Here is a 288,358-nt window from a genome sequence, read left to right on the forward strand (position 1 = left end):
AGACGTACCTGCAGCCGTCAGTCATCGCCTCATCAGCGGCAGCCGTTACCAATCATCCAATCACGGCCCAGCACTTTGGGCAGTGACAACTGTATCTTAAATGTGCTTTATAAATAAACTTGACCTTGAACCAGCGCAAGCCGCACCTTCACGTCAGCCACTCATCGTCCAGGATCTAAGCTCCTCTGTGAACCGCTTAACAAATGTATAAGATGATGTAGTGGCCGTTAGAAAAAACTTAATATGTTTAATACCGTAAATTCTCTAATACTGGCCTGTATTCCATTAGCGTGGGGCCGGGTCTCTGACAGGGGCCGGGTCTCTGACAGGGGCCGGGTCTCTGACAGGGGCCGGGTTCGCGGCTGGCGGAGGCAAATTAAAGCCGGTCTCTAAAACAGGCCGGGGCTTTTATTAGAAACTATAGTGGTAGAAATATTCCCCATGTTAGGAATTTGTCTCATACTGGTGTAAATGAAAACCACGTGCAGGAAGTAAACAAACGGGAACCCGGGCCGATGGGGACGCTGCGGAGGAGCTGATCCGAGCATAACTTCGACACAGATTTAGCCACTTTTCAAACCTCCTGTGACTATATTTGGAAACAGGGCAAATGTTGTGTGACCCTCCAGGGTTTTAATAAAGTCACCATCGCGTCTTCAAAGCACGTCCAGCTGCTCCGTGTGCAGGTCAGTCCCACGCCTCAAAATAACTCCTCCCATCAGCGCGAGCGTCTCGTCTTCTCTCGGGTCAGTCTCATGATCGATCACAAACACAAACGCTCCGTCTAAACTCAACTTTTACACAAGATAACAACAAATAATCCGGCCCGCGGTAAAAACGAAACAGAAACCTGCAGTGACATTGATGTCAAAGCTCCGCTAACAGCAACGAAACACTTCCTGTTGTCCCGACAAAATAAAAGGCGTCAATGTTCCAGCCGCTGGGAGAGGGTTTGAAATGTTAATTAATAAATGAACCTAATATTTCAGGTGCAAATGGACACAAATCTCATTTTTCTTCATTTTCCTGGTCGTCCGTTTTACTCAAATAGAAATAAAGGCCTGTCTCTAATTGTGGCCTGGTTCCAATAAAGGCCTGGTCCTAGATGTGCTTGAGTAAATAAAGGCCCCGGCCTATATTAGAGCATTTACGGTATTTGGTTCAGAAGCCACTTTTATATGTTCATTTTTACTATGAACTATTTCATGAATGACTTTGATCAGGCTGTGACATCATCTAAATCAGGTCGATGGGTTGACAACAGCTGAAAACATCTGGATCGTTTATTTGTCGCTTTGAGCAGGAGATTTCCAGGAACTTGCTCCAACATGGAGGCGCTCCTCATTCACCAACACTGACCTGTTTGGTATCCACGTGTAGCACGAAAGGCTGTGACCGAGATGACGCTGTGATCCAAATATGGTCATTTCCTTTGTGGGAGAGGCGGTGGCTAAGAGACAAATAAGGCTCAACATCAGGCTGAAAAGAAATGTCTTTTTCAGGAAACATGAAAATCCAACTTTACAAACTGTTAAAACCACTAAATAAACGGTGGTAAAAGTATCTGCGTTCTGAAAGTTGAAGCCACTGACCTTGGTTTCGTTCTGTGGTTCTTGTTCTGACTTTGCAAATTTGTCTCCATCAATATTACATTATTCCGTAATCACCCTCCTCTGTGCAGGTTCTCACAGTGATTTGTCTCGACATGAGCAGCGGGAGCAGAGCGGAGCGGGTGGGCGGCCATTTTGGCTCGATCCGGCGGCGAAGGGGAAGCATCCGTCTTCAGGGCCCATTAGAAAACACTGATGGAGGAGAGACTGAGCAGGTGTCGACACCGAGGGGGGTCCGAGCAACACAACATCGGGCGTTTTAAGGAGACGTGTTCCAGACTAAATCCTGGTTTTGGATGAGATGCTGCAACGACACATCCACGCACAGGTACTTTCTGTTTTTATAGTGCTCAGTGGGGATGCTCCCATCTGATACTGGGATCGGTCAATCAATACGGCATCGGATATCGACTACAAATATCTGATACTGAACCGATACTAGTTTTTCACCGCTTTAAAAAGACAACTTTCACCGAAGCTCTGAAGCTCAGGCGTGGAGAACTCAATCTGAGTTAGTTTCAACCTCCACCTGCAGTCAGTGGCCAAGGGTTTGTATTTTAGTTTATTAAAGAGGGAGTATTATGTTTTTTTCAGTCCCATAGCACCAGGCTATATCACACTACAATGCTGACCAAACCTTCTGTTGGTCTGTAAATGCAGTAAATTAGAATAACTGCCTTGTATAAAATGGCTCTCTCAAAATGGCTGTAGTGAATGTCTTGAAATAGGCCTCTGTCTCTTTAAGAACCTCTGACCCTTTCAGACACGCCCCCTCCACACGCTGTCTGTGGCATCAGTGGGGAGGGGGTTCTGCTGAGGAGCGGTGGTTGGTTACTCGGCTGGTGACGAAAGCTCGGAGGCGTCTCCAGGAGGTGGGGGCGTTCCTAGGAGGACTCAGGCAAACCTATCCCTAAAATGGCCGCCATCAGAGTTTTTACAGATTACTCAAAAATACGTGAATGTGCCAAGGCAACACTTCAGGCATGTTTTTGATGAGGGAATGACATAATAACATGATGTAAAGCTTGAAAAAGTCGATTTTGCATAATACCCCCCCTTTAAGCTCGTGCATGACGGCACTTCGGACCTGAAGTAACACCTTTCTGAGTGACAGGATTTTAGAGGCAGTTGTGGTGAACAGGTCTGAGCTCATTCTACACATTAGGCCATGGCTGGAACATGTAGGGGGAGGGAAATACTTAGTTTTAACATTTTAAAACTCTGTATAGTTCTTTTAAGTCGGAGCCTGTAAAGTGTGGAGTCTGTAGGAGCGACTAAAGTGTTGATGTGGTTAAAGAGAGGAATGAAAACCTCATTTTAGTTTTCACGCCTGTGTATATTTGTCCCGTCTTTAGCCGCTGCTGTCCCCCACAAAGGACATGACCAGTGGGGTCACTATAAGCTGATTAAAGTTCACATCTTCCCTTAATCAAATTTGGGAATAAAATCACAAAATCCTCTCACTTTCCCTGTGCTGTGGTCTGCTGTAGTTACTGTGCCCATTACCACCCTCTAGTGGTCACTCGCTGTACTGTACACAGTGCAGCAAATCCTTTGAACCAGAGCGGCTTCATCCTGTTTGACCGTGACGCACATGGAAGAAACTGGAGAATGAGCTGTGTCGACTTTCACAGCCTCTGTACCTGCACCACTGCACATGTGGACCAAAGACCTGCCACGACAGAAGAACTGTCAGGATGGAGACACAAAGGCTCAGCTTCTACTGATACATCGTTTGTAGCTCGTGCCTGTTCACGTGTATGATTAGTACAGGTTTGTGTGGAAAAAAGTCATTGATCACAGTTGGCATGTATTTATGTGAAATACTGGAGAGATGGAGCAGCAGCTGGAGCAAAGTGTCGTCAGTGACTTGTCCTGGGCCAGTGGGAACTTCTGGACGTATGTGGCTTATTATTCTGGACCAACACTACTTCAGGGAAACTTTTCATGAAACTAATTTCACTAAAATATGCAGTTTTCAGTCAAAAACACACCAAATTCAATGTCAGAAATGGAAAAATGATCTTGCGACCCTCACTTTGGGAACCCCTGCCCTAAACAACGGGTGTCAAATATAATTGAGTATCTGGTCGTGGCACACTGGACCAGCTCTATACCCTTCACCGGGTGCTCAGGCGTTCGACCGTGTCCCTCGTGGTGCCCTGTGGGGGGTGCTCCGGGAGTATGAGGTCCGGTGCCCTCTGCTAAGGGCTGTCCGCTCCCTGTATGACGCAGCAGGACATCCTGAGGTTGTTCTGTTGGCTTCATCAAATCAGGATCTTCACCTTGCTCTCGGTTTGCAGCCGAGTGTGTAGCGGCCGGGATGAGGATCAGCACCTCCAAATCTGAGGCCATGGTTCTCCACCGGAAAAAGGTGGCTTCCCCTCTACAGGTTGGTGGGGAGTCCTTGCCTCAAGTGGAGGAGTTCAAGTATCTGTTCACGAGTGAGTGACGGATGGAGCGTGAGATCGACAGACGGATCGGTGCAGCGTCAGCAGTGATGCGGTCGCTGTATCGGTCTGTCGTGGTGAAGAGGGAGCTGAGTCGGGGCAAAGCTCTCGATTTACCGATCGATCTACGTTCCCACCCTCACCTATGGTCATGAGATTTGGGTAATGACCGAAAGGACGAGATCGCGGACACAAGCGGCTGAAATGAGTTTCCTTCGCAGGGTGGCTGGGCGCACCCTTCGAGCTCGGGTGAGGAGCTCAGTTACCCGAGAGGAGCTCGGAGTAGAGTCGCTGCTCCTTCACGTCGAAAGGAGCCAGCTGAGGTGGCTCGGGCATCTGTTCCGGATGCCTCCTGGTCGCCTCCCGCGGGAGGTGTTCCAGGCATGTCCTAGTGGTGTTAAAGAAATAACAATGGTGTTCGAGAGGACAGATGAAGAACAGGCAGCAGTCTGGATGTCTTATGCAGGAGAAGTTTATTTACCATCAGTGCGGGACCCGGAGACATGAACTCGTGACATTGCACTAGTCCTACCATTCAAGTCTGTCTATGCTTCCACAGAAGAGGGATAAATACCCTCTCAGAGCGTCAGACTGATACTCAAGCAGTCAGTGGCAGAGAGTGAGCGCCTGAGCACCACAGTCAAGGCTATGACAGAGATAGTACGACTGTACAGCCTGACCCAGTATGATAAATAGCCATTTAATGTTATCCTCTCACAATAAGGAGGACGCCTCATGGAAGACCCAGGACACGCTGGATGGACTATGTCTCCGAGCTGGCCTGGTGTGGCCTCGGGGTCAGAACAGCTGGAGGAGGTGTGTGTGGATCCGGAAGTCTGGGCGTCTCTGCTGAGACTGCTGCCCCCGCGACCCGGCCCCGGATAAAGCGGAAGATAATGGATGGATGGACGGATAATTGAGTAAACTGTGTGTTTAATTGTGTCCCTGTTGGTCAGTAAAACATTAATGGTAGGCTTTATTTCAATCATTGTAAACATTCACCGCACATGACTGGAAATGACCATATTTGGATTACAGAGTCATCTCGGTCACAGCCTTTCGTGCTACACGTGGATACCAAACTAGTGAGTATCTGTGAATGAGTAATCATATGAAAGAGTGTGATCTGTTTCATTGTCTCACATTAAAGCTGAGATGTTCAGGAGTAAACTAGCACGTGATTAAATTGATGTTTGCACCTGCAGCGTCTTTAAATACATTGATTGACTTATATTAATTATAAAATGACATTAGTCACTATCTACTGTATCTGCACAGCTTTCACACTGGTCTGATCCTGATGCAGATTCTGTGGTGTAACTCCTTCAGGCTCCAGCAGTGATCCTCCTCCTCCTGTTCCTCTTCCTCTGCCTCAGCTGCTCGTCTTCCTCGCTCCGGGCCGTGGTTTCTCTGAGCCTTAAGTCTGACAAACATCTGCAGTGGACCGTCCTCCTCCTCCTCCTCCTCCTCCTCTTGCTCTGCCCTCAGGCCCGAACGGAAAAGGCCACACGTGAAACGACGGAGAACTAATCATGAACAAATATGGTAATTACAAAAGCCTCGGCGCCGCTCCATTTCCCCGTGACTCCGGGCGGGCGGAGGATGTTTGAGCGTACGGCGGCCTGGAGGGACAAAAACACTGTAATGCACCAAGGAAAACGGCATTTAAGTCCGGCGTTTCTGAAATCAGAGCGGTTTGCTTTTCGCAGCTGTTCCATGGTGATTTCGCAGCTTGGAAACAATGAGGTTCTGCTAAATCAAATGAATAGCACTTTAAACACCAACATTGGTCCAGAATGAGCTGCCAGATGATGATTGTACAAGCTTTAGAAACTTCCTTTGGACATCTGTGCACTGGCATTTGACATTTTAAAACTTTAAGGGGAGACAAAGCCGGGAAAAGCTTTGTTTTCCATCCCAACACTGCAAAAAGTGAATATCAAGCATTGGCTTAAATGACTTGAAATGAGGAAATGTATCTTGTTTTGAGCGGTTTTCACTCATTTAGACACTTTTCCTGATGGGATCAAGTTTACTTTGCTTGTTTGAGGACATTTCAGACCAGTTCTAAGGTAAATCTCGCTTGAAATAAGAAAGTAAAATTGCCAATGAGATAAGAGCAATTTTCTTACCCCATCGGCAAAGAAAATGACCTGAAATAAGGACGAAATGTATCGAAACGAGTCAGAAACATCTCAGAACAAGTGAAATAATCGAGGACAAATGCCCAACAACTTCTTACGCTGCAAAAAGTGGATTCTAAGCAAGTAAAAAATGTCTTACTTTAAGAAATAAGTTCTTATTTTTTCCCTAAAAAGTAATAATGTCTTGCCGAGCAAAGTTTTCTTGAGAAAAAAAAAAAAATCTTATTTTAGGAAATAAAATTTAGCCATTTCTTGTTCAGATACATTTGAATCTTCTTCAGTTTTAGACAAAGAATATTTTTTCTTATTTTAAGACAAACTAAGATCAAAACAACTCTTAATGTAAGAACTGATTCTCACAGAGAGAAAATACATTCCATTCTTTAAAGTGGGCGGCTCGGTGGCACAGTGGTTAGATCCTCAGCTTCACAGCTCGAAGGTCCTGGGTTCGATTCCCACCAGGACGGGGCCTTTCTGTGTGGAGCATGTTCTCCCAATGTCTGTGTACGTTTCCCCTACCACTAAAAACATGTACAATAGGTGAATCCTCCAGCAGGTGATTCTGACCATCAGCCTGGCTTAATATCATGGACACATCATATTTTCCTTAAATATTAGTATTTTTAAAAGGGGGGGTATTATGCAAAATCGACTTTTTCAAGCTTTACATCATGTTATTAAGTCATTCCCTCATTAAAACCATGCCTGAAGTGTTGCCTTGGCACATTCACGTATTTTCGAGTAATCTGTAAAAACTCTGATGGCGGCCATTTTAGGGATAAAACGCCTGATTCCTTCAGGAAACGCCCTCGACCTCCAGGAGACGCCTCCGACCTTTCGTCACCAGCCGAGTAACCAACCACTGCTCCTCAGCAGAACCCCCTCCCCGCAGTGTCTAGCCCTAAGATGTAAACAGAGTCATCATGGAGGATTAGCTTCATGTGTTGTGAACCGGAGCCACAGCAGACTTTTACAAAGACACACATCAGTGTTTCTGTTACCGAAACACCCAGGATTAAAACCGGTGACAAGAACACTTATTTCAGTGTCTGGTTCTGCGCTGGGCCTTGATGATGCACAGAGCCTCCGGAGAAAGCTAATGCTAAGCTAAACCTCGAGTCATCACGTGAAAACGAGAAATATGCACAAATAAAGTCAAAACCACCACACACATAAAGAACCGTTTAACAATGATCACACACGGAGCCTGGCTTGTTGATTTGGAAGTTTATTGCTCACATTTCATCTACAATGGGTCATAGCCGAGTGGCTTTCTCCCGGAGCTAACAAGCTAGCCGCGACAAGCTAACGGGAAAATTCACTGAATACAAGCAGCATATTATGCATTGAAAACGCCACTAAAACAGGCAACTGCTTGAAGCAGCCTTTATGATGATCACACACGGAGCCTGGCTTGTTGATTTCGTAGTTTATTGCTCACATTTCATCTACAGTGAGTCGCAGCCGAGTGGTTTTCTCCCGGAGCTAAGGCACTATTAGCCGCGACAAGCTAACAACCTTCACCTTCACAACATTCATTGAAAACAGGCAGCATATTATGCACAAATAACGTCAACAAAGCAGGCAACTACTCGAAGCAGCCTTTACGATGATCACACAATGAGCCTGGCTTTACACATTTGTGGTTTATTGCAGACTTTTCATCAACAATGAGCTGTATTCAATTATAACAAGCTAACGGGTAACCTCGAAAAACCATTGTCCACCTGCACAGATAATGTCCGTCTTTTGAATCGTATGGGCTCCTGCAGATCCTGGTGTCGTCCATGGGGGTATAGTTAGAGATCCATAGGGCATGGCAGATGCAAAGAGAAGCCTCCAAACAGCAGTTATTTTTCAGGCAAGAGCCTCTTCCAAGCGTCCGGTGTGGAAGGTTCGTCTCCAAATAATATCCTGTGTAGCCATTGTTCACAAAGTGATAAACAGTAGCTCCTTTCCAACAATAAAAAATAAAATGCACCGATCGTAGTTTCAATACTTGAGACAACGAGCGCAGTGTTGTTGTGATGCCACAGACAGCGTGTGGAGGGGGCGTGTCGGAAAGGGTCAGAGGTTCTTAAAGAGACAGGGGCCTATTTCAAGTCATTTGCTACCGCCATTTTGAAAGAGCAATTTTATACAAGGCAGTTATTCTAATTTACTGCATTTACAGACCAACAGAAGGTTTCGTCATCATTGTAGTGTGCTATAGACTGGTGCTATGTGGCTGAAAAAAGCATAATACCCCCTCTTTAAGAACATTTTGCTCAAAAATGTGTGTAATTTAGAACATTTTACTTAAATCAAGCAACATTTAAGTAAAATACCCACAAATTTTTTCACTAAATTAGAATGTTTTCCTTCAATTATTCCATTTTCTGAGGACATTTTGCTTAATTCTAGCTATTTATTTGCTTAAATTTAGTGTTTCTTTCTTGTTTTATGATAAGAAAAATATTCTAGAAATAAGAATTCTTAGCAAGAAAAAAATGCTGCACCCATTGGCAGAATTGTTTCCTTAAAACAAGACAAAATGTCTTATTTTAAGATTTTTTTCCTTGTTTTTAGAAGGGTACTTTTTGCAGTGTAACTAGTCAAAACAGCTAAAATTTGGATTATTTTGCTCAAATTGAGATTGTATACTGTTTATACTGAGAGTTTATACTGATCTAGTTAAATACTTTTTGCAGTGAAATTGAGAGCTTGTTTCCAACATAGCAGGACTCTCTCGTACTTCCCCTTTCCCCAGTCAAGTCCCAATTACCACCAGTGCAGCATATAGTCGCTAACATAACTTCAACTCTACGACATCATAAAGTCACAGATGACATGGAAACAGAAGAGGACAAGCTTTAGGAGGAACGCACTGGATTACAAACATGTTTTAACCTCTTCACCCCCACCTAAACCCAGCACTATTTCTCCAGTTTGGCTTTACCCCCCAAAATTGCGAGAAAAACAAGGATGAAAACGCCACAAAAAAGTGATGACAAAGTGACAAAAACGACACAAGTCAGTTTTCCACAAATCAAGAAAGATTTTTTGGGAAAAATTCTCCCTTTTTTGCAGAATTGTTCAGTTGAGATCATGAAGAAGCCTCACCATGTTTTAGATCAGTGGTTCTCAACCTGGGGGTCGAGGGACAAACTTGGGGGGTCGCCAGATCATGTAGATAAAATATACATACTTTTTTTGGGTGTGTATTATAATATTTTATTGTGGCATGTACTTTACCAGAGTGCCATTATATGTTTCGTAATTTGATTAATTTTGTTTTAGCCATTTGTTTTTCTCTTTGTTTTTTTAAGAATTATAGGTAGGCTAATGTTCCAATTTCTCAAGGTGTGACCCGTGCAGGGGGTCATGAACCCCTTTAACTGTTGAAATGGGGTCGCGGCTCCTAAAGGTTGAGAACCACTGTTTTAGATCACAGTATTGCAGGGGTGTCCAAACTTGTTTCCCCGGGGGCCATATACTGACATGTATGAGGCATGGAGGGCCACAGATCAGTGGTCAATGCATTCAAACGTTCAACTGCGTATATTTAAGAGAGGTTTAAACCATCCCACACACTTAGAACCACAATGCCAGCTCAGTCCCACAATGAATGTTCATTTTTGAGGTTTCAATTGCGTGGAATTATTCAAATTGGAGGAAAATGACCATCTCTGGCAATGTGTGGCAATAAAACAAGAAGGCTGTGGGCCACCCAAAATTGGCATGACGGCCGCATTTGGCCCTCGGGCCGCACTTCGGACACCCCTGCAGTATTGGTATATTTAAAATCGTGAAATCTCAGGGTGAAAAAGTCGGCGAAAGCCAGGGCGTCATCAGTCGCACTGGAAAAGTTAGATGGTTTCACGCAGAAAAACAAACCTCTGTAGTAGTATTCCATGTAGTAGTATTATGTAGTAGTATTCCATGTAGTAGTATTATGTAGTAGTATTCCATGTAGTAGTATTATGTAGTAGTATTCCATGTAGTAGTATTCCAGCGTTAGCATTTGGTTATTCAGAGCGTTAGCAACAGCAGCCGGCCTCCGTGAGACACACGGGGAAGCGCTGCATAATCATGTAGATTTCACGCTTTTAAATAATCCAACACTGTTTTCTAAAACATGGCGAGGCTTCTTCAGGATCTCAACTAAAATAATCTGCAAAAAAGCCGACTTGTGTCCCTGGTTCTCACGACGGGGCACATTTAGCATGTGCATAAAGCCCATGGCATTTAAGGCCTGGATTTAGGCTCAGTTTTGCAAATAAGATTCATTTTTTTTACAGAAAATGCATAGTTTCTCGTTCCCAGTAGATGTTTTCGATGGTAGTAGAAGCTTTGCCAAATCGTACACGGTGCAGAGTCCCATTAGAGCGGGACATGCTGAAGGTCTGACGGGCCATTTCTAAATCTGTGACTCAACAACTTAATACGAATCCTCAAAGTCGTCCAGTTTTTTTTTTTCTGGTCAGAGCAGCTCTGATGGTTTATTGACAGAATGTTCCTTTATAATCTTTAAACTAAAGTCCCGCAATGTTCTCCTCCTGAAGCCCAGTCCCAGACCTGAAGATGAGATATCGAGTTTCTCCCACATCCCCCTCGCTCCCCCCTGGGACCAGCGTGGCGCCTGGGGAGGCGGGACTTATGCATAAAGATGGCAGAGCTGTCAGTCACAGCAGGGAGCGAGCGGCTCGTGTCTTGAACTTTCTCAGTGAAGTGTGAATGGATCTGAGAGCGGAGAACAGAGGAGACATCCAGGCGTCGAGCTGCGGAACATGGAAACCAAAGATATCAGAGACGCACAAGACCACGTCCAGGCTTCAGAGACTGACTGTGGATAAAGGGGGTTTTCACACCGTAGATCCAGCAGGAGACGGTTTTCTATATTCATTCTGGCACTTTACATAACAGACTTTCACAGCGGGCCACTGTTCCATTGTATTTGGGAATGTAGAGAAATGAAAACGTTTTGGGGTAAAATAAAGTAAACGGTGAAGGATTTTATTTCTAAAGACCTTCCTTTGGAACCTTCCTTTATAATTTTAGGTTTGTATCCTCCCCTCCTAGAACCGCCACCTTAACGGGGTGGAGGGGTTTGAGCACCCGAATGATCCTAGGAGCTATGTTGTCGGTCTGGTAGGGTCTCCCATGGCAAACAGGTCCTAGGTGACGAGTCAGACAAAGAGCGGTTCAGAAGCCCCTTATGGGAGAACAACAGGCCCGGTTAGAATCATGAGGCCGTCCTTCTGTGGACCCACCACCTGCAGGAGGAGCCATAAGGGGCTGGTGCAATGTGATTTGGGCAGCTCCAACAGCTGCCCCCACGACCCGGCAACGGACAAGTGGAAGAAAATGGATGGATGGATGGATGGTTTGTATCCTAAGCACACAGGATATGCAAAAACTGAGATGTGTTTATTGATATGTGTTTATTACGAGCTATAATGTTGATGTAACGACCGTTCGTCACTGCACACTTGCACTTTACACGCGCAGCACTTTAAATATTCACTAGCACTTTTATGCACACAGCACTTGAAACACGCTAATTTGCACATATAATACATTGCACACGATTGTCGTTTTTAAAAATGATTTATTAAAACATTTGTTGTTGCCCCGTAGGTCCGGCAACACGACAATTAAGATTGGACTTGTGCGATTGTATGTGTTGTTTTTAGAATTGGTTGATGTTTTCGGTGTTGCGTGCATGCGGTGAATGTTGGGGGTGTTGGGGTGTGTGAATGTGTCGGTGTGTGTACAACTACTCACCACTTCTCTTGTGTCCGGGTTGGCGGCGTCTGGCCAAAAGATTCCCCGGGGGACCAGACGCCGCTGAAATGCGTTCCGGGCTGGACCAAGAGAGGAACGAGCTTGGGGGGGGTAGTTGTACAGGTTTTAATGGGTTTAGGAATAGTTGGGTTCATTTAGGTGGTTTTGTTTGGGAGTTTTATATAGTGAGGGGTTTCTTTTCTTTATGTTATGGTTATGGGTTTTATCGGAGGATTTTAATGTGTTTTTAGATACTATAGTTATGGCAGCTTTTATGGTTTTATCCAGTTTTAGTGGGAGGGTGTTTAAGACGCTGGATCCCCTCACTCTGGAGAAGGCTGCTGCTGACAACACATGTTAAACCTCTGATGCACTTTATGTTTGCACTGTGCACTTTATTGATTTTTTTTTGCACAAGAAAATAAAAGAAAAAACGGCTACCGGACCACCAAGACTGCCTCCCTGGAATTCTTCATCCACCCACCGCCACCCGCTCGTGCCTCCTTGTCACAGTTGATTACACTGGAAGAGCATAAGAAGACCCAGTGGGATAAACAGATGTGTCATGGTTGAGGTGGAACGAGGAAAATAAAACCCATAATGCAGGACTGCAACAAAACTGGTGATGTTTAATGAACGATGAAAACCAAACATAACAAAATCCAGAGATAACCAAAAACTCAAACAAACCGGGGCTGACGTAGACAATGACAAGACAAAGAACAAGGGAAACACTGGGGTATAAATACAAGAGGAAACGGGGCACGGGTGAAAAACATGAGGGCGGGGCAGGCAGGTAATGAGGGAAGTAAAGGAAAATCACACAGACAGAACATGCATGTCAAAATAAAACACAGGACTAAACCAAACACAAGAAAACAAACAAAACAGGTGAACAAAAGATGAATCATGACAAGATGTTGGCTACTCTCCCATTGGAATGCATTACATGCTTGCTAAAAAGGAAAAAAAGGACTTGTTTGAAAGTATTTGGAGACTTTTCATGCTTTTTGCAGAAAGCACAGACAGAAGATGAAGAGGAGAATGATGCTTTTGAGTGATTATACAGTCAGTGATCTGCTCGATGTGAGATGGTTGGTCTGTTATCTCGTGTCAAAGGGCATTACCAAGAAGAAGAAGATCTTTATTTATACAACGCCTTTCACAGACATGGTCACAAAGTGTTTTACATGAGACAACTGTACATCCACTTAGGGATGTCATGGTTACCGGTGTAGCGGTAAACCCCGGTAAAAATGTTGACAATAATAATTACCGTCTTGTTTTTGAAAAATATGTTACCGCGGTGGATTACAACGCTCGCGGTTTAGGCAAAATGAGCCTCATGAGGCGCCGTCTCATCTGCTGAAGCTGCCGCGCAGGCGCCTCTGTAGCTACAACCAAAACAAAACTTTCTCGTAGCTGGAATCATGTCCGGCACGACAGCGCAGGATCAGCCTCAGAGACCGAGCCTGAAGTCTGGACATGTTTTGGGTATTTTAAGAAGCTGAAGGACAGTTGATAGAAGATAGTTTTCCTGTTTGCGGAACGTGCAGGAAAAAGTGTCTCTAAAGGCAGCAATACTTGGAACCTCTGACTCCCGCGTGACCGTCTCCACAGCTCTATAGCAGTAAGCTAACGTTAGCGTGACCGTCTCCCACAGATCTATAGCAGGAAGCTAACGTTAGCGTGACCGTCTCCACAGCTCTATAGCAGGAAGCTAACGTTAGCGTGACCGTCTCCCACAGATCTATAGCAGGAAGCTAACGTTAGCGTGACCGTCTCCACAGCTCACTACCATACACACACATCCTGTAAGTTAACGTTAGCGTGACCGTCTCCACAGCTCTATAGCAGTAAGCTAACGTTAGCGTGACCGTCTCCACAGCTCTATAGCAGTAAGCTAACGTTAGCGTGACCGTCTCGACAGCTCTATAGCAGTAAGCTAACGTTAGCGTGACCGTCTCCACAGCTCTATAGCAGTAAGCTAACGTTAGCGTGACCGTCTCCACAGCTCTATAGCAGTAAGCTAACGTTAGCGTGACCGTCTCCACAGCTCTATAGCAGTAAGCTAACGTTAGCGTGACCGTCTCCACAGCTCTATAGCAGGAAGCTAACGTTAGCGTGACCGTCTCCCACAGCTCTATAGCAGTAAGTTAACGTTAGCGTGACCGTCTCCCACAGCTCTATAGCAGTAAGTTAACGTTAGCGTGACCGTCTCCCACAGCTCTATAGCAGTAAGTTAACGTTAGCGTGACCGTCTCCCACAGCTCTATAGCAGTAAGTTAACGTTAGCGTGACCGTCTCCCACAGCTCTATAGCAGTAAGTTAACGTTAGCGTGACCGTCTCCCACAGCTCTATAGCAGTAAGTTAACGTTAGCGTGACCGTCTCCCACAGCTCTATAGCAGTAAGTTAACGTTAGCGTGACCGTCTCCCACAGCTCTATAGCAGTAAGCTAACGTTAGCGTGACCGTCTCCACAGCTCTATAGCAGTAAGTTAACGTTAGCGTGACCGTCTCCCACAGCTCTATAGCAGTAAGCTAACGTTATCGTGACCGTCTCCCACAGCTCTATAGCAGTAAGCTAATGTTAGCGTTTTAGCTGAAATGCTGATGTGGGACGTTGGGTTGAGGGAGAATGTGACGAGTCGTCCCATAGTGCGGCTGCAGCGCCACCGCCAGCATAAGCCGTGTCATGACGGTTTATCTTGTTCAAAAATATTCTTCTTCGTTTCTGAAAAGTTGCACTTTTGATAAGGCTTTGTCTGTATTTTTTTTTTTTTTAATGTAACAAGCACTGTTAAACTTTTTTTAAACTATTTCAGTTTGTGCAGGACTATCAATGCTTTCTGAACATATTAACACACATTAAAAAAAATACCGCGGTAATACTAATAGAGGAAACCTACACAGACATGGGGAGAAGATGCAAACTCAAACGTTATGTTGTCATGTAAAGCTGAGAAACAGACACGACTTTTCAGACTTAGAAGATGTTGTGAAGAATGGGGGGGGTCCACCTTCCTGGTCTGACCTTGGTTTATCGAGAGACCTTTTACTTACCTCTATAGTAATAAACTATTAATGATGATTCCCCTCGATATTTTTTGTATAATGAGGGGGATCAGTCTGGACTCACTCGCTGGTACAGTGGTGAGTCTGGTTTTCATGTAGTGAAATGCCTGATTTGAAAGCTAAGACCTACAAAACTCATCTAAGCTTCTTGCTCGTTATGATTGTCACGTTTTTGTCCTTTTTAGCAGTGTGTTCATCGGTTGTTATTGCACGGTAATGCAGCAGTTAGCGCTCGTGCTTCACAGCTGGAAGGTCCCAGGTTCGACTCCTCCCTGGACGGGGCCTTTCTGTGGAGTTTGCATGTTCTCCCCGTGTCTGTTTCCTCCGGTTTCCCCAACCCCTTTTTTACTTGTTTTGGTCACATTTAGCAGCTCTAATTCAAACCTGACTCATGTTAACAGTGTTTTTTACTTTTGGCCAGTAATAGTATTAGATTTATCTCATAAATAAAACACTTTTCGAAACTTCCTCCTGAGGTCATGTGAAATCACGCTGCAGCAACATTTAAAAGTGAAATGGACCGTGTTTTAAATTTGTTATTAAGATGTCACTGATTACTACAGAGAGCTGTTGATTAGCTCTTCTGAACAAATGAGCAAGTGCACGGATAAACACATGCACTCTTTTAATCACATGTGACCTGTTTGTCCAGTGTCGAGCAGCCGTGATCGGTCTGTGTTTGATGATAATCGTTCTTTGGATCATTGTTTTATGTTGTGCATGTTGTACATCCTTTCATTGTGTGCTCGAAATTAAACTAAAATATATCATCTGTGAATGACATAGTGACATATGATCTCCGTGAGGTTGATGCGTTGAAATGACACGTGACTTTTCCTCTCCCAGTTTATTCCAATGAAGGACTGGGACACTCTGTGTATCTAAAGTTTTACTTTGTGTTAGCCATAGCTTCATGACAAAAAACACTGACCTTTAAAGAGGGGGTATTTTTTCAGTCACATAGCACCAGTCTATATCACACTACAATGATGACCAAAGCTTCTGTTGGTCTGTAAATGCAGTAAATTAGAATAACTGCCTTGTATAAAATGTCTCTCTCAAAATGGCTGTAGTGAATGTCTTGAAATAGGCCTCTGTCTCTTTAAGAACCTCTGAGCCTTTCCGACACGCCCCCTCCACACGCTGTCTGTGGCATCAGTGGGGAGGGGGTTCTGCTGAGGAGCAGTGGTTGGTCCCAAAGTCACCAGCCTTGGCGTCACGATAAACAGATCAATGGCGTTTTAAAATCGTGTTTTAATCATGTTTGTCTTTTATCCAAAGTTAAGCCGTTTTTATCTTTTAATCTTTTTGAGCAAGTCGTGCACGCTTTTTTTTCAAGTCGTCTGGACGACTGCAACACACTTTACTCGGGCATCAGCCATAAAGCACTTTCCCGCTTGCAGTTAGTCCAGAACTCCGCGGCACGACTTTTAACAGGGACCAAAAAACGTGAACATATCACCCCAATCCTTGCGTCTTTGCACTGGCTCTCTGGTCATTTTAGAATTGATTTTAAAATGTTGTTGTTTGTTTTTAAAGCCATCAGAGTTTTTACAGATTACTCAAAATACGTGAATGTACACATCAAATCGTCTAAGCTCAGGTAAGAACATATCTCAGTATGGAAAAACGGTGGCCTGTTCCTTTAAAGGGGGGAATTATGCAAAATGGACTTTTTCAAGCTTTTCATCATGTTATTATGTCACTCCCTCATTAAAAACAGGCCTGAAGTGTTGCCTTGGCAAATTCACGTATTTTTGAGTAATCTGTAAAAACTCTGATGGCAGCCATTTTAGGGATAGGTTTGCCTGAGTCCTCCTAGGAACGCCCCCACCTCCTGGAGACGCCTCCGAGCTTTCGTCACCAGCCGAGTAACCAACCACTGCTCCTCAGCAGAACCCCCTCCCCACTGATGCCACAGACAGCGTGTGGAGGGGGCGTGTCTGAAAGGGTCAGAGGTTCTTAAAGAGACAGAGGCCTATTTCAAGACATTCGCTACAGCCATTTTGAGAGAGACATTTTATACAAGGCAGTTATTCTAATTTACTGCATTTACAGACCAACAGAAGGTTTCGTCATCATTGTAGTGTGATATAGACTGGTGCTATGGGATTGAAAAAAGCATAATACTCCCTCTTTAAGAACACCAAAGAACCCTCTAGAGGACGGTTTCTTTACACTGGTTTACTATGTAAGCTACACTTGTTTGGAGAGGTTGTCATTTGGCCCGGGCTCATTCTGAGTCTGACTCAGTTACTATGGGAACGTGGTCAGAGAAGTTCTCCGACTTGGCCTGAACTCTTTTATCACACACTGAGGATAAAAGACATTTATTACTTTCACATCTTTTATTATTAGATCATTGCACCTTCCCTCAGAAAGAAATATGTATTAAGTAAAATGGGAGTAAAAACTATGATTCATTGATAGACTCATTAATCATTCCTTTTTCAATTTGTGTTTCCTGTTGCTCCAGGAAAAAAAAAAACAGTCGGACGTGGACACTCTCAGACTGCAGTTTATAGTCATGAATTTGAATGAAGATGTGAAGTCAAAGTGAAGTGAAGTGCTCTAAAAATGCAACTATATGAAAGGAACATTCAAGCAAACTTTCTCCTAATTGTCATCGAGAGCCTCCGGGATTCTCGCCGTGGATCATCGTTGTAAACTCTCTGATGAATCCCCGTAACGTTGTTGTTCTGCGGTGAGTCCTTTGCCTCCTCCCTCTGCAGCAGAAACAACACTTACACGCCGTAAATCTCCGTTACAACCAGCGGAGCAGCAGAAGCCATCCATCTGCAGAGCTCACCCGCACTGTCATCATCCAATTACCTCCACTACGGGGTCATGAATCACCCAATCAGCTGGGCCCCGGGCGTCCGGCCCCCGTCCACACCGCGGACACTAACTGTGGGTGGACCTTTGGTGGACCGTGCTGTTCTTCTATTTACTGCAGAGGGTTAGTCCTGATTTGTGTCAAAGGATGACTGAGATCCTGAAGATAGACCTCGTCTCTCTCACTATGACAAGATGTTTTTCCTCCTGCGTGAGGGACGGAGGGGGAGGAGCAGAGCAGCGGTCGACAACAGTGGCCCACGGAGAGAGAATGTTGCTCATTAATTCAAATAGATTATATATTTCTAAGGGGAACATGGAGAATCTGGAAGGTATGTCTCCTCCCAGCCTGTTCGTACAGCTCCTGTGGGGCCGAACACCCCCCACAGTCATAGGCACCGAGCCCAAAAGAGGAAAATAAAACTCAAAATGCTGGACTGTAACAAAACTGGCGAAGTTTAATACACGACGAAAACCAAAATAACCAAAATCCAGTGAAGCCGAAGCTCAAACAAACCAGGGCTGACGTAGACAATGACAAGGGAAACACAGGGGCATGAATACAGGAGAAAACAGGGCACAGGTGAAACACATCAGGGCGGGGCGGGCAGGTGATGAGGGATGTAAAGCAGAAAATCACAAAGACCAAAAAAAGACATGTCAAAATAAAACACCAAGAACAGATAAACACAAAACAAACCAAAACAGGGCAACAAAAGGCTGAATCGTGACGGCCAGGCTCGAGCACCCACTGGAATCTTTAGGCACCCAGGGGAATTTGGCCTAATTACAAATCGATTCATTATATATATATGTACGGTTTGTAGGAACCAACCGCTGGAGACCTGAAAAGAGCGCAGAGGTTTTCAATCGTCATCGTTGCTCGTTGAATAAAGTTTATTTCATTGTCATTTCAGTTTTTGGTCCTTTCCACGTGTGAAGTCATCTTGAGTGTTGAACCCTTGTTCTTGTATTTAAAGGGGGGGGGGGGGGGGGGGGGGTATTATGCAAAATCGACTTTTTCAAGCTTTACATCATGTTATGATGTCATTCCCTCATTAAAAACATGCCTGAAGTGTTGCCTTGGCACATTCACGTATTTTTGAGTAATCTGTAAAAACTCTGATGGCGGCCATTTTAGGGATAGGTTTGCCTGAGTCCTCCTAGGAACGCCCCCACCTCCTGGAGACGCCTCCGAGCTTTCGTCACCAGCCGAGTAACCAACCACTGCTCCTCAGCAGAACCCCCTCCCCACTGATGCCACAGACAGCGTGTGGAGGGGGCGTGTCTAAAGGCTCAGAGGTTCTTAAAGAGACAGAGGCCTATTTCAAGACATTCACTACAGCCATTTTGAGAGAGACATTTTATACATGGCAGTTTTTCTAATTCACTGCATTTACAGACCAACAGAAGGTTTGGTCATCATTGTAGTGTGATATAGACTGGTGCTATGTGACTGAAAAAAGCACAATACCCCCTCTTTAAATCTGGCTGTGGATGTCCTCATCAGCCATTGGTGGACTGTCTCTGAGCCTGGCTCCTGGTTGGCTAATGGTCATTCTGCTTTCCTGTGACGTGACTGTTGTGGCGCCCCAGAGTCTGGCCAACCCTGGTGTTCCACCTGAGCTGCCACGCCCTTAAAGGACTGCCCTCCCTGCCCTTCGGGGCTGCTGGGATTTGAATTGAGCCGCATTGAGTTGCCTTGTGTAGGAAATGCACGGTGTAAATAAAGTTGCCTTGCCAATTGAACAGCCACTTTGCTCTGTGTCCAGAGCTGTTTTTTCCAATACGCAGGTGTGTAGGGCCCCCGCAGGTTTAAGGGCCCCCGCAGGTTTAAGGGCCACCGCAGGTTTAAGGGCCCCGGCAGGTTTAAGGGTCCCGCATCACAGTCAAACTACGGCGTTGTTTCACTGATTAATCACTGCGTTGTTACGGGACAGGCTCTGACGGTGCTCGCTCACTCCCTGAAGTGGATGAGCAGGAGAGACCGACCGCCCCCCCCCCCCCCCCCCCCGGTCACTCCCAAAGCATGAGTGCTTCTCCGCTCGTGTCTCCCGGTGCTCACTTCGCCTCCTGTACGCCTGCTTACAGGAGGCTTATTGTCTCTATCGGAGAATCAGGACAGTAGTTTGGTGAATAGACGAGAGTAAAGCCGTTCTCCGTGGCCTTTTTGTCTCAAAGAGGAGTTAAATCTATGCGGTTCTCGTGGGTACCGTTACTTATAGTAACTCGGGTTCTCTGAATGTGCACAGTCTAAAACGAGTTGGGCGACTCACAGGCTATTTCTCAGTGGTGAGACAGAAATAACCGTCAGGTGCAGGTTTCAGTTTCAGTTCAACTGTGGGTCAGGAACCAGATATGAGAGAATGGGACCATTTACCATTTTAAAAAGTTGTGAAATTGACTAGTGTCGTCCTACATCCCAGTCTCACAGTGGCTTAGTGGTTAGTGGTTCTCGCACAGGGGGGCACGGCCTGAATTGAGGTCATTATGTTCCACTTCTGTTACCGTAAATGGATTTGTTCTTCATGGAATTGCCATGGGACGTGTCCTGTTGGGCCCCGTGTGGATTTTTGCCTCGGCGTTTGCTTAAGTGTATTTTATCCCTTTGTCTCATAGTGACTTTTGTAAAGACACTCATAATCCTCTGTGACTTCATATAGAGACTGGTTATGTTTGTGATCCTAGTTTGTGTTAGAGCCTTATCTTAACCTTTTGGCAAAACTTTGTTCAATGTACCTTTGCATTCCTTTAGTTTTAGCATTTTACATCTTGGTTTTGTTGCTTCCCCTTTACCCTATAGCAGAGCTGGGTCGTAAACAAGAACATTAAATAAAAGACACAGGTTGTGCCATGGAGCATTGACCCAGAATATCCTGAGCAATTAAAACTCACATGAATTAAGTCCAATGATTGTGTCTCCCAATGATGCTGCAGTGAGCGATGACACACAGCCCATTCACTCGTTCACAAGTCAAACTGAGACAGGTTTTGATTCAATCGAATGAAGAAAATGTGAAAACAGCAGATGAATCATTAAGTCAACGTTAAATCAAGTGAATCTGCCAGTCTTTGACTTAATAATTCAGCGATGAGAAGTCTAAATGTCGCCATAGCTTCTGTTTTATATAATTGACACAAAGGTAATGATTAGAACTGGGCTAAAATAATAGCAGAGGAAAGTGCTGAGACTCCTTCCGACCCTTTGCCCAGGTTCATGTTTTATAAAGACCTCGATTAACTCCACAAAAACAATCCCCTCGGCCCTGAAGTAATGGAATTATAAATAAAAGATGTTTGTGCAGCGCGGCCTGTGATTAGTGGCTGTGGAGTTCTCCCCGCGGTGTTTGGCTTATGTAGCGATAATGCACCTGCTGTAACCGCGGACGTTTGAAGATTTAAACTTTCCGACGCACGAGGAATGACCCGAACGTGTGCGGAGTGACCGAAGTTTGGGATCAAGAAATCATCTGGTTTTAATACGACGCTCAGCTGCACATTATGACCTGAGAGCACAATGTGACGGCTTTCTTTTGATCAAATTAGGAATCACTGCAGAGGTGCGCAAAGTATTGGATTTCCTCATTTTAGTGATTAGTAAAGTATAAGTTTTATGAGAGACGTTTGTGCCCGGGCATCAGCAGATGAGGAGGACTCTGGTTCCTCAGGTCCTGGGACAGAGCCGTCTGGAGGATGGCCTGGACATGACCTGAAGCCAAGCCGGCCCGCAACTTGTAGAGCATCAATTCTCTAGACCAGGTATCTCCAACCAGCAGCTCACCAAGCCTCCCCAGGTAGCTCGCCAAAGACTTTGTACATCTCTACACGCTTGATAACTCAAATTTTAGATGCATTTTCTTTTTTTTCTTTACTTGCTGAACCCAGTCTGTGGACAGTTGGTTCAATATAGTAAAGTATAAGGACTAAACTCAAGTCACTTTCTTTGAAATACCGTCTTGGCAAGTCATTCTTCTGGGTGAACTCCCCTAAGCTGCAGTGTTTTTGAACTTAAAGTGCAACTAAACGGGCGTGGCAGAGCCTTTCCCCACCCACAAACAAAAGTCAAAAAGTGCTGAGAAAGGGGTGGTCTCGGAGGCTTTGGGGGAGACGAGGGGGGTGAGTGTGTGGGCGGGGTCTGCTCTGTTGACAGTCTCAGACCAAGCCCCTCGATCTGACAGGACTGACAGATGCTGTTACCGGTGTCACCACTGTGCGCAAGGTTTATTTTTTCGTAGGAGAGTTGGTACATTCTCATGACTTGTGATTGCTTGATGTAGCAACTAGTGATGCGGGTCAGGGTTTTTTTCAACCCGCGGGTCCCGCATTTGGAGCAGGTTCTAACCCGACCCGGCCCGCCCCGCAACGTTGTTCTATTTTTACAACCCGCCCCGCCCCGCACCCGCAACCATTAAATATTACGCGTTACAAATATGACCCGTATGAACAGCACCGGCGTGTCATCACGCGCTCTCGCTTTCTCTCTCCCTCCCTCCGAAGAGCGCTGGGCAAGAGGGAGAGAGGAAGAGAGCAGAGGTCGGCCTAACGCAAAGTCACACACAGTCACACATACGGTGGAAAACAGGAGACATGAGCTCCACAAAAGTGTTCTCTGGATCACAAGCTGCAAAACGCTGCTTGTTTTATGAAAATCCGACGTATATTTACGCCAAAAACCTGCTGTAAAGACGACGGTGGAACCCGCAACCCGCGCATCACTAGTAGCAACTATCCTACGGAAAAAAAAAAAAAGATCACCGCTGGTAGACGACTCGCTCGCTGTCAGTGACTGCGAACAGAGAGAGAGCATCGCACAGTAGCTTTTCTAAGGGATTTATTCCTCTGCACCACCTCAGCCGAAGTGTGAGCATCGCAGGGGCGCCATCTACTGGTTTGACTGCGCGACGCGTGTCCTGGTTGCTGCGTGACGGAGGCGGAGGCGTGAGTGGGCGGGGCCACAGAGGCACAGAGGCAGAACTGATGACGTTTTGTGGACGCCGTGGACACACTCTCCTCCAACCACAAAATATCAAATGTAGTTGCTGCGTGAAACCAGTAGAGGCGCTAACCCTGCGGTTTTAGACACAAAAGTGAGATTTTGAACAAGTTTGCACCAAATGTCAACATATTGACTGGGACATGTAGCTAACTCTATTCAACAACCATTTAGACCGTTTATCAGCAAAAAAAAGTGGATTTGGTGTTTAGTTACTCTTTAAGTATCTCTCATATGTTCATATTGTGTAAAAGTAGCTCCTCTGGTTAAAAAGGTTGGAGATCCCTGCTCTAGACCGTTCCTGTTCTTGTGATTTTTTTTTAAAGAAACAGCCAGAATGCTCACTCCAGCCACTAGGGGGCAGCTTAAAGTTAAAACATTGATGTCTTCGCTGTACTGAAGACATCTGCCACAGACACATGAGTAGAAGAAACTCTTTTGTTTCACTTCTAAATGTATCCTCTCCTTGTATTCTACGTATAAAACTCTGTTTCGATCACTGCAGTCAGTCATTATGAGAGGCAGCCACTATGTCTCTCTGAGGGACGGCCTCCCCAGGCTGCCTGAATGTGTCTGGTGCCTTTTCCGTTTGCTTTTATTTATTTATTTGTTTATTTGGTCGGGACAGTGCATGTTAAAGAGGGGGTATTAAGCTTTTTTCAATCACACAGCACCAGTCTGTATCACACTACAATGATGACCAAACCTTCTGTTGGTCTGTAAATGCAGTAAATTAGAATATTGTATAAAATTGCTCTCTCAAAATGGCTGTAGTGAATGTCTTGAAATAGGCCTCTGTCTCTTTAAGAACCTCTGAGCCTTTCCGACACGCCCCCTCCACACGCTGTCTGTGGCATCAGTGGGGAGGGGGTTCTGCTGAGGAGCAGTGGTTGGTTACTCGGCTGGTGACGAAAGCTCGGAGGCGTCTCCAGGAGGTGGGGGCGTTCCTAGGAGGACTCAGGCAAACCTATCCCTAAAATGGCCGCCATCAGAGTTTTTACAGATTACTCAAAAATACGTGAATGTGCCAAGGCAACACTTCAGGCATGTTTTTAATGAGGGAATGACATCATAACATGATGTAAAGCTTGAAAAAGTCCATTTTGCACAATACCCCCCTTTAATGACTATACATGGGTCTCGTGCATGTAAACAGGCCACACTGGATTGTAGCCTTGGGATAATTTCCATCTGTCGTCCCCCATGTGCACTCTCACTGATATAAAACCACTGACCCTATTAATGTATTTATCAATACATATAAAGACAGTTTCTGACTATAATATAATATAATATATTTTTAATATTCCTGTCTTTGATAATGACTGGAATTGTGGTAATAGGACGTAATTTCCAAATGGAGACTGGAGGCGGGGCTAACGATCGTAGTTTTAACGAGAGTGAACCAATCAAACACAAAGCGACTCACGCTTTGAGTTCACGTCCGCCATGATGGTTTGTCCACACGTGCCGTCAGGTAAATGTTCCAGTGAAAGTCTTCAGAGCAGCTTCTTCTTTAAGGACAAGTCCAGCTCATTCACAACAGAAGAAAGGGCAAGATCAATGTGTCGCGGCCGCCATCTTCACTGTTTTCTTTACGGCCTGGAGGAGCACTGGCTGATGGGAAATCCTAGTGTGGAAGATGATGCACCATTAAATCCCGCCTCCCGTGCTCTGATTGGCTCGTCTTGGTTTTGCCAAAGTCAGCAAGATTCAAGTCGCACAATTCCAGACTGTATCAACATGTATCTCTGAACATGGGTGATCAGTCTGGCTCGTGCCAGCCTAACTCATTATAACCAATAATGACGACAATGTAGGACTTTGAGAAACTTGTGACACAGGCTTGTAAAGCACAATACAAGTGTAAACCATTATCATTATTTATATAATAATGTATTCTGTCTTTTATTAGGCTACATTCCTGTCCAGCCTGATTTAAATGAGCTTTAACAAACAAAAAATCTAAACAATAAAACGCCGGTGAAAATATAGGCAATTTTAAATGTTCATATAAAAGTATTAAATGAAAGAACACACTATATTTTCCCCTAATGTTCATATCAATAATGTACAGCCTGGTTTTCTTCTTCAGCTGCAGCGTCTCGCCTTAATTGTTGTGACCTCATGTCTTATATTATCTTGTCTTTGTTTTCGTATCGTGTGGCCCTACTTTATTCTAAATAAATACTTTATTCTCAGTTCTGCCTCTAAAGTTGCAGAACAAAGCCGTTAATTGGGACCTTTCGCACACTGGAACTTTCCAAACCCCGGCCTCACCGAGCAAACGCACCGGCTCATAAATTGCTTTGACTTAAATTGCCGTGTTGTTGCGCCTAAATCCCCCGAAGAGAAAACACCGGCCGGCCCGAACGAAATGCCGCCGTTATTTTTCAGGTTCAGGCGGGATCAGCGCCCGGAGGCTCCACACGCTAATGTACCCGGACTCTCCACCGCTCAGGGTCCGCCCGGCAGATCCACACGCCAAAGACACGCTTCACTCTGAGGCGCGGAATCCAGCGGGTTTACGGCCAGAACCGAGGGGGGGGCAATTAGGACGGAGGCCCAGGAGGGACGAGGGGGGGGGGTATCAAAGGGTTTGAGATAAGTAAATGGACTGAGGCTGGAGATAAAGGATAAAGGAAGGGAAACATCTGTGGAAATATAACGTTAGGGTAAGATTGTAAAACTACTGCAGAGTCTAACGGATTTAAGTGTGGAGATACTTGTGTTTTCCTTCAATGACGCAACAAAATAAAGAAAATAGGCAAGTTTATTTGTAGAGCACAATTAATACTTAATAAAACTAAATAATAATGCATCGGTTTTATACAGTGGAAGTGGGTAAGATGGCAATGAGAAACATGAAAATTTAGAAATGATATTTTTCAGAATGCTATTATTATCGTTGTTACTAAGGTTATGATGATAATATGTATAATAAATATGTGTGCTAGTGATGTATGTGTGTGTATATGTATGTATACATATATCTGTATGTGTGTATGTGTGTATATATTTATATATGTATATCAAAAACACTAAGACAAATGTAATACTTAATCAATAAGTAAATCAATAGAATGATGACTGTTTTTTATATAGGTAATGATGCAAATAATAATAATAATTTCCACACTTATAAGTTGTCTTGTAAGTCCCACCAAAATTTCAACCTGTGACATCTAAATGCTTCTAATTATCAGTACTGCTAATCAACAATTTTACTATTGAAGTATAGTTTAGTGTGAGTATGCCCATATATGAGAGAAAAAAGAAAGAAAATGATGCATATAAACTTATTTGCAATGTGAAATTTTGCCTGCTGCTGGACTCACGCGCTTCAAAAATATTTATCTAATATTTCTACAGTTTGTATTCTCTTACAAAAAATCCTGAAGCGCATAATAGTATCTTGAATATGGGGCAGGCACATATAAGCGTTCTTGCTTCGGCCGACTCCCTTTGAGTTATTATTTTTTTCTTTGGCTTCATGTGACATGAATGTAAATATATTCATGTAAATAATGTAAATAATTTTTCTAATAAATCAAATCGGTTTAATACAGCGCTTTTCTGGACACTCAAAGACGCTTCACATTGCACTATTGGTGGTAAGCTACTATTATAGCCACGGCTGCCCTGGGGTAGACTGACGGAAGCGAGGCAACCAGTCTGCGCCATCGGCCCCTCCGACCACCACTCACTCACTACATTCGCCCCGGGCTTCCTGGTGTTTCCCAAACGGTCTCCCATCTAAGTACCGACCAGGCCCTTCCCTGCTGAGCTTCCAAAGTCTGACGGGATTGGGCAGAGCAAAGGCGGGACGGCCAAAAAAATTACAGAAAATGACAAGAAAACAGATCAAATCAATAAAACATCAACATAAAATTAATCAATTACAGTGAAAGGCAAGAGTGCAGATCAAATACTTTCAGTCGTATTCACGGGCAAAAAGAACTGTTTTCAGCCTGGATTTGAACATTGTCAGAGTTGAGGCCTGTCTCACTTCCTCATGAAGACTGTTCCAGATTTTAGCTTTAGCCTCAGCGTGTTTAGTCCTGACTCCGGGAGGGGCCTCCTGGTGGTTCCCTGAGATGGTTCATATGGCTGTAACATGTCAGAGACTTCGGTGCTAAACCATGAAAAGTCTTGTAACAAGCAGAGCTGTTTTAAAGTCTATTCTCTGAGCGACTGAAGCCAGTGCAGAGACCGGAGCACTGGACTAATATGGTCGTATTTCCTGGTTATGGATGTTCTGCAGCCATTACAGTCGTCTAACCCAGTGTTTTTCAACCTTTGTTGAGCCAAGGCACATTTTTTTCATTGAGAAAATCACGAGGCACACCACGAGCAGAACATTTTCTCATCAGTGTCTTCACTAGGAACACTGCATAGTCTCACTAACTACCTGATATGGAAGAGTATAATATGGTTATACTCTCTATACCAATCACTAGACAGCATAGATACTCAAAAACAGTACATTGTTTGTGGATAATGATGCATTTGTTTAAAAAAAAAACAACTGGGTGAGATTGGATAATTTCCCAAGGCACACCAGACAGTATCTCACGGCACACTAGTGTGCCACGGCACGGTGGTTGAAAAACACTGGTCTAACCAGCTGGAGACAAACACATGGATAAGTCTCTCTCAGTCTGGTTTTGACACTATTCCTCTGATCTTAATGTTTTTCAGATGGTAAAAAGCTGCTGATGTTATTGCTTTGATGTGGCTGTTTAAGTTCAGGTCTGAGTCCATGATCACTGAGATTTCTAACCAGATTTTTTTGGTTATAGAGAGAGAGACTAATGAGGTTCCACGTTTCAGCAGGAGTGGAAGAATCGACCAGAGTGAACAGGATGAATTCAATAATTAAATGAAATTCCACTCCCAGTCTTTAAAAAGGGAGCAGTGACTACAGTGCCTCTCGTGAGTATTCTTACACCTTGAACTTTTGCACATTTTGTCATGTTTACAACCCTAAACATAGAGATTTTATTCTGATTTTTTTTACTGAACGTTCACACACAAGTAACAGACAACTGTGAAGTGAAAGCAAAATGATATATGATTCTGTTAATTTTCAAAAAACTGAAAAGTGAAAAGTGGGGCTTGCATAAGTATTCATACAGCATTTTCTGAGTGCATTAAATTGCCTTTAAAACATTTCTAATGACTCCAGAATGTTCACACCTTGGCCTAACGGTTAAACAGAGGCCACCTGTGTGTAATCTACTCTCAGTATAATTTCAGCTGTTCTTTTAGGCCCTCAGAGCTGTGGTCAGAGTGTGTTGGTCACTAAACAACATCATTGAGGTCAAGGAGCACCAGAGAGGTCAGGGATAAAGTTGTGGAGAAGTTTAAAGCAGCCTTAAGTTATACAAAGATTTCCCAAGATTTGAACATCTCCCGGAGCAACTGTTCAATCCATCATTCAGAAATGGAAAGAGTAAAGCACCACTGCAAACTTACCAAGGCGTGGTCCTCCACCTAAAATATCAGAGCAAACAAGGAGAACACTGGTCAGAAAGGCAACCAAGTGCCCCAAGATAACTCTGGAGGAGCTGTGAAGTCCTGCCGCTGAGCTGGGGGAATCTGTACATGGGACAACTATAAGTCGTATCTACACAAATCTGGCCTTCATGGACGAGTGGAAGAAGAAAGTCATTATTGAAAGGAGGCCATAAGAAATCCCGTTTGAAGTTTGCTAGAAGTCATATGGAGGACACAGCTCCATGTGGAAGAAGGAGCTTTGGTCAGATGAGACAAAAATTGAACTTTTTGGCCCAAATGCAAAACGTTATGTATGGAGCAAACCTAACACTGCTCATCGTCCTGAGTGCACCATCCCCAGTGTCAAATATACGGGGGCAGCATCATGCTGTGGGGCTGCTTTTCCTCAGCGGGGACTGGGGAGATTGTAAGAATAGTTGTGAAGATGGATGGAGCCAAATACAGAGACATTTTGGAGGAAAACCTGCTGGAGTCAGAAAGAAAACTGAGGCTGGGGCGGAGATTCACCTTCAGCAGGACAATGACCCTAAATACAAAGCTAAATCTACAATGGAATGGTTCAATAAAAACATATTAATGTGTTAGAATGGCCCAGTCAAAGTCCTGACCTAAATCCTATTGAAAATCTGTGGAATAATCTGAAAACTGCTGTTCACAAACGCTCTCCTTCTAATGTGACAGAGCTTGAGTTGTTTTGTAAAGATGAATGGGCTAAAATGTCAGTCTCTACATGTGCAAATCTTGTAGAGTCAAACCCCAAAAGACTTTCTGCTGTTATTACAGCAAAGGGGGTTCCACAAAGTATTCATGCATGCTGTATGAATACTTATGCACGCTCCACTTTTCACTTTTCTATTTTTTGAAAAATAACAGAATCATGTATTTTGCTTTCACTTCACAGTTGTCGGTTACTTGTGTGTGAACATTAAGTAAAAAAATCTAAATAAAATCTTCATGTTTAGGGTTGTAAACATCACAAAATGTGCAAAAGTTCAAGGTGTATGAATACTCACGATGTTCACATGCCGTAAAAACACTTTCATAACTCTGATGTTCGCAGTAGCGATGGGTTAATGATACTTCAGTGTGTGTCATACACTTTCAAAATAGTGTCACACTGTATCATACTGTGTTGGTAAACGTATAGGCGCCATCTAGTGGTGAAAAAGCATTGCAGCAGAGAGCTTGAACTCGACACTGCTCCGAAAACTGCTCCGGATCATTAGAATAGAAACGAATGAAGGAGAATTAATGCGAGAAGTATCAGCAATAACCATCTAAAAATGAAGTCACTGACCAAGATTTAATAAAGGATAGCGCTTATGACAAAAGGCACCAAACATACTTTTGCTTTTGATCACCAGAGGATGTCAGGTTAAAAAACTGAATCATCATAACCCAGGCAAATCACTTATAACACCAGACTAACCATATCAATGTCTGTGTCCACAGAATCATTTAAAATAACTTATATTTGAGCAGCATCAGCTTCGTGGTTAGCGAAGGCTAGCTGATACCATAGAAATGCACTAGCCTAGCACTAGCCTAGCGCTGTGTGAATTCTAAAAAACAACCAAAGTGAGCAGGATTTCTCTACATGAAACTCTTTCAACTCTTCCATGCCGCTGCTGCTTCTCCAATATTAGGTATTTTTTCTATACCCAACCTGACAGACCATTTCAGGAGATTATGTTTCCTGGTACAATTGGAAAGGAGCGTTTAAATAAATAAATGCTGGTTTTCTCTTTCATTTGTGGGGTCATGGTTTTGGACGGTGGGATCCCAAACTTTCTCCAGAGCAGGCGAGAGGAAAAGGAAGATCCGACACAGAGGAGAGGACGGAGAGAGGGGGAGATGGAGTGACACGATACGCAGGAGAGAAGCTCGAATGCTCAGCTCAGGGGTCCTCTGCGTCTCCATGGAAACGGCAGCGAGGCGAGGCCGTGCAGACAGCTCTCTCTCCGATCAGCAGCCGGGCCCAGTGAGGGAGGGGTTTCTCTCAGTCTGTGCTCTCTGTGGAGTCGAAACAAGGGTCGACTCCAGGGTCAGAGGGAACTTAACCTCTTACCACCCGCCTAAATGCATTCTGTCCTCTTTGGCTATTATATAGGCCTGTGGAACACATCATTTGAAAGCTAAGACCCACAAAACAGATATTTTTCCTTGCGTTTTTGATGTGTTGTGTCACCTTTTTCATGTTTTTTTTTTAGTTTTTGTCACTTTTTGTTGAATATTTGTCACATTTTTGTTGAATTTTTGTCACATTTTTGTTGAATATTTGTCACATTTTTGTTGAATTTTTGTCACATTTTTGTTGAATTTTTGTCACATTTTTTGTTGAATTTTTGTCACATTTTTGTTGAATTTTTGTCACATTTTTGTTGAATTTTTGTCACATTTTTGTAGATTTTTTGTCATTTTTTTGTTGAATTTTTGTCACATTTTTGTAGAATTTTTGTCACATTTTTGTTGAATTTTTGTCACATTTTTGTTGAATTTTTTTCATTTTTTTGTCACATTTTTGTCACATTTTGGTTGAGTTTTTGTCACATTTTTGTTGAATTTTTGTCACATTTTTGTTGAGTTTTTGTCACATTTTTGTTGAATTTTTGTCACATTTTTATTGCATTTTTGCCATTTTTTGTTGAATTTCTGTCACATTTTTGTTGAATTTTTGTCACATTTTTGTTGAATTTTTTCACATTTTTGTTGATTTTTTGTCACATTTTTGTTGATTTTTTGTCATTTTTTTGTTGAGTTTTTGTTGAAATTTGTCACATTTCTGTTGAATTTTTGTCACATTTTTGTTGAATTTTTGTCACATTTTTGTTGATTTTTTGTCATTTTTTTGTTGAGTTTTTGTTGAATTTTTGTCACATTTTTGTTGAATTTTTGTCACATTTTTGTTGAATTTTTGTCACATTTTTGTTGAATTTTTGTCACATTTTTGTTGAATTTTTGTCACATTTTTGTTGAATTTTTGTCACATTTTGTTGAATTTTTGTCACTCTGAAATGCTAGCTTTTTTCTTTTTCTCCCGCTCCAACACACCCCTCTCCCTCAACAATCTATCAATATGTATAAAGTGCTTTTGATGCGTTTCATGTAACAAAAAAGTGCTTTACAGATTTAAAAACATTCCCTCACACCCGCCTCCTCCCACAAAAACAAACACCTTGTCACATTCACACTCTCCCCACCCACCTCCCCAGGGACACACCACACAAGCACATCACACACAATCACTGCTCCCGAGGCAGAGGCTCCTCCAGAAGAAACTGGGAGAGCCAGCAAAAAGCAAAAATTAAAATCAAATACTAGGTTAAATAAAATAAGACTACGAGGTAAAATACATACAAAATAAATATTAATAATGATTAAATAGCAATTAATAATAATTATAAGGTGCTGAGATAAATAAATAGGCCTAATAAGAATAAATATCAGTTAAAAGCTAAGCTAAAAAGGTGGGTCTTGAGCCTGCTCTTAAAAACCTGAACGTTCTCTGTGGCCCGGAGGAGCGAAGGGGCCAGTGAAGGCCCATTTAGGCCATTTAAAAACCATTAAAAGAATTTTAAAATCGATCCTGAAACACACGGGAACCGGTGTAATGTGGTCCCGCCTCCTGATCTTCGTCAGGACACAAGCTTTTTTTTGTTTTTTACTTTTTTGTCACGTTTTCATCCTAGTTTTTGCCTTATTCCGCCCCGCCCACTTTTGCCTCTTTTTGTCTCGGCACTTCCGTTGTCCAAACACTTCCGGTCGAGCGCGAAGCCCGTTCATTTTAACGGAGAACGAGGGAAAATATTCTCCGCTCAAATCTGATGTTTAGTCGATTGATTTGTGTAAAATGTCCAATGTTCATTTGCACCAACATGTCGACACTGCAGCGTTTCTCTGTGTGGCCTGAAAACGGCTTTGTTTTCATGTAGTGACGGACTTTATGTGGACTTCTCCAGTCCCATGTTAACACATAGGAGAAAAGGGGCGGGCACAATTCATGGCGGCGCCCACGCAAACGTCCGGAATAAGGTGAATAAACTGCATAAAATGGTAAAATGCATGAATGGGTTAATTTGCATAAATTATGTAAATTGCATAAGCTCTTTAAAATTCATAAATCCTAAATGGCATAAAGTCTTCAGTTGCATAAACGGTTTAAAATGCATAAACTGGTTAAATCCCATAAAGGGGTTAATTTGCATAAATTATTAATATTGGTAAATGGTCTCAACTTATTTAGCGCTTTTCCACCTACATTAGGCACTCAAAGCGCTTTACAAGGATCCACTCACCATTCATACTCTCATTCATACACCAATGTACGCAGACACTGGGGGCAATGTGGGTGAAGTGTCTTGCCCAAGGACACAACGACAATGTGCACTTTCAGGAGGTGGGATTCGAATCCCCGGCCTTCCAATCATGAGACGACCCGCTCGACCATCTGTGCCACTGTCGCCCCTTTACAGTTTACTGCATAAACTGTTCAAATTGCATAAACGGTTTAAATTGCATAAATTGGTTAATTTGCATAATCTGTTTTGCATAAAGTGGTCAAATCCAGGCTCCGGGGAGGACATTCCTAACTACAAGCTGTTCATACATCGATGTTACCGCCGGGTCTCATCACCAAAACTAATAAACATGTCTAATAATAAATGATCTAATAAATCTCCCTAATCGCTGCGTTTGTCTGTTTGAGTCTGTCCGTTATCTATCTGTTGAATTAAGTTGTTTTGTTGCTGACTGTTTGGTTGTGAAGCAATTGCGTTGCAAAAATACTAATAATTTTGGCGGGTTAAAATAATAAACAATTACATGAGTCACTAAACTGCGTGATACAATCCGGTTTTACAGGTGCAGAAACAAAGCGAGTCTGATCATGTGACTGAGAAACATTCCTTTAGAGTTTGAGGAAGTGGATTCTCTGCAGCGGCTCGTTCTGTCGACAGGTACGTTTTTACCGCGGGGTCTTTTACTCTATAGGTTTGTTAATGCACAGGTAACGGTTTGAGAATGAGGTGATAGAAATCTGTAATAAAGACGGAGCGGTCTGACGGAGAGAGACAATTTGAGTGAGTTGTAATGTGTGTTTGCTACTAAAACCAGGAAATGACAAATGTTTTTAAATGTTAAGTAAAGTGTAAAAAATGGGAAAAGACAAAACATTTTGCCATTTTTTACCTCTTGAATCGGTGCTCTGGATACTAGTTTGTGCTAAAACTTTGTGTACAGAAAAGGTGTTTGTTGTTATCATTCTTTCCAATACTTTATTCCATATTACTATAATGTAAGATTAAAGGCCACTTGGGCCTAAAACATTTTCAAGATTAGTCAGTCAATAATAGTATTTCATATTAGTTTAGCTTTATTTGTCACACACACATATATACATTCAGTATAGTATTAGGTAAGTCAAGACTGTCACTGACGATTTCATTTGTAAGGAACAAGGAAGTATAAAGACGTGCAAAGTGTGGGAATATTTTCATTTTCAAACAGCGGAAAACATAAAAAACATTCATTCTTTTGTAAGTGTCTCAAATTCTAATAATAAATCACTATTTAAAAATGGTCCTTTCTGTACAATGGGCAGTGGTTCAGTTGTTTGGGCGAACAAAAGTGGACTTAATGGTCATCCTTGACGTGTTCCTCTGCTGAGGGTGAAGTCCCGTGTGAACAGACGGAGATGAATTTGAGACTTTTGAGGCCAAAGTTTAAAAGTCCAACTTAAACCTTCACTCAGTCAAGACCAAACATTACAACATGCAGAAGTCGTTTGTTACCGTACGCAATGAACCTCGTAAAAACTGTATGATCCTTTGTGTATTTAATGTCATGTATTTAAGGTAAATGTACAAGAGCATTTCATTTAAAAAAAGAAAGTGGTGAAAAAAACGACTTGAATGTAAATGTTTTTCTCCAGACCATTATTCCTGGAGCAGATGAACAGACGCTGGAGCTCAGACGACACTGACCACTGACAGTCACAAAGCTCAGAAGTAAGATCCAAAACTCTTCTATGGAATCTACATTCCACATTCTTCTTTTAGTGTAGTCACAATAATAAAATTACAAACTCAATTTTGATACTGAAAATAAAACTAAATTCTTTATACTATATTTCAATACCACGGCAAAAAAGCAACCTTCTAAATAGATATACTACGTCTGCTGTAGGAAACCTTTGTCTCTCCATTTGCCCTGCATTACAAAACAAGCAACGATGTATGAGTTTATTTGGTTTTATCATTTTCTTTTAATAAAACGTTTAATTTGTTCTATTTTATTTAAGTGAAATGCTAAAATGATGCTAGATAATATAAACAACAGTATAATGTATTTGCTTCACTGGGCCGTCATTACGGTCACATTCAGGAGCAGAACAGTGCAGTTAAAACTGTATTATATAATATATTCATGAGTCATGCACAGATAGAGGAAACATGTGACTGTACGATCGACATTAGGATAATTTAATTTAGAATTTTTAGGGAAAAAAACATCTCATTATGCAATGCTAACATGTCCACAAATGGACGATGCTAGGCTAGGCTAAGCCATAGAAATGAATGGGTGCCAAGCTAACATTAGCAACACTCGCTAATTCTAAAGTTTCTGTAAAAAAACGCCTGCTCCTTTCGACCCGGTTCAGCACCAGTGATCAGATCCCACACTTCAATTTTATTCAGGGTTTCAGAATCAGAATTGAAATCATTGTCATTGCCATTGTTAGTGAACAGGTTCACAAACTAGCATTTTTTTTCCTATTCAATCATGAAATATAAAAAAAAAAAAAATCAAATGTCATCTTTCTTGTTTGGGTTAATTTTAATAAATCCTAATTAAAGCCATGCACTTGTTTTAATCCAAGTATGTGACTGTAATGCATCAAAGTCAGCTGCACTTCACTTCACTAAACTGCACAACACAATCAGGTTTGACAGGTTTAAAACAATGCAGGTCTGAACATTAGGCTTAGTTTAACACATGCTACAGCAAGGATCATCAATAGATCAGCCAATAACTAAAGTTTGTAAAGTCGTTCTGTACGTGACTGTTTGGATAATACTGATTTAAAGCAGTAAATCAACAATTCCATTTATTTCCATTCAATATAAAATCTTGCGATCTATTCTGTGCCTTTGAGGCCCACCAGGGGGCCCCGGACCCCACTTTGGGAACATTACAATAGACTATGAAGATTGATTTGAAGCTGGAAATTAGCACAATTTAGCCTGGTATAATGCATCTCTCCTTTTTGAGGTCAATGTATGTTGTACATTGTTAAAATAAACCAAACTAGACCCTTTATTTGATAGTTGCACATGTATATGGAGAGTACAGGACATTGATCTGATTCATTGTTTGTGCAGCCCTGTCATGTAAAGTTCTGACACTGAGCAATACAAAACAACTTAACAGACATTAACCGTTAATCACACAATAAAGGGCAATATTCATCTGTAATATAACAATGGATTTGAAAAAGCTAGTTTTTAAAAGTATGAATGTAATGGAACAACACGCAAATTAGTTAAAATAGCTGAGGACAGGGCGTGGTGCACTTTGCTCCATGCACCAGACACACCACAACAGAAGCATGTGAAAATACGGCCCGCACTGGCACTCCCTCTGAAAGTGAAGTTCATAACAGATCAAGTGAAGTTGAATTGTATTTGGCACGCTGGTTACAAAAACCTAAGGTAGTTACAAACATATGAAACAAAACATTTTGTTTTTGTTTGAGCAAATGGATCAGAGGAAACATAGAAATGTTGGAGTAGTCTGAAGTCTGTTTGATTGAATTATTTATTTACAGGCTTTACATAACATATCAAGATGGCTTCAGCTGTCCCATTTAACTTTAAATATAAAGAAAACATTCTCAGTGTGTTTCTCTATCAGCCAGAGGTTCCCTGACAGAACCTTTGAGGTTCATTTAGAACATGAACCCATTCAGGAGGTTCATGAAACAAAATACTTGTGCATGATCTTAGATAAACACCTGAAGTTTCAAAGTCAGGTAAGCAACGTCTGCAGGAAAGTCACTGTCAATGGTCAATGGTTTATTCACATCTGTCTTACTGCATCACAAACATCAGCATCCTCTGAAACCAGTCACTTTTCTGTATAAACAGGCAATTAAGAGATTTGACCAGGAACCTCTGAGAGCCTCAGTTAGCGGGGATTGTAGCTCCCAAAGTTTAAAAAATCTTTTGGACAGTCGAGCTGCTCCATCAGAAGGTGTACACTGTGGAACTCTCTCTCCACTGTTCTTAAACTGCAGACTTATATTAACATCTTTACCAGAGGCTCAAACAGTGGCTCAAATCGGGCCCAAGTTGTTCCCATGTGTAAAATGTGCCTTATTTAGTTTAATAATGTGTTTTATCTTTTTAACCTAAAAGCCCCATATGGACGGGTGTTGAAAATTAGTGCATGTGCGATAACACTGTAACCAATGCATCTGGTTTGTCCAATGTAATTGCTACTGTATGTCCATATTAAATAAATAAATACATGAAAAATTATTTTTTACCAGGAAACAGCTCTTGGACAAATGAGCACATGATGGATGAAGGAGAGCATAAAGAGGTCAGAGCTTCTGCGTCTCAAAGGTGAGATCCAGCACTGTTCTCCAGGTCAGAGTCAGCTCTAAAGCCTCTGTGGCCTCTGTGTCCACAGACCTGGGATCAGCGCCGTGTATGCAAACAGTGATGACTCGATTGAACGATGGATAGATTTTAAAGGAGAACATGGCCCACAGTAAGTTATTAGATTATGGTGTGAAACTAAATGAGTCATGAATCACAATTATAAATATTGTTAAATGCTAACAGTGAAGAAAACATTGACGTCAGATGGGTTTGCTGTAAGGATTTTGTTTTGTTTTACACAGGTCCAACGTTCACCTTAAAACATATGATTCTGAAAGAGGCCCTGACTGTGAGTCCCTCAGGAGTGACAGGTCTATAGCCCAACCGATTGACTTTGCTTCAGACCCGTAAGATCACATGATTGTAAATGATTTTGGATTGTGAATTGTGTTCTCACTATGTTTTACTAACGACAGCAAAAATCACGGGCCCTCATTCATAATAAAAATCATAATCAGAACAAATCAAGCTTGCCCTTCATAAAGTTGAGTTTACAAGTTCCACACTGCCCTGAGGCAGACTGGCAGGAGAGAGGCTGTCTGCCCCACGATGCGCACCACACCCCTCACCTGCCCACATTTAGCCCCCACCGGACAAAACTGTCCATGAACATCTGTGGAATTATTGTGATGTTTCAGTCGATTTGTTTGAACCTTGTTGGATGTTAAGGTTAATCTGATTCAGACCCCTGTAAACTTTATATATGTGTGAAGGACATACTGTATCTATTTAAGAGGGGGTGAAGCATTGTTTTTGTATGGTCTACACAACTATGACAACTATTTAAACGCTCTGTGAGCTCCGTTTAAGGCTTGAGAGATATGAGAAAGATATTTCGTGCTGGACTGGAACTGGAAATCACTGTGTGGGCTGTGGCTCTACCTTGATTCTATCGTATAAACAGAGTCAATTCTATCGAGCACTTTGTTAGGACCCGGCTCTTTTGTATCACGCGAGAACAGATATTTGGAAATAGCCAAAGCAAACACTGGAGATAGAAGTTGTCTCAAAGATAAGGCTTGTATTGCCGTTGTTCTTGGTTACAAAGCAGTAGAACCAGCTGGTGAATTCAGAGAAACAGAAGATGTGATGTCCAGACCTCCGTTGACAATCCCCATTTATCCTAGTCCTGCTCCTCTGCACAGAGAGAATGACTGCCTGTCAGTGAGTCAGTTGTTTGTGTCTATGTGTTTGCATTAGAGGTGGGCATAGATTAATTTTTTTAATCTCGATTAATCTAGATTAATTTTGAAATTAATCTAGATTAATCTAGATTAAAATGGCTCGTTTGAATTCTGCCGAAGCCATTCAGAATATGTGTGCTACCCGTCTTTGAGAACAAGTTTCTCAAGTCAGGCGGTGCGTTAGACCAGGGGCTCATCTCCTGTTTCCAAAATGCATCACAAACTGCTTGAGAACGTTCTACTATGATAAGTGGTGATGAAAGTAATGAATGTTCAATAAGATGCACTTGTGCTTACTAACTGTTTATTGACTTAAACATGAATTTTTAACAGTAGGCCTAAATAAGAGAACTGTTTACAGTCAGTAGTTTTGTGTCAAATCAGTCCAAGCTCTGTTTCTCCTTCTTCCACCAGTCACTCAGGCAGACCAACTTGTTCACATTTTCTGGTGACAAGCTAGATCTCCTCTTCTGCACAATATGGCCCGCTAAAGAAAAAAGTCTCTCGCATGGGACAGTTGTGCCAGGAGTCCCCAAGTATTTACGGGCAATGTGGGCTATCTTACCATAAACAGCAGTGTGCTCTGACCACCACTTCAGTGGACACTGATCTAAACTGGCACTGGGCTCTACCCTGTACCTCTCCACAGAATTGTCTGCTGGTGTCTCCTCATCTGATTCAGAGTCTGAACCCATCAGTAGCAGGGCTGTTTTCTTCTTGGGTGGCTCAGGGTTCTCCTCCCCAAGTGGCTGCAGAGCAGGTTCTTCTTCCTTTACCAATTCCCTTAGATTTGCCCACACTGGCTCCCTCTCTGCTCTGGGCAAACACTTGAGGTCCTTAAATCGTGGGTCTAGAGCAGTCGCCACCTTTGATGAATAAAAGATAATTATTGATTGGTGAAAAATTTACTTTCTAAATCCAACCTCTATATTTCTTCATGACATTCATCTATTCATTGACCGATCTACTGGCTTAACAGTCTATAATGGTCAAATAATACAGTTATCTTCTGGTCAGTCTGACATACCTTAAGCCATTCCAGGTTTATTTTCTCCCTCCGCTGGTTGAGGTCCTTGGTGAAGGCAGCCTTGAATCGCACAGTATAGGCAGGATCATCATCTGAGATCTTCATCGCATGCTGGAGGTGGCACAGGGCAGGTAGAACCACAGAGCAGGATACATACTTATCCCCACCAAGGCAGCACGGTAGCGCAGCGGTTAGCGCCTCCGCTTCACAGCTAGAAGGTCCCGGGTTCAATTCCCACCAGGACGGGGCCTTTCTGTGTGGAGTTTGCATGTTCTCCCCGTGTCTGCGTAGGTTTCCTCCGGGTACTCCGGTTTCCCCTACCACTAAAAACATGTGCAATAGGTGAATCCTCCAGCCAGGTGATTCTGACCATCAGCCTGGCTCCACATCATGGAGATGGGTCCCCGGGCGCGGCACTGCCGTCGACCACTGCTCCTTACGGGTTGCCCCAGTGGCATCGAAGGATGGGTTAAATGCAGAGGACGAATTTCCCTACGGGGACAATAAAGTATACAAACAAACAAACAAACAAACAAACAAACAAAAGGAGCTCAGTGATGTACCTACACAGATAGACAGAAACAGAATAATAAATAATTAATGACTGACTCATTTAACTCATTTAACATTTTTGTGCTAAATCACATTACATTTAAGGGCATGTGTTTTTTAATTACAAAATGACATTTAAAAGAACTTGTATGCCAATTCATGAACATGCTATCCTTGTAGACCAGGGGTGTCAAAGTCAAATGGATGGGGGGCCAAATGAAAAATTTAGGAACAAGCCGAGGGCCGGACTGATCGAATGTTCATTGAAAAAAATGTAATGACCGCATATAGTCTAGTGATCCCCATTAAACAGACTGAAAACCTAAAAATATACTACTATTCAGATGAGTCGTGATGTCACACAGAAAAGTCCAGTTCTCAGTGTCCACCTTCCGTTTTTCCATTTTTAAGGGTAGACTATCTGAAAGTTGACTTTTGAAGTGATGCTAATGCCCGCTGATGAATAATGAAAGGAAGAGGCCTCCCGCTCGGAGCGCCACCGTTGCATTGTGGGAAATGTAGTGCGTTGGTGCATGTAAAGTACCTGGATGCTGCTGGCGTGCAGTGACCTGCGGGCCAGTTCTAATAATAAAATTATATAATCCCAGGGGCCAGAAAAAACCCTCTCGCGGGCCGGATTTGGCCCGCGGGCCTTGACTTTGACATATGTGTTGTAGACCATACCTGCATGGCTCCAGCAGCTTCTCTAGCTTTGCCAACTTGTCATATTCGGCATTTGTTGGGAGTGTGCTTCTGCTGAGACAACGTTGCGTGCAGTGCGTCTCTGTTGCGCCTCATGCGCTTGATCATCTCAAGCTTGGAATTCCACCGTGTTGGAACATCTTGCACGAGTGGCTCCTGAACTTGTCCAAGGGAGGCTTGCTGGACATTCAGCTCGTCTGAGTTGGCCGGACTATGTTTGAAATGTCCGACCACTTTACGGCACTTGGCCAGTGCACCATCAAAACCACCTTCTCTAAGTGCCATTACAATAGCTCTCTGTACAACATGCGCAACACAGGGCAAATGCTGGAATGGCAGTATCCTCCCTGCTGCCACTATATTAGGAGCGCTGTCTGTTCCAACAGTGCTGATTTTGTCAGCTATTCCCCACTGATTAGCCACATCGAGAAACTGCCTGGCACACGCTTCTGCAAAGTGACGCTCCTCTGTTTTCATCACACCTAATGGACAGACAAAGTAGATCAGAATAACTTCAAGTTTAAGGTTTGTGAATCCAATTACTATCAAATAATAATCAGGGGAAACATTTGGACATTTTCATTTTGGAAAATTCATTCAGTTTTACTCCACTAGAGTTGTATTGGCACCTGACCGCCATCTGCACTCCAACTGAAATGGGTTGTTTTCACATTCTAGAAATCTATTTCAGTTGAAGGGCAAGTGGGTGTCAGGTATTATCAATACAACTCTATGGGAGAAAAACCCTATAGGCTAAGCATTAGTAATTCAATTAATTGATGTAATTTAATTAAAAATTGCATAACATAACCTACCTAAAGCGAAGGAGTGAAGTTCCCAGCTGGCATCAATGAGATGTACAGTAACACCGAGGTAGTTATCGTTATTGATCGATGTCCAATGGTCCCCAGTCAGTGCAACACACCTCGCCTCTACCAACGTCTCATCTTTTGCGACTTTCTCTGCGGCGTACTGGTCATGTATTCTCCTCAAGATAGTTCGCCTCGCAGGTAGTTTGTAAGTTGAGTCACCTGTGGCTGCCTGGAGAAGAAGCGTGAGCCCATCATCTTCAACCACGCTGATGGGCCGGCAGCTGGTGGCAATCCACTGAGCGAGGAGATTGGTTAGCTTGGCTGATTGAGCTGGGCTGACGGATTTGCCTCGGTTGTACTCAAACATAGTAGTTTGACGAGCACTCTTCCCCTGCGCTACATCAGTGCTAGGCCCAGCATCTTCCACATTAGCTAAGGGGTGCCTGGCATTTAGGTGGTACTTGAGACTGGAAGAACTCCTACAGTAAACTAATTCCGCTTTGCACAAGGTGCAAACAACCTTAGTCTTGTCGATGTTTCCATTGGGAAGCTTCTTAAAAATAAATTTGCCCTGAAGCAAACACGGTGGCTTCATAGCTGCATCCATGTTAGCACGTCACGATCAGAAAAATATAGGCTTGTTTGTGAACGTGGGAAACATGTGCGCGGCTTCCAATTGGTCAACAGTGTCATGTGATCACTGACACAACAATGCACTTCAATGCTGCTTCTGCAGCTCCTGCTATACGAGCTTCAACTTGGCTATAGTTCTGTCAAAATGGAGATAAACTTCGGCAAAACGGGACGTATTTCTTTGGATTAAATAAGAAAAGGAGACGGACCATTAGCCCCAAGGCGGAGGAGACGATGAAGAGTGGAGAAAGAGAAGCTAGCGGAGAAAAGGCGCTGGAAAGTCCGTCTCCAAACTCCGTAAGTGCTGCGGTAAACTCTGCTCGCGGTTGAAATGTAGCTGGAAAAGGCTCTCGTGAACTTTTGGTGATAAAGCTACGCTGTATCTTGTGGGGCTGTGGCCATGAAATGAGTTGTTTGTGCAGCTGTTTTGAAAGAGAAGTGAGAAGGGAGGCGCTGCGGTGTTTTTCTGTCTTTTTCTCTCTGTCATTGGCCGCTGCTTCTATGTATCGCTTTGGAGACGCTATATTCACTCACGTTTCTCCTGTGCGTTTTGGGCATAAAAGTGGCAAAATATCTATGTGAACGCCATCATAGCGTACATAGTATAGACCCAGCTCCCCTCCCAACCCAACTTTGAGAATAGATTAACGGCGATATTTTTTTTATCGCGCGATAAGAGTCTTGCGTTAACGCAGTACGTTAACGCCGGTAACGGCCCACCTCTAGTTTGCATATTATGATTATGGTGTTGACCATCGCCCGAAAGTAAGGGATGCCGTCAAGCTGAAGAAGGAGTCCTACCTGGCCTTGTTGGCTTGTGGCTAAGCGTGCTGCAGCTCGTGCGGTCACAGAGGCAAAAACTCGGGTCTGGGAGGAGTTCGGAGAAGCCATGGAGGAAGACTACCGGTCGGCCTCGAGAAGATTCTGGCAAACCATCCGGCGGGGGAAGCAGTACTTCACCAACACTGTTTACAGTGCGGGTCGGGGGCTGCTGACCTCGACTGGGGATGTTGTCGGGCGTTGGAAGGAGTACTTCGAGGACCTCCTCAATCCCGACGTCACGTCTTCCAATGAGGAAGCAGAGGCTGGGGACTCGGAGGTGGGTTGCCCATCACCGGGGCTGAAGTCACCGAGGTGATGAGAAAGCTCCTCGGTGGCTCCGGGGGGGATGAGATTCGCCCTGAGTACCTTAAGTCTCTGGATGTTGTAGGACTGTCTTGGCTGACACGTCTCTGCAACATCGCGTGGCGGTCGGGGACAGTACCCCTGGATTGGCAGACCGGGGTGGTGGTCCCTCTCTTTAAGAAGGGGGACCGGAGGGTGTGCTCCAATTACAGAGGGATCACACCAGAGTGCTGGAGAGGAGGATCCGGCCGATAGTTGAACCTTGGATCCAGGAGGAACAATGCGGTTTTCGTCCTGGTCGTGGCACACTGGACCAGCTCTATACCCTTCATCCGGTTCTCGAGGGTTCGTGGGAGTTCGACCAACCAGTCCGCATGTGTTTTGTGGATCTGGAGAAAGCGTTCGACCGTGTCCCTCGTGGTGCCCTGTGGGGGGTGCTGCGGGAGTATGGGGTCCGGGGCCCTCTGTTAAGGGCTGTCCGTTCCCTGTATGAGCAGCAGGAGCTTGGTTCGCATTGCCGGCAGTAAGTCAGACCTGTTCCAGGTCCGTGTTGGTCTCCGCCAGGGCTGTCCTTTGTCACCGGTTCTGTTCATTACTTTTATGGACAGAATTTCTAGGCACAGCCAGGGGCCGGAGGGTGTTTGGTTTGGGAGCCTCAGGATCTCATCTCTGCTGTTTGCGGATGATGTTGTTCTGTTGGCTTCAACGAACCAGGACCTTCAGCTGCTCTGGGGCGGTTTGCAGCCGAGTGTGTAGCGGCCGGGATGAGGATCAGCACCTCCAAATCTGAGGCCATGGTTCTCCACCGGAAAAAGGTGGCTTCCCCTCTACAGGTCGGTGGGGAGTCCTTACCTCAGTGGAGGAGTTCAAGTATCTCGGGGTCTTGTTCACGAGTGAGGGACGGATGGAGCGTGAGATCGATAGACAGATCGGTGCGGCGTCAGCAGTGATGCGGTCGCTGTATCGTTCTGTCGTGGTGAAGAGGGAGCTGAGTCGGGGGCAAAGCTCTCGATTTACCGATCGATCTACGCTCCCACTCTCACCTATGGTCATGAGATTTGGGTAATGACCGAAAGGACAAGATCTGACATGGTCTTCATGTTCTGTAGCGTGTGAGCAAAGTATGAGTCAGAAGCTTGTTCAGATTTCGTTACAATCCTTATAACTTTAATGAATGCTACAGCTGCACCAGTTGGTTTGCCTGGACTCACCGCTGTACCAGCCATTGAGTCATTAATTACATTTCTGAGGTGAACAAAAGCGATTAAAACATTGTGCTCTTGCGGTTGTATTAGCAGTTCTGTCTTTTGTAAAAGATTATAAATCATCTACTCTTGCTGTGTTTGGTCAATTGAAAAATCATTGCGATTAACTTCAAGTAGTAAATTATAAGTTAATGTGAGGTTCAGGAATGTCAATGTCAGAGTCTCTCGTCCACAGAAAGAAAAAGAGTTCAAAGAAACATCATCATCATCATCATCAGACACAGCTGGACTCCATATTTAAGGTGTGTCATTAAGTTTTGTAGATGTTCTGAAGATCATCAATTTGTTTTCCACAGATCTACATTCGTGTTGTTTCTAATGTGTCTGTGCAGCTTCTGGAGGAGGACATCTTCACTTTTGTGCAGAAGGAGCTGAAGAAGTTCCACAAGGTTCTGAGCACAGATTACCCAGAATGCTTAGAGCCTGATGAGGATGGAGAGGCTTTTCTGAAGATCACTGTGAACTTCCTGAGGAGGAGGCAGCAGAAGGAGCTGGCTGGGCGTCTGTGGAGCAGTAGGTCCATTTCACTCAGTCATTTGATCTTCTCTGAGACTCAGGCTCTGTCTGTGTCTTCATTCAGGGAGATGTTCTGGAGTTCTTCAGCGTAAACTGAAGCGTGACCTGCAGCAGAAGTGTCAGTGTGTGTTTGAGGGCGTGGCTAAACAAGGAAGCCCCGCCCTCCTGCAGCAGATCTACACAGAGCTCTATATCACAGAGGGAGGGGCCTCAGAGGTCAACCAGGAACATGAGGTCAGACACATGGAAACAGCCTCCAGGAAAGCAGGCGGAGCAGAGACGGCCATCACATGTGAAGACATGTTTAAAGGCCCCACGGACACAGAGGCGCCCGTCAGAACAGTGCTGACAAAGGGAGTGGCTGGCATCGGGAAAACACTGCTCACTCAGAAGTTCAGTCTGGACTGGGCTGAAGGTAAAGCCCACCAGGACGTCCAGCTGCTGTTCCCCTTCACTTTCAGAGCACTCAATGTGCTGAAGGACAGGAGCTTCAGCCTGGTGCAGCTGCTCCATCACTTCTTTAGAGGAACAGAAGAAGTGAGCAGCTTTGAAGATCTGCAGCTGCTCTTCATCTTTGACGGTCTGGACGAGTGCAGACTTCCTCTGGACTTCACCCAAACCAAGGCCCTGACGGAGCCCACAGAGAGCGCCTCAGTGGAGGAGCTGCTGGTGAACCTCATCAGGGGGAGCCTGCTTCCCTCCGCTCGCCTCTGGATAACCACACGCCCCGCGGCGGCCAATCAGATCCCTGCTGAGTGCGTCTCCATGGTGACAGAGGTGCGAGGGTTCAGCGACCCACAGAAGGAGCTGTACTTCAGAAACAGGTTCAGAGACGAGGCCCACACAATCATCTCCCACATCAAGACGTCCCGAAGCCTCCACATCATGTGCTTCATGCCAGTCTTCTGCTGGATCCTCTCCACAGTCCTGGAGCATGTGCTGAAGACCAGAGAGAGAGCAGAGCTGCCCAAGACCCTGACTCAGATGTACATCCACTTCCTGGTGGTTCAGGCCAAAGTCAAGAACATCAAGTATGAAGGAGGATCTGAGACAGACCCACACTGGAGTCCAGAGACCAGGAAGATGGTGCAGTCTCTGGGAAAACTGGCCTTTGAGCAGCTGCAGAAAGGAAACCTGATCTTCTACGAGAGTGACCTGAGCGAGTGTGGGCTGGACGCTGCAGCCGCCTCAGTGTACTCCGGAGTCTTCACTCAGGTCTTTAGAGAGGAGCCAGGCCTGTACCAGGACAAGGTCTACTGCTTCATCCATCTGAGTGTGCAGGAGTTTCTGGCAGCTCTTCACGTCCATCAGACCTTCGTCAACACTGGAGTCAACCTGCTCTTAGTGCACAAGTCCAGCAGGCCCAGTCTGCCCAGTGTCAAACCTAAGATGTCCCGAAAGCCTAGTCCAAAACGAAAACTGAACCATCTCCACCGCTCTGCTGTGGACCAGGCCTTGCAGAGTCCAAATGGACACCTGGACTTGTTCCTGCGCTTCCTCCTGGGTCTTTCACTGCCGACCAATCAGAGCCTTCTTCAAGGTCTGCTGACACAGACAGGAAGTAGCTCCCAGACCAATCAGGAAACAGCTAAGTACATCAAGCAGAAGCTGAGTGAGGAAGTGTCTGCAGAGAGAAGCATCAACCTGCTCCACTGTCTGAATGAAATGAATGATGGTTCTCTGGTGGAGCAGGTCCAACAGTACCTGAGCTCAGGACGTCTGTCTGAAGGTGGACTGTCTCCTGCTCAGTGGTCAGCTCTGGCCTTCATCTTACTGTCATCAGAAGAAGATATGGAGCAGTTTGAGCTGAAGAAATACTGTGCTTCAGAGGAGGCTCTGCTGAGGCTGCTGCCAGTGGTCAAAGCCTCCAACAAAGCTCTGTGAGTGAGGTCTATGTAAGTATGAACCTTCTAAACTTCTCCTAAAACAGTGTGTTCTCTCCAGACTGAGCAGCTGTAACCTGTCAGAGAGCAGCTGTGAAGCTCTGTCCTCAGTCCTCAGCTCCTCTAGTCTGACAGTCCTGGACCTCAGCAACAACGACCTGAAGGACTCAGGGCTGAAGATGTTGTCTGTTGGACTGAAGAGTCCTCACTGTAAACTGGAGCAGCTCAGGTCAGAGGGTTTACTCTTCATCTCTGTGACTTTGTCATTTCAATGACTCTGTTTAACCCTGTGTGTTCAGACTGTCAGGGTGTCTGATCTCAGAGGAAGGCTGTGCTGCTCTGGCCTCAGCTCTGAGGTCCAACCCCTCCCATCTGGTAGACCTGGACCTCAGCTTCAACCATCCAGGAGACACAGGAGCAAAGCTCCTGACTGCTCTACAGGAGGACCCCCACTGCTCACTCACCACTCTCAGGTGAGGACAGTCCTGTTATATTGACTGAGTGTGCTCAGTATGTTTGTCACATCAGTTCTGTCTTGTCTGCGTCTGACGTCATCTGTGTGATTTTTCAGACTTCAGCCTTCAGGAGTCCTCTGCCTGAGCCTCGGACCCCTACGTTGTAAGTGTTACCTTCATACAATTTGAAACACATTCTTACCTTTCACTGCGGGGAACTAAGTGTGTCTTCTCTTCATCAGACTTCACTGAATTCACTCTGGATCCAAACACAGCTCACAGAAAACTCAGACTCTCTGACAACAACAAGATGGCAATATTTGTGAGTGAAGATCAGCCGTATCCAGATCATCAGGACAGATTTGACGTCTGGCATCAGCTTCTTTGTGGCATTGTTCTGACTGAGCGCTGTTACTGGGAGGTCCATTGGAATGGAGAGGTTTCTATATCAGTGTCTCACAGAGGAATCAAAAGTAAAGGAGATGGTGATGACAGTCGATTTGGATATAATGATCAGTCCTGGAGACTGTCCTGCTCTAAAGATGGTTTCTTTGTTTTGCATGAAAAGAAAAGAACCCCCCTCTTTCACCCCAGCTCCTCCTCTGGGACAGTAGCGGTGTTTGTGGACTGGGCTGCTGGCTCTCTGTCCTTCTACACAGTCTCCTCTGGTCTGTTGTTCCACCTTTACACCTTCAACACCACCTTCACTCAGCCTCTGGTCCCCGGGTTTAGATTCCGGTCTGTGGGCTCCTCAGTGTCTCTTGTCGTATTTCAAGAGGAGTGGACCGGAGCGGTTCGCGGGCGTTTCCACAGCCAAAAGTGAACCGCTCCAGCCCCAGACCACCACGGCATTTGAGTCGGCTTGCATATTCAAAGTTAGCTTTCTCTTCACAAATTTAAACCAGGCTCTATGACTTGTTCACGGAAAATATTTTGGCAATTTTGGCCCTCGCTTCTCATAGCGCACATGCCTAATTTTTACGTGAAAACAGTCAACAAAATCATATATTTTCCCTCATACTTATGTCAGTAATCTACTGCTCAAGTTTGACAGTTTTCTCATACACTTTTTCTTATTGCCTATTATCTCTCTTATTGCCTTCTTTCTCAATAACTACGCCCATAATAAAGACTTGAGAGCTGGTTTAAGCATGGAAGAAACGGCTACATCCAAATACAGTGCGCATGCGTTAATCTCCTTTAGTTTAAAGCCCAATCACACATCGGAAAGTTGCACATATAATATGAAAATAGATCAGACCCAAGGTAATCCAGCTTGAAATAAGAAATTAAATCAGCCAATGAGAGGAATGGTTTTACCCCACTGGCAAAGAAATTAATCTGAACTAAAGACCAAATGCATTGAGTTGAGTCAGAAAATCTTAGAACAAGTGATCTTGGTCAAAAACACTCAAATTTATATTATCCTGAAATTGCATATTCTTGTTCATTAAAAGAAGAGGGTATAAGACTTTTTATTCATGTATTTTATTTTATTATTTTTTTATTAAATATTCTGTGTTAGTGCTTCCCTCTGTTTTTTTTTATTTTATGTTGACAAAGACTATTTGACAGTAAAATATCCTTGGAAGAGCCTTATGTACATTTATAAATCTATTTCAATCCAAAAAAATCTGTTAGTTTAATGTATATTTATTGAATGTTCATTTTGTTCGAGACCTTAGAATGAGGTAAATTCTCGCTATAAAATAATAAAATTGTGGAGAATCAAATGTGTATTGTGTATGTGTCTTCTGCAGTATGCATATTCAGTCTTTGGTTTTTTTTTTTTTTTTTTAGATTCTTGTGCCTTACTTTCCTCATTTTGAGCCATTCAATGATAATCCACACAGTAAGAAATCTGAAATTCATAAATTGTGACGAATGAATGCGAAGCAAAAAGCACAGCGGGGGAAAAACAGGTGTCAGGGTTTTTACTTCGTTTTTTTTACTGTGTTATTACAGTATAAATGATATTGTAATAACGCTGGACTGTATCATTTAACTCATGTATTCACAATGTTTATTCAGATCTGCTCAAATAAATAACTCATGATGACAGCCCAATGCAAAGAAAATAAGCTTTGTGAACGTCCATCTGCATAATAAATAACAGTAATGAAAGCCCAGTCTTACCTTTAGAAGACAGACTGTTCTAGCTGAACTCTTACAGGTGGATGTCTCTGAAGCTCTGTCACAGATATGATTCTTACAGGCTAATGTCTGTGGTTTCCAAAGTGTCTAACAAACACTTCCATGTTCTGTGCTGTTATTGCAGCTTGTCAGGTTCTGTCTGCAGTCGCCTCATCTCAGTCCGCAGAAGTTTGTTTCAATCCATATTTACCGCTTTGTTTTGGGGTCAGCCAACGCAGCCAACCTTGTTCTTTTACTTCTATGAAGCCAGGAGAGCAGAAGTGTTCATTGTATTTTAACCGAGCAGCGGTGTTTGCGTTTCACCCCCCCTCCAGGATCCGCTTGTTTGTGGACGAGCATCACGTTGTTTACAGAGGCTACAGCGACGCACCGCGCTTTTCGCTCATACGACTCAAGGGTGTATGGGTGATGTAGTCTCTGCTCACGGTGGGACGAAGTAGAGAGCGTGCATTGTGAAGGGCGCTCTAAAAAGCGGCGGAGCAGCCAAAGGATTTAAACCAGGGGTGTCAAACGCGCGGCCCGCGGGCCTGAGCCGGCCCTTAAGATGATTTAATCCGGTCCCTGCCCTGTAGAGCATAAATTCCAGAGTATGTCAAAAAAAAAAGTACGTCTCTAGCCCATTCCTGTGCAGAGTTATGAATTTTTAAAGAATAACCAGAATGCTCATTCTAGCCACTAGGGGGCTTTAAATAATAAAAAAAAAAGGATAGAGTTCCACACGTGTCCAGTAGAGGGCATAATAAGAGCTCAGGATATGAACAACACATTATATAGCCATGTGGTAAATGGACAGTCTGCCCCAGGGCGGCTGTGGCTTCAATAACAGCTTACCACCACCAAGTGAATGAATAATGACTACTGCACTTTCAGGAACTTGTGACACAGGCTTGTAAAGTGCAATACAAGTGTAAGCCGTTGTCATTAATGAAGTTGGGGCTTTGATCAAATGACAGCTTATTTTTATTCATCTATTGGAAACACTCCTCTATTATATGTGGCCCACGACCCGCCGTGGGAGCTGAATTTCGGCCCGCGACCCAAAATGAGTTTGACACCCCTGGTTTAAACATATGTGCAAATGAGCGTACCGGTACGCTAAAAGCACGTTCTTGGCGCACGGAGAGGTCGACAGTCTTTCGATCCTCGATCCAGTTCACAAAACTCAAAAATATCCAAGAGGGCTAAAAAATACTCAAGAGGGCGAAATGTCCATTTAAACAAATAAAAAAAATGCTCATAGCTCGGATTTACCACTACCCGGGTATTATGACCCTTTTTGTGCACAATACCTCAGCTTAACGGTGTACGATGGGGCCCAGGTCCACTTAGGATGTTAGAGCGTCCAGAACGTCCTCGACTTAGGACTCAGTAACTCTAGTCCAGGCTCACATCGAACGGTCCGACTCGAATCAGGTCAATCAAAAAAGCAACCTGCATAGGCAGGGTAATATTAATCACTATTCGGTATATGCCAAATCATACAGTTCTGGTTTAAATCATTCACATTCAAAGTTAACAGTATAATAACTCAGGTTTTCACACAGTGCGCAATATTTACATGTGGCACTAAAAATGTGCAATAATGAAATCTCTGTAGATGGTTTGTGATTTGTACATAGTTGTACGTACTCTCCGATTGGTTTAATTATGTTGTTTGTCTTGAAAATACACAAATTCAACAATTTTATCATGATGCTCGAAAAATAAATTCACATTGCACATAGCTAGCAGAAAAATAGCATAGCTTAGCAGAACATGTCAGAGAGAAGATAAAAACAAAAACAGGACAAACCTTCTCCAGTACCTCTGACAGGCAGCTTTGCTCTATAGACCTAAAAGACACGGTTATGAACATCATTTAGTAATGATTTTATCTCATTTTTCACCGAGCGCCTTACGTGTGCTGTCTTGGCTTTTCCACAAGATGGAGGTGTGCTTACAGCAGAACTTGCAGCACCCTCTACTGGGCACATGTGGTAATGCACGTGCACGCTCAAATTAAAGGCAAATAACCTCTTAACCTCTTAACTCCCGCCTGAACCGAAAGCATTTTCTCCAGTTCAGCTTTACCCAAATCCTGTAGGCCAGTGTAACGCCTCATTTGAAAGCTAAGATCTACAAAACTCATCTAAATTTTCCTCACATCATCAGATTTTTTGGGGGGGTATTCAACTCATTTTTGTCACTTTTTTGTCACATTTTTGTCTTTTTTTGTCATTTGTCACATTTTTTGGTCATTTTCTTTGTCTTTTTTTGTCATTTGTCACATTTTTTGGTCATTTTCTTTGTCTTTTTTTGTCATTTTTGTCATTTTTTGTCATTTTTTTCGTCACTTTTCCGTCATTTTTTTCCACATTTTTTTGGTCACTTTTTTGTCATTTTGGTCATTTTTTTACACATTTTTTGTCATTTTTTTTTGTCACATTTTTGTCATTTTATCGTCATTTTCTTTGTCTTTTTTTTGTAATTTTTTGAAATTTTTTTGTCACATTTTTTTGGGTCATTTTTTACACATTTTTTGGTCACTTTTTTGGTCCTTTTTCATCACATTTTTGTCACTTTTTTTTCGTCACATTTTTGTCACATTTTCTTTGTAATTTTAGTAATTTTTTGTAATTTTTTTGTCACATTTTTTAGTCATTTTTTGTCACTTTTTTGTCTTTTTTTTCCGTCACATTTTCGCCATTTTTTCGTCACTTTTTTGTCAAAGTTTTGTCACTTTTTTGCCACATCATCATCGTTCTCGTCTCAGTTCTGTCGCTATTTTCACAGCTTTTTTCCAGAAGCTTTTGGACTGGGGTAAAGCCAAACTGGAGAAAATGTGCTCGGTTCAGGTGGGAGTGAAGGGGTTAATGCTGTGCTAATTTTAGGTGGGTCACAACAAGAAAACTGTGCTTTATGTTTTGTCACATAACAATGGACACAGAAGTCAACATTTTAAAATAAATCCTAATTAAAGCCATGCACGTGTTTCACTCCCAGTATGTGACTGTAATGCATCAAAGTAAGTCGCATTTATAGTTTATGAGTCACAGAACAGCAAAATAGAATCAGGTTTGACAGGTTCATACAAAGCGAGTCTGAACACGTGACTGACAAAATTCCCCTTGAGTGTCAGGAAGTGGATTCACCTCAGCGGCTCGTTCTGTCGACAGGTACGTTTTTACCGCGGGGTCTTTTACTCTATAGGTTTGTTAATTCACAGGTAAAGGTTTGAGAATGAGGTAAGTGACAGAAAGCTGTGATAAAGAGGGAGGAGTGGTCTGACTGAGAGAGCTGCCAGGCTGTTAAAGTTAAAGTTGAAATTACAAAACGTAAAATGTAAAGTGTAATAACATATACTGGTAACCTCAGCCGTTTACATTTGTGGTTCAGCTTAAACCTTTGGGTCAAACATGACTTGTTTAGGTTTGTTTACCCTCCTGTAGTCTTTGCCAGCGTCCCGTGACAGTGAAGTGACGTACCTTAGGCTCGGGTTAAAACTGTAATAACAAAGAAGACATGTATTTCAAATTACCTATTCCTTTTATCTGACTTTAACACATGCTACAGCTATGATGATCAATAGACCAGCCAATACCCAGAGTTTGCAAAGTGAAGAGCCCCTACATGTGACTCTTTGGATAAATACTTAAAGCAGTAAATCTCAACAATTCCATTTACATTTCCATTCAATATAAATTCTTGCAATCTACGTTGTGCCTTTGAGCCAAACAAAGGGCCCCGGACCCCACTTTGGGAACATGGCAATAGACTTTGAAGATTGATTTGAAATTTGTGATTCAGGGTCCTCCTGTTAACGGAGTAAAGGTGCGTACACACCAAACGTGCGTCCACGGCCCATCTGCCTCTCGTTGGACGCCAAACAACGCCGCTTCACATACTTCACACTCGCGACAAATGCCTGTTTGCTGCGCGTAAAGTTTGGCAAGCGTCATACATGGGAGGCGTGTCTGGCCACCGGTTGTTGACTCAGGGCGCACTCACACTTGACATCCGAACCTGCCACTCTCCAGCTCGTTTGAGGAAAGGCCTGGATGCCCTGAACGGCCCTCGCTCACACTTACACAAACGAACCGAGCCGTGGCCGAGCACGAGGAGTTGTTTACAAGTGCACGTGAGCAGCAGCAACATAATGAGGAAGAAAAAAAACCTTAAACAGCTGCGTGAAATAATGTCTACTATGAGCCCTGTCAAATCTCTTCACTCCACTTTTCTTGGCATTTTACTACAGATTAACAAAAAGGGCTATGGTGAATATAATAGTCGATTTTAATAAAGCAGAGAAATAGAGAAGTGCGCGTCCCTCTGTCCCGCTCAGCTGAGGCGGGGGGTGGAGCAGCACCTGCCGCTCTGAGCCTTTCTTTGGAGTCATATACAGCAGTTTATGTCATTCATTGCTGCTTCGGCCACTGGTTAAACAGCTTTATGTTGGTGAACTCCTGGAAGTCTACGCTTTACGTTACAACAAAGCACTTCACACGAACGTGCACCAAAATCACAAGCGATAAAAGCACCCGCAGGTTTTATCTGTCCGACTAAAGCCTGCAGCCAAACCAGGTGCAGCAGCAGAGAAACTCGGACACAGGGCGGGAGAAGCGCAGCCGCTCCCGTAAAGTCAGCCCGAGACGTGTGTGAAGCGGCCAGGGCGTCGGGGTGAGCGGTCGGGGAGACGAGCGGTATGTGGCCGGGGGTCCGGGGAGCCGCCCGGGAGCAAAGCGGTCGGGGCCGGGGAGACGAGAGCGAGGCAGCCGCTGCTCTGTTTGATAAAAACAGCCTTTTCTCACTGTTTTACGTAACAAATACATATAACAGCCGCTTGTATCTGTGCGTGTGCGCAAACACGAGCAACCGAGCCGCGCTTTGGCCCCCCTCCTCCAAGCGGCCAAAGTCCGGAACCGAGTCCGACTCGGGCACGGTTTGATTGTGCTCACACTACACAAACAAACCGCACTGAAGGGGCTTCCAGCGCTTGGGCGCTGTTCGGATGGACAAGTGTGAGTGGCCCTTAAAGTCCCGGGCCCTGTTCGATGACCTGCTGTCACGCATTGGGACACAGGCGCTCCTGGCTCATGTTGGCCCCTTCTTGAAAGAAGGAGAAGGTGTCCCTCAAACTCTTCCACTTATTTTTGCACACCTCCGCTGAAAAAATCTATATATTTTTTACAATGTGTTCACTAATATTACAGTTACTGTATGTTTCCAACATGCAATGCAAATGAAGTGGTATTTGATGGTTACACATGGTTACACAGGGCAGGTTCATTAAAATTGACACACAAAAAAATGCTTTGGTAGTACAAGATATTACCTCACTCCAAGTTTCTGTCTATTCCTTTACCGCGACGATCAACTTGTCCTCCATGTTGCAGTAACAGGTGACGCCTGAGCCCAGTCAGCATCCCTGATTGGTTAACAAGGCATAAATGAACGCACGTGTAGATTGGATTACTTGAGTGCATGAAGCAGTGGGCGTGGCCTCCCTGTTCGCTCACCGCGCTGTTCTCCCTGGCTTTGACACGCGTTTTTCCTCATCCGCTCGCGTTTGCTACGCTTGATACGCGCGGACAGCTTTGCTTGCATTTCGGAGCGCGTTGAAGCACCTCTACATAGGGTTAACATGGAAGTTGGAGGCGTGGACGCTTTTGGTGTGTTAAGGCTGTCCCCGACCACAGATTTTCATGGTCAACCAAAAACATCAGCAATCGAGCAGCGATTAGTTGACTAAAAGGGGGCGTGGCATGACGCTGACAAAACTACAACTTGACCCAAACTGCACTCATAAGACATAAAAGTTTGGGAGCTCGTGCTGTAACGGTTTATACATAGAAGCAACATAAACGGTGCATTTATGTGTAAAAAGTCACATTAATCTCACCTTTAATCTCAGACTCCAGCTCCTTCACTCCTGCATCTGCTGCTGAACATGTGCTGTCCACACATCCATATAATCCAAACAAAGCGGTAGTTTCTTCTTCCATCGCCTGTTCTCAAATGTCCTCCGGGTAACACTTCCGTACGTGACACCATAGACTGTAAAAATAATGGACGTCTTCTGCTCACTCCTCCCCGTTTACCATAATGACCACGCTCGAGGGGGAATTCATGGCCGATTTACAGGCTCCCCCTCCCCAGCTCTGACGAAGCATGTTCCTAAAAAGGACATACGGGCGGGATTTTCACTGTAGACTCGGCCCTTGTGTGACGTGTAGCTCGCGCTGCTCCAATGCTAAAAGTCCAAGCCTCATTAAGTACGAGATTTCAAAAATTCTTTATACGAAAACCAGCCTGGTTTCATAAATTGTGATTAACCCAGCGTTATCTCAGGAGGAATATCGAGCCTAGTCTAGTGTTGAAAAAATTGAAACCAGGCGTTAAAGTTGTTTTTAAGGTGTCTAAACTCCAATGCTTTTCAATGGGGGCCTAGTGGCGATATGGAGGTACTACAGCAATGGCGGAGCAATGGCGGCCCCCAGTGTCGTGGTCATAAAGCAGAGCAGCCAGCGCCCATTGCATGACACTTGTTTCCATTTCGCCCACTTCTTTCTGCGCGAAAGAAGTGGGTGTGGCCATGCACAGTAAACAAGTTTCTGATTGGCGGCTGAGGCCGAACCAATCACGACCGTCACAGAGAAATGACAAGGTCACTCACTCCACCACTATGTTGTTCGTTCAATTAACATTAACATTAGCCAAAACTAATCATGGATGAAGGAGTCAAGGATTTTCCTCCGCGTGAGTTTATATTCACTTCATATTTTGTGAATTGGACACAGCTGTCGTCACGTTCGCTAATCGCTAATTGGTTTATTTCACTGACAATCTGTGCGCGTTAGGCCCGTTCAAGCTGCTCCGTGACCAGACTAACTCCCTGCGTGGATCGGACAGGGAATAGTATGGCAGAGCCAGGCAACTGTTTCGACGTAATGTAAACAAGAGCCATGTTCTTTACTGTGAAATGCTCCGCCCACGTGGTTCCGTGTCCTCTTGGTCCCCTCAGGCGCTTCATTTCTTCAACTTTTGCCCTATACGGTGTAGTGATGAATCTGTTCACGTTACGTGGAGCTCCTCGTCTTGTTTATCTTGGAAAAAGCCAGAATGAAGCGAAGAAAGACACAGCAGGTGCATGAGCTGCGGAGCCTGGCGTTATAGCTTTTGGTTTCGTTTCTTCTGTATTTTTGAATAGAGCAGACTCTAGTCTATGCTTTTGCATATGCAGGAGGGGCCTTTCCCGTCACCATTTCTCTCCTCAAAGTTTTTTCTTTTTTGGCAAAAATATTATCCCAAGGTAAAAGACGGACCTGCCACAGACCTCTTGTGTAAACTGAGATCATGTGAATTGTTGCAAAAGTACATTTAGTCGACCAATCAGCCGACTAAATGACCGAAAGGGGGCGTTCATTGGATTCATTGTTTGGTGCAGCCCTGTCATGTCATGTGACACGGAGCAATACAAACAATTTCATTGATTTAACTTAAATTGATGAAGTGTGATAAAATACACAGGAATTGACAAGTCATTAGCCGTTAATCACACAATAAAGGGCAATATTCACCTGCGATATACAACTATTTAGTTGAAAAAGCTGTTTTGTAAAAGTATGAATGGTAATGGAACAGCATGCAATTAGTTCAAATTGTTGAGGACCGGGTGAGGTGCACTTCGCAGTTACAAACATGTGAAACTATACATTTTAATTTTGTTTGAGCAAAAACATGGATCAGAGAAAACATAGAAACATTACAGAAAGTCTTAAAACTCAAATCTTTATTCTTGTGTTTGATTGAATTATTTATTTATTGTTACCAGACAACAGCTCTTGGACAAATGCCCACATGATGGATGAAGGAGAGCATGAAGAGGTCAGAGCTCCTGCGTCTCAAAGGTGAGATCCAGCACTGTTGTCCAGGTCAGAGTCAGCTCTAAAGCCTCTTTGGCCTCTGTGTCCACAGACCTGGGATCAGCGCTGAGTCAGCAATCAGTGATGCTTCGATTGGACGATTGATAGATTTTAAAGGAGAACATGGCCCACAGTAAGTTATTATTAGATTATGGTGTGAAACTAAATGAGTCATGAATCACAATTGTAAATATTGTTAAAATGCTAAAAGATTTGGATTATTAAAGGTCCTATATCATGCAAAATCAACTTTTTGGAGCTTTTAGCCATGTTGTTATGCTATTTCCTTATCAAAAACACCCCCAGAGTGGTTTGTGGCTTCATTCACGCAGCTCTCAGTAATCCTCCTGAATCCTGCTCTCTGAGGCTCCGCCCTCTCCTGGTGAACGACTGAGTGTTCAGTTGTGTCGTCACAGCGGAACGGAAGTGCTCGACGTCTGTAATGTAATGTCTTAATTCTATGCTTACGGCCTGATTTTAATTTGTAAAACAGAGTTTTCATTATTTCTGTCGTAAGAGAGAAACAAAGAGAAGAAAAAAAAAAAAAAGGATGTGCCCGAGGTGCTTCCAGGTCAGCTGTGGCCAAAACAAACACATCCCCTGAGCGTCTGAACAGATCAGTCATGTTTGCGCTGCAGCTGTGAAGATGGAGCTCGTTACCTACTCTGGACACCTGTTCTTCATTCTTAACTAACGATAATTTCACAGAGAAAAAGAAGCGCGTTTGGCTACGAGGACGAGGAGTTTATTCAACCTTTTTCAGGAAGAGGCCACTCAGCGTTTTTTTTCTCCGGGATTCAGCGACTATCACCAAAATATTGTTTTTCTGTGACTGTCTCTGATGGATGTTTGGGGAACCTTCGTCAGAATCAAAGTAGATTAACTTTTATAACCAACGCGAGTCCCATAATGTAAACAGCGATGGACCAGAGCGGTGAGTCAATCCAAACGCGTGTTAGCGTGTGTGTTAGCATATTAGCATGTGTGTTAGCCATTTATGAAGCTGTGTTGCAGATGACAACTCCGTATAACTGCATCGTGAAGCAATTTCACTTATTGCTGTTTATTTCTATTACGGTAAAGTTGTATGTGCAGAGAGAGGGGGCGGAGTTAACTGAATCGAAGCGTTTTGTCTTCCGGGTTTGAAAAATACCTCCAGAAAACACTTATATTTATCACAAAAATGAGTGCTCCATAGTGGTAGAGGTACAATATATCATATAAATGCCTATACTTAACTTTGGAATGGCTAAAATAGCATGATATAGCTCCTTTAAAACTCATGACGGGGACAGACGAGTGGATAAATCCAAAGTTGTTGCCGACATTGTTCCACGGAGATCGGGTTTGCAGCAGGCAACACATCAAACATGTTAATGCACTTAAAATGGCATCATCCGAATGTGAATACCACGTCTACTAAAGAAAAGCAGCCTTGTGCAAACACCGCTAACGCTAACGCATCAAACAACCCCTGTCCAGTAGTTCGGCAAAAGCAATCACGCATGGTATAGGTGTTTTCATCGCTACGGATTTGCGCCCATATTCAGTTGTTGAAGGCGCTGGCTTTAAGTATTTGATTAAAAGTCTTGAGCCTCGCTACAATATCGCATCATGTCCGCACTTCAGCCAAAAAGTTATACCAGCACTTCATGAAAAAGCTCAAACTGATGTGGTCAACAAGCTATGAGTGCGCTTACTGTATCACTTACTTACAGTACTTACATTTTTATTTTAAATGTTACAAAATGCATATTTCATTATAAGAGTGCAATTTATTTTAAATATCACCCAAATGTGTCGCTTTTATTTATTTTATGCAAGAATTCTATTGTGTATTGGCAGCTTTTCAAAAGAAAAATTTTGTTAGTTCTTATTTATTTGTACCAAGCCCTCCAAAACTGTGAACCGAACCGAATACAATTTTAGCGTACCGTTACACCCCTAATATATATGTATTTTGTAATATTAAGGGAAATGTACGTGATAAAAGTAATACGGTAGGACGGTGGGAAAAAGGGGTAAAATACGGTAGTTTCTCGGCAAAAACAGGCCACTTGACAGCTATGTAAAGTTCCTCAACACGCTACACTGAAGTCATTCATTCATCAATCCGCCCTGTGGCAGACTGACAGGAGCGAGGCTGCCAGCCCCACTACATGCACCACACCCCTCACCTGCCCATATTATTTGTTTTATTGACTGTAGAGTTGCAGAAGTGTTAAACTGGCCCCTGCCGATCTGTGGGGGCAAAAATGTACATGAACACAGAACTATTGTGGAGATATTTCAGTCGATTTGTTTAACCTTGTTGTATTTAAGGACGCGAAGGGTAATCTGATCCAGCACCCCATAAACTTTATTAGATTTGAGCGAAGGACATACAGTATCGAATAAAGAGCGAAACACAACTATGACATCTATTTAAACGCTCTGTAAACCCCATGTAAGACTTGAGAGACGTGGGAAAAAGCGATTAAAGCAGCATGTCATCTCTCTTTGCCACTGCTCGCCGCCATCTCTGCGAGTTCTCATATTTTTTAATCCTCCACACATCCACCATCGAAGCAACCTCACCACAGGCTCTGCTTCCAGAAGAGGAGCGTCTCAGGAAAGTGGCCAAGCAAGGGACCAGAGTGATCGGAGAGAGAGATTTTCAGTTGAGAGATTCAAGATAATTTTCTATCAATCGTGGAGGAGCTGATCCGAGCATAACTTTGACACAGATTTAGCCACTTTTCAAACCTCCTGTGACTATATTTGGAAACAGGGCAACAAATGTTGTGTGACCCTCCAGGGTTTTAATTAAGTCACCATCGCGTCTTCAAAGCACGTCCAGCTGCTCCGTGTGCAGGTCAGTCCCACACCTCATAATAACTCCCCAGAGGAAAAATTTGCTGCTCAAATGTGGCTATTTTTAAGCTCAAGAGACGAAAATGAGATTCTCCTCCATTACTCCTAGTGAATTTTAGGAGAAAGAAATGAGACTAGAGGTGAGACCCACTCGAGACACCAGGGAGAAACGAATGAGACTAGAGGTGAGACCCACTTGAGACACCAGGGAGAAAGTTTTTATGGCTCCTAAAGCTTCTAAACAAGCCATAATGGAGAAATAAAGATTCAATCTCACTTAAATAGCAAAATATACATTTATTTAATGTATGCGACACAACAAATATTAGCATACATAAATAAAAACATTTTCATCGAAGGCCACCTATTGAAGTGTGAGCAGCTACAGCATATGGTCAAAGCAGTAAAACAGTCCCTCCAGGATTTTGCAGGCCTTTTTTGTTATTGTTGTAGGATATAGTATGTGCCTGATTTCACAGGACATTTTTCCAAAAGTTGCAATGAATCTAACTTTTCTTCCCTGTTTTAACCCTAGAGGAAAAAAATATATGTTATTGGCACATGCCAATAATAACAAGTAAAATGGATTTCTACTGATAGGAAATAGTATTTGCAGGGAAGAAGCAAAGAAAATAGCGGATTATTCCTGGAGGAACTGGTAAAACATTAAATGGTGCAAGGTTGAACTTTAATGTCAGCTGTCTGTTAAGTTAACAAGACTTCAATCGTAGAATTACTAAAGTAACAAGTTCCATCTCTAACAATGTGTGACACCCAAGTAATAAAAAAGGCTGCCCTTGGGCACCCTTGCTGAAGATCCCACAGATGATGTTAGATTATGTAAAGGTCCTGTGTCTTGACTTCAAGCTTTTATCCTTCTGGACTTTTTCAGTATTGCCCAAAGGTAATAGTCCATTAGTCCAGGAAAGTTGCTGATTTGTTCACCTTCTGGAAACAGTTCAAGGTTTTTGAGGATGTTCTGTTGTCATCACATTGGGGTTCAATCTTGATTTGTTAAGATGATCGGTGCTGCTTGGTGTCCATTTTTCCCCTTCTTGATTCTTCTGCTGCAAAACAAACAAAAACATTTAATGTTTAATGACTGTCATCATTTCATTGCGGACCGTCCTATTAAGGTTAAGGATCAAACATTGCCATACACTTGCCAAAAGTTCCAATTACATATACAAACTGTAGTCTGTTTACAAAAGAAACATAATATACTACATCCAAATAACGCACTTAAAACAGTGCAACTACCAAAAGAAATAAGCATAAACTATTAAAAATATATAAATCACACAATTGGCGTAAACGCTATAATAAACTACACAACTCTGAGTTGAAAGCCAGTAAAGTACAGTGGGTCTTTGGACAAGACTGCAGCAATGAAATATTAAATATATAAATATATTTTTTTTTTTTTTTTGGGGGGGGGTTTTGTTTTTTTTTAAATATGTTTTAATGTGTAAGAAGACCTATGTAGTCTGCAATATTAACTGGAAAATATTAAATCGGTATCTGCAAGGAAATGCAGCCATGCAGCCAATGAATCATTTCAGTCAATCATTTAAGTCACCAGACCCCTTTTCCCCAGATATAACCAAAAGCCACAAGAGGAGAGCTGAAGAGCTGCATGCGGATTTAAAACCACTGGTGTCAAATGCCTACTCTAATCAAAAACTCACTTTTGAAGTGCCTGTAATTAAGCTGGTGCATGGTATTGGGCAAAATCTGTGTCCTGCCTCCAGCTGTACACAACCTGCAACACAGAAAAACAGGAGGAAAAGTTCAGGTCATGTATTTCAGCCACGATTATGTTTAAGGAAAATACCATAAAAAGTAATAAGTAAATGAGGCATAGCCTATACTGTAAATAAAAAGCATAATATTAAATGATAAATACCACTTACTTTTTGTAGAAACTCCTCTAGTTGGTCAACTCTCCCACTTGGCTGAGAGATAGCAGGAGCCTGGGGTATAGTAGAGAACGGTGGATGTCTCTGAGTTCAGAGGGCCGTGCATGAGGCTGGTATAGGACAAGGCAATCAGATCTGAAAATCAAAACAGGAAAAAAGAATATGACCTATAGTAAATGCAAACTCAAGAGTAAAAAATATTAATATTATAGAAGTGTCTACAATGCCGTGGGACGCTTCTCACCTATTTTGCTGTCACATGCATTTGATATGGACAAATTCTACTGGTTAAGGGCCAGGCGCTGGAAAACGCTTAAGTATAGAAACAATTAAAGTTTGGGAAATGATTTTGATTAGGTTACCGGTAGGTAAAGGTTAGGTTTATTTAGCAATATAAAATAACATCACAGTGTTAAATCAGGTTTGTCTTGTAATAACTAATAATTTAATTTATTTCTCAAACTGATTCTAAGTGGATATATTGAACAGGATATCTTAATACATTTTCATAAGGAGACAGCAAAATAGCAAAACAAGTTTGTAGCCAGACAGTTCTGAAGACACTGCCTAATATTATGCATAAATGAATGAGAGTGAACTTACATTTCAGGGTGTATGTGGGAGTGTCTCCCTCTTCTCCCCATCCTCTTGTTTCCATCAAGCAAAGTTAGCTGCAGGCATATTTAGTGAGAAGTGCAAAGTTAAAACACATACTGTTCTGATACAAATATCGTTGCTTTATAGGATTATAATAATTATTATGAGAATATATCAATTGGTGTTCCTAATCTTTACAAATAATACATTCATGTCTCCACAAATAAATGTAATATCCGATTCCTCATTACAGCTTGTGCACACAAAGCTAACAACATTGCTAACAGCTAAGGCTAGCATAGCCGCGATCGCGGCGAAAAAAAGTCGTTCTGGTCGTTAAATTAATACGACGACATAACTCGGGAGGTTCTGTGCTTTCCAACGCTATATAGCATGCCCATATTGGGAGAGAGTTAGTCAGTAAAACGATGCCCGTTTAGTTAGCATAGTGCTATAATACTACATAGCTTACGCAACTTTTTTGCTGCACTTGCAGCGCCTGGTAGGGAAATCAAGCCACAGTAAATAATAGGAAGGCTAAACAGAAATGAAACTTGGTCTTACCTTCAATGTTGTAGTTGGTGGATAATATTTTCCATCAGGATTATTAGTAGTTTTGCTGTATTCCGTGCGCTGCTGCTCGGTGCCACTGACCACCAGCCACTTTGGACAAATCAACCAATCAAAGCTCAGCAACAGTGAGCGACAAGGCTCCTAGCCAATTACAGGACTGATAGTGAATTTGAAAAATTGGCGCTAACCAATGACTTTGTAGCTCATCCTTGTTCAAGCTCCGAACGCGAACCGTTTGTTTGAAAAGAAAAAAAAAAAGATTATTATTTATAAATTACTACCATGTATAATAATATAGCATCCATGCAATTCCATTTTATTTATTTATCTCCCCCAAATGCATAGGCTAGACAATGACAAATTCACAGCATAAATAAACTATAGTGATAATAAAATAATAATAATAAAAAAAATATATATATATTAATAATTAAATTATGTATATATATATATATATATATATATATATATATATATATATATATATATATATATATATATATATATATATATATATATATATATAAATTGGTCAAATATGACTTGAGTCAAACCAAAGAGAGACATTGAAAGTATGGTGTTGAGCATAGAAAAATGTGTTATTCATGATCATAGACTGTAGAAAAAATGGACGTCTTATGCTCACTCCTCCCCGTTTACCAGAATGACCACGGCCGTGGGGGAATTGATGGCGGATTTACAGGCTCCCCCTCCCCAGCTCTGACGAAGCATGTTCCTAAAAAGGACATACGGGCGGGATTTTCACCGTAGACTCGGCCCTTGCGTGACGTGTAGCTCGCGCTGCGCCCCACGTTTGTGGTCAAAAAGCAGGGTAGCCAGCGGCCATTGTTCATGATAAATACAAATCTTTATTTAGGTAACAATTTTTTTTTAGACCGTTTTTTTTTTCTTGGGTTTTTATTATCTGTAAAGGGCAATTTTAGAGACACAGAAAGAGCCTGGAATGAGACCTGATTCAGTTGGAAGTGAAATCTCTCTGGTTTCTAAACTTGAGACAAATTGAATGGAGACAGTTTGAGTTTTGATGAAGAACAAATTTAGATCTCTTTCAAATCTACCCTGGAGTCTGACCTGAGCTTCTGCACAGCCTGTTGCTCAAGAGACAAAAACAAGAAACGGGAGCAATAAGCCATGAGCTCACTTTGGTCTTAAACACTGCTCAAAATGGTCTAGGAGAAAGAACTGAAACAATATTAAGATCTCAAATTGGGATTTTCTTTCCTCTGGGTCCTCTGATCAGCGCGAGAGAGCGTCTCGTCTTCTCTCGGGTCAGTCTCATGATCGATCACAAACGCTCCGTCTAAACTCGCCTTTTACACGAGATAACAACAAATAATCCGGTCCGCGGTAAAAACGAAACAGAAACCTGCAGTGACATTGATGTCAATGTTCCACAGCAACGAAACACTTCCTGTTGTCCCGACAAAATAAAAGGCGTCAATGTTCCAGCCGCTGGGAGAGGGTTTGAAATGTTAATTAATAAATAAACCTAATATTTTAGGTGCAAATGGACACAAATCTCATTTTTCTTCGTTTTCCTGGTCGTCCGTTTTACTCAAATAGAAATAAAGGCCTGTCTCTAATTGTGGCCTGGTTCCAATAAAGGCCTGGTCCTAGATGCCCTCGAGTAAATAAAGGCCCAACCTATATTAGAGCATTTATGGTAACTGCATAAAGGTGCGTGCACACCAAACGCGGCCAAGCCTGGAGGACGCGCCTCAGGGAGCGTCAAGAGGTCCCGCAGTGAGTCATGTGCCTCCATTTTTAAACTTTTCGCGTATGGTAATCTTTTGCCTCCAGCACGGCCCACGCTAGAGTTGGGAAATGTTGAACTTTTTGGAGAAATTGGCGAGCATCGACCAATCAGGAGCTTTCCCCAACAGTGATGTAAAATGTAGCTGAGCCACCGGGGCAGATGCTCTGTCGGCCCTCAGATGTAAACAAGTCGCGGAGGTTTAGCTTTTCATGGTGAACTGGAGCTACAGCAGCTCTGGGACTTTTACAAAGACACATCAGTGTTTCTTTATCTAAACACCCGGGATTAAAAGCAGCAACAAGAAAACTTATTTCAGTGGCTGAGTCTGTGCTGGGAATGTGTTTGGGCCTCGAGGATGCCTGTTGTAGCATTACCTCAGGAGAAAGCTAATGCTACAAGCTAAATCTCTGGTCCTCACGTGAAAACGAGTAATATGCTCAAATAAAGTCAATAAAACCACCGTCTACATAAAGAACAGTTTAACAATGATCACACACATCTAACCGGGCCTAATCACCTTGTTCCGCCCCGCCCACTTTTGCCTCTTTTTGCTTTGAGGTTTTCTTCCCATTCGACAAGGCCTTGCATGATGCATTGCCGTTGTATCTATGCCTTTCACAACCCTTTGAATCTTTTAGAATGGGACAAGGATTTGGATGGCGACGGGAGAATCCAGTTGATGAAGGCGTGGCATAGAAATGTGCAGAGGCGCACGACGGACACAATCACTCACACTCATATTTCTTTATGAACCAGGCTCCACCAGAAACAACCTTTCGGAAGGAGCTTCAGAACCAACCGGCCTGAAGCACCACCTGTTGATCTCAAAATGCAGGCAACCCTCAAAAGCTTGCTAAGACAACAGAAGAGAACAAGGTAGAGTTATTAAAGAATGAAACTAAAGAATAATGAATGACAGCTGCATATATTTACTGTTACATTGTTTTCACTTGTTTTACAGGGGGAAACTGGACAACACGTTTATGGTCTGCTCATTAGATTTATGTTGATATAATTTGACAAAATCATTTTTTTGTCTTTTCAAATACACGCTAAGTAAATGGTAGTAATACATTTAAGAACAATGACTCAGATGGAAACTACTACAGAAACGTAAACGTGGCGATCCATTTGAGTCAATAGTTTTGAGCGTTTAACAGTTGTGTTCAACATTTTGCTTGATGAATGAAAAGTTTAATCACTTGTTTAAATAAAGATGTGAATATTAGGTGTCTGGCCTGAGCCTGGATCAAAAGGAGCACAGAGAAGAGGGAGCCGCTCCATCTAAAACCACTGACTGTCCCAAAGGTCAAAGGTGAGATCCATCACTGTTCTCCATGTCAGAATCAGCTCTGAAGCCACAGCTGCCTCTGTGTCCACAGATCTGCTCCTGGGACCGGCCCAGAGTCTGTACTCAGTGATGACTCCATGGGACGATGGATAGGTTTTAAAGCGGAACATGATCCAAGGTAAGTTATGATTAGACCACTGTGTAGATAGTCGAATGAGTCATGAATCAAAGATTGTTGACAAACCACAGAAAACATAGAAAGACACAAAGATACTTGGATTGTCTATACTTACCAAAGAACACACATGAAAACAAAATATATTGAAATCAAGCTATAAATCGATGTGTATCAGGGCTGGGGAAATATCTTTTTTGCAAAATATATCGCACTACGGGTTTCTGATGCATATCAGTGTCTGAGTAGTTTTGGAAGAGATCATGATCAAAAAAGATGATTTTGTATACATAGATGTGCAGCTGTTTGGTGTTTATAGAATATCAGTTGTTTGTATAACTTTTACAGCTTTGTTTCACATATTCTGCTCTACTGTACTATACTTTCACTGTCAAACTGCACTGAACATTTAATAATTTGATAAAAGTTCATGAATTAAGATGTAAACTCTGCTTTGAGCAGATTTTTTGATGAGAATATAGAGACTTTCCTGAAATAAGAGAGTGAGAATCACAGTTTGGCTATATTTTGAAACTGGGTTATAGCACTGGTTTTTGGGTCCTAAAACTATGAAAAACTGAATTAAAAATTTGGTAAATGTGCATGTAGAGGAGGCCCTGTGGGGTGTATATTTAAAAAAGTTATGGATTTGGACTTGAAATGAAGTTGGTATAAAAGGCTGAATACAAAAATATCGCTGGAATCACAGACATGGAGGACACTGCCATTGAAATGAAGGGAGAGCTGCTGCTGTTTTCAGGCTTTAGGCCCTGTAACTATGGTAAAAAATATGTGAATTCAAAATCACATGATGAATGTGCATGTGAAGGAGGTCCTCTGGGATGGAAACATAATAATGGTTTCATATTTGAAGCACAAATGAAGTTGGTAAAAAAGGTCAAAGACAGACAAACCTGCAGGATCGGCTCATGTCCATTGAAATGAATGGGATTCTGCCAGAGACCACAAGTGTAACTATTTGCTCTCATTCAAAAGTGAAACATTTTTCAAAAACAGAACCTGCTCTACCTTTGAGCCTCTCCCAGCGCCCAATTCAACAAATACTTCCAGTTATATCCACTTCAGGATTTTCAGTGTTACAGGGCCATTTTTGGCTCAAAATGTCCCACCGACTCAAAAAATAATAAAAACTGGTACATTTACTATCAGTGCATTTTTATGAAGTGAAACTACTAACTACAACTAACATTTATTTCAAAATGTTATTTTATGAGTGAAATATTAGAGAAACAAAATGGGGTCAGAAATGACCACGAGTGTAACTCTTTCTCATAACATTGTAATCACTTAATCAAAAAATTACAAAAACATTTTACTGGTAAAAGTCATGGATGTTATCGCATATCCGAAAATTCAGACCATTTGATGAAACTATGACAGAGACGCACATCGACAAAGTGGCCCTGGGGACGACACAAGGGTTAAATACAGTATTCATTGTTTAATTGTTAATTTGTTTATTTATTTAGATATGATGTTAATCTCAACCCAGACAGTTCTGAATCAGGGCCCTTCTGCGAGTCGCTCAGGAGTGACCGGTTTATGTTTGAACCAATGGCCTTTACATCAGACCAAGAGTCATTTTGTATAAACTGTACATATGCTTAACTAAAACAAGAACAAGCTTTGCTCTTTTATTGACAAATGGTTTGTACACTGCGTTCCAAATTATTATGCAAATGACATTTTTCTAAGATTTTCTTAATTGCCCACTCAAATGAGGGTCAGCATAATTTTCAAGTCTTTAACTGGTCATTTAAATGTGTTTGAAAAAACCTCCCAGTGATAACAGTATTTTTTTCAAAAATAAATATAGTAAAAACCTCAAAATCCACTGTTCCAAGTTATTATGCAACTCATCGTTTCAATACATTTTAAAGCTTGTAATGAACTGAAAATTGTCATTTGTTGTTTTTGTAGCATGAGGAGGTCATATTTACTGAAATCAAAAGCTATTTCAATCAAAAAAATATTAACTGGTCAAGTTATATTTTAACATAGGAGCCCTTGTGTGATAGCAGCCTCAAAATTCTTAAATCCCTTAAAATTTTAAGTTTTTGGACAGTTTCTGCTTGGATTTCTTTGCAGGATGTTAGAATAGCCTTCCAGAGCTGCTGTTTGGATGAAAACTGCCTCCCACCCTCATAGAAGTTTTTTTTGTTGAGGCTCCAAATGATCTCAACAGGGTTGAGGTCAGGAAAGGAGGGGGTCCACATCATGAGTTTCTCTCCTTTTATGCCCATAGCAGCCAGTGATGCAGAGGTAAAGCACGGCTCTTCATTTTGTAGCATAGAAGACAGTGGTCAGTCAGAAACTCCTAAAAGGGCCTAAAGGGGCCGACCAGCTCTCTCCCCATGATTCTGGCCTAAAACATGACTCCGCCAACTCTTTACTGACGTCACAGCCTTGTTGGGACATTGTGGTCATTCACCAACCATTCACTACTCCATTGAGTTGACCATCCAGGGCTACACGGCCTCATCAGTGAACAAGACTGTTTGAAAATGAGTCCTCATGTATTTCTGAGACACTGCAGCTGTTTCTGTTCATCAGCTTCAATGAACAGTTTAGGGGATAGAAGGTTGATGCACAACTGCAGCCTCTGGAGGGTCCTACACCTTGATGTTCGGGAGACTCCAGAGGCACCAGCAGCTTCAAATACCTGTATGCTGCTTTGTGGCATCTGTTCTCCTAATCTGGTGTGTTTGTCTGGCAGAAACCGTCCATATTGTGCCTTTGTCGGCACAAAACGGAGTGTGCTCTGAATCATCCACAAATCTCTTATCAGTGCGATGATTACACTTAATCTTTCATGAAATATCGAAGGTTTTCATACCTAGACCAAGGCATTCAACTATTTCAAGCTTTTCATCAGCAGAAAGTCCCTTTTTCTTTCCCATATTGCTTGAAAATGATAATCTGCATAATAAAGTGGAACACCCTTTTTCAGTAGTTTTTCCCTTAACTGGGCTTAACCCGACAACTAATCATCCCAGGTCTCTGAGATTAATGTCAGTGATTCATAGAGCCCCAAGACACGATACCATCCATGAGTTTTATTATTATTTTTATTTTTTTTACCTTTTTGACACAAAAATCCAATTTGCATAATAATTTGGAACGCAGTGTATAATGAGGTTGTAGCTTAAAGCTACACCATGTAGAATTTTATCCAATAAATACAATTAAAATACAAACATTTATGACATGACTGTAACTTTACCAGGAGTGGGTACGTCTCCAGCTCATCTCCATGGAGATGTGACTAAAGTCAGCAGAATTTGAGATTCAAACAGGTTAAGGGTAATTAAATTCATTTTTTGATTACCCACTGCAGTAATGTCCCGAGCTGGTCATTGTTATTTACTGATGGCAACAGTATCATCCAAAATATGCGGTGTCCCTTTAATTACTGTGATTTGGGAGGTAAATTAAACTTGACCATTATGTACTGTTGTGTTTTGAGAAATATCGTATGTGTAATGGGCTATAGTTTAAATAACATGACTTGCTTGAAAGATTTTTAGTGAGAGGTTTGGGGTTAGGTGTGAGTGGAAGTTTTAAATCCAAATAGTCTTTTGTCGTGTCTCATCAGCAGAGAAAAGAAAAGTTCAGAGGAACATCATCAACATCACACTCAGCTGGACTCCATATTTAAGGTGTGTCCTTCACTGAAGTTTGCAGATGTTCAGATGAATGGACTTGTTTCACACAGATCTGACACTGACACATTTGTGTTGTTTCTAATGTGTCTGTGCAGCTTCTGGAGGAGGACATCTTCACTTTTGTCCAGAAGGAGCTGAAGAAGCTACACAAGGTTCTGAGCACAGATTACCCAGAATGCTTAGAGCCTGTGGAGGATGAGGATGGAGAGGCTTTTCTGAAGATCACTGTGAACTTCCTGAGGAGGAGGCAGCAGAAGGAGCTGGCTGAGCGTCTGTGGAGCAGTAGGTCCATTTCACTCAGTCATTTGATCTTCTCTGAGACTCAGGCTCTGTCTGTGTCTTCATTCAGGGAGATGTTCTGGAGTTCTTCAGCGTAAACTGAAGCGTGACCTGCAACAGAAGTGTCAGTGTGTATTTGAGGGTGTGGCTAAAGCAGGAAGCCCCGCCCTCCTGCAGCAGATCTACACAGAGCTCTACATCACAGAGGGAGGGGCCTCAGAGGTCAACCAGGAACATGAGGTCAGACACATGGAAACAGCCTCCAGGAAAGCAGGCGGAGCAGAGACAGCCATCACATGTGAAGACATGTTTAAAGGCCCCGCGGACACAGAGGCGCCCGTCAGAACAGTGCTGACAAAGGGAGTGGCTGGCATCGGGAAAACACTGCTCACTCAGAAGTTCAGTCTGGACTGGGCTGAAGGCAAAGCCCACCAGGACGTCCAGCTGCTGTTCCCCTTCACTTTCAGAGCACTCAATGTGCTGAAGGACAGGAGCTTCAGCCTGGTGCAGCTGCTCCATCACTTCTTTAGAGCAACAGAAGAAGTGAGCAGCTTTGAAGATCTGCAGCTGCTCTTCATCTTGGACGGTCTGGACGAGTCCAGACTTCCTCTGGACTTCACCCAAACCAAGGCCCTGACGGAGCCCACAGAGAGCGCCTCAGTGGAGGAGCTGCTGGTGAACCTCATCAGGGGGAGCCTGCTTCCCTCCGCTCGCCTCTGGATAACCACACGCCCCGCGGCAGCCAATCAGATCCCTGCTGAGTGCGTCTCCATGGTGACAGAGGTGCGAGGGTTCAGCGACCCACAGAAGGAGCTGTACTTCAGGAACAGGTTCAGAGACGAGGCCCAAACAATCATCTCCCACATCAAGACGTCCCGAAGCCTCCACATCATGTGCTTCATGCCAGTCTTCTGCTGGATCCTCTCCACAGTCCTGGAGCATGTGCTGAAGACCAGAGAGAGAGCAGAGCTGCCCAAGACCCTGACTCAGATGTACATCCACTTCCTGGTGGTTCAGGCCAAAGTCAAGAACATCAAGTATGAAGGAGGATCTGAGACAGACCCACACTGGAGTCCAGAGACCAGGAAGATGGTGCAGTCTCTGGGAAAACTGGCCTTTGAGCAGCTGCAGAAAGGAAACCTGATCTTCTACGAGAGTGACCTGAGTGAGTGTGGGCTGGACGCTGCAGCCGCCTCAGTGTACTCCGGAGTCTTCACACAGGTCTTTAGAGAGGAGCCAGGCCTGTACCAGGACAAGGTCTACTGCTTCATCCATCTGAGTGTGCTGGAGTTTCTGGCAGCTCTTCACGTCCATCAGACCTTCGTCAACACTGGAGTCAACCTGCTCTTAGTCCACAAGTCCAGAAAGTTCAGCTTCAAGAGAAAACTAAACCATCTCCATCGCGCTGCTGTGGACCAGGCCTTACAGAGTCCAAACGGACACCTGGACTTGTTCCTGCGCTTCCTCCTGGGTCTTTCACTGCCGACCAATCAGAGGCTTCTCCAAGGTCTGCTGACACAGACAGAAAGTATCTCCCAGACCCATCAGAAAACAGCTGAGTACATCAAGCAGAAGCTGAGTGAGGAAGTGTCTGCAGAGAGAAGCATCAACCTGCTCCACTGTCTGAATGAACTGAATGATGGTTCTCTGGTGGAGCAGGTCCAACAGTACCTGAGCTCAGGACGTCTGTCTGAAGGTGGACTGTCTCCTGCTCAGTGGTCAGCTCTGGCCTTCATCTTACTGTCATCAGAAGAAGATCTGGAGCAGTTTGAGCTGAAGAAATACTGTGCTTCAGAGGAGGCTCTGCTGAGGCTGCTGCCAGTGGTCAAAGCCTCCAACAAAGCTCTGTGAGTGAGGTCTATGTAAGTATGAACCTTCTAAACTTCTCCTAAAACAGTGTGTTCTCTCCAGACTGAGCAGCTGTAACCTGTCAGAGAGCAGCTGTGAAGCTCTGTCCTCAGTCCTCAGCTCCTCTAGTCTCACAGTCCTGGACCTCAGTAAGAACGACCTGAAGGACTCAGGGCTGAAGATGTTGTCTGTTGGACTCAAGAGTCCTCACTGTAAACTGGAGCAGCTCAGGTTTGTAACCTTTTATTTATCTTTTGCATATCATCGATATACATATTTATTTCCAAAAGAAAAGAGGATTATTTTTACTTTTGTTTGAAGATTTAATTGTATAAAACCATGAGTTAAGGACCTCAATGTCAGTAGTGTTTACTTCAGCAGTTCACCTGAAATCAAATGACATTTATCTGTGAGGCTTTGGCTTGTTGTCTGAACCTGACTTTCGTACACAAGCAGATTCCTCTCAGCTCCACATTTTTAGTAATTTCATGTCAATTAAATCTACATTGACACTTTTTGTTTGTTTTCCTGTTTTGTGTAACTTTGTGTCTTGTTGTAAATGTTCCGTCTCCTCCAGATTGAGCGGCTGTAACCTGTCAGAGAGCAGCTGTGAAGCTGTGTCCTCAGTCCTCATCTCCTCTAGTCTGACAGTCCTGGACCTCAGTAAGAACGACCTGAAGGACTCAGGGCTGAAGATGTTGTCTGTTGGACTGAAGAGTCCTCACTGTAAACTGGAGCAGCTCAGGTCAGAGGGTTTACTCTTCATCTCTGTGAGTTTGTCATTTCTATGACTCTGTTTAACCCTGTGTGTTCAGACTGTCAGGGTGTCTGATCTCAGAGGAAGGCTGTGCTGCTCTGGCCTCAGCTCTGAGGTCCAACCCCTCCCACCTGACAGACTTGGACTTCAGCTTCAACCATCCAGGAGACACAGGAGCAAAGCTCCTGACTGCTCTACAGGACGACCCCCACTGCTCACTCTCCACTCTCAGGTGAGGGACAGTCCTGTTAGAAAGACTGAATTTGTTCAGTATGTTGGGTCACATCAGTCTGTCTTGTCTGCGCCTGACGTCATCTGTGTGATTTTTCAGACTGCAGCCTTCAGGAGTCCACTACGTGAGCCCAGGACCCAGACGTTGTTCGTATTGACTTCATACAATTTGAAACACATTCTTACCTTTCACTGCGGGGAACTAACTGTGTTTCTCTTCATCAGATTTCACTGAACTCTCTCTGGATCCAAACACGGCTCACAGAAATCTCAAACTGTCTGACAACAACAAGAAGGCGACACGTGTGAGTGAAGATCAGCCGTATCCAGATCATCAGGACAGATTTGACGTCTGGCCTCAGCTTCTGTGTGACACTGGTCTGACTGGGCGCTCTTACTGGGAGGTCCAGTGGAGTGGAGAGGTTTCTATATCAGTGTCTTACAGAGGAATCAGGAGGAAAGGACGAGGTGCTGACAGTGGATTTGGACAGAATGATCAGTCCTGGAGTCTCACCTGCTCTAAAGACGGTTTCTCTGTTCGGCATGAAAAGAAAAGAACCCGCCTCTCTCACCCCTGCTCCTCCTCTGGGACAGTAGCGGTGTTTGTGGACTGTGCTGCTGGCTCTCTGTCCTTCTACACAGTCTCCTCTAGTCTGTTTATCCTCCTTCACACCTTCAACACCACCTTCACTCAGCCTCTGGTCCCCGGGTTTAGATGCTGGTCTGTGGGCTCCTCAGTGTCTCTCTCTGCTCTGTCAAACAGGGAGTCGGTGTATGTGAAAGAATATTAACAGTTGGCAGAAGAGAGGGGTCACACAACAAAACATGTTGACCACAGACAGGCCTCATCTAAATCATATTTTATAGAACCAGATCATTTGGATCAGCTCACTAAAACTTATTTTTTCTTTACAGTTTAAACTACAGACTAATTTAGCAGAGACTTTGAATCTTATTAAATGAGCCATTCTCCAACTCTAAGAATTGAAAAATAACAGAAAATTGTCTTCATTAATTATGTTCTGTGTTGTTCAGTGTCTTCGAGGGTTCAAGTTGACACTTTCATTGTCAGTATTACTTTTTAAATGCAGAAAGTGTGTACATTATGTACAACAGTGAAGAAGAAAGTATAAAGTACATTTATACAAAGGTGAAGGAGGTGTGAGACAATAGATAGAACACTGGGCAGGTGTTACTAAAGGGAAAGAGGAGTTGTGCGTAGGCGACTGTCGCGTGTATGGATTAATGCATACGGCATTTATTTATTTAGTTATTTAATTTGTTAGAAACATTATTTATTTTCCTTTTACACGTGTACTAAATATATGATAGTATTTAGAATAGTATAGATAACGAGAAGAACAAGGGAAAGGAGTATGAAATAATAAAAACACAATGGACAGAAAAGAGGAGATGGAGGAAACAGTGGGGAAAGAGAAGAATAAATATAACATAAATACTAAATTATTATTAGCTGATACTAGACCAAGTCGAGCGTGTCCCTCACACACCCGTCCATCCGCTCTGGGAGCCCCAGGACCAGGACCAGTGCCCTGTAAGACCCCTCCCCATCCCTCATATTATTTTGTCCCTGATCCTATGTTAAGTCCTGAGTTTGTGTGAGATGCATTAACAACAGTATTACCCTGTTCTTTTGTTGATGTTTTTTTTTCTTTTTCTTTTTCTTTAATGTATTCCAATTTTTTTTATTTTTTACATTAAATATTCTGTGTTAGTGTTGTTTTTTATGTTCACAAAGACTATTTGACAGTAGCATCCATGAAATCCTTGGAAGAGAGATTGAATAGTCCTTTGCAACTGCTCTACATACATTTATAAATCTATTTGAATCAGAAAACAAAAAATGAGTCAGTTTAATGTATATTTTTTAATGTTCATTTTTTTAAGACCTTAGACTGATGAATTAATAAAATTGTGGAGAATCACATATGTGTATTGTGTATCTGTCTTCTTATGCATATTCAGTCTATAGAGATTTTTTTTGTTAGATTCCCGTGCCTCAGCTTCCTCATCTCCACACATAATCCACACAGTCCAAATGCTCACACTTATCCCTATACAGTGAATTGTGTAACTGTGTAAAACTGCTGTCATTAAGTCTCTAAAGAAGAGCAGTCTTGATGCCACAAGATCTGAACAACTAACGGCCCATATCCAACTCATCACAACAATGAAAAGTCTAAGAAAAAGATCTATACCAACAAGGTGGCAAAGCCTGAGCATCGACGCAGGAAAAGTCTCATCTTCAGTTCTGGACCTGAGCGCCTTTCACACAGTGGATGTTACTTCACAGGTTAGAAACTGGGTGGGAATCTCTGGTACTGCTCTAAACTGGTTCAAGTCCCTTCTCGAGGACAGGAAGTTGAAATTGGGAACTGTGTCTCAGACAAAATTGCCAAGACCTGTGGAGTCCCCCAGGGGTCAATCTTAGGACCCCTCTTATTCAACTTGCACACGCTTCCATTGGGTCAGCTAATACACTGCAATAATTTGTCCTACCACAACTATGCAGAGGCCACTCAGATCTACAGTAACACTAAAGGGAAATGTATGGCTCATTTGTATTTTTTTTCTCCTTAAATGTCTTTGTTTTGACACTATGTTGTTGTTGGACACTGTACAGTAGGGGGCGACATGTGCTTTTGTTTGGCCTGCACACAATAACTTTAAAGAAGAAGAAAAACAGCTGTTGGTGATCTGGTCACTTCCCCTTCCCCTGGGTAAAGACGTCGAAATTGGGCAAATGCTGAAGAAGCTCTAGTTCACTACCTGCATAGAGATCTAACAGTCGACCCCATGAAAGGTTAAGGATTAGTTGCTCGTTACTTAGAGGCTATAGTTTGATGGTGTCAGACGCAGCCTGAGAATGTTCTGGAATCACTCGTAAGAATGTTTAGGTTAAGTTAGGAGCTCTCTAAGAGGATTCTCAGAATCTTAAGGAATACGGTTCCGGATCTCTATAGAAAAAGATGATCTTCATTTTATGCTTCTGCCATTTTCACACACGGGTAAGAGGCTTTGAAACGGTCTGAGGTGGATTTATTTCTTTTGTTGCATTGTTTAGTTAGCATAGTTTATGTTTTGTATCTTTTAAAACGAATAAAAATGCTTTTAACAATTGTCCTTATACATGAATCTCCAGCTCTGTTGACTTTTACTGCACCTAATTAAATTGCACTTTTTGCACCCTTTCACACCAATTTGTGAAACCTTTGCATTGAGTTTTGGTCCTGCATTTGGGTTAAATTTCCTGCTTTTGCAACGAGGCCAGTCAATGTTTGCATAAAAAGGTCTGGAGAATACAGGTATTTATGGTACACAAGTACAAACCTGATGAATCATGCACTCAACTGTGAGCAAAACTTTGTAACCTCAGGCTTGTTCATGAATCAGGAGGACATCACCATCAGTCCGAACTAAAGTATTTCAGACACTGCATGTTTCAGTTATGCTGCATTTTCATTAGCTACAGTATATAGAGTAATTAGACAAGCTTACCTCCTGAATGCTCCACCCAGGGGTGTTGAATCTCTGAAGAAGTTTGCTGAAGAACGGCTCGACACTGGTGGAACGAAGGACTTCTATGCTCCCCGACCACAGCTGCAACTGAAAACATTTTCCTCTGTGGGGAAAAAGAAGCGGCTGACGGTAACCACACCAGCAGATGCCCAGAAGGCTACTAGAGTGATGTTAGGGAGGCTTCTTGTCATTGGACAAAGCAGAGATCTGCCCTTGGAGAAGGTTCTGGCTTATCCTCTTGGGCCACTTCCACTGTCACAGCTGAAGGGACACCTGTCGAGTCCACGCTGCTCAAAGTGTGAAGACTGTGAAGATGTACCGCCACGTCTCGACAGTCCTCCAGAGGCAGTGTGGACAGTAGGTGCCATGGCAGCCCTGCAGACTTTGACGACAGCCACCAGCTGCTCTTCGACGGCATCTGACATCTTCGACATCTTCACCAGATGAGTTGCAGAGTTCACTGCGATGTTCGGGACACATATTACTGACCCAGTTCGACTCCCACCTTGTTCCACTCCCACCTTGTTCCACTCCCACCTTGTTCCACTCCCACCTAGTTCGACTCCCACCTTGTTCGACTCCCACCAAGTTCGACTCCCACCTTGTTCCACTCCCACCTTGTTCCACTCCCACTTTGTTCGACTCCCACCTTGTTCCACTCCCACCTTGTTCCACTCCCACCGAGTTCGACTCCCACCTAGTTCGACTCCCACCTTGCCAGAGAGCGGCAAACGTGCACCTGCAAACAATCAGGCTGCTCTTTGGAAGCAATACTCGGATGGAACTCTGCACATAACATCTCCTCATGACCATGGGTGAGAGGTCAGTGATCAACTCAATCAAATGGTTGGATGTCTCACCTGCACCTCAGTTCATTCAGGAGGTGCATCTCATGCAAGTGCAGAGGGAGTGTGCAGACCACAGGTGTTCCTGCGGCTGAAGCTATAGCTCATGTGCGCCTTCCCCTATATACAATACTCACTGTACTCGTGCATTTCACATTTGTATTCCCATTGGGGACTCAACTAGTAATAACTGTAACAATTCACATTACATTGATAAAGTTACCATGAGAATATACAAAGTTCAGGAATACCTTTTCCATACCCAGGCACACACAACCACGAGCGTCTGCCTGATTATGAGTTACATTTTCCTATTACAATTACAGTTTCAACAATTTAATCAGTGATATAGAACTTACAATTTGCAACATTTGACCTGTTTAGAGCTTGTAGCTTCATTCCACATCAAACGTATACAAGGTATAAAGATTACTGTACATTGTTTGAGTTATACATCTATAGGTTAGGTTAGGTTAATTTATTTGTACCCGTGGGTAAATTCGTCTTGCAATTCTGAGAACTAGTCGACACATTAAAACACATTATACAAAGATGAAACATCACACATATAAAATATAAAGCTTGTAAGTGCTCCAGATACTAACAGGATGTGCCTTTGGTACAGAAACAACTGAAGTTTAAGCCACTTGACAGTAACAAAGATAATAAAACCCTGTCAGGGGCAATTTGATCCCGACTTGTTCATAAAGGAAAGGGCAGCGGGAACAAAGCTTTTCTTAAAACGGTTTGTGTGGCTTATTGGCATCAAAAACCGACGCCCAGACAGAAGCATCGAAACTCTGAATGCAAAGGATGCTCGGTGTCTTTTGCGATGCTTCGTGCCGTCCTCTCTAACTGTCTATCATGCAGAAAGTCCAAACTGGTCTGAGGCCAATGACTTTACTTGACCACTTGACCAGCTGATTCAAGGCGTTTTTGTTTCTAGCAGAAGAGCTCCCGTACCAGGCAACCAGGCAAAAAGCTTGGGTCGCTTCGATGAATGCCCGATAGAAAAGTGTCATCACATTTTTATCTACATGAAAGAAGGACAGTTTCCGAAGACAATACAGTCGCCGGTGACCCTTTTTACAAACAGCAGCACAGTTTTCATTAAAATTCAGTTTGCAATCTATAATTGTTCTAAGATCCCTGTAGGACTCCACACACTCCACTTGTTGTCCCTTTATATATGTTACAACATGTGGGAGAGCGCTCTTCCTAAAGTCGATGATCATATCTTTTGTTTTATAGTACAAGCAGCATGACCACATCTGTATTAAGTAGTTCTTCCATAAGGCTTTATGTTGTGAAGGATAATGTTATCACAACATCCTGAATACTATGAGACCGTGGTAAGCAGGAATACGAGTAAGTTCAATATATTGATCCAAGTATAACAATGTTAAAAGTCAGTATGTCCATGTCTCATCTGCCCTAATTCTCTTTTTTGCATTTTAGAAGTTTGAGTTATCTTATTACAGACGAAAATTAATCTTTTGAAGAGTTTAAACAAGTTTACCATTAAAAAATATCGGCCCTATGTGCACTGGCGTGAAAGGGTGTTTTTAATGGCTCAGTTAGGGTCATTTGGATACTTTCTGTGAGGGCTAATGATTTGAAATATGACGTTTTTGGACCCAATAAACAGAAAACATCATCAAACTTCGAGGTGGACATTCTAGAATCAGCCCCAGGACTATAAGTACATGAGTCATATAAACTGCGGAACATAATCAGGTTAGACAGGTGCAGACACAAAGCGAGTCTTATCATGTGACTGAAAAACATTCCTTTAGAGTTCGAGGAAGTGGATTCACCGCAGCGGCTCGTTCTGTCGACAGGTACGTTTCACCGCGGGGTCTTTTACTCTATAGGTTTGTTAATTCACAGGTAACGGTTTGAGAATGAGGTTAGTGACAGAGAGCTGTGATAAAGAGGAGGGAGTGGTCTGACGGAGAGAGCTGCTTTAACTGACTGATGATTGTGACTAAAACCTGTAAATTACAAATGTGAAAAGAATAAAGTGTAATAAGATATACTGGTAACCTCAATTGCTGTTCTCTTTGTGGCTCAGGCTAAACCTTTGGGTCGAGTCAAAACATGATTTTACTTTTTGTAAGGCAGACATTTTGTTTACCGTCCAGAAGCCTTTGTCAGCAACGCCCCGTGAGAGTGAAGTGTTGTACCATGTACAGAGGCGTAGGTTGCCATTAGGTGAGGCAGGCAGCTTAATATTACTGGGACATCACAAAACTGGTCCTCACAATGTCGTAATTACAAGAACACACACACACACACACACACACGCACACACACAACAAAAGCACATTAAAATAAGGCTGTTATTATTGGCACTCCCTCTGCAAGTGAAGTTACAGATAAAGAAAGTGAATTTGAATTGAATCTGTCTCACTGGTTACAAAAAGCTAAGGCAGTTACAAACATATGAAACAATACAATTTAATTTTTGAGCAAAAACATGGATCAGGGAAAACATAGAAACATTACAGTAAGTCTTAAAAGTCAAATCTTTATTCTTGTGTTTGATTGAATTATTTATTTATGTTTACCAGACAACAGCCCTTGGACAAATGACCACATGATGGATGAAGGAGAGCATGAAGAGGTCAGAGCTTCTGCGTCTCAAAGGTGAGATCCAGCACTGTTCTCCAGGTCAGAGTCAGCTATAAAGCCTCTGTGGCCTCTGTGTCCACAGACCTGGGATCAGCGCTGAGTCTGCAAACAGTGATGGCTCGATTGGACGATGGATAGATTTTAAAGGAGAACATGGCCCACAGTAAGTTAGAATTAGATTATGGTGTGAAACTTAATGAGTCATGAATCACAATTGTAAATATTGTTAAAATGCTAAAAGATGGAATTATTAAAACAGTGAAGGAAACATTGACGTCAGATGGGTTTGCTGTAAGGATTTTGTTTTGTTTTACACAGGTCCAACGTTCACCTTAAAACACATGATTCTGAAAGAGGCCCTGACTGTGAGTCCCTCAGGAGTGACTGGTCTATACATCAACCGATGAACTTTGCTTCAGAGCCGTAAGATCACATGATTTTGGATTCAAATACAAGGAGTTCTCATGTTAAACTAATGACAGCAAAAATCACTGGGCCTCATTTATAACCATAACAAATCAAGCCCTTTATAAAGTCGACAAGTTCCTCAATACGCTGCCCAGAGGCAGACTGACAGCAGCGAGGCTGCCTGCCTACACACACCACACCCTCACCTGCCCACATTGTTTTATTCGACTGCAGAGTTGCAGAAGTGTTTAGCAACCTGTCATTAACTTCAAGCAGTAAATTATTTCTTAAAAAACAAAACAGTGAATAAGGCCCAATGCTCTTTGACTGTCATTGTGTCTTGTAACTAAATATGTAACTATTTAGTTACAATAAAGTAATTTAGAGAAACTAAAGTATCTATTAATACAATAATTTGGTAGGTTATTTTTGTAGGTTTAACTTATTTTATGTGACATCGGGCCAGATCTTTGCTGTTTTTGTTTTCTTTGTATACTTTATCGTCCCCATAGGGAAATGTGTCCTCTGCATTTGACCCAGTGGCATCGAGGGACCCACTGGGGCCCATCTCCATGATGTGGAGCAAGGCTGGTGGTCAGGATGACCTGGCTGGAGGATTCACTATTGCACATGTTTTTTTGGCCTGGCGCAAGGACAGTCTTGGTCGAAATGAGGCTTTGATCTTGCACAAGCACAACTTTGCACTAGTGCTTTCGCCAGTAGCCTGAGGGCGTCTCTTAGCACAAGCACGGATAGGCCTGTGCGCTGGGAGGAGGTGGGACAGAGGGCGGCACAGTTAAGCTTTTGCAGTAGTGCTCTGAGGAAAGCATGGGGAGGCGCTACAACATCGCCATGAGTCCGTAAACATCCTGTCCTGCCCCATTCTGCAGCAGGTATGACGCTGAAGATTGCAAGGAGCACCACCCGTCTGCACAAACGTCTGCTCCACAGCTTAAGCTGAGAATCAAAAGATCTCTCCCATAGTGTTTTGGTGTATTGTCTCAAAAAGTTGCATTTTCATAGTTAATGGGAGATTCAAGAATGTCTGTGTGAGAGTCTATGTCGTCCACAGAGAGAAGACGAGCTTAAAGGAACATCATCCGCATCAGACACAACTGGACTCCATATTTAAGGTGTGTCCTTCACTGAAGTGTGCAGATGTTCAGATGAATGGACTTGTTTCACACAGATATGACACTGACTGCATTTGTGATGTTTCTAATGTGTCTGTGCAGCTTCTGGAGGAGGACATCTTCAATTTTGTCCAGAAGGAGCTGAAGAAGCTCCACAAGGCTCTGAGCACAGATTACCCAGAATGCTTAGAGCCAGTGGAGGATAAGGATGGAGAGGCTTTTCTGAAGATCACTGTGAACTTCCTGAGGAGGAGGCAGCAGAAGGAGCTGGCTGAGCGTCTGTGGAGCAGTAAGTCCATTTCACTCAGTCATTTGATCTTCTCTGAGACTCAGGCTCTGTCTGTGTCTTCATTCAGGGAGATGTTCTGGAGTTCTTCAGCGTAAACTGAAGCGTGACCTGCAACAGAAGTGTCAGTGTGTGTTTGAGGGCGTGGCTAAAGCAGGAAGCCCCGCCCTCCTGCAGCAGATCTACACAGAGCTCTATATCACAGAGGGAGGGGCCTCAGAGGTCAACCAGGAACATGAGGTCAGACACATGGAAACAGCCTCCAGGAAAGCAGGCGGAGCAGAGACGGCCATCACATGTGAAGACATGTTTAAAGGCCCCGCGGACACAGAGGCGCCCGTCAGAACAGTGCTGACAAAGGGAGTGGCTGGCATCGGGAAAACACTGCTCACTCAGAAGTTCAGTCTGGACTGGGCTGAAGGCAAAGCCCACCAGGACGTCCAGCTGCTGTTCCCCTTCACTTTCAGAGCACTCAATGTGCTGAAGGACAGGAGCTTCAGCCTGGTGCAGCTGCTCCATCACTTCTTTAGAGCAACAGAAGAAGTGAGCAGCTTTGAAGATCTGCAGCTGCTCTTCATCTTTGACGGTCTGGACGAGTGCAGACTTCCTCTGGACTTCACCCAAACCAAGGCCCTGACGGAGCCCACAGAGAGCGCCTCAGTGGAGGAGCTGCTGGTGAACCTCATCAGGGGGAGCCTGCTTCCCTCCGCTCGCCTCTGGATAACCACACGCCCCGCGGCGGCCAATCAGATCCCTGCTAAGTGCGTCTCCATGGTGACAGAGGTGCGAGGGTTCAGCGACCCACAGAAGGAGTTGTACTTCAGGAACAGGTTCAGAGACGAGGCCCACACAATCATCTCCCACATCAAGACGTCCCGAAGCCTCCACATCATGTGCTTCATGCCAGTCTTCTGCTGGATCCTCTCCACAGTCCTGGAGCATGTGCTGAAGACCAGTGAGAGAGCAGAGCTGCCCAAGACCCTGACTCAGATGTACATCCACTTCCTGGTGGTTCAGGCCAAAGTCAAGAACACCAAGTATGAAGGAGGATCTGAGACAGACCCACACTGGAGTCCAGAGACCAGGAAGATGGTGCAGTCTCTGGGAAAACTGGCCTTTGAGCAGCTGCAGAAAGGAAACCTGATCTTCTACGAGAGTGACCTGAGCGAGTGTGGGCTGGACGCTGCAGCCGCCTCAGTGTACTCCGGAGTCTTCACACAGGTCTTTAGAGAGGAGCCAGGCCTGTACCAGGACAAGGTCTACTGCTTCATCCATCTGAGTGTGCTGGAGTTTCTGGCTGCTCTTCACGTCCATCAGACCTTCGTCAACACTGGAGTCAACCTGCTCTTAGTGCACAAGTCCAGAAGGTCAAGTGTCCTCAGTGTCAAACCTAAACTCCACCCAGGACTAAAGTCCAGAAGTCCCAGTCTGAAAAGAAAACTGAAACATCTCCACCGCTCTGCTGTGGACCAGGCCTTACAGAGTTCAAACGGACACCTGGACTTGTTCCTGCGCTTCCTCCTGGGTCTATCACTGCCGCCCAATCAGAGCCTTCTCCAAGGTCTGCTGACACAGACAGGAAGTAGCTCCCAAACCAATGAGAAAACGGCTGAGTACATCCAGCAGAAGCTGAGTGTGGAAGTGTCTGCAGAGAGAAGCATCAACCTGCTCCACTGTCTGAATGAACTGAATGATGGTTCTCTGGTGGAGCAGGTCCAACAGTGCCTGAGGTCAGGACGTCTGTCTGAAGGTGGACTGTGTCCTGCTCAGTGGTCAGCTCTGGCCTTCATCTTACTGTCATCAGAAGAAGCTCTGGAGCAGTTTGAGCTGAAGAAATACTGTGCTTCAGAGGAGGCTCTGCTGAGGCTGCTGCCAGTGGTCAAAGCCTCCAACAAAGCTCTGTGAGTGAGGTCTATGTAAGTATGAACCTTCTAAACTTCTCCTAAAACAGTGTGTTCTCTCCAGACTGAGCAGCTGTAACCTGTCAGAGAGCAGCTGTGAAGCTCTGTCCTCAGTCCTCAGCTCCTCTAGTCTCACAGTCTTGGACCTCAGTAACAACGACCTGAAGGACTCAGGGCTGAAGATGTTGTCTGTTGGACTGAAGAGTCCTCACTGTAAACTGGAGCAGCTCAGGTCAGAGGGTTTACTCTTCATCTCTATTATGCAGGGAACACACAAGAAGATTTTTAGCCTTATATCAAGCACCAGTTGCACCTTCCCGCGTTCGTGGGTTTCTTGCAAGCGATAATTTGTCGTGATACTACTCGTGTGTGGCTTCAGTGCCACTGTGTTACAACTATAGAGTCAGAGCCTCAAAAACCTCAAATTGTATGAAGTGGTTGTGAACATACAATTCTGATTCTGAACAAACATGTTTGGTAGTTACGATTCTCAGTTGCCTTGAGTAACGGTAACTGCCAATCAGGAAACTCACCACTGTGGCGTTTCTGTCCACCCACATCCAGCCTGGGATGGACAAGCCATTGGGAGAACATGTGACCTGGTGATGCTTTTGGAGAGAGATGTGAGAGCCATCACAATGTTTTATGACGGGGCCATTACACAAAAGCACACTTTGTGTAGTTTGGGGTCTCGTGTCAGGTCTATTTATGAGAATTGTTTCGTCTGTTGGTTCATATCATATGTTCATGTGACTAATTATCACACGTTAGATTTAGTCTGGGGATCACAAATTCATTTTCTCGTAGGAGAGGTGTGGTTTACGATTGTCCATAGCTGTTTATTGGGCGCTATGAATGTCTCTCATATGTATCTGCACGAAGCCACAGCCAATCGTATCCTTGCATCAGATCACGTATGACGTACCCGCTGTAAACTTTCAAGCTCAACTATTTAGAACACGGTATAAAGCTTGATTGAAAGATGGCATAGTGTCTGCTGCTGTCATCTTGGATCCGTAAATAAAATTAAAAACATATCTGTAAACAAACTACAAGCTTCCGTATGTCGAATAGCGCGTCATCGTCTTGCATCGTCCATGCGAAGATTTCGGCCATGGTGCCTAGACTGCTGTGCAGTTCGAAATGATTGGAGTGCACACAGCAGCATGGGTATTCCCAGGCTAGTTGATATCAGTGAGAAATTCTAAATTGTGGAAAAATGTCCTCACACAGTATGTGTATTCTTGACTAAAATGGCTAAATATTTGTAAAATCCTCTCGTGTGTCCCAGGTTTTAGTTTGTCATTTCTATGACTCTGTTTAACCCTGTGTGTTCAGTCTGTCAGGGTGTCTGATCTCAGAGAAAGGCTGTGCTGCTCTGGCCTCAGCTCTGAGGTCCAACCCCTCCCACCTGACATACCTAGACCTCAGCTTCAACCATCCAGGAGACACAGGAGTAAAGCTCCTGACTGCTCTACAGGACGACCCCCACTGCTCACTCACTACTCTCAGGTGAGGACAGTCCTGTTATAAAGAGTGTGTTCAGTATGTTTGGTCACATCAGTTCTGTCTTGTCATCTGTGTGATTTTTCAGACTGCAGCCTTCAGGAGTCCTCTGCCTGAGCCTAGGACCCAGACGTTGTTCGTATTGACTTCATACAATTTGAAACACATTTTAAACCTTCCACTGAAGGGAACTAACTATCTTCTCTCCGTCAGATCTCACTGAACTCTCTCTGGATCCAAACACGACTCACAGAAAACTCAGACTCTCTGACAACAACAAGAAGGCGACACGTGTGAGTGAAGATCAGCCGTATCCAGATCATCAGGACAGATTTGACGTCTGGCCTCAGCTTCTGTGTGACACTGGTCTGACTGGGCGCTCTTACTGGGAGGTCCAGTGGAGTGGAGAGGTTTCTATATCAGTGTCTTACAGAGGAATCAGGAGGAAAGGAGATGGTGATGACAGTGGATTTGGATATAATGATCAGTCCTGGAGTCTGTCCTGCTCTAAAGATGGTTTCTTTGTTTCACATAAAAACAAAAGAACCCGCCTCTCTCACCCCTGCTCCTCCTCTGGGACAGTAGAGGTGTATCTGGACTGTGCTGCTGGCTCTCTGTCCTTCTACACAGTCTCCTTTGGTTCATTTATCCACCTCCACACCTTCAACACCACCTTCACTCAGCCTCTGGTCCCCGGGTTTAGATTCTGGTCTGTGGGCTCCTCAGTGTCTCTGTCTGCTCCGTCAAACAGGGAGTCGGTATTTGTGTAAAGAAACTTGTGTAAAGATGTGGCAGAAGAGAGAAGTCACGGAACACAGCATGTTGATCACAGAAAGGCCTCATCAAAATCATATTTTACAGAACCAGATCTTTTGGTTCGACTCACTAAATAGTGCCGTCCCTTTTGGCTCCCAATGGATCTTCTTATTTTATCTATACAGTTTAAACTTCAGACAAATTTAGCAGAGACTTTGAATCATGACTTATTAAATGAGCCAACTATACTCAAGCTTAGAAATGCAAAAGAACAGAAGATGGTCTTCATTAATTGTGATCTGTGTTGTTTGGTGTCCTCGGGTGTTCAAGTTGACTTAAGGAGGCGGTGGAACCATTATATACTGTAGCAACACCAACACTTGTATGGTCAGTATTACTTTTTTCATTGCAGACAGTGTGTACATTATTTACAACAGTGAAGAAGAAAGTATAAAGTACATTTAAACAAAGGTGAAGGAGACGTGAGACAATAGAACACTGGGCAGGTGTTACTAAAGGGAAAGTGGAGTTGTGCGTGGCTGGTGTGGGCGACGTATATGGATTAATGCAAACGCCATTTATTTATTAGTTAGATATACATGCTTACAAAATATATGTCAGTATGATAATGTAGAATAGAGGATAACACTACGGAAAGTAAATATCGAGCATGGGTTTTAATGACTTGAGAAAATTCCTTTTGTTTTCTTTTCACTCATTTAGACTTTTTTCCTGATCTGACCAAGAATACTTTTTTTGTTTGATGACCTTTCAGACAGATTCAAAGTAATCTAGCTTGAAATATGATAATATATCTGCCAAAAATGTTTTTTTTTTTAACCCCAACAGCAAATAAATTAATCTGAAATAAAGACAAAATGTATTGAGTTGAGTCAGAAACAACTACAATGCATGTCCAATGTAATGTAGAGTTAGGAGGTCCAGCTGCAATCTGCTCTCTCAGTAGGAAAGAATTACTCCACAATAGTTCATACATTTATAATGAATTAGCTTGTACTTGGTGTCAGCATGAGTTCAGTTCCCCAGAGCAGGTAGTTCCCTTCACATTTCATCCCTTTTCCTCCCAAAATGTATATGCCAGGTCGTACATAACAGTTCATCACTGTGCGTTACGTTCTGGTGTAATTCCATCACTCCAAAGAGCTTGTTAATTTCAACCCACAGCAGGGGGGTACAAGCTGCTGTCTTTCCATTTTTCCCATAAACCAGGTCATGTCTCCGACCGACAGGCAAACGGCAATCCACATCGGGCAGATAAGAATAAAATAAATTCAAAATTATTATTCGCTGATACCCAGATACCCAAGTCGAGCGTGTCCCCTCAGACACCCGTCCATCCACTCTGGCAGCCCCAGGACCAGGACCAGTGCCCTGCAAGACCCCTCCCATCCTTAATATTATTTTGTCCCTAATCCCATGTTAAGTCCTGAGTTTGTGTGAGAGGCATTAACATAAGTATTACCTTGTTCTTTTGTTGTATTTTTACCACCTCTTTATATGCATAATCTTGAGAATTTGTATTCATGTATTTTTGTATTCATTTACATTAAATATATTGTGTTAGTGTTTCACTCTTTCCTTCCTATCCTTGGAAAAGAAATGAAATAGTCATTTGCATCTGCTCTATGTACATTTATACATCTATTTGAATCAGAAAACAAAAAATGAGTCAGTCAGTTTAAGGTATATTTTTTAATGTTCATTTTTTAAGACCTTGCACTGGTGAATTAATAAAATTGTGGAGAATCACATATGTGTATTGTGTATCTGTCTTCTTATGCATATTCAGTCTATAGAGATTTTTTTATTAGATTCCCGTGCCTCAGCTTCCTCATCTCCACACATAATCCACACAGTCCAAATGCTCACACTTATCCCTATACAGTGAATTGTGTAACTGTATAAAACTGCTGTCATTAAGTCTCTAAAGAAGAGCAGTCTTGATGCCACAAGATCTGAACAACTAACGGCCCATATCCAACTTATAACAATGAAAAGTCTAAGAAAAAAATGTAAACCAACAAGGTGGCAAAGCCTGAGCATCGATGCAGGAAAAGTCTCATCTTCAGTTCTGGACCTGAGCGCCTTTCACACAGTGGATGTTACTTCACAGGTTAGAAACTGGGTGGGAATCTCTGGTACTGCTCTAAACTGGTTCAAGTCCCTTCTCGAGAACAGGAAGTTGAAATTGGGAACTGTGTCTCAGACAAAATTGCCATGACCTGTGGAGTCCCCCAGGGGTCAATCTTAGGACCCCACTTATTCAACTTGTACATGCTTCCATTGGGTCAGCTAATAAACAGCAATAATGTGTCCTACCACAACTCGGCAGAGGCCACTCAGATCTATTAAAAAAGGTTAAAAATCTCTGAGTAATCTTGGACCTGGACTTAAATGGTCAACATCAAAGCAATAACATCAGCTGACCCCAGACCACTCTTGTTTTAACTGTTGTTGCTTCAAAGTCTGCATTCACATGCTCTTGCTTCACTTCCCTGATGTCTCTTCAAGCTGTAGCCCCAAAGTAAGTCTCTGATGTGTCAGAGCAGAGCAAATGAACCAACTCGGGCTCTGAGAACCTCCTGGTATCTCGCTGGTCCCAGAGTCAGGACTAAACACTGTGTAGCCGTTTCAGTTTAAGCATTCTCCTATTTTCGTGTAATTAAGGCGAGACACTGCAGGTGAATAGGGAAAATAAATAAATGTAGAGATATCAATTTGAAACTTTTGCTGAACATCACAGATATAAATATGAGGAAAAAAATGTATTGCATTTTTTCTGTCATTTTATGTTTGAGCCAGATTAAATTTTATGGTTTTATTTTATTGACATTTTAGTAACTAAGATTTTTTCAGAGGGGATTTTGGATATTTTGTTCAGTTTTTCAATAAACTAATCATCAGTGAAAAAATCTGTAAAAACTCAAATTCCGCCTGTTTTTTTGTTGTTTCAAAGCTGAATAAATCAGGTTAGGAATTAGATATTAAAAAATCCCTCTGAAAAAACCTTCAAAACATTGCTAGGTCTCAGACTGGAAAGTTTGGAGTCTGTGGGAGCTTCTATAAGGGCTCAGGCTCTGCCCGAGTGCGGCTTCTCTCATTCAGAGAAAACCAGCCCTGAAGTTTTGTAGCGAGTGCTCATGCTCGGCCCGTTCTTCGACTTTTCCGCTCCAGCGTCTCGTAGGAGGAAAAATACCATATTTGGGTGAAAGCGTCATCACGGGGCCCCTTAGCAGGACACGTGGATGTAAAATCTGTCAATATTTATGAATGAAAACCCGCGGGAAAGACGGACTTTCTACGCGGCGCAGCAGCTACTTCCGGGGTCGCCCCCACCTCGCAGACAAAACATCATAAAATAAACATCACGCGGGTGAGTTTTGTCATTTTTATATCTGACATGAAAACTAAGATGTAAAGGGAGGAAAATAGATAAAAATCTCCACTTCGGCCACTGCGTGAAAAATCAATACTTTCACCTGCCGTGTCTCGCCTTAAAGAATGATCATATTTACTTTTATGGAGTGATTTTATCTGCCCTCTTATAATTTAATGTAAAAGTGGAGCACTGTGAGTTAACTAGTGTACGAAATGTGCCTTAAATGAACTTGCCCCGCCCACTTTCATCGGCTAATATTCTATCACTTGTTTCAGAGAGTTTTCATTGTTGCCCTGGCCTGAACTGCCACAGGATGCAATCTTTGTAATTAGAAATCATCATCCAAAATATGTCTGGACTGTAAATACATAATAATCAGGTTCATTTAAGTGTAATTAGGGACTGAACTAAAGAGTTTACTAGTGTTTGCTGCGTAACACGATCAAGTTTTACAGGTTTAAAACAAAGCAAGTCTGAACACGTGACTGAAAAACATTCCTTCGGAGTTTGAGGAAGTGGAGTCGCTGCAGCAGCTCGTTCTGTCGACAGGTACGTTTTTACTGTAGAATCTTAATCTATAGGTTTATTAAGCATTCGCAGGTAACAGCATTACTTTGGCTGTTACACAAATATCCGCCTTTTAATGTGGTTGTAAGAAAGATGTTTAGAAATGTGACAGAAAGCTATAATGAAGCAGGTACTGGTCTGATGCTGTTTTATGTTGAAGTCAAAGGGTTTATCATTATAGTTTATGGTGACTACTCTCAAAGTGTATCATCATCCCTTTCTGTGATGTTACAAAAACATTTAATCTTCCTCTAATGGTTTATACGCAAATATAAAATCCATGGTATGTGAGGAATGTAAGAAGTTAGGTCACCGAGGTCAGACGCAGCAGCAACTACTGAGGTTAAACCAAAAAGTGAAAGGTCCCTGGGCACAAATGTTGTATGTTTTATAAGAATAATTAATCTATTCATTGGGGAGATAAAAAAAAAAAGTAAATTTGTGAAACTGTAAATACTAAAGTGAGGCAAATAGTAAAACATTCCTAGTTTCACTTTGAGTTCAGACATTAGTTGGGCGAATGAAAACACCCACTCTCTTTGTGAGGTTGAATTTGTGGAATGATGGTGCCAAATGAATTAAGTGTTTAGTTTCAATAATAGCCATAATGTATGTTCGAAATAATATGAGAAATCCCTTTGTAAAAATATGTGTTGATTTTACTGGCTATATAAAGAATGTATTAAATTGCGGAGGTTGTTGGTGCTCACTACTTGCAAAGGAATAGAGGGCCTTGGAGATACACAGCTGTTTCCCAAAGCTTTTAAAGGCCGATGTGTTAGATTTAGTTTGGTATTTAATGATACACAAAAGTAAATGGTATATAATGGTAAATGGTCACATATATAAAGCGTCTTTCTACCTGCTTTAGGCACTCAAAGTACTTTACATCAAGGAACCAGTCACCCATTCATACACCCACTGTACGCAGACACTGGAGGCAAGGAGGGTGACGTATCCTTTTTTTTTGTAAAGCCCCTCCTCTCTGATCAACTAATCAGAGTCTAGAATCCTCCTGCATTGACCAATGAGGGGAACTTTTCCTGTGAACCAGCCTGTCAGCTTCAATCAGGAGTGGAGGGGGAGGAGCTTGATCGTTGACTGCTCTCGTCATTTGCAAACTAAGAAGGGCTTTTTGGTAAAAGAGCGGAGGAATTTGATTTGTTTACTTTCAAATGTCACTCTGTCTATCTACAGACTTTAACCTCTTAGTTTTCATGTCAGAGAATAAAAATGACAAAATTGGCCCTGTACGATTCTTATTTTATTACGTTTAGTCGCTAGTGAGGTGGAGATAATCCGGAAGTATACAGCCGTCTTTCCTACGAGTATTCATTCACAAATACTGACAGATTTTACATTCACGTGTCCCGAACGGTACCGGAGATGACGCTATAATTAAAATATGGTATTTTTCCTTCTGCAACACTTGTCAACAAAGACATTAGGCCTTGCAAAAGATTGTGTTTCTGGAGCAACAGGAGAGGGTTAATGAAAACAGAAGTGGACTCATAGGGCATCCTTGACGTGTTCCTCTGATACGAATGTTGGGAGAATGGCTCACTATTGTGTGAACATTTCTCTTTGGTGATGAGTATGTGACTTATCTACCTTATGTATGAAGACATCACAATATCAAGAAGCTTAGAATGAAGTCACATAACTCAGAAATGTATAATATCTAACCTCTTACTCCCACCTGAACATGTTTTCTTCTGTTCTCCAAATCTAAAAGCTTCTTCAAACCAGCGACAAAAAATTAGAAGAAAATGAAGATGTAAACGCAACAAAAAAACGCTTAAAAGTGACCCAAAAAAAGCGACAAAAATGACAAAAATACAGCAAAAAAATGACAAAAATACAGCAAAAAAATGACAAAAATACAGCAAAAAAAGACAAAAATACAGCAAAAAAAGGCAAAAATACAGCAAAAATATGACAAAAATACAGCAAAAAAAATAAAATTCCAGCAAAAATGACAAAAATCCAGCAAAAAAAAAACTAAAATCCAGCAAAAAAAGACAAAATTTCAGAAAAAACCCCCACCAAAATCCAGCAAAAAAAGTACCAAAAGAGCAGCAAAAAATGTGACAAAACAGCAACAAAAAAGTGACAAAATGCATCAAAAAAGTAATAAAAAAGTGACAAGAACACATAAGGGAAATGAAAAAGTGGAGAGAATGCATTTGGTTTTGGCGGGTGGTAAGAGGTTAACGTTTTGTACTTGGTGTCGTTCACAAGGACTGTGTACGCTAACAATTCATCCAAAAATAGAAGGAAAAAGGGAAGGAAAAAAAAGGTTGATATTCTTTGTTCCAGACTGTAGCTCTTGGAGTAAATGGACGATGATGATGGATGAAGGAGAGCACAAACCGGACGGAGCCCTTCCCTCTGAAACCACAGCCAGCCACAAAGCTCAGAGGTGAGATCCTCCACTGTTCTCCATGTCAGAGTAAGACCTAAAGCCACTGACTCCTCTGTGTCCTCAGACCTGCTCCTGGGACCGGCCCAGTGTTTGTGAGAAGTGACAGCTCCATGCAACGATGGGACGAGTTTCAAGGAGATGCTCCTCAGTAAGTTCTGACATGACGAACATGTGATGACATAATCTCATGTTGACATTATTTAAATTATTAATTAATAAGAAATAAGAAATGCCATCCATTTTCTTCCGCTTTATCCGGGGCCGGGTCGCGGGGGCAGCAGTCTCAGCAGAGATACCCAAACTTCCCGATCCACACACACCTCCTCCAGCTGTTCTGGGGGGACCCCGAGGCGACACCAGGCCAGCTCGGAGACATAGTCCCACCAGCGTGTCCTGGGCCTTCCACAAGGCCTTGTCCCACTAGGACATGCCTGGAACACCTCCCGCGGGAGGCGACCAGGAGGCATCCGGGACAGATGCCCTAGCCACCTCAGTTGGCTCCTTTCGACGTGAAGGAGCAGCGACTCCACTCCGAGCTCCTCCCGGGTAATTGAGCTCCTCACCCGATCTTGAAGGGTGCGCCCAGCCACCCTGCGAAGGAAACTCATTTCGGCCGCTTGTATTCGCGATCTTGTCCTTTCGGTCATGACCCAAATCTCATGACAATAGGTGAGGGTGGGAACATAGATCGATCGGTAAATCGAGAGCTTTGCCCCGACTCAGCTCCCTCTTCACCACGACAGAACGATACAGTGACCGCATCACTGCTGACGCCGCACCGATCCGTCTGTCGATCTCACGCTCCATCCGTCCCTCACTCGTGAACAAGAGATACTTGAACTCCTCCACTTGAGGTAAGGACTCCCCACCGACCTGGAGAGGGGAAGCACCTTTTTCCGGTGGAGAACCATGGCCTCGGATTTTGAGGTGCTGATTCTCATCCCGGCCGCTTCACACTCGGCTGCAAACCGCCCCAGAGCAGCTGAAGGTCCGGGTTCGTTGAAGCCAACAGAACAACATCGTCCGCAAACAGCAGAGATGAGACTCTGAGGGTCCCAAACCGGACACCCTCCGGCCCCTGGCTGCGCCTAGAAATTCTGTCCATAAAAGTAATGAACAGAACCGGTGACAAAGGGCAGCCCTGGCGGAGACCAACACGCACCGGGAACAGGTCTGACTTACTGCTGGCAATGCGAACCAAGCTCCTGCTGCGGTCATACAGGGAACAGACAGCCCTTAGCAGAGGGCCCCGGACCCCATACTCCCGGAGCACCCCCCACAGGGCACCACGAGGGCCCCGGACCCCATACTCCCGGAGCACCCCCCACAGGGCACCACGAGGGACACGGTCGAACACTTTCTCCAGATCCACAAAACAATAGAGCTGGTCCAGTGTGCCAGGACCAGGACGAAAACCGCATTGTTCCTCTTGGATCTAAGGTTTAACTATCGGCCGGATCCTCCTCTCCAGCACCCTGGAATAGACCTTGCCGGGGAGGCTGAGGAGTGTGATCCCTTTGTAATTGGAACACACCCTCCGGTCCCACTTCTTAAAGAGAGGGACCACCACCCCGGTCAGCCAATCCAGGGGCACTGTCCCCGACCGCCACGCGATGTTGCAGAGACGTGTCAGCCAAGACAGTCCTACAACATCCAGAGACTTAAGGTACTCAGGGCGAATCTCATCCACCCCCGGAGCCACCGAGGAGGTTTCTCACCACCTCGGTGACTTCAGCCCCAGTGATGGGCGAGCCCACCTCTGAGTCCCCAGCTCCTGCTTCCTCATTGGAAGACGTGACGACGGGATTGAGGAGGTCCTCTAAGTACTCCTTCCAACGCCCGACGACATCGCCAGTCGAGGTCAGCAGCCCCCCACCCGCACTGTAAACATTGCTGGTGAGGCGCCGGATGGTTTGCCAGAATCTCTTCGAGGCCGACCGATAGTCCTCCTCCATGGCTTCTCCGAACTCCTCCCAGACCCGAGTTTTAGCCTCCGCGACCGCACGAGCTGCAGCACGCTTGGCCTGCCGGTATCTCTCAGCTGCCTCCGGAGTCCCACCAGCCAACAAGGCCAGGTAGGACTCCTTCTTCAGCTTGACGGTATCCCTTACATCCGGGCGCCACCACCGGGTTCAGGGATTGCCGCCGCGACAGGCACCAGAGACCTTACGGCCACAACTATGAGCAGCCGCATCGACAATGGAGGAGGAGAACAGGGTCCACTCGTACTCCATGTCCCCAGCCTCCCTCGGAATCTGGGTGAAGTTCTTCCGGAGGTGGGAGTTGAAGACCCCACTGACAGAGGGATCCGCCAGACGTTCCCAGCAGACCCTCACAACATGCTTGGGCCTGCCAGGTCTGACCGGCTTCCTCCCCTGCCAGCGGATCCAGCTCACCACCAGGTGGTGATCGGTTGACAGCTCAGCCCCTCTCTGCACCCGAGTGTCCGAGACACGCGGCCGGAGATCAGATGACACAACTACAAAGTCGATCATCGACCTCCTGCCTAGGGTGTCCTGGTGCCACGTGCACTTATGGACAGTGACACCCTTTTGCTGGAACATGGTGTTCGTTATGGACAAACTGTGGCTAGCACAGACGTCCAACAACAGAACACCACTCGGGTTCAGATCGGGGAGGCCGTTCTTCCTAATTACGCCCGTCCAGGTCTCACTGTCGTTACCCACGTGGGCATTGAAGTCCCCCAGTAGAACAATGGAGTCCCCAGTCGGAACACCATCTAGAACCCCTCCCAGGGACTCCAAGAAGGCCGGGTACTCTGCACCGATGTTGGGCCCGTAGGCCGAGACAACGGTGAGAGACCTGTCCCCGACCCGAAGGCGTAGGGACGCGACCCTCTCGTCCACCAGGGTGAACTCCAACACGTGACGGCTGAGCTGGGGGGATATGAGCAAACCCACCCCAGCCTGCCGCCTCTCCCTGCGGGCAACTCCAGAAGAATGGAGAGTCCAGCCTATCTCCAGGAGTTGGGATCTGGAACCCAAGCTGTGCGTGGAGGTGAGCCCGACTATATCTAGCCAGTATCTCTCAACCTCCCGCACAAGCTCAGACTCCTTCCCCCCCAGCGAAGTGACGTTCCATGTCCCGAACGCCAGAAGCTGCGCATGCGAACCAAGTCGTCGAGGCACCCGGCCTCGACTGGCACCCGGTCCTCTTGGCACCAGACTCCTATGAATCCCTCTGCGGGTGGTGAGTCCACAGGTGGGCGGGCCTACGCCGTCTCTTCGGGCTGTGCCTGGCCGGGCCCCGTGGGCAGAGGCCCGACCACCAGGCGCTCGAGTTCGAGCCCCAACCCCAGGCCTGGCTCCAGGGTGGGGCCCCGGGCCGGGCGACGTCACGGTCCTTGCTCTTTCATTGTACATAGAAGTCTTGTGAGTCAATAAGAAATGAATCGACATATTGAAATAATGCACAAAATACTTGGAGAAAATCGAGGTTCTCTTTTGCTTGTATTTATCCTTTTTTCCTTTGTCATGTGAAGAACCAATGTTCGCCTCAAAGCAGATGATTCTGAACCAGGCCCAGACACCCAGTCCCTCAGGAGTGACAAATCTCTATATGAACCACTGCACTTTGCATCATATCCGTAAGATTTAAGGTTTTGTCTTAACATAATTAAAGTATTTAGAATGTGTTCCTGAGAGTCTTTGTTGTACCTCGTCCACAGAGAGAAGAGCCCACAAGAACGTCATGATCATCAGACACAGCTGGACTCCATATTTAAGGTGTGTCCTAAAGTTTGCAGATGTTCAGATGAATGGACTTTCACACAGATCTGACACTGACACATTTGTGATGTTTCTAATGTGTCTGTGCAGCTTCTGGAGGAGGACATCTTCACTTTTGTCCAGATGGAGCTGAAGAAGTTCCACAAGGTTCTGAGCACAAATTACCCAGAATGCTTAGAGCCTGTGGAGGATGAGGATGGAGAGGCTTTTCTGAAGATCACTGTGAACTTCCTGATGAGGAGGCAGCAGAAGGAGCTGGCTGAGCGTCTGTGGAGCAGTAGGTCCATTTCACTCAGTCATTTGATCTTCTCTGAGACTCAGGCTCTGTCTGTGTCTTCATTCAGGGAGTCGTTCTGGAGTTCTTCAGCAAAAACTGAAGCGTGACCTGCAGCAGAAGTGTCAGTGTGTGTTTGAGGGTGTGGCCCAAGCAGGAAGCCCCGCCCTCCTGCAGCAGATCTACACAGAGGTCAGACACATGGAAACAGCCTCCAGGAAAGCAGACGGAGCAGAGACAGCCATCACATGTGAAGACATGTTTAAAGGCCCCGCGGACACAGAGGCGCCCGTCAGAACAGTGCTGACAAAGGGAGTGGCTGGCATTGGGAAAACACTGCTCACTCAGAAGTTCAGTCTGGACTGGGCTGAAGGCAAAGCCCACCAGGACGTCCAGCTGCTGTTCCCCTTTACTTTCAGAGCACTCAATGTGCTGAAGGACAGGAGCTTCAGCCTGGTGCAGCTGCTCCATCACTTCTTTAGAGGAACAGAAGAAGTGAGCAGCTTTGAAGATCTGCAGCTGCTCTTCATCTTTGACGGTCTGGACGAGTGCAGACTTCCTCTGGACTTCACCCAAACCAAGGCCCTGACAGAGCCCACAGAGAGCGCCTCAGTGGAGGAGCTGCTGGTGAACCTCATTAGGGGGAGCCTGCTTCCCTCCGCTCGCCTCTGGATAACCACACGCCCCGCGGCGGCCAATCAGATCCCTGCTGAGTGCGTCTCCATGGTGACAGAGGTGCGAGGGTTCAGCGACCCACAGAAGGAGCTGTACTTCAGGAACAGGTTCAGAGACGAGGCCCACACAATCATCTCCCACATCAAGACGTCCCGAAGCCTCCACATCATGTGCTTCATGCCAGTCTTCTGCTGGATCCTCTCCACAGTCCTGGAGCATGTGCTGAAGACCAGAGAGAGAGCAGAGCTGCCCAAGACCCTGACTCAGATGTTCATCCACTTCCTGGTGGTTCAGGCCAAAGTCAAGAACATCAAGTATGAAGGAGGATCTGGGACAGACCCGTGGGGTCCAGAGACCAAGAAGATGGTGCAGTCTCTGGGAAAACTGGCCTTTGAGCAGCTGCAGAAAGGAAACCTGATCTTCTACGAGAGTGACCTGAGCGAGTGTGGGCTGGACGCTGCAGCCGCCTCAGTGTACTCCGGAGTCTTCACACAGGTCTTTAGAGAGGAGCCAGGCCTGTACCAGGACAAGGTCTACTGCTTCATCCATCTGAGTGTGCAGGAGTTTCTGGCAGCTCTTCACGTCCATCAGACCTTCGTCAACATTGGAGTCAACCTGCTCTTAGTGCACAAGTCCAGAAGGTCAAGTCTGAAGAGAGAACTGAAACATCTCCATCGTGCTGCTGTAGACCAGGCTTTACAGAGTCCAAACGGACACCTGGACTTATTCCTGCGCTTCCTCCTGGGTCTTTCACTGCCGACCAATCAGAGCCTTCTCCAAGAACTGCTGACACAGACAGGAAGTAGCTCCCAAACCAATGAGAAAAGCCAAACCAATGTGAAAACAGCTAAGTACATCAAGCAGAAGCTGAGTGAGGAAGTGTCTGCAGAGAGAAGCATCAACCTGCTCCAGTGTCTGAGTGAACTAAATGATGGTTCTCTGGTGGAACAGGTCCAACAGTACCTGAGCTCAGGACGTCTGTCTGAAGGTCGACTGTCTCCTGCTCAGTGGTCAGCTCTGTCCTTCATCTTATTGTCATCACAAGAAGATCTGGAGCAGTTTGAGCTGAAGAAACACTGTGCTTCAGAGGAGGCTCTGCTGAAGCTGCTGCCAGTGGTCAAAGCCTCCAACAAAGCTCTGTGAGTGAGGTCTATGTAAGTATGAACCTTCTAAACTTCTCCTAAAACAGTGTGTTCTCTCCAGACTGAGCAGCTGTAACCTGTCAGAGAGAAGCTGTGAAGCTCTGTCCTCAGTCCTCAGCTCCTCTAGTCTGACAGTCCTGGACCTCAGCAACAACAACCTGAAGGACTCAGGGCTGAAGATGTTGTCTGTTGGACTGAAGAGTCCTCACTGTAAACTGGAGCAGCTCAGGTCAGAGGGTTTACTCTTCATCTCTGTGAGTTTGTCATTTCTATGACTCTGTTTAACCCTGTGTGTTCAGTCTGTCAGGGTGTCTGATCTCAGAGGAAGGCTGTGCTGCTCTGGCCTCAGCTCTGAGGTCCAACCCCTCCCATCTGGTAGACCTGGACCTCAGCTTCAACCATCCAGGAGACAGAGGAGTAAAGCTCCTGACTGCTCTACAGGAGGACCACCACTGCTCACTCTCCACTCTCAGGTGAGGACAGCCTTATTTGTTATCACACTGACACAGAATTATGTCTTAAATCATTTGCATAGTTAGTGACATCAGAGCAGTGTGTTTTGACCGCTGACGTCATCTCTGTGATTTTTCAGACTTCAGCCCTCAGGACTCCACTGCCTGAGCCCCGGCCCCAGACGTTGTAAGTATTAATATATGTAATCATAAACAGAATTTGACTTGCATCTGAGAAAGAGAAGTCAAATCAAGTTTGTCCGACAGTGCTGCTTAAATATTGCATTATTTGTAAAAGAAAAGGCCAGTTTTGAAATCAACAATGTCACCCATCACAACAGTAAAGCCCGCCGGAATGAAAGGCAAAGCGCTCAACTGGTTCCGATCCTAACTGACTGACCGGTCATTCTCTGTTAACCTGGGTTCTTTTAACTCAAGAAAAGCTACTATTGAAAGCGGAGTGCCCCAAGGCTCTGTTTTAGGACCAGTTTTGTTTGCACCGTACATGTTGCCGCTCGGATCTATCTTTTAAAGACATATCATTCCACTGCTTTGCTGACGATGTTCAGATTTATCTTCCGTTTAATGTGAAATTGAGCTCAATCCAAGCCCTGCAGGAATGTCTTGACGATGTAAAGGGCTTGATGTCACTCAGATTTTGTTGTTGTTTTGCCAGCGTGAGCTTCCTGTTTTCACTGGCGCATGTATCATCTTTCTGTCGTCCATTTGCAAAGAGTCTTGGTGTTTATTTTGATGGTCTTTTAAAATGTACAAACAAATAAGTTCAGTAACAAATAAGTTCAGTGGTCAAAACCAGCTTCTTCCAGCTGAGGCTTTTGGGGAAGGTCAAACCCTTCCTACCACCATGCCAACCTGAGAGAGTGGTCCATGCACCACAGCTGGACTATTGTAGCTCCTTATATTATGGCCTTGACCAGTCGTCCATCCGCAGACTCCAGCTCATCCAGATTGCGGCAGCTCGTCCGCTCACAGGGACTTCTCCACTGGCCTCCTGTGACTTTTAGAATCCACTTTAAAATGTTACTGTTTTTAAATCTCTTCAAGATCTGGCATGTAAAAGACTTGCTGGCCCTAAACTTTGGGGCTGTGTCCAAATGTCCACACTATTCCCTAACCCCTCATTCACTACATAGGCCCGCACTATATAGTCGACTATATAGCCACTCATTCTGTTGGCGATTCGGACACAACCACTACTTTCTCCGAGCTGCGTGACGTCACGCGTGCTGCGGCGTGCAGATATGTTTTTTTTTTTTTATCTGAATTTAATTATTGTTACAAACGTTTATTTTATGAAACAGAACGACTGTTTTTGCACTTGTACAGGTGTTTTATTTGTCATTTAAATTAAAATTAAAACTATCATTACAAAAAAAAAAGAAAAAAAAAATCACTCCAGCGTAAGCTCAGAGACGCCGAAAGTCGGTCAGAGCCCGGTGTCCGAAGCGCCAGCAGATTGAGTGACCACATCTGCTAAAAGTTCGCTAAACTCCGGGAATAAAGTATTTCTGTGATAAAGACCAACCAAACTCATGAGACAGTGGAATATTTATGGATAAATACGAGTCAGATACACTTTATTTCACATGGATTTTACATGAATGGCTTGGATTATTCGAGAGGAAGCTCTCGGTCATTTAACAGCTCAAGCTAAAGGCTAGCAGCTAACCTTAGCATCTTTTCACCGTAGCCGTTTATATTTTGGTCGTTTATTCAAGAGAAATACAAACACATGACTGAAACAGCTGATTTACTTCAGTCGTGTTGTTCAAAGACCTGTCGCTGTCAGGCTCTTCTCCGACTCTCCCAGTGCATTGTGGTCTATATTGACCCGTTTACTGACCATCGATGCTCACTACTTTTCCAGATGCATTGTGGGAAATTTCGAGTGGACTACTTTTTTCTCTCTGGACATTCGGACACCCCTACAAAATGGCGTGACCACTATATAGTCACTATATAGGGAATAGTGTGGACATTCGGATACAGCCTGGAACTCTCATCATCAAAATGGCCTCCTCCATTGACAATTTCAAGTCATTGTTGAAAACATGTCCCTAGACATTTTGATGATGCTGCAGTTTTTATTTCTGGTATATTGTTGCTACTCTGCCTTTACTAGTGTGTCAACTAGCTTCACAGATAGCGAACAGTCTCCAATAAAATACCAGGAAGCGTCTTGCTGTTTTGGTGTTGTTTTACTGAAGCACTGTAAAACTGCAACATACAGAAACACAATGGGTGCATATTACAATCTCATCTGGTCAAACATACATTGAAAATATAAAATAAGTAGCTCAGTGATAATCTAAACCAAAAAAAACAATCTCATTTGCGAGCGATTAGCACGATGCTAAGATACATGAACGAAATTAGCGCCTAATTTATTCTTGGAAATCACGAATTGGAAACTTACTAAAACTACTAAATTTGGTGTCTAATGGAAGCTAACATCAATATAATCTTAATACTTACAGACAGATATTTGTGTAGAGCCAAATTGAAAAGTAAGGCTGGAACATTGGAGTTTAGGGAGACTGCTTTCAATGCTTGTGTAGCAGAGCAAGTTTTTTTTCTTTACCTTAGCTTTAAGACACACAGATAAGTTCCATTGGAAAAAGGGCACAAGTGTTCCATTGGTTAAGTAGGATTTATTTGTTACAAAATGTTTTTCTTTCATTTCATAAGTATGCTTGATTTAAAACCTTTGGCACAGATGTTTAGTCCATGAGATACAGATTTCACATTTAGGGTAAGAGTCCTCCAACAAGTCCCCGCCAACCGCTGGACAGACCCAAATCACACACATGTAGAGGGAAGACAAGACAGCGATGGGCAGTGCTGGTGCTACTGCCTGCGCCAGTTGGCGCAACCTTTCGTGCGCTGTACCAGGGAACACGCTCATCAACCATCAGGGAGCCGCACACCCAATCTACTGCGATGCTACTGCGATGCTACAGCGATGCTACATGACGCGCTCCCGTGAAGGGACCCACAGCAACACTGTCGGACAGAGCACACCAGCGCCAGCACCGGGTACAATAGGCAGCAGGAGATACACAAGGTCAGAGGGCAAGCAACACTAACCCGGGGCCTTTTATAGTGCGCCTCTAGTGGCGCGCGCAGGAACACCACTACCACAAATTACTCACATCACCACACTTGGAACATCACTGAACTACGGAAGCATCAAGAGGACAAAATATACAAATAACAGTTCCCACAAGAGGGCAGTACAGTTGCACTACTTAGAATGTGTCTGTTGTGCATTTGTGTCCAGCTTGACAAAGGAAAGTTGGTTTATGGTTTCACCTGTCTTCTCTCCATCAGATTTCACTGAACTCTCTCTGGATCCAAACACTGCTGACAGATGCCTCAAACTGTCTGACAACAACAAGACGGCGACCTGTGTTAAAGAGGAGCCGGAGTCGAATCGTCCAGACAGAACTGTCGCCTGGTTTCATGTTTTGTGCTCCTCTGAACTGTCTGGGCGCTGTTACTGGGAGGTCCAGTGGAGTGGAAGGGTTTATATATCCATCAGAAGGAAAGAAGGCAGTTCTCCCAATGATGAGTTCTGGGGCCTGAACTGCTCTGAACGTGGTTTCTCTGTTCGGCATAATAACAAACAAACGGCCCTGTCTCACCCCCTCTCCTCCTCTGGGACAGTAGCAGTGTTTGTGGACTCTGCTGATGGTTCTCTGTCCTTCTACACGGTCTCCTCTGACCGACTGATCCTCCTCCACACCTTTGACGCCACCTTCACTCAGACCCTGGTCCCCGGGTTTTGTATCGGATACAACTCCTCAGTGTTGCTACGTTTTCCCTCAGAATCATAGACGTGGAGGTCAGTGTGAGATTTGGGTAAAGCCAAACTGGAGAAAATGTGCTCAGTTTTAACTCCCACCTGAACCGAGCACATTTTCTCCAGGTTGGCTTTACCCCAATCCAAAAGATTCTGGAAAAAAGGTGAGAAAATAGCAACAGAACTGAGACGAAAACAATGATGAAGATGTGACAAAAAAGTGAGAAAACTAAGGCAAAAAACGGACAAAAAATGGACAAAAAATGATGAAAAAGTGTGACAAAATATTGACAAAACAATTGACAAAAAAAGGACAAAAAATGACAGAAAGTGACAAAAAAATGACAAAAAATTTACAAAAAAAATTGACGAAGAAATTGACCAAAAAGTGGCAAAAAATTGACAAAAAAATGTTGCAAAAATGTCACAAAAAGTGACAAAAAATGAAAGAAAGTGACAAAAAAGTGACAAAAAATTTACCAAAAAATGATGGAAAAAGTGGCAAAAATGTGCTAAAAAATTGCCAAAAAAATGACAAATGTGACAAAAACTGACAAAAAATGTACAAAAATGTTACAAAAATGAGTTGAAACCCCCCCCCCCCAAAAAAAGATGGAAAAATATCTGATGACGTGAGGGAAAAAGATCAATTCAGATGAGTTTTGTAGATCTTCGCTTTCAAATGAGGCGTTACACTGGCCTACAGGATTTGGGTAAAGCTTAACTGGAGAAAATGCTCTCGGTTCAGGCGGGAGTTAAGAGGTTAAGAGGTTAACTTGAAACATGAGCGCAACAGTAGTTACTTTGTTTTCACATGAATAACGTGACAAGGGAATTACAGGGGTTTGTGTCACATGGTGGAATGTTACACTAACCCCTAAACAAGTGAGATTTTTACAGATCTCATGCTAAGAGAGAGAGAGAGAGAGAACAAGATCTTGTCAAATCGCTGCCGTTTCCTGTCACCTGTGGAGCCCCGCCCACCTGGACTGTCCAAAATCCCCCATAATGCAGCACAGTTTTTGAAGGAAAGTGGGAGCTGGCTTGTGTAACTTGTAAAATGTTTGTATAATACGGTCTGTTCTTGGGTCAATGGAAAATCGTGGCTCACAAAGATACCGCGCATGGCAGACTTTGACTTTTAAAATCTGCTTGAACTCGGTTTTGATTGTTGCCATATTTTCAAATCACAAAGGGTGTGATCATTGAGGGGAGAAAAAAAGTAATGACAAATAATCAACATTGTAGGATTGAAGGTAAAAGCCCCAGAGCCACATTACCTAAAAGGATAATATAGTGAATATATAAAAAAATTAGAATATCATGGAAAAGTTTATTTATTTCCATAAATTCCATTCAAAATGTCCATAGATTATAGATTCAGGGCCAACAACTTAAACGATTTCAAGTATTTAGTTGTTTATTTGTAGATAATTTGGGCTTCCAGCTCAGAAAACCCACCAAAACAGGATTTCTAAAAATTATAATACTGTGAAGAAATCAGCAAAAACGTAAATGGTGATTTCTTCACAGTATTCTAATTTTTGGAAATCCTGTTTTGGTGGGTTTTGTGAAACTAAATACTTGCAATGGTTTAAGTTGTGGGCCCTGAGTCTAAAATATATGGAAGTTTAATGTTTTGAATGGAATTATGGAAATAAATAAACTTTTCCATGATATTCTATTTTTTTGGAAAGGGTCTGTATAACTATAATAGTGAATTTGCATTCTGAAATCACCATTGGTTTATCGTTCATTTATTTAAATTAAGGCTATTTTCACATGTGTCAGAGACATTGACATGGTCTAGGGTAGGGGTGTAACGGTTCACGGGGATGTATTGAACCGTTTCGGTTCGGCCTGTTCGGTTCGGTCCACTTGCGTACCGTTTCGGTGTATTATTTTCATTAAATAATGTAAATTTATTATTAGCGTCATATTAAGTGCGAGTTTCCGCACGGACGCTATTGAGTGACGTACATTGAAGCTGCATGAGTAGCTGAGAGAAACTGCAGTCGTTGAAGGCGCTGGCTTTAAGTATTTGGTTAAAAGTCTTGAGCCTCGCTATAATATCCCATCACGTCCGCACTTCAGCCAAAAAGTTATACCAGCGCTCAGAGCCGGTTCTTCCTATACGCAAACTACGCAAGGTGCGTAAGTGTTGCTTCACTGATTAATCAACGCGTTGTTGTTACGGGACAGGCTCTTCCAGCGCGCACTCACTCTCCGCCTACTTCGCCACATATAACACCAAAACGGAGTAGTCTGGTGAAGTGAATGAGCAGGAGAGACCGACCGCCTTCCCCCGGTCTCTTCCAAAGTGCAAGTGCTTCTCCGCTCGTGTCCCGCTCGGCCGTCTGTCTCCCGGTGCTTCGCCTCATGTCACCCGTGTCCCGGGCGCTGCTCTCATGTTTTCTCTGCGCGGACTCTGGGCCTCACTCTCATTTAAACCCTCTTCTTATTGTGTCTGGTGAGTCTAGAGTATCAGGACAGTAGTTTGGCGAGTAGACGAGAGTAAAAAGCCGTTCACTGTGGCCTTTTTGTGGAGTTGAATCCACATGGTTCTCATGAGCACAGTTACTTACAGTAACTCTCATTATAAGAGTGCAATTTATTTAAAATATCACCCAAATGGGTCACTTTTATTTATTTTATGCAAGAATTCTATTGTGTATTGGCAACTTTTAAAACGAAAAAATGTGTTAGTTCTTATTTATTTGTACCGAAAATTAACCGAACCGAGCCCTCCAAAACCGTGAACCGAACCGAATACAATTTTAGCGTACCGTTACACCCCTAGTCTAGGGGCTTTATGTCTTTTGTTGGATTTGTTTTTTGTGTTTCTTTTATTTGTTAAAACTAATAAAATGCTTTTGTAAACGATCAGTTATTGTTGTTATACATGAATCCCCCACTGTGCCGTTTATTGTCAGGTTAGCTTCAGACTTGCTTCTTTTTTAATAATATGGACCAGTAGGTTAATAATAAGTGCTTTTTATTAGATGAGTCATATAAACTGCATAGCACAATCAGGTTTTACAGGTGCAGAAACAAAGCGAGTCTGATCATGTGACTGAAAGACATTCCTTTAGAGTTCGAGGAAGTGGATTCACCGCAGAAGCTCGTTCTGTCGACAGGTACGTGTCATCGCGGGGTCTTTTACTCTATAGGTTTGTTAATTCACAGGTAACAGTTTGAGAATGAGGTTCAGAACGCTGTAATAAAGAGGGGGTGGTCTGACCGAGAGAGCTGCTTTGACTGAGATGTAATGTGTTTTAAGTGTTTGCAACTAAAAGCAGGAAATTACAAATGTGTCCAAATGTTAAGTATAGTGTAATAATTAGAAAATATATAACATGTTGTAATTTGTGACACCTGTGACACCTTGTGACATATTGGTACCTTTAGTTGTTTATTATTGTAGTTTGTGCAAAAGCTTTGGATAGAATCAAAGTCTTTGTTATTACCCTTCTTTATATTTATATGATCCCAACTGAAACGATATCACTATAATGTAAGATAAAAGGTCAACAATAGTATTTCATATTAGGCAGGCCTTGTCTGAAGCTTGCCTTTGTGACTACTTATACTTTCCAGGGTGTCTATTTTTCTTTAAATGAATTATGAGACATGAGAAATATTTAAAGAGTTCATCTGAAAAAACAAATAAGTGCCATTGAGTAAACTCAACGTTTGGAAATGTCTCTCTACATAGCAGTATTTTTCATTACCAGATTTATATCCGGGATATATAAATATAAAGGCACTTGTTCTTCATTAAATTCAAACAACTTTTGTTCCATAAGTGGCATCTGTAAAGTACTGCAACAAATATAAAATAAAAATAAAAAAAACATATATACAGTGCGTTGAAAAAGAATACCCCTTTAACTTTTAGACATTTTGTCATGCTATGGACCACAAATATAAATATTTACATGACACACACTAAGTGACACACTTATACATGATTTTGAACTTTTTTTTAAGAATAAAAAACTGAAAGTGGGGTTTGCACAAGTGTCTATACCCCCGAGTTAACTGCGTTTTGCTGCAGTTACAGCTGAAACTCTGTTGGGGTTTGTCTCTACCAGTCCTGCACATCTTCAGGCTGGATTTTTTACCCGTTCTTGTTTGCAAAACAGCTCAAGCTCAGTTAGATTATATGGAGAGCGCTTGTGGACCGCAGGTTTCAGGTCTTTCCACAGATTCTTGACTGGACTTCGGTCTGGACTTTGACTTGGCCTTGCTAACACATGGACATGTTTTGTTTTCAACCTTGCCATTGTTGCCCTGGCTTTGTGTTTAGGGTCGTTGTCTTGCAGGAAGGTGAACCTCCGCCCCAGATTCAAGTCTTTTGCAGACTCCAACATGTCTTCGTTCAAGATTGCCCTGTTGATTGCCCCATCCATCTTCCCATCAACTCAAACCATCTTCCCTGTCCTTTCCGTTTTATTCATAAATTTATTCAAAATCATGTATACATTTTCATTTCATTTCACGATTGTGTGTCACTTAGTGTGTGTCTGTAACCTAAAATTTCATTTCAATTTGTGGTCCATAGCATGACAAAAAGTCGAAAAGTTAAAGGGGTGCGGATACTTTTTCAACCCACTGTATATACAGTGCCTCTCGTTAGTATTCATACACCTTGAACTTTTGCACATTTTGTCATGTTTACAACCCTTAACATAAAGATTTTATTTTGATTTTTTTACTGAATGTTCACACACAAGTAACAGACAACTGTGAAGTGAAAGCGAAATGATACATGATTCTGTTTTTTTTTTTTAAATAGAAAAGTGAAAAGTGGGACTTGCATAAGTATTCATACAGCATGAATTAATACTTTGTGGAACCCCCTTTTGCTGCAATAACAGCAGCAAGTCTCTTGGGGTATGACTGTACAAGATTTGCACATCTAGAAACTGAAATATTAGCCCATTCCTCTTTACAAAACAACTCCAGCTCTGTCAGATTTGAAAGAGAGCGTTTGTGAACAGCAGTTTTCAATTCTTTCCACAGATTTTCAATAGGATTTAGGTCAGGACTTTGACTGGGCCATTCTAACACATTAATATGTTTGTCTTTAAACCATTCCATTGTAGATTTAGCTTTTTGTTTAGGGTCATTGTCCTGCTGGAAGGTGAATCTCCGCCCCAGCCTCAGTTCTCTTGCTGACTCCAGCAGGTTTTCCTCCAAAATGTCTCTATATTTGGCTCCATCCATGTTCACAACTATTCTCACAATCTTCCCAGTCCCCGCTGAGGAAAAGCAGCCCCACAGCATGATGCTCCCCCCACCATATTTGACACTGGGGATGGTGCACTCAGGACGATGAGCAGTGTTAGGTTTGCTCCATACATAACGTTTTGCATTTGGGCCAAAAAGTTAAATTTTTGTCTCATCTGACCAAAGCACCTTCTTCCACATGGAGCTGTGTCCTCCATATGACTTCTAGCAAACTTCAAACGGGATTTTTTATGGCCTCCTTTCAATAATGGCTTTCTTCTTGCCACTCGTCCATGAAGGCCAGATATGTGAAGATACGACTTATAGTTGTCCCATGTACAGTTTCCCCCAGCTCAGCAGCAGCACTTCGCAGTTCCTCCAGAGTTATCTTGGGGCACTTGGTTGCCTTTCTGACCAGTGTTCTCCTTGTTCGCTCTGATATTTTAGGTGGACGACCACGCCTTGGTAAGTTGGCAGTGGTGCTTTACTCTTTCCATTTCCGAACAATGGATTGAACAGTGCTCAGGGAGATGTTCAAATCTTGGGAAATCTTTGTATAACTTAAGGCTGCTTTAAACTTCTCCACAGCTTTATCCCTGACCTCTCTGGTGCTCATTGACCTTCATTATGCTGTTCAGTGACCAACACACTCCGACCACAGCTCTGAGGGCCTAAAAGAACAGCTGTAATTATACTGAGAGTAGATTACACACAGGTGGCCTCTATTTAACCGTTAGGCCAAGGTGTGAACATTCTGGAGTCATTAGAAATGTTTTAAAGGCAATTTAATGCACTCAGAAAATGCTGTATGAATACTTATGCACGCCCCACTTTTCACTTTTCTATTTTTTGAAAGTTAACAGAATCATGTATCATTTCGCTTTCACTTCACAGTTGTCTGTAACTTGTGTGTGAACGTTCAGTAAAAAAATAAAAATAAAATCTTTATGTTTAGGGTTGTAAACATGACAAAATGTGCAAAAGTTCAAGGTGTATGAATACTTACGAGAGGCACTGTATAGACATCTACTTTTGCAAATTAACTTTTTATTGGTGTTGGAAAGCACACAGACAAACATGGGGCAATATTTTTCATTCATATACAGTATCTTCTAATTGCTGAAGTGATACAAATGGTTCAGATTTTTTTTTGTTCGACTTTGAGTCCAGAGATTAGTGGGGAAAGTGGAAAACATAAAAAAACAAATTTGGTACCATAAAGTGATAAAGATGCAGAAATTTCAAAAGTAAAACAATCCCCCCCTCCTGATTGCCTGATTGGACCTGATAGGCCGGTTCAGAGGAAAAGCTTGTCTCATTGGTTTAAGTGACGGCATCAGGGATGTTGATTAGTGTCTGAGATCACCAAAGGGAGGGACTTTAAATACAATAGGTTGCGTAAAATTTTAGGCCTTGGCTGTCAGTTATACGTAATACATAATACATAATACATTACATTTGTACAACATTTATACTTGAAATTTAAGGACTAGCTGGGGTTGGATCAGAAATATGTATTTAAAAAAAAGAAATACATAATCTACATAAAGCTATTATTTCTTTAGTTTAGTTTAGTTCTAGATTATAAAAATAAATCCCTTTGTGAAAATTGTCTGACTGGACAACCGACAATGATTAAATTGTTGATGCAAACAGAAGTGGACTCAAGGGGCATCCTTGACATGTTCCGCTGACAAACTTAAAGTTGGGTGAGTGAATCCCGTTTGTGAACAGGTCCTGTCCTGTAACGGCAGTGTCTAGGGGAACAGTCTAACTCTTTAAATAAGTTGTTATTTTAGGAAAAGAATAGAACTTGATGAAATACAACATGAACTTATTTAGATTTTAGTATGTTTGTAGAAAATAAAAACAATTAAAGCCGCAAGCGGCATTTAGAGGCCCTCATGAGCAGCGTTGGCCGGTTGGCGCACGCCGTCGCACGCCACCGCAACAACCGGGGGGCGCTGCCGCGCCCTACATGGTTATGCCGTCCCTGCCACCCTTGGTTGAGTTTATAAAAGAGCTAAGGCAAGAAATGCGCCTTCGGCGCCAGACCACGCAATATTTCCCAAAATGGCCGACTTTGTGTACGTTGCCTAGCAACCACGTAATGTACTTTTTTGTTCGGACGGTCATGACGAAGGTGTGTACCAATTTTGGTTTGGCTACGCCAAACTTTATTTCGGGTCATTGCCATGGCAACACGGTGGGAAAATGGGCGTGGCCATAATTTACTTTTTGATCGTGGTCAAGTGACGGATGTGTGTGCCAATTTTTTTTTGTCTACGATAAAGTTTACTTTTTTTCCCCATTCATTTTTATTCGGTGCTCTGCAGGGGGCGCTATCGCGCCCATTTTCAAAATTCCCATATCAAAACATCCGGGTAATATGTACTCTCCCTATTTAAGTAAAATGCATGAATAAATAAATGCATGTGGTGATGAATGTAGGTCTAATCTACACTTTATATGCTGGACGACAGAGTTAACCACAACTTAAACCTCCATCCAGTCATGATCAATACTTAAGGAGTCTCTGTGGAAACAGTGCAATATCTGTTACCGAACAGAAATGTACACTCCTGTTTGTATTTGATGTAATTTGGTTTAAAATGGAAAATGTTATTATTATTTATCTTTCACCAGACTCTAGCTCGTGGAGCAAATGAACAGACGATGGATGAAGGAGAGCACAGAGAAGATGGAGCACCATCCACTGAAAGTCGCAACGCTCAGGGGTGAGATCCAGAACTCTACATGTCAGGGTCAGCACTAAAGTCACTGCGGCCTCTGTGTCCACAGGCCTGCTCCAGAGACTGGGCCAGAGTCACTGAGACATGATCAATCTGAGGCAGAAGAGACAGAGAATAAAGAAGAACATGGTCCACAGTAAGTTTACTTAGTTTAGACTGCTATGTACAATCTTACAAAAGAGTTGACTGTGCACTGAGTAGAAAATTGCCCTGATCGGACTCAACAGCAGCAACACAGCCTTATACTGTATTTCATAGAAAGAGATTTTTGATGTTCTGCTTTACAGAAGTTATTAAAACATTTGATTTGGAAAAGGATTTGTATGAAAACGAGTGAATCCAGCTGATGAAGAGGTGGCATAGCAGTGTTGTAGAATAATAACTGGGCGTGGCACAATACTGCCACAATCACTAACTCATATTTGTTTCTTTTTCTATTACACTAGGCTGCATCAGAAGCAAAAGTTTAAGAGCTGGGCTTTCAGAACCAACTGGACTGAAGTAAAACCTGTTGACGTAAAAATACAGGCAACAGTTAAAAGCTTGCAGAGACAAAACAAAAGAACAAGGTAAAATAATCAAAGTAGAATTAAATATAGAGATGATTAACTACATGAATCATGTTTGCCACAGCAGGACTTTACCATTGCATTGTTTTTGCTTGTTTTACAGAGCAACCTTGGACAACATATTCATGGTGTGTTAATCAAATTTAGATTGATATAATTCAATAGAACATGTTACATAATCTTTTCTCAAAATATCCACCGAAAAGGAGAGAGTGAAAAGACAAGAAAGGAATTTTAATCCAGCCCTTTCAAGAATTTGTTGCCCCTGAATCATTTGTAGATGAAAACGTTGTTTAAATCCTCACATTTGCGGAGGATGGCAGGTAGGGATGGGCACCGTTAAACGGTTCCTACTTGGAACCGACCGAAAAGCTTCGGTCGGAGGCAGTATCGAAAATTTTTAATTCTTTTGGTGCCAACTTCCGGTTCTTTTTCTCTCCAAACGTCAATATATGACCCTCAGCGAGTCTTAAAAAAGCAACATGAACGTGTGCAGGTACTGAGCGGCTTCAGCGCAAATGGAGCGAAGCAAAGATATATTTCATAGATGTAGCCTAACTTATAGCGAAGCAAAGCTATAACTTGCTAAACTTTTGTAATAGAGATGGCAGAGCCGCTGTCTGCGTCAGGACTGAGCAGGTCTGAGCCAGGACGTAGACTACACCGGTTGTAAAACCCAGAACTAAACAAAACCAGTTATGAACCAGGACTAAACCAGGACTGAATAAGAAACTTGAGCTTTTAGTCAAATTGAAAAGCAAAAAAGAGCAGTGACAACAAGAAAGACGTCTTTACCTTTAGCGACAGACCCGGAGGCGGAGCTTACGTGCTCTTGTTTACAACTTTACAGCAGCTGCAGCGACAGGAATATCAAAGATTGTTTGTTGTTTGTTGAAAGTGAGCGCTCACTCTGTATTAAACATTGTTGGTCCAGTTTTGGTAAATTGTTAGTGGCAGAGTGAGCGCTCACACCATATAAGGATCTTTGAGGTGTGAAGTTGCTTTCGCTTCGTCGAACAGCGCAGTGTGTTTAGAAAAGTTTAGCTGAAAGAAAACCATGTCCTGATGTGGATCTGTCTTGTCTCTGCAGCTTAAGAGGTAATAACGTCCTTTCTTTCTTTTTATTACTGCTTAAGTGGAAATTGTGCTCAAAACACGAAGTTACAGGCGACGCTGCTGCTCCTGTGTAGCTTCTGCTGTGCCGTTTTAGGATTTTGTCCTGAACTATACTTTTAATACACGTTATTTTTATTGAATTAAAATAACATAGGTATCGAAAAAAGTACCGTTAAGGCACCGGAACCGAAAAGCAGGTATCGTTAAAGTACTTGGTATCGGAAAAAACGGTACCCATCCCTAATGGCAGGACACCTGGTTGATGATTGACAGACAGTGGGGAAAAAAAGTATTTAATAAATACTTATTTTCCCCACGGTAAATGTGGCTACCTGTGTCATCAGACTTGGCCCGACATCTCAAAAGATGCCGTAAGTCAAATTTTAATGTAAATATGTGTCATCAATGAGAATCAGTTGTTCATTTGAGATTTTACATTTTACAGTAGTTGAATTATTTCTTGGTCTTGTTTAACTGTAAAGTTACTGATAAGGTTTAAATATTAGGTCTCTGGCCTGAGCGCGGATGAAAAGGAGCACAGAGAGGATGGAGCTCCACCGTCTAAAACCACTGACAGCCCCAAAGCTCAGAGGTGAGATCCACCACTGTTCTCCATGTCAGAGTCAGCTCTTAAGTCACTGCTGCCTCTGTGTCCACAGATCTGCTCCTGGAATTGGCTCAGAGTCTGTAATCAGTGATGACTCTATGGGACGAGGGATATATTTTAAAGAACATGGTCCGAAGTAAGTTAGGATGTGTGATAGCAGAATTAATTAAATTAAAATTATGTTTGAATAATAAATAATAATTCTAATTGTTATAATATTTAGGATTATAAAATCTATACAGTGAGCAAGCCATGAAGAACATTTTAAAAAAGATACTTGGAAGTATCTTTTTTCCAAGTAGGACACTTTATTGCAAAAGTGTCCTCGGATTGATAACAAAAAATGTGTTCAATATACAGTATAATAAATATGTTTGATCATGATCTTTTATTATTTACATTTTTTTTCTTTTATATATAGGTCTAGTAGTCTCAAACAAGACACTTCTGACTGTGAGTCCCTCAGGAGTGACCGCTCTAAGGACCCTCCATTGTTCTTTGCATCAGATCCGTAAGATTAAGTCATTACTTATCAAAATTAATGGATGGCTCTAAATATGCTTGTGTTAAGGCATCAAGGCATCTTTAGGGTGTCCGCCTCTTGACTCACACACAAAAGCACTTTTAGAACAAAAACTCACATTTCCAATCCAATTTTATTTTTCTCTTTCAAATCATGACAAAGAGTCCAAAAATGTGTGCGCAGTCAAAGACCGTGTCGGTCACCCTTTAAACTAATGTTTAGCTCACTCCTGTATCCCCCACTTGACCTAGTTACCTGTAGCCTAGTGTTGGTCAGACCCACCCTGTCCTACTTATATGCATAAATTAAATTAGAAATATTGTTAATAATTGGAAAAAGAAATTATGACTTTAAACAAATTAGGCATAATGATCCCATTTTGTCAACAAAAAAAAAAAAAACTACAATTTTGCTCTAACAATTTGATCATGATTTTTAACTATTCCTTATTTTATTCATATAAAGGGCCCATGTTCACCTCAAACCAGACAATTCTGAATCTGGTCCTGACTGTGAGTCCCTCAGGAGTGACCGATCTAAGGACCCTCCATTGTTCTTTGCATCAGATCCGTAAGATTCAAAAATTATTGTTCTATCTTTTTCTAACATCACAATTTTATTCCCATATTGTTTAACGTTTAAAGGAATAAGCCACCGTTTTTACATACCAAAATATGTTCTTACCTAACCTTAGTCGAGTTAATATATCCCCGTCTGGTCTTTGTCCGTGCGCTCTGTCACGCAAACGGAGCACATACGCAGCCTCTCCCACATGTCATATAGCTCCAAAAAAGCTCACGATAGAAGCTACCAAGCTCTTCCACGTGTTCCCTATTTAAATAAAGTTACGTGAAGTGTCTTCATGCGAAGTAGATTTACACAGAAATGTAACATGTCAATTTTATAAGCAGATAAAAAGGGGTACTATCTTGTGAGGCGTAATGATACAGGAGCACAATGTCCGCGCAGTAACTCCTAAAGACTTCCCCCGCTCACTTCCGTCAATAGAAGCTGCGTGACTTGTAGAGAGCCTTTTACAACATGTAGAAAATATATTTTCGGAAAGTGCTCGCGCATTCCTACCTCATGGTAGAGATCCAGAGTCCTGTGTCGTCGTTCGGGGTGACTTGGAAATCTGTGAAACATTACTACACTATATACTTTCTGCTTGTTATCACAGCCAGGCACGATGCACGTAAAAGGTATTGTTCACAAGTTATCGACGCTTCTTCAACTGTTCTCTGCGAGCTCTCTACAAGTGAGCTTTTTCGGAGCTATATGACATGTGGGAGAGGCTGCGTATGTGCTCCGTTTGCGTGACAGAGCGCACGGACAAAGACCAGACGGGGATATATTAACTCGGCTAAGGCTAGGTAAGAACATATTTTGGTATGTAAAAACGGTGGCCTATTCCTTTAAGAAATGTGTAGAAATAAAGCTATAGCTCTAAATAATAATGTTTCAAATCATGATTATAATTTTTTTCTACATAAAGGCCCAATGCTCACCACAAATCAGACAATTCTGAATCTGGTCCTGACTGTGAGTCATTCAGGAGTGACCAATCTAAGGACCCTCCATTGTTCTTTGCATCAGATCGGTAAGATTCAGCCTTTTTATGCAAGAATTAAACATTGGGGAGCTGTGCATTAGAGTTGTTTAATCCGCTTCTACCATGGTCCCAAAAAACGAACATTTGTGACCCATCACGGACATGGAGGACACAACTCGGTTTTGGGGCATTTTGAGTGAGACATAGATTACGAAAGTGTAGTCTCCAAGCTTTCCAATGATGTGTAACACATGGAACACATTAGGAGAATCTGTCAACAGTTGAAGAAATCAGCCTCCAAACCTTTGGGCAGTTCTCACCTCTCTCTGCTGCTCGAGTAACAATAGGGCTCATTCACATCTCATTTAGAAAAGCCACACCCGCTCCCCCCGTAAAGCTGTAAAGCACAGGGGGGAGAAAAGGCAAAAAGCAAGAAAAATGTGCCATCAAAGAGAAAAAAAAAGGCTTGCAAACAGGTAATATATAAATAAATGTCTCTTGCATTAATCCACTTCCTATAGAGCTGACCTCTACAGCAACTAGCCACACAATGACAACTAGCAACATTATCCCAACACACACACATGTGACCAGAGGGAAAGAAGAACTCACACACGGTCATTACTGCCGCGTTGACTACATTATATTATCCGTAACCTGCACACACGACCAAAAACAGAACACAAACAAATCCAATCCACTGAACACACCACGTTAGCTTTACACGCTAGCTTACAGCACAACACTGGCCTCATCAAAAAGCAAAAAGACACGATGGTACAGCGGCCACCAGAAAAAATAAACAAACTTTTACTAGTGATCAAATCCATTTTCCTCGCTCAATTATTTTCAATGTAGAGTTATGCAAATCTGCGCTACATCCTTCTGTCTTAAAACACACTCTGAAGGAGTTGGCCCGGGAAACGTAATGGTCAGCAGGGGGCGCTGTGCATGCTTACAGCCAGGGCATCATCAGTCGTACACGGAAAGTTAGCCTGGAAAAGTTCACTGGTTTAACGCAGAAAAACAAACTTCTGTAGTAGTATTCTATGTAGTAGCATTCCAGCGTTAGCATTCAGCTATTCAGAGTCACACACACACATAATGACACACCCCCACGGTGTGCACTATTTCTCAAGACTTTTTACTGCGGTGATATCCCAGTGACAAACTACCGGACTATGTGTGTGGTTATATGAAAATAATGCAAGCCAGTTAGCCTTGGAATTCTCACTGAACGTGGAGAAAGAACAGATTGTCTAACTGTATTGTCTGTGTAATGTGTGTGAAGCCAGTTTTGAATGACTCATGTGATGTAGAGTGCCGTGCAAATGTTGTCTATGAAAGGGACTAAATGTCATGTGGGAGGTTAAGAGGTTTGTTCATGGAGGAATAATCCACAGTCATTTGTTGTGCCTCGTCCACAGGGAGCTAAAGGGTCCAGAGGAACATCATGATCATCAAACACAACTGGACTCCTTATTTAAGGTGTGTCTTAAAGTTTGCAGATGTTCAGATGAATGAATTTGTTTCACACAGATCTGACACTGACACATTTGTGTTGTTTCTAATGTGTCTGTGCAGCTTCTGGAGGAGGACATCTTCACTTTTGTCCAGAAGGAGCTGAAGAAGCTCCACAATGTTCTGAGCACAGATTACCCAGAATGCTTAGAGCCTGTAGAGGATGAGGATGGACAGGCTTTTCTGAAGATCACTGTGAACTTCCTGAGGAGGAGGCAGCAGAAGGAGCTGGCTGAGCGTCTGTGGAGCAGTAGGTCCATTTCACTCAGTCATTTGATCTTCTCTGAGACTCAGGCTCTGTCTGTGTCTTCATTCAGGGAGATGTTCTGGAGTTCTTCAGCGTAAACTGAAGCGTGACCTTCAGAAGAAGTGTCAGAGTGTGTTTGAGGGCGTGGCTAAAGCAGGAAGCCCCGCCCTCCTGCAGCAGATCTACACAGAGCTCTACATCACAGAGGGAGGGGCCTCAGAGGTCAACCAGGAACATGAGGTCAGACACATGGAAACAGCCTCCAGGAAAGCAGGGGGAGCAGAGACAGCCATCACATGTGATGACATGTTTAAAGGCCCCGCGGACACAGAGGCGCCCGTCAGAACAGTGCTGACAAAGGGAGTGGCTGGCATCGGGAAAACACTGCTCACTCAGAAGTTCAGTCTGGACTGGGCTGAAGGCAAAGCCCACCAGGACGTCCAGCTGCTGTTCCCCTTCACTTTCAGAGCACTCAATGTGCTGAAGGACAGGAGCTTCAGCCTGGTGCAGCTGCTCCATCACTTCTTTAGAGGAACAGAAGAAGTGAGCAGCTTTGAAGATCTGCAGCTGCTCTTCATCTTTGACGGTCTGGACGAGTTCAGACTTCCTCTGGACTTCACCCAAACCAAGGCCCTGACGGAGCCCACAGAGAGCGCCTCAGTGGAGGAGCTGCTGGTGAACCTCATCAGGGGGAGCCTGCTTCCCTCCGCTCGCCTCTGGATAACCACACGCCCCGCGGCGGCCAATCAGATCCCTGCTGAGTGCGTCTCCATGGTGACAGATGTGCGAGGGTTCAGCGACCCACAGAAGGAGCTGTACTTCAGGAACAGATTCAGAGACGAGGCCCACACAATCATCTCCCACATCAAGACATCCCGAAGCCTCCACATCATGTGCTTCATGCCAGTCTTCTGCTGGATCCTCTCCACAGTCCTGGAGCATGTGCTGAAGACCAGAGAGAGAGCAGAGCTGCCCAAGACCCTGACTCAGATGTACATCCACTTCCTGGTGGTTCAGGCCAAAGTCAAGAACATCAAGTATGGAGGAGGATCTGAGACAGACCCACAGTGGAGTCCAGAGACCAGGAAGATGGTGCAGTCTCTGGGAAAACTGGCCTTTGAGCAGCTGCAGAAAGGAAACCTGATCTTCTACGAGAGTGACCTGAGCGAGTGTGGGCTGGACGCTGCAGCCGCCTCAGTGTACTCCGGAGTCTTCACACAGGTCTTTAGAGAGGAGCCAGGCCTGTACCAGGACAAGGTCTACTGCTTCATCCATCTGAGTGTGCAGGAGTTTCTGGCTGCTCTTCACGTCCATCAGACCTTCGTCAACACTGGAGTCAACCTGCTCTCAGAAAAAACACAGAAGTCCACTCTTCCCAGAGTCAAACCTAAACTCATACACCTCTACCAGATTGCTGTGGACCAGGCCTTACAGAGTCCAAACGGACACCTGGACTTGTTCCTGCGCTTCCTCCTGGGTCTTTCACTGCCGACCAATCAGAGCCTTCTCCAAGGTCTGCTGACACAGACAGAAAGTAGCTCCCAGACCAATCAGGAAACAGCTGAGTACATCAAGCAGAAGCTGAGTGAGGAAGTGTTTGCAGAGAGAAGCATCAACCTGCTCCACTGTCTGAATGAACTGAATGATGGTTCTCTGGTGGAGCAGGTCCAATGGTACCTGAGGTCAGGATGTCTGTCTGAAGGTGGACTGTCTCCTGCTCAGTGGTCAGCTCTGGCCTTCATCTTACTGTCATCAGAAAAACATCTGGAGCAGTTTGAGCTGAAGAAACACTGTGCTTCAGAGGAGGTTCTGCTGAAGCTGCTGCCAGTGGTCAAAGCCTCCAACAAAGCTCTGTGAGTGAGGTCTATGTAAGTATGAACCTTCTAAACTTCTCCTAAAACAGTGTGTTCTCTCCAGACTGAGCGGCTGTAACCTGTCAGAGAGCAGCTGTGAAGCTCTGTCCTCAGTCCTCAGCTCCTCTAGTCTGACAGTTCTGGACCTCAGTCACAACGACCTGAAGGACTCAGGGCTGAAGATGTTGTCTGTTGGACTGAAGAGTCCTCACTGTAAACTGCAGCAGCTCAGGTTTGGAGAGATCAGTTGTTTTTTTTTCCATATCCTTCCAGAAATGAGGAAGATGACTTTTACTTTTTGTTGTTTTGAATCTTTTATGGCATAAAAACAGTGACTATCACATCATTGTCAGTCGGTTTCTAGTGGAAGTGTGAAGTCGCACCATTAATCTGAAATCACAGAAATTGTAACATCAGTTTATCGGGCTTTGACTTTCAGTTTGAACCGGACATAATAATCTAAGCAGCAATAAGATGTCAGTTTACATTTACAAGTACTTTTATGTTTCTTTTCATGTTTTTGTTTTACTTTGTGTCTTGTTGTAAATGTTCTGTCTCCTCCAGACTGAGCAGCTGTAACCTGTCAGAGAGCAGCTGTGAAGCTCTGTCCTCAGTCCTCAGCTCCTCTAGTCTGACAGTCTTGGACCTCAGTAACAATGACCTGAAGGACTCAGGGCTGAAGATGTTGTCTGTTGGACTGAAGAGTCCTCACTGTAAACTGGAGCAGCTCAGGTCAGAGGGTTTATTATTTATTATAGTGTCATTTCTATGACTCTGACTAACCCTGTGTGTTCAGTCTGTCAGGGTGTCTGATCTCAGAGGAAGGCTGTGCTGCTCTGGCCTCAGCTCTGAGGTCCAACCCCTCCCATCTGGTCGGCCTGGACCTCAGCTACAACCATCCAGGAGACACAGGAGTAAAGCTCCTGACTGCTCCACAGGAGGATCCCCACTGCTCACTCTCCACTCTCAGGTGAGGACACATTAACTAGACATTAGAAGACTGTTGTTTACCAAATATGTCAAAAAATAATAATTAGGCCGAGCGCCATCAGGGCTGACGAAGGGCCTCTTGAGGGTTCTGCGCAGTATCTTTGCTGTTTCTAGAACTGCACTTTTCTGGACCGAGATGTCTGATGTATTTCCTGGGATCTGCTGGAGCCACTCCTCCAGTTTGGGGGTCACTGCCCCCAGAGCCCCAATGACCACGGGCACCACTGATGCCTTCACCCTCTAGGTTTTCTCCAGCTCTTCTCTGAGCCCCTGGTGTTTCTCTTGTTTCTCGTTTTCCTTTTTCCTGATGTTGAAGTCACTTGGTATTGCTATGTTGACCGCAACGGCTTTCCTGGACAGTTTCTGCTTGGATTTCTTTGCAGGATGTTAGAATAGCCTCCCAGAGCTGCCGTTTGGATGAAAACTGCCTCCCACCCTCATAGAAGTTTTTTTTGTTGAGGCTCCAAAGGTTCTCAACAGGGTTAAGGTCAGGGGAGAAGGGGGTCCACATCATGAGTTTCTCTCCTTTTATGCCCATAGCAGCCAGTGATGCAGAGGTATTCTTTGCAGCATGACATGGTGCGTTGTCATGCATGAAGAGGATTTTGTGTGGGAAAACACGGCTCTTCTTTTTGTACCATAGAAGAAAGTGGTCAGTCAGAAACTCCACATATTTTTCAAAGGTCATTTTCACACCTTCAGGGAGCCTAAAAGGGCCTAAAGGGGCCGACCTGCTCTCTCCTCATGATTCTGGCCCAAAACATGACTCCGCCCCCTCCTTACTGACGTCACAGCCTTGTTGGGACATGGTGGCCATTCACCAACTATCCACTACTCCATCCATCTGACCATCCAGGGTCACACGGCCTCATCAGTGAACAAGACTGTTTGAAAATGAGTCTTAATGTATTTCTGAGCCACTGCAGCCGTTTCTGTTCATCAGCTTCACGACCGGCTCAATGTGGTCACAGGGACGCAAGACAGACATGGGAAGGTTTAAGGGCGCGTGGACGCCGTTTATTTACAATATTCACAAGTACAAGAGCATTATGGTTGAGTCTCTGAGCTGAGGTGCAGAGGCGAGGTCTGGGCGAGCAGCCCTGCACAGGTGACACCACTCTGCTTAAATAACTCCCAGAGAGAGGAGCCAATCAGGGCGGATCCCACAGCACCTGCACAGAGGAGGAGAAGGAGGAGCAACTGTGGGGACAAACTTAGACACTAGACACACGCAGAGCCAGGGCCGTCATATCAGCATTCAATGAACAGTTTAGGCTTAGGCCCAGATAGAAGGTTTATGCACAACTGCAGCCTCTGGAGGGTCCTACACCTTGATGTTCGGGAGACTCCAGAGGCACCAGCAGCTTCAAATACCTGTCTGCTGCTTTGTAGCATCTGTTTCTTAATCTGATGTGTTTGTCTGGCAGAAACCGTCCTCATTGTGCCATTAACTGCACAAACCCGAGTGTGTCTAAATCATCCACAAATCTCTTAACACGATGATTACGCTTCATCTTTCATGAAATATCGAAGGTTTTCATACCTAGACCAAGGCATTCAACTATTTCATGCTTTTCATCAGCAGAGAGATCCTTTTTCTTTCCCTTATTGCTTGAAAATGATGATCTGCATAATAAAGTGGAACATCCTTTTTTCAGTAGTTTTTCCCTTAACTGGGCTTAACCTGAAAACTAATCATCTCAGGTCTCTGAGATTAATGTCAGTGATTCAAAGAGCCCCAAGACATGATACCATCCATGAGTTTCATGATTTTATTTTATTTTTTTTACCTTTTTGACACAAAAATACAATTTGCATAATAATTTGGAACGCAGTGTAGAGGCAGTTGTGGTGAACAGGTCTGAGCTCATTCTACACATTAGGACATGGCTGGAACATGTAGGGGGAGGAACATACATAACTTCAACATTTTTAAACTCTGTAGTCCCAGACAGTGAGAAAAAAATGCATCTTTTTATAAAGTGTATGTAAACATCTGGTTCACGCTGTATATAATGCAAAAAAATTATACAGAGCCCATAAAAGTCAATGGGCGACCGAGAGCCCTGGGTCACTGACGGGCACTGTTAGTGGGTCCCGCTCTAGCTTTAGTATTAATGAGCGTGGGGCACATATGTGATCAAAACACCAGCACATGTGACACACCCGCACCCCTAAACCCATCTCGTGGAGGTCCTCACTCTGTTGGTCCTTACGAGTACACACACACACAACAACACACTTTTGTTTTGTTCATCAAATGTATATTCTGATGTTTCTTTCAGACTAAACCCATCTGGAGCTCACTGCCTCAGCCAAGGACCTAGGAAGTGTAAGTGATTAAAAATTATATTTTGAAGGGAAATAAAGTAAAGTCCTAACTGTTATTTAGTAACCTGGCTAACGCCTTGCTGCTGTGTGCGCTCGAATTATTTCGAACTGTACAACAGCCTGGGGACCATGGCCGAAATTTTCGCATGGATTTGGGAACCAATCACAGAGCGAGGAGGGACGGCAAGACGCGCTATTCGATATACGGAAGCTTGTAGTTTATTTACTAATAAAAAAAATTAAAAAGTTTATTTACGGATCCAACATGACAGCAGCAGACACGATGGTATTTTTCGATCAAGCTTTAGACCTTGTTCTAAATAATTTAGCTCAAAAGTTTACAGCGGGTACGTCATACGTCATCTCATACGATGATACGATTGGCCATGGCTACGTGCAGACGCATGATAGACTTTTTTTTTTTTTTCATATCGCCCAATAAACGACTATGGACGATCGTAAACCACACCTCTCCTACGAGAAAATGAATTGGTGGTTCCCAGACTAAATATCACTTGTGATTTTAGTCTGGTGTTAGCCAGGCTAGTTATTTAGCTGAGCAGTCGCCTGACCTCGGAGGAACAGGCTCAGAAACAATAATACAATTATTTTTAAATAATTTAACAATGTTGGGCGAGGGAAATAGCGAGAGAGTCGTACTGGTTGAAATTCAACCTGGATAGACTCAAACAGACAAAAGCAGCGATTAGGAAGATTTATTGACATGCATAGTAGTTTTGGGGATCAGACCCGGTGGTAACATCGATGTATGAAAGTCAGTATGGATGAACAGCTTGGAGTTAGGGATGTCTTCCCCGGGAGCCTGGACACTGGTGGTGGTATGGAAGACCCGTGAAGCTGCAGCAGGGAGAAGTCATGGATGGAAGAGGTGGAGATGGGGTGGAGGTGGGTTGAAAGCGTAGCTGGGAAGCGAACGAACCATGATTGCTGGGGCTTAAAAGCGGGACCGAGGGCGATGATTGGCTGCTCTGGAGGTGCGGCTCTTACGCTGATGGCTGAGGTGGAGCCCTCTCGGAAGTGATCATTGGCTGGAGGTATGTGATGGTGAAATTAGTCTCCCAGGTTGAATTAACGCCTAGGCTTCATAACTCTGACTGGTCCACAGAGCTCATTTTTCTGGAGACATTTCATTTAAAGCTGTGTCCTCATCACTACGGCAGGCCTCACCTGACACATGGCGCCGCTCACGGTCGGACCTCCTGCTGTGAGGAAAGAGGTTATGGACTCAACAGGATCCTCTTTTAACTCTAGATTTTTTTTGCGACTAGTTTTAAAGGAGAATTTCTTTGTCCTGATCCTTCATCACAAACAGCGCTCACGGGCTGACAGGCCGCAGATCGGGGACACGTGTCGTTTGTGTAGTAGAGAGCAAGATGCCAACACTCTGCACAGACACAGTCAGATGTGCGCAGTTCTGTAGACAAAGGTGTCTTTTTAGTAAATAATAGAAAAAACATGCAAGGAATTCTATTATTAGATTGCAAAGGCATACATTTGGGAGTGTATCCGACTAAAATGGTCGCAATTTCAAGCCCTGCATTCATAGAGGCCTTGTGATGGAAAGTAAAGTCTGACAAAGGGCTAAGTGACGCCCGAAACGTTATCTTGTGGTGCGAAATAAATACTTTGGGAGCGCAACAGCGGCGCAGAGTTTCCTATCCTTTCATCTCAGGAGAGCAAAGGTGCAATGCGAATCACTGAGTCACGAAAGGTTATTTTTCCACATAAGAAGTTTGTAGGGTATGAGGGTATATTAATCAATTAATTTGTTTATTAATTAATTAATAGGTTGTAGATTAGCCTTAAACTTTAACGGGGCACCAGTTCGAAAAGCGAACAAAATAAAAGTAAGAATAGGAAGCTAAACTACAGATTTATCTGAAGGAAGTGAGGTCTTGAACGTACATATTGACTCTTAGTCTGAAATAATAAACACAGACATTACCAAAGCAAACTGTGGTTTATGGAGGTTTAATGATCAAAATCAATTTAACAGACGGCATTAAACATTAAAGTGCAAACAGGATAACCTAGAAGGCTAACAGGACGAATAATCAGATAAAATGTTCTAAAATTGTATCTGAAAGTCAGTGAGGTGGTTTGCATAGCCGTTATATGAGTCTTATTGCCAGGTCTATGAGATTCGCTTACGACCGTGAGAGAAAAGGTTTTCCACGCCAACTGTGGTCCGGCGTTCCAAAGTCCTGGTGTCCGACGGCCTGTGGTCGTGGTATCACGGGTGGAGATTCTCAAGCTAATGCAGGCGAGGCTGGGGTCTCTCTCTCTCCAGCTCCTCGGGGCCTTGGACGTTTAGCTTGACAAGCTAGACTAAAAATGGTTTGCGCTGAAAGCTCAGCGATCAAAAATGATGTTGTCTTGTAGGAAAAATGCAAATGTTCTTAAAGGAAGTAACTGACAGTTACAGAATCACGTCAAATGACGGGCTCAAACTTAGAAATTCCTCGTGGTCCATCTGAGACAAACAGGGGTCAGAGTTCAGCGGGGGATGTCATCCACGTGCTCCCTTCCTGCCTCTCCTCTCCCTCCAACTCTCACCAGAAGCGGTTTCAAAAAGAAGAGCAAGAGTTTTCTCTCCAGAGTCTTTTTATACCGGGCCGGCCCCTTTGTCTCCGCTGGGACTCGACCAATCGATTCAGTCCGTAACCCGATATGACCGGGACCCAAGTCACGGTGGGAGGAAGTGAAGGCAAGGAATCCATTTCTATTGCGATAAACACATTAACACTTCACAAACTTTCCCAATGCATTACCGACATTTCGACAGTATGTTTGTACATTGCATCTTTGTTGACCTGGGGAAGAATTCATCATTAGAACAGATTGGTTGAGTTCATTCTCACTGTCCATGAATTGAAGAATTGGCTTATTACTCAAATCGGATGTTTGAGATTCAGTCTTTAGTCCAATTCGAAGGTCAATAAAGAGTTCTCATCTCTGATTGTGAAGTCTAAAGGATAGATCGTCACAGTCTTCATTTCGTCCTGAACTGTGTTCGATCTGATAAGCCATTCACAAGACAGGAAGTGAAGACATTCCAAAACCATAAAATGGTCTGGGGTCTTGAAGTGGGGGGTTTTGGTCATCTCTGGAATGCGGTAACCATGGCGAAGAGGGCAATAGGTCACCCACATGCTACAAGTTCCATAATGCAAATCTAAATGTGTCAAGTGTCATGAAGGCACTTTGTTTCAACACATTTGAACTTAAAGAAGACCTTTACAAAATAAATAAACTTTCTTAGAACATTATCAGTTTACAAGACTTTGCAACAGATAATAACTATTGAGCCCAAAAATATATTGTTTGTCATTTATTGAACAATAAGTTCTATTCACTGTAAATCCATTTAAAAGTGAATGAAATGTATGTACTACTATAAAGAGTGAACAGGGACTAACTGCTGCTGTGTCTTCTCTCCATCAGATTTCACTGAACTCTCTCTGGATCCAAACACGGCTCACAGAGAACTCAAGCTGTCTGACAACAAGAAGGCCACACGTGTGAGAGAAGTTCAGCCGTATCCAGATCATCTGGACAGATTTGAGGACTATTGCCAGGTTCTGTGCCGCACTGGTCTGAGGAGACGGCGTTACTGGGAGGTCCAGTGGAGAGGGAGGGTTCATATATCAGTGTCTTACAGAGGAATCAGCAGGAAAGGATTAGATGATGACAGTGGATTTGGACTCAATGATCAGTCCTGGAGTCTGTTCTGCGCTGAACGTGGATTCTATTTTCGGCATAAAAAAAAAGAAACTCGTCTCTCTAACCCCCCCTCCTCCTCTGGGACAGTAGGGGTGTATGTGGACTGTGCTGCTGGCTCTCTGTCCTTCTACACAGTCTCCTCTGACCGACTGATCCACCTCCACACCTTCAACACCACCTTCACTCAGACCCTGATCCCAGGGTTTTGGATTGGGCCTGGCTCCTCAGTGTCTCTGTGTGCTCTGTCGAACTGAGGATCATAGTTTTAATTAAATCATGGCTTTCTGTCTTATGGCCTTTTGTTGTTATGAGAACTTTTCAGTTTTAAATCACTGTGATCGTCAATAGCTTTAGAAGAAAAAGTGACACCTTTACAGTTGCAACCAGATGTTTACATACACTATATAAAAAGACACATATGCATTTTTTACCCCACACTGTCTGACATGAAACCAGAATTAACTTAGAATTTTAAAATTATTTCTATTTGCTAAATGCCAGAAGAATGAGAGATATAATTTTTTTAATGGTTTTATATTACTTTTTACAAAACCAAAAGTTTACATACATGTAATACATTAATATTTAGTCGCATTGCCTTCAAACTGTATAACTCGGGTCAAATGTTTTGGATATCCTTCCACAAGCTTCTCACAATAGAAATCTCACAAATACAAATAATTAAAAAAAATCTATTTAACCTAAAAAATGTCAGACGCTGAGAAAAAAATGCTAGTGTCTTTTTATATAATGTATGTAAACATCCACTGTATTTTCCAGGAAACAGCAACCAGTAAACAGTAGTTTGTGGGGAGTGCAAAACACACCACTGTGCAGGACGTCTATGTCTGTGTCCTTCAGAGGGAAACCAGTAGAGCAGTGGTTCTGAAACTCGATACCGATCACATGTTTTTTATTGATTATTACGAATCATAATTTAACGGTATAAAATTGTTGTATGAGTTTATTTTAAATTTCTATTTGAATATTATAGACTGGTTACCTGCTTTACTTCCACCTTAATTTTATAATTATTATTTCCATAATGATTAAAATGGTGTTTTGGTTATTGCATATTGTTTTATTACTTTGACAATGAAAATTCCCTCATGGTTCAATAAAGTTAGTCTTTGATCTCTTTTTATAGTTTATAGTAAAGCCTTTTTTTTATAGTGCGTTTTCTTTCGGCCAATCAAATCCATGTCTAAGTTGCGCCTCAGTAGTCGTGCTATGGATGGTTTTGGAGAGGCCACGCGGAGCACACAGCCAAACACAGTGGAATTAGAAACAATATTTTCTTATCTTGGGCAGTAACTTTGGACAACATTTGAAGAAAGAGAAGAAAACTGAACAAGGAGACTGCAACATGAGGTGCACATTTTACTTTCCCTTTAGAGTAGTAGCCATTTAGTAACATTTCAGCTCTAAAGAGATTTTCTCAGTGAAATCAGACAAGACAGGCTTGATGGACCCCTGCCTCTCAGTGTAGTTTCCAACACTTTTCATACAGCAGATTAGTGTATAAATCTTCTCACATCTGTACGGGAGCGTATTGTGGTAGATGCAAAGGTAAATAATGGCACATTGTCCAGAGCTGTTATGTAGCCACAAATTACATTTAAAACTTGGTTTAGAACAGTGCTATACTTTGTACCGGAATTTCTATTGAAAGAAAGTAAGACAGACCCATATTTGATCGGCCCATCTGATAAACGCGTCTTACCAATCACACAGACCAATTTAAGAGACGTCACAAATTACAACATTTTACGTCTATTTCCCATTATTGCACTTTGCTTAACAATTAGAGAACGTTTACTCCGCTACATTTGAAAGACAAATTGAACACTTTCTTTTCCGCTACAATACTATAAAGGCTCCAATGTAAAAAGTCATTTTGTCTACTTTTTATTTGTTGGTGTTGGAAAGCACACAGACAATTGATTGGATTGATTGGACCTGATAGACCGGTTCAGAGGAAAAGCTCGTCTCATTGGTTTAAGTGATGGCATCAGGGATTCTGATTACTGTCTGAGATGACCAGAGGAAGGGACTTCATGCTGGGTCTACACATAGGCACGATGCATCACAAATGTAATTTTTCCATCATTCGTGATGTTCGTAACATGACTTAATGTATCTTAATGGGATTCTTAGGTTGTGTCAAATTGTAGGCCTTGGCTGTCAATTACACTCAATACATTACATTAGTACAAGATTTAAACTTTATTGCCTGTCAAACATTTCGGGGTCTCCCTTCTGCAGTGTCAGGCGAACAAACACACCGGTGCAAACACTATATGCAATCATGGCCACAAATGTATTCACCCACTTCTCCATAGATTGACAAGATGGATATGGGAACCAGCATGAAAGAAAACATAATGATCATTAAACCATTCTAAAAAGTGGACGCTGTAGCTCTTTTTCTCTCGAGACGTGAATATTGTTTACCTCACGATGGAGTAAATAAAGTTTTTAGTTTGACCTGTGAGAGCTTAAGAAAGAACACAAGGCAACGCAATGTAACAGAGGAAATGATTGTCAGTGGTGTTTCATCAGTGCAGTCACCTCCTCTTGTGACGCCCTCTCACAAGTGGCGAAGACACAAAGCACAAACTCCGCCACTCTGAAAATAATTCGCCAAGAGCCTGCGCCCCTCTCTGCGCCAGCACAAGATCTGGCCCAGTGTGTTGTAAAGCTTTCTAAATAAACGTTTATTTAATTAATTAATTAATTAATTATTTGACCAAAATTGAAATAAAAACATATTAAAAGCTATTAAAATGTTCACATAGTGAAACAATATAAGAAATACAAATAATGCTGGTAAGTACAATGCCACTGCACTACTGAATACTAAACGCCAGCCTGAAAAAAAAAAATACAAATAAAAATTAAGCTTGGATTTGAAAGCAAGGCACAGGAGCAAAGCAGTTAGCGCTCGCGCTTCACAGAGAGAACGTCCCGGGTTCATTTCCCACCAGGGACGGGGCCTTTTCTGTGGAGTTTGCCTGTTCTCCCTGTATCTGCATTTTCTCTGGTTTCCCCTACCACTCAAAACATGTACAATAGGCCAGGACGAATGAAAGTGTGTTTGAGTATGTGCATGGGGGACGACGGATGCAAATTAGCCCAATGCTACAATCCGGTGTGGCGTGTTCATAAACATGCACTGTCCCGACCAAATAAACCAATAAATCAAAAGGCCAAAATCCATCCTGTGAAATATGAAATTCTGTATGTTTACATTTTCTCTTTTAAACATAAACCTGCCCACTTAGCATCTTGTGCAAAATTCTACACTGGCTTCCTGTCACTCAGAGAATAGACTTTAAAACACCTCTGCTGGTTACAAGTCTTTTCATGGTTTAGCGCCGAACCTGAGAACTTCAGGGAGGGGCCTCCTGGTGGTTCCAGAGTCGGGACTAAACACGCTGAGGCTGCGTTTCAGTTTCATGCAGCTAAAATCTGGAACAGTCTTCATGAGGATGTGAGACAGGCCTCAACCCTGACAATGTTCAAATTCAGGCTGAAAACAGTTCTTTTTACCCATGAATATGACTGAAAGTATTTTATCTGCACTCTTGCCTTTTACTGTAATTGATTAATGTTTATGCTGATGTTTTATTGATTTTATCTGTGAAGCACTTTGAATTGCCTTGTGTATGAATTGTGCTCCACAAATAAACTTGCCTTGCCAACAGCCAGGCATCCGAGCATCTTTTCTGCCTTTGTCTTGGTCATTGTGTGGATTTGCACTGTCCCTGTCAAATAGCATACCATACTATTTCTGCAGTGGGTCATTAAATTAAAGCAATTGGAACTGGACCAAATATAATCAACCATATTTAAAGCAGTAACATCTCTATGAAGACGGGCTGGTGATGTCCCGCTCCAGAATAGTGATAAGTCAGGTCTGAAGAAAGGGCACTTGCAGGAAAGACACAGGTTTCTTTTTCAGGTGGAACAATGCTACAATCATTAATAATTTTCATCTTCTCTAATCATATACCTGTCAGTACATTTAATAATTCAGTACGGCGCGTTTACATGCATGAGACCTACAGTATGTATGTTCATTAACATGCAGCCTAGCAATCAAACAAATGTTTAACTTTCATAAAATGCCAGTACTTTTGCTGACTCTCCTTTTTACATAATCAAGAAACTGAACTTTCTTCACTCTTCCTGTACTAATTACATCAATATTGATTTTCATATCATAATTTTTTCCATAATTACTAAAAGTCAGTTTGTTCCATTTTATATTCATTTTTTAACTTATTTCTCACTTTTAACATTTCTTCTCCAATTCTTTCTTCTTCCAATTCTAATTCCAACAAATGACTCCCCGAGTGAAATACACAGGTGTCGTCAAAAAACAAAACAAAAAAAGGTATGTGTTTGTTCTTTCACAAATGTCATTAAAATCAATGGCCCTATAATAGGCCCCTGTGGAACTCCAGATATCTACAACTAGAAATTTGAAATTCAGAAATTGTGATGAACGAATGTGAATCTAAAAACCTATGGTCAGTTTAAATTGTCGTGAAGTGTCAATTAAACAAAAAAAAACAATTATTTCAAAGTAGAACTGGACTTGCTCAGTATTATGTTGGAATATAAACATTAGAAACAGTTGAAGGAGGCGGCAGTGTTAATTTCGTCGATATTTAGTCTTAATTTTTCAAAGTGATATTTTTGATGACTAAAATTGGACTAAAACTAAATCAAAAGTTTTTCATGAGACTAAAACTATGACTAAAATGTCCAGATATTTTAGTCGACTAAAATTAGACTAAATAAAAATGAAAAGGAGAGACTATAATCATCCAAACTTCTATTGACCGTCTGAAAGAGCCTCAGATCATGTAAATTCTCTGCTAAAGGATCAGCTCTGAGCTTTTTTCATGTGGAGCAGCTCCATGAAGCAGAGGAACAAGATTAAACATGATTATAATGAATATTATTAATGCAAAGTTGACTAAATTAGTCTTAAATTTAGTTGACTAAATTTACTTGCAATTTTAGTCGACTAAAACTAGACTAAAATTGAAAATATTTTTTGGACTAAAACTAGACTAAAATCGAATTACATTTTCGTCAAAAGACTAAGACTAAATTAAAATATGTTGTCAAAATTATCACTGGGAGGCGCGGAGCATTTCTACAACTTTTATGTGAACTTTTCAGGAGTACAACCAGAAAATCTGCACTTGGGATATAGACAACTGTACTTATTATTATATAATGGAAATGCTCTTTTTGTCCATTGACGGTATAATATATGTCATGTTGACACTAAAAACAGTGCATTTATGGATCACTGAACGTAGCAGAACACAGGCAGGATCAAACAGGTTTGACAGATCAACATGTGACTGGATCACATTTCACTTAGAAGAGGCCATTTCACCGCAGCAGCTCGTCCTGTCGACAGGTAAGTTTACTCACGGGGATATTTATGACGCTATGTTTTGTCTCATAAGAATGGACACAGAAGTCAGATTTTAAATTTAAGGAAATGATTAGTGGCTTAGAAACAATGTCAGGACGTCCTTGGTATGGGGATTTGTCAGAAAAGTAAAGAGTATAACAGGGAAAATGTAAAGTTGCTTAAAAGAATTGTCACTTTTATCAACGCTCATTGATTCTTTGTTTCATTTGGACGGGTGATGGATGAGCGAGAGCACAGAGGCGTCGGAGAGTCTTCCTCTGGAGCCTCTGACCCCCCTGAAGCTCAGAGGTGAGACCCATCGTTCTACATGTCACAATCAACACCACCATCCCTCTTGATATTACCAACTGTACTGTTATATTTTGTAATCTTCCTGGGACTACAGAAGGAAATCAGACTTTGTGAAAACCATTGCAATATATGTCTGAAAATGGGGTTTTAAGTAGGTCTGGTTTTTGGATACATTTTCTAATATAATTTATGCGTTAATTGTGTTTATGAGGTAAATGGAAGTCCGTAATTAAGAATTTGAGATATAAAATGGTCTATTTAATTTTTGCAAAGAAAAGTTTCATATATGCAAAAATATACCATATTTGTGCTATACTGTAACATGGTAAAACTTCCTCGGCGCTGGGAGACCCCCTAAATATCCTTCAAAAAATCTGAAAAACATCACATGACTTTGAGCCATTTTGAGCCATCCTTACAGAGAGGCTTTGCGCATGATGTCAACATAGCAACAGAATATTGAGTGGCTCCATCCCCCATCTCATTCTAGAACATGAATGCAGCCTATTCTGGCATTGTTACATGTTTATGTTGATTAATTTGCATTGTCACTTTAAAAAATAAATAAATACATCTCAATCTAAAACCACCACTGCCTCTTTGTTCACAGACCTGCTCCTGGGACCAGATCACTGTCACTGGGCGGTCAGTCTTTTGGACGCTTGATTAATTTCAAAAGAAGAAAAGGTTCACAGTAAGTCAGTATTAGATCCATTTGTGGAACAAATGAATGGATCATAGATTTTTAAAATGGTACATTTTTTGTAAGGCATATTCAAAGGTCATCAGAATACTTAAAATGTGCTCTGGGAATTAAACAAATATAACACTGAGAGGAAGGTCCAACTTAATAATTGTGTTTGATTGTTTGTTTTGTTTGTTTTCATAAAGATCTGCTGTTAATCTCAAACCAGACGATTCTGAAACAGGCCCTGACCGTGAGTCCTTTAGGAGCAGCTCGTCTATGTGGGAACCACTGACATTTGCATCAGATCCGTAAGATTCTATCCTTATTGTGTTTGAATATACCAGTTTAGTGGGAGATTCTGGAATGTCCATTTAACTGGTGCCAGGCCACAGGGGGAATCTAAGGAGGACCCAGATCACATGACCATAGGTGAGGGTGGGAACGCAGATCGATCGGTAAATCGAGAGCTTTGCCCCGACTCAGCTCCCTCTTCACCACCACAGACCGATACAGCGACCGCATCACTGCTGACGCCGCACCGATCCGTCTATCGATCTCATGCTCCATCCATCCCTCACTGAGAACAAGACCCCGAGATACTTGAACTCCTCCACTTGAGACATGGACTCCCCACCGACCTGAAGAGGGGAAGCACCTTTTCCACTCTGCCGCAAACCGCCTCAGTGCACGCTGAAGCCAAAAGAACAACATCATCTGCAAACGGCAGATATGAGATCCTGAGGTTCCCAAACCGGATGCCCTCCAGTCCTGAGCTGCGCCTAGAAATCCTGTCCATAAAAGTAATGAACTGGAGGAGACCAACACGCCCTGGGAACAGGTCTGACTTACTGCCGAACCCAGCTCCTGCTGCGGTCATACAGGGAATGGACTGCCCTTAGCAGAGGGCCCCGGACCCCTTACTACTGGAGCCCCAACACAGGACACCACAAGGGAGGCTCTCTCCAGATATAGAGCTGGTCCGGTGTGCCGCGACCAGAAAAAAAATGCATTACTCTTTCTGAATCCGAGGTTCGACTATCGGCCGGATTGTCCTCACCAGCACCCTGATAGACCTTACTGGGCAGGCTGACCCCCCTGGAGGTGGAACACACTCCCTGGTACCTGTCTACCAGTCTAGAGGCACTGTCTCTGACCCCTGTGAAGTAGCAGAAACATATCAGAACAGACAGTCCTAGAACATCGAGAAATTTAGGGTACTCAGGACGGAGGACTTTTCCCGCCTCAAGCTCTGCAGATGTAATAATGTTTTTCCTTAAAACTCCTTAAAACCCCCACCTGAACCGAGCACATTTCCTCCAGTTCTTCTTTATGCAAATCTAAAAGCTGCTGGAAAAAATACACATTTTTCCTATTTTTCCAAAACAGCGCAGCACATTGGGAATTTAGTACCAACAATCTAGACCATTTTTCATGATATTTGTAGCACCACAGCGTATTCTATGTTATAGCTGTGGACACATGGCTCGTTTGAAAGGTGAGACTCTGTAGGTGAAAAGGGTTTAATTCTACTTGCCCCAGTTCCTGAGAAATCCAAAGTTGTTGTTTTTTCTAAAAACTGAGATATTGCCTGTTTTGTGAAACACAACGGTCTCCCTCATTTCACTCTTTTTACTGGGCTTTGGCTGAAAACAGGGGCTTAAGTATTCCATAAGCTTCCACTGACTGACAACGTCCCCATTCTAGTTCAGCAGCTCTCCACCAGCACTAAAGCTATTGCTGCCCTTTGTGTCCACAGATCTGCTCCTGGGACCAAACCCCTGTCACTGAAAAGTGGACACTCAATTGGACGCTTGATTAATTTCAAAAGAGGAAAAAGTAAACAGTAAGTCATTATCAGATCCCTGTGTGTGATTACTGAAGGAATCATTAATGGGAACTGTAAACACTGAATTTAAAAGGTGGTCTTTTTCATATTCAAATTCCAAATAAAACTGAAAGGCAGTAGGATTGAAGCGTCCTGGGTGAGGCAGCTCCACGTTCTGAATCAAGTGCAGAGCAATTCAAATTTGACATCTGAAAAAACATTGAAAAGTCACATTGTTATAGAAAATTATAATCAGAAATTTTCAAAGAATCTTGTGACGGGACACAGGACCATGGAACGTTTTGTCCCCAATAGCCAAGAGGGTTGTGAGAAGTGAGTTGATAGAAAAAAGACACAAATGGTGAAGCGGGTTGTCACATGATTGGAAGGTCGGTGGTTCGAATTGTGCTCTTGGGCAAGACACTTCACCCACCTTGCCTCCAGTGTCTCCAGTGCTGTATGAATGGGAGTGAATGGGCGACTGGTTCCTGGTAAAGCACTTTGGGCCTCATGAAGAGAGAAAAGCGTGATATAAGTTGAGACCATTTACCACCAGTGCTGTCATTTCCAGCAACTGTAACTGACCTGAAGTGTCCAGAAGTACGAGGTGTTCAAAACTCAATAGTGGCAATGCTAATGTGAGTTGATCAAGAGACATAAGCTAAGATGTTTAGACTGGGTCAGGAATGATCAAAAGACAGATCTTTCTAAGGTTTTATGGACTGATGAGACCAACGTGACTCTGGATGGACTTCACCTGTACCACCACATGAAGACTGGCAGGTTTGGGAGTCAAGTTTCAATTCCACTTTCAACTTGAAATGGTCCAACGAACTCATCTTTAAGATAAGATAAGATGAGAAAGCCTTTATCGATCGCACAATGGTGAAATGTACTTGTTTCATTCAGCTCTTAGAAACACTCAGGGTGTAGTTAATACATGAAACCTGCTCACCCCCGTGCCCCTCCTCCATCTTGCTGGTGCTAAAGTCAGAGTAGAGTTTTATACCCATTACTGATCCAGTCATGAGCCCATTCACCAGTCCATCCAGAGTCACTCTGATCTCAAGGGTCTGTAAAACCTTTGAAAGATCTGTCTTTAGATCATTCCTGACCCAGTCCAAAGATTTTAGCTCATGTGTTGTGATCAGTAGTGGTCAGGTTTTCACTTTTCTCTCATTTGCATTCTCTCTGAGGACTGAATACCTTGTACTTCTGGACCCTTCATGTCAGTTACAGCTGCTGAAAATAGCAGCACTGGCTGATAATGGATTCCTGGTGCTCCACTCTTTGCTCTGTGTCTTTTCTTGTCATCATATTTCTTATGACCCTGTTGGCTATTGGCAACAAAATGTTTGATGGTTCTGTGTCCTGTCCCAATATGTTTTGATATTTCAAGAGTGCTGCATCCCTCATCATTTCCTTCCCATTTTGTGTGAGAGGAAATGGCATCACCTGGAACAATCCAACAGAATTTCTGTTTTACACAGTTTGGAGAAAAAGTGAAGTAAATTGTGGATGCAGTGTAATGATTTGTTTGTTTGTTTTGTGTTTCTTCACATAAAGAACTAATGCTCACCTCAAACTGGACGATTCCAAAACAGGCCCTGACTGTGAGTCTCTGTGGAGCAACTCGTCTATGTGGGAACCACTGACATTTGCATCAGATAAGTAAGATTCAATCATTGTGTGACTGCAATTCAGGCTCAGGTCGTTTACTCAGGAAAGTAAGACTGAGATTAAGAAACTCTTTTACAGGGGAGTCCTGGGCCCAGATAGGAACCTATTGCACTATTCAGGCTAGGGTTAGGGATAACTAGCCCATATGGTCCATATTTGGATTTCTCTGTGGTGAGACACTTTATTTGCTCATGGTGCGGTGGAGCAGTGGTGGGTAGAGCATCGGACTAAGAAACCAAAAGTTGACCTTAAAAAAATGAATACGAGTCTGGAGGTCAGGTCCAACTTATTTTTTTTCTTAAGTAAGAAATCCAACCGTTTAAGTTGTTTTGCTGGTTACTAATATTCTAAGTAATATCTAACATTCTAATATCCAAACAGACTTGAATAGAAATCCAACTGAAGGTTCTTCAGTTTTTCTAGAGCTTAAGTTATCAATGTAGCTTGTGTTGTAGAGAGAAAACATTCTGACCCAGAAGATTATTAGTTCCTATCCCAGATGTGACCTTTTATTTCAACTTCAAAAATGCAGTAGTGTAGTTGTAGTCGATGCTCACTAATTGATTTCGAAGCAGCTGTAGTTCAAATTCTGCAGTTACATCCAGCAATGCAGTTCCAGAACTTCGAGTTTTGTGTTAAAATTCAAGGCCCATTTGGTGGGAGGTTCTGGAACGTCCACCCATCTGTTCTTTTTTATTTAATTTTTTCAGTAGAGATCTAAGAAGGTACTATGAAATACGCTCACATTTTATTTATTTGTTTATTCAGTGGGGACAGTGCATGCTAATGAACATACATGTGTCTCATGCATGTAAACAAGCCACACTGGATTGTAGCTTAAGGCTAATTTCCATCCGTTGTCCCACACACGCACTCTCAAACATGCACACTCTCTTTCATCCTGGCCTATTGTACATGTTTTTAGTGGTAGGGGAAACCGGAGTACAGGAAGGAACCCTACACAGACACGAGGAGAACATGCAAACTCCACACAGAAAGGCCCCGTCCAGGTGGGAATCAAACCCTGGACCTACTGTGCCACCAGCACATCAAGCACTTTAGTTAATTTCTCCAAAGGGATCCCAAGGTGTTTCCAGGTCATCAAAGAACCGTCTTCTGTAGAATTCCGCCTTCCCTGTGCCCTCCTTCCTTTCCAGGGAGCCACGAGGAGGCATCAAAGACAGATAATTGGGATTGAAGTTTTACCTTGGGATTGAATGTTCCTTCTCTCGTCAGACAACATCCGGGGTTGAGGTCAGCATCTCCCCAGTGCTGATGAAGCACACCTTCCCCTTCCCATTCCTTGAGTTGTCTGATGGTTTGTCAGAATTTGTACCCGCTGATAGTCTTCCTCCATGTCCTCTCTGAACTGCTCTCTGACCAGAGTGAGTGTGTGGAGATGAGCTCGACAGTGTTTAGTCAGTAATGCTTAAAGGACGTCACAAGTTCATGCTCCATTCCCCTACGAGGTGACATTCCCCTGGACTGGTTCTGACATAGATTGTGCTGTGTGGGCTCTTTGGTGTGTCTCTTGTCCACAGAGAGAAGGGTTCAAATGACCACAGTGAACTAACACAACTGGACTCCATATTTAAGGTCAGTTCTTCACTAATGTTTACACAGTATATGTAAGGGAAGCAAAGATAAACTTTATTGTTTGTAACATCATCTTGGGCTACAGGGCAAAATACACGCAACTGTGTCTCCAACCCAAAGACCAAAACTTGCACCTTCCACATATACTGTATAATAACACATACTATGCATCACAGCAAGAACCAAATGTAACAATTAACGGAATTTAACATTTCAGTAAAATATCATTTATTTATATTTAAGAATCAATCCTGACATCGTTAAAAGTATGAAAGTCCTCATGTTAATAATCATGTATGTTCAGTTGAATGAACTTGTTTCACACAGATCTGAAAAGGACTGCATTTGTGATGTCTCTAATGTGTCTGTGCAGCCTCTGGAAGAAGACATCTTCACTTTTGTCCATGAGGAGCTGAGGAAAATCCACAAGGTTCTGAGCATGGGTGACCCAGAATGCTTAGAGCCTGTGGAAGATGAGGATAGAGAGCAGAGGAGCAGCCGTGAGGCTTTTCTGAAGATCACTGTGAACTTCCTGAGGAGGAGGCAGCAGAAGGAGCTGGCTGAGCGTCTGTGGAGCAGTAGGTCCATTTCACTCAGTCATTTGATCTTCTATGAGATTCAGGCTCTGTCTGTGTCTTCATTCAGGGAGTCGTTCTGGAGTTCTTCAGCAAAAACTGAAGTGTGAGCTGCAGCAGAAGTGTCAGTGTGTGTCTGAGGGCGTGGCTAAAGCAGGAAGCCCCGCCCTCCTGCAGCAGATCTACACAGAGCTCTACATCACAGAGGGAGGGGCCTCAGAGGTCAACCAGGAACATGAGGTCAGACACATGGAAACAGCCTCCAGGAAAGCAGCTGGAGCAGAGACAGCCATCACATGTGAAGACATGTTTAAAGGCCCCGCGGACACAGAGGCGCCCGTCAGAACAGTGCTGACAAAGGGAGTGGCTGGCATCGGGAAAACACTGCTCACTCAGAAGTTCAGTCTGGACTGGGCTGAAGGCAAAGCCCATCAGGACGTCCAGCTGCTGTTCCCCTTCACTTTCAGAGCACTCAATGTGCTGAAGGACAGGAGCTTCAGCCTGGTGCAGCTGCTCCATCATTTCTTTAGAGGAACAGAAGAAGTGAGCAGCTTTGAAGATCTGCAGCTGCTCTTCATCTTTGACGGTCTGGACGAGTGCAGACTTCCTCTGGACTTCATCCAAACCAAGGCCCTGACGGAGCCCACAGAGAGCGCCTCAGTGGAGGAGCTGCTGGTGAACCTCATCAGGGGGAGCCTGCTTCCCTCCGCTCGCCTCTGGATAACCACACGCCCCGCGGCGGCCAATCAGATCCCTGCTGAGTGCGTCTCCATGGTGACAGAGGTGCGAGGGTTCAGCGACCCACAGAAGGAGCTGTACTTCAGGAACAGGTTCAGAGACGAGGCCCAGACAATCATCTCCCACATCAAGACGTCCCGAAGCCTCCACATCATGTGCTTCATGCCAGTCTTCTGCTGGATCCTCTCCACAGTCCTGGAGCATGTGCTGAAGACCAGAGAGAGAGCAGAGCTGCCCAAGACCCTGACTCAGATGTACATCCACTTCCTGGTGGTTCAGGCCAAAGTCAAGAACATCAAGTATGGAGGATCTGGGACAGACCCACACTGGAGTCCAGAGACCAAGAAGATGGTGCAGTCTCTGGGGAAACTGGCCTTTGAGCAGCTGCAGAAAGGAAACCTGATCTTCTACGAGAGTGACCTGAGCGAGTGTGGGCTGGACGCTGCAGCCGCCTCAGTGTACTCCGGAGTCTTCACACAGGTCTTTAGAGAGGAGCCAGGCCTGTACCAGGACAAGGTCTACTGCTTCATCCATCTGAGTGTGCAGGAGTTTCTGGCTGCCCTTCACGTCCATCAGACCTTCATCAACACTGGAGTCAACCTGCTCTTAGTGCACAAGTCTAGAATATTAAGTTTGAAACGAAAACTAAACCATCTCCACCAGACGGCTGTGGACCAGGCCTTACAGAGTCCAAACGGACACCTGGACTTGTTCCTGCGCTTCCTCCTGGGTCTTTCACTGCCGACCAATCAGAGCCTTCTCCAAGGTCTGCTGACACAGACAGGAAGTAGCTCCCAAACCAATCAGGAAACAGCTAAGTACATCAAGCAGAAGCTGAGTGAGGAAGTGTCTGCAGAGAGAAGCATCAACCTGCTCCACTGTCTGAATGAACTGAATGATGGTTCTCTGGTGGAGCAGGTCCAACAGTACCTGAGGTCAGGACGTCTGTCTGAAGGTGGACTGTCTCCTGCTCAGTGGTCAGCTCTGGCCTTCATCTTACTGTCATCAGAAGAAGCTCTGGAGCAGTTTGAGCTGAAGAAATACTGTGCTTCAGAGGAGGCTCTGCTGAGGCTGCTGCCAGTGGTCAAAGCCTCCAACAAAGCTCTGTGAGTGAGGTCTATGTAAGTATGAACCTTCTAAACTTCTCCTAAAACAGTGTGTTCTCTCCAGACTGAGCAGCTGTAACCTGTCAGAGAGCAGCTGTGAAGCTCTGTCCTCAGTCCTCAGCTCCTCTAGTCTGACAGTCCTGGACCTCAGCAACAACGACCTGAAGGACTCAGGGCTGAAGATGTTGTCTGTTGGACTGAAGAGTCCTCACTGTAAACTGGAACAATTGAGGTTGAAATAAGTTATTGTACCATGTGACACGTTGATACTATACCCACATATTTAAACCTGATGTGTACATCCTGTTTTGTTTTAGTGTATCACACTGTCTGATCTCAGAGGAAGGCTGTGCTGCTCTGGCCTCAGCTCTGAGGTCCAACCCCTCCCATCTAACAGACCTGGACCTCAGCTACAACCATCCAGGAGACACAGGAGTAAAGCTCCTGACGGCTCTACAGGAGGACCCCCACTGCTCACTCTCCACTCTCAGGTGAGGACTGTTCATAAATAATGATCATGATTTATCATCCACTGCTCCTGACATGTTGCGACAGTGACATTAAAGGTTGGGTCAAATGTAGAAATGTTCCTCAGAGGAAGGAAGTGTTGGCTGATTCTAATTATTTTTCCATCATATTAATTATCCCATTTATGTTTCGTTCAGACTGGAACCAGCTGGAGCCGAGTGGCTGGTACCAAGTGGACCCAGAAAGTGTAAGTGTCAAAGTTAATGCCATTTTTGGCAGTACCTCAAAGAAATCTTAGCAGGGGTAAAGTAGCATGAAGATGTCACATGAGCAGGAGACAGATACCAGGAAGAGAGATTGTTACTGACATGCAGGCTGAATCCGGATTCCTCCAGTAACAGCTCCTATATCTTGATCATAGCTTCTATCCCCTTGTCATGTCAACCATTAGATCCCTATGTGTTTAGGAACTAGAGCTTCAGCTGCGTTTGCACAATCCACCGTCCTCACCCAGTGGCGGAAACAACAGGGGAAGTGACATCACCAACAGCTACATAACTCATATAGTATTGGACAGCATTGCTCGGACGCTTCTTATCATGGCGAACATTGATTGATGACGGTTTCGTATTTTAAAGTTTTAAATGGCCCCATTTGTGTATTTGAGGTAAAACACCATTTATACATAATTGACATTCAGTAAATGGAAGATTTGCATGGACAGGTGACTTACGGTTGTATTGGGTCTGTATTGTGTCTTCTCAGATTTCTCTAAAATCACTCTAAATACACACACGGCTCACAGATTGCTCAAACTATCCGACAAAAACAAGATGGCGACCCTTGTGCGAGAGAAGCAGCCGTATCCAGATCATCAGGACCGATTTGACGACTGGGCTCAGCTTCTGTGTTCCTCTGGTCTGACCGGGCGCTGCTACTGGGAGGTCCAGTGGAGTGGAGAGGTTTCGGTGTCAGTGGCATACAAAAAAATGACAAGGAAGGGACTCAGTGATGACAGTTTGTTTGGATTCAATGATCAGTCCTGGAGTCTGTCCTGCTCTAAAGATGGTTTCAGTGTTTGTCATAATAACCAGCACACTCCCCTCCCTCACCCCTGCTCCTCCTCCTCTGGGACAGTAGGGGTGTTTGTGGACTGTGCTGCCGGCTCTCTGTCTTTTTACACAGTCTCCTCTGACCAACTGATCCACCTCCACACCTTCAGATCCAGCTTCTCACATCCACTGTTCCCTGGGTTTAGACTCTGGTCTGAAGGCTCCTTTGTGTCTGTGTGCTCTGCAAAACCCAGTCATTTGAGAAGACCAACTTTGGCTTAGAGGAAGGTTGTAGAAGGTTGTGTCATAGGATGGCTACGAAGCTAGAGGGGTGTGTCAAGTCTGTGTAGCGGGTGTTCCACTCACGAGCCAATATTTAGGAGTATAGTATGGCTGTGAATGTTATTCTTTTTATTCTGTTTATGCTGGCACTTTGGAAATAGTGCAAAATGTTTTTCAAGGACTGATTGTGTCGAGCAGCTGCCTGGTTACATGAGGACCACCCCGTACACAAAGAAAACCCTGTACATGAGGACCACCCTGTAGACGAAGAAAACCCTGTACATGAGGACCACCATTTTGCTACGTTCTCATCATGTAACTTCATCCAAAACAAGACAGTTTTCGCAGACATACTGTAAGAATAGAACTAATCCAGACTGCTGCGGTCATAAACCTGTCACAATCACTATCATTTACTGCACATTACATACTGTAGTCAACGTACACTTGGAACATGAGCTAAATCAAAGTAGTCTCAGTGCTGTAGAAGCTGACTCCTCTCCTCTGTAAGATTTTCGGACTTCTGTGACATGTGCCACGACTATGTACTTCTGAGGCCCAATAAAAATGCTTGAAGAACAATTCTGCTTCCCAACATCTTTGTCAACAAACATTGACAAACCTGGTGCAAAACCCGGGACCTCCCACAAAGAAGATTTAGGTTTTATTTTTGACGCTTGTTGGGACAAGAACACAAAAGACTTCTTCAGGAAACCCAGAAGCAGAAAATCTTTTTCATAGAATATCTGCAAATTGGATCAATGAAAAATGATTTTGTATGATGGCCGAGCTTTATGCTTTTTAACTGTTTAACTGTATGAATGAAAAACAGAGTTAAGGACGTCTGCGCAGTAAAATAAGAGATACGTGTAAGTATACTAGGTGTAAAGAGAATAAAAAGTTAGGAAGTAGTAAGTAGTTTGTAGTCGACCTGGTAGTTTTGTTATTTTTAAAAGTTGTCTTTATGCTTTTTCGAAAGAGTAGGATAATAAGAAAGCAGAAAAAAAAATCAGAGATGTGGAAAACCTTACACATTAACGATATATAAGGAAAGTACAGAAATCCATGTTCCCTTCAATCGTTGGTTCTTTTGTTTCTAAATAAAATCTGAAGAACAAAATTCCTGGTTTATTTGTTTTGTTTCCTTTTCTAAACTTGAATGATAATAATAAAAAAAACTGCTGTCCTATTAAATCCTAATACAGCCCCGATCAAAACTTTCAAACCAAAAAAGGCAAAGTGAATGAATGGCTGAATCTTGCTATAAATGAACTTGCCTTGCCCGCTTTCGTCAGCTCATATTCTTGCCTTCATACGGATGAGTTTTCATCGCTGCCCTGCTCTGGCCTGAACTGATACAATCTTTTTATTGGATAAAATTTCAATAAATCATCATCGTGAAGGTCAGAGTGACCAAAACATTGATGCAATAAAAGCCAAGTAAAAGAGATAGTGTTCGGGAGCTTTTTTCAAATTAAGTAATCGATAACGCTTTATATTAAGTGTGCTCATTAAGTATTAATAAGCAAAAGTAAAGTATTAACACACTACTTACTATACTTTTATCTGTTAACATGCTAATAGGCCATTAGCTTATTCATAGCTAACCCATAACCTTACCCTAAAATGATTACTAATGATTATTAATATTTAACCTCTTACCACCCGCCAAAACCAAATGCATTCCCTCCTCTTTGCCATTGTCGTCACTTTTTATTTCCCCATGTGTTTTTGTCACTTTATTAATTACTTTTTTGCTGCTCTTTTGTCACTTTTTTGCTGGATTTTTGTCTTTTTTTAGCTGGATTTTTGTCATTTTTTTGTTGGATTTTTGTCACTTTTTTGTTGGATTTTTGTCTTTTTTTTGGGTGCTCTTTTGTCACTTTCTTTGCTGGATCTTTGTCTTTTTTTTTTTGCTGGATTTTTATCTTTTTTTTGTTGGATTTTTGTCACTTTTTTGTTGGATTTTTGTAATTTTTTTGCTGGATTTTTGTCTTTTTTGCTGGATTTTTGTCATTTTTTGGTGCTCTTTTGTCACTTTTTTGTTGGATTTTTTTCATTTTTTCTGCTGGATTTTTTTCATTTTTTTGGTGCTCTTTTGTCACTTTTTTGTTGGATTTTTGTCATTTTTTCTGCTGGATTTTTGTCATTTTTTTGGTGCTCTTTTGTCACTTTTTTGTTGGATTTTTGTCATTTTTTCTGCTGGATTTTTGTCATTTTTTTGGTGCTCTTTTGTCACTTTTTTGTTAAGTTTTTGTCATTTTGGCGTTTTCTTTTGTCACTTTTTTAGCACTTTTTTGTTTTTAGTATTTGTCGTCTTCATTTTCTTCCCGTTTTTTGTCGCTGTTTTGAAGAAGCTTTTAGATTTGGAGAATTTGGAGAACAGGAGAAAACATGTTCAGGTGGGAGTTAAGAGGTTAATGAGAACACCTTAATCTAAAGCGATACCAGGTGATCTATTATTTTACGCACCTGTCGCCTTCTCGGGTGTGCAGAGCTTCCACTTATCAATAAATCATCATCTAAAACGCACAAACATATGTTTGAAGTGTAAAAAATATTTTACTCGTGTAAACTGTGTAACACAATCAGGTTTTACAGGTTTAGAACAAAGCAAGTCTGAACATGTGACTGAAAAACATTCCTTCAGAGTTTGAGGAAGTGGAGTCGCTGCAGCAGCTCGTTCTGTCGACAGGTACGTTTTTACTATCGAATCTTAATCTATAGGTTTAATAGTAATTCACAGGTAAAAACATTGCTATGACTGTGACACAAATATCAGCACTAAAATATTCCCAAAAGAAAGATGTTTATAAATGTGACAGAAACCTGTAATGAAGGAAGTACTGGACTGAACTTTGATTTCTCTGAAAGTTTGTTGCGAAATGTTGGTTTGTCTTTATAGTTTACAGTAAAACTTTGGGAACTGTCAAAGTGTATGATTATCCTTTTTCGTTATGGAACAAAAGTCACTTCATCCTAGTCTAATGCGCTGAGTCATGAGCACATATAAAATGCATGGAATGTGAGGAATGTGAGGAATGACGTCTGCGAGATCATCATCAGCAGCAACTCTGGGGGTAAAAGCAAGAAGTAAAAGGTCTCTGGGCACAAATTATGACCTTCTTCTTACGCATGCTCTTATAGTCTTATAGGCTTTATAGTTTTTTATTTAATGATCGGCCGAAAAAATTCCCAGTTGTGACCCTGTTCATAACCACGGCAATAAAACTGATTCTAACCCACCCACTGAATAATACTTATGCAACCATCGTCAGAGTGTTTTTGCATGTTTTATGAGGATCATTTATCTATTAACTGGGGAGAAAAAAACTGAAGTATTTTCATTTGTGAATTCTAAATGGTAAAATGATGCAAATAATAAAAAAAAATCCTAGTTTCACTTTGAGTTTATACATGAGTGGAGGAAATTAAAAACATCAGAAACAGATGGATTGCAGACTGAAAGGTGCCAAATGAATGAACAGGTGTGTAGCTTAAATAATACTGCAGCTGGAATTGGATCGGAAATATTGGGTAAAAAATCTGCTGTTTGTGGACACCGTACAATGGTTTAATTGTTAATGCAAACAGTAGTGGACTTAAAGGGCATCCTTGACATGTTCCCCTGTTGGGACAGTTAGAGTGGATCATTTCCTTGGTGATGACTATGAGAATAATCTACCTTATATATGGACACATTTCAATATCTAGAAGTCGTTGAATGCTTGAGAGGTTTATTATGGAGGAAAAAGCTGCTCTCATACTTTTAATATGTTCTATTGCATTTCATTTTTTGGAGTTTGGACTTTTGATTATTTCGATAATGCAGGTAATAGGTAATAATAGATAACGATTTGACACAACAAAATGTGAAACGTTTTGTGCCGTACTAAATATGAGCATGGACCACGGCGAGCTCAGAAGTAAGGCATATAACTTCTAAACGTATACAGTGGGGAAAAAAAGTATTTGGCCAAAATCCAATAGAATGTGAAACTGACCAAATACTTTTTCCCCACTGTATATAATTAGTACTGTATTTGGCGTAATTCACAGAGACTGTGTGTCTCTTTATTGTCCCCGTGGGGAAATTCATTTGCAGTGAGTAAAAATACACAAGGACAACAACGACCACAGCAGACAGATCCAAACATTGACAACATGCAAAGAACAAACCACGGCCCGTCAGCCTCAGTTTAAATTATGTTAAAATCATTACCTACATTCTTTAAAACCTTCTCTGACAGACCAGCTGTACAGAACAGAAAAGAAAAATCACAGTTGGTGACTTCATATTCTTAAATCATGTTTGTTTGTTTAATTGTAAAATGGCTTGTGGCACAAATGACTGCCTGGTCCAGTTTTTAGACCGGGTGGGGCACCTGTACCTTTGACCTGAGGGTAGCAGCTCAAAGTCTCTAAACAGAGGACGTTTTGAGTCCGATAATATTTTGCCTGCTTTATCCAGAGCTCAAGCAAAATAAATGTCCTGCAGACCCTTCATAGGGACACTTAGGATTTTGCTTACGACATCAGTCATGGCCCCGAACCTGCAGATGATACAGCAAGTCAAAGCGCTCTCCACAAAAGCCCTGTAGAACATTTTCAACATGGTTTTATCCACGTGAAAGGACGCCACTATTTCAAAAACAAGGAGAAAGTTAAACATGTGTTGTACCAGACTGTAGCTCTTGGAGCAAATGGACATATGATGGATGAAGGACAGCAGAGAGATCAGAGCCCTTATGTCTGAAACCACTGTTGGTGAGATCCTCCACCGTTCTCCATGTCTGAGTCAGTGCTAATGCCACTGACTCCTCTGTGTCCTCAGACCTGCTCCTGGGACCGGCCCAGAGTCTGTGAGCAGTGACAGCTCTATTCAGTAATGGGAGGAGTTTAAACAAGATCATCCGCAGTAAGTTCTGATATGACCAACATCTGATAAAAGAATGAAAAAATAAATAATAAATTACAGTCAGAGAAATGGTTGTTTAAAATTATGGAGATTTTATTGTATGAGAAACATTTGTCTGTGTAAATTGATTTGTGCGTGCGTAACCATATGTGTGCATATGTAATCTAATGCATGCGTTAAATATAGAACAATGTGTGTGTAAATGACCATGTTGTAAACCAGGGGTGGTGAACCTCAGATCTTAGGGCCGTATATGACCCGCATTTGACCAGGCCCATGAAGGCATTTTTCATATCTAATCTGGTGTAGATAAGGGTCATGTGATTTTAAGTGCTGCATCGCGTGGCAGTGACTGACTTGATGGTTCAAGTGTCATGGCGACTGCTAAGAAAAGGAAGGAAATATTCACAAATTGATTCGTCTTTGTCAAAGTGAATGAATATGGTTTGTTTAAACATATGTACATTTAAAAAAAAAGTCAAAATGGATAATAGTAAAAAAGTGTATTTCCCAGACTGAAGCTCGTTGAACAAATGGACAGACGATGGATGAAAAACAACACAGAGATGACAGAGCTCCTCCCTCTAAAACCAGCGACAGTCCCAAAGCTCAAAGGTGAGATCCATCACTGATCTCCATGTCAGAGTAAGACCTAAAGCCATTGACTCCTCTGTGTCCTCAGACCTGCTCCTGGGACCGGCCCAGTGTTTGTGAGAAGTGACAGCTCCATGCAACGATGGGACGAGTTTCAAGGAGATGCTCCTCAGTAAGTTCTGACATGACGAACATGTGATGACATAATCTCAGCTCTAAAGCCACAGCTGCCTCTGTGTCCACAGACCTGCTCCTGGGACCGGCCCAGAGTCTGTGAACAGTGATGACTCAATGGAACGAGGGATACATTTTGAAGAACATGTTCCAAAGTAAGTGATGATTAGACCCCTGTGAGTGAGTCATCAGTCAAAGATTGTTCAAACTGTATTATGATTTACATTATCTATACAATAACATGTTAAGTAATTTGAATGTGCACTGGATGGACAATGAACTTTACATCTGATCCGTGGGATTCAGTTGTTTATTGAGCATTATTAAAAAAACATAGCAATTTGATTCCTGTGTTGTCAGTGCAACATGTTTATGTACAATTCATTTTACTTTATATTGGGGAGTCTTGACTTTTATGAAAAAATAAATAAATAATATATACATAAATTAACATGACATGAAAACAGAAGAACAGTGGGAGGTTCAGGGTTATGTAAATAAATCCCTTGTTGTGACCTCAACAACAGAGAGAAGAAGAGTTTAAAGGAACATCATCAGCCTCAGACACAGCTGGACTCCATATTGAAGGTGTGTCCTAAAGTTTGCAGATGTTCAGATGAATGAACTTGTTTCACACAGATCTGACACTGACACATTTGTGATGTTTCTAATGTGTCTGTGCAGCTTCTGGAGGAGGACATCTTCACTTTTGTTCAGAAGGAGCTGAAGAAGCTCCACAAGGTTCTGAGCACAGATTACCCAGAATGCTTAGAGCCTGTGGATGAGAATGGAGAGGCTTTTCTGAAGATCACTGTGAACTTCCTGAGGAGGAGGCAGCAGAAGGAGCTGGCTGAGCGTCTGTGGAGCAGTAGGTCCATTTCACTCAGTCATTTGATCTTCTCTGAGACTCAGGCTCTGTCTGTGTCTTCATTCAGGGAGATGTTCTGGAGTTCTTCAGCGTAAACTGAAGCGTGACCTGCAGCAGAAGTGTCAGTGTGTGTTTGAGGGCGTGGCTAAAGCAGGAAGCCCCGCCCTCCTGCAGCAGATTTACACAGAGCTCTACATCACAGAGGGAGGGGCCTCAGAGGTCAACCAGGAACATGAGGTCAGACACATGGAAACAGCCTCCAGGAAAGCAGGCGGAACAGAGACGGCCATCACATGTGAAGACATGTTTAAAGGCCCCGCGGACACAGAGGCGCCCGTCAGAACAGTGCTGACAAAGGGAGTGGCTGGCATCGGGAAAACACTGCTCACTCAGAAGTTCAGTCTGGACTGGGCTGAAGGCAAAGCCCACCAGGACGTCCAGCTGCTGTTCCCCTTCACTTTCAGAGCACTCAATGTGCTGAAGGACAGGAGCTTCAGCCTGGTGCAGCTGCTCCATCACTTCTTTAGAGCAACAGAAGAAGTGAGCAGCTTTGAAGATCTGCAGCTGCTCTTCATCTTTGACGGTCTGGACGAGTGCAGACTTCCTCTGGACTTCACCCAAACCAAGGCCGTGACGGAGCCCACGGAGAGCGCCTCAGTGGAGGAGCTGCTGGTGAACCTCATCAGGGGGAGCCTGCTTCCCTCCGCTCGCCTCTGGATAACCACATGCCCCGCGGCGGCCAATCAGATCCCTGCTGAGTGCGTCTCCATGGTGACAGAGGTGCGAGGGTTCAGCGACCCACAGAAGGAGCTGTACTTCAGGAACAGGTTCAGAGACGAGGCCCACACAATCATCTCCCACATCAAGACGTCCCGAAGCCTCCACATCATGTGCTTCATGCCAGTCTTCTGCTGGATCCTCTCCACAGTCCTGGAGCATGTGCTGAAGACCAGAGAGAGAGCAGAGCTGCCCAAGACCCTGACTCAGATGTACATCCACTTCCTGGTGGTTCAGGCCAAAGTCAAGAACATCAAGTATGAAGGAGGATCTGAGACAGACCCACACTGGAGTCCAGACACCAGGAAGATGGTGCAGTCTCTGGGAAAACTGGCCTTTGAGCAGCTGCAGAAAGGAAACCTGATCTTCTACGAGAGTGACCTGAGCGAGTGTGGGCTGGACGCTGCAGCCGCCTCAGTGTACTCCGGATTCTTCACACAGGTCTTTAGAGAGGAGTCAGGCCTGTACCAGGACAAGGTCTACTGCTTCATCCATCTGAGTGTGCTGGAGTTTCTGGCAGCTCTTCACGTCCATCAGACCTTCATCAACACTGGAGTCAACCTGTTGGTTGAAAAAATGATCAGATCTTTCAGGTTAAAGCATCTCTTTGTTCGTAGCAGCCCCTTAGAGTTCTACCAGACGGCTGTGGACCAGGCCTTACAGAGTCCAAACGGACACCTGGACTTGTTCCTGCGCTTCCTCCTGGGTCTTTCACTGCCGACCAATCAGAGCCTTCTCCAAGAGCTGCTGACACAGACAGGAAGTATCTCCCAGACCAATCAGAAAACAGCTGAGTACATCAAGCAGAAGCTGAGTGAGGAAGTGTCTGCAGAGAGAAGCATCAACCTGCTCCACTGTCTGAATGAACTGAATGATGGTTCTCTGGTGGAGCAGGTCCAACAGTACCTGAGGTCAGGACGTCTGTCTGAAGGTGGACTGTCTCCTGCTCAGTGGTCAGCTCTGGCCTTCATCTTACTGTCATCAGAAGAAGCTCTGGAGCAGTTTGAGCTGAAGAAATACTGTGCTTCAGAGGAGGCTCTGCTGAGGCTGCTGCCAGTGGTCAAAGCCTCCAACAAAGCTCTGTGAGTGAGGTCTATGTAAGTATGAACCTTCTAAACTTCTCCTAAAACAGTGTGTTCTCTCCAGACTGAGCGAATGTAACCTGTCAGAGAGCAGCTGTGAAGCTCTGTCCTCAGTCCTCAGCGCCTCTAGTCTGACAGTCCTGGATCTCAGTAATAACAACCTGAAGGACTCAGGGCTGAAGATGTTGTCTGTTGGACTGAAGAGTCCTCACTGTAAACTGGAGCAGCTCAGGTCAGAGGGTTTACTCTTCATCTCTGTGAGTTTGTCATTTCTATGACTCTGTTTAACCCTGTGTGTTCAGACTGTCAGGGTGTCTGATCTCAGAGGAAGGCTGTGCTGCTCTGGCCTCAGCTCTGAGGTCCAACCCCTCCCACCTGACAGACCTGGACCTCAGCTTCAACCATCCAGGAGACAGAGGGGTAAAGCTCCTGACTGCTCTACAGGAGGACCCCCACTGCTCACTCTCCACTCTCAGGTGAGGACACATTAAAGGAATAGGCCACCGTTTTTACATACTGAGATATGTTCTTACCTTAGCTTTGACGAGTTCTTTAGGACCTGTCTGATCTTCCCCCGTGCCTTCAGTCACGTAAACACAGCACAGACGGCGTTAGCATTTAGCCTCTCCCTCTCTCCTCTATAGCTCCAAACAAGGTCAAGATAGAAGCTACCAAGCTCTTCCATGTTTTCCCTATTTAAATATGGTTATGTGAAGTGTTACACTACAAAGTATAACTACACAAAATTAAACAATGTGGATTTTCTAAGTGGATAACTACTTCGAACTACTCGAACTGCTCCTAGTCCATATAGGAGAGAGTGTTGCAACAGTCCAGTGTGGAGCTGGTGAAAGCGTGAAAAGCCTTCTCAAGATCTGCTCTAGTTAAAAAGAGTTTCGCTTTCGCCCGGAGCCTAAGCTGAAAAAAGCTCGCTCTCACCAGCGCATTATCCTGCTGATCAAACTGGACACGACAGTCCTTAAGAACTCCCAGGGTCTCACCGAAGGAGAGAATCAAATGTCGACAGTGTCCGATATCGATGGGTCACGCTTTAGCACCAGTGTTAAAGGGCACGGGGCAAACTCCACACCCCAGAAACGTGATCAAAACATGACCCCCCACCTCCCCTACCGTTACCCACAGTAGCGACAAATATTCCAGTCTGGTAGGGTCTGTCGCTTGTTGGAGGGCCCACAACATCGCCATGGGAGTCTGTCAAGCCACTGCACCAGGTGTGATGCTGAAGACTTCACACAGCGCCTGGTCTTTAGTCTGCAAAACACAAAATCAGGCCCTTTGTGTTTAAGAAAGCATTTAGAGATGAGGTACTTTTGGTTTGTTCATCAAATGTTTGTGTTCATGTTTCTTTCAGGCTAAACCCATCTGGAGCTCACTGCCTCAGCCAAGGACCTAAGAAGTGTAAGTGATTTAAAGTGAGATTTTTGAAGACACATCATTTTAAGTGTTACATTTGTTTAGCGAAGATAAGAAGACATTTCATTTTAAGCTGTGTCAGTCCTCATCACTACAGCAGGTCTCACAGACACACGTGTGTCCCTAGAACGTAATACTATACTGTATATAAAAGGCAAAAATGCAAAAACTAAAACAAAACAAATACTAAACAAATATGCAGCAAGACAAAATGTGCTCCGGACACTCGGCTCTGAAAAGGTTCCTCCAGCAGCGGGTGATTAGAATGAAGAATTTGGACCAAAATCACAGAAAAATTTAATTAACGTTTGTATTTTATTCTGTTTATTGGGTGAAATGTAACACAGTGTGGCTCTAATATTGGCATAGTGTTCTGAAATATTTTTTAATTAAAACAAAATCTCTATAAAATTAATAAATCTATAAATATTTCCTTTAACTGCTGCTGTGTTTTCTCTCCATCAGACTTCACTGAACTCTCTCTGGATCCAAACACGGCTCAGAGAAAACTCAAACTGTCTGACAACAACATGAAGGCGACATTTGTGGAAGAGAAGCAGGTGTATCTAGATCACCAGGACAGATTTGAGGACTGGCCTCAGCTTCTGTGTGACACTGGTCTGACTGGCCGCTGTTACTGGGAGGTCCAGTGGAGTGGATTTGTTTATATATCAGTGTCTTACAGAGGAATCAGGAGGACAGGAGGCAGTGCTGACAGTGGATTTGGACACAATGATCAGTCCTGGAGTCTGTACTGCTCTGGAGGTGGTTTCTCTGTTTGGCATAATCACAAAGAAACCCTCCTCCCTCACCGGGGATCCTCCTCCTCCTCTGGGACAGTAGCGGTGTATGTGGACTGTGCTGCTGGCTCTCTGTCCTTCTACACAGTCTCCTCTGAGGAACTGATCCACATCCACACCTTCAACACCACCTTCACTCAGCCTCTGCTCTCTGGGTTTCGACTCTTGTATAAAGACTCCTGGGTGTCTTTGTGTGCTCTGTAAGAATCATAGTCTTGATCAGTATGTAGTTGAAATGTTATATTATGTCTTATTAACTCCTATTCATCCGGTCTGTGTTTTTTGGGGTGCCAAAGTTGACAGAAATGTTGAAAGCTGGGGTATCATACAAAATTCAGCATGGAGCGGGATGAATCATTAACAAGGCGGAAATAGAGGGTTTCGTCTACGTCTTGGTACCACCTGCGTGCCGGTGGGGAAGGCGGGGCAACGTCAGGTCGACGAAACACATACTAAGGAATCATGGTTAATCCATCCATCCATCCATCCATCCATCCATCCATCCATCCATCTAACCCGGGCCTGTTGGTCTCTCATCTCTGAACTGCTCTTTGTCTGACCCGTCACCCAGGACCTGTTTGCCCTGGGAGACCCTACCCAGCAGCACGAAGCCTCCGACAACAGAGCTCCCAGGATCATTCGGGTGCTCAAACCCCTCCACCACGATAAGGTGGCGGTTCCAGGAAGGGCGAATCATGGTTAAACGTCCAAAAATGAACACATAAAGCAAGATTAATGATGATCACCCCAAACCCCATCCTAGCTGACTGGGCACAGGTGAATATGGAACAACATGGTGGCCACGATCTCGGGATAGCAGCATTGAAACCATTAGGGCCGTGATTCTCAACTTTTCCCACCATGTTCAACAGTCCCCATCAAAAGTTTAGGACCTGTTGAAAAATGCATGGTTGCTCCAAGTAGAACTTAAATATACAACAAGAAGAAATGGGAGTGAGGCATTTTTCCACCTGAGATGTTTTCTACGAGCCACAGAGAGTGGCGCCATAATGATCAGTAGCTTTTTCCTTGAGTGGAACAATGGAGCTTCAGGTGGTGCGATGAATCAGAGAGCATCCCTCAGACTGAGACCCTCGCCTGTGGGAACCGCTGGATATCGGGCTGCAGTCGACTCCAGTAAGGGTCGTGTGCAAGAACATGGGAGACATTATGTATGTTTGAGCAAGCAATAATATGCTATTCTGTAGTAGAGCTTCTTTATTTTATATATACTTATATATTGGGGATTTCGTCTGCTAACTCCCTTGGAAGTGCTTGTCCCGTCTTGACAGCGATTTTGTTTGTTTTCTTACCACGGGGATGCGCACAAAGATGTCATCAAAGATCCGTCTATAATGTTGCAAAGTGACAAATAAAGGGCCTTATTATTAGGCTTTTCAAATGAACCAAACACATGGACTAATAGACTTTTCACAGTTGTTTTTATAATTAATCCCCTGCTTTGCTGTTTACTTTAACTGCACATAATCTTTACTTTCAGTAAATCCTAATTAAAGACACATTTGTTTTTTTGAATAATGTGGCCTGTGTAATACATTTAACCCCTTAACTCCAACCTGAACGTGGTTTCTCCTGTTCTCCAAATCTAAAAGCTTCTTCAAAACAGAGGCAAAAAATGAGAAGAAAATGAGAATGAAAACGCAACAAAAAAGCGTTATAAAGTGACCAAAAAAAGCGAAAAAAAATGACAAAAACTCAACAAAAAGGTGACAAAAGAGCAGCGAAAAAGTGACAAAAATCCGGCAAAAAAAAGACAAAAATCCAGCAAAAAAAAGACAAAAATTCAGCAAAAATGACAAAAATACAGAAAAAAAGACAAAAATACAGAAAAAGTCAAAAATACAGAAAACTGACAAAAATACAGCAAAAAAAGACAAAAATACAGCAAAAATGACAAAAATACCGAAAAAAGACAAAAATACAGCAAAAATGACAAAAATACCGAAAAAAAGACAAAATTACAGAAAAAAGTGACAAAAATACAGAAAAAAATGGCAAAAATCCAACAAAAAATAGACAAAAATCCAGCAAAAAATAGAAAAAAATCCAGCAAAAAAAGACAAATATCCCGCAAAGAAAATGACAAAAATCCAGCAAAAAGAGAAAAAAATGCATCAATAAAGTAACAAAAAAAGTCAGAAAAAGTGCAATAAAAAAGTGACAAAAACACAAAAAGTGACGACAATGGCAAAGAGGAGAGAATGCATTTGGTTTTGGCGGGTGGTAAGAGGTTAAATAAGGATTAAGTGTTTAAGTGTGATTATGTGAGTCACTACACTACTACATTACATCATCACTAAACTGGGTAACACAATCAGGTTTTACAGGTTTAAAACAAAGCGAGTCCGATCATGTGACTGACGCACATTCCGTCAGAGTTTGAGGAAATGGATTCACCGCAGCAGCTCCTTCAGTCGACAGGTACGTTTTTACTATAGAATCTTACTCTATAGGTTTATTACGAATTCATAGGTAACAGCATTGCATTGACTGTCACACAAATATCCGCCTTAAAACATTGTGAAAGAAAGATGTTTAGAAATGTGACAGAAAGCTATAATGAAGTCTGATAGTATTTTGAGCCTTGATTTCTCTTAAAGTTTGTGGTTAAATCATGGTTTGCCATTATAGTTGACTGTAAAACTTAATGATCTCTCTTAGTGTATAATTATCTTGTGTTGTTATATTTAGGATTATAATCTTTGCACTCTTATGGTTTATACACACAAATAAAATGCATGGTATGTGAGGAATGTGAGAAATGACGGCAGCAGCAGCTCGTGGTGTTAAACCAGGAAGTAAAAGGTTCCCCTGGGAACAAAGGACGTCAGATTCATGGCAAGATTTTAATCCCATCATTGTATACAGTATTTATAAGGTACGCCTAACGCATCCACTGAAACAATGTCTTGTTTTGAGAATGAATAATTCATGTAAATATTGGAGAGATGTACTGGAAGACAGAAGTAATTTTCCACACCGCTGAAACATGTTAAGTAATTGTAACTATTTCGTTATACCTGGTGTCCTGCTAAAAGAACCCTATAAGAGTTAAAAGCATTCACTTCGTAAGATTGATTTTTTTTGTAGTTTGTAATTAGTGGAATTTAATCAAAAATATCAGGTAAAAAAACACTCATAATCATATAGGTTTAGGTTCTCAATAATGTAGGAAATCCCTTTGTAAAAATTGGCTCATTTTGGACAATGTACAATGGTTTCATTATTAATGCAAACAGAAGTGGACTTAAAGGGCATCCTTGACGTGTTCCTCTGATGGGAAAGTTGGGAGAGTGGATTTATCGGCTTGAGAGTGAACAATTTCCTTAGTGATGATGATATGTATAGGGAGTCATCGCGATATCGAGAAGTCGTTGAATGTTTGAGAGGAAATGGAGATTCATATTGGAGAAAAAACTACTCTCATGCTTTAAATGTTCTATTGCATTTAAGATCAAGTTAATACGTTTGATTGTTACGAGGATGCAGGTAATACTTAATAATAATAATACATTACATTTTGACACAGCAAAATGTTTTGTGTCGTAGTGAATAAGAGCATGAACCACAGAGAGCTTAGAAGAAGAAAGTAAAATATGTTTTGTACCCGGCTGTAGATCTTGGAGTAAATGTACATCTGATGGATGAAGGAGAGCGCAGAGAAGATGGAGCCCTTCTGTCTGAAACTACTGTCGGTCACAGAGCTCAGAGGTGAGATCCTCCACTGTTCTCCATGTCTGAGTCAGCTCTAAAGCCACTGACTCCTCTGTGTCCCCAGACCTGCTCCTGGGACCGGCCCAGAGTCTGTGAGGAGTGACAGCTCCATCCAACGATGGGACGAGTTCAAAGGACATGGTCCACAGTAAGTTCTGATACAACAAACATCAGATAAAAGAAATCTCATAAATCATTAAATGCAGTCAGAAAAATGGTGAACATTTAACCTTTGTTTTGATTGTCTGGACTTGTTGAAGGAGCTCTGTGGATCAAACAACATTCTTTCAAAATCAAGTTTAGCTTTTGTTTATCATTTGTGAGTTCTACTGACCTTTGCATCGGATCCATAAGATTCAATCCACGATTAATTAAAACAAAGTTTTGCAACAAAGCTCACAGAAGCATAATCTGTTTAGAGTTTACCTGGTCGCCTCCATCAGGAGGTGTTCCAGGCATGTCCTAGTGGGACAAGGCCTTATGGAAGACCCAGGACATGCTGGTGAGACTATGGGCCAGATCTTGTGGCGGCGCACGGGGCGGCGCAGGCTCTTGGCGAATTATTTTCCGAGTGGCGGAGCTATATGTGCCATTCGCCTCCGCCACTTGTGAGACAAGAGGAGGCGACTGCACTGATGGAAACACGGCTGACATTCACTTCCTCGTTTACATTGCGCTGGCTTGCGTTCTTTCTTAAGCCTTAGGCTCTCACAGGTCGAACTAAAAACTTTATTTACCCCATCGTGAGGTAAATGTTCACGTCTCGAGAGAAAAAGAGCTACCGCGTCCGCTGTGGCGCGGATCGGCCCGCGCTTGGCGTGAACGCGAAGCAAAACAAAAGCACATGTTCACTCCCCACTCCCACACAACCACTCTCCTGGACGCGGAGTCGATCTGGTTGGAGGAAAATGTCTGTGTCTCAACCCACTTAAATGCGCCAAGTGTGGAGTGGCAAGATCACAAAGTGCGCCCCGACTGAGCGCAAAATGTCACGCTATCGTCTCCGTTTTGATGCACAAGATCGGGCCCTATGTCTCTGAGCTGGCCTGGTGTCGCCTCGGGGTCCCCCAGAACAGCTGGAGGAGGTGTGTGTGGATCAGGAAGTCTGGGCATCTCTGCTGAGACTACTGCCCCCACGACCCGGCCCCGGATAAAGCGGAAGAAAATGGATGAATGTTTAGAGTTTAACACTTTGACATAATACTGCAGATAATGCCTGAACTTTACATTGTTTATTTTACGATTTTGTTTTATTGTCTTAATGAGGCAGTGAGGCAACTCTTGTGATATTGGGCTATACAAAACCATTGATTGATTGATTGATTGATTGATTGATTGATTGATTGATTGATTGATTGATTGATTGATTGATTGATTGATTGATTGATTGATTGATTGATTGATTGATTGATTGATTGATTGATTGATTGACAGGAAAGATTCTCTTGTTTACGGTTGCCACTAGTGAGAGCTTAACCAATCCTCACACATGGTTTAAACATAACACGGATACACACAGTGTTGGCCGCTGGCTGTCAAGGACTTTGGGTGAAAAATCCAAATGGATAATAAGACATAGATTTAGAATTATTTAAAGTTTCCCCAACATATATCTGCAATGTAGAGCTGATGTTCTGGTTGTTTCTGCGGGAGCATCAGGAACAGCGACCCTTCTACAGCCGTGGTGCCTCTGTTCTGCAGCCGTATAGCTTAGTGCTGTATTATGGTGCCGTGTATATGGCCCTGACATCATACTGAAAACTCCAGGGGGTCTGCTGGGTTTGCTCATGTGTTGTGTTCAGCGCAGCAGGCGCAGTGTGAGGCCATGAAGCTAGTTTCACTTGTACAGCTCGAGTCTGTTCAAGGAGGAGAAACTTCCACTGTATTCCACAGTTTGTTAAACGTCTTACAGGAACATTCAGCCCGGCCCAGTGTCTGCGAGAAGTGACAGCTCTATCCAACGATGGGAGGAGTTTAAAGGAGATGGTCCACAGTAAGTTCTTATACAACCAACATCTGAAAAGAATAGACACATCTCATAAACTATTAATTACAGTGAACATGAACATGATTCAAGAAAGTCTGATTGTCTACACTCCTTGAAGGGCGCTCTGTGGATAAAACAACATTGTTTAAAAGGTGTGTTAATTCTTCTTTTCTTCTTTGTCATGTGAAGAACCAATGTTCACCTCAAACCAGATGATTCTGAACCAGACCCCGACATGGAGTCTGTCAGGAGTGACCGGTCTATATGGGAACCACCGAACCTTGCATCGGATCTGTAAGATTCAATCTATTTGGTGATCATTTAATTCAGCATACAGTCATGGATAAAAGTGCATCCCCAGAAATGTTTCATTTAAATTAAGTATTTCTCCTAGAAAGTGAGTGCAATTACACATGGATTGGTATTAATGTTATGGCAATCTCTGAGGGTGACTTGCCATAGTCAGCAGCCTGGGCTGTAGCCTTCGCTTGACGTGTGCCTTTCAGTAAAAACAAATGGAATGTCCAGACTTACAGGATAACGGAGAAGTTTGGTTTAATATGGTCCAAGTTCCACAAGTTCAAACATAGACAGAGTTCCACAGTACCACAATACCACAGCACCACAGTACCACAGTACCACAGTACCACAGTACCACAGTACCACAGTACCACAGTACCACAGCACAGTCAACAAACTGTTGGGCCTAAACCCAGGCCAGCTTCCACACCACAAGGGTTCCCCCACCTGTCCATATAAGGAACTACATGGCTACCTGGCCCCACCCAAACACTCAAAACATAATTATAGTTGTTGCCTACAAAACAAAATAACTTAGGAATAGCAATTTTAGCTATTTTAATGGAAACTAAAACAACCTTCACAAATAATGTTTATTTCCTTTATGTGTATTAAAAAAACACACCCAAAAAAAAAGCAGAGGAAGAAAAGACTTGTATGACATAAATTCCCATTCTAACACGCACACACGCACGCACGCACGCACGCACGCACGCACGCACGCACGCACGCACGCACACACACACACACACACACACACACACACACACACACACACACACACACACACACACACACACACACACACACACACATACGCACACAATAGGTGGACAAACTTATTGGCACCCTTAAGCTGAAATGGCCATGTCAGAACTTGCTTACACTTCATGTATTTCTGGTGCTCTCTGAGGTCTGTTTGGAGTCATTGTCCTGCTGGAAAACCCATGAACTCGGACCAAACCCAGCCCAGCATTCTGACACGAGGCCTTACATTGTCCCAAAATGCTTTAATAATCTTCAGATTTCATGATGTCTTCCACACAGTCATGGCACACTGGACAAGAGGCAGCAAAACAATCCCGAAACATCGTTATCACATATGTGACTGTAGTTACGCTGGTCTTTTCTCTGTTGGCGTCATTCTGTATTTGGTAAATGCTAGAATTACATGTTTTACCAAAAACTCCCAGAAGGATGAAGGTTTGCTCACATACATTTAGGCAAACTGTAGTCTCTTACATGTCTGTGTGGGCAGTGGGGACAGAGCAGTAGTTAATTATAGTTAATTAGTTTTAAACATGGACGTCAGGTCCAGCGTCATTCTACCCACTGATGACCCTGATGCTCTGGTTGGTTCGAGAGGAGAAAAACATGTTTATGTTAATATTGTCTATAGAGTGGAGAAATGGACATGAAAATGGTTAACTGGAAAGTTTTGGAATGTTCTTGAGTGTCTTTATTGTACCTCGTCCTCAGAAAGAAGGAGAGTTCAGAGGAACATCATCAGCATCAGACACAACTGGACTCCATATTTAAGGTGTGTCCTTAAGTTTGCAGATGTTTAGATGAATGGACTTGTTTCACACAGATCTGACACTGACACATTTGTGTTGTTTCTAATGTGTCTGTGCAGCTTCTGGAGGAGGACATCTTCACTTTTGTCCAGAAGGAGCTGAAGAAGCTCCACAAGGTTCTGAGCACAGATTACCCAGAATGCTTTGAGCCTGTGGAGGATGAGGATGGAGAGGCTTTTCTGAAGATCACTGTGAACTTCCTGAGGAGGAGGCAGCAGAAGGAGCTGGCTGAGCGTCTGTGGAGCAGTAGGTCCATTTCACTCAGTCATTTGATCTTCTCTGAGACTCAGGCTCTGTCTGTGTCTTCATTCAGGGAGATGTTCTGGAGTTCTTCAGCGTAAACTGAAGCGGGACCTGCAGCAGAAGTGTCAGTGTGTGTTTGAGGGCGTGGCCCAAGCAGGAAGCCCCGCCCTCCTGCAGCAGATCTACACAGAGCTCTACATCACAGAGGGAGGGGCCTCAGAGGTCAACCAGGAACATGAGGTCAGACACATGGAAACAGCCTCCAGGAAAGCAGGCGGAGCAGAAACAGCCATCACATGTGAAGACATGTTTAAAGGCCCCGCGGACACAGAGGCGCCCGTCAGAACAGTGCTGACAAAGGGAGTGGCTGGCATCGGGAAAACACTGCTCACTCAGAAGTTCAGTCTGGACTGGGCTGAAGGCAAAGCCCACCAGGACGTCCAGCTGCTGTTCCCCTTCACTTTCAGAGCACTCAATGTGCTGAAGGACAGGAGCTTCAGCCTGGTGCAGCTGCTCCATCACTTCTTTAGAGCAACAGAAGAAGTGAGCAGCTTTGAAGAGCTGCAGCTGCTCTTCATCTTTGACGGTCTGGACGAGTGCAGACTTCCTCTGGACTTCACCCAAACCAAGGCCCTGACGGAGCCCACAGAGAGCGCCTCAGTGGAGGAGCTGCTGGTGAACCTCATCAGGGGGAGCCTGCTTCCCTCCGCTCGCCTCTGGATAACCACACGCCCCGCGGCGGCCAATCAGATCCCTGCTAAGTGCGTCTCCATGGTGACAGAGGTGCAAGGATTCAGCGACCCACAGAAGGAGCTGTACTTCAGGAACAGGTTCAGAGACGAGGCCCACACAATCATCTCCCACATCAAGACGTCCCGAAGCCTCCACATCATGTGCTTCATGCCAGTCTTCTGCTGGATCCTCTACACAGTCCTGGAGCATGTGCTGAAGACCAGAGAGAGAGCAGAGCTGCCCAAGACCCTGACTCAGATGTACATCCACTTCCTGGTGGTTCAGGCCAAAGTCAAGAACATCAAGTATGAAGGAGGATCTGAGACAGACCCACACTGGAGTCCAGACACCAGGAAGATGGTGCAGTCTCTGGGAAAACTGGCCTTTGAGCAGCTGCAGAAAGGAAACCTGATCTTCTACGAGAGTGACCTGAGCGAGTGTGGGCTGGACGCTGCAGCCGCCTCAGTGTACTCCGGAGTCTTCACACAGGTCTTTAGAAAGGAGCCAGGCCTGTACCAGGACAAGGTCTACTGCTTCATCCATCTGAGTGTGCTGGAGTTTCTGGCTGCTCTTCATGTCCATCAGACCTTCGTCAACACTAGAGTCAACCTGCTCTTCGTGCACAAGTCCAGAAAGCCCAGTCTGGGGAGAAAACTGAAACATCTCCACCAGACGGCTGTGGACCAGGCCTTACAGAGTCCAAACGGACACCTGGACTTGTTCCTGCGCTTCCTCCTGGGTCTTTCACTGCCGACCAATCAGAGCCTTCTCCAAGGTCTGCTGACACAGACAGGAAGTAGCTCCCAGACCCATCAGAAAACAGCTGAGTACATCAAGCAGAAGCTGAGTGAGGAAGTGTCTGCAGAGAGAAGCATCAACCTGCTCCACTGTCTGAATGAACTGAATGATGGTTCTCTGGTGGAGCAGGTCCAACAGTACCTGAGCTCAGGACGTCTGTCTGAAGGTGGACTGTCTCCTGCTCAGTGGTCAGCTCTGGCCTTCATCTTACTGTCATCAGAAGAACCTCTGGAGCAGTTTGAGCTGAAGAAACACTGTGCTTCAGAGGAGGCTCTGCTGAGGCTGCTGCCAGTGGTCAAAGCCTCCAACAAAGCTCTGTGAGTGAGGTCTATGTAATTATGAACCTTCTAAACTTCTCCTAAAACAGTGTGTTCTCTGCAGACTGAGCAGCTGTAACCTGTCAGAGAGCAGCTGTGAAGGTCTGTCCTCAGTCCTCAGCTCCTCTAGTCTGACAGTCCTGGACCTCAGCAACAACAACCTGAAGGACTCAGGGCTGAAGATGTTGTCTGTTGGACTGAAGAGTCCTCACTGTAAACTGGAGCAGCTCAGGTCAGAGGGTTTACTCTTCATCTATGTGAGTTTGTCATTTCTATGACTCTGACTAACCCTGTGTGTTCAGACTGTCAGGGTGTCTGATCTCAGAGGAAGGCTGTGCTGCTCTGGCCTCAGCTCTGAGGTCCAACCCCTCCCACCTGACAGACCTGGACCTCAGCTTCAACCATCCAGGAGACACAGGAGTAAAGCTCCTGACTGCTCTACAGGAGGACCCCCACTGCTCACTCACCACTCTCAAGTGAGGACAGCTCTGTTTCCTGGTTTGAACTATGTTGCCTATATTTATACACATCCGTTCTTTGTGAAGAGTGCAGCTAACGTCGTCATTGATTTTGTTTTTAGACTACAGCCTTCAGGAACCCTCTGCCTGAGCCCAGGACCCAGACGCTGTAAGTGCTACCTTCATGCACTGTCATTTTCAACATGCTTTTCTTTTCAAAGTTCTCTGTAAGAAATAGCCATCATGGGAGTTCTCACATAAAGTCTGAAAAGCTCATTGGTGTGTCTTTGTTCGTCCAGTACCTCAACCGTCCACAGGCACCACTTTAGACTCACGGAAAATGCAGCATGCATTAATGGTTAGTGTTTCGAGCAAAATGCGAATGCCAGATCCTCACCAATGTCTGGAGCTGCAGCTATTTAGAAGTATGGCCCCCACAGCCTTGATTTTACAGAACCCTCTGTCAATCATTTGTACCGCAAAATAGCCACTACAAAACTATCTGGGCCTTTACGGCACTAACGTTGTCATTCACACATGTAGGTGATTATTATTCCCTGGTTTTAAACCAACATAAGCATAAATCTCACACAACAGGCTCATGTATTCAGATGAATGACACTGTTGTTCATCCTTTCTCCATCAGACTTCACTGAATTCACCCTGGATCCAGACACCGCTCACAGAAACCTCAGGCTGTCGGACGACAACAAGAAGGCGACACGTGTTAGAAAGAAACAGCTGTATCCAAATCACCAATGCAGATTTGACTCCTTCCCCCAGCTGCTATGTTCCTCTGGTCTGACTGAGCGCTGTTACTGGGAGGTCCAGTGGAGCGGGGACGTTCATATCTCAGTGTCTTACAGAGGAATCGGCAGGAAAGGATGCAGCGATATCAGTGGATTTGGATACAATGATCAGTCCTGGAGCCTGCTCTGCTCGAAAGATGGTTTCTGTGTTTGGCATGAACTCAAACAAACCCCCCTCCCTCAGTCCTGGTTCTCCTCCTCTGGGACAGTAGCGGTGTTTGTGGACTGTGCTGCTGGTTCTCTGTCCTTCTTCACAGTCTCCTCTGACCAACTGATCCACCTCCACACCTTCAACACCACCTTCACTCAGCCTCTGTACCCTGGGTTTAGACTGTGTTCTTTCGACTCCTCAGTGTCTCTGCGTGCTCTGCCGGACTGAGTCTCTCCTTGTAATGGGAAACTCCTTCTCAGGGCTGATCATCGTTGAACTTGATTAGTATTTTGTACTTTGTGGGCCTGATCTTGTGTTTCTGGGCTGCATGTGGGCTGGACAGACTCCCATGGCCAATATTGATGTTCTGTAGAGCAACATTTTCGTCCAACCAGGCTTATTCCGTGGCTGATAAAGGGCGGGAGCGAGGTAGAGAGGTAGTGGGGCATTGAGGGTGAACACGGGCTTTTGTTTGGGTCGTGCGAACGCAATCACAAGTACATCTCTTTTCTTGGGACACCAGACACAGTAACACACTGTGGGATGAATAAAATTTATAGATAGACCTGTGAGAGATGATAAAAGCCTATAACCCTAAAGATAGACCATGAGGCCGCGTGATATCAATGAGGGAAAGGTGTGAGGCTGCTGTAAAAAAAACACACCTCAGTCGACGGCATTTTTTTATAAGCGATGCCAAAGGCGCCGAGGGAGAGGTCAAATTCAGATTACAAACTTGATGTATCATGACAAATAAAGCCCCGACTTCTCGCTGGAACGACTACGTTGGCTCGCCAGAGGGTGACATACTTTTGTGCCGCATCTGGTTAAATATGAACTCTCTCCCATTCATTCTCAATGGTAAATATGGATGCAGTACACTTTATGGCCACCAGCGTCAAATTGGGGGCGCTGTTTCACTCCTTTCGCAAAGGAAACACTGTTGTGGTGTCTGGGTGTTTATCACAGAGCGTTTCCCATTTTCCAACTGTTATTGCAAAGGTTGTTGACAACAAAGAATTTATACTGAACTGACACTTTCAAAATGATCTAATGTGGCATTTTCTTTGAGTTAAAGAGGGGGTATTATGCTTTTTTCAGTCACATGGCACCAGTCTATATCACACTACAATGATGACGAAACCTTCTGTTGGTCTGTAAATGCAGTAAATTAGAATAACTGCCTTGTATAAAATTGCTCTCTCAAAATGGCTGTAGTGAATGTCTTGAAATAGGCCTCTGTCTCTTTAAGAACCTCTGACCCTTTCAGACACGCCCCCTCCACACGCTGTCTGTGGCATCAGTGGGGAGGGGGTTCTGCTGAGGAGCAGTGGTTGGTTACTCGGCTGGTGACGAAAGCTCGGAGGCGTCTCCAGGAGGTGGGGGCGTTCCTAGGAGGACTCAGGCAGTCCTCCTAGGAACTGCCTGAGGAACTGCCTCTGATGGCGGCCCTAAAATGGCCGCCATCAGAGTTTTTACAGATTACTCAAAAATACGTGAATGTGCCAAGGCAACACTTCAGGCATGTTTTTAATGAGGGAATGACATAATAACATGATGTAAAGTTTGAAAAAGTCGATTTTGCATAATCCCCCCCCTTTAACATTTGTTTTAATGCAGAATGTTATTTGCATTGATAGAAATAAATGCAAATGTATACCAAAAAAGAAAATAAAGTAACTATTATCATTTGCAGTTATATGTGTTTCACGCTTGACATCGCCGTGTTTGTCCTGTGAACCACAGACACTTTTTCATTTTGACCTCGGAGACAAAAAGTTTCAAACAAAAAACAAAGTACAATCTCAACATTGGCGGTCCAGTGGTTCACGTCTCAACTCTGTCTCATTATGAACTCCAGTGAGACAAGCTTTAAATGAACTCAAGTGACGGGACAGAGTCCCCCAGGGGCCTCCTCCCAATGGGATATTTAATTAATGGCATTAATATTTAATTAATTAATGGACATGTCTTTTCAATAAACGACTTTTAATCAGGTATCGGAGTGCCTCGGATCTTTTCTCTTTCTTGTGCCTATAGTTTCTGAAGTATAATCTTGGTTCTAACTGCAGTATCACCTGCATGAGCTGTAGAAACATCTCAAATGCACCTTTTCTTTTCTTTCAAGTTCGTCAAACCCCAAACTTCCCACAACAAAAGCCGCCTGTTCTTAAGCGACCCCCCCTCTCCTCTCCGCTCTCTTTAATTAAAGCCGGGCGCCTCTTGTGTTTCTAAGCTGCAGGTTTATCCTTCGTTAAGCAAATGCAAATGTGCCACAAACAAGCGTCTTCTCCGAGTGTGAAACTGTCCCCGTCATCAGAAAGAGCGCGTTTAATCCGGCAGAACCCACCGGTGTCCTGGCTAATTGGAGCCGCGCTCGTCTCATCTCAAAAGCAGCCGCCGCGTCACTCACTCCGCCAATTTATCCCCCGTTCACTGCCATGGAGCCCCTCACAGAATCTGGATACGTGGCATTAGGGAATCCGCAGGGAGGGGAAAATGAGGGATAAATACTGTCGAGTTTTCAGGCTCGGTGCACGGTCAAGTCTGACGCTAATATTCTTTTCATTCATCCATCCACGTTCTGTTTGAGGACACAAAACTTTCAAGCATAATTGTGGCTTAAAAACTTACTTTGGGGCTCCACAGCTTTGATCTTTTCAATTTCATAACTTAAACTCATGTCTGTGTTAAAGCAGTATTTAGTAAATCTTGCCCCTCAAGGCCATAAGGGACAGAGGGATATTGTTCATCCAATTGCACAAAGGAGATCTTTTTTTTTTCACTCAAACTTAGCTGTAAATACTGTTTAAGTGGCGCTAGCCCACAGTTAGCTCTGCCCGTTAGCCTGATAGCTTCTTCTTCGTGATTCCATTAGTGTGTATTGGTGACTCTGGTTCGGAGGCAGTGAAGTTGCAAGGTTGGTTTCCTGGCCAGAGACACCAGGGGGAGATGATCCCATTAACACTTGTATTACCCCCAGAGGGACGACGGGAAGGATTTATTAAGGTAAACACGTTGGGGATTGAACATGTGCTTTTGTTTTGGTCTCCGTAATTCATTTTCGGCTTTCGGGACCGGCTGTAGGCGACCTCTCTTTCTCTCGGGACACGAACATTGTTCATTGTAGCTCACGATGGGGTTAATGAAGTTTTAGTTTGAGCTGTGAGAGCCCGTAATAGTTCAGGAAGAAGACAAGGCAGCACAATGTCTCCCTCAATCTAAATTTACGGTATTGCTACTGTCTTTAAGTTTTTTCCCTAGGGTCTTAGTTTTAGGATTTTTGGAATGCGCTAATGTGCCCTCTCGGTATCTGACAAAGTTTTTGTCAGAAAAAAAAGAAGGTTTTTTTGACAATGCCCTTAATTTCTACATTATACAGAGATAAATTTGTATGGGTTTGTATCACACTACACCGCGTTCCAAATTATTATGCAAATGACATTTTTCTCTGATTTCCTAAACTGTCAACTCAAATGAGAGTCAGCATCATTTTCAAGTCTTTAACTGGTCGAGGATCATATATATATATATGGTAAAAAAAAATAATCTATTGTTCCTAATTATTATGCAACTCATCGTTTCAATACATTTTAAAGCTTGTAATTAACTGAAAATGGTCATTTGTTGAGTTTTCAGCATTAGGAGGTCATATTTACTGAAATCAAAAGCTATTTCAATTAAAAACATCTCAACAGGTCAAGTTATATTTTACCATAGGACCTTCTTTGAGCAGCTTCACAATTCTTAAATCCATTAAACTTGTGAGTTTTGGACAGTTTCTGCTTGGATTTTTTTGCAGGATGTCAGAATATCCTTCGTGTGGCCTTTGCGGGTCATTTTGACCCATTGTTATGTTCCGGGCATTTGGATGCAAGGTGACACAAGGGGGCGCCCTTCCAACCAGTGTTAATGTTGACAACATATTTTAATTTAGTTTTAGTCTTTTGACGAAAATGTAATTCGATTTTAGTCTAGCTTTAGTCAAAAAAATATCTTCAATTTTAGTCTAGTTTTAGTCGACTAAAATTGCAAGTAAATTTAGTCGACTAAATTTAAGACGAATTTAGTCGACTTTGCATTGATAATATTCATTATAATCATATTTAATCTTGTTCCTCTGCTTGGAGCTGCTCCACATGAACAAAGCTCAGAGCTGATCCTTTGGCAGAGAATTTACATGATTTGAGGCTCTTTCAGACGGTCAATACAAGTTTGGATGATTTTAGTCTCTCCCTTTCATTTTTATTTAGTCTTATTTTAGTCGACTAAAATATCTGGACATTTTAGTCGTTTTAGTGTCATGAAAAACTTTTAATTTAGCTTTAGTCCAATTTTAGTCGTCAAAAATATCACTTTGACTCAAATTAAGACTAAATATTTTAGTCGACGAAATGAACACTGCTTCCAACCTTCTCAGAGTAAATGTGAGTTGACTTTCTTCAGAGTGAGACTTTAGGTCAGACACCATGAGTGACAGTAACATGAGGCTAAATACAGTGAGCTCTTTGTTTGCAGTAAAAAGGCTGAGGCCTCATTGCTCTTCAGTCACAGACTGAGAAGTGAAGAAGGAAGTCACGGAGCTTCTGCTTTAGACAGAACTTCAGACTTCTGCTGCAGGTAAGAGTCATATCATATTCTGAAACTCAAATATCTAGTAAAAACATAATATATTTGTTTTTTTATGTACTCTCGTTTAAAAAAAAAAAAACTTGGGGGGATTATACGATTATAAGAGACCCTTCGTCAGCCCTTATGGCGCTCGGGCCTAACAAGGAAATGGATGTGAGGCTGACATAAGAGAGCGCTCTCAGTGCTGCTGTAATAAACCACGCCTCAGTCCTCTCTCTTTATGTAAGCCACGCCCTCTCACAAGTGGCGAAGGCTCATGGAAGATAACCTGCACTGTCCCGCAGGCACAAGATCTGGCCCCAGTGTGACAACTGTCATTAGTGGGGACCAAAATGAGCTTTCAGTTTCAGCCAACAATATGCTTATCCACAGGGGTTGGCGACGTCAGGCCCTCCAGCGTCATCCGGTCCTAAGATCAGGTTCAAGAACATATTTAAGGGCTTCAAAAACACAAGCAAATATTTTCAATGAAGGTTCTTGAGTCGTCTTCTGTACTCAGTAGTTGAAGTCTCAAACGTTTTGCTTCTCATCCAAAAGGCTTCTTCAGCGGGCTAAGGTTCAGCTCAGCCCGAGGCTTAGAAACAGACCCGACCAGGGCAGTAGCCAGGATGTGAAAAACAGTGAGGTCTGGATAATTCTTTAAACCGGTGGTTCTGGGGGTCCTCCCCCAGGAATTTTTAAAAGATTCCGATGTAATTTCCTGTATCGTAAGTGATCAAAAACACTTTTGTCTCATCCTGAAGCTGTTTTCAAAAAATGCTTTTTGTTGCACCGTTTGGGCCCAGGAGCCTGAGTGAATGTGGTGAGTGAGTGGACGGTGGTCGGACATGCAGATGGTGCAGACTGGCCTCACTTCCATCAGTCTGCCCCAGGGCAGTGTGTGCAGCCGTGAACCCCCTGAAGTGTTAGGTGACGAGTCACGTACCCCCTACTTTGACATGATGAATATCACAAAATAAAATATCTGTTTAACATCTATTTCATCCATTATTACTGTGAAGCAGGTTTTCCAAACAGTTTTGCTCGCCTGAGTGAGAGGCAATAAGAAGGTCTGGTCCTAAATAAATACTAAAATATTAAATGAAAATGTCAGTTTTTAATTGTTTTGTAAACGAGGCTGTGGCTGTGAATGGGTAAAGCTGAGGGTTCTGCTTTGGCTCATTCTGAACATCAGACTCTGGTTTGGACTCTGCGCTCTGGCCCCGCCCCCTCTGCGTCGCCCTCACTGTCAAACCACTGGTCACTACAAAGGTGAATGCGCTGGTTTAAGCTCTCATTAAAGCGAAGAAGGACATTACAATCTTTGCATGAGACAGAAACAAAGTGAGCAGCAGAGGAGGAGGCAATGATGAGGCACAGACGCTTCTCCTCTCGCTCCTCAGATCAGAATGAGGAAAACTCCTGTTAGAAATGAAGTCACCGTCAGTCTGAGGCGCACTGACTCCTCCCTCTTTATGACAGAGAGCAAAGAAACTGCATCTGGATCAAACTTTGGCGGGTTCATGCTAAAGGCGCTGCTGTTAGTGAGGCTGACGCACAGCCGTGCCTCCGCTGAGTTTTACGCACTCGGGTCCAAAGCAGCTCATGAGGTTCGGTTTTAGAGTGGACACATTTAGGTTCAGAACAAGCTCATCCACGTCTGAACTAGAGGCTCTTCCGCCTGTAGAAGCGCGTGTTTACAACATTCATTTGCGCAGGATTCAATGTGTAAAAAAAAAGCTAAAATTTTACCGAGGTCCGGACCTCGGTGACCTCAATGGTAGATACGGCCATGACCACGACCACTTCAAATCACCGCGACTCTCACCTGTGGGTAAACACCTTTGAAGAAGAGTCTCTAACGACCGGTCCTGTCCTGTTCGTAGCTGATCACTGCTAATTACCTGCCCATTGTTCTGTTTTTGGCTGAGGTGCCGTCTCATTGGACTGGCAGTGCCCGGTCGGCTCTCTGTGAAGGAGATGAAGAGGACAGGACTGATCGATACTGGGGTGAGCAGGTCGTTAGAGATGCTCTTCTTCAAAGGTGTTTACCCCACAGGTGAGAGAAGCTGTGATTTGAAGGGAGGAGCCGGGCCAGCCTTAACTCCTCCTCGTGGTCTTCATCTAAGCCTCGGGCTGAGCGGAACCTTAGTCTGCTGACGAAGCCTTTTGGATGAGAGGCGAACATTTGAGACTGAATTGAAGATGGACAACTCCTGTATGACTGAGACTGAAATTGTACATCCTTGCAAAATTCACAGCCCAAAAACTTTGGCTATACCAAATGATATACACTAGGGCCCGATGGACACATATTTGGGTAAAAGGCCGATATCTTCAGAACCAAAATGGATAGACTTCTTCTTTACATGGGAAAAAGCAAAGTCAGAGCTTTAAAGTCAGTCCTCCTACAACTTCCTCAGCCTCAGTGGAGCAGTGAGACATTGGTCACAAGTTTGTACCTATTGTATGTGTTTTATATTGTGGTCATACCGCCTTTGCTCTGCCCAATCCCGTCAGACCTTGGAAGCTAAGCAGGGAAGGGCCTGGTCGGTACTTGGATGGGAGACCGTTTGGTAACACCAGGAAGCCTAGCGAATGTAGTGAGTGAGTGAGTGGTTGGTGGTGGTCGGAGGGGCCGATGGCGCAGGCTGGTTGCCTCGCTTCTGTCAGTCTACCCCAGGGCAGCTGTGGCTATAATAGTAGCTTACCACCACCAAGTATGGAATGAATGAATAATGCAATGTAAAGCGTCTTTGAGTGTCCAGAAAAGCGCTATATAAAAAAGCGCTATTATTATTATTATAAAGTTGTGTGTACTTTTGGAACCATAAGAGAGAGACCCATGTCATTTTTGTTCAGGAATCTACTGACTGTTTTCAGTAGATTCAAAACAAGCTCCCTCTGACACTGACTAAACATGAATGTTCTGAATGGATCAGCCCTGTCCCCCTCATACGGCGCCCCCTGCTGACACAGTTCACCACTGACACAAATGTCGGCCAAAAATATCATTGGTGCAGATCGGTCTGTGAAAAACCCATATAGGTCGACCTCTATTACAAATATGTCTATTATGTCTATGATTGAAACCGTAACCTTTGCTATAATAATACATGTCTAACTATCGGCTTTTCAACAGATTACAAAATCGGCCAAACCCGTTCACATCGGCAATACAGCAATTACCTTGTTTGGCCTTGGAACCTTATTTCCAGCTCTGAGTGTCTGGCAACAAAAAGCTGTTTTTATTGTGTGGAATTATTAAACCTGCAGAAAAAAGTACCAGCTCTGGGGTCACAATTTGGGCACATAGAGTCTGAAATGGAAAATGCAGCTGCAGTTTTACACTTCTTCACATTTTAAACACAAAGCAGATCCAGTGATGGTTTATGGACTGAACAATCTGAAGCATATTTCCGGGCTCTGATCCATTGTGCAGCAAAATCCAGGAAGTACAGATAGAGCACTTAGCGGCAGGGGCGGACTGGGACTGAAAAACAGCCCTGGACTCTGACAGAATTCTAAAGGCGTATAGTTGTTCTCTCCATCTAGAGGAACCTTAAGTACAAGCTCTTCCCTGAGCTGCGTTTAGGCCCGTCTCCCTGTGGACTGTGAGGAGAGATTAATGTGCTGCTGCTGCCGCTGCAGACGGGGGGAAACCTCTGAAGAGGTTTGTAGAGATTTTCGTGGCAGCTTCGATTCGAGGAGAGAAACAATGAGGAGACTGACAGACGAGTCACGCACCGACGGCAAAACAAAACAGAACAACAAAATGGCTGACGGAGAGGCAGAGTACGGAGGCAGAGAGGGGGAGAGATCCTTCGTCATGGCAATTCTGCATCTTATTTTTAAACCATGAGGGACAAAATTAGACGGCGTGGGGCCAGAGATAAAACGGTCTGAGGAGGTAGAAGATGTTTCCTCTGTGTTCACATTAACAGCACAGAAATCAACTTAAAATAGACAAACGCATGTGCTTTAACATCAAAAACCTGGTCAAAAAACAGAGAAATCCCGTGTCATGTGGTTGTTTCTTCTTCTAGCGAGCACAGAAGGGCTACTGGCTCTAGGGCCACCGGTCCCGCCTCAACCGAGCTTTACCCAAATCTAAAAGCTAAAAAGAAAAGCATCAAAATAGCGAGAACAAGAGGATGAAAACATGAGAAAAACACAACAAAAAAATGATAGAAAAAATCATTAAAAAACAACAAAAATATGACAAAAATGTGGCGACGTGACAACAAGTTTCCATCACTTTTGTAGTAGGTCTTAGCTTTCAAATGAGGCGTTACATTGTTGATCTCCAGTCGAGAAGCTTTTAGATTTGGGTAAAGACCAATTATGTTTACCATAATGACCATGCTCGTGGGGGAATTCATGGCGGATTTACAGACTCCTCCTCCCCAGCTCTGACGAAGCATGTTCCTAAAAAGGGCATAAGGGCGGGATTTTCACTGTAGACTCCGCCCTTGCGTGACGTGTAGCTCGTGCAGCTCCAATGCTAATAGTCCGACCCTCATTAAGTACGAGATTTCAAAAATTCTTCTTACGAAAACCAGCCTGGTCTCCTTAATTGTAACAAACCCAGCGTTATCACTGGAGGAATACCAAGCTCTAGATAGTTCCAAAGAAATTGGGACCAGGCTTTAAAGTTGTTTCTAACGTGTCTAAAGTCCAATGCTTTTCAATGGGGGACTAGCGGCGATATGGAGGTACTACAGCAATGGTGGCCATTTTATGCTCACTCCTGCCACCTCAGGTCTTACGCATAACTGCAGTCTCTACTAAGCTCGTGCATGACGGCACTTCAGACCCGGATTAACACCTTTCTGTGACAGTGCAGGGTTTTAGAGGCAGTTGTGGTGAACAGGTCTGAGCTCATTCTACACATTGGGACATGGAGGAACATGTAGGGGGAGGAAAATACATAATTTTAACATTTTTAAATGTTAAATTTTTTTTTAAATTATTTTCTCCAATTTGGCTTTACCCTAATCAAAAAGCTTCTTGGGAAAAAACACCTAAATAGCTACAAAAAATGAGAAGAAAACAAGGATGTAAACGCGACAAAAATGTGACAAAAATGTGACAAAAATGTGACAAAAACTCAACCAAAGAGTGACAAAAATTCAACAAAAATGTGACAAAAATTTAACAAAAATGTGACAAAAATTCAACAAAAATGTGACAAAAATTCAACCAAAAAGTGACAAAAATTCAACAAAAAGTCATAAAAATTCAACAAAAATGTGACAAAAAATCAACAAAAATGTGACAAAATTCAACAAAAATGTGACAAAAATTCAACAAAAATGTCATAAAAAATCAACAAAAATGTCACAAAAAATCAACAAAAATGTCACAAAAAATCAACAAAAATTCAACAAAAATTCAACAAAAAAGAAAAGAAAAAAAGACAAACAAAAGGTGACACAACACAGCAACAACGCGAGTAAAAGATCAGTTTTGTGGGGCTTAGCTTTCAAATGAGGTGTTACACAGGCCTATATAACAGCCAAAGAGGACAGAATGCATTTGGTTTAGGCGGGTGGTAAGAGGTTATTAACTTATAATGAGCAGTGGGCAGACTTTTTTACTCATGGCTCCACCAGATTATATTGTGTATTTGTGAAACCAGTTTATTGTAACACTTGAGACCTAAAGAACCTCAGCCTCAAATACTACATAACTTGGTGGTGTTCAAAAACATGCAAAATAGGCTAAAAACCTTTGGCTAAGTACTTCAGATCACACTTAGATGTGGAGATGTGTTCAGTCTAAATGAAGAGCAGCTTGTTTAATAAAGCTGCTAAAAGCCTTTTGACTTTAACGACCCCAGTCCAGATGTTGTTCTTGCCGCCCGCGACGTGAGCCTTTGTCTTGTCAACATCACTTTAAGGCTCGGCTCTTTGCTCGAGTGGGTTCATTAGTGGCGTTTGTGGCGGAGCCGCATGTGCCTCCCATTCAGGGGGAGTTCAAAACACATCTGTCTGTGGGACTTCACTGTTTCTCTCCATCGCCAAACTCACCCTGACAGCTCCAAATCCAGCTTTTCTTTTCATTACTTTCTGATTGCTGGAATATGCTTTAGCGATGAAGATTTTCCGGCACATGAGAGATGCTCGGTTACTGCGGCTGTGGGAAGAAGCTCGATTGTTATAAAATATAGTTTTATACAATGTGGCAGTGAAGAAGTGTACGAGAGTTTGACCATGGACTGGAACAAACTCTGGTGAAAGTGTCTGAGCCAAGTAAAAGATTATAAATAAGAGATAAATCCATCCATTTTATTCCGCTTTATCCAGAGATCCAGAACCCGGCCCCGGATAAAGCGGAAGAAAATGGATGGATGGATTTCACTTCACTAGTCTGTGAAGGTAAAGCAGGTTCTCCATCTGATCTCAGTCATTTGAAGTGATGGGAGACACATGTTGGTGTAGCTTTGCACTTGGAGAACTAAGTTTGAATGAATTTGAAGATTCCGAGGCTCTTTGTGTTCGAGGCCCCTGCCAAAAGAAAACATGGCTCTGTTGGTGTAAGTAGGTAAAAAAGAGAAGGCTTAGTGCAGGACAGACTGACAGATCACAAATCAGAAGCACAAGGACCACGTGCTTGGTGGTTTTTATTACATTTTACGAGCCTGGAGTTTCCCAGTTATCTGTGAGAGTTCATGATTTGTGCCCGATCACTAGAACCAGGGCTTTTTTGCAGAATCGTTCAGTTGAAGTCACGAAGAAGCCATGTTTAAGCTAGCAGTATTGGTATATTTAAAATCTTAACCTTTTAGGCGGCTTGTTTAGGAAGAATTTGGAGCGTGCAGTAGGAGCGTGACTTTGACTGTGTGTATTTACATTCTTTCCTCAGAACAGAAGCTGAGGTTCTTAGGGTCATGAAGAGTTACAATAAACTGGTTTCACTGTTAGAAATATAATCTGGTGGAGCTGTGAGTAAAAAAAAGTCTGTCCCTGCTCTTTATAAGTGAACATTAGGGAACCATGACTCACTAAAGCAGCAGCAGAATGCGGATCAACAGCGCCACAGAGCGTTGGTGGAGAGATGGTGTAACTGCAGCATCAAAGTCATTAGGACGGCTGTGTATATCAAGCGTTTGATGCAAGATTTTTAATAATGGACAAGTTCATGGGGGCCCTAGACTGTTGGGGGCCTCAGGCAGGTGCCAACGCCTCTGGGTCGTCCTCCAAACGTTGCCATTTCTGATTTGTAGAAAGCTCCTTTGTGAATTCCATGTGTAGTAATGCGGCCGTAGGTAAACAAACTACTGTAGATCCGGTAACCGAGTGTAACATATATGGATAGATGTTAGTTCGATTGAAATTGGGCTGGACCAGAAGATCTAGATACACTCAGGGAGGTGTAGGTGCAGAAAACAATACACACAAGGCGGTTACTGCGTTTACGTGGCTTTGCTTTATTATTAAGTGGAAATAATATTTACAAGATTTACAATATATACATTCTTGCAGGTAGAAGATCTTTATTTATATAGCAGGTAATCATGTACAAGACGTTGTATAGAAGTGCACTTTGATTCTTACTGAGTTTAGCATTTGGTTTTCCAACAAAACAAAACAACAACATAAACGCATCGCTCCGAACCTAATCGACACTTCCGTCCACAACAAGTTTGAGTTCTTATTCCATCACTAGGGATGGATCAGTGTCCAGTGAGAGTTCCTTCTGAAGATCTTTAGTCCATACGCGTGAAACAGTTTATGTGGACGCGAAAGGCGACAGGCTCAGCTCGCCATCACGAGAGGACCCGACAGGGCAACTGGCCTGTTCGGATAAACAGGACCAAATGACTTAATACCGTAAACACTAGCTAGACTTTTTTTCCCTTCTGTGTACACAAACATACACACAACTATAATAGCATTACAATAAAACATGGGTCTCAAAAACACCCTCAGTTATAAAGTGTGTTGCTCACACACATAAACATTCATGATATTAAAGCATCCAAAATACCAGACATGACAACTCCAAAACAAGGCAATGCGCTACATCAACACAACAATACATTGATGCATCAGACTCACCGATTTCCACTCAATAATCTGTCCCACAGCGAGAACCCCAGCGTCTGCACCGGCGGTTAGCGAACTCTACAAGTGTAGAATGTACAACGGGGGTTTAGTTTAAATCAACGGAAAACTCTAGCGAAGTAGCAGTGAGTTTCCGAGACTAACCTGTTGCGGCCGTCCTGTTGCTTCTCTCCCACCTTCTGCCGGAGAGAAGGAACAGGAAGCTTGTATTGGAACACTACAGTGACGTGATTGGCTAATGACATCTCGCGAGGGAAAAAGGTGCACGCAGGTGTGGTCACGTGACCAAATGTTGCAGTCACGGCAGGCAAACTGGAAATGTATTATTTCATTTATTCTGAAGAGGCGCCATTTTATGTGGGTTACAAGTGCACTGTGCTTGGGTCAGACTCATTTTAATGCAGGCTCATAGTTACCATAGGCATGCATTAGCCTAGCACCACTAAACTCTTCAAATATAAGGACTGCATGAATAAAAATATATATTTATACAGTGCCTCTCGAAAGTATTCATACACCTTGAACTTTTGCACATTTTGTCACGTTTACAACCCTAAACATAAAGATTTTATTTAGATTTTTTTTACTGAACGTTTACACACAAGTAACAGACAACTGTGAAGTGAAAGCAAAATGATACACGATTCTCTTATTTTTCAAAAAATAGAAAAGTGAAAAGTGGGGCGTGCATAAGTATTCATACAGCATTTTCTGAGTGCATTAAATTGCCTTTATAACATTCCTAATGACTCCAGAATGTTCACACCTTGGCCTAACGGTTAAATAGAGGCCACCTGTGTGTAATCTGCTCTCAGTTTAATTTCAGCTGTTCTTTTAGGCCCTCAGAGCTGTGGTCGGAGGGTATTGGTCACTAAACAACATCATGAAGGTCAAGGAGCACCAGACAGGCCAGGGATAAAGTTCTGTAGAAGTTTAAAGCAGCATTAAGTTATACAAAGATTTCCCAAGATTTAAACATCTCCCGGAGCAACTGTTCAATCCATCATTCAGAAATGGAAAGAGTAAAGCACCACTGCAGACTTACCAAGACACGGTCGCCCATCTAAAATATTAGATCAAACAAGGAGGACACTGGTAAGAAATACAACCAAGTGCCCCAAGATAACTCTGGAGGAGCTGCGAAGTACTGCTGCTGAGCTGGGGGAATCTGTACATGGGACAACTATAAGTCGTACTGTATATCTCCAGAAATCAACAACACTCTGGATAACTAGGAAATGAGGCCCGATGTCAAAAATCCTGAAATAAAATCCCTTTAACATAAACCCTCACTATACAAAGCCTCATTTCTGACTCTCCTGCTCCAGAATCCAGTCTCCGTTACTCCCTGCCCTGGTCGCTCTCTTGTTTATTCCGTGTGATGTGACTCTGAAACCAGCCGCTGTGACCTGCCTTGGGCCCAGAAATAGGCCACTTCCTCTGATCTCTCTGCTCCGCCGCCGCCGCCGTGTTCTTCCCGTCCGTGTCAGAGCCTTATCTCAACGCTGCTTTGTTGCCCATCAGATCCAGATCCAGGGGAAGGAAAAAGCGCTGGAATTTCACACCAGCGCGGCCTCGGCTGCGGCGCGCTCGGTGGCGGTGTTATTATTTTTTATTGCCTTTTTTCATTTTACTCTTATCTATAATTCAAAAGTGCGGTGCCGCGGGAAGCGTTCTGCCAGTGCGCCGCTCGCTGATGGGTCTCCGCCTCCCACTGCCTCAGCGTGAAGGATGGGTTTGTTTTTACCGTGGCCTGCGAAAAAACCGGAGTCACCAGAATGGAAATTATGAAAGTCATGATGAGGTCTGCGGCTGAGACATGGACTGTGCATTATACAGAAAGAAACGCCTTTCAGAGCATGAGGGGGAGATACTTTAGTCTAATATCACACGCCGGACATGGGAACATTAGAAACTGTTTAACTCTTTACAAATCTTAATCCTTCCTATTTCAGTGGTTCTAAACTGCGGCAAAAGCTGCACTACTGCCATATCAAGCCTGGGCAAACATTTAACCTGGGAGACTCATTTGTCCATTTTCCGCTTGTGCTGCGACCCACCTCCACCCCTTCACCACCTCTTCTGTCTTAACGAGCTGCAGAACATCCAGAACGCAGCTGCACAAGTCCTGACCATAGCCAGGAAGTACGACCATATTAGTCCAGTGCTCCGGTCTCTGCACTGAGTCAGGACTAAACACGGTGAGTCTTCATTGCTTTTTTGTCGTGTTTTCAACATGTTTTTGATGCATTTTCATCCTCGTTTTCATTGCCATTTTGATGTTTTTTTTTCTTAGCTTTAGATTTGGGTGAAGCCACCCTGGAGAAAATGTGCTCGGTTCAGGTGGGGGTTAAGAGGTTAAAGGTGCAAAAAGCAGTGGTGTGCCGTCAGGGCCAGCAGGGCCTTCTCTGCTAGCCTATGAAGAAAAAAGAAGTGTAAGTTATTAATATAATGTACAGTTGCTTATCTTGGTATTGTTGAGGTGTAACTGTAATTTCCCACCCAAAAAGTGCCTTAACCTCTTAACTCCCGCCTGAACCAATAGGATCTTTTTCCTCACGTCATCAGATTTTTTTTCCATCATTTTTTTGTTGGGTATTCAACCAATGGCCGCTGGCTGCCCTGCTTTTTGACCACAAACGTGGGGGCCGCCATTGCTCCGCCGTTGCTGTACCTCCATATCGCCGCTAGGCCCCCATTGAAAAGCATTGGAGTTTAAAACTACTTTAACACCTGGTTTTAATTTTTTCAACACTAGACTAGGCTAGATATTCCTCCTGAGATAACGCTGGGTTAATCACAATATATGAAACCAGGCTGGTTTTCGTAATATGAATTTTTGAAATCTCGTACTTAATGAGGCTCGGACTGTTAGCATTGGAGCAGCGCGAGCTACAAGTCACGCAAGGGCCGAGTCTACGGTGAAAATCCCGCCCTTATGCCCTTTTTAGGAACATGCTTCGTCAGAGCTGGGGAGGGGGAGTCTGTAAATCCGCCATGAATTGCCCCACGGCCGTGGTCATTATGGTAAACGGGGAGGAGTGAGCAGAAGACGTCCATTTTTTCTACAGTCTATGTATTCAACTCATTTTTGTCATTTTTTTGTCACATTTTTGTCACATTTGTCGTTTTTTGGTCATTTTTTTGTCATTTTTTAATCCAATTTTTGTCATTTTTTTTTTAATTTTTTTTAATTTTTTGGTCAATTTTTTTAAATCAAATTTTGGTCATTTTTTGTCACATTTTAGCAATTTTTTTGGCGAATTTTTATCACATTTTTGTCATTTTTTCGTCAATTTTGCGTTACTTTTTTGTCAATGTTTTCTCACTTTTTTGTCACATTTCCATCATCGTTTTCGTCTCAGTTTTGTTGCTTTTTCACATCTTTTTTCCAGAAGCTTTTGGACTGGGGTAAAGCCAAACTGGAGAAAAGGTGCTCAGTTCAGGTGGGAGTTAAGGGGTTAAACACCTCTGGTGAGCTGCTCCGCCTCAGGGCCTGCTCCACCCCTGTGTTATCACATGATCATGTTTCATGACTGACACTCAGCGTGACTGACAGAACTATCAGCCAATCAAAATTCGACGAACAATGGCAGTGCGTCCCCCAGGTCCTGCTGCGCCTCAGTATCGCCCCCTTCGTTTTCCTCGCCTGGCATAATGAGGCACAATGAAGTGGATTCATTAATTGTGGATATTTGGCGCCGCTTTGCTTGGTATCGATTATCACGGTATTGGAACATCGTGAGGATATAATTATCATGAGCTGTGTTTTTTGTATCGTGTTGTGAAGTTCCCTGCTCTTCTTTTCACCATCTGTTCCTCCCTCTCCCTCGGCGGCCATGTTTGTGACGGACAGAGCAGATGAGCGATGCCCCGCCGGCGCTGACCCCTGCGCTACAGTTTGTCCCGTTTATGGCCCATAAATCCACCGCGCTGCGTTCGGGGGCCTGACACGAGAGCAGGAGAGGAGAACCCACACACACCTCCTCATGCATATGCAGCGCGAGGCCTCCCCGAACGCCGGAGCATTAAAATCAGCCGGCGGAAGATTGCTCCTGGTTTTTACGAGCGATAAGTCATCTCCTCCTCATCACCAGCGGCGACGCGGTGGATTTAGGCTCCGGAAACATCATCAGTGCAGGAAGGCCCTCATCATACGCTTTATCTGTTTTATATTCTCCAAAGTCAGAGGGAAGACTAATCACGGGTTCACTTACGGACTTCTGAACCGCGTCAGAGCAACACAGGGAGGCCTCCACCTCCCCAGACGACTCCGCAGGTTATAGGGACTTTATTATTAACACTGTCGCCTTTATGAGACAGCATCAGGACCTCAGTTCTGATGTGACGTCAGAGAAGCATTGACAGTGTTCACATGCACTCGAGAGTCCCGGTTTTTATCAGGAGTTTAATATTTCAGTTTTGTCTTTGATCACAAAAACTTTCCTGTAATGAGAACCTGGATTTTCCAACAGTAGCCGGGATATAATGACATGTTTACGCTGTTTCCCGGTTAATCGTAAACAAACATGGCTCCTATTTCTTTACTCAGTTATTGGTTTATTTGGTCAGGACAGTGCATGTTAATGAACATACATGGGTTTCATGCATGTGGTCATGGTGATGTGAAAACAGGAAGCGACCTCCCTCTCTCCTGATACGGCTTCATTTTGTACCTTTTCCTGCGAGCTGCATTTGGGGTTTCTTCTCCACATTGTTTTTTGATACTTTTGTACGTCTTTGTTTTGTGGAGGTTTGGTGGATTTGTTTGCTGCTTTACATGCTTTACATCATGTTATTACGTCATTCCCTCATTAAAAACATTTTTGAGTAATCTGTAAAAACTCTGATGGCGGCCATTTTAGGGATAGGTTTGCCTGAGTCCTCCTAGGAACGCCCCCACCTCCTGGAGACGCCTCCGAGCTTTCGTCACCAGCCGAGTAACCAACCACTGCTCCTCAGCAGAACCCCCTCCCCACTGATGCCACAGACAGCGTGTGGAGGGGGCGTGTCGGAAAGGGTCAAAGGTTCTTAAAGAGACAGAGGCCTATTTCAAGACATTCACTACAGCCATTTTGAGAGAGCCATTTTATACAAGGCAGTTATTCTAATTTACTGCATTTACAGACCAACAGAAGGTTTGGTCACCATTGTAGTGTGATATAGACTGGTGCTATGTGACTGAAAAAAGCATAATACTCCCTCTTTAAAGGTAAACAAAATGCTAGCTTATCAGCTAAGCTAAGAAGAGGCACCGAGAGCCCCCACAGCTGCAGCACAGAGGAGGCGCTACAGGAAATAAGGAAGGGACAAAATAGGGAAAGACTGTTGTGGAGCTGCAGGAGGAGGAGCTGACCAGTGCAGGACACCACGCTCTGAAACAAGGACAAACCCAGGAGGCGCTGCACCGTTTCAGAGGAGACAGAGGACAGCCAGCAAGGTTTCCTCCGAGTGCTACAGTTTCCCCGACCTCCAACCAACCACCAAACCAAACCCACTAACTACCTGGAGGAAATCTACAGACACGGGGAGAACATGTAAACTCCACAGAAAGGTCCAGGTGGGAATCGAACCCAGGACCTTCTAGCTGTGAAGCATGAACTCTAACCGCTGTGCCACGGTGCCGCGGTAGAGTCTGGAGTCAAGAGTTTGTTATTTCATAGTGTTCATGTGTTCATCCTGAGACGCTGTGGGCCGACCTGACCCGCATGTTATTGGAGATCGGGGAAACCGGAGAACTGCAGTCTCTGAAACGGTGCAGCGCCTCCTGGGTTTGTCCCTGTTTCAGAGCGTGGTGTCCTGCACTGGTCAGCTCCACCTCCTTCCTCCTGCGCAGCTCCCTCCGCACCACATCATTCTTTCACCATCTTCTGGGAGGAGCTTAGCAGTTCATCTGTTGTATTCTCCAGCGAACGTCCATTAGCCAGAACAATAGTAGGGACAGCATGTGTGGCTTAGCTGTGAGTCTCGCCCGGATACTTCCTCGTTTGTCCCTTCCTTGTTTCCTGTAGCTCCTCTTGTGACGCCTCCTCTGTGCTGCAGGTGTGGGGGCTCTTGGTCAGTCTTTCAGAAGAAGAAATTTGAACATCTCACATCTCTCATGTCTTTAGCTCAATAGCTGCTTTGTAAAAGTAAGCAATCACATTTGTTTCGAGGCTGGCCTTTCACTTTGACAAAGAAGAAATTATTTGTTATTTTTTTCTGGAATCCGTGAGATCCACCAGCAGCACTTGACAATCAAAGTCAAATCACATGACCCTGATCTATACTACCGTAAATGCTCTAATATAGGCCGGGGCCTTTATTTACTCAAGGGCATCTAGGACCAGGCCTTTATTGGAACCAGGCCACAATTAGAGACAGGCCTTTATTTCTATTTGAGCAAAACGGACGACCAGGAAAATGAAGAAAAACGAGATTTGTGTCCATTTGCACCTAAAATATTAGGTTCATTTATTAATTAACATTTCAAACCCTCTCCCAGCGGCTGGAACATTGACGCCTTTTATTTTGTCGGGACAACAGGAAGTGTTTCGTTGCTGTTAGCGGAGCTTTGACATCAATGTCACTGCAGGTTTCTGTTTCGTTTTTACCACGGACCGGATTATTTGTTGTTATCTTGTGTAAAAGTTGAGTTTAGACGGAACGTTTGTGTTTGTGATCGATCATGAGACTGACCCGAGAGAAGACGAGACGCTCGCGCTGATCGGAGGAGTTATTTTGAGGCGTGGGACTGACCTGCACACGGAGCAGCTGGACGTGCTTTGAAGACGCAATGGTGACTTTATTAAAACCCTGGAGGGTCATAAACATTTATTACTTACCCTGTTTCCAAATATAGTCACAGGAGGTTTGAAAAGTGGCTAAATCTGTGTCAAAGTTACGCTTGGATCAGCTCCTCCGCAGCGTCCCCCTCGGCCCGGGTTCCCGTTTGTTTACTTCCTGTACGTGAGTTTTCATTTACACCAGTATGAGACAAATTCCTCACATGGGGAATATTTCTACCGCTATAGTTTCTAATAAAAGCCCCGGCCTGTTTTAGAGACCGGCTTTAATTTGCCTCCGCCAGCCGCGAACCCGGCCTCTGTCAGAGACCCGGGCCCTGTCAGAGACCCGGCCTCTGTCCGAGACCCGGGCCCTGTCAGAGACCCGGCCCCTGTCAGAGACCCGGCTCCTGTCAGAGACCCGGCCGCTAATGGAATACAGGCCAGTATTAGAGAGTTTACGGTATATTTAATATGAAAAACATGGTCTGAGGTTCCCCAGCCCTGATTTATTCCATCATAAACATGGGATTTGAGTTTCACACTCCCTGTAGCACTCCCTGAGGGTGAGACTAAAGGCTGCTGCTGCTCACGTGGCTGCGTTAAGGTATAATTATGTTAAATGTGAGTAATCTGACTCGAGCGCGTATGTTAATGTGAGATGAGCTGAAGTCAGAGACGCAGAGCTGCAGCTGCTCAAACAGGTGCTTCATACGACTCGCTGAAAACACTGTTATTGTGCAGACGTATCTTTGGCTTCGACTCCACACGCACTTCCTGTTCGGAGGTTTGAACTGGCAGATCGTGTTCCCACTCAATCTTATTAAAAAGAGCTAAAGTGTACTGCACTATATCAGGATTTAGCCTGCAGTATTTACTACTTTATAACTAATTTAATTTAAAGGTGTAAAATGACCCCTCCTGGAACCGCCACCTGAAGTTGGTAGAAGGGTTTGAGCAACCGAAGTATCCTGGAGCTCTGCTGTCGGGGCTTCGTGCCTCTGGTAGGGTCTCCCAAGGCAAACAGGTCCTGGGTGACGGGTCAGACAGAGAGCGGTTCAGAAGCTCCTTATGAGAGACCAACAGGCCCAGTTAGAACCATGAGCCCGTCCTTCTGTGGACCCACCACCTGCAGGAGGAGCCATTCTTTCTTTATTAGGCCCGAGCGGCCTGCCGTCGCAAGGGCCTATTGTAATCGCAATCACAGCGCAGTGCGCGCAGCGCACTGAACCTAAGTGCGCGGAGCGCACAAAAACAGCGCGAAGCGCTGTCCCCATGTCAACCGTAAACTCACCATGTAAAACAGTGAAGCCCACACCGGAGGTGTGGGCCCTTTATACTTATTATTGCTTTAAAATGAATGGGGGTATATAGTGTGAATGGGGGTATATAGTGGATGACGAGCGCGAAGCGCTCGTCATCCACTCAGGACCCCCACGGATGCGTGCGGATCGTTGAAAGCTTTTCAAAAATGCATAATATGATATCGTCGCGAAAGCGACGATATTGTTTTTCTCGGAAATATTATTATTAGGCCCGAGCGGCCTGCCGTCGCAAGGGCCTATTGTAATCGCAATCGCGATCGCAGCGCAGTGCGCGCAGCGCACTGAACCTAAGTGCGCGAAGCGCACAAAAAAACAGCGCGAAGCGCTGTCCCCATGTCAACCGTAAACTCACCGTGTCAAACAGTGACAGCCCACACCAGAGGTGTGGGCCCTTTATACTTATTATTGCATTAAAATGAATGGGGGTATATAGTGTGAATGGGGGTATATAGTGGATGACGAGCGCGAAGCGCTCGTCATCCACCCAGGACCCCCACGGATGCGTGCGGATCGTTGAAAGCTTTCCAAAAATGTATAATATGATATCGTCGCGAAAGCGACGATATTGTTTTTGTAAAAAATATTATTATTATTCTTTCCTCTTTCTTCTTTCTTCTGCTCTTTGAGCAGGAATTTGACCCCCTGAACATAGTCGAAAACTCACCAAACTTTGCCCAAAATTCAGGTCCGGCGAAAAATTAATTAAAATGTGTGTTTCATGTTGGGGAAAAAAAAAATGGCGCGACAGCGCCACCTACAAAAATCGAAATACATTACGCCAATGGGGGAGGGGCCGTAGTAAACTTTGTCGTAGAGCGACGAGATTCGGTACAGATATTCGTCATGTGACGACAAAAAAAAAATATTATTGTGGCCACGCCCCCTGACAAACCGGAAGTCCGCCATTTTGACAGGAAGCCCGGAGAATGCTGAGTCAGCGTTTTCGCTGACGTCGCATTTTAACGAACTCCTCCTAGGGCGTTTGACCAAATGAGCTCAAAATCGCTCCAGCTCATCTCGAGATGTGGGGCATCAAAAGTTATCCAAATTTTTTGGCTAAGTTTTACGGTTTGTTTGCGGCGAAGCCGCAATCTTTCCAAAGTATTTTGCGATTCTTCAAAAACTAAAAATCGCTCCCCTTCGCACAAACAAACTCCGATTAAAAATCGGAAATATACATTTTATTGACCTTTCACCCCTGGACACAACAAATGGGAAAAAGTGACATTGGGCGCGATAGCGCCCCCTCCAGGTACAGAAGAAAAAATGCATTGTGGGAAAAAAATTAGTTTGTCGGAAATGGATGAAATTCGGTACAAAAATAGGTGACGGCATCCCGATCCAAAAAGCCAATGAGACCCATATCGTATTTTGTACGGTGTTGCCATGGTGAATCAAAATACATTGCGTCTATGGAGGCGGGACCAACCGGGGCCAACGTCAACTTTGTCGTAGAGCAACGAGATTCGGTACAGATATTCGTCATGTGACGACAAACAAAAAATATTACTGTGGCCACGCCCCCTGACAAACCGGAAGTCCGCCATTTTGACTGGAAGCCTGGAGTATGCTGAGTCATGGTTTTCGCTGACGTCGCATTTTAACAAACTCCTCCTAGGGCGTTTCACCAAATGAGCTCAGAATCGCTCCAGCTCATCTCCAGATGTGGGGCATCAAAAGTTATCCAAATTTTTTGGCTATGTTTTACGGTTTGTTCGCGGCGAAGCCGCAATCTTTCCGAAGTATTTTGCGATTCATCATAAATTAAAAATCGCTCCCATTCGCACAAACAAACTCCGATTAAAAATCGAAAATATACATTTTGTTGACCTTTCACCCCTGGACACAACAAATGTGAAAAAGTGACATTGGGCGCAATAGCGCCCCCTCCAGGTGCAGAAGAAAAATTGCATTATGGGGAAAAAATTAGTTTCTCGGAAATGGATGAAATTCGGTACAAAAATAGTTCATGGCATCCCGATCCAAAAAGCCAATGACACCCATATCGTATTTTGTACGGTGTTGCCATGGTGACGCCCGGGGCCCCCCATGTTATTGTAATGGGGCTGACACATGAATCTCACATTATACAACATTACAGCGCGTTAGCGCCCCCTGTCAGGAGCTTGTGGACATTGGTCATGGAAGTACGGCCTGTCAGGGCCGTCTGATGCTAATTGTGAACTTAAAAAGACTACGGGCGCGCTAGCGCCCTCTGCAGGCTGGAGCCATTGTTCACATGGAGAGGCTAAAAATGTAGCTTAGATGTTTACTGACAAAAATTAATGGCACATCAGGGCAATAAAATGCAGTTCGGCCACCCTGGCACCCTTGGTACGGTTATATAGAGGCGCAAAAGGAGGCACGGCCCGCGAGGGCCGTTCGATGCCGCTTGCGGCTTTAATTCTTTCTTCTTTCTTCTTCTTTCTTTCTTCTTCTGCTCTTTGAGCAGGAATTTGACCCCCTGAACATTGTCGAAAACTCACCAAACTTTGCCCAAAATTCAGGTTCGGTGAAAAATTAATTAAAATGTGTGTTTCATATTGGGGAAAAAAAAAATGGCGCGACAGCGCCACCTACAAAAATCAAAATACATTGCGCCAATGGGGGAGGGGCCGAAGTAAACTTTGTGGTAGAGCGACGAAATTCGGTACAGATATTCGTCATGTGACGAAAAAAAAAAAATATTATTGTGGCCACGCCCCCTGACAAACCGGAAGTCCGCCATTTTGAAAGGAAGACCGGAGAATGCTGAGTCAGCGTTTTCGCTGACTTCGCATTTTAACGAACTCCTCCTAGGGCGTTTCACCAAATGAGCTCAAAATCGCTCCAGTTCATCTCAAGATGTGGGGCATCAAAAGTTATCCAAATTTTTTGTCTATGTTTTACGGTTTGTTTGCGGCGAAGCCGCAATCTTTCCGAAGTATTTTGCGATTCATCAAAAACTAAAAATCGCTCCCATTCGCACAAACAAACTCCAATTAAAAATCGGAAATATACATTTTATTGACCTTTCCCCCCTGGACGCAGCAAATGCGAATTAGTAACATTGGGCGCGATAGCGCCCCCTCCAGGTGCAGAAGAAAAAATGCATTATGGGAAAAAAATTAGTTTGTCGGAAATGGATGAAATTCGGTACAAAAATAGTTGATGGCATCCCGATCCAAAAAGCCAATGAGACCCATATCGTATTTTGTACGGTGTTGCCATGGTGAATCAAAATACATTGCGTCTATGGAGGCGGGACCAACCGGGGCCAACGTCAACTTTGTCGTAGAGCGACGAGATTCGGTACAGATATTCGTCATGTGACGACAAACAAAAAATATTATTGTGGCCACGCCCCTTGACAAACCGGAAGTCCGCCATTTTGACCGGAAGCCTGGAGAATGCTGAGTCATGGTTTTCGCTGACGTCGCATTTTAACGAACTCCTCCTAGGGCGTTTCACCAAATGAGCTCAGAATCGCTCCAGCTCATCTCCAGATGTGGGGCATCAAAAGTTATCAAAATTTTTTTGTTATGTTTTACGGTTTGTTTGCGGCGAAGCCGCAATCTTTACGAAGGATTTTGCGATTCATCAAAAACTAAAAATGGCTCCCATTTGCGCAAACAAACTCCCATTAAAAATCGGAAATATACATTTTATTGACCTTTCACCCTGGACACAACAAATGTGAAAAAGTAAATTTGGGCGCGATAGCGCCCCCTCCAGGTGCAGAAGAAAAAATGCATTATGGGAAAAAAATTAGTTTCTCGGAAATGGATGAAATTCGGTACAAATATAGTTGATGGTATCCCGATCAAGAAAGCCAATGGTACCCATACCGTAATTTGTACGGTTTTGCCATGGGAACGACCGGGACCCCGCATATTATTCCAATGGGATGGACGCATGAATCTCACATTAAACACCATCACGGCGCGTTAGCGCCCTCTGTCAGCAGCGTGTGGATAGTAGTAATTGAAGTAAGGCCCGTAAGGGCTGTCCAATGCTGCTTGTGAAATAAAAAATATTATGGGCGCGCTAGCGCCCTCTGGAGTTTGGAACCATTATTGACATGGAGAGGCCCGCCCCCTGATAAACCGTAAGTCTGCATTTTGACAGGATGTCTGGAAAATGCTGAGTCAGCATTTTAACGAACTCCTCCTAGGGCGTTTCACCAAATGAGCTCAAAATCGTTCCAGCTCATCTCCAGATGTGGGGCTTCAAAAGTTATCCAAATTTTTTGCCTATGTTTTACGGTTTGTTTGCGGCAGAGCCGCAATCTTTACAAAGAATTTTGCAATTCATTGTAAACTAAAAATTGCTCCCATTTGCACAACAAACTTCGATTAAAAATCGGAAATATACATTTTATTGACCTTTCACCGCTGGACACAACAAATATGAAAAAATGACATTGGGTGCGATAGCGCCCCCTCCAGGTGCAGAAGAAAAAATGCATTATGGGCAAAAAAATTAGTTTCTTGGAAATGGATGAAATTCGGTACAAAAATAGTTGATGGCATCCCGATCAAGAAAGTTCTCTGTTAGGTGCGTTTGGACAGCGGACATGGAGGTACAAATTCCCTTGTGAAATGAAAAAGATTTTGGGCATGCTAGCGCCCTCTGTGGGTTGGAGCTGTTTCTCACATGGAGAGGCTAAAATTTTACCTGAGAAAGGTAAAATGCACTGTCCCCCATTCATACGTAATCTCATCATCTCAAACAGTGACAAAACATATTGTTGTTGCTAGAAAGTGCCACTCAGTCACGTTGAGCTTTTCTTTTTTTTTTTTTTTTTTTACAATAATCTTCTTTGAACATTTATGGGAAAACACATTGACGTAATTTCATACATGTTGACAGAAAATCCTGAACATTGTAACAGATTTTAGCCAAAAATCATGACAAATGGAAAATATCAGCACTTTTGGATGCCTTCATGAGAAAGTCATGTGACGTTAGTTCATGTGCTGAGAATACGCTGGACCTTGGGACAAGTTTTGTTTCATATGGATAGGTCCAGCCATAATAGTAATCATGGTTACCACAATAAAATTCCTAACTGTGCTAACCTGGTTTTAAATTGTAGGCTGTTTTTGTGACATCATGAGAACACAACCTAATGATGCAATATTTTTTTTTTGAAGTAGAAAAGAAGACAGATCTTTATACAATGGAACCATAGACCAAAACACTGATGGAGCTCACTAAAGTGCACTCAGTCTCTACCCCGTTCATCCCAATACCATAAGAAATAATCAAACATGAGTTTATTTTAAAAGTTCATATTCAGTTGAAAAAGGATTACAAACACAACTATTATTGCACTTTGGCCCATGTTTCCACTGATCGTGGGTAAACCTGTTCTGCAGCCTGCCTGTGTGTGCCCTGGGAGTTTGGAGTCTGCCTGAGGAGAGAGTGGTGAAGAGGCAGTTTCCTGGGTGAGTGGGATCCTGCACTATGTTGGCTGCACGTGTGAGCAGTCGAGGGGCGTAGATGTCATCCAGGTTTGGCAGAGAGGAGCCCAAGATCCTGTCTGCTGTCCTTATCACGCACTGCAGGTCCTTCTCAGCAGCAGCTCGCGTACCATGCTGTGCAGTAGTATGTATGTAAGCAGTATGCTTTCTATGGTAAAATGATAGGTGAAAGTGATCCTGAAAAGTGACCCTGCAAGTTGTGTAAAGTGCCGATGATTTGAAATAAAAATATCAGGTATAGGGACTTTAATAATGCAGGTGTTTACACTCCATGTCAGGTCCTCACTGATCTGCAAACCCAAAATCCTGAAGTCTGAGACCCTCTCCATTCCACCCCATCAGTCCACAGACCACTGTGAGGTGTTTTCTCGTTCTCTCCCAAAATCAATTATGACGTCTTTTGCTTTCTTTGTGTTCAGAAGTTGCAGCTAAAATGGCAGGAAACATTATAAAGACCTGACAGTATTTGACCATTTAAGATAAACATGTGTCATGTATCTGAAACACCTAATCTGCTCTATATGTCTGTGAATTCTTTCATCTGCTGCCTTTGTAATTTGTCATTTTTCTGGTGTAGAAATGTTATGACAAAGCCTTGAATGTAAGCAAAATCAATAACAAGTGTAACTAAACATTTATTGAGTTGAATACTTCTTTAAATTGACATTGACAAATCATTTATACACGTTTCAAACAATAGCAACTGTTGCTTAAAATACAAACAAAACATTTTCAATTTCTGTCACATTATTACAACATGAATACTTTTAAAAAAGCTTGTGAATACATTCAAACCTATTTACATCATACACAACAACAAAAAATGAGGATAAATCAGTGAAAACGTCATTGTAGTTTAATTTAATATTATCTGAACCACTCTTGGTCTGGCCTGTCACCTAGAACCTGTTTGCCCTGGGAGTCCCTACAGAGGCATAAAGCCCCTCACAACATAGCTCCTAGGATCCTTCAGGCACTCAAACCTCTCCACCACGATAAGGTGGTGGTTCAAGGAGAGGAAAATTTATTAACATTATTAGTGTCATTACAATCGAATACATGATTTACATCAATAATACATTATAAAATACATAACAGTACATAAAAATACATAATATACAATATAAATACAATACATACATTATTATTTGGCATTTATATATACATTACATAATTAAATTATTCAAGGGACCCTTTGAACCAGTCAGAATGGTTCAAGACCAGAGACAACAAACCTTACAGTATGTGTGCACGCATCACTGTAAGGTACAACACACAATAAAGCCAAAACTAAAACAGTAACAACAATTACAACCGAAAGCCCTAAAACTACAACGCCTAAATCTGCAAACACATGATCCAAAGCTAAGCAGTCTCTTCACAGACAGGTTTGTTTGTTCACCTGCTTTACAAGTTTGGTTTTCCTCAGAAACCTCCCCCTTCACATGATGTCACTGTGTAAAGGCTTGTAGTCTTCTAATGTACTTTTGTCAGACAAAATGGAAAACGTTAACTGCATGGTCACAGATAAGTTTTCCCAGTCTGACAAAATGACTTAAGAAAACTACAAGACTGAGCACAGCTTCACCTAATAAAGAGGACGAGAGGAGGAAGACCAATATTGTAATGCATGATTCACAAAAAACCTGTCAGCAAAGAGAAAACCTCTGCAAATAAATATCTCTAAATACTCCATCACTGAATTTCCATGATCCAACATCTAAAGCTATCATCAAAACGAACAAACACATAAATATATACAACAATCGAAGTGTTTCCAAAGACAAACACACACAAAAGTCAAAATACATGATTACTGCCAATTATAAAAATGTTCTATACAATTTTGACAAAGCCTGAATGCTCAATAATCAAGAGAGAGGAATGGACTGCTTAGAGCATGATGAAAAGGCATGGGAAGACAAAGTTGTAAGAGACACAAGACAAGTCATATGTTAGGAGCAATGTGATGAGCCGACACAATAAACAACAGCTGTCCATTTTAACTATAAAGTAGATCTAATCTAAACGCGGCATTTCAACGCACTTCCCCTAAAAGAACAGACGATCCCTTCATGGTCGCTAAAGTATGTTGGCACGACTGAACAGTCAATGTCGTAATCACTTGACTTTAGATAGAAATGATCAATTAATGTCCCTCTCTCAGTTGTGGGAGATGTAACGCATTGAACATATCCTCTTTCTACCATAAAATTGCAGAGACTTGTAGATTTCAATACGTCATCATTAAAATCTCCCATCACAGCCACAGTGGCACAATGTGAGCTCAGCCAATTCAAAAACCTGTCAAAGTTATATTTGAATAGAGACATGGGATAAGACGGTGGCCGGTAAATTACTGCCATGATGATTTGATGCTCTGCAAAATAATTAACTAAACACTCCAAATCGAAATCTCGTACTGTGATTTCATAGTTAAGGTTTTCCTCACAGTACATGCCAACTCCACCGTACTGTTGGCCACGTAAACTAACCAACGCTGTGTGGTTACTGCGCTGGTACGAGATACTACGGGGACGACTATGGAAGGTATAACCTTCAATTTGACAACCATCAAAAGATGAGTCTACAGATAACCATGTCTCTACCACAGCGATACAGTTAGGCTGCAAAAGCTGTGTGCGTGAAGCTAAGTCAGACACATGTCGGGCTAATCCCTGTACATTCATAAAAAATACTGTCAAAACATGTGCCTCTTGTCTGTGCCAGGGCAAACTGTCGGCCACGAAGGGAGGCAGGTTCTCTAACGCGGCTCTAATGTTGTCCTTGCAGTAAATGGCCTTTTCCGAAAAGTCTTGAATTACAAGACCCTCTAAACTCCGGACGCGACTTAAGGCCACATACGCCTGACCCGCGGTAAATATTTTCTTCAGGGACACCACAGCTTCATCTACAGTTACCCCTTGTACTTTGTGTACTGTACAGGCCCACGCGAGTTTAAGCGGAAACTGTCTACGCCTCTCGGTGCGTTTATTCACCTGTTCTTCAGCTGGTCCTATGCGGGTAGAACCAGTCAGGTCTGCAGGGGTACGGGTCTGTTTCCTTGTCTTCGCACCTACTCTATCGTCATCGAATTTCACGTAAACAGCTAAAGGAAACCTCTTGTTCTGGGGATCTTCGACTATATAGGTTACAATGCCACATACCCCATTTACTAGACCGTCAGAAAGATCTATGTTTTTACAAAGCATAACACGTGCATTGACGCCGATATGCAGTGCCTCCGCCAAACTAGGTTTCATTTTTTTGGACTTATGGAAACACAGATGACCATGGAGTTCCTTAATTTTACCGGAGCCCTTATCAATCCCAAAATCACGCGCCTCTATGGTCATCACCTCTGAACAAACGCTACTAAGCTTTCTTAAGTTATATTCCCCAACATGAACCCTCCTCGCGAAAATATGCAATACGTCGGGCTCTTCGCCTGTTTCACGACGCTTCAATGTATCTATGTCGCTTTGGAGCATGGGTGTCCCTCTCGTACGCACTCTTAACCGGTTTAAGAGGTCCGCGAAAGTACTATCCTGTTGTCTAACAACAGTTTTTAATTCCGCTACTTTAAACAAATCGTTGAAAAAATCGACGCCTACATTTTCTTTATACAGAACCTCCCCCCCAACAGGAGCTAACTGATAAAAATCCCCAACTGCAATAACGCAAACGTTTCCAAATTTAATCTCCTCATCCGTCTGTTTAATTTGACCCAAACGACCGTCAATCCACTCAAAAACCCTTTTGTCAACCATCGATATTTCGTCGATTACAACAATTTCAACATCGATGTATCTAGCGCGCAGTGTACTTAGCTTTTCCTCTCCGAGCTTACCATACTTTGCTGGAGGATTCGCAGGGATAGAAAACGTCGTATGGATTGTCGCCGCCTCTAAGTTATACGCTGCTATCCCGGTCGGAGCCGTTAATAAAACGCTAACGTTATCGGGACTATGACAAATAGGAGCCAATAACCGCGACGCTTCGTACTGAATAGCCCTAATCAGGTGACTCTTCCCGGTGCCAGCTCCACCTGATATAAATACGTGCAATGGCTCAGGGTTGTTACCGGCAACCTTGTCTAAGCACCATTGCCGTATTTTGTAAAATATGGACAGCTGTTGCTCATTTAGGCTTCGCAAAAGTGCAAGACCCTCTGGACGACTCATAACATTTGTCCTCTCCAAATGACAAATGTCCTCGTTCCTTACAGCTAAGTCAGGGATGGGCTCTTGCTCATGCTCAGAGAGGACCTCCTGCAACATCTCCCTAAACTCCTCCTTCGACTCCAACCTTTCAACTTCCAGCTCTGGGCAGAGATCGGCCCATGCCTCTTCCAAAAGCTCTCCAGAGTTCATTGCCTCTTGGATCTCATCCAGATCCTCAGCCTCCACTTCAAAACGACACCTATTCGCGTCAACTATCGCCTTCACCGAATGCACCGACCCGTCACTATAGCGCACTTCCCCATTTTCATAAAAGTCCTGATATGTTTCGTATGGAGCCGGCTTAAGGTCGGCCTCATCGCGATACGGTAAAAATAATTGAAGGATGCTTAGATGGAATAACTCTGAATCTTTTGTCTCTGAAAACCGTGCATACCTAACAATTGCAGGCTTGGTGTTCTGCCGTTTAGCGACAGCACCTAAAGAATTTAGTAAAGGAATAGCCTTTTGACATGTATCTGTTTGACTAAGTACACGGTATTCAGATACAAAAGAAGCAATGCACATATCATTAAAAGTACTATCGTTTGGCCTACTCTTAAAGCGATCTATAATGTTAGTCATCCAAATATCGTCCGAAGCCGAATCACCATCTAACTGACTGATAGGTCTGCTCAATCTAACAATGTTGTTTCCCGTCGGAATGAATTCTACTTTACGTGAGAATTCCTTAAGGTGCATGTTTGTAACGCGATAAACAGCTTCCTGCGCAGAGACATCACGATTATGCAAATAAACGCGTCCTAACTTTTTCAATGCCTCTTTTGCACTAACATTATCTTTGGAAGCTTCTTTTTGGGCAGCGCCCAAGAGCAAACCCATCTCCCTCTCTGCCTTAGAAATATATGAAATTATATAAACTATACACGCCCACGCATCTACAACAAACTGAATATCCATATTCGCATCCCAAGCATCCAACAATTTCGCATTATAATTATTAATCCAGACTTCCTTAATCCCCCGCTTTAAAACTACATGAGTGTGACCGCCTAAAGCCTGGTACACCATTTCAAACGAGTCCTGTGTTAAACCGGCAGCTGCAAACAATGACTGCACACTATCAATGGGAACATTCTCATCTACAATAGCATCTTTAAGTGCAGTCATAAACGCCACAGCTTCCTCTTTAGGCATAATCGGTTCGCTCTCCGGGTCTACTTTTTTAATAAATGTGCGCATGGACGGAGGACGTGGGAAATTAAAGCGACACTTCTTTTTTCCCTTTTTACAGGTTTTTGAGTGACGCTTTGAATGCTGCTGCACTGAAGTAACTTTTTCCAATAATTTTGGATCAGAGGGTAATTCACAACTAATGTACTTATCAATAAAGTCAATTACCTCCTCGTCTGTATTAACTCCGAGCTTGGGAGCATCTCTAACCCAATATAAACAATGTACGTGAGGGCTTCCGCGCTGCTGAAACTCTACACGATAAAAGGAATCTATAATTTCGCCTATCGGGTGAGCCGGGGACTTCAGGACGGTATTTTGAAATCTATGCCACCGCTGATCAAACATACGGGCGACAGTTGTGGGGTGGCGACGCAAAAGATCACATCTGTCTGCCCAATTTAAGTCCTCTACACTCCTGGTACTACCTTCTATTTTTAACAGGGCCTCGAGGACTTCTGGCCAACGCATATCTGCCGAACTAAATGAACAGAACCATGTTGGAATACCCAGCTGGCGCACCATCGCGATTAAGTCTTTGAGTGTGGCTTGCCAGTATGGGGGCGTGCCTCTAATAGGCTTTAAAAAACGATAACCGCTATCAAACTGTAATAAATTTTCCAAAGATTCTTCATCTGCAGCAGCATTACCCGAACCCTGACACGCATGTCCCTTTCGTAAAGCTATGGAGACCTTCGATACAACCTGCTCTACTTCCAACATGTACAGAGCCATGAATAGAAATTTAAGATTACGCGCGAAACGACCGTCCGCGTGCAATAGTCTGTTAATAAAATACCGGCACAAAGTAATACGTACAGGCCTACGGGTGTGAAACGTATTACGCCCAAAGGGGAACTCTTTTGGGAAGCATTTAGCCTCATTTTCCTTATCGGTGAGCAAACTAACTGGACTGTTCCCCTCCGCCGGAGCCAAATTCAGTACACCCTGGAAGTAGTGGTCAAGAGCCTCCTGAGCCATATCTGCAGGCATAAAGAAGGTGTCCTGAAACATACAATGACGCTGACGGTCATGGAGATGCTCATCATCTAAATCTTCATCCTCTCCCTGTGCTGCCTGTCCCTCTCCTCCCTGTCCCTGTGCTGCCTGTCTCTGTGCTTCCTGTCCCTCTCCCCCCTGTCCCTGCCCCTCCTGTCCCTTCGCTGCACGCCCCTTCGCTGCACGCCCCTTCGCTGCACGCCCCTTCGCTGCACGCCCCTTCGCTGCACGCCCCTTCGCTGCACGCCCCTTCGCCTCATTTCCCTGTGCAGCCCCCATCTGCCCCAGCGCCGCCTGTCCCTGCGCATCCTGTCCCTGCGCATCCTGTCCCTGTGCAGCCCCCGCCTGTCCCTGCACCGCCTGTCCCTGTGCTTCCTGACCCTGTGCAGCCCCCATCTGCCCCTGTGCCGCCTGTCCCTGCTCCTCTTGTCCCTGCGCCTCCTGTCCCTGTGCAGCCCCCATCTGTCGCTGCGCCGCGTGTCCCTGTGCAGCCCCCGTCTGTCCCTGCACCGCCTGTCCCTGTGCTTCCTGACCCTGCGCCGCCCCCATCTGCCCCTGCGTTGCCTGTCCCTGTTCCATCGGTGTCGTCCCCGTATCCATAGCTTCCTCTTCCTGCCTCATGAACTCATTAACCCACTCTTCATCAAACTCTATGTCCAAATAATGCTGGTTGTTTGCTTTAAGAAATGCTATCGCGCTCTTTATCCGACCCGTGTCGACGTATTGATATTCATAATGGCCTTTGTAAGTAAGTTTACGCTTTAATTTCACAGGTAACAACCATCCGTCCATGCTACGACGCGGCAACAGCTTAGTGGTGTCAATAATATTGGACGGCACACAGGTGGCCGGACCGTGAGTCCCCCCTTGACCCCCCTTTGGCAGAGCGTACATCTGCATAAACACTATATTGAGCGCCACTAAATGCTGTTCGACTGTGTTCAAACACGCGAGTTCAGGAGGAATATCATCTAACTGTAAATTGTTTATTGAGCATTCAGCCGGCATTTGACCCTTTTTGAGTTTAGAGTTACAAGTGTAGCAGATCCACAAACTCCCTCTACAATCAGACAGCGGACACGGTGACGGACAACTCTTACTGCACGTATGTAAATAGGCATCTGAGATACAGGCCTCAGCAACAGCAGCACATTTAGGATCAGCCATAAAATCATCCTTTCTACAAGGTAAGACTTGGTTGATAAATAATAATTTAAAGCACACGCAACAAATGTGTTCAGGACCGTGTTCAACTTCACGCCAAAAGCGTTCCTTAACTAAATCAAAATTATCTGCCAATTGTTGCTTAATTTGCCTTTTACGATTTCTGTAAGCAACACGAGTTTGAGCTTTATATTGATCATCTTTGTGGTATTTAACTTTGCTGTAGGTCTTTACTTTCTGCCTATGTTTGGGACTATCTTTGTACTTCTGTTTACTGGCGGCCCTGACATCGTATTTGTGCTTTAAGTTATCTTCATACTTTTTAATGCTAGCTGCCATTTTCTTTTGTCTATACTTTGTATTATCACAATATTTATGTTTATTTGCTGCCTTGATTGCCACTTTCCTTTTCTCTCTATAATCTACATTGTCTCTATATTTAAGATTGACTGCAGCCTTCTTTTCTTCTTTATAAAATACATTCTCTCTATATTTAAGATTGACAGCAGCACTGCTCTCAGCCTTTTTTTGTTCTCTATAATCTATATTGTCTCTATATTTAAGATTGACTGCAGCCTTCTTTACCTGTCTATAATCTAAATTTTCTCTATATTTAAGTTTGTCTGCGGCCTTCTTTCCCTGTCTATAATCAACATCGTCTCTATATCTAAGGTTGACTGCAGCTCTATTTGCAGCCTTCTTTCCCTGTCTATAATCTAAATTTTCTCTATATTTAAGGTTCACTGCAGCTCTATTTGCGGCCTTCTTTCCCTGTCTATAATCTACATCGTCTCTATATTTAAGTTTGTCTGCAGCCTTTTTCCCCTGTCTATAATCTGCATTTTCCCTATATCTACTTCTCAATGTCTCACGCAATCTATCTTTACTTGTGGCATATTTGTTTTTTTAATGTTTATGCTTTTTGTTTTGAATGTACTTGGATGATTTAGTGTGTTGTACATTCGTTTCAGTGTTTGGACTAACCACTGATTGGGCATCTACCTGTCTAGACCTAGTGTTGTAACCCATAAGAATAGAACTATTAATTTGGCAGCTTCCGTAACAACTATGGGTCACAGGGTTTTTAACGCAAGTTACATTTTCATAATGAATATTGTTAATATTTTCGAGGTAGATGCCGCTGGTTGACAAAGGCCTGGTAGTACAACCATATTTAAGCCAACGTCCACTCAAAAACGTATATATATCTACACATAAAAGATCTGCTGTTGCTTGGATCTCTATCTCAGTGGCCCACGTGTTAACTCTATGCATATTACTATCGTTAATATACTGGGCCACAGAAGAGCAGCCATCGCGCAAAAGACTATTGTATTTTGATGCATTACTTTTAAGATGTTTAACGACCGCAAGTCTAAGTTTCCTATGATATTTCTGCGTGCCACTAACAGCCTGCGAGATCGAGCGAAAGAAACAGTTACCGTCGGCAACGATTTTATCATTTGTACAAGGCACATCTAACTTTAACGATCTCAAAGGATCTGTTGTTTCTGGTTCTGCTACAGCGAGTCTCTCATAGTCAATGTTAAGGTTCTGACACAGTGCCCTACAAACGTTGTCCTGAAGAGGAATAAAATCAAGAGCATCATCTGTGGCACCGGTACAAACAACATCCCAATCAACATCACATTCCCGATCATGTTTTGTCTTTTTTGGTGTGTGTATGTGTTTTGGAACAGACGACTTTGCTTTAACTGACCGTTTATGCTTTGGTTTTTGGTCAGAAGTGTCAAGCTTCGGAGGGGAAATGACCTCAGACGCTTCACACTTCAGACTAACCACCACGACAACAACGCCCGTGATCTCAAACAACTTATATTCAAGTCCATAACACTCAGCTAACGCGCAAAAATGAGCATACACTTCATCCAGGCTGCTAAAGTAAACTACAACACTTTTACCATCAGGGTCAACCATCCCAGTCGCACTACGACTGTGTGGGTCCACCACCGCGTATCTACCGCCGTCTTTAATGACTGCACAAGTGTTGCCACACATCGTCAGTAGACATGCATCATAGTGTGCCAACATCTCTCCTAAACCACCATCTAAGGTGACCCAAGAACCAGAAACAATAAACTCATGCTCCACTACATTTGCAGCCCCAGCGACCGGCCGACTGAACTCAAACGCAAACGGTTGACCATCAATAACTGACTCTTTGGGCAAGTCAGACGCTAGTAAGTTATCATTCCCATTAGTCAGGTCGTTACCCCCAAGCTCTGTGTAAATAGCATCACCAATCTCTAAAGTCCTGTCTAAATCCTTTTGCTCCCATGTAAACACACTGGACACAGTGTGCCTAGCTAATGCCACCAGAGCTATGGCTGCACACTGCACCCCTCCATACGGGAACCTGCCATCAGCCTGATGAAAACTACCCCTAACACAACTCGGAATATCAACGGGAACGCTATCCTCCATAACTATATCAGAAAACACTACAACAGGACTATCAACTGGAACACTATCCTCCATAACTATATCAGCACACACAACATCCAAATCATCACATTCACGTTCACGTTTCACCCTCTTACTTGTGAGTGTGCGTTTGGGAACAGACGACTTAGCTTTAACTGACCTTTTACGCTTTGGCCTTTGGTCAGAAGTGTCAGGCGTCTGAGGCAAAATGACCTCAGACGCTTCACACTTCAAACCAACAACCACAACAACAACACCTGTAATCTCAAACAACTTATATTCAACTTCATAACACTCAGCTAACGCGCAAAAATGAGCATATAAATCATCCAGGCTGCTAAAGTACAGTAAAACGCTTTTACCATCAGGGTCAACCATCCCAGTCGCACTACGACTGTGTGAGTCCACCACCGCGTACCTACCGCTGTCTTTAATGACTGCACAAGTGCTGCCACACATCGTCAGTAGACATGCATCATAGTGTGCCAACATCTCTCTTAAACCACCATCTAAGGTCACACAGGTACCGGAAACAATAAGCTCACTCTCTAGTACATTTGCAGCCCCAGCGACCGGCTGACTGAACTCAAACTCAAACGGTTGACCATCAATAACTGACTCTTTGGGCAAGTCAGAAGCTAGTAAGAGCTCGTGCCCATGAGTCAGGTCGTTATCCCTAAGCTCTGTGTAAACAGCATCACCAATCACTAAAGTCTTGTCTAAATCCTTTTGCTGCCATGTAAACACACTGGACACAGTGTGCCTAGCTAATGCCACCAGAGCTATGGCTGCACACTGAGCCCCTCCATACGGGAACCTGTCATCAGCCTGATGAAAACTACCCCTAACGCAACTCGGAATACCAACAGGAACGCTATCCTCCATAACTATATCAGCACAAGCTACAGGACTATCAACCTCCATCTCTACATCGCTACTACCAAACGTGATAAGGCTTTCACTATCACTAACATCTATGTCAGACTGTGCACAACAAATGCAAGACTTATCTTGGTCCCTGGCGTCAGAAGCGCTCTCACCGTGGACAGCTGGTGGAATGCTACGGCGTGGAGAAGGCTGACTGGCTGAAAGGGGGCTGGTCCTCTTCATCTACAAGTCACAAAGAAAACACATAACCATTAGACATCTCTCAAACTAAAGCGGATCTCACTCTGTTCAGTGTAGCTGCTTTTAAAAATGATACATAAAAATCATCATCTCACCTGGTCCACGAAGACCACTGGGGCGTCGGGGGAACTGGTGAGTGATGCTCCTGGAATCACCCCCACATCCACGAACTCCAGCTGCAAAAAGAATAACGTGTTAGATACTACTTCATGACAGATCATAGAACGTCAATTAATAAAAAGTACACACACCTCCTCCTCCAGGAAACCGTCCAGGATGACCACGCTGGTAGGTGACGTTCCTGGTGTCACCTCCACGACAGCTGCCGCCACCTAGAGGACAACATTTGTTAATAATCAAAGAAGTTACAATGTATAAACTTATTCAGCCACTTTAAACGACACTGACCTGGTCCTCCTCCATAGTAGACACGGAGCTGGCAGATGAGCCGGGTCTCACCGCCACAACCTCTTGTGCTGCCCGCGCCTACAATAAACAAAATAACAAATATGCATTAATTTCTTTAGAATGTATAAAGAGCACAGCCTTAAAAACACCTACCTGCCGCGTGGGCCGGTGTCTCTTTGGGGCAGCACGCTTGCGACGCCTCGTCCGAGACGTCTAAAAAAAAAAAGACGTGTTATTTCACCAGCTCAGAAATCATTATTAAACAACAACATTTCACACAAGATCTGATACTTACCTTCTTTCCCGAAGGAAAGGAGCCGATGCCCTGGCCACAGCCGCCGTGAGATGGAGAGAAGCGCTCCATCTCCACCAGCATGGCAGGGCTGAACAGGCAAGGCGACAGGGGAAAGGAGAACACGGTCTCCACCTCAAAACAAAGGAAACAGACAGTTTAGTCACAGCACTCACAATCTAACCATAGCTTTATAGAGTAGAACACTAACCTCCTGCGCCTGCAGCAGTCCCTTGGGGCTCACGGGGGAGACCCCAGGCTGAGTGACAGAGATAAACACAAAGCAGTCAGTAAAATGCAACTTCAGTTAACAATGCTTTAACAAAACAGGAACAGTTTCTCACCTTGCTGCCCCGTCGAACCTCGGTCCACTCAGGAGGGGGTGGAGGTGGCACGGGCGGCGGCTCGGGCACCTCCACTCTTGGGGAAACCCTCCTGGTGACCGGTCGGGGCGGGGGAGGAGACACCGGCGCAACAGCGGCAGCGTCATCCAGCTCCAGCTGCATGTAGCACGCCTGCCACAGCAGCTGGACGAGGATGGGCATGCCAAAGTCGTCGCTCAGGTGAGTCTGAAACACATCATTCACCCACGTTAAATAAAACAACAGTCATTAAAATGGTCAACTTTAAAGAGAGAGACTGTACTTACACCATCCCTGGCCCACAGATGCCCTTCGCTCCGGGGAAACTTGTGTGCTACACGGAAGTAGCGGATCCCTAAAACAGATGTTAGCAACAAAAAGAACATGTTAAAGTATGCGCCACTCTAAGGAAAATAGTGATGACAGTTGCATTTTTTATACATACCCATGCTGACAGCGATGCGGTGGTACGCCTGCCGAAGGAGGGTCTGAATCTCCACCCCAGCGCTAAGCCGAGGTGGAAAATCCACGACACACACCTACAAACACAAAATTACAATTAAGACATGTTAAATACAATAATGAAGTACTTTCAGACCTCATAGAAGTGAAGTACACACCTTGGGCCAGCGTCCACAGACGTAGGCCAGGAGCTGGCCGAACTCCCTCGCAGCCTGGTCCAACGTCCGGCACGTCGACAGTCCGTTGCAGGGTGCCATGAGAACCACAAGAGCTGGCTCTGACAACAAGAGAAGGGTCAGAGGTCAAACATGCTGAACAAAAATGTAAAAAAAAAAAAAAAAAAAATTAATTTTTTTTTTTTTTTTTTTTTTTAAAAAGTCTAAAATGTTGCTAGTACAACTGTACCCACCTCGGGGCAGGGTGGTCCCAGCCAGCTCCCTGTGGATGTGCGAGGGTCCACCACCAGGCGTCGCGCTGAAGCCGAAGGAATAGTGCCCCTCCTGCATCGGCACGTGCTGGTCCACGATGGCTCGCAGATGGGAGTTCCCGACAAGCAGAATGAACTAAGACCAAAAAAGAAACAATCTGTATTTAGTGATTGTCAGCACATCAAAAGTCACACATTTATTTCCTTCTCAAACTCGTGAACTTGCCTTCTTGTCGGGAGACTCCTGCGGGAGCACCAGCCGGTGCTGCTTCCCGGACACTCCAGTGGGCCAAACCTGGGGACGGTGTCGGTAGCCGGGTCCACGGGCTTCAAAGACAAGAGAAATCATTGTAATATCAAACAGAATTAAAAAGGAGGTGGAAGTATTCTGAAATCCACTTACGTTCCTCGACGGGGGGCCAAAGAGGAGAGGGATCGAGCTCCTCCTCAGGAACAGCCGACTGCCCCGGGAGCAGCTCGACGGGAACAGCGGACTGCCCCGCGAGCTCCTCCTCGTGAACAGCCGACTGCCCCGGGAGCAGCTCGACGGGACCAGACGACTCCCCCAGGAGCAGCTCGACGGGAACAGGGGACTGCCCCGCGAGCTCCTCCTCGGGAAGAGCGGACTGCCCCGCAAGCAGCTCGTCAGGTACAGCGCACTGCCCCGGGAGCAGCTCGACGGGAACAGAAGACTGCCCCGCGAGCTCCTCCTCAGGAACAGCGCACTGCCCCGCGAGCTGCTTCTCCCTCCTCCTCTTGGCCGCAAGGGATCGCCTGGACCCCTTGCCGCGCGGCATCTGAAATACAAAAGTGGAATGAGTAAACAACACAATGGTCAAACAATCAAACCGAAGTAGCCATGTCTTAAACTAAAGTCAGACGCATAGAGAAACAACACTTCATATCATCCTAGCCTCAGTCTTGTGATGGTGCTGTAGAAGGTACTAACCTCATTCTGGCATCAATGGACTGAGGCAGAGACGACCACAGCATGGACTGGTATGACTCAGTCCACACTGTCAACAGCTAAAGATTTAATTCAGGTTTAATGTGAAACAACTTCTGTCCTCAGTGTCCTCACAGACAGGACCAGACATGGACCAAGCCAGAACCAGCAAAACCAAAACCACATGATCCTAGATGTATCTAGTTTAACACCAAATATAGCCTAAAGTGAGATTTAGTCAACCTGCCAGACACAGACAATACATTTCCAAATCTGACAACAGAAAACGCTCCACTTCCCAAATTTTCACCAAAGAGTAACAAAAGAAAGACCTTATCCCAAGCAGTACTAAGCCACTATCTCAGTTGTACCAAGAAGACAGTCATTTACGGCCCGTTTCATCCAAACATTCCACATAACATAAGCAACTAAAAACTATTAACTCAAAACAGTCAAATGATCTAAACTGTAGAATTCATCTGAACTGTAGAATTCATCATTAGTGGGACCCATCAGGTATAAGGCAATAAACAAAAAAGACGTACACAAGACACAGAGCCACACCAAGTCTGCACCAACAGTGTTATCATCACTACATTAAACATGACGCTGCTCCACAACAAGAAAGAACCAACAGGTCTAATATATTGCCTTTAAACTGACAAGTTTGGATGCTACAAATATGTTCCGAAAGTTAGGAATGAGTTTGGCCCACAAACAACATTTTAATTTAGTGATTTCCTTTTCTGTGTTTGCAATCAACAAAGTCACATAGGGCCTTTAAACACAGGGCAGCTCCTCCTCCTACCACAGACATGTCACAAATACAAACCCTGCATCAGGTCTGAAACAGTACCACTCTGAGGCTGAACCCTAAGCCAGACCAGAACACTACAGTAAAGTTCACATGAATCAAGAAAACAGCCGCTGTCAAACACAAGGTCAAATACCCACAAATATCAACTATTTTCTCCACATAAAAGTTGCATAATGCAGCTTTAAGTGAGACACAAGGACATTAACAAACAGAACGAGAAACAAACCTTAAACTGAAACATCCGCACCAAGCTTGGACCAGAATGCAAACTCTATACAAAACATGTAGACAGTTCCACCGCTCTCTATCACACAGACGTGCTGTCACAACGATACACACTACATCAGGTCTGAACGAGCACCATACTGAGGCTGAACCTTCAGTCATGCCAACACTCCTGTTCTTAACACACACTGTCACAGCATCTATCCAAACATCACACAATAAAACAGAATGACCTGCAATACACACAATGACCACCCAGAGCACGGCACTTCAGAGAATATGTACTCCTGTTCATCACAAGCAATCTCACAACAGAGAACCAGAAAAAGCAAACAAATAGGTGCTAACTGTTCAAAACTGGACATTTCATCCAATGCGAAGAGGCAAAACCAAGCACAAAGACTTCTTCACAACAGTTTTAAATGATGATTTACTTGTGAGGTGTCAGAGTAAAAACAGATCAAATGTGTGTATTTGACCTTGTAGTGACGCAGCGGCTGTATATGAGTGGTCAACATGGCACCTTTACTTTCCACCACAGTGGTCTTTAAAACACTCCTGGATCAATTGTTAAGTAGGTTCCCTCCTGACCGCCAGAGGCGGTGCTGTAAGCACTGACAGAGAAGCTCTGGCGGTCATCCGGGATTCATAGAACCGTAGTTACATACGTAACTTTCGTTCTATTTCATCCCTCCTGACCGCCAGAGCTTCTCAGAAAAAAGCAAACAAATAGATGCCAACTGTGTCAAAACTGGACATTTTCACACAACACTACAGGCTACACCAACAAAGACTTGTTCCCCACAAACAGTTAAGCTACTAGCTAACAAAATAGTTTTAAATGATGATTTATTTGTGAAGTGTCACAATCGAGCCAACAAGTCTAATGCAAACACATTAGCAGCATCATATCTGACACAAAATGGCGGCTGTCCTTAAACACATAGAACCTCCTCTCACAAGTACAAACCCTACATCAGGTCTGAACCAGTACCAGAACACTACAGTAATGTTGACATGAATCACTATAACAGTACATTTATAGGTAACACTTTATTTTACACTACCACTGATACATTGTACCTGCCACATTTAGTACAGTGTAATCTGCTCTGTAACCATGTGTTATGGTTACATAGAACATTACATTGTACTAAATGTGGCAGGTACAAAGTAATCAAGGGTAATGTAAAATAAAGTGTTACCCATGTATATTCACATTGCAATAAAACCGCCTGAGCAACTGTCCTGCAGACACAAAATGGCTGCCTATTACAGTTTTGTTCCTTTAGTAACACAGAAGGTTTAGTTTACCTCCTTCACTAGTTTCGATCGCTTCCTGTGATCTTCTTCATCTCCCTCCTTCCAGAGGAAGATCACAGGAAGTGATTGAAACTAGTGCAGCAGGTAAACTAAACCTTCTGTATTACTAAAAGAACAAAACTGGAATAGACTTAACCTAACAAGACAGTATGAACCTTTTACAAAGACGAAATGGCTGCCCACAGCACTGCACTTCAGATATTATAATATAAACACCTGTACATCACACACGCTACCACAGCAGAGAGTCAGCAAAAAACACCACCACACAGAGGCTAACTGTGCTCCAAATTTCACCCAATGCAAACAGGCAAAACCAAGAACAAAGACTTCTTCACAACAGTTTTAAATGATGATTTACTTGTGAGGTGTCAGAGTAAAAACAGATCAAATGTGTGTATTTGACCTTGTAGTGACCCAGCGGTTGTATATGAGTGGTCAACATGGCACCTTTACTTTCCATCACAGTGGTCTTTAAAACACTCCTAAAAGTTACACAATGAAGCTTTAAGTAAAACACAAGGACATTAACAGAACGAGAAACTAGCCTGAAATGTACAGACCATCACTTTAAAGCCACACAGTGGGAACATTCCAGATTATATGAGCAACTGAAAACTATTGCCAATTTCAAACATTCACAAACAGATCAGATAAGCAATTGCAAAAAGTGGACTAATCAGAAATACACAATGCAACTTAAAACACAAAACACCAACTCAATCTTAACCTAGAACATCAGAACTAAAGCAGAAATCTTCATAGAGAACATGTGCAATAAATCTGAATGATCCACATCATGAAAGATGACAAGTCATGAACCAACAGGTCGACAGCATTGGCTGCAATAACAGAGGAGCAGCATCCTCCCCCTCACAGCAGGTCTGAACCATAACCTTAGTCAGAACATTACACAATTACATTACATTACCTTCACATCACACAATAAAACAGCCTCATCACACACACTCTCTCAGCAGAGAAACACAAAAAAACACATCACCACAGAGGATCTAACTGTTAATAACTGGACCATTTCACCTAATGCAAACAAGAAATAAGAGTGTTCCTCACTAACAAAACAACGTCAATAAGATAGTGATTTGAAAAGGATAGAAAAGCCAACTTAATCTCCATAAAATCAGTTTTTAAAAAAACATGCTATTTTGTTTAAGAAACATTAGGTGTTAAGTGACACTATAAAACTGTTCCAAAACATATTTACAACATGACGAATGAAAAAAGATGAACCAGCAGGTCTAATGCAAACACAGTCCCAGAATCAAAATGGCGGCTCTCCATCAAACAGACACCCCTCACGAGGAGGAACATTAGGTCTGAACCAGTACCACACTGAGACTGGACCATGAGCCAGGTCAGAACACGACAGTAAAGATCACATCAATCAAGAAAACAGAGCCACTGTCAAATACAAGGTCAAATACCCACAAATATCAACTCTTTTCTCCACATAAAAGTTGCATAACGCAGCTTGTAAGACACAAGGACATTAACAAACAGAATGAGAAACAAACCTTAAACTGAAACATCTGCACCAAGCTTGGACCAGAATGCAAACTATACAAAACATGTAGACAGTTCCACCAGGAACAGAATTCATTTAGATTAAATCTTAGAGGCATCTATCAAGTTAAAATTAGCTTAAAATGAAAACAATTAATCAAATCAACAAGACACAGAACCAAACCAAGTCTGCACCAAAACAAACATGAATACGCGACACAATGAAACTGTTCCACAACATGAAAGATGAGAAATCATGAACCAAAACATCTGAGACAAAATGGCCGCTCTCTATCACACAGATGTGCTGTCACAACAATAAACACTACATCAGGTCTGAATGAGCACCATACTGAGGCTGAACCTTCAGCCATGCCAACACTCTTGTTCTTAACACACGCTCTCACAGCATCTATCCAAACATCACACAATAAAACAGAATGACCTGCAATACACACAATGGCCACCCAGAGCACTGCACTTCAGAGAATATGTACTCCTGTTCATCACAAGCAATCTCACAACAGAGAACCAGAAAAAGCAAACAAATAGGTGCTAACTGTTCAAAACTGGACATTTCATCCAATGCGAAGAGGCAACACCAAGAACAAAGACTTCTTCACAACAGTTTTAAATGATGATTTACTTGTGAGGTGTCAGAGTAAAAACAGATCAAATGTGTGTATTTGACCTTGTAGTGACCCAGCGGCTGTGTATGAGTGGTCAACATGGCACCTTTACTTTCCACCACAGTGGTCTTTAAAACACTCCTGGATCAATTGTTAAGTAGGTTCCCTCCTGACCGCCAGAGGCCGAGAAGCTCTGGCGGTCATCCGGGATTCATAGAACCGTAGTTACATACGTAACTTTCATTTTCTGATGAGGCTCAGTCAGCAGTGAAAACCTTTTAAAACAATTGATCCTGGAGCATCCTAGAGACCACTGTGATGGAAAGTAAAGGCACCATGCTGACCACTCATACACCCACTGGGTTACTACAAGGTCAAATACCCACAAATATAAACTATTTTTCCACATAAAAGTTACATAATGCAGCTTTAAGACACAAGGACATTAACAAACCTTACACTGAAACAACATCCGCACTAAGCTTGGACCAGAACTCAACAAACTACAAACAAACCATGTAAACAGAGTCCTCCCAAGAACAGAACTCATTTAGATTAAATCTAAAATATGAACAATGCACTTTTAAGACACAAGGACATAAACGAACAGAAAGAGAACCAAACATTATATCCTCTTACACGCTTTCACAAGTACCAGAATACTACAGGAAAGTTCACATGAATCAATACAACAAAACCACTGTCCTGTGAGTCACAACATGGCCACAGCACCACAGAAACAACAAGAGTAAACATAATGCCTTTTTAAAATACAAAGCCTTAGAACTACTCCTGTTCATCACACACAATCTCACACAGAGAACCAAAACATACACAAACAGATCAACTTAACTGTTGCACAAAACTGTACAGTAAAAACGTGACACTACAGGACTAAACAAGAACTCTGCAAGGCCTACACAAACAATAAGACCCACCAGGGTCAGACATTATTGTGAATAGAAGACCTGCCATATTAAAATGATCCCCAAAACACAGAACTAAACCAAGTCTTCAACAAGACTGTCATCATCACTGCATGAATAGTCACATGACTTGGTAAAACAGCAGCTGCACAACATTTAAGATGTTTAAATCATGAACTAAAACATCTAATGCAAACACAGCTCAGCACAGACGTGTTCAAACATGAACACGTGTGAAACCTAACCTTAGTCAGAACATTACATTTATATCATCACACACGCTGTCACAGCATTTATCCTCACGTCACACAATAAAACAGAATGACCTGCAATACACACAATGACCACCCAGAGCACTGCGCTTCAGAGAATATGTACTCCTGTTCATCACAAGCAATCTCACAACAGAGAACCAGAAAAATGCAAACAAATAGATGCCAACTGTGTCAAAACTGGACATTTTCACACAACACTACAGGCTACACCAACAAAGACTTGTTCCCCACAAACAGTTAAGCTACTAGAACAAAATAGTTTTAAATGATGATTTATTTGTGAAGTGTCACAATCGAGCCAACAAGTCTAATGCAAACACATTAGCAGCATCATATCTGACACAAAATGGCGGCTGTCCTTAAACACATAGAACCTCCTCTCACAAGTACAAACCCTACATCAGGTCTGAACCAGTACCAGAACACTACAGTAATGTTGACATGAATCACTATAACAGTACATTTATAGGTAACACTTTATTTTACAATACCACTGATACATTGTACCTGCCACATTTAGTACAGTGTAATCTGCTCTGTAACCATGTGTTATGGTTACATAGGACATTACATTGTACTAAATGTGGCAGGTACAAAGTAATCAAGGGTAATGTAAAATAAAGTGTTACCCATGTATATTCACATTGCAATAAAACCGCCTGAGCAACTGTCCTGCAGACACAAAATGGCTGCCTATTACAGTTTTGTTCCTTTAGTAACACAGAAGGTTTAGTTTACCTCCTTCACTAGTTTCGATCGCTTCCTGTGATCTTCATCTTCCTCCTTCCAGAGGAAGATCACAGGAAGTGATTGAAACTAGTGAAGCAGGTAAACTAAACCTTCTGTATTACTAAAAGAACAAAACTGGAATAGACTTAACCTAACAAGACAGTATGAACCTTTTACAAAGACGAAATGGCTGCCCACAGCACTGCACTTCAGATATTATAATATAAACACCTGTACATCACACACGCTACCACAGCAGAGAGTCAGCAAAAAACACCACCACACAGAGGCTAACTGTGCTCCAAATTTCACCCAATGCAAACAGGCAAAACCAAGAACAAAGACTTCTTCACAACAGTTTTAAATGATGATTTACTTGTGAGGTGTCACAGTAAAAACAGATCAAATGTGTGTATTTGACCTTGTAGTGACCCAGCGGTTGTATATGAGTGGTCAACATGGCACCTTTACTTTCCATCACAGTGGTCTTTAAAACACTCCTAAAAGTTACACAATGAAGCTTTAAGTAAAACACAAGGACATTAACAGAACGAGAAACTAGCCTGAAATGTACAGACCATCACTTTAAAGCCACACAGTGGGAACATTCCAGATTATATGAGCAACTGAAAACTATTGCCAATTTCAAACATTCACAAACAGATCAGATAAGCAATTGCAAAAAGTGGACTAATCAGAAATACACGATGCAACTTAAAACACAAAACACCAACTCAATCTTAACCTAGAACATCAGAACTAAAGCAGAAATCTTCATAGAGAACATGTGCAATAAATCTGAATGTTCCACATCATGAAAGATGACAAGTCATGAACCAACAGGTCGACAGCATTGGCTGCTATAACATCTGAGACACAGACAGAGGAGCAGCATCCTCCCCCTCACAGCAGGTCTGAACCATAACCTTAGTCAGAACATTACACAATTACATTACATTACCTTCACATCACACAATAAAACAGCCTCATCACACACGCTCTCACAGCAGAGAAACACAAAAAAACACATCACCACAGAGGATCTAACTGTTAATAACTGGACCATTTCACCTAATGCAAACAAGAAATAAGAGTGTTCCTCACTAACAAAACAATTCAACTTCAATAAGATAGTGATTTGAAAAGGATAGAAAAGCCAACTTAATCTCCATAAAATCAGTTTTTAAAAAAACATGCTATTTTGTTTAAGAAACATTAGGTGTTAAGTGACACTATAAAACTGTTCCAAAACATATTTACAACATGACGAATAAAAAAAGATGAACCAGCAGGTCTAATGCAAACACAGTCCCAGAATCAAAATGGCGGCTCTCCATCACACAGACACCTCTCACGAGGAGGAACATTAGGTCTGAACCAGTACCACACTGAGACTGGACCATGAGCCAGGGTCAGACTTTATTGTGAATAGAAGACCTGCCATATTAAAATGATCCCCAAAACACAGAACTAAACCAAGTCTTCAACAAGACTGTCATCATCACTGCATGAACATTCACATGACTTGATAAAACTGTCCACAACATTAAAGATGTTTAAATCATGAACTGAAACGTCTAATGCAAACACAGCTCAGCACAGACGTGTTCTTCAAACAAGGACAAACACGTGTGAAACATAACCTTAGTCAGAACATTACATTTATATCATCACACACGCTGTCACAGCATTTATCCTCACGTCACACAATAAAACAGAATGACCTGCAATACACACAATGACCACCCAGAGCACGGCACTTCAGAGAATATGTACTCCTGTTCATCACATGCAATCTCACAACAGAGAACCAGAAAAATGCAAACAAATAGATGCCAACTGTGTCAAAACTGGACATTTTCACACAACACTACAGGCTACACCAACAAAGACTTGTTCCCCACAAACAGTTAAGCTACTAGAACAAAATAGTTTTAAATGATGCTTTATTTGTGAAGTGTCACAGTCGAGCCAACAAGTCTAATGCAAACACATTAGCAGTATCATATCTGACACAAAATGGCGGCTGCCCTTAAACACACAGAACATCGTCCCTCCTCTCACAAGTACAAACCCTACATCAGGTCTGAACCAGTACCAGAACACTACAGTAATGTTGACATGAATCACTATAACAGTACATTTATAGGTAACACTTTATTTTACAATACCACTGATACATTGTACCTGCCACATTTAGTACAGTGTAATCTGCTCTGTAACCATGTGTTATGGTTACATAGAACATTACCTTGTACTAAATGTGGCAGGTAAAAAGTAATCAAGGGTAATGTAAAATAAAGTGTTACCCATGTATATTCACATCGCAATAAAACCGCCTGAGCAACTGTCCTACAAGACACAAAATGGCTGCCTATTACAGTTTTGTTCCTTTAGTAAGACAGAAGGTTTAGTTTACCTCCTTCACTAGTTTCGATCGCTTCCTGTGATCTTCCTCATCTTCCTCCTTCCAGAGGAAGATCACAGGAAGTGATTGAAACTAGTGAAGCAGGTAAACTAAACCTTCTGTATTACTAAAGGAACAAAACTGTAATAGACTTAACCTAACAAGACAGTACGAACCTTTTACATAGACGAAATGGCTGCCCACAGCACTGCACTTCAGATATTATAATATATACACAATTGTTTTGGAGGTTTTCTGGTGAGAGGCTCAGTCAGCAGTGAAAACCTTCCAAACAATTGATCCTGGAGCGTCCTAGAGACCACTGTGATGGAAAGTAAAGGCACCATGCTGACCACTCATACACCCACTGGGTTACAAGGTCAAATACCCACAAATATAAACTATTTTTCCACATGAAAGTTACATAATGCAGCTTTAAGACACAAGGACATTAACAAACCTTACACTGAAACAACATCCGCACTAAGCATGGACCAGAACTATACTGAGGCTAACTGTCTAAAAGTGGTCATAGACAGATTTTAATTAAATGCAGATAAGGTAAACAGGCAAAGATGGACAGACCATCACTTTAAAGCCACACAGTGGGAACATTTCAGATTATATGAGCAACTAAAAACTATTGTCACTGTAAAACATACACAAACAGATCAACTTAACTGTTGCACAAAACTGTACAGTAAAAACGTGACACTACAGGACTAAACAAGAACCAGAACTCTGCAAGGCCTACACAAACAATAAGACCCACCAGGGTCAGACTTCATTGTGAATAGAAGACCTGCCATATTAAAATGATCCACAAAACACAGAACTAAACCAAGTCTTCAACAAGCCTCATCATCACTGCATGAACATTCACATGACTTGGTAAAACAGCAGCTGCACAACATTTAAGATGTTTAAATCATGAACTAAAACATCTAATGCAAACACAGCTCAGCACAGACGTGTTCAAACAAGGACAAATGACCTGCAATGCACACAATGAACACCCAGAGCACTGCGCTTCAGAGAATATGTACTCCTGTTCATCACATGCAATCTCACAAGAGAGAACCAGGTTACTACCAAGTCAAATACCCACAAAAATAAACTTTTTTTTCCACATGAGAGTTACATAATGCAGCTTTAACTAAGACACAAGGACATTAACAAACAGAACGAGAAACAAGCCTTACGCTGCTTTACCAAAGCACTGCACTTCAGAGAGTTCATCACATGCAATCTCACAACAGAGAACCAGAAAAAAGCAAACAAATAGGTGCCAACTGTGTCAAAACTGGACATTTTCACACAACACTACAGGCTACACCAACAAAGACTTGTTCCCCACAAACACTTAAGCTACTAGAACAAAATAGTTTTAAATGATGATTTATTTGTGAAGTGTCACAGTCGAGGCAACAAGTCTAATGCAAACACATTAGCAGTATCATATCTGACACAAAATGGCGGCTGTCCTTAAACACACAGAACATCGTCCCTCCTCTCACAAGTACAAACCCTACATCAGGTCTGAACCAGTACCAGAACACTACAGTAATGTTGACATGAATCAATACATTACATTTATAGGTAACACTTTATTTTACACTACCACTGATACATTGTACCTGCCACATTTAGTACAGTGTAATCTGCTCTGTAACCATGTGTTATGGTTACATAGAACATTACATTGTACTAAATGTGGCAGGTAGAAAGTAATCAAGGGTAATGTAAAATAAAGTGTTACCCATGTATATTCACATACAATAAAACCGCCTGAGCAACTGTCCTACAAGACACAAAATGGCTGCCTATTACAGTTTTGTTCCTTTAGTAACACAGAAGGTTTAGTTTACCTCCTTCACTAGTTTCGATCGCTTCCTGTGATCTTCTTCATCTCCCTCCTTCCAGAGGAAGATCACAGGAAGTGATTGAAACTAGTGAAGCAGGTAAACTAAACCTTCTGTATTACTAAAATAACAAAACTGGAATAGACTTAACCTAACAAGACAGTATGAACCTTTTACAAAGACGAAATGGCTGCCCACAGCACTGCACTTCAGATATTATAATATAAACACCTGTACATCACACACGCTACCACAGCAGAGAGTCAGCAAAAAACACCACCACACAGAGGCTAACTGTGCTCCAAATTTCACCCAATGCAAACAGGCAAAACCAAGAACAAAGACTTCTTCACAACAGTTTTAAATGATAATTTACTTGTGAGGTGTCACAGTAAAAACAGATCAAATGTGTGTATTTGACCTTGTAGTGACCCAGCGGTTGTATATGAGTGGTCAACATGGCACCTTTACTTTCCATCACAGTGGTCTTTAAAACACTCCTAAAAGTTACACAATGAAGCTTTAAGTAAAACACAAGGACATTAACAGAACGAGAAACTAGCCTGAAATGTACAGACCATCACTTTAAAGCCACACAGTGGGAACATTCCAGATTATATGAGCAACTGAAAACTATTGTTAATTTCAAACATTCACAAACAGATCAGATAAGCAATTGCAAAAAGTGGACTAATCAGAAATACACGATGCAACTTAAAACACAAAACACCAACTCAATCTTAACCTAGAACATCAGAACTAAAGCAGAAATCTTCATAGAGAACATGTGCAATAAATCTGAATGTTCCACATCATGAAAGACGACAAGTCATGAACCAACAGGTCGACAGCATTGGCTGCAATAACAAACAGAGGAGCAGCATCCTCCCCCTCACAGCAGGTCTGAACCATAACCTTAGTCAGAACATTACACAATTACATTACATTACCTTCACATCACACAATAAAACAGCCTCATCACACACGCTCTCACAGCAGAGAAACACAAAAAAACACATCACCACAGAGGATCTAACTGTTAATAACTGGACCATTTCACCTAATGCAAACAAGAAATAAGAGTGTTCCTCACTAACAAAACAATTCAACTTCAATAAGATAGTGATTTGAAAAGGATAGAAAAGCCAACTTAATCTCCATAAAATCAGTTTTTAAAAAAACATGCTATTTTGTTTAAGAAACATTAGGTGTTAAGTGACACTATAAAACTGTTCCAAAACATATTTACAACATGACGAATGAAAAAAGATGAACCAGCAGGTCTAATGCAAACACAGTCCCAGAATCAAAATGGCGGCTCTCCATCACACAGACACCTCTCACGAGGAGGAACATTAGGTCTGAACCAGTACCACACTGAGACTGGACCATGAGCCAGGTCAGAACACGACAGTAAAGTTAACATGGATCAATAAAACAGAGCCCTGTTACACATATGAGACACAAAATGGCCGCCCGTGTCCTATTATGCAGATAATAGCACATGGAAGAGACGTAATGGCCGCCGGAGCATGAGACGCAACTTCAAAGGCACAGTGACATAGAAAAAAAGCCTACTAGCCGTATTAGCATATGAAGAAAACACGAGGCCTCCATCCACAACTAAACCTACAACAGCGTGATAGCACATTTAGCATCTTTATGCCAGTATTTTAGCTCTATTATGTGATCACTGAACATGTGGCACAGGGCACAGGGACAGAAAAAAAGCCTGCTAGCTGCATTAGCATATGAAGAAAACACGAGGCCTCAATCCACAACTAAACGAAAATCAAACTAAAGCCAACATTAATGAACTCTGTCAACCTACAACAGTGTGATAGACATTTAGCCAACAATAAGCATCCAGCAGAAGTAAATTAAATCACACAAAAGCCAGCCTTAATGCACAAGGTCTTCAAACACCACCTGCTAGCAACATTAGCATCTGAGAACAATAGGCTAACAAACTAAACTAAACTTAATCACAAAAAAGCTAGCACTTTACCCCACATTTGAAATAAACAGCAATAAAGAGAGTAAAACATTTTTTTTTCTTACCTTCTCCTGGGAAAGTGGCTCTTTGCTGAAAGTCACAGACGATCAGACGGTCCTCTCTCCAGCCGAAGAAGATGTCCTCAATCCAAAAAAAAAGTCCACACAAAAGACGATAAAACTCACAAAAGACTACAAAAGACTAACAACCAAAAAACAGTAATCCAATGATCCGATGATCGCAAAGGCAAGCCAAAGTTAGAGAAGACAAATCTGGTTCAACCACAGCTGACTTCACCCGAAGTCTGGAACGTTCTGTCCTCTCCCCCTTCTATTTATAGACTCCAGTGAGTCACAGATAGCGCCGTCTCTCCACCAATCAGAGCGGAGGGAGGGGAGGGTGGGGCTCGTGGGGGAGGGGAGGGGCGCTGTTGCCAGGCAGAAAATACACAGGGATGGGAGGGGCTGAGGAGACGTGCTCTGTGCGGAGCAGAAACAGACACAGAAACAGCCTCCGTTTGGACATGATTAGTTTAGTGAGTTTAAGGACTACAAATATAAACCAGGACAGGAGAGATTATTTGTTTCTGAGATACTTATATCTGCACAAGAGCTGTGTGATCAGGGGAGAGTTATTTGATCACAATTCTTAGTAGATTTCTGTTTCTCTTTGGCTCAATGGTTAATCACTCAGACTGGAGTTTGAGAGATGTAGTTTCTAAACTGGGAGTTCTTTGTACTTTATATACAGATATTATACAGATATACTTTTACTCCTGTGATGACGTGATTTACAATAATTAAATAAGACATGTATTATACTGATGGAAAATATTTGCTCTTAAAGAAAGGACAGAAAGTGGCCAGAGAATGCATATTTGCATTTGCAACAATAGCATGACATTTATTGAACATTTAAGTCGTTTTTTTGGGGGGGGTTACTCAAATAAATCAACACAGAAGCTAAATCTGTGGAATAGTGGTTCATTGATGACAGGTGGAGATGCATAATGAGATCCTGTGTTTGCCTGATCGCTCACATGATTTAATCACACTTAATGTAAGTAAAGTCAGAAATGCCAGGCACGTTGGCGCCTTCTGTATGTGTAGTCACAAAGTTTTACTCAATGTTAAAATGATGTTTATTTTTTTTAAACATGTGTTCCATTTGTGGGAAATAAAAAAGGCGCGACAGCGCCACCTACAAAAGTGAAAATACTCCCATGAAAAAAAGATAAACAGTATATTGACCCTTCACCCCTGGACACAACAAATGTAAACCAATGACAGTGGGCGCGATAGCGCCCCCTCTAGTTTGAGAAGAAAAAATGCATTGGTAGTCAAACAATTAGTTTGTAGGAAATGTATGTAATTTGGCAGAATAATAGTTGATGGCATCCTGATAAAATAAGCTAATAGGAACCACACGGTGTTTTGTACGGTGTTGCCATGGAGACGACTGAGGCCCACCATGTTTTTCTGACGGGACAGACACATAGATCTCACATTATACAACATTACAGCGCGTTAGCGCCCCCTGTCAGGAGCTTGTGGCCAGTGGTCATTGAAGTACGGCCGTACAACGCTGCTTGTGAAACAAAAAAGATTTGGGGCGCGCTAGCGCCCACTACAGGTTGGAGCCATTATTCGCATGGACAGGCTAAATATTTAGTTTTGACAAAGATTAATGGCACATCAGGGAAATAAAATGTAGTTGGCGCGTTAGCGCCCTCGGTAGGGTTACAGAGGCGCGGCAATGGAGATGCAACAATCGAGGCACAGACGGTGGTCAGTGAAATAGAACCCGATGCTGCTTGTGAAATTAAATAGATTATTATTCACATGGAGGCAAAAAATGCCGTTTTCATGTTTACTGACAAAGATTAATGGCACTCAAGGGCAATAAAATATAGTGGGCGCGCCAGCGCCCTCTTCAGGTGGGTGCCATTATTCACAAGGACAGGCTAAAATGCAACTTTTCGTCTGTGTTTACTGACGGATTAATGGTACATCAGGGCAATAAAATGTAGTGGTGTTACAGAGGCGCTAAAGGAGGCACGGCCCGCGAGGGCCGTTCGATGCCGCTTGCGGCTTTAATTTCTTATTGAGTTGCTAAGAGTGATGTAACGTGAGCGAGAAGTCACGTTTTCAGCCTGAGGACCAAACGTAAACAACAGGACATTACTACTACACAGGGCTGGACTGGCAGAAAAAATCGGCCCGGGCCTTTTTGTCATGACCGGCCCTCTAAAAAACAAACAAAAAAACAGTCATATTCAATGCAATAGTTGAGGTGATGAGCAAAACAATGAGCCCTTGGCTTGAACTAAAACAGTATAAGCTACGAATCGAGGACAATAGCTGCATTTTGTTTCTGCCGAATTGAAGCTAACACCTCAGAGACTCAACACTTTCATCTTTTCATTTATAACTAGAAGGAACTTTTGTAAAATTACTTAACAATCTTAAAATGTGCGTTCCGTTAATGAAGTTCCTCTCGCGACTGCAACACAAATAAACTTCTCAAAACCAACCACATGATCCCACTGTAGATGAAGATGAAATGGAGTTATGGAGGTGTGGAGTGAGAATAGAAATCCCAAAAAGGCCAAACATTGTAAATCCTTTCAATGGAAACTAGAAGATTTCCAAACTGCACTGACGACAAGGGGCCAGACGGAGTCACCTGACAACTCCCAGCATGCACTTCTTTGCAAACATTTGTCTAAAATGTATAAAAAATAGAGGTCTGAGGTTCTGTGTGTCCTGGAGGGAGTTACAATAAACTATTTCCTCTTATATTGGCAATGTGAGGGGCATGAGTGTTATGTCCCAGAGGCCCATTGCTCATTATGTGGGAACCATAACTCAAGAAGCAGGGCATAAAAGGCGTCACCTCCCTCTAGTGGAGGAATTGTGTAATTGCATCTATGTAATGATAGAGTTTCTAATGGCTTCTCTCGCCAATTGTGGGCCGGTGTGAGGTATAACGGGCCTTATCTCGGTCTGACTGGCCCAACCGGCCCAAAAGTACATCGACCCACCGGGAAAACTCCCGAATCTCCTGATGGCCAGTCCAGCCCTGCTACTACATAATCACTACTTTGAGTTTGTGTTGCTAAAGATGACAATATTAAGGTTCGTTGTATTGAGTATTGAGCTTCAAAGACACTACGTCCAATTGAGGGCCCCGATCTTGTGTTTCTAAACGTAGACTGTAGCGTACATGGCCAATGGCGACTCTGGGGCGGGAGGGGCGAGGGGGAGGGAGAGTGGCAGTGAACATGTGCTTTTGTTTTGGTCACGTTACCACAATAACGGCCGAGCGAGTGCCGACCCACTCACTTCTTGACCAAGGCTTGTTTGGAGCCATTGCACGTGGAAGAAAGCCAGCATTATGTTTTAAAGTTTTTAAGACTCATCAGCCCAGCACAATAAAGGCTTTCTGACTTCCTGAGCACTTTGTCTACAGCTACTTTGCATCTGCAATTTTCCAGTCGAAAAGATTTATTGAAGTCTATGGAGAAACATTGAATCAGTGCAACATAGTATTGTGAAGTTTTTTCTGGAACAATAAGTTTGAGCTGTGTATTTGTGCAACATCAGAGACATCCTCCTCCACATCAGGTCCTTGGTGAGTTTGAGTCATATTTCCTCCAAACTCCACTTCACTCATGTTTCCTTGTTGACGAAGGCGATGTCCTCCAATACAAACAGAAAAGTAAATGTTCAGGCGGCTTTAAAGAGCCCAGACAGAGACAGACGGAGGAGCGGCGGAAAAGACAAGGACACTCTTCTTTACAAAACCCTCCGCAGTCACCAGAACGTCCATCAAAAACAGATTATCCAACAGCCGCTCCGCCATTGTCCTCCTAATGCGCAGGACGTCTTCATTTGTGCTTTTCGCTGTCGGGCAGAAAGCAGCTTTTAAATGAAGTGCGTCGCTCTCGGAGATTACAAAACACTCGATGAAAGAGTTCGATAAAAGACCCGTTTGCATAAACAAGGGAAGAGAAATCAACACATTTCAATAGATGCAGAACGTCAATTAACAAGTCCGTCTTCAGCTACTCGTCTAAATGTACGGGTTTATTGTAAGTATTTAATAACTTATCCCCAACAACGCAAAAAGTCATGGAGAAAAAAGTATTATTAGAGACTGATTTTCGTCTGTTTCGGCTGAGCAAAAAGAGCCGGCTTGTCATGACCTGTTTTGGTTTGTTTCCTTGTCTAGGCCTCGATACTGAGAGAGTCTTTATCTCAGCAGATCATCTCCCTGGATAATGTTGGCGTATCGACGAGCTCAACAGTAAAAACCCTGGAGTTCTGTTTGACCAAGACCTCTCTTTTAAAGCTCCTATAAACCAGGCCTGTCAGACAGAGTTCTTTCACCTGCACAACATGGCTAAAATACATCCTACGTAGGAGTGCTGCAAGATTGTTAACGTGGTCAAAGAGAAGAGAACACATCACGCCTGTGCTAGAGTCTCTCCACTGGCTTCCTGTCGAGTTTAGAATATAAAATCCTGCTCCTCACATTAAAAGCCATAAAGGGTTTGGCTCCGCTCTATCTCCAAGACGTAATCGGTCCATATCGGCCAATCAGAGACTCCGCTCTCAAAACTCAGGGGCTGCGTCTGAAACCATCAAACTATAGCCTCTAAGTTCTAACACTAGCAACAAATCCTTTACCTTTCATGGTGTCGACTGTTAGATCTCTATGCAGTTAGTGAACTTTTGCTTCAGCAGCATTTCAATCAATCAATCACACTTTATTTATAAAGCGCTTTTCATACCGAAAGGTATCACAAAGTGCTTTACAGATTACAACATTTAAAACAATGCGCCTGGGACAACCTCCCATATATATACATTTTATATATTAGGATTAAATAAATAGATTAGTCAGTTAAAGGCTAAGCTAAAAAGGTGGGTCTTAAGCTCCTCCTCAGCCCTGAGCTCCTCCTCAGCCCTGAGCTCCTCCTCAGGTCTGAGCTCCTCCTCAGGTCTGAGCTCCTCCTCAGGTCTGAGCTCCTCCTCAGGTCTGAGCTCCTCAGGTGGTTCCAGAGGCGAGGGCCGTAATATTGAGTCTTTTTGTGACTTTAGGAATAACTAGGAGACCCCTGCCGGAGGAGCGAAGGGGCCGTGAAGGTTCGTAAGGTAAAAGCAGTTCTGAAAGATAAGAAGGACCAAGACCATTAAGACATTTAAAAAACATTAAAAGAACTTTAAAAACGATCCTGAAACACACGAAGGAAGGAGTTTTGTTTAAATTAGGGTTTAAAACATTTTCTATCGTTGAGAATAAGACTTTTGAGTTATTTTTATGATTGGTGATTATTGTGGAAAATAATTTGTTTCTTGCATTTCTTATTGCTGTATTGTAGGTCTTTTGTTGGGCACGGAATATTTGATAATTTATTGTTATTTTGCTTTTCCTCCATCTCCTCTCGGCCTTCCTGCAATTTCGCTTAAGTTGTTTTAGCTCCCCGTTTGTCCAAGGGGGAAGGGGTTTCGGATAAATCTTTTTAAGTTTGAATGGTGCATTTGCCAAATTCGACCGTCCTTACCCAGGGGAAGTGACATCACAACAGCTGCTGTTCTTCTTCTTTAAGGTTATTGGCAGACTGCAGGCAAACAAAAGCACATGTCGCCACCTACTGTATAGTGTCCAACAACAACATAGTGTCCAAATAAAGACATTTAAGGTGAAAAAAAAAAGAAGAAAAATCCAAATGATCCTTCACGTTTCCCATTAGCGCTATTTTATTGGCGCAGTGGCTTATGGGATGGCACTTAGCTCCTAATCACCGGTTAGTTAGCACCAGAGGTCCCTATGCTAAAGGAGGTATGATAGTTAGCACTGAGGCTCCTATTCGGACGCTTCTTATCATGGCAGACGCTGACGCACATCCGGTTTGGCCTAAGACCTCTTACCAATCTGCTTGTTTCAGAAAAGGCCCCTTGACTAGTGATTCCTCGAGTCTCCAAAAGGAGACTGTAGCTCCAAACTCAGGTTTTATGGAATAAACTCCCAGCTCATGTTAAAGAAGCAGACACAGTCCCTACATTTAAGACAAGGCTCAGGTCAGAGGTAAAGCTCTGACCTGAGCCTGAAGTAGAAACACTGCTGTGGGAAGTACGGTCCACTGAGCCCTGTCCTGTTATTATTATGATATACAATACTTCTTTTATCTGGAGTCTGTTCATCACTATTCACATGGTGCCCCCTGTCCCACTCCTCATTGGGAGTGCCTGTTTCAGATGGTGGGTTGTTAGTGTCATTGTCTTCAGCCTGTCCACTGAGGAACAGAGGAACCCGCCTACAGGGAAGAAGAACTGAAGCTACAAGGACTGGACGGTCTGTGATCTTGGCCCGTCTGCTGAGGGACTCCATCAGCCCTGGGTCTATCTATAGCCTGCCCGTCCATGGGAGTGGATCTCTCCTTTTTTCTCCCCCTGGGTTTTTGAGTTTTCCCTCGCTGTAGTAGAGTCTAAGGACCGGGGACAATCCCACACGGCTCGTCACTACCTGCTGCTGGTGCTTATTGGGACTTAATGTTCGCCTGGATACTTCATTTGCCTGAACTTCACATTGTCTTTACTGTTTACTGTTTATGTCATTGCTCTGATGTTTGTTCAGTCCTGTGAGAAAACTCCTGTTGTGATATTGGGCCAAACAAAACCATTGATTGATTGTCTCTGGTCTCGTCCTGTGTTTTATTCTGTGTTTTTACTTCCCCTGTGTTGATTACCTGCCCCGCCCTGATGTGATCCACCTGCGCCCCATTTCCTCATGTATTTAAACCCCAGTGTTTCCCACGTCCTCGGGCGGGTCATTGTCCATGTCAGCCCTGGTTACTTTGAGTTTTTGGTTCACCAGTTTGTCATTTTATCTTTAACACTTTCAGTTGTTAAATATCACGAGTGTTTGTTGCAGTCCTGCTTTTGGGGTTTTATTTTCCTCCATCCATGACACGGCCTGTGATCCATAATCTACTGACCTCGTAATGAGTTTTCCTCATGAATCTATGATGGTTTGACTCCGCAGACCACAAGCCACAGGTGACAAGTAGAAAAACACGAGTCAGTCTGTGTTTTTGGACTGACAGGAAAAGTCACTGACAGGTTTTTACGTCTGAAGAATAAACTCTCCTCCTCGTCTCTTCTGTAGATCCGAAATCCTTGAATCGCAGTTTCATTTTCACTCTTTACATTCCACATAAGTTTATTGCACAGTTTTAACAGACCTGAGTCGACCCGTGTTGACGCACACATTTCCTGAGCTGCTTCAGACTTACAAAGAAAGTTTCCGAAAATATAAGTGTTTAGTCTTCGTGTGGCCTATAGGCTGCTAGCTTTAAGATTTGGGTAAAGCTGAACTGGAGAAAATGTACTTGGTTAAGGCGGGGGGTAAGAGGTAAACGGGCAGGGCTGTACAAGCATTAATGCAATGAAATAAAACCGTAAAAAAGACCATGTAAAGTCAAACATAATGTCCAAATAAACGCCTGCTCCCTGTACAGAACCACGACAATCAAGCTTAGACATAAAAACAAAACAAAAAACAGAATGTTTTCTTTTTTTCATTGTCATAACTGCCTATAATCTTATAGTAACACCCACACTTTTAACAAACAGACCCCTGTTTACAAGCTCCCACTCAACTACATTTGGAAGGTTTTTTCAGAGGGATAATTCTGCTTTAAACCCACAAAACAAAGCGAAATTTGATGTTTTTTTTGTTTTGTTTTTTTTTACTTATAATTTGCTTCAAAAGAAACTAAACATGATCCAAAATCCCCACTGAAAAAATATTTAACTAATACATCAACAAAGCAAAAACATACCTTTAAATCTGGGTCTATCCATTATTAAGGCCATTTTTATGTTTAAAATGCCTTATTTTTCTATGAAAACAAAGTGACAGAAAACTTCCTATGCATTTGTTTGTCATTTATGTCCTGTAATCTACAGCAGAAGTTTCAAATGTATATTTATTCCCCTGTTCACCTGCAGCGTCTTCTTAAAAGCTGATCTTCAGTTTGTGGGGACATCTTGTGGTGACTTTGCAAATTACACCTTCTCCAAAACTAGTGCTGCTCGTTTTTCCAGCTTTTCCCATTTTTTCTGTATTAATATTTGAGTAATGTGAATGTTTTGGGTACAGAGCGATCTTATTTTTATTCCTCTGACGTGTGTTTTTGTAAATCTGAAAACTGTACATTTTGTAATCAAAGGACAATAAACCGTTTATCTGCCTGGATGCTGAGAAATCCAAAGTCGGATAAATGGAGATAAAGGAGAGAAGGTTTTGCTACGTCTACACTTAACCATTTTAAAAGCGAACAGTTTGTTTTTCATGGTTAGTGTGTGTGATGTTTCACTTTTGGCCCGAGCTCTGGAGAAACAATGGAGCAGATGGTCTAATGACTTCCTCAGACGGAGCCAACAGTGAAAGCCAAGTCCTGCGTCACCACCACAGGAGACTCTCCCTTTTCTCTCTCACCTCCAGGGATTCAAACCCCCAACCCCCCCTCTTCCATCACTCCATCAAAGCGACAGAAAAGTGGAAAAAAAGACATGAAAAGAAATGTCAAAAACGTGAAGAAAAAGATCAATGTAAATAAGTTTTGTAGGTCTTAGCTTTCAAATGAGGCGTTACACTGGCCTGGAGGCTGCAACCTTTAGACTTGGGTACGGCCGAACTGGAGAAACTGCACTTGGTTAAGATGGGGAAGGTGAAGAGGGAAACGTTTTTTAAATGTTGAAATATCACCAAAACAAAACAAAAAAAAATCAGTGTTTGACACAATGTGTTAACCTTTTAACTCCCGCCTGAACCGAGAGGATCTTTTTCCTCACGTCATCCGATTTTTTTTCCATCATTTTTTTGTTGGGTATTCAGCTCATTTTTTGTCACATTTTTGTCACATTTGTCATTTTTTTGTAAATTTTTTTTCAATTTTTTTAAATAACATTTTTGTCATTTTTTGTTACATTTTGGTAATTTTTTGGTCAAATTTTTGTCATATTTTTGTAAAATTTTTTGTCACAATTTGTTGCATTTTTCTCACTTTTTTTGTCACATTTCCATCATTGTTTTCGTCTCAGTTTTGTTGCTCTTTTCACAGCTTTTTTCCAGAAGCTTTTGGATTGGGGTAAAGCCAAACTGGAGAAAATGTGCTCGGTTCAGGTGGGAGTTGAGGGCAGGGTTGCCAGGTCTGGGCAGCCAAACCCGCCCAAAAATATCTGAAAACCGCGGACATACGGCGCGGCTGGAATTTTCAATATTGTTTACTAGTTAACAGAGCCCATGTGCTCCTGCGATGATGAGAAACCGCCCCTATTTCCCGCCCTTATTGAAAAAGCAGCTCACAGAGCCTTGGATTTGCCTTCGCAATAGTGATTTTGATCAATTCAACATTGATTACAGCAAGGCAAAAAACCGCGGACAGTTTTTTTCACCCGCGGAATGGCTTTAAAAAACGCCCAATTCCACGGTTTAACCGCGGACCTGGCAACCCTGGTTGAGGGGTTAATACTGTATGTATTGTCCAGATAAAGTCAAATCAAATCAAAATGTTCACACTGTTCCGAGCACAATAAAAAGTACTTTATTTGACTTTTCTATTTATTGGCGACACCGACAAATACAAACCTCAGTGACAAACTTTCCATGAAACCATTTTACAAACTGTTTAATTTTGCAACAAGGACGAACCGATTAAAACAGACTGATTCCGACAAACAACAGAATCACAGAATAAAAGTACTTTTAAAATAAAGATCAATAAACCGCCATTTTAATGAACTCAAAACATTACAAATCTGGACTTTCCTGTACAATTATTAACTATTTTTACAACAGTATCGAAGGAAGGAACATACATTAAACCGTCTTAAAACTGCGAAATGAAACGAGATTTTAGAAACAATATATAGTATGACATCAGCAACGTGAACATTCTTCAAAATTAAAGAGAAAATCACATCCATTTCAGAACTTGTTAGCAGAGGAAAAGAATAAATCAATTGGACACTTTTCCGGTACATTACTGACACAAAAATAAGAACAAATTGTCATTTTGTGTTTTGAAATAAGAAATTGCAAAAATATATTTGACAATCATTAATCATTAAAAAGTGTGGCTTCATTTTGGTGATTCAGGTGCTCGTCATGTAATTAGAATATCATGAAAAAGTGAAACTAATACATGACACAGACTCATCACGTGCAAAGTGACATAATGTTGATGCTTACAGTCCAGTTTTAAAATATTCATTTCCATTTTTAAATTGGGGTATTTGCAAGCTGAGCCTTAATAAGAATAAATGACAACAAATAAAAACTCTCACTTTGCATGTAATGACTCTATCATATACTAACACAAGTAAATGCACTTTTTCATGATATTCTAATTTACACGACGAGCACCTGTGTGTGTGTGTGTGTGTGTGTGTGTGTGTGTGTGTATATACAGAGGGGATTTTAAAGTGAATATGACAGGTTTTACTGCATTTGAAAATAGGATTTAGACGGATAACGTTTGTTTTAAGTGAAAATAAAATAATGATTGTTATTTCTAAGCTGCTGACAGGAAGTGACATAGATACAGACGGCATCTCGTCATAGACGGGGGCGTGGCTTCGCCGAGGGGGAAAATGGAACCTTTTCGGGAAACACAATTTTCCACTCTTTTTCGCTATTTTTGTTATGTATTTGAGCTGTTGAACCACTTTGCTCCTCTCCATGTCTTTGTATCTTTATTTGGTAGAAAACTGTATTCATAATTCTGCATTTGTTTAAGTAGTTCTTGAATAATTAGTGAAAGTTTAGATTTTTCTCAATTGTTTTCTTGACTGTTTTCAAACATGACCATATATGGGCGATTCCAGAGATGCCGTCTGTACCTAGGTCTGTACCATACGTTTGTTAAGTGGTGACGTCACAGCTCTACTTCCAGGTTCGCAGATGTGCAAGAAACTACAAAAAACTCTCTCTACCACAATCAATATTTGTGAAACTCAGCAGAGAGTTACTGAACACACTTATTTATCAGGCCCATTCCCCAACAATGCTGAACCTACTGCTATAAAAGTAATATTTACCACAATCGGACTTCCGGTTTAGCGGAGATAAATGCTAACGGCGCAGCCGCTAGGCTAACCCCGGAAGTAGTGACTTTAGTAAATATTACTTTTTTAGCAGTAGGTGCGGCATTTTTGGATGAGTCTGAGAAATAAGTAGGTTTAGTAACTCTCTGCTGAGTTTCAGAAATATTGATTATTGTTTTAAAGAGTTTTAAAAGAGTGGGACATTAACCCACTCTTTAAAAGTATACACTCTGGAGAAAGACTACCTATGACCAGGACCAGAAGTTTGAGGAAAATAAGACAGCCAAAAGGGCCAAAAATGGACCAGTTCCTGTCAACCACACCTGCTCCTACAGCACCTGAAGCTAATGTTAGCGCAGCTAACATCGAGGCTAGCGGGGGGGCATCCCCTGGGAGCGAAGATTTCCCCAGCGGGCTTTCTAGCGAAAGCGTACACTTTCTACGTGAAGTTCGCCGTATGATCCAACAAGACGTACAAGAGGAAATTCGCAAAGTGGGCTCCGATGTGTTGGTCGTAAAAGAATGCCTACATCTAATGACAACGGAGGTGACCAAACTAGGAACGAGAGCGTCAGAGGCCGAGGACAGAGTTTCGCGACTCGAGGATGACAACAAATCCCTCGGTGAGCAAATGCAGACTATGGCTACGACCATAACGGAGCTCCAGGCCCGGGTTGAATATCAGGAGAATTATAGTAGGCGAAGCAATCTACGGCTTTGAGGTGTCCCGGAATCAGGACAAGACGACATGGAATGTGTGAAAGACATTTTGAAGAGCCTGTTTAAAGACACTCACGAATCCATAGACGACATAATCATCGAAAGAGCCCACCGCGTCCCCCCAGGACCAGTTCGGAACCAGGATGGCCCGCCGCGTAACCTTCTGGTCAAATTTCTCCGCTTTATGGACAGAGAAAAAGTGCGGCTGCGAGTAAGAAAGTTGGGGTCTTTCATCTGGAAGGGCGCTCGTGTGGACTTTTTCCCGGATCTTACGAGAGAAGTACAAGAGAAGAGGAGAAAGTTTTCGGAGGTGAAACGTATCTGCACGGAGAAAGGGCTGCGTTACTCAATGCAGTACCCGGCAATATTTTGGATAAATGTCGGAGACCAACGACAACGATTTCAAGATGCTGCAGCCGCGAAAAAGACTGTTGAAAACTATAAACCAGCCGAGGAGGAACTGGAGTAGTCAAAATGGATTATGAGGGCGATGGACCAATATCTGGACACACGTAAGTGATTACACTTAACCGTGTGTATTATAGGTGGTAAATAATGTGCAACGCGAACTGACCAGACCTTTTGTTTTTGATTATGGCTTTTTTCCAGGAATGTATTGTTTAAGACACTTAGCTAATTTGATTATTTATTATCTCTTCCATGTTGGAAGCATGTTTTTTCCTCTACTACTATTATTCTGAGTTGTAGTATTAGTATTGGTGATAGTTGTAATAGTAGCAGGAGTATAAGTATTATTCACTAGTTAGGATATATTGAGTCAGGCACATGTTTTAGCCAAGGAACACGGAATCCTAATACGACAAAGTAGTCGTTTTTTCTTTGTGTATGTGTGTGTGTGTGTGTGTGTCTATATCTCATATTAATGGTGGATGGTTGCTATTTGGAGCTGAGGGTTCTACACTGAAAAACCAAAGCGCACTTCACAGGAATTAAGGTTGAAAACACTAGGGGGGGAGGAGGGAGGGGGGAAATAGAGGGACACAGTTTAGTTAGATGGGGAAATCTCGCCTGTAAAACATTTTTCAAATGGGAGCTACTTAAAGGGGAAAGATTAAATCAATATTGGGGACATGAATAATAAGGTAATAAAGTTTATATCATGGAATGTAAATGGTTTGGGTTCATATATTAAAAGGCATAAAGTACTGAACTATTTAAAACAGAAAAAGGCTGATATTATAATGCTCCAGGAAACACACCTCTTAGAAAAGGACACATTTAGGATTGGAGACAGATGGATTGGACATACTGTTCATAATACTTTCAATCAAAAACAAAGGGGTGTGAGTATACTGTTCTCTAAACAACTTAAGGTACAAATTCAAAAAGAATATAAAGACAAAGAGGGAAGAATTATTATAACTTTGGTGGACATTCTGAATCAGAAACTGATTTTGTGCAATATCTACGCACCTAATGAAGTAGACCCTATGGTTTTTTTTTCACGTTAAATCAGCCTTGTTAGATTTTGGAGATTTTCCAGTGATCTGGGGCGGGGACTTCAATCAGGTACTGGATGTCTTTTTGGACAAAAGTGGTAATTATAATCCCAGGCCTTCAAAAACTCAAGTAGCAATCAAAACCGTTTGTAAAGATTTGGGGCTGCGAGATATCTGGAGACTATTGAACCCAACTGCAAGAGACTACACCTTTTTCTCAAATAGACACACTGTTTTTTCACGAATAGATTACTTTTTACTGTCCCATCCTTTAATTAAATGTGTAACTAACTGTACTATAGGCACAATAGGAATTACAGATCATGCTCCCATTGAGATATGTATTCTAACAAAGGTAAAAAAAGAAAAAGATATATGCTGGCATATGAATGTTAGCTTATTGGATAATACAGACTTTTTGGTACATCTCAAAAATCAAATACATACATATTTTGAAGTAAATAGAGGAACGGCCGAGCAAGGATATGTCTGGGATGGATTTAAAGCATTTATTAGAGGTATTTTTATACAACAAGCATCCATAATGAGAAGGAAAGAGCAATCCAAAGCAAACCAATATGAAACAGAAATAAAATGTATGGAAGAGGATTATAGGAGAAACCCTAATATAATAACGTTAAATGAAATTGTAAAATCAAAGTATAAACTAAATAATATTCTCTCCCAAAAAGCAGAATACTGTTTGTACAGGTTGAAACAAAAATGGTACGAGTCTGGAAATAAAGCAGGCAAACTTCTCGCAAGTCAACTTAAAGCAAAACAGACTGCACAACAGATAAGCGCTATACGGAATAAGGAAGACAAGATACTAACTGACCCTAGGAAAATCAATCAAGTATTTGCAGAATTCTATAAAGAACTATATAGTCAAGAAGGAAAATTTGATACTAATATGGCAAATACATTTTTTGACTCTTTAAATATACCCAAACTTTCTGAAGAGAATGTAGCCCAAATAGAAAGACCCATTACATTAGAGGAAGTTAAAAGAGCAATTATCAGCTCACCATCCGGAAAAACGGGAGGCTCTGATGGCATATGTAACGAGTTCTATAAGGAATTCATTGAAGAGCTCAGCCCAGAACTCCTGACAATATTTAATGAAATAATTTCCTCTGACCAACTTCCCAGCTCAATGTCTGAGACAGTAATTACACTTATTTTAAAGAAGGACAAGGACCCACTGACATGTGGTAGTTATAGACCAATAAGCCTTATGTGTTGTGATGGGAAATTATTTACAAAAATCCTTGCTACAAGACTGAATAAAGTCCTGCCTCAGCTCATCCATCACGACCAGGTAGGCTTTGTAAAAGGGAGGAAATCATCAGACAGTATGAGGCGATTACTGCATCTAATCTGGAAGGCTAAAGATCTTAATAGGCCGACTGCTCTGCTGTCAATTGACGCTCAGAAGGCCTTTGATCGTGTTGGCTGGGGATATTTGAACTATGCCTTAGGCAAATTTGGCTTCGGAAAGGTGTTCCTGAAAATAGTTCAGACCTTATATAAAAATTCTAAATCCATTGTTACGACAAATGGCCTTAGATCTCCACCCTTCCAAATTGGACGCAGTACCAAACAGGGCGATCCCCTGTCACCCCCCCTTTTCCTTATTGCACTGGAACCACTAGCCATTGCAATAAGAGAAAAACAGGAAATACATGGAATTAAAATGTCAGGGTTAGACAATATAATATCATTATTTGCTGACGATGTCCTTATTTTGCTGTCCGAACCTAAAAATTCTTTTCCACCCTTGTTGGACTTGGTTAACGCCTTTTCAAGTATTTCTGGCTATAGAGTAAATTGGGACCAAAGGGGAAAAATTCCATTATCAGATTTATGCTCCCAAAGTGAATTTCAAACATTGAAGTTTCATTGGGTTCCACAAACTTTAAAATATCTTGGTATCTACTTAAGTCCAGGGCTAAAAAACTTAGTATCAAATAATCTTGACCCTATTGTTATGAAAATCCAAGACCTGATTAAAGGATGGGACCAATTGCAGTTGTCTCTATGGGGAAGAGCCCAAGCCATAAAAATGGTTGTTGTTCCAAAACTGAATTACTTTTTCAGTATGTTGCCGGTATATATCCCATTAAGTTTATTTAAAACAATAGACAATAGTGATGCGCGGTAGAGCCCTGCACTCCCGCGGTAATCCCGCGGGACTCGCGGGACCCAACGCAAAACAGTGCGGCGCGGGACGCATTTTAACAGCTCATTGCGGGCGCGGGAGGGGGGCGGGTCTGCACAATGCGGGAGCGGGCGGTTGGATGTGTTGAAGTGTTGTCCCGCAAAATAAATTATATTTTTCATTTTCATTTCATTTACTCATTCATTCTCTTTTCATCTTTATAAAATATCAGAAAAGTTGCAATTTATAAAATAATGAGTGTTAGGCTAAATGATTAATGCGGATGTGCTGTCATCTCGCGCGCATTTTACACAATTCCTTTCCGCTCCCGTTTGATAGAGCTTATTAGTAACTTTGAAAGACATGGCAGAAGAACAGCGCAGTGAGCCCACCTCTCACAGTGCTTCAGAAGTAAGTGCTGCTTTAAAGAGAGGTACATGCACCGTTAAAAAAACAAGAAACTTGAAATCAGACATTTGGAAAACTTTTTCGCTTGTGTACAACGCAGAGGGAAATCAGCTGCCCTTTGCATGTTGTGATAAATGCCAAAAGATTCTGGCATACAGCGGCCATAAATCTTGAAGCGCCATGTATGTAGTGTCTTAAAAGGACAACAAGTGTTGGAGTTCAGAGGAAACAGCGCGAAAGTGACAGATGCTCTAAAGGCAAAGACCGTGGAGAAATGTGTGGATTTTGTTGCAGCGGACCTCCGTCCGTATGACAGCGTCGCTGGTCAAGGATTCATTCAATTGGCCCAACACTTGGTTGACACGGCAGCCGCAATAGGCAAATTCAATGTGAGAGAGATTCTGCCCCATCCAACAACTGTGTCACGTCATGTAGATGATAGGGCACTCCAGTTTAGAAGGGATGTTGTCGATGACATAAGCGAGACAATTGGGAAATATGGATGTGCTGTGACGACGGATATTTGGACTGAAACATATCGTAAAACATCTTTCCTGTCAGCCACCATACACTACATAAATTCGGATTACAAATTGCAGTCAAGAGTGCTATTTTCTGCACCATTTGAAGCAGGAACCACTAAAACAGGCGAAAATATCCGGGCTTTACTGTTTCAAAATCTGAGACTGTTTGGAATTGACTGCTCACTTTTGGGGAAGAAAATTGTGTTCGTCACGGACAGAGGAGCGAACATGGTGGCCTCCTTACGTGGGTTCACACGACTTAACTGTAGTGCTCATGTACTGAATTCAGTACTCTCACATGCCCTCTCGAGTGCTGTGTTGGACCAAGTCCCTGAAGTGGCCCAGCTTATCACCAACGCGAAGAAACTGGTCAGCTATTTTAAACATTCTGGTCTGCAAGTCAAGCTAACGAAGTCTCTCAAACAGTCAGTGGAGACGAGGTGGAATTCCACTGTGGATATGCTCGATTCTGTCTCACAGCAGTATGATGAGGTCACAACAATTCTGCTGGATAAAAACCAGTATGACAAAATAGGCTGCATCGATAAACTCATCCTTGGAACCCTGGTGGCGTTTCTCAAACCCTTCAAAGACGCAACGAACGCCCTGGAGTCAGACAATACGGCGTTAAGTGCGGCGCTTGTTCTGCCTTGGTCCGTGAAGTTAAGAGAGCATTGTGAAGTGGCCAAGGCTGACCCCATACTCAATGTCATCGCATCTGCTTGTACGCAACGCCTAGACGAGCTGTTGTCACCAAACCGCCTTGTCCCCAATGGCATTAACATGCTCTATAAAGTAGCAACTTTCCTGACTCCAAAACTGCGTCATCTTAGGATGATTAATGCAAATGAGAAAAAATGCGTGACTGAAGCTGTAAAAGAGCTCATTGAGGAAATGAGGTTTGATGGTGTCCAAACTGAGGAAAATGCAGGGCCACCTCCACCTAAAAAGGTGACTTTTCGTGATTTTGAAGAATGGGAGGATGAAGGTGCTACAGGTGCTGACTCGCAGTCTTCAGATTTAGAGATAGAGGACTATTTTAAAGTCAAACTGGATGAATCTGAATCACACCAACCCGAAGATATCCTCATGTGGTGGAAGAAGCATCGCAATGAATTTCCCACACTTGCCAAACTGGCACGGTTTGTGCTTTGCATCCCAGCCTCCAGCGCACCGTCCGAGCGTGCGTTCAGCATATGCGGTCGCATACTGGAGGAGAGACGCAGTATGCTGAAGGCATGGATCTATAATAATAACTGGATAAGACACTCCCCCCTTGCCCGCGCGCCGGTCGGCGGACGGCCACTCGATGGTACTGCAGCAGCAAATTCACATTGGGCCCAGAAAGGATTTTTGCCATAGAGCAGCCATGCGAAAAAAAACTGTCCGTATTCGGCTGACAGGACGCCTACAACTTTCACAAAGGTCGGATTTAGTGTCGATTATCATCTACATTAACATCATGCACTTTTTTCCCCTTCGACATTTACGTATCGTCTAAAAAATACATTTGTAAGGACTTAGCCGAGCTCCGCTCTAGCCACGCTCTAGCTTTCCGCCGCGTTGATTGGTCAGAATAGTCACGTGGTGCCGGCAGCGCAGCCGGGCACGTGCAGAGCGCGCCCTCGATGTCCGTGTACGAGCACATGTGGGCTCGGAGGAAAAACAACAGCCGCAGCAGCAGCAGCATGAAGACCAGCATGGGGAACCGAGAGGAAAGAGGACGCAAAACTCACTTTGCAAGTAAGTTTGTATCACACAGAATGTATTCTGTACTGTAAATGTTAGCATACACCACAGTTATTTATAGAATGTAGCTTCATGAAAATAGCAAACAGAAACTACTAAGACTACCATTTTTAAACAAACAGAACAAAGCTATTCTAAAAGATGACAGTACCCCGATCCCATTTGCTCATTAAAATATACTGTATGTGCATAGAATTACAATAGTGACAAGGCCTAATACATAGTGAGAAGTTTGTTATTTGGACAAACGTCTCGAGAGCAAAATAAGGTTAGTTTTCATAGTGTCTACGGTGACGTCGGACGCTTCCCTGCTATTTTGCCAACACATTTCGATCTGAACAATATATCTGACTGGCTAATATTAGTTCCAGGAGTTGGAAATGGTTAGTTTTTGGTTTATTGAACAATATATAATGATGTGACATTTTTAATCAAGTTTGTCTAATAACTAATAATTGACTTTGTCTCTCAAACCAATGCTAAGTGCATTAAAATGAACAAAAAGCAACATGTTGAGCTGTTCAAGACGAAAATAAGAAGTGGTGTTAACCCTTGGTCACTGCATGTCTTTCTATGCATTGTTTTAGCAAAGCAAGACAAAAATGAAGGTCAGAAAACAGAGACAACAGTAATGTTAAAATTACAAAACAAATGTATTCATGCTATCATACTTGTTCACTAATGTAACAAGACTGGTGATTATATTACACGTAATAGACATATAATTGCACAGTAGAGATCTGTATAATTCTCATTCTGGTCTTGTGATCCAGAAATGTGAACTCTAGTATAATAAGGATGACAATATGTTTTTTCTTTCTTCACTGAGGCTGTTCTGCTGCAGAGAGGAGTCTGCTGCAGGATCTGTGTCCACTACGGATATGGAAGGTGCGGCTTTGTATGAACTTCTTTACTAACTGGTGATTAGCTATTACTACTTCAGTTAGTTTGTTATGTGTTTCATAGCCACAAATAAAACTGTAATAAAGTTTCTGCTCAGTAATTCTTCCTATATTGACCAGATGCTGCTGATGGCTGTGTCCTGTCACCATCTCCTCCTCACGGGGCAGACCAGACTCTTACACCGTCTCCTGTTCTGCTGGCTGCACTGAGGTGCTCATGGCAGTGTTGGAAAGAACAGAGGCTAAATACAACACAGGTGTGTTGAGTGGTCTGTTCACAACAAAGCAAAGAAACTGTTCTTGTATTGTGTGTCAATGTTATGATAGCCAATATGTTTGTCCTTGTGCTTTGTAATTAAATAATTTAGGTAGAAAGTAAATCAAAATGACATTGCATCGAGGTCACATTCAAATCTACTACTGTTGACCCAACTTCACCAAAATAAACTATTTTATCATCCACAGCATATTCTGCTTATGTTAAACAGAAAATGGCCTGTCTCAGTTTAAAGCCCCATCTTGGCAACACAAGACCAGACAAAGACAAACCAACTGACGGGACGACAGGAAAGATGCAAAACACAAGGTAGACTTTTCTAATTGTGCTTCATCGTGCTAGCTCTAACTTCTTAAATCACTACAGTCTGCCAAATATAAGGGAACGCTTTCAAATGACAAAATAAAGGTGTATCGTGCTTCAGACAGCAAAGGCTGCTCAACTGCACATACGCAGTTATCAAAGTAGACCAACTTTGATTATCTGTGTCATGTCTAACCTATTCTCTGGTCATTTTTCTGTTTCTCTTTTAGCTTAATGGTGCAATATTGAAGTTGCCATTTTCACCAACATGCAGCCCTAGGAACAAAGTCTTGTTGCTGTCAGAAAGAACTGCAGTAGCAGGAGACACCCGGCGTTCTTCGAAGATGAACAGATTTTGCTTTTAAACTCTCTGCCTCTTTACAAACTGCAGTTACTCCTTGGTTTCTTGTTGGAAGAGTCGTGCTCAGACTGTTAAAGCTTTATGTGAGAATGCATGTGTTATACCTGAGATGTTTGTATTGTCCAGAAGGAGACCTGTTCCAGTCTGGGATTGTCGTTGAATCTACTCTGTGCTCTGACAGCGGAGAAAAGAACTTAAAGTGGTCTGGGCTGAGTTTTTAGCTCAGTAGATAACAGCTTTGGGCATTATTCTTTTTCACTTTGTCATGGTAGATATTACGGGCACTTCTGGAAATGAAGCTAATACCACGTGTTCTTCAGAGTGCAGAGGATTACCGTTTATTTTTTTAACTGCTGCCATCGGGTGTAAATCAATAAAATGTACAATTTGGGCAAAACCCAGTGATTGTTTTTTGTGTATAGTGTTTTAGGCCTATTCTGCAAATATATTGCGGCAGTTTTCTTTTCTGCAAGATCATTAATTTATTGTATGTTGTACAAAAAAAGCTTCATTGCATTTCAATTACATCTATTAGTTTCTGTGACAATGCCATAGACAATTGACATAAATGTTGATGGTGATTTATTTTACTAGAATGTTTTTTTCAACTAATTTTGCAATTCTGCTACAGTAGAACATTGTACAGTTGTGAGTAGTGTTATTTTAAATAATTTTACTCTTTTCTACTGCTGATTTACTTGTGATATATTGCTAAACTGCAAATGTTGTGAAATGCAATGTAATGTATTATAATAGATCTTGCCAGCCTAATAATTAGAGGATGGTCTTAATCACTTTGCCGTTGTTGATAATTATGAATATACAAATTGCAATGATTCTTGTTCTCATGTTCCATCCATAAAAATGCACATTTCTACATACACACACTTTGATTACATGTTACATGACATAAAATACAAGATAACATTTCAGTGTGTCCATGCAAATTCAGCTCCTATAAGGAAGCATTATAGCAACAAATACTTGATATTTTTAATAATGGTGTGTAAAAGAAAAGTCAATATGCCAAACAAGACACAGAAAAGGTCAAATGTACTGAAAATATTACTTTAAATAAGGTAAAACTGTAATTGTGTTGTACAGGACATTTACCATGGATCTATTATATTAAACATTTGCATACTATGTCTGAAAGTGGGTCTCGTTCATTTCATGTTTATGTTCATGTCACAAGTTAAATGGATCAAATGCTGCGTTGTACAAAATTGCGGTTATTTAAAACTTACAAAGGTATAAACTGACATTGACTTTGTCATAATGGTGAATAATAAAAGTTGAATGTGTCTTTTAAACATGGGAAAACGGTGCAGATCTTTAAATACGCGTTGGGCTGTGGCCACTTTGCGAGCTGGGTCTGCTGTTCAACTCAAGGCTGATTCTCCGCTCGCTCTAGTCGTGCTGAGAATATACAATTTACTTGACATGTGGTCAATTATAGAAGTATAATTAACCTTTAATTAAACGTTGGAAAACAGTTCCAAAAGTGAAGAGCAGATATTATATTACATCAAAAACTAGGCTGAGCGATGTTGACCTGCTCGGCATACGGTTGAGCTGCGCTCTGCTGCCAAGCTGCGGCGCTCGCTCTCGTCGCGCTGAGAATCATGGGCATGGGCAATAAACATCCAGGTTTCTTTGTGTTTTTTATTTGAAATGATAAAAGACCACTAATATGGCCATAACAATTAATAGTATAAATTATACAAGCATATAATAGCCGTTAAAATTTTCGCTGGGCCCAATGAACACGGAACTAACGCGGAAGTAAGAATTTTTTCTGGCTCGTTGCGCCAATGAGCACAGGCCATTGAAATCAACAGGCGGCCATATTGGAAGCCCGGGGCTTGGCTGAAGGCCTCAACAGTGAACAACTTACTTTTCCTTCATAGTTGTTCAAAGAACCCGATAGCTTAAGCAACAGTTGTTTTCGTTTACCTGTATTTTGATTAAGCCTATTTTAATTTAGATGCTGGTACAAAGTTTTATTTTTATTATTATTATTCAAACAAGGTATAGGCATATTCAGTTTAACAAGCCCAAATAGTTTGCAGAATAGTTTAAGGAATGATACACATATAATATCGATATCGAGTATATGTTTTACAAATGTTGTTATGTCAGTTATTGACGCCTATTATGTTTTGGTATGGCTGAACAATAAACATGCTACCAAGCAAAGAATTATGTCCGCATGTTTTTTTGTTTTGTTTTGTTCATGATATATGACAAATACAATTAGGACTAAAATATCGAAAATCATTCAGTTTAATTGATGGAATCATCTCCAACTGAAGATGGTAATTTAAGTAGAAAGCCTGTATTTATAGAGCACCTTTTATACCGATGGGTAGTTCAAAGTGCTTTCCAATGGTAAAACATAACATAGATGAATCAGACATATAACAATTAAAGAAAAGGACAATTAAAACAACAGCAAGCGAGTGTAAAATGTACAGATCAAACAAAAGAGATCTCATCTCATCCCTCTTTCTCTGTCTCTATGACAGGGTTCCATCTAAGCTGCGCTCGTGCGCAATTACGCGCGACTCCCGTGTTGTCTGGGCACAGAAAGACAACAAAAAAACAATCGAGAGTAGCTGATAATGATATAAGCTTATTAACGATCCTCATCAGCTCAGCATCTCCCCAACGCCACCTTCCCAGCTCATCCCCGTTCTGAGAGTTCCCGCTTTCGGCCCATCTATGCGCATTCGTCCGTTCCTCTGCAGCGGCTTTGGGCAAAGGCAGTGACAGGTGCGGGCTAGTCTACTCTGTATTTTAAAACAAAGCGCTGCAGCCTGCTGGAGCTCAGACACTGGAGCTGTCGCTGAAGGATTGAAAGAGACTGAAAAGTGGATGTGCCCCTCACAGCGCTGACCGAGCGTGCGCTCCCCTTCATTCAAAACATTTTCTAAAACAAGTCCTTCTCCACTAAGCACCGCGCGTGGGGTATGTGTGCAGGCGCTCGCTCAACAGTGCAAGAGTCAGCTGATTTGATCAGAGTGTGGGGTCTGGGTATTCATTTCAATTTTCACTTTGGCTTCTGACCCACAGCCTCATTCAGCAACAACCTGTTGCAGGTACAATCCTAGGCATATTGCTTGTTATTTAAATAGCACTCAGTACACAGTGTAGGATTTTAATCAATTTAATTGTCTGTGATACAGTTAATATTATTGATAGTAAAGCCCCCCTATAAAAAAAGGCTATTAAATAGCTGGTGGTGCGCGATGGGAAAGGCCTGCTCCAGTCCGAACTGCGCGCGTCTCTTCTTATTTAAACACAGCGAGGAGGAGGAGGAGGAAGGCAAAATATAATAACCCAAAAAGATTTAGTTATGAGACGCCTTCAACCTACATACTAATTTATAATTTGTGCAATTCTGGGTCAGCCTGCTGGTAAAGAGGCCGCAACGCGCCACGGTGGAACGGCTTTTGCGCACCTGTTCTCTCTGCTGTGGAGTGAATGCCTTTGGATTTTTGGTGAGGAAAACGTCCCCATTTTGCGGGATTTGCGGGCGGGAGCGGGGCAAAACACCGCAGTCGTGGGCGGGTGCGGGAATAAAAAATTAAATTCTTTGCGGGATGCGGGCGGGAGCGGTACTGCACCATGCGGGGGCGGGCGGGCGCGGGACTGAAAAATCTGACCCGCGCAGACCTCTAATGCGCGGGTCAGGGTTTTTTTCAACCCGCGGGTCCCGCATTTGGAGCAGGTTCTAACCCGACCCGGCCCGCCCCTCAACGTTGTTCTATTTTTACAGCCCGCCCCGCCCCGCACCCGCAACCATTAAAAATTACGCGTTACAAATATGATCCGTATGAACAGCACCGGCGTGTCAGCCCCTCGCGCGCGCGCGCGCGCGCTCTCTCTCTCTCTCTCTCTCTCTCTCTCTCCCCCTCCGAAGAGCGCTGGGCAAGAGGAAGAGAGCAGAGCAGAGGTCGGCCTAACGCGAAGTCACACACAGTCGCACATACGGTGGAAAATAGGAAACATGAGCTCCACAAAAGCGTTCTCTGGATCACAAGCTGCAAAACGCTGCTTGTTTTATGAAAATCCGACGTATATTTACGCCAAAAACCTGCTGTAAAGACGACGGAATAAGTTGTGAATGAATTCAATGAATGCGCGTACGGAGGCATAGAGTGCCCGCGACCGGCATTTTTTGACCCGCCCCAACCCGCCCCGCGATCGAAGGAGAATTTCACGACCCGACCCGACCCGAACCGCGGGCAGACCGCGGGGCCCGCGGTGGAACCCGCAACCCGCGCATCACTAATAGACAAATCAATTACTGATTTTATTTGGGCTGGGAAGAAGCCCAGAATGAAATCAAAACAATTACAGATGAAAACCGAATACGGAGGTTTGGGCTTGCCAAATATCCAAATGTATAAGGAATCATTTACATGTTCTCAAATTATATCTATTCTAGATGACAGGACTGCGAGGCCAATATGGGTTGACTTGGAAGCTGAACTCTGTACCCCATTTGATTCTAAGGATTATCTCACCCAGTGTACAAACGTCTATAGCAAGAATCCCATCATCAGCCACACTATGGTCACTTGGCAACAACTCCATAAAAGAAAAGGTCTATCCCCCTTTTTAACAAAAACTGCCTCATTATGGTATAATCCAACTTTAAAGATAGGGGGCAAGACCTTCTTTTGGAAAGAATGGCACTCTCTAGGTATAAAACATATTGAAGACCTCTACTGTAACGGCTCAATAAAGTCTTTTGATAACTTAAAAAAAGAATTCACTATTAATAATAAAGACTTCTGGAGGTATCTTCAACTGAGAGACTGCCTTCAGAAAATGATACCTACATACTCTAAAATACCTGATGAACTCTCTATTCACTCCAAATTTAAAAAACTGAAACTGCTACCACACCCAGTTGGCCACCTGTATACCTTTTTGATGGAGGAGATCAATCAGGTTAACAACGGGCTAAAGAAAGGCATGGGAGAAAGACCTACAGACAAATTTTGAAAAGAAGGAATGGACTTTATTTGTTAAAAATATGTTGGCTCCTATGAGAGATGCCAGATCCAAGTTGGCTCCTATGAGAGATGCCAGATCCAAGTTGACTCAATTTAACATCTTTAATAGACTTTACTGGACACCAGTCAAGATGCATAGGGCCGGGTTGTCCAGTTCAAACCTGTGTTGGAGATGCAACCTCGAAAGGGGAACCTTAGCCCATATGCTTTTTCTATGCTCTTATATTCAAATATTCTGGGGGAAAGTTATGGAGAAAATCAGCTATACCTTAGGAGTGAGCATAGAGCCAACACCAACCTTATGCATCTTGAATAAGATAAATCCAACAAAAGAAATCCCATCTCAAAAGATAAATTGGCTGAAGGTTGCTCTTACAACAGCTAAGAGAGTGATCTTAAAATATTGGAAAACTCAGGAGATCCCCACATTTACGGAGTGGTTGATAACCCTTTTAGAAACTGCTTCCTATGAACGTTTAATTTATAAAATAAATGGAAACCTAGAAATATTTAATGACACATGGGAGCCTTTCCTTAAGCAGTTAGAGTAACACTAAACTGAATTGTGACAGGCGAGGGGGGTGGGTGGGAATTAGGGGAGGGGAGCACATAAGGGGATAAAATTGAAAATCACTTCATTTCGTCAGGGCAGCCCTTTTCTTCCTTATTTTAGTTGTCTTCATCATTATTGTTGTTAACAACTCTACTGATACTTTTACCGTTACCTTCATCTGTCTCATGCATTATAGCCATCATAATGACCTACAGTATGTGTTTGTTTTAGGGCTGCACGGTGTGTCGCGGAAGGTGTCGTGTCACGATATACTGGGTGGTGCGATGTTTGTGTCACCGGAGGCCATGGTGTGTCACGGCATCGCTTGAGCATTTATCTGATCGGAATATCAAATTATTTATTTAATTATTTATTGCAAACTCAGCTAAAACAAAAAATAAACAGGGCTTAAAATATGTGTGGAATTTAGCTCGATTTACCAATTCGATCTTTGCTTTGATTCTGATTGTGTTTTTGTGGATGTTGTTTTGTTTTGTTTTTTGTTTTGTTTTTTTCTCTTTTTTTTTAAGACACTTCTGCCCGCTAAAAAACTTGCAGTTTTTGTTTGAACAGAATGTAAATCGTACGCATTGTTAAATATTGTAATTGTAACATTGCCACGGTACTGTTCGCCGTGACACCGATCACAGTTGCAACCTTGAGCAGCCTCAGTTTGTGTTCCGGATGTTTGCTTGTTGTCTGATGATGATGGTGATGATGATGATGATGATGACGACTAGAATCATTCTATGTTCAAATTGCTGCCCTGCAATAGAAGTAAATAAATATTATAATAAAAATAATAAAAAAAGAGTTTTTTTTTATTTTTTTTATTATAATTGTGTTAACTACGTTTTAACAAAAATGTGTCCAATGTGTCATATGCACTTTAAGTTTCGCTGTTTCACTCCTTTTGCATAGTTAAAGAAATCACTTGGTATTTGTGAATGTTGGAGTGATTTCAGTAACAATACAAAATTGACAAACGCCAACTAATAAACACTGTAATAGAGTTTGGGCTTTTTTTTTTTTTTTTACTCTTGTTGATGTTAAAACTAAGATGTTAGACACAAAAATGTCTGTTTTCCGTCAGCTCGGTTTCTCTGTGCAGCCCAGGGAAGTGGCGGCGTTCTGACATGTGTCGGTCTCATTGTTGGTTTGAGGCAGTGACGGGCTGAAGCTTCATCCAATCACATCTCAGTATTGAGTCAAAGGCACAGGTCTCATGTTGAGGGTCAGTCTGTGTTATGAAGCCTCACATCTGGACTCTGTGGAGCCGGATCTCCAGGTTCTTCAGAGGGATCTGGTCTTGGTTTGGACGCTCTGGTGCTTCAGGTTGTGTCCAGTCGCCTGTCGCTGCTTCTCTTTCGCGTGGGAAAGCTGGTGCTTCTTAAAGGAGCTCGGGTGGTAGTAAACTTTGCACTACCACATTCACACCAAGGATGAGATCTTTCCATGTGACCAATGTGACAGTGTGTAATAACGTGTACATTTGAAGCCCCTCCCACACTGGTCACACACGATGGGCTTGGGCACGTTTTTCTTTGGCTCAGAGTGAGTTTGAAGGTGAGTGTTTAGCTCCTCAGGACGAGCGAAGGCTCTTCTGCTCTGACCACATCCATGAGGCTTCTCCACATGACTTTGTTTATGTTTTTTCAAATTTCCCAACTGACCAAAGCCTTTCCCACACTCACCACAGACGTGTTTCTTCTCTCTTGTGTGAACCAGTTGGTGGGTTTTTAAATCTCCAGAGTGAGAGAAAGATGTTCCACAGAGGTCACAGGTGAAGGGCTTCTCTACAGTGTGGATGCGCTCGTGAACCTTCAGGCTCCTCTTATCAAAATACTCTTTCCCACACTGGTCACAGGAGAACACTGTCCCTGTGTGAAGGTTCTGATGAGCTTTCAGATGAGTCTTAGTGGTAAAAGACCTGCCACACTGCTCACACTGGAACCTTTTATTATCATGGGAGATTTGCTCGTGTCGTATGACAGCCTCTTTACTTTTGAACCTTTTCCCACACTGGCCACAGATGTGGCGTCGATCTGTGGAGTGGGAGGTTTCATGTCTTTCTAAAGCACTCGGTGAGGGACAGGCTTTGCCACATGTTTCACAAACGAACACTTTATGATTGAAGTGCATCCGTTTATGTCGTTCTAAGCCTGATTTACTGGAGAGGCGTTTTCCACACTCTTCACAAGAGAAGCTCCTTTCACTGTGAGTGAGTTTGTGTTGTTTTAATCCAGTTTTGTAAAGAAAGGCCTTTCCATACTGGTCACAGTGATGCTTCTTTTCTCCGTTGTGAATGAGTTGGTGATGTTTTAAATGTGATAATCGTCCAAAACTTTTCCGGCACTCGTCACAGCTGAAGTCTCGTTTTCTTGTGTGAACGACTGAGTGTAGTTTTAGTGCTTTCTTATCTTTAAACGATGACCCACACTGCTCACATGTAAAGGGCCTCTCTCTGCTGTGAACTCTCATGTGGACAGTTAGCCTTGTTTTTGCAGTAAACGTCTTGGTACACACGGGGCAGCTGACCAGGTTTTCTCCGGGGTGGAGTCTCTGGTGCAGAGCTAGTGTTGTTTTGTGGCAGAAAGACTTCCCGCACTGCTCACATCGGTGCCGTTTGTCTACAGGAACCTCTCCAGCGACAGTGTCAGCGGCATCTTCCTGTCAAAACAAACCACAGAATTCTTCACTACAGTAAATGAAAAGTGAGTTGTTGCCGTCTCCTGTGCTTTACCAGAATAAGCGAGTGTTAGCTTAGCGCTCATTCATTTCTATGCCTAGCGGCGTCCATTGATTTACATGGAACAATATATCCGTGGCCCTTTGGAGCAATACCTCTGCGATATCCTCCAGATCGAGGCAAAAGGTGTCCCAGAATGCAGCAGAGGGAAATATCCAAGATAGTGATGCACGATAATGCCAATTTGAACCGATAACCGATAATTCCGCATGTCCCGATACCGATAATGACACCGATAATTATGTATATATATTTGCACTTTATTTTAACTCTACCCAGCAATATACAAGTGTATAAATATAAATAAAATAATGAGTTTTACTTTTTTTCTAAAGCTCTGTTTTTTTACAGTTCCATCATCTGAGCAGGTCTGACTCTGTTCATGTGTCACATCTTATAAAAAAAAAAAAAAGAATAATATTACTACCACTACTACTTCCTTCCTAGTATTTTTCTTTTTGTTGACATCATACTAATGAATTCTTATTTACAATACTGGAATATAGACAGTATTATAGTATTTCACTGAGTCTAGAGGCGTCTCTGACATGAGAGAGAAGTGATGCCAAATCTGTGACAGATTCAACTTTGACTAATACGACACTAAAGCACAAAAACAAGACTCTCTCCATCACTGGGCTCATTTATGCATTTGTGCCTCGTGTGGTAAAAAGAACACGAGCAGCGGCTCATTTCATCAATGTAAAACTCCTCTCGTTCATAGCGCTTCAATCGCGGGGCTATCGTGTGTATTTTATCAGAAATACGAAGATAATACATGGGTTTAGGCCCCGCTCTGCTCCAGTAACTCACGTGAGCGGATCCGCGGTTCGCATTTCCTCAATGTATAAAGTCTAAAGCTCTTCCTTCACGGAGAGCGCCTGCACAGCTGTTTCGCTGGAATACTCGTCGTATTTTTCAGCTAAAACCGTGCAGAAGTCGGCCGTGGAGAGCGTATATCTGCTCCTGTAAATGTGCTGTCCTGAGTCTGCAGCAGCTCCGGGCTGCAGGACGTGCGGGCGGAGCCGCCCAGAGAAAGGCAGCGAGCTGGAGCCGCAGATTCAATGTAATTTGAGTAAAATGCCAATAATTATCGGCGGCCGATATTATCGTGCATCCCTAATTTCTGTGACAGTGATGGTGAAAAGTGACCCTACCAGAAAAGGAAACTAAAACTAACCCTACCAGAAAAGGAAACTAAAACTAACAATGACCATTTAATTAACTCGCTCTCTTTTGCCGTTTAGGTAGTGGTGGGCCGAGATACAAATCCCACGAGACACAAGAACGAGATGTAGACATAATTTGCAATAATAAATAATATTTTGCAACTATGTTTCCTTTGTATGGAGCCATTGGTATTGTATTGTTAGTAAAAAAAAAAAAAACTAATAAGGATGGGAATTGATACGACTTTTACCAATATCATCAGGCTCTATGTGTGTGCACAGTTTAGTATTAGAACAATACATTTGGCTCTTTGACAGGTGTACTCCGATTAAATTTCAAAATTATAAATAATCATTAAAGAGGGGGTATTCTGCTTTTTTCAATCACATAGCACCAGTCTATATCACACTACAATGATGACAAACCTTCTGTTGGTCTGTAAATGCAGTAAATTAGAATAACTGCCTTGTATAAAATGTCTCTCTCAAAATGGCTGTAGTGAATGTCTTGAAATAGGCCTCTGTCTCTTTAAGAACCTCTGACTCTTTCAGACACGCCCCCTCCACACGCTGTCTGTGGCATCAGTGGGGAGGGGGTTCTGCTGAGGAGCAGTGGTTGGTTACTCGGCTGGTGACGAAAGCTCGGAGGCGTCTCCAGGAGGTGGGGGCGTTCCTAGGAGGACTCAGGCAAACCTGTCCCTAAAATGGCCGCCATCAGAGTTTTTACAGATTACTCAAAAATACGTGAATGTGCCAAGGCAACACTTCAGGCATGTTTTTAATGAGGGAATGACATAATAACATGATGTAAAGCTTGAAAAAGTCGATTTTGCATAATACCCCCCCTTTAAATATAATTTGAAGCTTAAAAGTTGATTTCTGGTGGAGGAGGCGGAGACCGGTTTAGATTTAGTATCTAAACACAGGCATGAAAACGGGTCAGGGGTGAAAAAGGTTAGAAGGAAATGTCTTGCTCCCCAGAAGAAATTTTTCAATCTGATGCATTTTGATTCATTTTTTGCCAACCTTGGGAGACCTGGAGAAACTAAGGAAAGCCTCCTTACTTAGTATTATGTAAACCATTTCATGCCAGCCTGTCACTGGGTCTAGCATTTACAGTATATGAGGCACAGTGTGGCGAGGGCACCACAAATGACTCAATGCATTACCCAAACTAGAGATGGTGGACATGCTGTAGTTTAACTCGTCTTCTCTTCCATCATTATTGACAGAAAATACAATGTTATGTAATTCAGATTTGAATACATTTGATTGGCAAAGACAACCTAAAACACAATACAGTGGTTTCCAGCATCATGAGTACATGAATACAAAAGTTCTCTTATCTCTTTTACTAATTCTAGTTATGTTATTTTTAGGTATGGGTATCGTTAAGGATTTATCGATACTCCTTATAGATGCAGCGGCACCGTTAAGCAGACCATTAAGGGAAATTCATTAAGCGAATTCAGCGGGAAAAAAATTGGTGTATTTTTTTGACAAAAGTACTCGCTCAAACCCAAAATAAAAATCTGAAACTAAATGCATCCATTGTGGAAGTGTGGGATCTGATCACTGGTGCTGTACCAAGTTGAAAGGAGCTGGCGTTTTTATAGAGACTTAAGAATAAGCGAGTGTTAGCTTAGCGCTCATTCATTTCTATATATTCCTATACTATTGGGTGGCCTAGCCTAGCGCCGTCCATTGGTTTACATGGAACAGTTAGCATTGGACATTGAGCTGCGATTTCTCCTAAAAATTCTTAACAAAATTGAATGATCCCAATCTCAACTTTTATTTGCACTATTTATTTTTTACAGCAGAAAAAAAAATACACTGAATTTTTTTCACTGATTTTTTATTTTATTTTCAGCAGCGAAAAAAATACACTGAGGCTGTATCCGAATGTCCACTCTAGTCCCTATATATATAGTGCTCACGCCATTTTGTAGGGGTGTCCGAATGTCCAGAGAGAAAAAAGTAGGGTACTCGAAATTTCCCAAAATGCACCTTGAAAAGTAGTGAGCATCGATGGTCACTAAACGGGTCAACATAGACCACAATGCATTGCGAGAGTGGGAAAAGAGCCTGACAGAGACAGGTCTTTGAACTAAACAACACGACTGAAGTAAATCAGCTGTTTCAGTCGTGTGTTTGTGTTTCTCATGAATAAACGACCTGAATATAAACGGTTACGGTGAAAAGATGCTAACGTTAGCTGCTAACCTTTAGCTGGAGCTGTTAAATGACCGGTAGCTTCCTCTCGAATAATCCAAGCCATTCATGTAAAATCCATGTGAGGTAAAAGCGTATATGACTCGTATTTATCCATAAATATTCCTCTGTCTCTGAGTTTGGTTGATCTTTATCACAGAAATACTTTATTCCTGGAGTTTAGCGACTTTTAGCAGATGTAGTTGTAACCCACGTAATGTAGCGGCCCAACATCCTGTGCCTTTAGTGTGAAAGGCCAGTTTCCCGGAAGACCTCTCTCCCCGTCGTCACTTCCGCCTACTCTACTACCGCTATTCCACAAATAGCTGCTACTGCTGTGGCGTGGCCAGGAACAGTGTTTTGCTCCCAAAAGCCGAAACCTACTGAGCCTCTCACATCAGCGATTCCTTTTACTGCGGCGGATTGCGCCCTTTCCGTGCCTCACTCGAATTTTCCCGACGCACCATATCAGGACCTACCGGTGCCTGATTTGCAATAGCTACTCATCGGTCAGGTTTTTTTCCCCCCCCATCTGTGTCCACCTCCTACGCTGGAACCGCGTTTCGTTTGGACCCTTTAATGGAAATAATGGATGGCGAGCTATAACACCCACTGCCCCTGCTACGTGGTGTGGTAGGACAGTCACACACTTTTTTTTTCAGTTGGATTATAACCAGTTTTTTTCCCCACGAACTTTGCAAACCAATGGACTTGGCATTTTGCTATGATTTTCCGTTTTGTTCCCATGTTGTGTTATTTATATATTACCTATTTATTATAATATCTAATACCTATTATCCATACCTATTTTCTATAATACAACTACTTGAAACTTAATTTTGTTTTTCTGAATGTTTATCCGCACACTTGGCTCCGTGGCCGGACCTATCTCTGTTTGGCCATCAGCACCTTCGGCTGCAGTCAGCGCCTAGCCCTACAGCGTTACATTTGGCGAGCTAGCCAGGAGCCTTGTAGTGTGAATAAATTGAAAATTATTTTGGGTTCATAAAAGGAAAATTGGGGGAAAAAAAAAAGAAAATTTAAAAAAAAAAAAAAAAGAAAATTTTGCAATGGATTTCATTACAAACTCTGGCGTTGACGTAACACGCTCTGTTCTCGTTACCGGTGTAACTAATACTAGCGCTGATGACGATATACATGAGTATTTGCGCGATTATGGTTCACTTAAAACCCTGGTATACGTTAGTGACCCGAAAAGCCCATTGTATAAAAACCTGATCGCTGAGTATGACGACGCAAGCGCGTTCTTTGCATTAAAACTCCTCCTGCCATACACTCAATCTGCTGGTGTTCAGACACCGGGCGCTGACCTACTTTCGGCGTCTCTGAGCTAAAGCTGGGGTGTGTTTTTTTTCTTCGTTTTTTTGTGATGATAGTTTTAATTTTAATTTAAATGACAAATAAAACGCCTGTAAAAGTGCCAAAACAGTCGTTCTGTTTCATAAAATAAACGTTTGTAACACTAAATTTTATTGATTTAAAAAAATAAAAAACATATCACTATTCACTAATCACTATTTTACTTTTCTTCACAAATGTATGCCAATCAACACAATTGTTGACAATGACACAATACAAAACATCTCAATCTGTAACCTACCTCTGGCAAAATCACCTCTCTCACGTATTTCAGGGAATCTTTGCTTAACATTGTCTGCAGCCTTTTTATTAGCTGTTCAGTCTGGGGGAAAGGGCGATACAGTTACATTTTGAAATACTCAAAATGAGTATGTTAATGTTATCTTGAAAGGTTAAAGTTGGGGGACCAATGTTACCTTTGTGTCATCAAACACAGTTATGTGTTCAGCGTACCTCCTTTTGAGGAGGTCAGCATAATGCGTTTTTTGAAAAAGGAACATTCTTCCAGACAGAATGCTGCCAGACTTAAGATCTTTTTCCAGGGACTGTGGAATATGACAAAGTTATTGAAGCCTACTTTGGTCAGCAAAAAAAAAAGCTACAATATGTTGCTATAAGTTATACCAGGATTTCTTGGTCAGACATAAAAGTCTCAACGTCAGCTGTCTCCACAATGCCTATTTCCCTGCCAATAAAAGGTAATATAGATTAGCAAAGACAAAGCATGACCAATACAGTGTCGGTTTAGAGACTGATTATAAAGTTGTAGGTTCGAGTAGTTGTTGTTTCAGAACAATTATCACATTACAGTAAATAATCATTTGACAAATAGAGATAGACTATAGCAGGGTGACCCTTAGAAGTGATGTATGATTATCAACCATTGTTGTAAGAACAACATTTTAAAACGCAATATACTTACAAAGATGAATCAGGGATTTTATGGCAACCACAGAAAAACTTCTTTTTTGTCCAATTCCCCTGTACACCGGCACATGCAAAATGTATCCATCTTTGACAAGTGCTGCAGTTAAGCCATTTAAAAGTTTTGGCTTGGGATGAAGCGCTCTTCAAAGAGATTTGCAAAAAAACAAGTATGTGTTTCATCTTAACACAGAAAATGCAGCAATAGTCATTGGTCAATGCATTTAAATATACTTCACCTCAGAGTCCCCTTCTCTCGCTGAAAAACGCAAACTCCCAGTTCCCAGGATAAACAATGTGAATTTGAGTCTTTCTGGCTCTTTTCTTGGCCTGAATTATTTTTTCTTCGGCCTCATTAATTTCGTCCATTTTTTCATCCGTCAAAGGGAAATCCTACATGCAAGAGAAATAGTTAATTAGAACCATGTAACTAGTGAAAGATTAGAAAAATATTGTACCCAAAAATAATGCATATTAAAGAAAACTACCTCAACTGAAAGGCCTTCGATCATTTTAGTACCATGGTGTATTCTTAGCTCTCGGCACTGAGAGCGTGTTAGCGTTAGTGTTGAGACATTCATATTTTGAACTTCATTCTCTACAGCCTGATATCACATTAGACAAACAAATTTAGATTTTTTTTTAAAGATACTCACATTTTTTAACACAAAGGAGTATACATACTGAGCACACAAAGATGCCGCAGTTAACGCCATCTCTCTGCCTCCACTGTTGAGGGACAGTTGTGTTCCATCCAGTCAGACCGCCCTGGTTTCTGAAAACATTCCTGAAAAACAGTTGTGATTTTGGTTTAAAGCATGTAGGTGATGATGTTATGGAACCTTTGCTAGCAACCTACCTGAGAAGAGCCATGTGTTCATCGCTAATTTTTGTGTAGATGTTTAACGAGTCATAGATGCGTATTTCATGTTTTGTAAAATCGAGAACCTATCAGTACATTAGAGACATGATTATCATTATTATTACTATAATAAAAATGATCACTGTTATAGAAAATATAATCATACAATATATGAATGGATGAAAACAAATACCTACCCATAGAATAAAGTGATTGCCAGTTTCAACAATTCTTGGCAGGAAGACTCTATCTGCTATCTCAAAGAATAAGAAAAAAGGGGGAAAAAATAAATTGTAGAAATCAAACAATAAAGTGATTATGAGATGACTCACCTTCAGTTGTTTCAAAGTTTGATCAGTTAAATGATTTAATCTCAACCAGTCTCGAGACCAAAGGATGAAGTCATAGTGCCCTAAACTCACAGACTTGGAAGTGAAAATAATGCTGTCATTATTATGAACTATACCATTAATATAAACATACATATTGCAGTGCATTATTGAAAAAAGACACATGTAACTAGCTTATTATACCTTGTTGCATTGTTGAATGCAACTCCAAACTGAATGCCTTGAAAACATCTTCTCTGACAACAGCCTTGAATTTGCAGAAAGGACAATGGTAATGGCATCTCTTGATTTGTGGTTTGGCCTTGCAGAAACAGGCAACTACAAAACAATTACACAAATAACATTAACAACAACAACAATAATTCTGCAATCATTAAAGGCAGTAATACAGGTACATTGCATAATCACATATCTAAATAATTATCCGCTCAGTTAATGCTCTCATGCCTACCTGTCTTTTGGTGCATGTACACAGCTTTTTGAAGATGTTTTCTCCTAAGATGTCCTTCATTGCCAATTTCTTTGTTGGTGCAAAACTCGCAAACATTGCTAGAGCAAGCCAAAAATTCTGACACATCTTTTAAACAGTTGAAGAGGACCTGTAGCAGATGAAGTAGCGAGAAACAGCCGAGTAATTGCAATCATTTAAAAAATATGACATGGCCAAAAAGTTACATGTTGTTGATGCACTATATAATGCCGGATATTTGAATAAGATAAGATGAAGATCAAAATGTAATTTGGCCAGAGAAATTATGTCTACTTCAGACTAGTTAATCCCTTCCCCCACCCTATATAGAAGAATCAGAACAGAAACTGTAAAGGGCCTGTGCCCCAACCATCTTATGTTTTTAACATTAAAAATAGTACAATAATATAGCTATAGCTTTACCCTCTTAATCTACTACATTTACACAATTTATAAAAGACAACAAAATAGGGCCATTACAAACTACCAGTGTACGGTATGTCATTGTCAGTATTCCATACAATACCCAATGTATAACTGAATATGATTTGTGTCCCTTTGAACAACTAACAAATAATAAAAGTCATTCTCACCTGCCATTTTTCCACACAACGATATGCTGTATGCCGGCTATACGTCTTCTAACAGTACCTGTACCCTCCTTCTGAATAACGGGGTTTATATGATGACCCCCTCCCCCAACTACAATCACGTGACTTGACAAGTGCGAAACTTCGTGGAAAAATACTGTCGCCTACTTTGGACAACTCAAGTGACAACAGTAACTCCAGGATGATATAATAATTGGAAGACTACACATTTTTAAACTGGGAAATAAATTAAAACAAATAAGAACCACATTTAATGTATTACAAAAGCAAATGTAATAATAATCCTCATCGTAATAATAATAAGTTTACTACCATGTAGCCTAGATAAAATTTAAAATGGACTGACTGTGGGTCAGAGAGGACTTGGATGCTAGGATATAAAAGAATCGCTTGTAATAGTAAGAATACGAATAATAAGAAAATAATAATAGGCTACATCAATCAAACCAAGATAAGCATATTTTATTAGTAGTATAGGCTATGTGATAATCAACAATACATAACTCTCGGCCTTCAAAAAAATGCCCTCTTGTTCTTATCTTGCTAAAACGCACACGCAAGCCATTGTGGATAGGTGTCAGAAGCGCTCTCGCAAGCTCATTCCTCACCCGGGCTGGCGGCAGCGTACAACTTGTTGAGCTAAAATAACTAATTTGTATTTGCCTATGCTTATTTATCTAATTGCTGGGTTCGCAGAATTGGAAGTGTCAGCTAGGCGCCGGTTTATGTTTCCTTCCAGTGAGCTCAGTTTCCAAAATAAATAAAAAGCCTAAATAAAACAGAAGAACAGGAGTTGATCTGATATCACACTCATCGTAGTAAAGGCAGTGATGTTTTTGTATTTTCAGCATACAACGTTAGAGCAGTCATAGCAGCAGCATCAAAAGGGAGAAATGGCTACACTTTACTCAAATTTGTTGGCAGGGTCCATCCACTAATTAGTCTTCACCCATGTGCTCTTTAAAGATGCCATACAATCTATGTCACAAATTAATCGGTAAATTCGTGATTAACCACTGTAAAACGTGGCTAAACGCAGTTTTTGCCACTCGGAAAGAGGATAGCGGACTTTTGGCCACTCCTTTAGCCAGTGAAATGTGGCCAAAACAGCGTTGGCCACACAGTTGGCCATTTCGATGCGCCCCCTGGCGTGGTAAAAAGAATGGTTAACCTATTTGCCTTTTTTCGATCTCGGCGTCTCTCGTTTTCTGACGTCCGCTTCGTTTCCAAACAAACTGTAATAGAATATAAAGTCTAACTTATCATTACACTTGACAAAAGCCTGGTTTAAATCGAAAAATTAAACGGGATAATTACCGTAAAGTGATGTAGCTAGTCGTCGGCGCTGCGGGAAAAGCTTCAAGTGTCTCGGCCTGACCGGAGCTTCTCCTCCGCAGAGACGTGCAGGTAACCAGTTAACCAGGGGGGAAATGGCAGGCACCTGGCGGGACACGGGGCTCTCTCCTCGGGCTGGGCAGATTCCTTTAGAGCGGGATGTGGTTCGTTCTTTCACCGGAGCACGAAGGAGGTTTACCTTTTTTTTTTTTTTTTTATCACTTTGCCTCTCCGAGTTTCGCGCTCTTGCTCAGCGCCGCAGTGACGCAACGTTCATGACCGTTGATTCATAAAAGGCTCTACATTTATATTTATTTATTTTTTAATTATTATTGTATACAAATAATCGGATATTTAATCACTTACGCAATGGGATATACGAAACAAAAACATTTTTTTTTTTTTCTTTTTTTTCAGGCTAATTTATTTTTTATGTTTGAAACAGACAGCGCTCCAGACTCAACAACAGAATTCCGCTTATAGCTATTTCTATATTTTATATTTTATAATGTGTATATTTATTTTTATTTACTAACGTTTCCGTCTCGTGTTGGTCTCCCGCACCGCTGGGGGGCGCTGTGGTTCCTCGTGAATCCACCTCAGAGGACTGTCATGGCGGCGCCCGCAGTACCGTCGTGACTTTTTGCTTTTCAGCTTCAAAAAACGCAAACACAACAAGCGCGGGCCGACCCGGGACCAGGACCGGGACAGACACAGGTGAGACTCCGAGGTTTGAGCCGGATCCGAGGGAGGACTGACACCGGACAGGGCCGGAGCAGGGGGTTTATTCCTCTGTGAGTAGATTCCTCTGGTGTCTGGTTGGGGTTTAATGTGGAGTTACATCACGAGGAGGACACTGTCTTTTAAATCAAAATGCGCTTCCTTCATCCAGCCTCATATGTGAGCTGTCGTGGCTTATTCTTGTCTGTTTTATCCAAATGTTTGTGCAGTCAGCGCAGTGCAACCTTCAGCTTCAGAAGAGCCTTGACCAGGGGTGACCAGCTCAAATAAAAGTAGGACAAGTGTGTGTGATTATGGAGGAACAGACTTGAAAAAAATCAAAACTTAGATCAGACCAGCAGGAAGCGCTTTATTTTCTACTTTAACCTCAAAAGTCTCATTAGTTTTACTCAAATCTAAAAGCTTCTTCGAGCCAGTGTAAGGGCTCATTTGAAAGCTAATACTCACAAAACGAATTAAGCTTCTTTCTCGTTTCTTCCTCTTTGGTTGTGTTTTCATCACGTTTTTCTTGGTTATTTTAATTGACGTGTTTTGGTCAGATCTTTGTGGCTTGATCACAGCTACATTACAGTAAAAAAAAATAAACTAAATGCACACCACAGCACTCAAAGGAAGCCAGTAGGTTCTTAAAGGAATAGGCCACCGTTTTTACATACTAAGATATGTTTTTACCTAACCTTAGACGTGTTAATATATCCCCGTCTGGTCTTTGTCCGTGCGCTCTGCCAGGCAAACGGAGCACATACGCAGCCTCTCCCACATGTCATATAGCTCCAAAAAAGCTCACGATAGAAGCTACCAAGCTCTTCCACGTGTTCCCTATTTAAATAAAGTTACGTGAAGTGTTTTCATGCGAAGTATATTTACACAGAAATGTAACATGTCGATTTTATAAGCAGATAAAAAGGGGTACTATATTGTGAGGCGTAATGATACGAGGAGTAAAACGTCCGCGCAGTAACTCCTAAAGACTTCCCCCGCTCACTTCCATCAATAACCTTTACTCATTTTTGTAACCTTTTTGTCATTTTTTCTCACTTTTTTTATTTTTTGTCATTTTTTAGTCAAATTTTTGTTATTTTTTTTGTCAATTTTTTTTGTCATTTTTTGTCTTTTTTTTTGGTCAAATTTTTATCAATTTTTTGTCAAATTTTTATTTTTTTGTCACATTTTTGTAATTTTTTTGGTAATTTTTTGTCTTTTTGTCAATTTGTTATCAAATTTTTGTCACATTTTTGTATTTTTTGTCATATTTTTGTCATTTTTTGGTCACATTTTTGCCATTTTTTCATCCATTTTTTGTCAATTTCTTGTGACATTTTTGTGACGTTTTTGCCCCTTTTTCATCCATTTTTCGTCACTTTTTTGTCAATGTTTTCTCACTCTTTTGTCACATTTCCATCATTGTTTTCGTCTCAGTTTTGTTGCTATTTTCACACCTTTTTTCCAGAAGCTTTTGGATTGGGGTAAAGCCAAACTGGAGAAAATGTGCTCGGTTCAGGCGGGAGTTAAGGGGTTAAATGGAAATTCCTCTCAAAACATGAAGCTACAAGTGACACTGCTGTGGCCTGTGTTGTTTTCTGTTGTGCCAAAACCAGGCTAAATGGTTGCCACGTGCCAATGTCATGCCCGATTTCGGCCATTTGTCCGTTTTCCATGACAGATGTTCGGTGATTCTTGATTTATCCATTGCTATGTCAGACAGCGGGAAACCACGCTAAAATGGCGCTGTCCGTTGTCATAGTAATCAGTGACTGTGACGTACACGCCGTCTTCGAGAATGAGGCGTTACCCTATAGGCCTCATTTGAAAGCCAAGACCTACAAAGATCTTTTTTCACATTCTTTTTCCATCTCCTTTATGCCCCTTTTTCGTCACAGAACGACACTTTTTTTCTGTGTTTTCTTCTCGTTTTCATCACTATTTTGCGTTCTCTCTCTCTCTGTGCAGGATGGCCTTGGTTCATCGTGGAGCCTGGAGGCTGGTGGCTCCTCTTCTACGAGTGGCTCCGACTCGAACCAACCCCGCCCCTTTTCTACAGAGGAGACACGCCTCCAAACAGGTAATCACCCCTTTTCCCCTCTGTAGCTTCTCGAACATAGGGCTGCACAATAACAATATATCAACAACACTCTGGATAACTAGGAAATGTCAATAATCCTGAAATATCCCCTTTAACATCATTACTAAGCTTAACTATGGATCATCACAATTATCGCAAGAAATGTACACATTTATATAGAATTCGACTAAAGTATTAACCCCTTAACTCCCACCTGAACCGAGCACATTTTCTCCAGTTTGGCTTTACCCCAATCCAAAAGCTTCTGGAAAAACGCTGTGAATATAGCAACAAAACTGAGACGAAAACAATGATGGAAATGTGACAAAAAAGTGAGAAAACATTGGCAAAAAGGTGACGAAAAAATTGATGAAAAAGTGGCAAAAATGTGACAAAAAAAATGACAAAAATGTGACAAAAAAATGACAATAATGTGACAAAAAATGACAAAAATGTGACAAAAAATGACAAAAATGTGACAAAAAAATGACAAAAATGTGACAAAAAAATGACAAAAATGTGACAAAAAATGACAAAAATGTGATAAAGATTTGATTAAAAATGTGACAAAAATGTGACAAAATATGACAAAAAAATGACAAAAATTTGATTAAAAAATGACAAAAAAATAACAAAGTGACAAAAATGTGATAAAAAATTGACGAAAAAAATTACAAAAAAATGACAAAAAATGACAAAAAAATGACTAAATGTGATAAAAAATTGACGAAAAAACGTCAAAAATGTTACAAAAAAATTGACGAAAAAATGACAAAAAAGTTACAAAAATGAGTTGAATACCCAACAAAAAAATGATGAAAAAAATAATAATCGGATGACGTGAGGAAAAAGATCCTCCCGTTTCTGGCGGGAGTTAAAAGGTTAAGTATTAAGTTGTGAGAGGAAACGGTGCAGAAAAAACGGACTCTACATTGTGGTTGGGACCAGTGGTTTCGCTCGGAATAATTTCTCTCCTTCATTTTGACGGAAAGGTTTGAAAAAAATCCGTCATGAGCTATTTTTATCCTTCATTAATTAATCTCTCATTATAAGCATTTAAAAAAAAGAAATAAATGTGTATATATATAGGCTGCATATTATGTGCATATATACAATGTTTACCAGTTCACATCACTGCACTACGTGGCGCCGCTACGCACACGTGGGAGAGAAAGAGAGAGGGGGGGAAATAGATGAGCTCGTCCTGAGACGTACGTGAGAAGAGTGCTCCAGATGGGAAGGATATTATTAGCCTTTAACCGCGTTTGCATCGTGGTTTTCTTCCCCATGTTGTTGTTAGCGCCCGGGTCAGGAAAGTTAGCTAGCTAGGCAGTGATACAACTTGTAAGAGCTCATCTAAGACAAGACGCGGTGTGAAACTTTTGAGAGAGAGAGAGAGAGAGCCCCGCGCGCCATGAAAAACAGCAGAGCTGCGTCTTTTTTTCCCCGTTACGGCTTGATTTTCAATCCTTCAAAATGACTGACGGCCTTTGAAATTTTCCGTCAAAGTAAAAAATATTCCGTAAATGACGGAGAATTTTCGGTTAATGTAACCTCTGGTTGGGACTATGGCCCTGTCCCAATACTCGCACTTCCACCCTCGCTCCCCTCATATGCGCGTTCCCGATGATGGGTGCGAGTGCGTAGGGCGTCCCAATCTTCCACAGGTGTCTTTGGCCCCGCCCCCTTTGCGCCCCTGATGATCCACACTTCCAAGCGGACTTTAGCAAAGCACATTGCCCATAATTCTTTGCGGTACAGACCAAAGAGACAGAAAAATGGCTGCATCCGCGGATCATGCACCGAAAAAAAATACTTTTGATTTAAATATTTCAACTTATCTCATGCTGTATATGTGTAAATACACTCAAGGTTTGCTGTGTTACTTGGAACAAAGCATAAATATATGATGAAGCACTACGATGATTTGTGCACCGGTATTTACGGACTGGAAAAAAGGTGAGAAAATAGGCAAGGCAACTTTATTTGTACCGTTTATTTATATTCGTACACAAGGCAACTCAATGCGCCAACTCGAATAGCGACAGAACTGAGACGAAAACAATGATGAACATGTGAAAAAAAACTGAGAAAACTTAGACAAAAAACTGTCAAAAAATGGACAAAAAACGGACCAAAAAAATGTGACAAAAATGACAAAAAAAATTTACAGAAGGTGACAAAAAACTGACGAAAAATTGACAAAAAATGATGAAAAAGTAGAAAAAAATTGACAAAGGACAAAAAAATTGACAAAAAATTCCAAAAAATAGACAAAAAAATGATGAACAAGTGGCAAATATGTGATAAATATTTGACAAAAAATGGACAAAAATGACCAAAAATTTTACAGAAAGTGACAGAAAAGTGACGAAAAATTGCCCAAAAAAATGTTGAAAAAGTAGCAAAAAAATGACTAAAAAAGGACAAAAAAATTGACAAAAAATTCCAAAAAATAGACAAAAAAATGATGAACAAGTGGCAAAAATGTGATAAATATTTGACAAAAATTTGACAAAAATTTGACAAAAAATATACAAAAAAGTGACAAAAATTTGTTGAAAACCCCCCAAAAAATGATGGAAAAAAAAATCTGATGACGTGAGGAAAAACATCCATTCAGATGAGTTTTGTAGATCTTAGCTTTCAAATGAGGGGTTACACTGGCCTACAGGATTTGGGTAAAGCTGAACTGGAGAAAATGCTCTTAAGAGGTTAAAAATCGTTCAATGAATTTTGCCAAAATCCAGGCTTTAGCATCAAAGCAATAAATTGGATTCAAACTGGCGTGAAATCTAAATTTATTTGCAAATGATCACCATGTTGAGCGATGGCTTAGTACGTCGAAAATACCAACATGACAATTGACCACTTTTTTATTTGCTTTTTATTTGTCGCCAGTTTTCTCCAATTTTCTTTCTGTTTGATGAAATCTTTGCAAATCCTAAGAAATGAATGTGCTAACTTTTCTCTGTGTTTGGGGGTATTAGGGGTCTGTCCAGTTCAAAGGTCATAAGAAGGAGCCGAAGCCGAAACCCAAAATCCACAAACAGGAAGTGGAGATAAAGCAGAAGATGACCGTGGAGGAGCTGGCCCGAGCCATGGACCGAGACTTTGGTAAAAATAACTGGACACACTGATTAAGTAACAGGTGTAAGAGTGTGCACCAATGTCCCAGCCCCCCGTGGACAGAGATGGCCGTCCCGCTGGAGAATACGGTTCACAATGATGGGTCAAAGCTCTGCAGTTAGTCATGAACATCAGAGCAGATGATAAACTGTGTCAGGCCTTTGGAGAACAGGTTTCTATGGTCTTAAATGGATAAAAAAGTTGTTTCTCTTCCTCCTCTCTCTCCTCTGCCTCTTCTTCTCTCCCTCCTCTCCCTCTTCTCCTCTGCCCCTCTCTTGTGCTTCCTCCTCTCCCTCCTCTGCCTCTTTCTCCTCTCTGTCCTCTCCTTCTCCTCTCCTCACTCTCCTCTCTCTCCTCTCCCTCCTCTCCCTCGTCTCCCTCCTCTCCCTCCCCTCCTCTCCTCTCTCTCCCTCCTCTCCTCTCTCTCCCTCCTCTCCTTTCTCTCCCTCCTCTCCTCTCTCTCCCTCCTCTCCCTCCCCTCCTCTCCTCTCTCTCCCTCCTCTCCTCTCTCTCCCTCCTCTCCTTTCTCTCCCTCCTCTCCCTCGTCTCCCTCCTCTCCCTCCCCTCCTCTCCTCTCTCCCTCCTCTCCTCTCTCTCCCTCCTCTCCTTTCTCTCCCTCCTCTCCTCTCCCTCCTCTCCTCTCCTCTCCCTCCTCTCCTCTCTCTCTTCTCCCTCCTCACCCTACTCTCCTCTGCCTCCTCTCCCTCCTCTCCTCTCCCTCCTCTGCCTCCTCTCCCTCCTCTCTCTCCTCTCCCTCCTCTCCCTCCCCTCCTCTCCTCTCCCTCCTCTCCTCTTCTCTCCCTCCTCTCCTCTCCCTCCTCTCCCTCCTCTCTCTCCTCTCCTCTATCTCCTCTCTCTCCTCTCCTCTCTCTCCTCTCCTCTCTCTCCTCTCCTCTCCCTCCTCTCCTCTCCCTCCTCTCCCTCGTCTCCTCTCCCTCCCTTCCTCTCCCTCCTCTCTCTCCTCTCCTCTCTCTCCTCTCTCTCCTCTCCTCTCCCTCCTCTCCTCTCCCTCCTCTCCCTCGTCTCCTCTCCCTCCCTTCCTCTCCCTCCTCTCCTCTCTCTCCTCTCCTCTCCTCTCTCTCCTCTCCTCTCCCTCCTCTCCTCTCCTCTCCTCTCCTCTCCTCTCCCTCCTCTCCCTCGTCTCCTCTCCCTCCCTTCCTCTCCCTCCTCTCCTCTCTCTCCTCTCCTCTCTCTCCTCTCCTCTCTCTCCTCTCCTCTCCTCTCCCTCCTCTCCTCTCCTCTCCCTCCTCTCCTCTCCTCTCCCTCCTCTCCCTCCTCTCCTCTCCTCTCCCTCCTCTCCTCTCCCTCCTCTCCCTCGTCTCCTCTCCCTCCCTTCCTCTCCCTCCTCTCCTCTCTCTCCTCTCCTCTCCCTCCTCTCCCTCCTCTCCTCTCCTCTCCCTCGTCTCCTCTCCCTCCCCTCCTCTCCCTCCTCTCCTCTCTCCTCTCCTCTCCTCTCCTCTCCCTCCTCTCCCTCCTCTCCTCTCTCTCCCTCCTCTCCTCTCCCTCCTCTCCTCTCCCTCCTCTCCCTCCTCTCCCTCCTCTCCCTCCTCTCCTCTCCCTCCTCTCCCTCCTCTCCCTCCACTCCCTCCTCTCTCTCCTCTCTCTCCTGTCCCTCCTCTCCTCTCTCTCCTCTCCCTCCTCTCCCTCCTCTCCCTCCACTCCCTCCTCTCCCTCCTCTCCCTCCTCTTCTCTCCCTCCTCTTCTATCCCTCCTCTCCTCTCTCTCCTCTCCTCTCCCTCCTCTCTCTCCTCTCCCTCCTCTCCCTCCTCTTCTCTCCCTCCTCTCCTCTCTCTCCTCTCCTCTCCTCTCCCTCCTCTCCTCTCCCTCCTCTCCCTCCTCTTCTCTCCCTCCTCTTCTCTCCCTCCTCTCCTCTCTCTCCTCTCCTCTCCTCTCCCTCCTCTTCTCTCCCTCCTCTCCTCTCTCTCCTCTCCTCTCCTCTCCCTCCTCTCCTCTCTCTCCTCTCCCTCCTCTCCCTCCTCTCCCTCCTCTCCTTCTTCTCCTCTCCCTCCTCTCCCTCCTCTCCTCTCTCTCCTCTCCCTCCTCTCCCTCCTCTCCCTCCTCTCCTCTCCCTCCTCTCTCTCCTCTCTCTCCTCTCCCTCCACTCCCTCCTCTCTCTCCTCTCTCTCCTGTCCCTCCTCTCCTCTCTCTCTCCTCTCCCTCCTCTTCTCTCCCTCCTCTCCTCTCTCTCCTCTCCTCTCCCTCCTCTCCTCTCTCTCCTCTCCCTCCTCTCCCTCCTCTCTCTCCTTTCCCTCCTCTTCTCTCCCTCCTCTCTGGTATCAGACCACGTGGTGGAGGCGCTCCTGAACACCTCGGTGGACGTGGATGAGCTGGAGCCAGACTCGGTCCTGGATCAGGCCTGGGTGATGGAGGTGGTGTCCCGCTCCGGGATGAAGTTCCGTTGGGCCAAACTCCATGAGACTCGGGAGCGCCCCAACAAGGACGCCACCCGCAGGTGAGTGCAGGGATCACAACCAGTCAGTGACATATAGCAGAATGAAGGCCGTGATAAACACTCTGCCACCAGACCGCCCGCTGACCCCACCCTCCTGAAGCCCCGCCCCCCTGTGGTCACTATAATGGGTCATGTGGACCACGGGAAAACCACGCTCCTGGACAGTCTGCGGAAGAGCCAGATCGTCGCCACAGAGGCAGGAGGCATCACGCAGCACATTGGGGCTTTCTCAGGTAAAAACAAACTACCCCAACCCAAACTAGCTCCACACTGAAGCATCACACAGCACTAGAATAAACCCAAGTAACGCCAACATTACTTTTAAAGAGTTTTAGTTAAGTAGAATAAGATGTAAGGAGTCAAATTTATTACCGTAAATTCTCTAATACTGGCCTGTATTCCATTAGCGGCCGGGTCTCCGACAGAGGCCGGGTCTCTGACAGAGGCCGGGTTCGCGGCTGGCGGAGGCAAATTAAAGCCGGTCTCTTAAACAGGCCGGGGCTTTTATTAGAAACTATAGCGGTAGAAATATTCCCCATGTTAGGAATTAGTCTCATACTGGTGTAAATGAAAACTCACGTGCAGGAAGTAAACAGACGGGAACCCGGGCCGAGGGGGACGCTGCGGAGGAGCTGATCCGAGCGTAACTTTGACACAGATTTAGCCACTTTTCAAACCTCCTGTGACTATATTTGGAAACAGGGAAAGCAACAAATGTTGTGTGACCCTCCAGGGTTTTAATAAAGTCACCATCGCGTCTTCAAAGCACGTCCAGCTGCTCCGTGTGCAGGTCAGTCCCACGCCTCAAAATAACTCCGAGCGTCTTGTCTTCTCTCGGGTCAGTCTCATGATCGATCACAAACACAAACGCTCCGTCTAAACTCGCCTTTTACACGAGATAAAAACAAATAATCCGGTCCGCGGTATAAACGAAACAGAAACCTGCAGTGACATTGATGTCAATGTTCCACAGCAACGAAACACTTCCTGTTGTCCCGACAAAATAAAAGGCGTCAATGTTCCAGCCGCTGGGAGAGGGTTTGAAATGTTAATTAATAAATGAACCTAATATTTTAGGTGCAAATGGACACAAATCTCATTTTTCTTTATTTTCCTGGTCGTCCGTTTTGCTCAAATAGAAATAAAGGCCTGTCTCTAATTGTGGCCTGGTTCCAATAAAGGCCTGGTCCTAGATGCCCGTGAGTAAATAAAGGCCCCGGCCTATATTAGAGCATTTACGGTATGTTATTCATGTTGAGATTTTCCCCGTTTTCTCCCTTAACATCTTAGCTCTTTTTTAGTGCATATTTTAGGACGTTTTGTAGCCAGTGGGACGCAGATATCCAGGAAGTAACTACAACATCATTCACAGATACACTGTGCACACTGTGGAATGTGGCTGAGATGACACAAAAATTATGATGATAAATAATAATAATAATGCACTGGTTTAATAAAGCTCTTTTCTGGACACTGAAAGACGCTGTACATTGCATTATTCATTCTCTCTACACTTGGTGGTAAAGCTGCTGTTGTAGCCACAGCTGCCAGGCGACCAGAAAAACAGGAGCATTTGTCGCTTGAAGAGGCCAGATGCAAGTTGGCCATTTTATGCTCACTACTGTCACCTCAGGTCATACGCGTAACTGCACCTTCTATATTAAAGGGATTAAAGGGATATTTCAGGATGTTTGACATAGGGCCGATAGAATCATGTTTGGAATATAACTGACCTGCATCACATGAATGATCACATTTTGAGGGACTATTTTCTAGCAGATCACTCCGCCGCTGCGTAGCTTATACAACCACGAAGCTGATGCTGCTCAAATATAAGTTCTTTTAAATGATTCTATGGACACAGACATTTATATGGTTAGTCTGGTGTTATAAGTGATTTGCCTCAGGTGCACTGTGGAGCGGGTCACACTGTTTTTAATGCACGCTAGCAGATACCATGGAAATGCACTAGCCTTGCATTAGCCTAGCGTCACAAACTACTCAATTCAAGAACTGCTTGAATTACAAAAAAAATATCTCCAGAAATCAACAACACTCTGGATAACTAGGAAATGAGGCCCTATGTCAAAAATCCTGAAATATCCCTGCAAGTTAGCTATTTTATACTCACTGCTGCCACCTCAGGTCATACTTGTAACTGCACCTTCTATATTAAGCTCGTGCATGACGGCACTTCGGACCCGAATTAACACCTTTCTGAGTGATAGTGCAGGATTTTAGAGGCAGTTGTGGTGAGCAGGTCTGAGCTCATTCTATACATTATGACATGGAGGAACATGTAGGGGGAGGAAAATACTTAATAGGCCACCGTTCTTCCATACTGAGATATGTTCTTACCTGAGCTTAGACGAGTTGATCCGTACCTGTCTGGTCAACTTCACCCCCATTTGGAGCTATAGAAATACATTGGGAGAGGCCAAATGCTAACAACATCTTTGGTTGTTGGATGTGACTGAGCACACACACAAAGACCAGACAGGTCAACTCATCTAAGCTCAGGTAAGAACAGATCTCAGTATGGAAAAACGGTGGCCTGTTCCTTTAACAGTATTTTGAAGTTTTCCACAATAGAGATTCAGTCCATTGCGTGTGTTTTCAGTGCAGCTGGCGAGCGGCGAGGCCATGACGGTCCTGGACACTCCGGGACACGCCGCCTTCTCCTCCATGAGGGCGCGCGGAGCTTCAGCCACTGACATCGTGGTGCTGGTGGTCGCCGCGGACGACGGCGTGATGGAGCAGACGGTGGAGTCCATCCACCACGCCCGGAATGCGGGAGGTGGGTCTGATAGGAGTCAAATTACAATCCAAGCATCAATATCCACAAAATATCTCAAAATCACAGAGGTTTACACGTTTTTGTGGTTTCAGTTCCGATCATCGTCGCAGTGAATAAATGCGACAAACCTCAGGCCGACCCCGAGCGAGTGAAGAAGGAGCTGCTGTCGCACGATGTGATCTGCGAGGAGTTCGGAGGAGACATCCAGGCCATCCCCGTGTCGGCGCTGCAGGTGCGTCACACGTGTCACTCTGTGTTGGAGAAAAGAGCGTTCTCTTCTTCTCTTTACGAGCCTAATTAACTGAAAATGGTCATTTGTTGAATTTGCAGCATTAGGAGGTCATTTTTACTGAAATCAAAAGCTATTTCAATCAAAGACATCTTAACAGGTCAAGTTATGTTTTAACATAGGACCTTTGATAGCAGCTTCTGCCAGAATAGCCTCCCAGAGCTGCTGTTAGGTCAGGGGAGGAGGGGGTCCACATCATGAGTTTCTCTCCTTTGATGCCCATAGCAGCCAGTGATGCAGAGGGATTCTTTACAGCAGGACATGGTGCGTTGTCATGATGAAGATGATCTTGTTCGAGAAAACACGGCTCTTCTTTTTGTAGCATAGAAGAAAGAAACTTCACATATTTGTCAGAGGTCATTTTCACACCTCCAGGGAGCCTATTGGGGCCGACCAGCTCTCTCCCCATGATTCTGGCCTAAAACATGACTCCGCCCCCTCCTTACTGACATCCCAGCCTTGTTGGGACATTGTGGCCATTCACCAACTATCCACTACTCCATCCATCTGACCATCCAGGGTTACACGGCCTCATCAGTGAACAAGACTGTTTGAAAATGAGTCCTCATGTATTTCTGAGACACTGCAGCCGTTTCTGCTTCAGCTTCAATGAACAGTTTAGGGGAGGCCCGGATAGAAGGTTTATGCACAACTGCAGCCTCTGGAGGGTCCTACACCTTGATGTTATGGAGACTCCAGAGGCACCAGCAGCTTCAAACACCTGTCTGCTGCTTTGTAGCAGCTGTTCTCTTAATTCGATGTATTTGTCTGGCAGAAACCGTCCTCATTGTGCCTTTATCTGCACAAACCCATGTGTGCTCTGAGTCAGCCACAAATCTCTTATCAGTATGAGGATTACGCTCAATCTTTTGTTAATATATTTGTTATATATATTTTCTTACCTAGACCAAGGCATTCAACTATTTCACTCCTTTCATCAGCAGAGAGATCCCTCTTCTTTCCTATATTGCTTGAAAAGGATGATCTGCTTAATAAAGTGGAACATCCTTTTTCAGTAGTTGTTCCAGTGATTCAAAGAGCCCTGAGACACAAAGCCATCCATGAGTTTCATTTAAAAAGTTTTTTTTTGTTTTTTGTTTTTTTTACCTTTATGTCACTGAAATACAATTTACATAATACTTTGGAATGCAGTGTGAACAGTTTAATGAATAATTGTCTCTGAAAAGTGTTGTAAAGTTGGGTTTCAGTTCAGGTGCTGACGGAGCGCTGTGATTGGCTGTTTTCAGGGCAAGGGGCTGGTGGAGCTCACCGAGGCCGTCGTGGCCTTGGCTGAAGTTCTGGAGCTGAAGGCGGAACCCGACGGACTCATGGAAGGTCTGGTGATCGAGAGCCGCAACGACAAAGGCAAAGGGTGAGGCGCCTGGGGGGAGGAAGGGCGGAGGGTGAGACTGAAATGACTCTCATGGCAGTTTATATTACTGTCGTTGGATATTTTGTCTTGAGTCCTCGTCAGTAAAGTGTCTCCTCTCAGGCCTGTCAGTACCGCTCTGGTCCAGAGGGGGGCGCTGAGGCGGGGCGCGGTGCTGGTCTCGGGCCGGACCTGGGCCAAAGTCCGGTTCATGTTCGATGAAAACAACACTGTCCTGAAACAGGCCGGACCGAGCTGCGCCGTGCAGGTCTGCGGCTGGAGGGAGCCGCCGTCGGCCGGAGAGGAGATCCTGGAGGTGGAGACAGAGGTACGGACTGGACCGGGGCTGGACCATTTTAACCTCTTACCACCCGCCTAAACCAAATGCATTCTGTCCTCTTTGGCTATTATATAGGCCTGTGTAACACCTCATTTGAAAGCTAAGACCCACAAAACATTTCCTCGCATTGTTGCTGTGTTGTGTCACCTTTTGTATGTTTTTTTTTCTTTCTTTTTTCATTTTTGTTGAATTTTTGTCACTTTTTGGTTGAATTTTTGTCACATTTTTGCTGAATTTTTGTCACTGTTTGGTTGAATTTTTGTCATTTTTTGTTAAATTTTTGTCACATTTGTGTTTAATTTTTGTCACATTTTTGTTGAATTTTTGTCACTTTTGTTGAATTTTTGTTGAATTTTTGTCATTTTTTTGTTTAATTTTTGTCACATTTTTGTTGAATTTTTGTCACTTTTGTTGAATTTTTGTTGAATTTTTGTCATTTTTTTGTTGAATTTTTGTCACACTTTTGTTGCGTTTACATCCTTGTTTTCTTCTCATTTTTTTGTGGCTATTTTGGTGCTTTTTTCCCAAGAAGCTTTTTGATTAGGGCAAAGCCAAACTGGATAAAATAGGATCCGTTCAGGTGGGAGTTAAGAGGTTAAGTAGAGATCCACCAATCCAACTTTTGCCTGCGATACCACTACTGATACTGGGGGTTTGAGTATCTGCCGACATCCGATATTTTATTTATACCAAGCATTTTGTACAGAATCCAACTCAATGGACGCGAAAAAGTCTGTCCGTAAGGTTTTGGCCTCCTTTTGTCCGTATATGAGCTTTATGAATGAGACCCCCAGGACTAACGGGTGCTGTTCCTCGCTCAAACAGCAGAGGGCGCGGGAGGTGGTGGCCTACAGGCAGTACTTGGACGAGCAGCAGCGTATGTCCGAGGACCAGAAGACCATCACAGCCAATCAGGAGGCTCACCTGCAGCTGTACCGCCAGGAGAGGGCGGAGCTGGCGCACCTGAGCTGGAGGCAGCGGAAGCGCGCCCTCTACAAGAAGAACAAGGACGCGTTCGCCACGCGGCCCAAAGAGTGGGTGCAGGAGGAGGGCGGGCCCCGGCTCGGACTGATCCTCAAGGGTGAGTCCTCAGTCCTTCATCTGTTTAGGGCAGGATTGGATGTTTTTAGGAGGTGTAGACGGTTTCCTGTACTTTGTTTTTGTTTTCATTCTAATGTTAAGTTTGATTTTAGGAGACGTAGACGGTTCTGTGGAGACTCTGCTGAACGTCCTGGACTCGTACGACGCTCAGGAACAGTGTGAACTGAACCTCATCCACTTCGGAACCGGAGACATCACAGAGACCGACATCAACATGGCCCACACCTTCTCAGGTACAGACCAGGACTAGTTCAAATGACTGATGATTGGCTTGCTGAATTTGACGCAAAAAATATATAATATACAGTTTTTCCAACAGTAAGTCATGAAAAGCTTATATATTATGTAAGCTTTTCATGACTTACTGTTGGAAAAACTGCCTGCATATGGTTTTACAGATGGATAAGGAGTTACTTAATTAACAGATCTCAGTCCGTGTATTTTAATGGTGCTTTTTCTACTATCAGGAGATTAGACTGTGGGGTTCCACAAGGCTGCTGTCTCGGGCCATTGTTCTTCTCTATTTTAACAAATGATCTCCCGACTGTTTTAAAGAGCACCTCTGTAACAATGTATGCAGATGACTCTACTTTATATAATGCAACAGATGATCTTAGTTAGACAATAACAGGCTTGTTTTAAATGCTAGTAAAACAAAATGTATCATTCTAGGTTCTAACAATGCTTTAATAAATGCACCGTTGTTGATACTGACCTTGAAAAACCTACCTCTGGAGCAAGTGCATAAGTTTGTCATATTAGGTTTAACTATAAATGATAGATTGAGCTGTTCTAATCACATTGATGAGCTCGTAACCAACACGGGTCGGGCTGTGTCTGTTATAAGACGATGTGCCTGTTTTATGACAAGCTTTTCAGTTAAACTAGGCATACAGTTATTAGTATTGTCTCATCTCGATTATTGTTCGGTTATTTGGTCATGTGCTCCAAGGAAAGATATTCATTCATTCATTAAGTATTGCTTATACCATGGTCTGGGTGAATACTCGATTCTGATTGGCTGGTGGGTGCTAACAAGCGTGCATTATTTTCGTATAACCGCACACGTAGTCCGGTAGTTAAATCACTGGGATATCACTCCGCTGTGGGCATCGCCATAGCAACGCATGACACAGCTGAATCAGATAAAGGCGTAATTAGTGACTGACAGGAACGTATGAGATGGATTTTGTTTAATTTCAACGTTTTTGGCCAAAACAAAATGTTTGATAAATGGGAAGTAGAGGAGAGTGAGCAGCTAGGTTAGCTACTGTTAATAACATATGAGCTTTACATTTCTATTGAAAACGGTTAAGACACTATTCATCATTTTCAGGCGTACATAAAATGATCCTGCATTTAAACATATTTGTCTGGATTAGTAAAGTCAAACATAAAAGTTTCAGTTCGTGGGGCCCAGGTGTAAGCGACTCCACCACAGCTGTTTCATAAACAGTTGAGCTGGTTGAGCTAGCTAGCTAGCTTCAGGTTAAGCAGCGTAAAAGTGAAATAACTCCTGCCCACGAGTGCCGCACATCGGTGTTTACTTCCACGGAAAAGTGTTTCCGGGTTAGTCCTGTTGTGTTGTGATTCTGTGCTGATGTTGTGTCGTTGAGCCTGACTGAGATCCTCGTAATATCTGCGGAGAATGACTCGCTCTGAGACGAGCCTTCAGTGACCGGCTAATAACCCGCATAAAATAGTCCCGGTAGTCTGGCATATTTAGTGACTTTAGCAAATGAAACAAATACTTATTATAAATGTTACGTTTGTGGGACCATGGTATAAGCGGATTAAACAACTCGGAGCCGTGCATTCGACGGTTATAATGCACGATGCGGAGTCAAGAAGTGCATTCTTACAAAACAAAGCTGCAAGACTGGCTTTTCGCTGTCATTGAGCATGAGCGTTGATAACATGCATCAGACTCTCTTCTGTCTGTATGTTGAGAAGAGATTAGTGAAAAATCTGCTTATAATTACTGCTTTATTACTATTTTTATTTCTCCCTATATTATAGTGTCTCATTTTTTTGTATATGTTTTTTGGATTTGTATTCTGTTTGCTCTTAATATTGTGATGGACCCCAGGAAGACTACCCTGGTGGCAACTAATGGGGATCCTAATAACAAATAAACAGGACTGGACGGTCGGGCTGCTCGATTATTGAAAAAATAATAATCACAAAGTAACGGCGTGTTGTGTGTGTGATTGAGGTGAATGCATTTGTCGAACGGCAAAAGCGTTGGACTTGGCGAGCCTAGAGCTAATTGGACGATGCCTGTCCATTCATGTCTCTGTTTTCCAGGCTCTGTTTACGGCTTTAACGTGGCAGTGCCCCCCCCCGTGCAGCAGGCGGCGCTGAAGAAGGAAGTGCCGCTCCGACTGCACACAATCATCTACAAACTCATTGAAGAACTCCAGCAGGAGCTGAGCCTCCAACTCCCTCCCGCCACCACCGAGATGCTCCTGGGTATGAGACCGGGACCGGGACTGGGATTAGACCGGGACTAAAGCCTGTGTGTGGTCTGTTTCAGGGGAGGCCAGTGTCCTGATGGTCTTTGAGGTCTCCATGGGGAAGAAGAAGGTCCCAGTGGCCGGATGCAGAGTCCAGAAGGGAGTCCTGGACAAGAAACACAACTTCAGAGTCCTGCGGGGGAGAGCAGTACTGTGGGAGGGTGAGTACTACTGCAAAACGATTACTATTACTGCTACTACTGCGAAATCAAGTCCAGAGAAGAGCCCTGTACGTGAGGCTGCAGTGCACTGTGAGAAGCCTTTAAGCCTTTACAAGACATAGTTGCCCTTTTTTTTCTTACTGTCTAAGAGCAACTGTAACGAGTGAATATTTCCACTTTGATCTGAATTAATCTTAATCTTCCTTGACCCTAACCCGGTCTGGTCTGGTCCGGTCTGGTGCAGGTTCGCTGTCGGCCCTGAAGCACCATAAAGACGAGGTCCCCTCGGTGAAGGTGGGGATGGAATGTGGACTTTCTGCTGAGGGAGACGTGGAGTTCAGCCCCGGGGACATCATCCAGTGCTACGAGCTGCAGGACTGTGTCCAGACCACAAGCTGGACCCCGCCCGGATTCTGAACCCAGACCGGGACTGGGACTAAAGATCCGCCGTCCAGGTGGTACGGAGCGTTGTGCGGGTGTTCCTCGTCCTAACCTGAGCGTCTAAAAGGGTCCATGCTGCTCCAGTCTAGGGCCACTTATGCGATGTGGTATGGAGGGCATGTGAGGGGCCTGTTAGCAACGGTTTCCTATTACAGAGAATAAAAACAATGCTTTTCTTGTTTGGAAACATTTGGATATGGCACTTAAGCCCAGTACAGTATTTTAAGTTGTTAAAGAGGGGGTATTAAAAACACATGTTTAAATACAAACCTGTGAGGGAAACTTCCATCAAATCTAACTCCTCAAGTGACCTGCTCCGCTCCCGGACTCTGACCACCTCCAGGACTGGACAATGAACTAAAACTGGAGTAAATCATGGGGGAAGAACCTGAGACTTGAGACCTGGTTCTGAACCAGAGCTTTAGAAAGTAATTTATGTTTTTGTAAAGACTAATTTTATTTAAATAAAGATTATGTTCTGAACTTCTCTGTTTCCTAACGAGGGTCTCATTGTGTTTCACGTGAGGAAATGAGAACTTTGGCTTTCATGGAGCGCCTGTTTTGCCTTTTCCATGCACTGTTTAACCTCTTAACCCCCACCTGAACCGAGCACATTTTCGCCAGTTTGGCTTTACCCAAATCTAAAAGCTTCTTGAAACAAGCGTCAAAATAGCGCCAAAAAACAGAAGAAAAAAAGGACAGAAACGCAACCAAAAAATCAACAAAAGCTGAACCAAAAAAAGTGACAAAATTGTGACAAAGCAATGAAATAGTGGCAAAAATTAGATCTAAAAAAGACCTACAAAACTAATCTGTTTAGATCAGTTTTGTAGGTCTTAGCTTTCAAATGAGGTTACACTGGCCTATAGGCTGTAAACTCCAGTCGAGAAGCTTTTGGATTTGGGTAAAGGCAAACTGGCGGGTGGTAAGACGCTAATAATATTATTGAGTGCCGATGCATAAAATCTGCTCCAGGAAATGTTCTCCTCCTCAGCTCTGGCTGAGCTTCATCCTTTCACAGGCTGCGTCCGAAACCATCAAAGTATAGCCTCTATGTCCTAACCTTAGCCCCTGAACCTTAAACTTTCATGGGGTCAATCTAACAGTTGACCCCATGAAAGTTTGTGAACTTTTGCTTCAGCAGCATTTGCCCAATTTGACTGTCCTTACCATAGATCTAATATAATAAAGATGAGCCCCATTCATTGAAAAAGGTTCCCGAGTCCTGTGCGAACCTTAATGGCCGATCTGTCGCCTCCTGTGCCTTAAAAGGGCAAAAAGGCGGGACTCCCTGTGCTTGAGGAGTGGGCGGAGCCTCCACAGAGCTCCAGAGCTTGATTGACAGGAGACAGTTAATGCTCTGAAAATGCTTCCACATTTCGGGCTGATAGACTAAAACCAGCGTGGTTAAAAATATTTCACCTCCCCCAGCGTGGTCACATGGGTCACATGGGTCACATGGGTCACATTGGTCACATGGGTCAGAGTGATTTTTACTAAAGAAAAACTCTTTGGACTTTTAAAGGGTTATAGGCTTTTAAACTGTTCTTGGGTCGTTTGAAGTCTCATTTGTATCAATGATCCCAAGTGTCTCTTGGAGTCGCCCCTGGCCACCAGGGGGCGGTATTGGACCGGGAGCCAGACCCCCTCCTCAGGCACATTTTTGCTACCTTTTCCAAACCAGTATCTTTCAATAGAGTATATCTTGGGTCATTTCCAGTGGGGACCCCCCATTGCAACTCGGCCCCGTTCGGCTGTGGGACCCCAAAAACCACTTTAACGGGACAGGCTTCAAACGGAACTTTGTGATTCTCTCCAAAGTGGTGCTGTGGTCACATACAGAGTCACAGATGAATGAAATTTAGAACAAAGAAAGCTGACATGATGAGGAACAAAGGAATATGACAGTTTTGGGCTTTAGCTTTTTCTTTTTCCATATATTAAACAATATATCTACAAAAATGCTAAATGAATGTCATATAGATAAGAAAAGCGCTTCACAAATGAGTGCATTATTGTCTTTTGTGTTTATCTTTACCTTTTCAAATGTAAATAGAAAACTGCCCCAACTCATTAGCTCCACATTAAGCCCAAGATGAGCTCATTACCTCAAACGGATCAGCAGCTGTAACAGAAAATGTGTCCATGTTCCCTCTCAGAGAAACATTATTCTAGAAATGACAGAACATTCTTTGGAATGCCACTTCTATAGAAACATTATTCTGGAAATTCAAATTGCAGCGATATACTTGCCTTCAGTTTGAATCTTGCAACATAACCACATCAACAAAGAGTTCCTGGTCTGACTAGAAAGTGGGGCTGGTACTTAACCCTGATCAGGTGGATAGGGTCAGGAGATAGGTTTATGGTTAGGTTTTGCAAATGCGATGCAAGTTGTGTTTCACCCACACAGATCTTACACATATTTTTTTTAGAAACGAGAAGGTCTATGCTTTCAAATAAGATTTGCTGCTTGTTTTTGCACAAACAGCACCTTCATATAAGAGGCGTTTATATTCAGCGCTCTTGGAGCACAAATATGACAACTTCCGATTCCATAAATGAAAATTGGGTTGTTTTTCGTTTTCGTCTTAATTTGTTTTTTGTTTATTAAATATACAGTGAAAACATGAAAATCAGCTTCATTTTTTAAAAACAGTGTTTCATTCACTTGAAAAATGGCTGTTTTTTTCATGTTTCGTTTTTTGATTTGCAAACCAAAATTGAAAAACAACTTGTTTTTCCATTTTTTATTTTCATTCCAATAAAGAAAATCCAAATACCCAAAAGTACACTGACCCCTGGGCAGGTTGATGTTACAGTACAAAAACTGATTTTAAATGTAGATGAATACTTGACCATGGATTTATACATTTTGACATCATTAAAAACATACATTTAATTTAAACAAGATTGGAAAATTAGAACATTTTCTACCGGTCCTTTTTCCAGGTGAAACGGTCGCTCCCACATGGCGTTACAGATTATGAGTGCAAGTTTGTTTTTCTAGAAGCCATTTTTTAGTCAAATGCACAAAACTTTTGATTGTCGTACTTGCAATAATCTCTGTTGGCAGTGTGTTCCACTGACCCACTGCGATCACAGAGAAGGCAGATTTAGCGAAGGCAGTTTTACATTTTGGGACGCTGCATTCTCCTCTAGAAGTGGATCGAGTCGTTCGAGTCATTTTATCAGTGCATAAAGTTATACATTTTCTCAGAGGGGGTGCAGTGACTCCATGGATAATTTTAAAAAGCAAGCAAACATTAGAGTAGAATATTAGGTTTGTAAAATTCAGAATTCCATACTTATTTAGTATTTGACAATGGTGATAACGCCTGGGTTTCTTATCATGGATCTTGAGTGCAGATTTATATAATGATTCAAGAGGCCCCAGGACCGTTTTACAGCCCTGTGACCAACTCGATATACAATACAAAAAATGTGACATGATCATCGAGCTCAGGTACAAAAGGGACGCCTCTGTGGTAAGAGACCCCCGTATGTATCTAAAGTTGGACAAGTTAAATTTTAAAGAATTTCGAAGTTTTTTTTACATGATTTTTGAAAGTCAGAGTTGGGTCCAGGGTTACGCCTAAGTAGGTGAATTCATTAACATTTTTTATTTCATTGCCATCAATAAAAATAGTTGGACAGTTTATACGTTTACCTCTATTTGTAAAATACATTGCGACTGTTTTGTCACTATTTAATGTCAGACAGTTTTGACACTGATTTATTTTTTCCATGAGAGAACAGTACTGCATCATCTGCGTACATGATGACATTGGCAGAGCAGACAGAGGGGAGGTTGTTGATGTAGATACTAAAAAGCAAAGGTCCCAAGATGGAGCCTTGCGGCACTCCCGTGTTGTAATCTTTAGGTGGAGAAAGGGTGTTTTTTATTCTCACACACTGTTGTCTGCCATTGAGATACGATGTGATGCAGTTTATTGTCTGATTAGAGAGTTGATAGTGTCTCATTTTGTTAAGGAGAACATCGTGGCTGACTGTCAAAAGTAGAGGTGGGCCGTTAACGGCGTTAACGTGCTGCGTTAACGCGAGACTCTTATCGCGCGATAAAAAAAATATCGCCGTTAATCTATTCTCAAAGCTGGGTTGGGAGCTGGGTCTATACTCTGCAAGCCATGATGACTTTCACCGTGATATTTTATTCAAGGCTTAAAGTATTCCGGCCTGAGGCCTCTGGCGCAAGCAAAGTGTATCAGACTGCAAATTATTTGTTCGGTTTTTCCGCGCATTTGTGAAAAACTCGCCTTTCCCGCACTTCTTACGGTCCATGAATGCATCTCACGCGCAGCCTCGCTGTTACGTGATTCCTCTGAAACCAAAACAACTGCCACGCGGAGGCTGGAGCTACTTTTGTTATGGATTAAGTTTTGCCAAATGGACGCTATGACCAGACGAGTGAGAATCGGATAAAGAGGCGAAGAGCAGCAGCTTCTACGTCTGATCCACAGTGAGTTTATTTACTTCTTCTGTGAGAACAGTCGGGCTAACGGGGTCGCATCACCCGCGCTAAAATAAGCACTAAAAGCGCCGCACGAGAGCACGGTGTCGGACCTGCCCCGCTCCGCTCCTCCTTCTGCAGCCGTGCGCGCGGTGAGACAGGTGCGCGCGGTGAGACAGGTGCGCGCGGTGAGACAGGTGCGCGCGGTGAGACAGGTGCGCGCGGTGAGACAGGTGCGCGCGGTGAGACAGGTGCGCGCGGTGAGACAGGTGCGCGCGGTGAGACAGGTGTGCACGGTGAGACAGGTGTGCACGGTGAGACAGGTGTGCGCGGGAACGACGCGTTGCGACACCCCCCGAGCTGCTGCCGCTGTATGGCAAGCCAAAGTTAGCATAAATCGCCTCTATCGGCCGGCGTTCAAAACGCCTTTTTTCAAAATAAAACGCCGCTTTTTACGCCTATCGCCGATCGGCGTATTCATATATTTTAATAGAAATGCTAATTATCTCCACCCTGAAGTTTGGACAGCCAGTAAAATGGATGGCTTTGCAGCCAATGGGAACAAGCCAAACCCTTCCCTGCTAAGGCAAGAGCAGCGCACCATCGATCGTCTCTGGGCTGAAACCAGGAGGACACTTCTGCCTCAGGTAAGTCGTTTTCGACTGACAAAGAGAACAGCAGTTTGCTCTTCCACTGCAACTAAGAACTAAATGTTTATTTTTGCAATGAGGAAGGTGTCAGTGTGGTGCGATAGGAATGCTAGTTAGCAATTAGCACTAGCTCCGACCTGTCAAAGGGCCTTTGTTTTGATAGAATAGCTTAAGGCTAGCAAACTTTTCTCACTTGGGTTTTTGACTACAAACATTGCATGGGAGAAAAATGCTTATGCCTGATGTTCAAAGACAACTGATGTGTTTGTAGGGTCATACATACATGAGTCTTCTGTGTAAACGGAGCTACAGTGTTATGGTTGTTTGGAAGTGTAATAATACTACTCTGTCAGCCCTCATTGACACGCAAAAAACATTGCACATTCACAATAAAATATTGAAGATATTATGGGGAAAATAAAGGGGGAAACAATAACAGTACTTGGCAAAGAATAACCACAATATAACCAATTAATTATGTTCCATATTTCAGTTTAATGACTATAACTTATTAATTTTTAGATTTTGTCTGCTACATAGCAAAATCTGCCATGGTAATCAACAAGCCCCAGCATGGATGATCCAGTAGGTGACTGCTGCATCCAGGAGCTCATCTTCAGATATCAAGGATCTTCATCAGGAGCAGCTGAAAGAATGGCCTGTTGCTCAAGTGAGTGAACATAATGACACTTGTATGCTGCGTACAGTCTCATATTGTACAGTTATGCATGTTATTTGTTTTGCTACAGTGACACCAACAACAAGCCCGAGCATGGATAATCCAGGAGCTCATCTTCAGATATCAAGGAACTTCATCAGGAGCTGCTGAAAGACTGGCCTGTTGCTCAAGTGAGTGAACATAATGACACTGTGTAGTCTCATACAGTGCATATTGTACAGTTATGCATGTTATTTGTTTTGCTACAGTGACACCAACAAAACACAAGCATCATGAAGATCCTCGCTTTACCTGCTTATATATCTGGGGACATAAACACTGCCCAGGGGCCAAATGGGAGCCCCGTGGTGCTTCCTTGATTTGAACCCCACAGGTTGTCCCTTGGCGATCACTGTGCATGCACATTTTTGTCACATAGAAAAGATAATAAAAATGTGGCTTTCAGGAGTCCTTTTCTGACTTTTTTCTGGTAGTGTGTCTAAATCGACTATGTTTGAGTTTAGGCGATATGCTCTTTAAAAAAGGAATACATTACCCTGAACAAAGCTACATATCAGCCTGTCTGTAATCACCGAGCTCCTCACACTATAAATGTCATGTTTTACCTTTGAAAGTAGTTGTGGGGACCATATGAAAGATATATTGGTTGAGGTCAACTCTATGCCACCATTTACCCTCATGCTACATTCAAACAGGCAAGATGGGAGAGAAATGTTTTCTCCAGACTCAACGACAGCATGCATCTCGGGAGCAGAGAATTAAGCGTCAGAACATTAGATTCTGAGACAACAAGCCTTACAATCTCTGCTATTGTTTAACATGTCTGTACATACATTCAATTTTGTACATGTATGAACAATATATTTCGTAATTATTATTTTGTCCCAAAAGACAAACAACCGTCTTTTCTCACAATGAAAAAAAAATATGTTAAAGTGCAAGTAGTCAACAGGTGGTATTGTTTAAGATACTAGGCTTTAAACACCATTAGGCATCGTCCATATCCATTTGCTGGGTTTCAGATGACATCACAGCGTTGTAAAGGCCTATAATATTATATAGAGGTAAAAAAAATAAAAAATTTCATGACATTTTTGGTATAGAGAGATCATGGGCTCAGTGACTGATATTAATGATCATTTTTGTAATTCATACATTTTCTTTTTAGATACATCTTGTGAAAGTGTAATGCTGTTAATAGGAATATAACTGGCTCCTGCCCCTCCACTGGGTCCTGTGACATCACATTCTAGAACCTGCAACCCACCAATACTTACAAAAGAACTCCACAATAAACTGTCATAATAGTTGTACTGTGAATGGTTATACAAATTGGTGGAAAAGAATATATACAAATATCTGGATTGTGTAGGTAGATCAAAAGAAATACACATATTTATCCCTGTAAACACGCTGTACACACGCGTTTGCTTATATAATTACACAAGTTGGGCCAGTTATTCATTTATTTCATATCTTAAATAATGACAGCATTTAGTTATGGCTATTGATTGTTATCGTCCCTGCATCCTTGCTTTGCATGAGTCAAGAACGCTCACACTTTTACCAGATTCAAGAGTGCTATTGCTGTGAAAACCCAGTAGATGGCAGCAAATACTCGTCCATGATCATTCTTTTCTCATCCAAAAGAACATTTACGTTCTGAATCTGTCTTGCAGTATTGTATTCCTCGAATGAAGTGTTATTTTATCTTATTTCATCACTGACAAAAGTTAGTGTGTCCCATCACGTGGAACCAATGCTGAAATCGTTTCGTTCCTAGACGGACCAAATGAAACAAAGGACTTCTGAAACAACGCTATACATCCACAGAAAAAAGAAAAGAAAAGCGTAAGTAAACTGCATTTCTGTTACTTGTAAATCACGCTGGGCGAGTTATTTCATGTAAACTTCTCAATGTTGATTTGCTGAAGTTTAAAGCGATTGTTAGATATAAAAACGTGGTCTGGGGTGTGGGGGCTGTTCATGTGATAGTCATTTTAGATGTATTTATGATATCCACTCATATTCCATAAAAATTCTAGATGTCTTTCAGGCGCTTTGTGTCAAGGTGCAAACACATATTTGATGATGTCATTCGACAATTACTTATGGACGATGTCACCGCCCATGCATTAAATCTGTCCATGACTAGGTTTGTTTATTTATTTATTAATGTTTCTGTAAGTTCTCAAAAAATTACACTAAACAAATATTTAGTTAATAGCAAGCTTGTTGATCAGTTGTTGGATTGTTTTTTATTTCTTTATTTACTTTTTTTTTTACAGGTTACAATCATTGGAAAGAGCTCTACTCTGGGGTCAAGGAAATTGGCCTGGTGTGACGGATTTTAATGATCTGCTCCATGACTTAACAGAGCTTATTCAAGAAATTCAGTCAGCCAGCCCGCATAGAATGCAAGGTGAATAAAATAGAAATAGCTATGACATTACAGTTGATCATTTACCAGGAGTTAAATTTAATTTAATTTAATGCCAAACAATTAATACATACTGAAAAGCATTACTAATAATTGAAATAATACATAAAAGTTCCAAAGCGCTTTTTTTGGACACTCAATGGGGCTTAACATCACAATACAATAACAATCTAAATATCAGAGTAAATTATGTAAAAGCCAGTTTGAACAGATGAGTTTCTAAGGCGTTATTAGAAATCCTGTAGAGGATCGGGTCAGAGTTCCTGATGGGTTGTGGGAGAGAGTTCCAGAGGATAGGGGCCAGCGGCGGCAAAGGCTCTTAGCAGTTTACACAGTATTCTGTCATTAACACTGATTTGTGGCTGTTATGTTGTTATACAATAAACATGTCTATAACAAAAATAAGTGAAACATGCCCACATTGAGCCACACTAATTGAAACGCATTGGTAACAGCACTAGATTATCCAACGTAACTGTTTATTTTGACAATTTAATCGACGCAAAGATCATTTGGGCTGGATGCTGATGAAATAGTATTTCAATGCTTGGTAAACTACACATGTTCATACTTTCGACATACTTGTTAAGCAAGAGCTTTGAACCATATTCAGATTTTTTTCATGCCAGCACGCAGATGTGGTTATGTAGGCCTATAATAATGTTTTGATGTAATTAACCGTCTGATACATTAACATACATTCTTCTTTTTGTCATTCATGTATAAATGTCAGTGTTGTGTAATTATTGTGTAAAACACTTAAACTATTATCCATTTATATTCTTATTAGGCAGTCTTCAATATCAGGCACCGATTGATACACGTGGTGGCAGGGGACGACCCAATTAGATGATTCCGGAGGAACAACTCAATTTTTTAATGAAATGTGGCTTCAACGCTCGCCATGTAGCTGATATTTTGGGAGTCTCAAGACACACAGTGTATCGCAGACAGAGGTATTTTTTCTTTTATCTTAGACCGTATGATCAATTGGCTTACAATCTTGTACTTCCAGAGAGTTCGGTCTTCAGCGAAGGTCGTCATACGCCATCCTTACTGATGAGGAGTTGGATGGACTTGTTGCAAATATAGTTGGTTGCAACGACCTTGTGGGCCCTGAAGCGGTCAGAGCAGCCCTTTTTGCCCAAGGAATACGAGTGCAACGAAGTAGAGTACGTGCTTCAATGATTAACGTCAATGCAAGAGCTGCAGCCATGCGGTCTTTATACCGTAGACCCAGAAGAAGGGCATACAGTGTCAGTGGTCCAAATTCTCTTTGGCACATCGATGGAAATCACAAGTTGATAAGGTATTTGTTTTATTTTTTTGGTTAAATATAAAAGAAATGTACAAGTGTAGCCTGGAAATGCAGACCAATGGGCAAAGATAAATAAATAAACAATAAGCTTTAAAATGCCTTATGTCATAGTTCATGCAAATAATGCACATGTGAGTCATGTGACCTGCTGAGATCTGTTCTATGAATTGTTTCAGTTTGTTTGAGTACGTTTAATGCTAATGTGATTCTTCTGTTTCAGGTGGAGAGTAGTTATTCATGGCGCGGTGGATGGTTTCAGTCGGTTGGTGGTTTTCATGCGTGCTTCAAACAACAACAGAAGCAGCACCGTGTTGGAATCTTTTGTGCATGCTGTTGCGAGGTATGGAACACCATCCAGGGTGAGGACGGACAGAGGAGGCGAAAACAACGCTGTTTGTTTGATGATGAACATTTTTAGGGGCTATCATCGTGGTAGTGCTTTACAGGGCAGGAGCACACACAATCAAAGAATCGAAAGACTATGGGCAGATGTCTGGCGGGGGTTAACAAATGTTTTTTATAATCTCTTTTATGAATTGGAGAATGAGGGTATTATTGATGTGGACAATGAAATGGACCTCTGGGCTCTGCACTACATCTACTTACCAAGGATTAATCGGGAGTTAGATGACTTTGTGAGACAATGGAACAACCATGGCTTGCGAACGGAAAGATTCCTGAGCCCAATTCAGCTTTTTGTCAGAGGCTGCTTGGAGCGACATCGCCAAGAATCAACCGCAATGCAAGATATTTTTCAAGTACAGCGAGCCCACTCCTCCACAGCAGCGCCACCATCAGCTGTGCCACCATCAGCACCCTCAGCAGCACCACCATCAGCTGTGCCACCATCAGCACCCTCAGCAGCACCACCATCAGCAGCGCCACCATCAGCACCCTCAGCAGCGCCACCATCAGCTGTGCCACCATCAGCACCCTCAGCAGCGCCACCCTCAGCAGCGCCACCATCGGCACACTCAGCAGCGCCACCCTCAGCATCCACAGCAGAGCGAGCCAACAATTCAACTCATGATGCAATGAGGTCATTGTTGGATTGGTCAGAAAGAGTTGAAGTACCTCAAACAAATATCAGAATTACACGCCAAACTATTGAAGAAATTGAAAGAATGTTTGATCCACTTGCAGGGCCTACTGAAAATGATGGTGTTGGTATGTTGGGTGATCTCATCATGTATCTGAGATCTCAAGAGCAGTCTGCAATGTAAACTTTATTTTTTGGTTTGAACCTCTCAAACCATGTGTCTTGTCAAGTTTTACTTGCAATACTTTGATTAGCATGTAGATAAAAATGTTAAGAAGTTGTTGTTTTGTATGACAGAGATGGTTCAGGTCTAGCCTGGCCTTAGCCAGCAAGCAAAAATCAGATCCAATGGTTTTAAAGGAGTTCACCCCTCCCACCTGATAACGGAGCTCAATTGTGAAGGTCCAGACCCTTGTCCAAAACGCAATGAGTACAAGGGTATGATAAAACCAGGCTAGTTGAGGTTATTTTTTGGTTATAAATGCTCACATTATTTATCAGCAGTCAGGTTTACGTGAAATCGCTCGATTTGATAATTATAGGTGCTCGTTTATACGAATAGAATATCATAAAAAAAAAGTTTTATTTCGGTTATGCAGCTTAAAATGTGAAGCTAATATATGATATTGACTCATTACACGTATGTCAAGTATTTTTTTGTGATAATTTTGATGATTATGGCTTTCTGTCCATTTTTAAAATTATAAAAATTTTAATTTTGGTTTATTATTTTTATTTCGGGTTTTCACACATTGAGCTATAATAATCATAATAACAAATAAAGGCTATACATATCTCACTTTGCATGTAAAGAGTGTATATCATATATTTGTTTCACAGTTTAAGTTGAATAGCAGAAGTAAATGCACTTTTTCACGATATTCGAATTAAATGACGAGCACCTGTATGAGTAAGTGATTGACTTTGATCATTCTTGCAAAGTGATAACCTGTTCCCATAACCCATCTGAAATAAACAATTGTGTTTGAAATAGTAGCTTTGTTATAGTGCCACTTCTGTATGTCGGTGATTTCCATGTGTCTGATAAAAACTATATGCTTTCAATGAGAATCCACAGCTTTCTACACCAGTATCATAAGTACATTTATCCATAATCCAGGACATACCCGTCGCTATGGGTGGGCCATAGGTGGCCGTGCCCCCCAGACATAATTACTATATAACCACTACAAATTGTGCAAAGATCACTCATTTGCGCAGTGTTACTTTTGCGCTTTCTGCCCGATTAGAGACCGGCCCAAACTCCACAACAAGTAACTATTTCCTCCCCTGACACGGAGAGAGGGGACCGGCGGCATTTCATCCCTCTCTCTCTTTCTCTGGCACGGTTCCCTCTAAGCTGCGCTCGTGCGCAATTGCGCACGGCTCCCGTGTTGTCTGGGCACAAAATAAAATATAGCTGATATGATAGGCGGATTAACGATCATCCTCCGCTCTGAGAGTCACTGGAGCTTTATTGAAGGCTAAGAGAGACTGAAAATTGAACGCGGCCACAGCACTGTTGTTGGCGTGGTCATATTTTCTGTTGATTATGTTTAATGTAATGATCAGTTTGCGCCAGGGCTACGTGAATACCATATGAAAAATATGTACTTCATAGTAATACTAAATGTGCCCCTGAGTGACCTACAAATACAAAATCATCTGCAAACTTGAACTGTACCATTTGGCAGAATAACAAGTGAACTGTGAAAATAGCCTACATAAAATAACACATTGCATTTCTTTCCTATATAATATCCAGAGTCAATAATTGCACCCAAACTGATCTGATCCTCCTATACCAAAATGCCTGTTTTCTTTGAAGTCTTGAAAGCGAACATAAACTACAAAGTTGATTGTCAAGCTAGCGCTCCCGCGCGATATAATTTGCGCCAAGAAGACATCAAGAGGACACTTTAATTCAAGGGTGAGTTTTGTCCTTTTCGTTTTTATGGTTCTTATTTTTATGGTTATTTGTTTCGTATTTTAAAGAAAAAAAACATGTTTCCAAGTTTGTTACAGTAAAAACTTAAGTTTAAGTGAACCTTGATTTTTCGTGAATAACTAATTGAGCAAGTATATTTTCTTGTGAGCCATATACGCTTGTGTGTAGCTGCATAGATTTGAATTAAATAATAAAATACCAAAACCTAAACTAGAAATGCAATGGCTGCGCCATTGCGATTGACTGCGGAATTGCGGGAAGCGAATGCAGAAATTGCATAAACTGTTTAAATTCCATAAAGTGGTTAATTTGCATAATCTTTTTTTTGCATAAAGTGGTAAAATGCATGAATGGGTTAATTTGCATAAACTCTTTAAAATTCATAAATCCTAAATGGCATAAACTCTTAAGTTGCATAAACGGTTTAAAATGCATAAAGTGGTTAATTTGCATTAATTGTTAATATTGCATAAACGTTTATATTCCATAAACTGGTCAAACTGTTGAAAGTGCTTGATTGAAGCTGCACAAATGGCTGAAAGGCCTGGAGTTTCCCGATTGGCTGGATTCCCCCCATACACACCAATGCAAAAATTTCAAACTCTCGTATAAAAAAACTGGAAAACTGCAGAAGGCCAATTTTTTCTCAAAACCCACAAGTTGCAGAAGCTGAACATGCACAAAGTGCAGAAATTGCATAAAATGCAGAAAAAAGTGCAGAAAAGCATGGATTTGCGGCAGCCCCATTATAAGTCAATGGGAAAAATCTCCGACATTTTGGCCGATTGCGGAAAAAACGTAAGTTGCAGAAGTCCCAAAAGTAATAGCACCCTTCTCCTCAACGTGCGGAACGTTTTGATGCATAACTTGCATAAATTGCACAAAGCATGAAGGTGCTGAAAGCTCTAGAAAATCAGGAAAAAGATGGAAGAGGAATAATAACTAGAAATGCAATGGCTGCGCCATTGCGATTGACTGCGGAATTGCGGGAAGCGAATGCAGAAATTGCATAAACTGTTCAAATTGCATAAATTGCTTAATTTGCATAATCTATTTTGCATAAACTGGCAAAATGCATAAAATGTCATGTTGCATAAACTGTATGAACTGCATAAAGTGGTAAAATGCATGAATGGGTTAATTTGCATAAATTATGTAAATTGCATAAGCTCTTTAAAATTCATAAATCCTAAATGGCATAAACTCTTAAGTTGCATAAACGGTTTAAAATGCATAAAGTGGTTAATTTGCATAAATTGTTAATATTGCATAAACGTTTATATTCCATAAACTGGTCAAACTGTTGAAAGTGCTTGATTGAAGCTGCACAAATGGCTGAAAGGCCTGGAGTCTCCTGATTGGCTGGATTCCCCCATACACACCAATGCAAAAATTTCAAACTCTCGTATAAAAAAACTGGAAAACTGCAGAAGGCCAAGTTTTTCTCAAAACCCACAAGTTGCGTAAGCTGAACATGCACAAAGTGCAGAAATTGCATAAAATGCAGAAAAAAGTGCAGAAAAGCATGGATTTGCAGCAGCCCCATTATAAGTCAATGGGAAAAATCTCCGACATTTTGGCCGATTGCGGAAAAACCGTAAATTGCAGAAGTCCCAAAAGTAATAGCACCCTTCTCCTCAACATGCGGAACGTTTTGATGCATAACTTGCATAAATTGCACAAAGCATGAAGGTGCTGAAAGCTCTAGAAAATCGGGAAAAAGATGGAAGAGGAATAATAATAAAGAACATGAAAACCAATAATTGACTGCGGAAGTATTCCGCAGTCAATCAATTAGAGGGCTGAACAACACATCATCCATAACATTGGCACTGAGGTATTGACAGCTTTTCCACTGGCACTTCTTACACAGCCCAGTCAGGGCTACCATGAGTTGAGTGCCTCCAGTGAGACCAGGGTCAATCAGTTGTCTGCCTGGGACCATCCAAGTACAGGTTTTGAGAGGGGCAGATTTTAACAATTGGGCAGAGTAATGTTCTTCCTGAAACCGAGTATACACACTTAATACCTTGTGTAATATTTAACATTTAGCAGATAATGTGGTCTCAAATGGTGATGGCAGGCAATTAATTATTTAATGTTTTATTTCGTCTGCTTGTAGGATCAATATGTTCAGGAGTGAAGGTGGACCAATTCGAAGGCCAAGGGGCACTCACAGAGAGAGGCAGGTCACATACAGGGTGTCTGTGCTGAAGAACACCCACATAATCAGATTGACGGCACAGAGAGGTATGTCCATTTTTTCTAAGAGAATTCGATGAAAGATATTTTGGACCACATTTTAACTTTTTTCTTCATCACAGATGCAACGGCAAGTAAAAGACTTGCATTTCCTTTGTCTCTCTCATCGGAAGCCTTCAAATTGTTTTTGAGAGAAAATATACCTGGCTGTCCAGAGAATTTTGAGCTATGCCGGGTCAATGCCACAAGACATATAATACCACTCAGTGAAAGCACACCGGCTGAGCTTCATGCAAGCAGGATCCTAAATAGGAGCGCTTTATATTTACAGCCAAAGGTTTGTGTCATGTCTGTTGTCATATAGTCAGTGTTTATTTTAATACGCCTTTTGTCATGATCTGTTTTCTGTCCCCTGTTTCAGTTTGTTCCTTGTGTTTTTGCTTTACTTAGCCTGTGTTAATTGCTTGCCCCGCCCTGATGTGTTCCATCTGTGCCCTGATTCCTCATGTATTTATACCCCTGTGTTTCTCTTGTCCTTTGTCGGTTCATTGTCAGCGTCAGCCCTGGTTTCTTTAAGTGTAGTTGCCCCATTTTGTCAGCTGTGGATTTTGTTATTGTTGAATTTCATCCGTTATTTAACATCACCAGTTTTTTGTTTGCAGTCCTGCATTTTGGGTTTATTTTCCACGCTACACTGTAAACCATGACACCTTCTCTGCTTCTTTTTCATTGTGAATTTTGATGCATTTTCTTTGGAAATCTTTTTTAATTTCCTTGTGTTTGTCCATTGTTTCATTTGACATTTTGCTGTCAGCATATGACAGTTTAAGATGCAGCCTTAATGTGAGGACCTACACAGTACTTTTGAAGTAATTTATATATGCATTTTTATTCTTCAAAGGATGCTGCTCAGCACACCTCTCTAGCCAGCCCGGCAGTGAGTCCTCCCACAAGCTCCCTGCCCTCTCCACAGCAAGGTGCTTCACCAATATCACAGACCACTCCATCCAGCTCCCTGCCCTCTCCATCCAGCTCCCTGCCCTCTCCATCCAGCTCCCTGCCCTCTCCATCCAGCTCCCTGCCCTCTCCATCCAGCTCCCTGCCCTCTCCATCCAGCTCCCTGCCCTCTCCACAGCAAGGTGCTTCACCAATATCACAGCCCACTCTATCCAGCTCCCTGCCCTCTCCATCCAGCTCCCTGCCCTCTCCACAGCAAGGTGCTTCGCCACCATCACAGCCCACTCCATCCAGCTCCCTGCCCTCTCCATCCAGCTCCCTGCCCTCTCAACAGCAACGTGCCTCACCACCATCGCGGCCCACTCCACCAGGCCTTCAGCTCTTTGGGTAAGTACTCAAAATTCGGTACTGTAAGTAACTTTCCATAAAAAAGTTAATTTTTCATCATTCTGTTTTCCATTAGGACATCTGGTGTACGTGATAGTCTCAGAGCATTGAGAGAAGGAATTTTTTTGGATGCACCTGTAACGGGTTGTCTCCCTTACTGCCACTTTAAGTTGGGTGTGATTTTCTTTTGTGGGTGTTTCTTTATTTGCAGTGGGCCAATGGCCATGTCTTAAGTTAAGTGGGCAGTTACTAGGGGCGGGACCTTAATCATAAAAACACCTGTGCACCTTTTGTTCTCCCTCATTGTTTTGTTTGGTCTTGTCCACCAGGTCAGTAGCCTCACTCATGCTTGTTTATAAATTAAGATGTATTAGTTGAATGTTTTATTTCATAACATTGCGCTCATTGTTTTGTTTGGTCTTGTCCACCAGGGGTCCAGGCCAGTCTAAGGGCAAGTCGGCTGCTCCGCTGGGACGGCGTGTGGTTGCTGGGGTCATAGCACCTTACCAGCACAGAGACCAGGAGCCATGTTGCGGAGTATGCCGACCGTTCAGCCTGGACCCCTGGAAAAGAGCCCTTCACTAAGCCCATTCAAGTTCCTTCCAACCATGTCCCCACCAAGCTCCTCCTACTCCTAAAGGGCATCAGCTGAACACCATCTGCCTAACCTGCTCCTTGATTTTAAGTGATTTTATGAAATAAACGAACCTAAAACTTTCTCCTGGTCTTGGTCTCCTTGTACCCTGGTGATCGACCCAGAGGGGGTGTTACACACCCTCAGCCAATCAAATAAATGTTATCCGTGGTGAGGAATTTGCGCCCTTCGCGCTTTTCGGAGGGCAGCCTTCGACCCTAAATCAAAAATAGATATAATTTTTGTGGATGATGAGGGAAAGTCCGAGGGTGCAATCGATGCAGGAGGCCCGAC

At 42.9% G+C, this 288,358-nt stretch overlaps 6 protein-coding genes, 1 long non-coding RNA gene and 1 pseudogene across 9 annotated transcripts; 7 read left to right on the forward strand and 1 right to left on the reverse strand.

Annotated features, from left to right (window-relative positions):
• Positions 1-44,503: 44,503 nt before the first annotated feature.
• On the forward strand, positions 44,504-48,034 carry LOC306960445 (protein NLRC3-like; the record flags this gene model as incomplete). Its single annotated transcript, XM_079552876.1, has 7 exons — positions 44,504-44,599; positions 44,690-44,870; positions 44,938-46,753; positions 46,818-46,985; positions 47,056-47,229; positions 47,328-47,374; positions 47,454-48,034. The coding sequence occupies 7 exons, from the start codon at positions 44,504-44,506 to the stop codon at positions 48,032-48,034; spliced, it is 3,063 nt and encodes a 1,020-aa protein (XP_079409002.1).
• An 18,379-nt stretch (positions 48,035-66,413) lies between these two features.
• Positions 66,414-77,214, forward strand: LOC306960446 (protein NLRC3-like; the record flags this gene model as incomplete). Its single annotated transcript, XM_079552877.1, has 11 exons — positions 66,414-66,454; positions 70,068-70,131; positions 70,233-70,419; positions 70,487-72,263; positions 72,328-72,495; positions 72,842-73,009; positions 73,080-73,253; positions 73,353-73,399; positions 73,478-74,024; positions 76,792-76,921; positions 77,128-77,214. 11 exons carry the CDS (start codon positions 66,414-66,416, stop codon positions 77,212-77,214), a joined length of 3,390 nt encoding a protein of 1,129 aa, XP_079409003.1.
• A 4,293-nt stretch (positions 77,215-81,507) lies between these two features.
• Positions 81,508-86,275, forward strand: LOC306960447 (protein NLRC3-like; the record flags this gene model as incomplete). The annotated part of the gene is made up of 8 exons (XM_079552878.1): positions 81,508-81,539; positions 81,752-81,812; positions 81,915-82,101; positions 82,169-83,999; positions 84,064-84,231; positions 85,338-85,511; positions 85,594-85,640; positions 85,719-86,275. The coding sequence occupies 8 exons, from the start codon at positions 81,508-81,510 to the stop codon at positions 86,273-86,275; spliced, it is 3,057 nt and encodes a 1,018-aa protein (XP_079409004.1).
• Positions 86,276-96,551: 10,276 nt separating this feature from the next.
• LOC306960448 lies at positions 96,552-163,550 on the forward strand (annotated as a pseudogene). Its single transcript has 14 exons — positions 96,552-96,679; positions 137,993-139,766; positions 139,831-139,998; positions 140,084-140,257; positions 141,040-141,178; positions 147,945-148,122; positions 148,190-150,213; positions 150,284-150,457; positions 151,354-151,400; positions 151,881-152,059; positions 160,196-162,136; positions 162,207-162,380; positions 162,485-162,531; positions 163,009-163,550. The product of its transcript is annotated as an uncharacterized misc_RNA (transcript).
• Positions 96,874-102,802, forward strand: LOC306960449 (protein NLRC3-like; the record flags this gene model as incomplete). Its single annotated transcript, XM_079552879.1, has 5 exons — positions 96,874-98,490; positions 98,555-98,722; positions 98,793-98,966; positions 99,086-99,132; positions 102,297-102,802. The coding sequence occupies exons 1-5, from the start codon at positions 96,878-96,880 to the stop codon at positions 102,800-102,802; spliced, it is 2,508 nt and encodes an 835-aa protein (XP_079409005.1). The 5' UTR covers positions 96,874-96,877.
• LOC306960450 (protein NLRC3-like) lies at positions 115,069-126,060 on the forward strand (the record flags this gene model as incomplete). The annotated part of the gene is made up of 7 exons (XM_079552880.1): positions 115,069-115,110; positions 116,738-116,891; positions 116,959-118,741; positions 118,806-118,973; positions 119,306-119,473; positions 119,538-119,711; positions 125,544-126,060. The coding sequence occupies 7 exons, from the start codon at positions 115,069-115,071 to the stop codon at positions 126,058-126,060; spliced, it is 3,006 nt and encodes a 1,001-aa protein (XP_079409006.1).
• An 86,095-nt stretch (positions 163,551-249,645) lies between the features above and the next one.
• Positions 249,646-250,435, reverse strand: LOC306960713. Its single transcript, XR_013792694.1, has 4 exons — positions 250,313-250,435; positions 250,015-250,075; positions 249,807-249,935; positions 249,646-249,712 (listed from the first exon to the last, which is right to left on the reverse strand). It is a non-coding gene; the product is annotated as an uncharacterized lncRNA (long non-coding RNA).
• Positions 250,436-254,523: 4,088 nt separating this feature from the next.
• On the forward strand, positions 254,524-271,329 carry mtif2 (mitochondrial translational initiation factor 2). Of its 2 annotated transcripts, none has more exons than XM_079554066.1 (14): positions 254,524-254,658; positions 256,633-256,744; positions 259,747-259,861; positions 262,154-262,325; positions 262,398-262,558; positions 264,946-265,122; positions 265,215-265,354; positions 266,659-266,783; positions 266,904-267,108; positions 267,946-268,201; positions 268,314-268,454; positions 270,529-270,693; positions 270,758-270,898; positions 271,143-271,329. In XM_079554066.1, exons 2-14 carry the CDS (start codon positions 256,634-256,636, stop codon positions 271,313-271,315), a joined length of 2,082 nt encoding a protein of 693 aa, XP_079410192.1. In that variant the 5' UTR covers positions 254,524-254,658; position 256,633; the 3' UTR covers positions 271,316-271,329. The 2 variants fall into 2 exon arrangements, with proteins under 2 accessions (XP_079410192.1, XP_079410193.1); XM_079554067.1 differs by having other exon boundaries at positions 254,535-254,735.
• Positions 271,330-288,358: the final 17,029 nt, after the last annotated feature.

Source organism: Gobius niger (genome assembly GCF_951799975.1).
Source record: "Gobius niger genome assembly, chromosome: 3".
Taxonomy (NCBI): Eukaryota; Metazoa; Chordata; class Actinopteri; order Gobiiformes; family Gobiidae; genus Gobius; species Gobius niger.

What these genes read in the sequence shown, in the direction of transcription:
- mtif2 (XM_079554066.1), top strand. Translation starts at nt 256,634, where the DNA reads ATGGCCTTGGTTCATCGTGGAGCCTGGAGGCTGGTGGCTCCTCTTCTA. An exon ending in CATGGCCCACACCTTCTCAG is followed by an intron (nt 268,455 to 270,528) that starts GTACAGACCAGG and finishes TCTGTTTTCCAG; the next exon opens with GCTCTGTTTACGGCTTTAAC. An exon ending in CACCACCGAGATGCTCCTGG is followed by an intron (nt 270,694 to 270,757) that starts GTATGAGACCGG and finishes GGTCTGTTTCAG; the next exon opens with GGGAGGCCAGTGTCCTGATG.